Here is a 288,358-nt window from a genome sequence, read left to right as displayed (position 1 = left end):
CATCCAGGACTGGAATTTTGCCATGAGGCTGTGGAAAAAAAAAAAAGTCAAGGGATTTTGGCAGGTGTGACGGACTTGATGGGTCATGGAAACTAGGCAGGAGAGGGAGGACGTCAATCAAGTGTGAGGACAAGGACAGTTGCGAGCTATCAGAGCGTGGTTGCACAGGAATTTCGCAAGCAACGCGACATCGCATGACATGGCGATTCCAGCAGCATCTAAACTAGGAGCTTCTTAAAGGTAGACATACTGGTATTGTGTTTAAGATGTTGGAGTATCGTTTTCATTTTGGTTGTCACTTTGGTTCCTCTAGCTATGTGAAGGGTTTAAAAGCAAACCAAATCATCTCTGGTTTACCATTCCCGTGACTCTTGTGGCTGAGGTGTCAGCTATTGAGGAACACTCCTTTGGAGAGTGGACATTACAGGCAAAGATTTTTTTTTTAATGCCTTTAGTTTGGGTTTCTAATCTGAACTTTTCTTTCAGCCACACAACATTTATCACAGAGGTCCTCAGCTGGGATTGGGACGCTGCCTTTTCTTTGCCAGCCTCTCTGTCCTACTGATCTCAATCATGGATTGCCTGGAGTTTCAAGTATTTGCTAACACCTCCTTCTCCCTGGCCAGCCACACTGAACTATTGTAATTTATCTTGTTCAGTGTGTCAGCCACCTGTCCTGATGGAGTTAGGGGCTACTGCTCAGCTACAGTGTCTGTCATAGTCCACATTGGGCTGAACACCGCCATCATCATTGGTAGGTAGAATTCCTCACTCAGAACTCAGACACCCACTTTCCATGTTTCCACCAAGAAAATATCTTAATGAATCCATCCCAAGACAGAGCATATAGTTCTCAAACAAACAAACAAACAGAAAACTGTACCATACCCTTACAAATACTAGTAAGATAAAGAGGGGGTTATGGGATGTCTTCTGGAGCTTACCAGCAGTAAGGTTACACTGAAGTGATGTAGAAACACCAGACCTGAAATCCAAGGGCATTTTTATACTTCGTATTTTGGGGAAGAAAGCAGAGAGTGTTCACATTGACCTTACATTAGCTGTAAATATAGGGATTGGGCTAACTCAAAGTGGGGAAGAGTTAGAGACAGGAGGACATCTAGTAACCAGGGCATGGTCCTCCGGGCTGGTTGGGAATAACAGTTTGGGAAGTTTTATAGAAACAGGAGGTGGTGGTATTGGTAGTTTCTCCCACCCCAAAGCTAGACGGTCTTCCCCTCTGAACCGTGTGACCAGTAGCAGAATGGAGCATAAAATGATAGAGGCCCATTTTTGTCTAAGTTGTGAGAGATAAACTACCAAATGGCTTCTCAACCCTTTCGGGTCTAGTGGTAACCAATACAGGGTAAAGAAGGAAGGCAGGAGCTAGGCTACTAGAAGGAAGGGCTTTTCTTCTTCATCGTCATCTTTGTTTCCTCCTCCTCCTCCTGGAAATAAGTGTGATTTTACAGGAATTTGGACACCATTGCTTTTGTTCCACATTGTCTCTTTCCAGTCAATGTGATAGATATTGTCCACCATCATAGTTCTTCAAGATACTCATTAAGAATGCAGATTGTAGGAGCCAGAGGGGTCAAGGACACCACAAGAAAACCCAAAGAATCAACCAACCTGGGCTCATACGTGCTCACAGAGCCTAAATGACAGCCAGGGAGTGTGCATGGGTGTGACCTAGCTCCTCTACATATATGTTATGGTTGTGTAGCTTGGTCTTCTTTTGAGACTCCTAACAATGTGAGTGGGGGCTGTCTCTGATGCCTTTGCTTGCTTTTGGGACCCTTTTCTCCAACTGGGTGGCCTCATCTAACCTTGATATAAAGGGAACGAGCCTTATGTCATGGCTAGATGCCTTCATTGCAACTTAATATGCCATGTTTGCTTGATACCCCTGGGAGGCCTGCTCTTTTCTGAAAGGAAACAGAAGAGGGGTGGATCTAGGGAAGAAGGGAGGTGAGGAGAGGGACCAGGAGGACAGAAGGGAGGGTAGACTGCAGTCAGGATGTATATATGAGAGAATAAACAAAAACAAAATGCAGACAGGACTGTACTGAGGTCAGAGGTTGTCTGGTGGTTCAATCAGACATCTTAGGTTCAATCTCGTTCAGCTAGCCCACCCGAGGAAGAACTTCTGGTCTGCAAGGATCCTGTTCTCAAAGACTGAAAAAGGTCAGGGAGGGGTAGGAATTCAGCTCGCTCGCCTAAGCAGTGTTTGGCTAACAGGCTAAGAGCAGGAGTCGGAGGTCAGTCTTCCGGGAGCTTACTTTTGGAGATCGGTTCTTGATGTGTAAATGAGGCTGGCACTAAACTTGTTCCTTCCATTTTAACCTCCAAGAGGTGAAATTACAGATGTGTTCCACCATATGTGGCTAGAGGTTTTAAGTCAACGTTTCGGTATGCATTCTTGGGTGTGAAGCCAGCTTTCACTGATTTTGCCAGTAACTGTTAACCGATTAACTTCTATCTCTCCTCTGGTTCACCCTCTAAAATTTTAAGTTAAGTTTAGAAATTTTCTCTTATCAAGGCATTTAAAAAACATGGTTTAAAAATTATTATTACCGTTATTACTATTACTATTATCATTATTATTATTATTGTGTGTGTGATGTGTGGGAGGGGGCTTGCATGCCACAGTGCATGTGTGAAGAGGAGGATTCTGTGTAGTGATTCTCTCCTTTCACCTTTACATGGGTTCCAGGGATCAAATTCAGGTTGTTCAGGCACACACAGACACACAGCAAGAGCCATCTGACTGACTCTTGACTGCTCTTTAAACTAATGTTTGAAGTTGGTGTACAAAATAATAGTTTTCCTTATGATGTTTTAATATGTATTATATATATATATATACATATATGTGTATATATGTATATATATATAATGGCTTTGCTCATATTCAAACACCCCCCCCAAATTACTAATTGTTCTCTTTCCCTTCAAATTCCTATAATTTGGAGTATAGAATTAGGGAGATCAGATATCCAAGGTCATCCTCGGCTACATAGCAAATTTAAGGACAGTCGGGATATATGAAGGTGCCTCAAAAAATAAACGTATACTGAATGTCTGGGAAGGCAGTTTTTCATATCTTAGCAGTCAAAAAATAACCTTGCCCAAATTAACATATACTAATGTGTGCGCGTGTGTGTCGCAAAGGACCAAACAAGGACCCTGTTGGCTAACTAATCTCACTTTCTGTTATTTATGTGTATGTCTGAGGAGTGTGTGTGGAATGACTTCCACTTACGTGCAGTAGAGACCACAGAGAGCAGGCGTGGATACCCCCGGAGCTGGAATTACAGGCAGTTGTGGACTGTTTGATGTAGTTATCGGGACCCACACTTGGGTCCTCTATAAAATCAGAAAGGGCTGTAAACCACCAAGCCATCTCTTCGGTCCCCTGCATTAATTTTAAGAGGAAAATTCCATTGTAGTAATCTCATACAACTTTATTCAAGTAAATGTTGTAAATGTTGTTTATAAATGTTGTACTGCCATCTAGAAATATAGATATGCTTGTTACAAAAGGGCTCATACACCATCATAGATACAAGGAAATCAATAACGTAGCAATATGGCCTGGCACACATGGCTTTCTACACTTTACTCATGTAATTGATGCATTTTCTCCAAGTTCATAAAAAAAACAAACAAACAAACCAGACATTCAATATACATCGTGGCCTCAAAACTTGAAACTAATCTCTTAAGTATTTGGAGAGGGAAGTTCAGCCTGTGAGACTCCTTGTACTTCGTTTAAAAAGAAGCCTCAGAGGCTGGTCCTGAGTTCAGTTCCCAGCAACCGCTTGGCGGCTTATAACCACCCAGAATGAGATCTGGTGCCCTCTTGTGGTGTGCGGGCAGAATGCTGTATATGTAATAAATAAATCTTATTAAAAAAAAAAAGGAGAAGAAGCCTCAGTTGTCATCTATCATGCTTCCTTTCCCTATGGAGTCTCAGACTTAAGCTTAAGTATCAAACCTACGTTAGGCAATTTCTTACCCCTGAATACCGGAAACAACTTGCACAAGGTAACATTTATTTGGCTCCTGGTTTCAGGGGTTTCAGTTCACAGTCATCTAGCGGCACGGTATGGGGCATGAGCGGTGAGCAGAGCATCATGGTGGAGGGTGGACTGGACAGGGATGATCAATTCATGGTAACCGGGAAAACGAGGAGAGGTAGAAAGGGAGGGAGAGGAAAGGGGGAGGGAGGGGAGAGTCAGCTAGGCTTGACCTACTGATAGTCCATTCAGCTATGGGCAAGGGACTGATCCAGTGATAAAGTTAGTATCTTTATGATTCAGTTACCTCTTGGTATTCATATCAGCTGGAGACCAAGCCTTCAACACAAGAACCTTTTGGGGAGGGAAGGACACTTTAAATCTAAAATGTAATAAGACCCGAGACTACATATGATAGACTACAAATACTTATTATTGAACCTGGATGCCGAAGATGGTTTAAACCAAAGCACAGTTTAGAAATAGCATCATTTTAATTTACTGTTACATTTTTATTCATTATAAAATGTTGAGGACCATGAGACATACTTAAGGATAATTTTAAAACCTAAATGTGATCGATCTGCTTAGACTCCCTTTTTTTGTTTGTTTCTTTGTTTTATTTTTGAGGCAGGGTATCACTGTGTAGCTTGTAGCTGTCCTGGAACCCACAGAGATTTGCTTTCCTCAGCCTCCAGAATGCTGGGGTTAAAGGCATGTGCCACCATGCCCAACACTCTACTTGAACTCTTTAATGCTAGTTCGCCTCCACTCCCTGAAATTAGACCCAGTGTGGCTCAGGCTGCCCTTGAACTCTCTGTGCTGTGGACCACCTGATCCCCTTGCCTCTACCTCCCATGTAGTGAAATTGCTGGCATGAGCTACCAAGGTCAGCTGGAGAGCTAAATTTTCAACCAGCCTGTAACAGAACATTTGGGTGTCATGGTCTGCGATCCCAGAACTCAGAAGAATGAGGAAGGATGACCATGGCTGGCCTCAACTATATAGCGGGAGCCTTAAAGATTAAAATCAACTCTTTTTTTTTTCTTTTTGTGTAGGTTCAGCGTGGATATGAATTGTATGTTACTAGCACAAACACTAAGGCACTAAAATAACAAACAATTAGCATGTTTCCCCTTTTAGGGGAAAAAAAACACCATAGGAACCCAGAAAGAGCTACACTTAAATACAATTTTATTCTTGTCCTTTAAAGAGCTCTACAAGCTAGGAAGGTGACAGTGGCGCTATAGTCGACAGAAGGTAGGTGCGGGCTGGCAAATGCCTATGGCACAAGTTCATTCATGGGCTGGCTCTGTCTCACCAAAATTTCATGCTTGCAAAGATGAAAAAATAGGCACAGATGAAAGAAGGGCATCCAGGCCATTAGGCCTCAGTAGGATAGAAAAATAAAGTTTAAGAAAGTCCATTGACACACAGATTGTTCTCTGCGCCTTCCTTATGGAAGGAGCTGATGAAGCTGTTCTTACTGAAATATCAAGCACCTTCTCAAAGGCTAGTGAAAAAGCCGACTTAGTTGCGAGAAGTGTGATCTGCCACTAGGGTGCAGCAAAGGTTGTTCCTTGGGGCATCAGCCAGTCAGGATTTCCAAGTTCAAGTGCTCCTCTCACTCTCTCACTTGACAACCCCAAGATTAGACCTAAAAGGTTTATTCATTCAACAAGCATTTACAGACCATCTACTATGTAACGTACATTTAAATTGCTTCTGAAAACATTAAGATGAGGCGGGGGGGGGGGAGTTTAGGCAGAAAACAAAGCAGAGCAAAATAAGAAAACCCTTTCCCAAAATATCTGTTAAGACAGAGTCAAGATTATGCAAAGTGGGTGTCAGTTGCTTGCCAAAAAAACTTTTTCTTCTGGCTTCCTTATATAAGAATACTGTGGTGGTGGTAAGACATTACTGATCCACTTGATAGATATGAACTGTTGCTCAGAAAAATCACAACCTGGATTTGGGGGGGTCAGCAACCCCAAATGTCCCAGGTGGTGGTCCCCGTGTAGTAGCTTAGCTCTTAGCTTTATGTAGTTTTTGTCTCACATTGTAACAAAGCTGGTCAATGTAACCAGCAACGTACTGAAGAAATATTGAGGTGGCTTCCATCTTGGGCTCTCACTTTTCTTCTCTCTTGGATCAGTAACTCAGGAAGTGCCAGATACAAATCCGTGAACAGATGTACAGGGAGGTCCCAGCGATCAGAAACTGGTTTCCTGCCAACAGCCATGAAAGCAAGCTTGAAAACACACTCCATTCTTTTTGTTTTATTTCGCTTTTTGAGACAGGGTTTCTCTGTGAAGCCCTGGCTGTCCTGGAACTCACTCTGTAAACGAGGCTGACCTTGAACTCAGAGATCCACCTGCCTCTGCCTTCTGAGTGCAAGTCCTGGGATTAAAGGTGTGTACCACCACTACCTGGCCAGACTCTGTTCTTATTCAGTTGCTTAGATGAGGGCTTCATAGACTTTTTCCACTTGTGATCTCTTTTTGCCTGAGAAATGTTGATGGAACATTGGATATATAGGTATATAAAATAACTGCGCAGAGCAAATATTTATTGATAATCAATTAATTAAAATAATTCTTTGGCATATGAATAATTTGTTAAAGGTAAAAGAAAATTTACTAATCCGAAACATTTACTTGTTTGTTTTTTTCACAAAAAATTAAATCTTGGCTGAATATTCGATACTGTAGAATACGCAAGGAATAAGACAAAATAAGAAAATCCTTTCCAAAGATATTTATAAGCTAAAGAAAGTTCAACATTACACAAAATGGATATAAAACATCTTTAATGTCTTTCAGAGTTCATCAATAGTTTGATTTTATAGTTGCCATTGCTGAGAATTTCATTTCACATAAAAACATGCCAACAGATTGTCAGAAGTATATTTTAGGTCATTTGAGGAGCCATTGGAAATTGTGCCCTAATTCCTTGCCAAAATTAATTTAACAAAATTTTAAGCGAAATTTAAGTCGGCGACTTAAATTAAAACTCAGACAGCAGTTTCAGAAAAGAAACACTCTAAGACAGCACAATCCAAAGATGGACGAATTTGAGCCTCACGTGGTGAAGAGTTACAGCGGGAAGCTATTACAAGCCTTTGTTTCCCGTAATTAAGCCGATATGTTTCTACAAGGGTAGAAGACACAGTGTGTGTACAGGAAGAGCACCATGGCTCAGACCATCTGAGAGTCTTGACTCTGAGCCCATGTGTCCCCATGTGGTATGCATTAGCATTGCATGTCATGATGACATACATGCACAGTGCAAAGGTTCACATGAAGGTGCACATGTTGTGTGTTCGGAGTGGAGGTTGGGGTGAAGCTGTAGGACACAGCACAGAAGAGCAATGCCAGGAGCGCCGTAGATTCGGTACGCATTGGATCGTGAGCTAATTTTCGATGTTGCCTGCCCAGGAGACGTTTACTGCTGCCAAAGTTTCCACGCCCCTCCGTGGTAGGGTATACAACCCATACCAGGTGGAGAGGCACAGCCCAATAAGGTGTCTTTCAGGTGATTGTGGTCTCTCGGGACTCTCTCACTACAGCCTCAGCAGGTGCCTTGAGCCAGGTCCTTAGTGAAGCTTCTCCTGGACTTGGGACTCATAGAAATTGTGAGGTAATAAATGTTTGCAATTTAAACTTGTAAGTTTGGAAGTACTTTATTACACAGCCAGTTCGGGTTTGAAATTATGTCAGACTAGGAACATATCAAAGGTGCAGGGCCCAGAGGCATTCTGACAATTATGCGTGATTTATTTACAATCAACACGACGGACTCTGGTCTAACCAGTTTGGTTTGATTCACAACAGATGTTGGGCATAAATCTAACCTGGTGGTGGGGCAAGAGGAAACAACCCCCGATTTTCTGTTCTAAACTACTGGCCTATTTTCCACTTTTCCTAATTCTAAAACTCTCCTAGCCAGGGGCATAATGTGTTAACTTTATTTAATTGCATAAGTGAGGGCTTTACAGCAATGAATTATGCAGGTAATAACCTAGTAAAAGAGAACATTTTGAGAATACTCCACTATTTATTTATCTTCCCATTTCTATGTGTGTGTAATTATGTCTGAGTAATTCATGGATAAACACAAGGATCATTATTCATACTTCAAACAGCTATGTTTTCTTTTCAGTACTGATTTAAAAAATACTACATATTACAGCCAGCGACTTAAAAAAAAATTCAAACAGGGTCTCTTTAGGTACCGCTGAGATACCTTGAACATACCATCCTTCTGCCCAGTTCTCTGAGTGCTGGCATTTCACCTTGCTCAGCTAAATGTGATTGGGTATAGAAATCCAGTTTTGTATAGTATCTTTCTAGAAGGATTATCAAGGAGTCATTGGGCCCTAAGCATGGTTTTTATATTTAATGGTGCCAATCTTGGGAAACAAAGCAATGTGTAGAAGCCTGTAGAGACAGCTGTTACAGATTTGAAAGGATGGCCTACCATGAAGTAAAAAATTTAATACTGATTTTAGAGCTGATGTGGGATGAGTGTGTGAGACACACACACACAAAGAGAGAGAGAGAGAGAAAGAGAGAGAGAGAAATTTGGCAGACAACTATTGATCCCCAACATGTTATTTCCAAACCCCAAGAATGTATCCCAATATTTACCCACATGCTCAGGTCAAACTCCTTAAAGTTCCCCTTACCTACTTTCTCTCAAAATATCACAGACTTAATATGTCAACAAATCTTGTCAGTAAAAAATAAAAGTAATCAAAAAGTAATCACAAAAATAACTTTTAAAAATGTGTACAGAATCCAATTACTTTATGCTACCTCTAAGCAGGCCTGGGCCTCGTAGTTTCTCTTGCGTTGTTGATTCCTGTTCAGATGGACCCTGTATTTCTGTTCTTGCCTCCTGCGGTTCACAGAACAGCCGGAAAGTGATTCTTTAGTGAGTGGATCTACTCAAAACGCACCTCCGCACGGAGTTCCAGAGCGAGCTGAAGTTGGATACCTTTCAATAGTAGCTAGGGCTTTTAACGAAGGAGCCGTCTTTTCGGCCCCACCATTTCTATTTCTAAAGGACAATTTATGCACACTGTGGGCGTGGGGCGGGGCTCTGCAGCTCACGCACAGCGCACCACGATCGGATGAGGGCAGCGAGGACATCTATCACCGTCGACACTGATTATTTCTCTGTGCGGGGGAACTGTGACAGTCCTTCCAGAGAGCTATCTTGACCTACTCAACTTATGTCAGCTGTAGTTGTTTTACTGCCCCAGAACTCCAGGCTCTTTTGCCCTTGCTCAACTACACCCCTGCTGGACTACGCGCAGAGCTGGATTGCTGAGTGCGTAGGGGTGGTGGGACAGACCAGCTACGGCGGGGGGGACATTCTCCCATATGTAAACTGTCTTCAGTCGTCGTTCCCTCTTTCTGGGTGAGATTATCAGCGAGACACCTGCCTTTGAAGCGTGGGCTCAACCATAGCCTTTACAATCGCAGTATCTTTTGAAGAAGTAGGAAGATTGGAATTAAGCTCAGACATGAACTTGAACGGGAAAATCGTGCTGGCGAGAGACGCAAGACAGGACCTATCTCTAGATGCCACTCTTCTGTGGCAGCTCTTGCTTTCCTCTGGGCCAATCAGTGGATAATTCCCAGGGCCAACAGGCACCACCTACCGAAGCTATGCCTGCTGAGTGGCCCCAGCAGTTAGTTGTCTTTTCCTGTCAGGGTTTGGACTTCCTGGATCTGTCAGGACACAAAGGGACTAGAGAGTTTGAGTCTGGCGATGAGTGAGATGGGCAGCGGGCTGTGTGAATCTTCGGGAGCACAAGATGTCCTTTGTAGCCTTCTGGAGGGAGTGTCGTGACAGGTGTCCTGTTGTGTGGAAACCAGGGAAATGACTCCATTGCATCACAGCCTTACCGAACACCTGAGGAGCAAGAGAATCTACCCTAGGGAGGTGTTGATTGTAATCACTGTGGGAATGGGAAGTGGAAATTTTGACAAATTATTTTAGGTATATTTCAGTATACCTATCGTTTCTCTAAAGGAAAACACTGAAACTGGGCTCAGAAAGAATCTTCTTGAGGATGCAAACTATGAAAACATGTGGCAAGTGTGACCTCAGAAATGAAATTGTCAGAGGATTACCAAAGGAAAAAAAGAAGCAGAAGGAATGAGAGGAGTTGGCTTCACGTACCAGATAGAAGTGCAGGCATGACGGAGGAAACGGCCTGATGTGTGGGCAAAGTCTTTTTTTTTTTTTTTTTTTGTCTGAATGTGTAAGAGTTTAAAATGTGTAAGATAATTTACGAGCTGCCTCCAGAGGGGGCTGTGGTCCAGAGACAGAGTACTTACCTGGCAGGCAGGAGGCCCTGTCTTCACACCACTATGCTACCCAAACCAAAGCAAGCCAAACAAACACAAGAGCACCTCAAACACCCACACAGCAAAGCCCCCAACCCCCCTTGAGGGTTTGATAAGAAGCCAGGGACAAATAAATGTTAGAAACCTTACTACTTTATGTACAGTTTTCTGTTGGAGGTAGTTTTGGAAATTAAGAAATGAACATAATTGATAGGAAAAGGAAAATGTATATTAAAGAAAGAATAATGATATGAAGATATCAAGGAATACAGAGATTGGGCTTCTAGGCAGATGAGAGGAAAAAATGAGGTGAGGAGAGAGGAGGAGAGAGGAGGGGAAGGGAAGGGAGGGGAGTGCAGGGGAGAGGAGGAAAGGAAAGAAGAGAGGAAGAGGTAGAGGAGGGGAGGGGAGGGGAGGAGAAAGAGGTAGAGGAGGGAAGGGGAGGGGAGGGGAAAGGAGGGGAGAGGAGAGGAGGAGACCTGAGCTGCAGACCCTGAAACTACAGAAAAGGTAAAAGGGGTTCGGTGGTTTCAGTACTCTTTAGAATGGTTTTGAAGGCTGGGGAATCCCACAAGCCCTGTATTAGAGTGGTTCTCATCCTGTGTGCCATGACTCTATTGGAGTTGAAGGACCTTTTCACAGGAGTGGCAATATCTGGTATCCTGTATGTCAGATATTTACATTATCATTTATAACACTACCAAAATTACATTTATGAAGTAGAATAAAATAATTCTACGGTAGAGGGTCACCAGAACAGGAGGGACTGTGTTAAAGAGTCACAGCAGCATCAGGAAGGCTGAGAACCACCGCTGCAATAACTAGTGGAACCAGGTTCAGATGAAGCTCTTACTTTCTGCTTGTTTGTTTTTGTTTTTTGGGACAGTGTTTCTCTGTGTAGCCTTGGCTGTCCTGGACTCACTTTTTGTAGACCAGGCTGGCCTCGAACTCGCAGAGATCCTCCTGCCTCTGCCTCCCTGAGTGCTGGGATAATAGGCGTGTGTAACCACGCCTATGATATAAGAATGATGGACATTCTTAGCTTTCATTAGTTTAAAAAGTACCAAGGAGCATTCATGGCTTATAGTTAGTGCTACACTTGATACACTTCTGTGGGCTCGTACCATTATGGGAGCTATCGACTTGGGGGACTTTGGGGTGTTCAAGCATGGTCATGGGGCGGGTGGATTTGTACTACTTTAGCTAGACTTCCATTAGTTTTTCTGTGAACCTGGAGGCAGGAGCTGATGACGCAGAGGCCGTGGGGGAGTGCTGCTCCCTGGCTTGCTCCTTATGGCTTGCTCAGCAGGCTCTTTCATAGAATCCAGGACCATCAGCCCAGGGATGGCACAATCCACAATGGGCTGAGCCCTCTCCTGTCAATTACGAATTAAGAAAGTGACCTGCAGCCTAATCTTATGGACGCATTTTCTCAACCGAGGCTCCCTCCTCTCAGGCGACTCTAGCTTGTGTGTCAAGTTGACATAAAACTAGCCCAGTTCATGCACTTACTGAAACTTGTTTTCATCAGCTGCGTATTTGGACATGCTGAGATAAGTTTACGAAGCTTATTTGTTGTAACCACATTTTAAACCATGATGCTGATTTTGCTTTTCTTTCAAATTTTAAATACAATTCCCGAAATGTATCTTTTTTTTTTCCTTTTTCTTTTGTCCCTTTCTATCTCTAGCTACCCAGATACAAAACTGCAAGTGTTATGATACGATTCTCTACAAATTATTGCAGGTACAAATGCATTATTTCAGAATATATATACAACTTGCATACAAGTTGATAACATGGATCAGGCTTTTATTTAATCAGAAGTTTAGCAGAGCCAATGTAAATGAGTGTATCAAACCAACATATATGGTAAGTAAAACAATAAATAAAACCCGAAATTAGATTGCTAAATCATATGCAAATCTGGCTAGTGCTTCTACGCGGCAGTGGAACCAGACTTGCAGAGCTAGCTCCTCTTCCTGCCAGAGATTATTTTTAGTCACCAGTCTTTTAAATTTAACTTCACAGGCCCTAAGTGACAGTCACCAGTACATAAGGTGTACTGCGGATGGACCCGAAGTAGACTTGTTTACAAGATATTAAGAGATAGCAGGAGAGCTGGCTGAACCCCTCAGAGGCTGCAGCACTTAGGAGGCTACAGGACCTCCATGACAGCGACGGGAGGACTCAGAGGAGTCCCAGTGAAGACACAATATTGATGGTGTCACAGAAGCCAGAGATCTCTGGCCAGACTGATGATATCTCGTTGCCCTGAACATTTGCAAGTGAAGATGTGTGGACAGATGAATATGCCGTGGGGCACATTGTGACACGCTACGGCTTCCATGATGAGGTGTTTTCTACGCTTTGGTTTTTTGTTGTGGTGGTAGTGGTTTGCTTATTTGTGTCTGCTTTATTGGGGGGGGGAGGTTGCAAGGGCGAAGGGCAGATATGAGGGGACAGGGAGATGAGGGGGACTGGGGTGCACGACGTGAAAGTCACAAGGAATAATAAAAAATTTAAAAATAGAAATAAGACAAAACAGAACTTTAAACAGGATGTGATGCACATCCTTTTGTTTTGTTTTGTTTTCTTGAGACAGGGTTTCTCTGTGTAGCCTTGGCTGTCCTGGACTTGTTTTGTAGACCAGCCTGGCCTCCAACTCACAGAGGTCGTCTTGCTGGCTCATGCCTTTAATCCCAGCGCTCCGGAGAATCTCTGTCTTGAAAAATAAAACAAACAAAAAACCCAAACAAACAAACAAACAAACTCAAAAACAAAAACAAGACAAAACAAGCCAGAATTGGAGCAGGAGATGGCTCCCTCAGTCAGGTGCGATGAGATGAGGATCTGCTTGTGACCCCGCTTACATGAAAGGTAGGCATGGTGGCATGAACCTGCAGCCTGAGAGCTGGTGGCACCGGGACAGGTTATTCCTCTAAGTGTGCTGAACAGTCCAGTCTAGAGGAAACTGTGAGCTACAGGTTCAAAACTTAAGGTGGAGTATGATAGAGGAGGATAGCCTGATCTGAACACACACACACACACACACACTGTAATCATATTTGTGCCTCTTCTCTGTTTTCTGGAAGTTTTTAAGCTATAGATTATAAAATTCAAGTGTTTAGTAATACAAAATAGAAATTAGTGCTTGTCTACTCAAGCTTTTACAAATGTTCATAGGCCAACACTCTGTGTGTGTGTGTGTGTGTGTGTGTGTGTGTGTGTGTGTGTATGTGTGTGTGTATCTGCATGTACCTCTCATGATTGGGTTCTAGTTATATGTCTCTTTGCTATTCCATCATTTAATCCCACATTCTTTTGCCATGATCACTATGCAAATATATTTGACTCACTTTTAATTTTGGAAGCCAATGGAATTACAAAGTATAAGAAAATGTTGACGAATATGCCACCTGTAACCTTATTCTCCCTGCCCCTAGGGAGAGGCCCCAAAGAGTAAAACCTCGGTGAAGGCTTCCTTTGTGGACACAGCCCGGCTTCCTCTCAGATCTCCTGCCCTCACTCCCACATCTCTCACTGCTTCTACTCACACTCACCCTGGATGAACCTGTAATCGCCTTCTGTGAAAACCACTTCTCTGTTCAGAGGGAAAACAGGATCATTTCCTATTGTTTCATCTCAAGGCCCAATAATCCCTGTCATGGCATTTCTGAAACTCTGAGTTACCCATGTTGGTCCGTTATTTCTGAGGTGTATCAACATGACACCAGGTGGACTGTCCATGTGGACACCATACTGGACTCGCAAAACAAACCTCTTCTTAATTCCATTTCTCACCTCTAACTTATTAAAAAAAAACAAAAAACAAACAGCCCAACAGTCAAAGGCAATATATTTCCCCGAAGGAGAGAGTAAGATAAAGTATAAGTTATTTCTTGGGTTTCTGTTCTCATGTACGTAGCGTGTTTATTGCTAGATCTCTAATTGTTTCAATTCTGTTATTCTTCTAAATTAGGCTTCTCACAAATACACTTGAGCTAGCTGCCCTTTCCCAAACCCCTATGATGCCAAAGCAATTGATTAAACTTTGATATAATCACACTTCTGACGCCAAATGGGAAGGAATTCTATTTTGCTTGCTTGGTGCAGCAAGAAGACTCATGGGAAATTTTGTTTTCCTTATTATCAAGTGTCAGCCCCCAACTCTGCCCGAAATCACGGAGGAGGGGGTTCTTCTAATTAAGAGTCTTGTGTTTGGGGAGAATTTGGCAAGATAATGGTAGGGAATTTCCAGTTGACCTGTGGATACCACAAAGATATGCTGGGATCCTAATCCAAGGTACCATGGATGTGGCTTTATAAGGACATATAGAGTATATGTAATTGAGTCACAGCGATTAGGGCGGACCCTGTTCCAACGTGAATGGTGTCCTTATATAGTGCACCCGTAACTGCAAGGATGTATGAGCATGTGTGGGCGCAAGGCTGTGTATGACACACAGGTGGCCATGCAAACTCGGAGGCGGAGAATGGAATTAAGCTGCCGTCAAAGGAAGGATTACCTAAGAGTACGAGGGTAGGAGAGATAAGGACTGATCCTCCCTCCAGTGCCTGGAAGGAAGCACGGCGCTGCTGCCACCTTGATTTTAGGCTTCCAGCCTCCAGCGCCATGCAGATACAGAAGTCTGTTGTGTCGGGCCACCCAGCTGGTGATATGTTGTCACAACACTGCCACTGTCCTCCCGGGCACCATTAACGACACCTATCATATGACGTTTGTCGTGTCACTTGATTGACTTGTGCATTCCACTAGAATGCATGGTCTACAGTACAGATTCCTGGGTGTAAAATATACATCAAAGTTCAAGGCGCGTGACCCAGCGAGTGTAGTCTGACTACCACCTGATACTTCTACGATTTTCTCAAATCAGCATAATCGCCTTAAATGCTAGGTATTAATATCCCTACTTAAGGGCAGAGCCTTGGGGGATACAGAGAAGCTTGACCTTTGTCCACACCAACATAAATATGTGCAGCCTTTTATTTAAAAATAGGCTCAAACCTATAGAAAAGCGACAAGGCTACCTGGGCATGTAGCTCAGCAGTAGAGCACTTGCCTGGTATGCATAAGGCCCTCGTTTCAATTCCTAAAACTTGAAAAAAAAAATGACAAAAAACAAAAAACAAAACAAAAACAACAACAAAAAACCCCAGAATATCACAATGAACTGTTACATCTCTTACCCAATTTCCCCAATTTTTACTTTTTTGTTTTTGTATTTTCCATCATCGCTTTGTTTCTATATATTACTCATATTTTTCACTCTATAAAATTTTGTGTTTTTATACAGATTATATTTTTACTTATGTGTATATATCCTATTACATATTATATATTGTCTTTAGAGACAGTATATTTTCATGCATTATATTTTTTACCTACCCCAGGAGACTATGATCATGGAATTGGTGGAATATCAAGCTGATATCATCATGCTGACGTTTCAATTGTAGTGCTCTGCCACTGAGGTACAGTCATGGTTCCACTGTAGTTTTTTAGAAATAATTTTGTGTGAGAATAATATATGTGTATGTGTGTGTGTGTGTGTGTATATGTATATACATAGATACACATTATTCATATATGTATATACACACACATATAGACAAGCGTACACATAAGTGCCCTAGCCTAAGCAATTTCTGCCAAGCAGGCATACCTCCCTAACCAACAAGTGATTCAGGATGTAGGTCATTATCAGTGGCTCTGTGGTCTCCACCCCATCCCACTCACTTCCTTCTCCTCGAGGGTAATGATTACCCTGATTTCTATCACCCTAGATTGCTTTTGCCTGCTTTTGAACTTTATATAAATGGTGCTATACAGTGTGCATTCTTTGTGTTTGAAATAAAGCCTGGTCTTTTTTACTCAGTGCTGTGTATGTGAGATCCATTATTGTTGTTGGGCGCATTTTACTTTATTTATCTTTAATTTATTGCTGTTGCATAACGTGTGTGTGTGTGTGTGTGTGTGTATGTGTGATGTAGGTGGTGTGCATGGCCTATGTGCACTTTTGTGTACAGATGTGTACGTGCTAACAGGGGCTAGGGGAGGATGCTGACTATCTTTCTCTGTTACTCTCAGAGCATAGTCCTCCCTTGAACCCGGAGCTGGTGCTTTTCTGCTATACCAGCCAGCTTCAGAGATCCGCCCGTCTCCACCTCCACAGTGCTGGAGTTACAGATGTATGCGGCTTCCTATCAGGATTCTGGGATCCAAATTCAGGTCTTCAGAGCTGCACAGCAAATTCTTATTTGCACATGACCATTTCTCCAGCATCAACACAGCATTTCCCCCCTTCCCCGCATGACCAGTTTGACATCTCTGTGTGGAGCTCTCCACATTCGTGGACATGCTTGGGGATAATTGTTTTTGTGCAAGCCTTCTTCGCTGTTTCATTATTAGAAGAACATGCTACCATCATTCCTTTTCATCCTAGATATTCTGGCAGATGTGCACGTGTTGAGGGAAGGCAGGATGTCATGACATGCACACGGAGATCAAAACACAGCTCCATGGAGTCAGTTCTCCCTTTCACCTTTACTTGGGTTCCAGGGATGCAGCTCAGGCCACCAGGCTTGTGGCAAGCACCTTTACCTGCTGAGCTATCTTGCTGGCCCAATATTTAAGTATTCTTATTGCAAATATACTGAGCAGATTTTAGGGCAATTAACTTCTACACAGTACCAGTCTTTCAGAGGACTCTGAGGGTAAATGGATATGGACAATTTTTATTCTTTTATTCTTTCTGTGTGGGGATGCTTTTCGTGTACATACTTGAAAACTTGGATCAAAACTTCAGAAGCCAAACATTCGAAGACCAAATAAGGTGTGCCTTGTTTCAGTCTGCTCGGGGCGTCATAATAAAATGGCAAAGATTGGGAGGTAAGAAAACGGGAATTTATCTTTCACAGTTTTGAACGCTGGAGTCTGACGCATGGCTGTGTTCTGGAGAGAGCCTATAGCATGCAGACCACTGTCTCTGTTTCATCTTCACGTGGCTTTTCTCACTGCATCCATAGTGTAGGGGTAGAGAGAGGGAGAGGGTGAGAGAGAGAGAGAGCTAGAGGGAGAGAGGAAAACAATCTTGCCCATTTATAAAGCCATCCATCCACAAGGATGAGGACCCCTCTCCTTTGACTTCATTTAACCACAATCACTTCCCTAAAGCCCATTCTCTAAACACAGTCAGATTCAGATTACAACTTTGAAACAGGAATTTCAAGGGGACAAGATTCAGTCCATGGTATATATGAATGTGTCTTGGGTTTTGATCTCTCTCTCTCTCATATATATATCATACTTGATAACATGTGGAGTAATTGATTTTGTGCACGTGGAAAGAATTGTACTAAAGTCATCTTATCTCCAGAAGTCCAGTGATCAGTGACTAGTTCTCTAGGTTAGTTAGGGTGAAGGATGTATGAAGGGTAAGAAATGAGGGAGAATGGATAGAGAGCCAGGTTGGGCAGGGCTGCTGTATATTGTTAAAGGGCTCATTTCTCAGAAGATATGCAGGGAGTGTAATATGTCTACCTATCATAATCTATTATCCATACACCCATATATCACTTATCATCTATCCACCTGTCCATCCTTCATCCATCCATCTATTTATTTAGCCACCAATCTATCATCTAACAATCTGCTGCCATCTATTACTCTATTCATCCATAAAGCTTTTCTTTTACAAAGTGGATCAAATTGTCACACTCTCATTTTTAACACTTGCCTGGGGAAATGTATTAACAATTCTTAATATAGTGCAAATTCACAATACACTTTTGATTTTGTAGGATTTAAATCCATTAACTTTTCTGTTTTCTTACAGGATTGATTATATCAAACATTTTATGACAATCTAGCATGTTCTAATTTTTTTCTCTTAGTTGTCCCTCAAGCTAGGAATTACATTTTTAATTTTTTTTTGAAGCAAGTTCTCTCTATTAGTCCAGGCTAGCTTTGGAGTCATGATCCTCCTGCCTCCACTTTTACAGTATTGCACTACCATGTCTAGATGGTAAGAACTCTTTAAAATATAGTCTTCCTTTGGCACTTGTGAAAGTTTAATAGTAACAGTAAATTTGGACCAAGGCTTTCTGACTTGAAATACTTATCACTATATCAAAATAATTAACCCGTAGTGTGAGGGGCCAAACCCTGCGATACACTCCTTCACAGTCATCATTTTGTTTACTGTCACAACACTATAGAGACCCTTGTGTTCTTACCCCACTCTTTCTAGATTGTAAAATTTCAGGTGGAAAAGTAACTTGTCTGAGGTCATACAGCTATTCATAACAGAGCCATGCAAGATGCGAATCAAGTCTGATGGATGCTGAAACCATCTTCACCCCTGCACCAAGAAGCGATTCAACAGTAGGAGGAGGCACAGGTGCACTGTGACTTCAGCCCTATGAGGTACTAGGCAGCCACTGAGATTTATGTTCTCAACTAAATTTCATTTCTATTTCCATAGTCACCAAAAGCATGAGACGCCTGCCTAGGTACATATGTAATGCTCTCAGGGATGTAGAAAAACAAACCTGTACGAATACTTGCATTATTTACTATTTCCGTCTCTGTGATAAAAAATACTATGGCAAAACAACTTAATGGAGAAGGGGTTTGTGGTCTGGGCTCACAGCTCCAGACCACATCTTGCCATGGTGGGAAAATCATGGCGTCAGGAGCCTTGAGGCAGCTGGCCACATCAGGAAGCAAAGGATAATAAAGGCTTTAGGCTCAGCTCCCCTGCCACCTACCTTTCTGTTCAGTTCAGGACTCTAACCTATAGCACGGCACCACCCATCGGTGGCTTTTCTGAGGAGATTCTAGACCTCGGAAGGCTGACAATTCAGAACCTCTGCAATGCTCAGGAAAAAGTGGCAGTAGAATGTACAAATATGAATAGTTGTTATGCTAAATATGGTTGGACTGTCGACTCTCACTTTCCTATGGTGTAATTTCTCTAGTGAATATATTGCTTTTATACTCATGGGGGGGAGTGACAAAAAATCTTTAACAGTTATAAGGGAGAAAGTATAAAAACTTGCTTTTTTTGTGATAAAAGGAATTAGTCCATTTAATCACTGCTATATCCATTAACACAGCGCCAACCATTCCATTTGTGATCCAATTCTGAGTTGTCTGGCTATCAGATGTTCACGCACAAAGTCATATTCTCCTGCTTGCTGAATTTTCTTTCTTTATCTGCAGTATGTTGGAGATAAAGTGGAAAGAGTGTTTCTCATTGGGAGGCTGGCATTTGAATGAGATGCCTGCTTTTCTCAGCTTAAAGAAGATAAAAGGCATTATCAAGTAATGCTTTCTTTCACCTCGGATGTCGGTCCTACGCCAACAATTGGAATTGATTGAACTCTGCTGCTTTCTGATTTAAGAGCCTAACACTGGGGATCTACTCACTCTGAATTTTAGAAATCAATGGATAAACTCAAAACAAAAATCTATTACAGGGCACCTTAATGTTTATCTGCTGGTGAGATAAACACTTGTAAACAGGTTTTTACTGAGTTTTTTTTTTTTTTCTGAGTTCTAATAATAACACTATCTGGACTGGATGATAAAAATTAGCTTAGAACTTTATAGAAAGATCGAATAAATATGAAGAGAAATATTACTTAAAAAACTCTTATCTTAAACCCAAACCAAAAACATCACCCCCCCAAATAAAATCCTAGTCTTGCTTGCATGTAGTGCAGAAAGAATTGTAGACAAAACACGTATACATATAACATTTTTTAATTGTCTTTTTATTCGTATTCCTAATAAAGTTCATTTCAAATATCTACACAAAAACCTTTTTACAACCTTTAAAAAAGATTTAATTAAAAAAAAAAGAAATTTATGTGCCTGTGGGTGTGTCTGTGTGAGTGTATGGCTCTTGGGTGTACGGGTACCCATAAGGGTCAGAAGAGATCAGATTTACTGACACTGGATTTATCGGTGGTTGTGAGCCACCTGGTGTAGGTGCTGGGAACAGAATTCTGGTCTTCTAGAAGAGCAGCATGTGAAGTGGTATCACATGGAACACCTGTGTAGTTAGTGCGGAAGAAAAGATATTGCTTTGTGGAAGCCTATAAACCCACGAACCAGGCAAAATAAATAATGTTACATAGCATGTGATGATTAATATTTATTATTGGTTTATCTTTTATTAACTCTGCTGTTAGTCCTAACAGCTGTATACCCAAATCATTATATAGACACTGGAATTTATTTACTTAACCTAGAACACAATGCTGGGCAATAGTTGTTCCATCCTAAACCTCCAAGCCCCCATAGTTTCCTAACCTTTAGATTTCCCACATTATACCTGCTTTTAGTGACATATTAGGTCCAGTCCATCTCTCCATGTCATTCCAAGACCTTTCTTCCTGCCTCTGTCTCCCAGCTCCCTTCTCCCTCCTTTGCCTCCCACCTTCCTATCCTCTGGCTCTCCCTCTCTTCCTGCTTCCTTTCCCTTGCTCAACATTGTGGCTAGTTGCTTTATTTTGGCATGTTTACACAAAATAGAGACAGGTGATGTTTAGAATAAATATCACAATGCAATGTCTGGATTGAAACCAGAGAGTGGGGGAGAGAAATCAGCATTTGAATGAACAAGGATAAAGTGTATACATTCCAAAATAACATTATGCCAACGATAGCATTATGTATGAAGAATAAAACAACTACCTAATTGGCTAGTCATTCCCAACATAGTCAAATATAAGTCTTGGCCTTCTATTTGCATGCTAGAGCTTTATTAAAAGGAATAAAGTTAGAGAAGACTTTCTTAAAGGATGATATTTATTCACTGTCAGTACTTTCACCTAGAAGAAAATAGTTGTCACATTTCAACCAGCAGACCTCGGAGCCATCTAGATGGGTAGATCAACCCATTTCAAATGGCTCTTGGCCATGGGCTTGCTTTTCGATTTGTTGTAGGCCAGCACTTTTATGGAATAGAGTGAAATTGAATGACTAAACTAGAGAGGAAAATGAAAAGAAGACCTGGAAAAAAAACCAAAAACCTTAAAAACATTGCTTTCAACAGATGTGTACAACTGTTGTCAAATTTTTCTAAACATTTTAAAGTCCTTAATCGACATTGGGTCACTTCACGTGCCTCCTGCGCCATGCAGCTCCGCCTCTGATTGAACATAGAGCCTTGCAAATGCTAGGGAAGGGGTCTGCCACTGAGATTTGTCCAGCCCTTTTGGCACTTTTTGCTTTGAGACAGGGTTGCACTGGAATCGCTCGGACTGGCCTTCAACTCACTCTCAGTCCCAAGCAGGTCTTGAGGTTGTGATCCTCCTGTCTCAGTCTCCCCAGTAGCCATGCTCATATTCGCATGCTTATTTTTCCCTGAGCAACTAATAAATCATTCTCAGATCCAAATCCACGGGCTGACCCACTTTGAACAGCTCTAGTATGGATTCCTCCTTCTTTAAATCCTTTGCTGTTGTTTGACCTGGGCTAGGCATCTGATGAGCGAGTGGTATGAGCCTGAGTTCATTGACCTCACCTGCACCCCTCCTTGGAGAGGGGTATAATTACAGCTGTGTGGGAAAGAGCTGCCTGTGCGGTCCTGATGCAACCACTCTGTTGATAAACACAGAGGCACGTGTCCTCAGAGTTCACCTGGCCTCGGTGTTACGTGATGACTCTGGTGTGTAAGCGGCAGGGGATCCCATAAAGAGAGTACCCAGCAGCTGGGCAAAATCCCCGAGTGTTTTCCATGTCTGTGAATGAGACAGAGTGGTACCGTGTGTGGCAGTGTGGCACTGCGTGAGGTGCTCACGGACACAACAGTGATGGCTCAAACAATTTTCAGGATTTAGCTGCCCCTGTTAAGCCTGGGTGGTTGTCATCTCATTCATTTTCTTTTCTCACAGTTTCAAACAGCGACCTTTCAGGCTAGTTCAGATTTGGAATTCATTCAGCGTTTATCCAGACTCCATTTTGAAGCTGATTCTCACCCGGTTGATTCTAGCACCCCAGGGAATGGAAACCATCTGCAGCCAGGATTTGAGACCGGGGAGAGAGTTCCACTTCTGGGTCTCTTTTCTAGCAGTGCTGGGAAACGCTGGCTTCCAGGTTGCTCTTGACATAGACAGCATGGAAGGTGCTTCTAGTGATGGACAGCGGGCATCTCTCCAGCTGCTGCTTCTCTAGTTTTATCCTCTAGCTAGCTGATAACCCGAGGAGGCCATAGCCTATCACTGGTGCTGGGGTTCCCAGGTGGTCCATTGTGATACAGAAGTTTCTGGGGGGTGGTTCTCAGCAGTTAGTGATGTTCTTTTGTCTCTAAGAGTAGGCTAAATGCTACTCTCCTAAAAAAGTAATAGTTTTAAATTGTTTAAGAATTTCTTTTAAAAAGTGTTTTTCTTTGTTATTATTTATTACAATTTATTCTCTTTGTATACTTGCTGTAGCTCCCTCCCTCATCTCCTTCCATTCCCACCCTCCCTCCCTCTTCTCTCCCTATGTCCCTTCCCTAGTCCACTGATAGGTGAGGTCCTTCTCCCCTTCTAGCCAACCCTAGCCTATCAGGTCTCATCAGGACTGTCTGGATCCTTTTCCTCTGTGGCCTAGTTAGGACAGCTTGCCAGGGGAAGGTGATCAAAGAGCCAGTCACTGAGTCCATGTCAAAGAGAGCCCCTGCTTTCCTTACTAGGGAACCCACATAGAGAATGAGCTGACCATGGGCTACATCTGAGTCAGGGGTCTAGGTCCTCTCCATGCATGGTCCTTGTTGATTTAGCAATCTCTGTAGGACCCCCTTTGCCCAGATTTCTTGGCTCTGTTGGTCTTCTTGTGGAGCTCCTGTCCCCTCCAGGTCTTTCTATCTCCCCCTTCTTCCATAAGATTTTATGGAACTTTTAGTTTTCTTTTCCCTCCCACCGAGTCTCGTTTGGGTTGCCCCATTGCCTTGGGAGTGGCCAGGAGTGTGGCCACGTTACCAAGGGTCACACTATTAAAGAAAGTGATTTCCCACTTCCATAAACTATCAAATACCAATAGCTCCTCGGTTGCTGGGGAAGTTCTTGTCCATCTTTCCAACTCTGTGCTGGGATTTAGTTTGGCTTGAGCTTGAGCAAGTATTGTGTATGCTGTTACAATCACGGTGAGCCCATCCGTGCGACCATCGCTGTGTGTTTCCTGTTGTGTCCGGAGACAACTGTAATTTTGCTACTGTTCGGAAGTGTACTGTGAACATCTGATAGGCAGGGGACCTGATACGGGATGTAGCGACCCGCAGGCTGAGAACCACTGCCTTAGAACACGGTGACTACCCTTGCAAACCCTGGAACGCCACCTCTACCTGCTTCATCTCCTCTTCACAGAGAAGGGAGGGGACAACGTGGACACAATTCCAAATCACCCCTCAGCATCTTTTACATTCCATAAATCTCCTGGCTGTGTCTCCCCAAAGGTAGACTGGGATGCTCGTGTGGTTACCTCCACCAGGAAACTTGCAGGCATCCATAAAATCTGACAAAACTAACATGCTATGTCTGGAAATCAGGAGAGTGGTTCCCTTGGGTGGAGGGGCATGAGGTGCGGATGAATTTCGATTTGTTCATCCCGATGTTGCTTTGCTTACTTTGTTCACTTTGTCAAAGTTCACAGAGCTGATGATGTGACCACAAGAACCCTAGTGAAATTTTCTTTTCATATTGTTATCCCATATGCCATAATAGTTGAGCTTTGGCCTGTTGAGAGAAACTGCTTCTACCTCAGAGCCTCCAGAATAAACACAATCTAGTGGCATCCCGATTTTAGGACTCCTGGCCACCAGAATCGCAAGTTAACAAGTTTCTTTTGTCTTGAGCCACAAAGCTTCAGGTAATTTGTTATAGCCATGACAGGAAACTCACCTAAGTTGTTTCCAAGGACACTAATTTTTGCTGAGTGACTGCTAGGTGCCGCGAAGGCTCTAAGCAAGCTGGGATTCTAATGCAAATCTTCCTGCATTTAAAGAATAGAAACCTATTAAAACCCACTTTCCCGCCAAAATATAAAATGTTACGCTTTGCTACAAACTGTTGAATTTCTGTAAGGAGACTTGTAGAAGTCGTTAATTTGGGTTAGGGCCTTGTGGTGGTGGTTGTAGTTTCCCATTGACTTAAGTCACAGGACATGGTGGCAATTGATGTTCTAAATTTCCTGTACTCCAGACATAATTGTCCTTATCTTTGTTGTGGAGAAGCAGTTATTCCCTTGGTAATCTGGATCAGTCACCTCTCCGAACACTGTTATTCTTTTCTTAGCCTGTTGACTTAAGCAAATCAGAAGCCCATAGTGAGCAGGGGGAAGTCTTAGTTTCCAATTCAATGAAAGTTTTGTTGTGTCTCCTGGCAGGAGACTGCCCTGTTTGGAACTAAAGACCTCTAGAGCTGCCGACCAGTTAGCTGGCTCTGCCCTGTGGCTGTGTCTCCAGATGTGAGCTCCCAGGTACTGCTCCAGTGCCTGCCTGCTTGCTGCCAGGCTCCCTGCCATGATGGTCATGGACCCCGACCTTCTGAAACTTTGTAAGCCCCAAACTCTTCTAGAATTTGCCTTGGTTGTGGTGTCTTATCGAACAGTAGAAAAGTAACTAACACAAGTTTGATGCCACACTGTCCTTACTACTGCTTGTCATGGCCCTGTCAGTAACTTGACAGCCACCTGGCGTGTTCTAACGAGATGAAGAAGGGCATTATTGTCTGCAGTGTTACTTCACTCATTCCTAAGTAGAAAATCACCTCTCAAGAACAGTGTCTTCACTTTGGAAGACACACCATGGGAACTGTTAAAATGTCAAGCTCTGCCCCATGAGACGAAAATCCCAGGACAGATAAGATGGTGCTTGGGAAGCAGTTTGGGGGTTGGGGGGTGGGGAGTGTTGCCTGGCAGTGCCTAGGCCCTGAGTTCAATTCCTTCCCTATCACAAAAATAAACAGATGAGTTAGTACAAGGCCATTTGCTGCTTGTGTTGGTAATTTTTGCTAACCTGAGCAATTAATTGCCTACACCAGATGGGCTGGTAGGCACGTGTGTGGAGGCATTTTCTTGATTAGTGATTGGTATGGGAGAATCTGGTCCACTGTGGGTGGTGTCACTTCTAGGCAGGTGGGCCTAGGTGGTATCAGAAAGCAAGGTGAGCAAGCAAGGGAGAGTAAACGTTTCTCCATGGCTTCTGCTTCAGTTGCTGCTTCTAGGTTCCAGCCCGACTTCCTGCTTTCGCCTCTCTCAATGGACTGCAACAGTTAGTTTTAAATCAGGGTTGGTTTGAGGACAGATCATTCAATCTGAATAGAACTTGCTCTCCGGGCCTGGAGGTATCGCTGGGTTTGCATCTAAGCTTGCACAAAGCCCTGAGAGCAAAGCAGGAAAGGTGGCACACTCCTGAAATATTACCACTCTGGGCATGGAGGGAGGAGGTCAGGAGTTCAAGGTCATCCTTGTTGTGTTTGGAGTATGAGGCCAGTTGGGGATACATAAGACATAAGAAGAAGAAGGAGAAGAAAGAGGAGGAGGAGGAAGAGGAGGAGGAGGGGAAGAAGAAGAAGAAGAAGAAGAAGAAGAAGAAGAAGAAGAAGAAGAAGAAGAAGAAGAAGAAGGAGAGGAGGAGGAGGAAGAGGAGGAGGAGGAAGAAGAAAGTCTTGTTTTGGGAGGTAGCTTAGAAGTAAGGATAACAGGTGTGTCTGAACTATCATGTATATGTAAGATAGAATGGCATGCAGCAGATCCCTATGTTTATTTTACTACATGTTCTAAGAGTGTATGTCAGTCTTTACTGAGTTGCTATCAGGCCAGGTCTCATGATCACACACACACACACACACACACACACACACACACCTATCTCTATATATATTTTTTTGGTTTGTTTGTTTGTTTTTGTTTTTGTTTTTTTGAGACATAGTTTCTCTGTGTAGCCCTGGCTGAACTGAACTCACTTTGTAGACTAGACTGGCCTCGAACTTACAGAGATAACCCTGCCTCTGCCTCTGCCTCTGCCTCCCTGAGTGCTGGGAATAAAGGTGTGCACTACCATGCCCGGCCGATCACCAAATTCTTAATCCGTCACTAGTGTGAGGAAAGCCTTACCTATAAAGTTGCCCACGGTCCACACACAGTGGTGCTGAGATCAACCCCATACCTTCTACTTCTCAAGATCTGAGTTGGGGTTTCTAGACCTGGATACATGTGCTAGAGTATACAGGGCTAGGAAACCGCCCAGGTGTTTTTGTTAATGGCTTAACAAGAACCTGAGAGTTTCTTACTCTGGTAGCAAAAAGGCAACTATCTGCCTCTCAACCTAATTAAGATGGAGGACTGTGGCTCAGCATGTAAAGGCCCTGCTGCCCAGTCAGATGTTTAATCCCTGATCCCGGTGTAGGAGATGGCCTCCTGCAAGTACCATCACACACACACACACACACACACACACACACACTCCATAAACAAACAAACAAACAAACAAACAAACGTAGGCTACTAAAGTGAAGAGGTCAGGGGCCAGGCTAGGTTTACCTTTGAAGGTCAGAGTGGAGAAAGGGAAGGAAGTGAAAGAGACAGATGAAAGATCCCTTGGTGGTAGGAGGCACAGCAGCTGCTTAGGAAATAATTTTAATGGAACAAGTCAAAACACTAACCCTGAGAAACCCAGTTCCTCTGGAGACTGCAGGCCGAGAATGACAGGATATGGCCCCTTTCTCAGCTCTAACAACAGAGAGCTCTGTCCTTTGTCCAACGCTGAGCTAACAAGGTCTTCGCAAGTGAACATTTCTCCTGAAGGGCTGAGCCCAGGCAGGCCGCACCTCTGAGGCGACCCCAGAGGCCAATGACGCACAATAACGCACAATAATGGTCTGTAAATGCTGAGGTCATCATCGACTTTCTGGTCCTGCCCCGCACCTCCCCGGGTTAAACCAGAAGCAGTTCCTTTCCCTCTCAGTCTTCCTTCCACTGCGCCTGCGCTGCACCGTTTCCCCCAGGGTTCCAATTTCATCCCTGCAGCTTTGCATTGTGCTGGGCTGGGCTGAGAGGCAGCCCAGAAAGCTCTGAGAGACCCTGCCGCAGCAGCCACAAGCGGGAATCAATTAAGCAGCTCTTCGGTTCAGGCTCTCAGGCAATGACATAGCTGGCTTCACGCTGACTTCGTTATATATGAGATCCCGAAAGAGAATAATACCTTATCTAAACTTTCATTATATTTTATAGTACAATGACTACGGATCGATAATAAATTTTGTTCTAATATAACATTAGTTTCAGAAGAATTTCCTCTTTTTCTATCACGAAATCAAATTATAACCATAAAAATAAACGCTTTCTTCTCTTAAGGACTCTGTGAAGAGAAAAATAGTCTGTTCTAGATTAATATTTTAACTTATTCAAATTATTGCTTGATGGGTTTGTACAATACAGAATTAAATATTCTATTCAGGAACTATACTTGTATGTGTTGGAAAAGTAACACTTTTTACAATGCAAATGAAACCGTATCATATATTACATAAATTTAATAAATTAGTATTTCATTAATTTTTTAAATTAAGGATGTCAAATATGTAAACAAGAATGGAAAACACAAAATGAACATCAATTATCTTTTTACATGTCCTATCAAGCTGAATTCAAATTATGCCATACACATTTAAACAGCTGCGGACATAGATGTGTCAGAGAAGCGTCTTTGGTTTTGACCCTACCTCATCTCCTCCCCTCCCCTTGGAGGAAACGACTATCATGAATTTAGTGTTCCTCCTTCACGATTTGCCTATCTTACTACGCATATATAGAAACTCCTGTCTTTGTGCACTGCCATTCCACTTCTCCAGCTTTATCTATAAGTTCAGAATTTCAGGCAGGTACAGGCTGGGGTGGTGCTGGACAAACGTTTAGCTTGGGCTACACAACCTTCATGTATGACGCGAACCCCTGCAGTTAGGGGTGCATGCACCGTTTTATTCAGAGAGAGAGAGAGAGAGGTCTGTAGCGTTCATAAAACCGCCAATTCCGCTTTGGATCTGCCTTGCCCGTTGCTTTCGTTATTTGCTTTGAATGCATTTCTTTTTTAACGTTGTAGGCTTACAGAAGGGGTTATACTCCTCCTGCCCGAATAGAAGGTCACAGCTGATAACTCCCACGCCAAGATAGATTCACAAGAGAAAAGTATCCGAAATCTGTTTTGCAGTCTTTCTTCAACACATCGAAATTCCACTAACCCGTCTTTTCTAAGCACGATGCATGATTCGTTTGTTCTATATGGTCTGCTCTCCGGACTCGGCATTGTGAGACACGGAACTAATACTTTTGCCAGTCTGATTTCTCTTCTTCAAGGGGAGGAAGGTTTAATGATCCACAGTTCGGAGGTTTAATAAAACTGCAGATACCATTCTGACCGCTAGAGGGAACCGCTACAACTAAAAAACACGAGACAGCTTATTTATTTATTTATTAATTATTATTATTATTATTATTTTTACATAATATTACACACGCCGGAGGAGCCGTTTGCACGACCTTCACATATTTATTTATTCCTGCTTACGGATTCTTGCCTCGAGCTTCTAATGTTTTATAACTTTCATGTTCGGGCTACCAGTCTCCTAAAGCACGCGCAAAGCATGCCGGAAAGGGGGACTTAAATGAACGCGGCGCACCGCAGCTGGGTTCTGGCTGCTTTCCCCGTAGTGGAAGTTTTAAGATATCAGTTGTTGGTCAGCTAGTTGATAATCTTTATTAACAAAAGTACTCGATCTCGGAGTTTACATAGGCGAAGACAACACCTTCATGTAGGTCTGAAATCACTCTGTCATTTGAAGTAACTGCGGCCTGCATTCGATAGTGGCAAGTATTCCGTGTCGGTGAAGGAGATGGCTGCGGGCGTTGTGGGTCCTGGAAGCCGAACTGTTGGGCATCTGGCCGAAGGCAGCTCTTTCATGAGACCTTTTCCATCCTCCTCCTGCTCGCCCGTGTCTGCGGGAGGCCAGCTAAGGGAGGAAGAATCAATTTTCCTTGAACCACTCAGGGGCTTTCTACGTGTTAATTGCCAATTAAGAGCCAGGAAAGGTCAGGGTGAAGCAGTATTTTAACACCACCGCATTGAAATCACTCATATCTCTAAAGCACTTCGCAGCCCGCAAGGACCGTCTGCCCTGAAGTCTGGCGATGACCCGTGGTCGGATACGAAATTATCTGGTTTTCCCGACTGTGGACTGGAAAATCTGTGGTACGGCAGCCCGAAGATGGATGTTGTAACCACGCAGACTACAGACCTCTGTGTGTGGGGGTGTTATAGGAAGGCTTTTACACTCTGTTGTTCACGATTTCCCTTTACTAATTTTAATACAGTTCCTTTATTTATTTATTTTTTTGATGTTGTAGAGTCTGTGAACCCCTTCCCTCCACTCGCAGAGGGTCACCGTGACCCTCTACCATACCATGAGACGAATTTAAGAAATTTGAGTGTATTTGGTCTGAGGCAGGAGTCTTCCAAGACAGAAGAGGCAAAGTCAACTACGTGCTTAAAAACACTGTTAATGGTACAAAATCCTGGTTTCTGATGTTTTCGCACATGTATATAATGTGCTTCGCTCCTATCCATCCCCCGCTTGCTCGCTCACTGGGTCTCTTGTTCTTCCCAAATAGTCATTGTTTTACTTTCACTTCTTAAGAAGAAATCTAGACTTCACATGGGGAAGAGAGAGAGAGAGAGAGAGAGAGAGAGAGAGAATGTATGTTACTTGTCTTTCCAAGTTCCCTGGCTCAGCCCATTCTTCTGTAAAGGACTACGTTTTGTTCTTTGGCCGAACAATAAATATTCCATTGTGTACGTAGGCCACGGACTCCTCACTTACACGTTTACAGCTGGTAAAGGCTGAAGCAGATCCCGTGTTTTATTGTGAATGATAAACACGGGTGTCAGGGATCGCTGTCGCCTTTGATTCCCTATATTTTAGGCCTATAATCCCAGGCCTAAAATAATCACATTATGCCCTATTTATTTATAGTCCCGAGAAAGCAAGGACAACTGTTCAGGAATGCAATCAAACAAAACTGAGGCGATTAAGTGGTGACATATTAGGGAGGAAACCCGGCGAGTCTGCCCGCTCAGCTTCTTCTTGGGCTCCTGTACCCGCTGGGTCGTCGGTTCTACTCCGGCAAGTCAGCTGAGAGAATGTCTTACAATCCCCTCCAGGTCAGAAAGACAGCAGAACCTTGACGTCTCAAGGCGCTGGTTGTTTGGCAGATGACTTAATTCCAAGGAGCCAGCCAATCCTAAGAGCCTCCATGGCCACTAGCCAATCCCAATCAAGGCCACAGAGCTGAGGGGTGTGGAATCTGCTGGCGTACCATCCCAGATTGCCCTGATTTACCCTGATTGGGCCTGGTGGATGCTTGGGTTAAACTGGGGCAGATTTATTTTCTATCTAGTTGGCTATCCTGACTCTAATGACAGGCTTTGGTTTCTTGCTAGGCAGATAGGCAGAGCAGGCCTAAGTCTGTATTCCTCAGAAACGAGATAGCAGTTACAGAAGAAAAAAAATAAAAAATAAACACACACACACACACCTAGAGAGAGAGAGAGAGAGAGAGAGAGAGAGAGAGAGAGAGAGAGAGAGAGAGAGAGGGAGAGAGAGAGAGAGAACGGGCAACCAATTAGGAACGGCCAGGACATCCGACCTGGGGAAGATAAGGTTGCTCAAGACTGCTCAAGTACCAGCTTGGACCAGTCCGAGCCAGTTCGGAATGCCCCTAACTACTGACTAAAGTTCTAGCCAATCCTAAATACTCCTGTGACCCTGAGTCACTCTAACCAATCAGCTTAAAGGCTACCTCATGACACCGGGGAAAGCCTTCAAATTGAGCCTATGAGTTCACTTCCGGGTCAACATTTTGCGTTAATGGTGACACCAGCTTGCTAGAAACTTCTGCAGAACAAACGTGCTTTGTTTTTGCATACTAGCCGAGCGTGGGGTCTTTCTTCAGCAATTCTCAGACTCAACAATTTGCTTTGGGAAAAAGAGGTTCTGGTTTTCATGACCCACCTGGGGAAAGTGAAATCCTAGTTTTCACGGCCTTCCAGGAGGGAATAAGCAGGAACTGAGGCAAAAGTGCAGGAGATGGGCAGAGCCCGAGAGAACCTATGTGTCTGATTCCTTCACTATAGTATGAGGTCTTTAAAAGAAACTCTGTTATTTAACTAACTTTCTTAATTTTGTTTAATGTTTCTATCTTCTGACACTTGAGTTATTTACTTTAAAATATGTTTTAGACATTTATTTATAGACTTCTGGCATGTATCTTTAATTCTAGCCAGGAGGGAGAGGCAGAGGCAGGTAGATCTCTGTGAGTCTGAGGACATGCTGATCTACCTAGTAAGTTCTAGGTCAGCCAGGGCTACTCAGCTACTCAATGAGATTCTATCTCAAAATGATTATCTATTTATCTATCTATTTATCTATCTATCTACCTATTTATCTTTTATGTATATCATCTACCCGTCTATCTACCTACGTATCTGTCTTTTATGTGTAATATCTTTCATTTATAGATATCATCTATCTTTTGTTTATATCTATCATCTATCATCTGTCTAGCTATCTATGTACCTATCTGTCCTCTATCTATATCTCTTTATCATCTATCACCTTTTTCTATCTTCTATCTATCACCTATCTCTATTTATCATCTATCTATCATCTATACACAGAGAGAGAGAGAGCGAGAGAGAGATTTCTTGATCTATCCCGCTGTGTTTATTTACTTGATTTTCAAAACCAGGGATCAAACTCACTCTCACACATGCTAGGCAAGAATTTTTATCATGCCTCAACTCAGCGTGATTTCATGATGGAATCAATGTTTTGCGTGACAGGGGAGGCAAGCATAGCTCCCATAGTCTGAACCTAGACAGGGTGGCCATCAGTGAGGATGCAGAGAGGCGGGTTAGAAGTACAGCAATGGGGTACACCCAAGGGGCATAGCAGGAGTGGTGTTTGAATGCACTAGCTTTACGAGTTTTTTTGACATTGCAGTGGAGAAATTAAGTCATCAGTGTGATCTGGGAGTTTGGGATTCAGGAGAGAAGCTGCCCAGGAGTTATCAGTGATGTAAGCAAGCGATGGGCCATCAGTGCTGGCCAAAGCCTCAACATTACAGGGCGTAAGCAGAGGCAGCAGGGAAAGATCAGGGAAGGAGAGCAAGATGGCATAGCTGCCAAGTGTCCTGGGAAGAAAAGGGAGGGGAGAAGTAAAAGATGCCGCGTTTGCTCACTAGTTCCACCACTGAGCGCTGAGACCGTCATGCTCTCTCCCAGCCAGAAAGCCTGTCACCACCTTGCGATGTGGACATTTTGCTTGGCAGGAAACCAAACGGTTCCTAACCATGGATAGCGCTGTTCGGCCCCTTCCTGTGGCCAGTATCCTCCAGGTCTTGCTGGATGCTCTCAGTAGTTTAATGGCCTTCTGTGTCCATGCTTGCTCCCTTCTACATAGTAACCGGTCATTAAGAAACACTGGAGTGTGTGCCAGGTGTGGTGGTGTACAGTACAGTCAGGAGGCAGGGGCAGCCTGGGCTACCCAGTGAGACTTTTGCTCAAACAAGACTGTAACAAAAAGGAGGTTTAAATATTATCTTTCTCTCTCCATCTACGGCATCGAAAAAGAGGAATTGATAGGAAAAACCTTTTCCTATGAAGTTGTTCGGATATCAGTATTAGATTAGGGTTAGGGTGAAGGCTGGGGTTATTTGCTTGTTTCATCATGAGCTAACCTTTAATACCAGCACTCAGTAGGCAGAGGCAGGATCTCTGCGAGTTCAAGGCCAGCCTGATTTACAAAGCAAGTTCCAGGACAGCCAGAAAGAAACCCTGTCTCGAAAAAGCATAAAAATAAAACAACAACAAAGCAAACCAACAGACAAGAAAACAACCACAAAAACTGTAAATGTGTGTACTTCCCTAGTTTTAATAAAAATAAAATGTTCATGCAGCTGCTAGTGTGAAGCAGTCCAGTCAGGGTCTGAGGGCATCATTGTTATTGGAGAATATATGCTCTCTGGATGCCAGGTGGGACTTTGTGTCAGAGTAAAAGCCTGAACGCCAAGAGGAAACCAGTCTGTCTGCCCTGACAGGCTATCCTTACATATTCTGGGTCGGCTCTGTGTTCTGTACCGCCAAAGTGGGATGCGGGATTCTGGTGGCTGTCTTTGAGGGAATCTGAGGGGACTGGGATGAGGAACACTGACAGCTTCCAAAAGCCACATTCCATCTCAGTAACAGAAGCAGAAGCTGTTCTCTTCCCTGCAATGGGTTGTCCTTCACGGTCTCTCCTGGGCAGGTGTGGGTGAACACGACTCACCGAGGGAAGGCACAGAAGCAGTGCAGGTGATGACAGCTTCCATTTGCACACGCCGGGGGTACACAACACAGTTCTGGGGGTGGTTGCCTAGTTACGAGGCCGTGGCCAGCCTCTGCCTGGAGCCATTTTGGTCTTCTGTGTGTTAGGTCCTGGAGACTTCACAGGCCCCAGCCTTCTCTCCACCCCAGGCATTCTCTCATTGCTTCTATTTGCATTCACTGTAGGGCTGGCTGTGGAATCGTCAACACGACTGAAATGTAATCTAATGTTTATAACAAGACTATGGGGCACTGAGCAGGGCTGTCTTTGTAGCTCAGCTTTACTATTAGGGAAGAAAGGGCTCATTGACAATATTTTTTTCCTGACAATAACTCATCAGCTGCTGTCAACAGCAAAAATTTTTAATGGGTTCTAGCTACGCGAGCCATATGTGTTATTCCCTTCTTTCTTACCCCGAGGGCAATTTAGAATGAAAGATTCTCAGGAAACGGACAACATCTTGTCAAGTTAAAAGCATATGGAGCCACGCAGTATTCTAGCAAAGACTCAAGGTCTTACCATCCGATATTTATAAGCAAATTAAAATCACCAGGGTTTATAAAAACATGCCACAGCTGCGAGTCAAATTAGTGCCTTGACCTACCCAATTAGACAAAGAAAACATCAATATCATAATTAGACGAGCAATTCTTTTCTTAGAATTAATGTAAATAGTGGTTATACTTTAAAAATCAAATAGCCACGGTGTTTTCAAACAAGAAAGTGCCTTTTGCTAAAAGATGCAACTTTTAGAGTAACTTTTTTTTGTTTGTTTGTTTGTTTGATTAGTGGAGTGACCAGAGGAATTGCTTTCTGGTATCTCAGCAAAAATCTCCTTTCGCTTCCGATCAAGATCAATCTCACTCTTTTTTTTTTTTTAAATAAGAATTGATTGCCCACACCTGTAAGTCATTGCGTTTGTCAGTTTGGGTGGAAGAACAGAGAAAGCTTCAAGGCTTCAAGCAGGCCGTGCTGAATAGTTTATAAGTTGCACACGTGACCCAAGTGAAAGGGTGAGTACCAGCTGGTCCTCTGCTGCTGAAGCCCCCTATCCCTGTCCGATGGGGACGACGACTGGGATCTGGGGAGGGAGCATCTTTTGAAATGGACAAGTGCTTACTTCTTGTCTCTGGATTTCCCAGTCTTAAGCGTTCCGTGCTTACTTCTTGTCTCTGGATTTCCCAGTCTTAAGCGTTCCGTCTCCTTCTGTTCATCTCCCAGTCCCCAAGTATGGAAGCCACTTAAGATGCACGGACTTTCGAATACACTTCAGGGCAGACATTGTCACCTGTCAGCCGAAAGGAAATTCCAGAATCTTACTGTGTGGAAGGAGGGCACCCGTCAACCCATCAAAATTCTTTCGCTCCCAAAGTAGCCATCGAGAGACGCTTTTTCTTAAAACCTCCAAATCCAGTCACATTTAGAAAATGTTTTGCTATGAAAACAAACAAATAAACAAACAAACAAAAACCAGTAGCTCAAACATGCAAGCCTTGTGGCCTGCCTTCATGACTGTCATATCGTGTTTACAGACATAACAAGGTGACCTGCTGATCTTCTCTTCAAATAGCTGTTCAGGATGTTTTTGAGCAGCAGCTTTTGACATTTATCTTTGTTTTTCCTCCTTAGAATTTAAGAGTCACTTTGTTCTATATTATTTTCCCCTGAGTGTTCTTGATGATTCACAGATAACCTAAAAGACACTTTTTTTGTGGGGGAGGGTTGGTTTTGGAAAGCACAGTGGTGCCCGAGGCAGTACTCTACCAGAAAGGGTCTCAGAAAGCATAGTAGCAGTGTTGAGGCCAGTCCTGTTTGAAGGTGATTCAAGAAGAGTTTTCATCACCTTTTCAAACATTGTCCTTTTTTTTTTTTTTTTTTTTTTTTTTTTGGTGTTTCTAGACAGGGTTTCTCTGAGTAGTCATGGCTGTCCTGGAACTCGCATTTCTTTAATCGCTCAAGAAGGCTAAAGAGAAATTATTTGCATCCTTACATTCTTCTTTTTTAAATAGGAAATTTATTTATTTTAGGAATTCAAACTGAGTATTGCACTTGTGCAAGTTGAATGTTGGATATCTGTCAATTGTTTATGTTCTCAAATAACAACCTGTTATTGAAGTTACAATACATAGTTTCTTTATATTTCTTGACCGACATCCAATTTTTATACTAGTTAAAAAAATGTAACCATCTCATAATGATCACAGAAGGCAAACCATTCACTCTCCCATTGTCTTGCTAATTTAATTTAATATAATTTTTTGTTCTATTTTAGTTTATTGAGACAGTGTCTCACTATGTTGTCCTGGAACTCACAATGAACTCACAATGTTGAGGCTGGCTTCAAACTCACAGAGATCCTCCTGTGTCTGCCTCTTGAGTGCTGCAATTAAAAGTGTATGTTATCCTGCTTGGATCCATATAGTCTTTAAATATCTTAATTTATTTTATTATGTGCATGTCTGTATGTGTCTGTTTGAGGGTATGTACATATATATGCAGGCTGGAAGAGCATGCTAGATTCCCTGGAGCTGGAGTTATAGGTAGTTGCAAGATCTCCTGGAAGTTGCTGGAACCAAACTCAGGCCTTTTGCTATAGCAATACAAACTCTTAACCACTGAGCTGCCTCTCCTGTGGTCTTATCAGCTCCAAAATTATTGGATTCCTGGCAGATATGTTGTCTAGTAGTTTGAGGTTTATGTTTGAAATAGAAAAATAAAACAGTAACATATTTTTTCCTGGTTATTAGTTGGACATTTAACAGCTGAGTACATTTGTTCAATTTCTGTGTTATTCATCTTCATGCTTTATTTCTTCTCCCATTTTTTTTTTTTTGAGAGAGAGTCTTTCTATATAGACCAGGTCATCTTCAGACTCTCAGTGTTGCTCAGGCTTGCTTGCCTCGGTTTATAACCCTCTTGCTTCAGCCTCCTGAATGCTGGCATTACAGCTGTATGGCATTGTCTAGCTCTTATGTTTTTAGATAAAGTCTTTGGAAATTCAGTGGGCGCTATACTCAACATTAGGTCTGTGTCAGACTGCTGTATATTAGCAGTCAGAGAATGTATTTCACATTAGCTTATTCTCCTTCCTTCTTATCTTCTGTATATGGCATAGAGGGTGCTTTACTGAATTTGAACAGTCCGTTCCTTTCCCCAAAGGGAACTCACAGTGAGTGGAGGAGCAGCAGATATAATCTATTTTACAGTTCCATACTGTTCATTTGTACAGTTTTACTCTGTTATCTCTATTATTTTGCAGGCTATTTTTGTGACTTATTTGATGTTAATTGCCTCAATCACCTCTTTAAAGATACAATTACTTGTGTTTTCTTAAGCCCCTGGGCAGTTTCTCAGTTCTTCTGGAGCTTTTATTTTATAATTATAAAGATAATTTAGGCTGTGATGAACACATTAACAAATTCCCTTCATAATTCAGGGCTCTGGTCAGACCTGCCAGTAAGCACAGAACACATGTGAAATAAACATTCCCCCAATCTGCTAAGAAAACAAACAATGAACTCCACGCCTTGCAATCTTCTTCTTTACCCTGAAATTGTCCATTCTTACTTTCTTTCAGAGGAGAGCTGCCCTTCCTGAGCTGTGGCACACAACCACACATGGGCTCATGCAAACGGGGCGAGTCCATAGAATTTGTCAACAGTAAAAGATTTTTTTTCTTTTCTTTTTTTAAATTAATGTTCTAGTTTCCTTTCTGTTGCTGAGATAAAAATATCCTTACAGGGCTGGAGAGATGGCTCAGAGGTTAAGAACACTGGCTGTTCTACCAAAGGTCCTGAGTTCAGTTCCCAGCAACCACATGGTGGCTTACAACCATCTAGAATGAGATCTGGTGCCCTCTCCTGGTGCACAGGCACACATGCAGGCAGAACACTGTATACATAATAAATAAACAATTAAAAAAACATCCTTACAAAAGGCAACGTATGGGGAAGAGGGCTGATTTGGCTCACATTTCTACATCACAGTTCATTGTTGCAGGAGGGTCAAGGCAGGGCCCCTAACAGCTAGTAACAGCCCATCCGCAGTCAAGAGCAGAAAGATATGAATGCATGCAGAGTTGCTTGCTTGCTGTGAACTAGAATCCCCCCACCCCTGCCACACTGTTTAGGACTCTTTCCTAGGGATGTGCCCTAAGGCCAAACAGATCTCATTAAGACTCTTCCTCGATGATTCTAGGTTACCACCAGGGGACAGTTAAAACCAGCCAACACAATTAATTTTTATTATGTTTATTTATTTGTGTGTGTGTGGGGGGGTGGGTATGTGTATATGTGCCACTGGGTATGTATAAAGGTTACAGGACAACTTTCGGGAGCCATTTCTTTACTTCTCCCGTGTGGGTCCTGGGAAACAAATTTAGGTTGCCAAGCTTGGCACCACCAGACTCCTTTACGTGCTGAGCCACTCTACCAGCCCCAGTAAAAGACTTCCGAATGGGCAACCGCTAAGTGCTAATTCAGGATCAAATGAAATGGATCTGGAGTATTTCTAGTCACACTCCTCTGTGTTACATCGAGGGACCAACGTTAGCCTTGGTTCTGAGTACACAGCACACATACCTTGCTACACTCAGCGTGCCACACAACACCAAGGAACACAGTGACACCCCTTTTCCTCAGACGAGAGGCCACGGTATGTTTTTGCTGCACATGCAAAGTTTTCTGCTCTTACAGAAACAGAATAGCTTAATTATGGAAAACGAAGAGTTGCAACATTTTCCCACCATGACTCCTCAGTATCCAAGTAAGTATATGTACTTTTGGGGCTTTACTGTGTTATTATGTTTGTTTTTAAAACTGACATTTGAGTTGTGGACATACGTTTCATTAAAAAAAAAAAATCTTTAAATTAATTTTGGTCTAGGATGAGGCCAAGCTTTCCAACACTTTCTGAGATGGCCTGGAGTGTTTTGCTGCTATTTTGTTCTATGTATTTATGCAGCAGTGTTTGTTTTCAGCATTGAGGATTATAAGTCAACTATCATTTAGCTCTGAAAAATGCTGAAGATACTGTATGTCTGACCATATCAACTACTTAGCCAAGATTTAGTTCTTTATGTATGAATAACTGAACAATCCACCTCGTTACTATGCAAATTTGCTTTCATTTTGTAATAGTAGTGAAGTTATATGTATACCAAGTTATTGCTTTAAAATAAAGTTGTTGTTTTTTTTTAATAATTGATTATCAGTTAAATTCTGGTTTGTCTGCCTATTCTGGTTATTTCTGTATACCCAAGGCCACATAAAACTGTCTAGACATTGTCTATTAGAAGACAGAAGGTTAAACAAACCCACATTTCCTAGAGATTATTTTTTTGAGACAGTCGCATTTTGTAGCTCTAGTTGGCCTATATCATTATGTAGAGGCTGGCCTCCGACTCACAGAAATCTGCCTGCTTCTGCCTCCCCAAAGCAGGGATTAAAGGTGTGTAACACCAAAACAGGTTCCTTAGGTATTTGACTGTTGTTTGGCCAGATATTCATGGGTCCATGTTATACTTCAAGGTCATGAAGCATCCTTTGACTCACTTTTAAATTTTAAACAATCTTTCATATTAATTCAAAGTTACATTTATCTCAAAGTGCTGTTACGTCTCTTGGATTCTATTCTTCAATCTGTGGAGTAGCCAGAAATTCATAGGTATGTTTTGTAGGTTTTTTTTTTCTTAGCTCTCTTTTATTGCAATGTAAATGCACCTCACTTGTGAAATTAGAGTTTGTGAACTGTAATAATCCTTCCTGAATATGAAGCTTATTATTCAAAGACACTGGCCTCCTCATCTTTGAAATAATTAATTCTCTACATGCTTTCTTTTATCTTTGGTCTTCTTACCTTTTGGTAGCTTTTATTTTTTTTTTTTCTTTCTCTCTTTTGTTCACAGTTCTTAGAACTGTCAAGTCCAAGTAAGATACTATTTTCTGAAGAGTTGAATAAATACAAAGTACACACGTCATCTCTATACTTACAGCATGTCCCCCCCCACAAAAATTTTACTGGACAGCACTCTAGATTTTTAATTAAAATATCAAAGCATAATACATCATTTTTCAAATCTTCTATTTTCCTTATGCTGCTTACTCACTGATAATTTATTTAACCCTGTATTCATTTAACTGTGCATTCATTAAAGCTTTTACCATGGTATAACATGAAATGTGTAGCATTTTTTCTTTTACTTGTTTTTAAGGATACAGCTTGGTAACGTTAACTGTTTATGTTATGGTATAGCCAATCTCCAGAAAGTATCAATCTTCCAAAAGTGAAAATGTATCACATGCAACAAATCCTTGTTTCCCCCTCTCACCACCCCATGGAAACCATCATTCTATTCTATTGTCTGTTTCCGTGAATTGACTACTTCATGTTCCTTAATGACTGGGACTACATGCTATTTGCCTTCTTGCAACTGACTCATTTCGCTTAGCACAGTTTCCATCCATGTAAAAACTTGTGTCAAAATCTCTTTTCTTTTTATAATCGAGTCATATTCCATTGCATGCTCAGGTCACATTTCGTTGATCCATTCAGCTTTCAATGAACACGTCCTGCTTTTAACCTTTGGCTATTTTAGTGTGAGTGTGTCCGTGTGCGTGTGCGTTGCTGAGGATGGAGCCTAGGGCTTCCTCCACACATGCTAAGTAAGTCCTCTCCTACTGTACATACCACAGCCTGGCAGTGTTATTTTGAACCTGAGTTTGCAGATGCTTTTTGCTGGTCCTGCTGTCATTTTTGTTGTTGTTCTTTTAGGAGCCATGGTATGATGCATCCCAGGCTAGCCTCGAACTTGCTATATAGCTGAGAATGAGCTAGGAAGTCTGATCTCGCCCTCACCTCCCAAGTGCTGCAATTACAGGTAAGCACCATCTTGCCTTACTTACCTTAAAAAATTTGTTTTCAATTTGAAACAAAATTGAAACCATTTTTTTTTTACAAATCTCAAAGTGGAATTGTTCAACCTTAAGACAATCCTAATACCATGGAATGCATATGCTACCATAACAGCTATACATTTTCCAGTTCTACCGAGAGCACCTACATGTCCCAGTATCTCCACGTCTCCACTCATGCTTGCTATTGTCTGTTGCTTTTCTTTGTGTGTATGTGCCTGGCATGTATGTGTTCATGTGGGTGTGTGTGTGTGTACACGTGAAGTCAGTGCTAGGTGTCTTTCTCCATTGCTCTCTCTGTTATGCTTTGAGACAGGATCTTTCCCTGAACTTTGAGCTCATCAAACGGCTGGTCTGATTGGCCTGTGTGTTTTAGTACTGGGGCTCCAGAGAGGCACAATAAGGTCTGGCTTTATACACAGTTGCCTGGGACCCACTCCCAGGTTTTAATGCTTGTAGGACAGGTGATTGATCAACTGAACCATCTTCCCCGACTCTGCTTGCTTTTCTTAAAGCTGCTACCATGTGATGATATTGCAACTGTGATTTTGACTTGCATTTCTCTAATAACTAGTCATATATTGAATCATAGTTTCATATCCTAATTGACTAAGTCTATATAGTCTTTTATCCATTTTAAGTCTATATAGTCTTTTATCCATTTGTTGAAAGCCCCAGACCTCCTTCTGTTAATTATTATAGAGAGAGAAATAAGATAAATACAACAAGTTTCTTGACCTTAAGAAGTGCATAGTTGCCTTAGGAAACTAACCTGTAAACAGGTGATGCTGAAACAGGAGTTATGCGTATCCCGAGAGAAACAAGCACAGGAACTTGTCTGCTCGTTTGTATTTACCTTGTATCATCAGTGTTTGTTTTTAAAAACACTGTTGGCTATTTGCATCCCATTTCTTCACAGATAATTTAAACTTCCCCCTCTATCTATTTATCTATTTATACCTAATTTCCTGTGTGTGTGTGTGTGTGTGTGTGTGTAGCCCTGGTGACAACCTCAGGTGTCATTCCTCAGGAGCACTGTGTACCTTTCTTCTGAGACAGTTTCTTCTTGGAATTTGCCTTGTAGGCTAGGCTGTCTGGCTCTTGCGGCCCAGGTGTTCACAGTCTCTGCTTCTCTACTGTGAGCCACTGCACCTGACCTTTCTTTTATGTGGATTCTGGAGACAGAACTCAGGTCCTTCTGGTTGAATCCAAAGCATCTAGTTTACTGGCTGATCTATCACTGGAGCCCTAACTTTGTTCATCGGCAATTATGGTTAAATTGAAAATTTCAGTTACCAGAATAAAGGAAACTAAGTCTCTGAAGCTTATGCCAGCCATTATGCAACGGTTCCTGTCCTATTGCTATGCCAAGACCTATTGCCTTATTGCAAGGCCCCATCCCCTCACAGGAATGCCCTACTTTTATGATTAATGTAACAAGCAACACACTCTGCCTTTCAGCAATTGCTCTGTACTTCCTCCAATGGGACACATGGTCCCAAGGTCCTGCCTATCCATGTTTGCTTGTGTGTTTCTGCAGTTCTACAGACAGAACTAGAACCTTTACTTTAACAATGAAGTCTGTTCCCATCCTTTCAATATATATATATTGAATATATATAGTGGCTGTTTGAGACAGTGTCTCACCAATATCAAGCTGGCCTGAATTCCTCAGGAAAGAGTTAAAAATCACAGAAAAAGACTCCTATAAATTAATAAAGATGCAGACATATGTCTTTCTGAAAGAAAAATAAATCAATGATTTCTTCCAGGCTCAGACTTCTCCACTAATCACTCATTGACCTTTGACTTAATTCTTTGTGTTCCTTAGTCGTATGGACATCAGCCTGTCGTCTTTGGGCCTCTCCTAAAAGTCAGGTCTGCTGAAGTCTTCTAGAATAGGTAAAAGCGGGGCATCATTTACTCACACGTTTCCAGTCACAGCCCGTCATTCTTTCTACCCTGAGATAACACCTCTGGAGGAAACGAATATGATTCTATTCAGTTTTTAAAAGCTGGACAAAAATAGGTATGACAAGTCACTTCTGCTTGTTACTGACAGTTGAATAGATTTCCACTCTAAAGCTTGAAGAAACGGTGGCTTAAAATGTCTACTTGGTAAAACAGTTAAGTATTTGATGTCACTCTGTTCCCTGAGATTTATATGCTAAAGTTTCCCTGTGCAGGAAATAAAATAGTGAGTGCCTAACAGATATTTATTATTCTCATGCTAGTTTGTGCTATTACAACGAAGTGTTATCAAAGTATATTTGTTGATATACATCTTGATACCTAAAAGGTGTTATAGGACCAAGTCATCTTCAACATAAAAATGTCCTTTTAAAAAGAAGGGCCATTTCCAAAACGGACCCAAGAAGAAATAGAAGAGTTGAATAGTCCTATTGGGTTACTTTTCTTGAGACGTGAACAGATGTCTGTTCACCCCAGATTGGGAAGTGAGAACAGACCAAACTAAGATTTCCACCCATGTTTAACTTGGTGAACCATTAAGTTTATGGGGCTTAGAAGAGCATGGCTGGGGGCTTGCCTATGGCAGCATGGCTGGGGGCTTTGCTGGGACCAGAGCAGCATTGGGATTGACCTGTCTTGGGTGATAGGAAATGAAGACAAAACAGACATATGTACAAAAATCTGTGATTGGATGTTCCATAAGTTCTGATGAAGACTCAATAGTGTCCCGGAAAGCCAGCATGTTTATAATATCCTGCTGAATGAGGAGAAAGGTTAATTAACAGTCTCACTAGGAGGCCTCTGAAGGGAAGCAGACTTAGGCTGCAGTCCTCTAGGAGGACAAAGCTTGTGGTTGATAATTTCTACACACATCTTTCCTTGACCAGGGAAGGCCTTGCCATTCCCATGGGCCTGAGGCATGGGGTCCTTGGGGTCCTCGACATGGTCTTGTCCACGTCAATAATATACTGTTACTCAGGACTTCATCCTCGCCCCTCAGGGTCTGCTTACTGGAGCTTGGGTCATGGCTTTCTTATGCAGGAGCTTCGGTGTGAGCTCTCTTATAGGAATATGGCTAACACAAAAAGGGTTGCAGAACTGTAAAGTTCCACTCATTATGAGTGATGACTTAAAAGAAATTACATCCTGGAGTCTCACTTTTAGTTGACTTTCTGCCTTTCATAGACTGCAGTGCTTCTTAAGATCATGACTGTCCATGTCTACTGGGCTAAATCTCTGCTCCATGATGGCTGAAAGTCAAGTCAGGCCCAAGAGAATCACCAACCAACCAACTAACCAACCAAGCCACCAACCAAGCCACCAACCAACCAACCAACCAACCAACTGGATTAGAGCAGTTTTTGGTTCTTGTTATTATAGGGTTAGATAGACTGACATCTTTGTTGGTGTATTTTTAAAAATTCTTTCACTTACATTTCTTTTATATCTTTCTCCCTACTCCACCCCAATGCCTTCCCAACACCCCAAAACCAGGTAGGAGAAAGAAAGGGTTAGTGGGAGAGGGGCACAGTGGTGTTAGCTGCTTCTTGCTGGTTAGGGTTGTCTGGTTCCTTGGAGCCAATCCAATCTTCATTTTAGGAGAACTCCAACTTCTTGTCTTACAACAGCAATCAGGAGCAGCAAGGGGGAAGCAGGAGCAGTGTTGTTCTTTCTCGGAGCTCCACACTCTCTAGGCTCTGGAGTTTACTCTCCAGAGTCCTCAGAGTTAAACTATTTGCAGCTGGCAAAGAACTTTGCCGCTGTGGACTATCTGAATCAGTCCCACAAACCACACCTGGGATTAAAACAAAAGCATGTTTATATCCACAATACATCTTGAAGTTTTTTTTTTTTTTTTTTTTTACCAGTGTTTGGGGTCAGAGTCTGAGCCCAGGAATCTCTGACAAGGTAGGACTTGCCACCTTTCCTCAATACTGCAGTTAAAGAAACAAATAGTAGTTAAAAGCAGAGAAGGATCTACTCAATATAGTTACTATGGGAAGATGAATAAATAAAAAGGACCAGTAACTCCTCCCACCCCCAGCAACCTCACCTTAAGGGTCTGATAAAAGGCTTAAGTTTAAATAGAGTTTAAGAGGTATGCAGAGCCAAACAGTTCTGGTTAGTGTATGGTTGTGATCATGACTGACATACCTCTTTTCTTAGGCTCCTAGCTCTCATTATGTCCTGCAAGTTGCCAGCACCATGTACAGCCTCTTTCAAGGAGATAAGCTCCTCATCTGGATGGCATCAGGCCCAGGCCCTTTTCTTCTCTCTGCCCGAGATTCTTGGAGAATTCTCATTCTTTCAGGCCTGACTCATTGTCTCTATAATCTTATGGACATATCTGTGCTCCTGTTAGGATGGTTATAAGGTGAAGAGTTTTCTGTAAAAAAGCAGATTGGATTACACAGGCTAATCTCTGTGTAGGAATTTGGAGTTTTGTTCTGAATTCCAAAATGTAAGTACCAGGACTCAATAGATACTGTCTTAACCAAGTGATACAAATTAGCATCTTTAGTAACAGGATAAACAAACACTGTATGTGTCCCTGAATGAGATTAACTGAGAGGATTCAACATGATTTATGTACAATTTCTGCCACCTATGGATAATATGGACTTAGTTATGAGTAAATAATCAGACAAACCCAAATTGAATTGCCCTCTTCTTATAAACAAAACAAAACAAGACAAAAACCCACGTTATAAAAGAAAAGGAGTGCTGCTTCAGATCACAATGCAATGTGTGGTACTGAGCTGTATCCTGAATCCACAAGGGAAAAATCCTATAAGAGATATTACTAAGAAAACTGCTTAGATTTGGGTCCTAGCTATGCATTAGATAATTGTCTTACAATGATGTCAAAGTCTCCAGCATCCTTGTTCCTCCTCTGATTATGTAAGACAAGAGGATGAAGTATTTGGGGGATGATGGTTTATAAAGCTGCAACTTAGTTTCAGTTGGTTCAGCAAACACACACACACATACAATGTACACACATGTACACAGAGAAAGCAAACATCACAGATACTTAGCAACTCGTTATTCTATTGTTGTAGTTTTTCTGTCAATCAAATTTCTTTGTGCAGTGAACAAATATTCACAAACTGTTGTGGTTGTATATCATGTATATATTCCTAGTGAAAAATATCCTATACAGTGTGGGGAGAATGGCTCCAGATGTTAGCAACAGCACTGGTCTATGGCCTTCAATGTAATTTGAAACTTAATTCTCAAGGTTAAAAGGAGAATCAGTAAAGGCGTCGCCTGTGACTTTTCATCCACAAGATAGACTGCGACAGCTGCTGAGCATACCTCTTCTGTTAAAAATTGCCACAATGGTGGTACACCAGGAGTTAACCAGAGTCAATTAGCACGCACGGGGGTGAATCTGTGATGTGGGGCACCAACGCCAGGCATCATAGAAAACGTGAAAGTAAAAGCGATTGTGCATGCTCCAATGTGGCGTTGTAGACAAAGCCACAGCATCTTAGAAAAAGGCAGCAATACAATAAAAACACTTCAAAGAATGAGAAAGGTGACCCTGCCATGTTTCTTAGGCCTTGAATTCGATTTATAGCTAAAGAAGATATGAGCACTCTCACAATCATTTTGTATTAAGGACACTTTAATACAGAGCACTATTTTTGGACAACACCAAAGTTCTTAAAGACAGAATTAATTTAACTTTATAGAGGGTAAAAAGAAGAGTAATAGAAGCTGCATGAACAGTGCTGATCATGGATAGGAGTCATAAGAAACTAATTTATTTTTAATTATTTAAAGTTTTTTGTTACCTTTGGTGTATATATTGGGGGAGGAGCGTGCATGTACCATAGTGCTCTTGTGGAGCTCGGAGGATTACTTTTGAGTGTTAGTTTGTTAATTGCAAAGATGGGAGGAGAAAGACTACTGACCCAAATCATCATGGTCAAATAAGTTAAAGTAAGCAATTAATTAAAGCAATTTTTTTTTTGGTACACTGGGCTGCCTCCATCTCAGAAAGGGTTTGAGAGGTCAGCCTTGCATGTGGGGAAGACAAAGTTTTTATACCTCAGGGATAGGGGGTGTCCAAATGGAAAATTTTGTGGGCAGAACAGGGGCAGTTATGGGAGTAGAACATAAACAAAACAGGTTAATCGCAACGACCTCTTGAAACAAAGACATGATTGCAAGATGGGCATAACAACAGGTCGTCATAACAAAGTAGCCATAACAACCCCTTTGAAGCAAAGGTAGGGTTACAAAATGGTTATAAACAACTTTTTAAAAAGTCAGTTTACATCCTTGTTATAGCCCTATCCTTCCTCCCCTCTCAGTCCCACTCTCTCTTTGCCCCTCTGCTCCCCTCTCCTTTTCCTCAGAAAAGGGAAGCTCCCTTTTCCATCCACCCCAGCTCGTCAAGTTGCATCAGGACTCTTCCCCTGTGGCCTGGTAAGCCAGCCCGGCCTGGTAAGCCAGCCCGGCCTGGTAAGCCAGCCCCGCCAGGCAGAAATGATAAAAAAAACTACCAAGTGAGTCCATGTTCAATGCAGTTCCCACTTCCCTTACTAGAGGATGCATTTGAAGCCTAAGCTGCCCATCTGCTACATCTTTGTAGGGGGCATAGGTCCAGTTCATGCATGGTCCCTAGTTGATGCTTCAGTCTCAGTGTCAGCAAGCCACTTTGGGCCCTGGTTAGTTGGGTCTGTTGGCCTTCTTGTGCAACTCTTGTCACCTCCAGGTCCGTTTCCCTTTCCTTCCACTTTTCCACAAGACTCCCAATGCATTGCCCAATATTTGGCTGTGATTCTTAGCATCTGTTTTGAGGTGCTGCTGGGTAGAACCTCTCAGAGAACAACTGACAGGCTCCTGTCTGCAATTTTAGCAGAGTATTGTTCATAGAGTCAGGAATTGGCACTCTCCAATAGGGTGGGCCTTTGGTTGGGTTGGACATTCCTGGAGCATCCAAAGGAGGATGCATAAATGTCACTCAGAACAGGAGATGGAATAGACAGAGGTAGTGGCTGAAGAAAGGAATAAGGTAGGAGAAGGGTGCAGAGAGCTAAGACTGTGGAGATCAGACATAGGGAGAGTGAGGATGAGAGGACAGAAGGCCTCTAGAGAAAAGAGTAACTGAGGGTGGGGACATCTCTTTGACAAGCTGGAGACCTAAGTCAGGATAGGCTCCTGGGAGGATATGAGGGGGACTGAAGCAGAGACTCCTAATAGGAGAGGCCATAGAGACTGAAGAGGACACCCTCTAACTAGACCAGTCTCCTAGTAGGTGGAGGGGAACACCAACCTACCCAAAAAAACTTGGATCCAAAATTTACCTTGCCTATGAGATATGCAGGGATAAAGATACAAACAAATTTTAAAACAAAGAAATGATTTCCATTCTTGGAACAGGCAGTACAGAAACCTGTTTGTTAAGGTTTCAAGTGGGGCAAACCTCAATCTTTGAGAAATGGAGGTTTAATCATAAGAAGAAATAAACCTAGTTTGTCTTTACCATAAGATGGCTTTTAAGGCTAAGGTGGAGGCAGGCTGGTTCTTCAAGTTCTCTGCTTCCTCTGGGACCTCAGGATCAAACCTGATCTTCAAGCTTGGAAGTTAAGGCTTTTACCTACTGAGCCAACTTACCAGCCACCGCTTACTTATTTTTATATTGAGAGGAATGTACCTTCTTCAGTCTGTCTGAGTCCTTAGGCAGACATAGTTGATGTGCATATTAGAAAAATGTTCTAGAGAATCCTCACTTGAAAGCCTACATAAAGGATAAGGTTGTTTTTACAGCATGCTGTTGGCCGTCAGTGAGTTTCAAACACATGGCTATGATGTTTAAATTACTTATATCAACAAATATAGTATCTTGAAATATTTATAGTTTGAACCTAAATTCCAAAGCATTTAAGAACATATAAAAAAGATATTTATATGAGAAAAAATGAACATTATATTTACATAGCTCTATTAGCATACATATGTACTATTAGAATTATTAAACAATGCTTATAGCCAGCTAATAGAAATAGTGAACTACATTATGGATAATTTCATTGACTTAATAACTTCAAGGTTTCCTAATTTTGACCAAATAAAAATAAATAAAACATCTGTTTCATATGAGAAGCAAGGTTAGAAGATACACAAATCAATTTTTGGTGTGAGTAGTAAGACATTGTTTTGTATTCTTGGCAGATATTTTAATAGGTATGGCTAAGCAGCATCTTCTTAGGTCAGAAAAGCAAGACTTACTTTGTTGAATGATTTAATGAATACTCCACTTAATTAAAAAAGAAATAGTCGTATAATTGTTGAGCAATTTATTCAGAAAAGAATTTAAAGTTGCTTCTTAGTGGTTAGGGAAATGGCTCAGTCAGTAATGTGTCCGTTGAATGCCTCAGAGAATGAGAAACTATCCACATAAAAGCCAGGCAAGCAGCTGCTCTGCAATGCCTATGGAGACAGGGCAGAGACAGGAAGATCCCTGGATCTTGACCAGCTATTCTAGGTGATACGGTAATTGCCAGGTTCAATGAGAGACCCTGTCTGGAAAAAAAAAAAAAAAAAGGAAGGCACCTGACATTGATCTCTGCCTCTGTCCCCCACCCCATACAATATAATCAATAAAATGCTTTATCAGTTTTGCATTTGTCCTTAGGAAAAATGCTTTTCCGTACTTTCTTTTCATTAATAACACATTTGAAAGAAGTTGTTGAATTATGGTTCAACTTGTAGACGTTGGACAGGTTCCAGACGATGGTGTGCTCTTTCTGCCACACACTCTAACGCAGGCTGTGCAGTAAACTTCGGGATGCTTCAAACTTCCTCAAAGAGTTAAGTTCAATACCAGTGGCCCCTTTCACTCTAACATCTTGCTAAATCTTCCAGCCAGTTGACTAATGACGAAATTCATCTCTGCCTTTCTGACTGCAGTGTGCTGGCAAGCTCGAAAACCGTGCGTTTTAAGTACTGTGGCGCACGCTTAACAGCCAAGAGGAAATCCGGCACCAAGAGGAGCTGTCAATCAAACCGGCTCGCCCTGCACTTTTATAGAAGGCTGATAAAAATGAATGCAGCCGATAGAATTCGACAGGGAATGCGAAACTGGAGAGATCTGAGATCTGCTTAACGTATTTTGTCCCAGCTGATACAGTTTATACTAAGAATGGCATTAGAATGAAGCGTGTCTTAACTATTAGCTTTACAGGCAGAAATGAATATTGATTTGTGTTTCTAGCGTGTATTTATTTTACACCATTTCCTAGGCTAACACATGAGAGTGAGCGTGTGTGTGGATGTTATGTCAGCATTTTAGCCGATGTATCAGTTTCCAGTCACTGTTACCAAGGTCTGGGTCTGGTTAGGTTTCGGCTCCCATTTGAGAAGATGAGATTATGGAGCAGCAATGCCCCCAAGCCACTGTTTTACCTTCCTTGCAATCTTGATAAACAAATACTGTGACCTAGTTGTTGTTGTTGTGTTTTCATGCTCTTTGAGATCACATCCTAGCCTCAGACTCACAGGATGTGAGTTAGGACTATGGGCACTATGCAGGCTAAGTTATTACTCTTCCTCATGCTATGCCAGACCTCTGAAAAGAAATTTGCATAGACTCTAAGGTGTGGGTGGAACACAGGGGAACCTTAGGCAGTGCCAGCAATGCTTAGATGGAAATGCGGTAGCCTTATTACCCACGGGTTTGTTATTCACAGCTCCAGGAACACCAACAGTCCAGGAACAGATCTGTCTGTTGGAGATAGTACCCATTTTCCCGAGTTGTGCTTGAACAGCTGCTATCTCTCTGATAGTGGAGTTGATGCCTGTCTTCTGTCCTCCTTGCCTGCCCTAGAGTTAGGGACAGAGCTGTTTTAAGGTTCCATCCACCCCAACACACACATATACATACAAGGAAAATCCTTTGCATGTGTCCTTGCTTAGGTCTAGAAGCATAACATTAGATTTTCAAGCAAACATTCGCACTTTCAACTCCCTATCAGAAAAGAGTAGGGAAAGGTCATGATGATATCTTTGGAAGACAGAGCACAGGACTACACACTTGGGAAATCTGGTCTTGAGGGACAGACTTATAATTGTAAACAACACACTTTTTTTTTTTTTTTTTAACCTTTCGGAGCTATCTTTAATTCTACCATTGTGTCAGTGACATAAATATAATTACAAGTGCCTGCAACTACCTTCTCTCCTTTTCTCTTAGTGAGCATGGAGAGGGATGAGGTAGCTTCTTAGAATGACAGCTTGGTAACTTAGAATATGGCTGAATAGAGGATTATTCAGAGCCTAATAGGAATCACCGGTTTCTGAGACAGCTAAAGAGGGGAAATAATAATAGATCATAGTTCTTGGTTAAGAAAACTGTGAGTTGTGAGACTTCTGGGTTTTGGCACAGAACACCTGAAGACCATCAGGGAAGAGTTAGAACAGGGCTGGGAATGGCTCAGTGGCTAAAAGCGGCTACCGTGCAGGCCCAAGGACAAGAGTTTGGGTTCTGTACCTATGCAGCAAGCCTGGTCCTGTCCTGCACAGGCCTGTGAACCAGCAAAGAACTGCTTTTGTTCCTTAGCCCGAAGTAGAGCATAAACAACACACTCTTGACTGACTTGGTTTTCTGGGCCGGACATCAAAAATTTTTCTTGCAGGAATTTTCTTTTTCTTTCCCCAAGTCGTGTTTCAACGCTACAGCATGCATATCCACAGAATCAATTTTACCTGAAACTTTTGGTTCCTAAAGCTGCATTCAAAATGGTGAAGAATAAATCTTAAGTTTTCTATTTTGCTGCATTTTGTATTCAAGTAATTTATAGTAGAAGATGGGATAAGTTGAAAGTAAAAATAGAAATAGCTGACATTGTTTTTCTTTTTCCTACCCAGGGATCTAAGTTCACCCAGAGGCACAAGCCAGACAAATTAGAGTTCGTTCATGAGTCAACATAATGTAAAAGAGCTGTTGTGTGGGCGAAAGGGAGGAACCAGATATTACCCACCAATAAGAAATTCCAAGATGGTAAGTAGTGTCCTTCATTCTGTTTTTGAAAATATTTGGGTCAGTGCTTACAAAGTTAGCAAGACAAACAGCTCTTTCTTCATAGGCAAGGACTGGCTCATTCAAAAATGTCTTATTGCATCTCTTTATTCGTGTGTGCGTGTGTGCGTGTGTGTGTGCGTGTGTGTGTGTGTGTGTGTGTGTGTGTGTGTGTGTGGTGGGCAGTCAGAGGATAACGTGAGGGAGTGAGTTCTCTCCTTCCATCACTTGGGTATTTGAGATAGAACTCAGGTCTTCAGGCTTGGTGGCAGGCACCTACATGCTCTGTCTTCCTTAGCTCTTGGATGTAGGGAAATCACTGACAGGTGTGACTATTGTTATGGTCATTACTAAACCGAAGACTTCTGCTATGATTTTGTTTTCTGAGTGTCTAGAATGATGCACTAGATTAATGCATATTCTCATCCTCCTCTAATACTTTAAACCTAGATTATCTATAATGTGTATGTAATGTATAATTATAAAATGGTACAGGCTTATTAAGAACAAAATTCAAACAGTTTGGAAATGTATAAGATAGAAAAGAAGAGTCTCTATTTTATCTGACATCTGTAATCCAGCTGGGATTTTTTTTCCCATGTATTTGCCTGTATGTGTTAATGAATAACATCAAGGAGACTAAAAAAATGGTATAACAACACATGAAACTGGTCAAATGTTAACAAAATATTAAAGACATCATTTCATGGTCACATACATTATCCAGTTCTTTTTGGTGATTGCTGTTTTTTTTTTTTTTTAATATAATAATTACCAGCAGCAGCAGCAGCAGCAGCAGCAGCAATAGCATTAGAACTGTGTGTGCATGCACATGTGTGATGCATGTTGAGGTCAGAGGACAGTTTGAAGCAGTTAATTCTCTCATACCATGCGGGTTCTGGAAATCAAGTGTAGGCCTTCAGTCTAGGGGACTACCATGTTTGCTTGCTGAACTGGCTCATCAGCCGTAATATGGAAGTTTTCAATACTATAGGCAAAGTCATTTTACACAGACAATTCTTTAATAAGGTTGTCCTCTTGCTTCATTTTCTTCCTGCTTTTTTTTTTTTTTTTTTTTTAATTACCCATCTGGTTGATTTTCTTCTGTTCTTCTGAGACTTCCCAGTGGATAACTTTGAGTGTGATGGTGGGTCTGGATTCCAACAACTTGGTGTTGATTACATTTGAAAGTCCACTTTCTGTCCTCTCGTTCCTGAGTTCTGAGCCACAGTTTGAGTTGGTAGAGGATAAAGGAATTTGCTGGCTTTAGGACAGCTAAATATGTCTAACTTTGTTAACTTCTGAGATGCTTTTATGGTCAATTATTTACCCATCTCAGTCACATGTGTATTGATGACAAAGCCAAGTTTTCCTCTAATGTTAAACTTTGGAACGAGGAAAAAAGTTACACAAAACAGCAGGGGCTAATGTCCTAAATTTAAATTGTGACATATTATGCATGCAACAGCTGTGAGTACCATGTTTGTAAAATGCATGCTATGCAATAAAATAGACATATTTGTTCTCGCTGCCCAACTTAGGAGATCTGTAGTTCTGCCTGGATTGTCTCCTGACCCAGGTCCCAGCACATGTTGTCATTATACTGAGTTTTCCGTTAATGATTTTTGTGGTTCTGTTGATAGTTGTGTTTCGTAAGCATGCACTTGAAAAACAATGGCTTTCTTTCATATTTTTGAGTTGCATATAACTGAAACCACACTGTGTGCATACTTCTTGTTTCTTGTTCCCAGCTTGGATTCTGCGATTCGTTCTTGCTGCTGTTTGTAATAGACTGATAAGTTTGCCAATGTGTTAGGTCATACAAACATATGTGCACTGCGGTCTGTTTACATCTCTTAACTGTGATGCACATATGCGCTGCTATCAGGTTTCCGCTATCATTACTTAACACAACACTACTGAAATAAACATTCTTCTCCTTTTCTTCTATACAGATAAGTAAGACTTTTAGTAGACATTTAAATGCCTTAGAAATGTATATGTTTATATACACACATATACATATACCTCCTTTGTCTGTGTAGCCAAATTGTTATCAGATGCACAAACACCTGCACCAGCTTTTCAAATATTGGGATTATTGGCATTTTTGCACCACATGTGGCTACAGAAAAACTTATCTTTTCATATTAGTTCATATATCTATGCATACACAAATGTATAGGTAAACTATTTTATAAAATCATGCTTTTAAAAATTGCACTGCATTGGTATACTTTTTAAAGGGTTTATTTTTTTAATTTTATGTGTATGTGTGTGTGCTTATATGTTTGTATGTACAGCACATGTGGACAGTGTCCATGGAGGCCAGTGTCAAATTCCCTGGAACTGGAGTTACAGATGGTTGTGAGCTGCCGTGTAGTTACTGGGGACCAAACTTGGTCCTCTGCAAGAGGAGCAAATGATCTTAATTCATAAACTACCTCTTCCAGTTCCATACTCGAATATTTTTATTTGAATCTCTCAAAAAATATTTTTATAAAAAGTTTTGTACTCTATATCTTAATCAGTTTTCCCTCTCCCTTAACTCGTCCCAGATCCTCCCTATCCACCCAACTTCTGTTCTCTCTTTCAAAAAAAAAATCAAAATAAACAAACTAAATAAAAACAAAAGGTAAACCAATATGACAAAAAATATTGAAATGAAACAAAAAGTGCACACACACACACACACACACACAGAAAAGAGCAAACCATGGAACCCACTTTATATTGGTCAAACCTGGGCATGGTACCTGTGTTGGAATGTGGTTAAAATACTCAGTGATACTTAACTGGAGAAAACTGATTTTCCCTTTCCCAGCAGGCATCAATAGCTTCATGTTAGGAGGGGGACTTTGTGTCCACTTTCCATCCCAGAGTCGGGATTTTTTGTCCTGTTTAAAACTATGCAAGTCTTGAGCATGCTCTCACGGTGTCTGTGAGTTTCCTTCAAGTCACCTCTGGCCCTTGCCACCTTTCTGCTTACTCTTCCACATCTATCCCCGAGCCTTGAGGGGAGGAGTTTATTTAATTGTATTTAATTGTTGAATGAGGGCATCCCAACAAACAGTTGGAAATAAACCACTCTATAAAGCCTGGAGTGAGAATAGTGTGTGCAGAGTGTGTGTACACAAAAGCCCTGAGTGTTTTTTCACATTCTCTACCTAACTGTTCTGAGGTTCCTGGTAGCATTTTTTTCATTTGTCAGTAGTTGGTTTGATCAGCCTCTCAGGTTTTGTTTGCTTTGAGGTAGAAGCTGAAGTTTATTTATTTTTTTCCATGTGAATGCAGCCAATCATTTCAGGTTTGTTTCCTGTACACCCCCGTTGTCCGCTTCTGCAGGGCCAACCTTGTTACAGAATCTGTGTGCGCATATTTCTGGGTGTCTGTTCTGCTCTGATGGTCTGTCTATCCCTGAGTTAATACAGGCTGTGTTAATTATACAGATATACAATAAGCCCTGAAGTTGGTAGAGGCAACTTTCTTCATCTCTCTTTTCTTCACTAATATCTTGGTCTTGGTCCTAAGTACTTCAATATAAAGTTTTAGAATGAGTGTAACTATTTCTTCAAAATTGGAAATTTTAATCAATGTTGCATCAGAATCCTTGATCAATTTGTGAGGAGTGATTTATTTAGTACAGAAAGCTTCCTACTCAGGAAAATAGCCTGCCTTTCCATTTTATTTAGGCTAACCTTCAACATGTCTTAATATGTTCCATAATTTTTCTTAGAGATCTTTCCATCTTGTTGAATTTATTTATGATTCAATATATGTGTTGATGATTTATTATGTAAAAATTCAATATATTTTAAAATATTTGTTTTTATGTGTACAACTTCTCTGGAGTTTCTTTTAGTTCTGATATTCAATCAGTAACTCATTTGAGTTTTACACAGACAATAGCATATCATCCATAAATAATGACATTGTTTTTCATGTCTGACTTTTATACTTTTTTTTTTTTACATTTCCTTATTGTATCTTATTGGCAAATATCTCAAATAGAATTTCAAATAAACATGATGACAGCTCAGCTCTTGTTTCAATCCTGATTTAGAGGAAAAGCTCTCAATGATTTGTCACCGAGTACTCTGTGTTCTTGTGTATGGCTGAGACCCTGTCTGAAACACAAAGCAAAACAAATGACGATAATAAAACTAAACTAAGAACTTTCTCTTTTGTCATGGTGGGATGCAATGCTCGCTCTGTTGGAATAATTTCTTAAGGATATGCTTTGTGCGAGGCATTTTTGTAGGCGATATGGACACATCAGGAAACAGAAGCAAAGATCCCTCGGCTAGGGTGCAGCTCGGTGACAGTGTGTGCTTAGCCTGTGTGAGGCTGGGGTTCAGTCCTCGCTCCAAAAGAAAAAAACGAGCTGAGAATACAGAAAAAAAAAAAAAAAGGAGACTCTGTCGTATATATGAGGGTAAACAGGAAAAAGTAGAAAAGACAGGATGTGCTGAGACTCACTTGGCTATGACTGCTGGCTTCCTGGAAGTTAAAAGTAAAAGGGCAACCCAGATGGAGTGTGCTGCCTGGACCACGGCCATTTCCTATTCTCTAACTTCACTGTGCTTATTTAACTGGCTGTGCATTCCTGGCATTCTTTCCATGTTGTTTGTGGCTGCGTCACCCTGAGCACACTCCATATCACCCTTTCACTTATTTCTTGAAGCCTCTGGACATTTCCGGAAGTTCCTTTAAAAGCTATCACCACCATTTGCATTTTCTCCATTAACCTGAAAAACAGGTTTTGTTTTCCTAGAGAGACTGTATTGAAGACAAATTTTAGAAGTTTCTTTTCATTTAGACAGATCCCCCACCACCCAAGTAGTGTCCACCCAAGTAGCATTACTGTTTTTGATGACTGTTTATGGTAAATTCTGAGCTGAAGTTACCCATCTTTCTACTGAGCATATTAATAAACATTTTCTTTCCAAGGAAAACACCTCCTCAGACTTCTTTTCTTTTGATGCTTGTTTGTTTTATAGTGTTATATTGGAGACAGACTTTCACTACATAACCCAGCCTGACCTAGACCTTAATACATAGCTCAGGCTGACTTTCAACTTGAGATCTTTCTGTGTTAGGCACACACCACCACTTTCTCACTACCGAAGAACCAACTTATAACTGATACAAGCAACACGATAGATACGATATTTAATTTAAACCTAATTTGGTGAATGTTTTCTCTTTATTTTACTACAAAAGGTTTAATGGGACTGAAACAACCTAATTTTAATGCTTAATTTGAATTTTCTTATTAATGTCTAACTTTTATGGATGGCAGAATAAAGCATATTACCTCTAATAATGAATTAAATTAACGAAGTAGTTTGTCAGGTATATACTGATAACTTAGCCTTAGTTTATCAATAAAGACCATCCTCACATGCTGATTTATTTCTTTCCCCATCTTTTACACTCTTCCTTACCAAGACCCAAGAGAAACAAAGATCGCATGCCTTTTTCATTCTTTTTGGGAAGGAAGATCTCTCTCTCTCTCTCTCTTTCTCTGCTTTAGAGATAGGGTCTCACTCTATACCCTAGGCTGGTCTTGAACTCATGATTACCTGTTTCAGCTTCCCAAGTACACAGGATTATAGGGTTAAAGGTCTGGGCTAATACATCTATGTATGTATGTATGTATGTATGTATGTATGTATGTATCTATCTATCTGTCTCTATCTATCTCTCTATCTATCTATCTGTCTATTGACCGATTGCTCTATCACCTATATATTTCTATCTATCTCTCAGCTCTATTATCTATCTATCTATCTATCTATCTATCTATCTATCTATCTACCTACCTACTATCTATCTATCTATTGACTGATCAATCTATCATATATTTCTATTTATCTCTCAGCTCTACTATATATCTACTATCATCTATCTATTTATCTACTACTTATCTACCTACTATCTCTCTCTTTCTTTCTCTACCTACCTATCATTCTATCTATATCTAGGGGTGGGGAGAACAAATAAACAAGAGGATACAGAACCTAACAACATGAATACACAAATGGTTGTTTAATACCCAATTTAAAACCTTGGGGCTGGATAAATGGCTCTGTGACTGAGAATGTGTACTGCTTCTTCAGAGGATCCAAGTTTGATTCTTAGCACAAAATCAGCCAGTTTACTTGTGGCTGCTTGTGACTCCAGCTCCAGGGGGTCTGACACCTCTGAGCTCTGTGAACAAACAGACACGCATACATATAATTAAAAATAACAATTTTTGTAAACAGGTGTGGTGCCACATTTCTGTGCTCCCAGCACCCAGGAGGCTGAAGCAGGAGAATCACAAGTTAAAGCCAACCTGGGCTCCATCGTGAGACCCTTCCTTGAAAAAAAATCTTTTGTCTCTCTTTAATATAAATATCCTCCATTTTGCAAATGTTCAGGACAACTTTTAAAGTTAACATTGTGTCTTTCATGAAAATATAAAATGAACTCATGTCAAATATTTTGTGCAACTCATTAATGAATACAGAAATTTGTGTTATATTTAGACCAGTTCAAGCGAGAATTTCAAAAACAGCTGCGAAATCAAGAATGCTTAAATGAGGTAATTTGCTAACTGATGTGATACGGCCACATTTTATGTTCGTTATCAATGTTTTCCAAGGCAAAGATGAACTGTGTCTTCGCTGGCAAAATTCCTTTGTGTTGCGTTGGACAGGAACTATTTATATTACTGCCTGTCCTCTATACTGTCTAGAGCAGTGGTTCTCAACCTGTGGGTCTCTACCCCAACACAGGTCTCATATCAGATATCCCCCATGTCATGTATTAACATTACCACCCATAACAGCAGCAAAATTACAGTTATGAAGTATTAACCAAATAATTTTATGGTTGGGGGGGGTCACCACAACATGAGAAGCTGTGTTATAGAGTCACAGGGTTAGGAAGATTGAGAAATGATGCTCTGAATCTTTCTAAAACAGCCTAGATGATAGATAGATACTCGGAAGTACACACCCATGTAAAACCAGTCATTCCCAGAAATCCACCAGACCACACCCTGACCTCCCCTGAAAGGACACACAGCAATCTCCTTGGCTCATTTCCAGCTTGTGTAGGTTTTGCTTGGCAGAAAAGACAATAGGCACATGATGAATTATATGACCATTGTAAAAGTGGATTGAAAGCCCTATCTGAGCTGATGTGTGAAACAGATGATGTAGGGATCCACGTGGTAACCTAGCTCACTGGAATCTAGACATCAGCACGCTCATCTGCATTTTAATGAGCAAGTTGAGCACAGACACAAGCGCATGTGTTCTAAACTGACTCAACCAAGAGTTAAGAGTTCTACTTCCTTCACGGTCACAAAGAAGGACCAAATATATCTGGGCACAGTGGTCTTCTATGAGACTGTTTCTCCAACCAAGGACCATGTATGGATATAACCTAGAACCCCTGCTTGGATATAGCCCATGGTAGCTCAGTATCCAAGTTAGTTCCCTAGCAAGGGGAACAGGGACTATTTCTGACATGAACTCAATGGCTGGCTCTTTGCAAATTGAGGGAGGAGGAGCCTTGCTAGGCCACAGAGGAGGACATGGCAGCCAGTCCTGGAGATACCTGATAAGCTAGGGTCAGATGGAAGGGGAGAAGGACCTCCCCTATCAGTGGACTTGGAGAGGGGAACGGGAGGAGATGAGGAGGAGAGGGTAGGATTGGGAGGGAATGACAGAGGGAGCTATGGCTGGGATACAAAGTAAATAGCACGTGATTAATATAAAATAAAAAAAGAAAAAAGTGTGTGTGTGTGAGAAATCTAGGTCAACTTTAATTTTCACAAGTTTGTGTATCTCAGAACAAAAATTTGTAAAATGTTCTATAGTGAAATTTTTACATTTGCAAACTTTCAAACCAACTTTGCCTGATCTTATTATGCATTTTTCAAAAATATTTGTGCCACTTGGGAATAGAAATACTTGTTCTTTTTAGTTAGTATGTGCTTTGCACAGTTGTGGTTGTGCCTGACACATGGCAGTAATGATTTACATTTATTTACAGTTATATAATAACCATTCTATTAATTTAAGAATAATAATATCAATTAATATTATAAATTATATTTAACATAGGTATGGCTCTAGGCATTTTAAATACATTATGGACTTTGATTTTTGCAACACCATGCAAGTGGGTCTCACTGTTTCAAAGGCCAGAACTAGCCTCAGAGACTAGTTCAATAATATCTGCCTAGATTCTAACAAGTCTTCTATTAGTCATTCTTGAGCTCTGCACTCAGTAAACATCAAATGAATAAAAGGCCCCTTTTAGAATATTTATAAATCAGATGCAAATTGCTTGGTCTATACTTACTCTTAGGGAAGTATTGAACATCTGACTTTGAAGAACTTTTTCCATCTTCTACTAGCACAGAAACAAACACCTCAGCGTTACAACTTGTGGACGTGAAATGTCTTGTTTGTCCACACTCCTTTCTTCAGCACGCTGATTTGATTCCATATACCCACTAAGGAGACACTGTCCCACTCAAGTCCCCTCTCTCCTTGATCACTGCTTTGGCCATCTCAGCTGAGGTCATTTTGAGTAAGATTTTGAATTTTAAAGTGTAGTGGGATAAAAACCATTTTCTGATTGGTTAACTCTAATTTCTTTATCATCATCATTATCCTACCATTATCTTGAGATTCATCCTAAAGCAAAAATATGATAGAGCCTTCTTTTCATGTTTAAAAACAACCATTTTACCTATTTTTTCCTCTCTTATTTAGAGCTTCCAGTAGAACTAAGACCTTTTTCTTACATATCAGAAGGTCTGGGGACTTTTTCCATTTGGGGATTATGCTCTAAAATTCTGGCTCTTATAGTTAAGCAGCTACAGGAAATACTCTCATGCTTCCTGTCCTAGTGCTAGGTTGTTGGTTCACATGTGGGCATCAAAGCAAGCTACAGAGAAAGAGATATGGTTTCCTCATAAGAGGTTAAGGTGTGTGTGTGTGTGTGTGTGTGTGTGTGTGTGTGTGTGATTTTAGAAGAAAATTAATGTTTTCTGTAGTTAGATGTTTGCCTTGAGAAACTTGAGAGGAAGCCAACCATAGTATGTACTGGATCAACTCTTGGCTGCCTCAGAAGACCACCTACTTCCTCTGCAGAGCCTGAAAATTCCAGTCAGAAAAAGATCTTTAGCATTTGATTGAAGATCATAGCTTTAGTTCTGGCAAATGCAAGAAAACAGCTATTTTTTTCTAGGAAAGCGGAAGTAGGGTTTGAGAGTAGAGAGAGCTGGGATTCCAGGGGTGGGAGTTAAGAGCTAATTTCAGGAGGGATTTAAGACAAAAGCCACCTTTGAGGACAAGAGAAGCCACCTCCTTCTTTGCCAGTCCATGTAAGCTTAGACTCATTATGGTTGCTCTTTTTCTCTTCTGCTGCCAGCTGCCTTCCTCCTCTGCTGCTAAGCCACAGAAAACCAAAGAGGCAGTTCTCCTAAGAGAAGGATAAGCAAAGGGCCTTTTGCCCAGCATACTACAAGCATGCACACCTTTATCGAGCTCACTGTGTGGGAGAATGAGGGAGACATACAGGTAATGCAGAGCAAAGTGAGGATAGAGCAAAGTGAGGATTCCTGGCATTCTAGCTGCACTCCAGCTTTCCCTACCCACTCAACTCCAGTACAGTCCTCAGCTACACTACAGAAAATATAAGCCTCCAGTTTGCTCCCTCTTTTTCAGCCTCAGAATAAACTCCCATAACCTTGACAGCCCCACCCTTATCAAGCATGGCCTTTCTAGTCTCTGTCCAGATGCTGTCCTCTTCCCCCCAAAGACAATCCTCACTTTATTCAAAATGATCTTTCCGTGAACCAGTGAACCACTTTTGATGAGTTTTGTAGTAATCCACCCTCTTGCCGTAGCCTACCTACTTGGTGATTCATTTAAGTGATGTTTCTATTAAATGAAGCTTTTTAAAGATTACAATTTCCCAGCTCCCAGTCCCGAGGATCTTTGAGTTTTTATGTATCTCAGGGACTATTTAAACAGGTCCCTGCTTTCTCTGTCCAGCACAGTCTATAACTGTATGATAGTCTGGGGAGAAAAACGCATCAGACACACTCACTCAGCAATTCAGATGAAAGAGAATCTTATATATAAGATTGGCAGCCTGTTCCACTCATTACCTCATTGATTGCCTGGAAATGTGACTGGCCTGACTGGCCAGGCAGATGCTGTCCCCCCCGCCCCCCACTTCTCTCCATTCTTCTTCCTAAAGACTTTCCTTGGGAAAAGGAAGAAGAAGTTCTCTTGCACAGAACTCAGGAATGAGGGCTATGTGGCTCATACAGAAAGGAATATTCTATGTGTGGATAGAGGGGCTAAATCCTTCTTTTGGGAAAAAAAGGGGGATTGCTAATAAAGATGAAAGAGTCCATCACTAAGGGCTACATACCAATAATCAAATAAAAATTAGATATTTACCTCAGTTTCCATAGTTTTACTTCTCTCCACTTTTTACAAGTTTTAAAATCCTTTTGGGATCCTTTTTGGGAAAAGGAATTTTGGAATGAAAATGATCATATCCAATACGTTTTTCTGCCTTTTATTACCCCAAAAGCCTTCCCCTCTCTGTTTATTCTCTAGCTTGCTCATTGCCATCAACAATGACTTTGTCCAGAGGCAGAAGGCTACTCCTGGTCTCCTCTGCTTTACTCTCCCACTTGTCAAATCCACCTCTTAGGAGCCTGTGTATTTCCACCAGTTTGCATAGCTTTAGCTCAATCCTGCGGCATATTGGAAATCTGTAAAGGAAGAAAAAAGAGACAGGAAATCGAAAGCTGAAAAGGTCAGGTTGTTAGCCAAAGATCCCATGTTTTCAGGTAAGCAAGGACAGAGAGAAGGAAATTATCATTTTGTATCATTGTTCCACACATTAACCTTCAAATCTAGAATTGTATTTGTCTGTTGATTTGTCATACTGCTTCCACCTGCCAGCCTCAGCCTCCAGTCCTACCTTGTCCAGATCAGGAGAGAACACTCCAGTTCTGGGTACCAAATGCAAATTATAAGAAATGAGCCATTTGGGAGATGGACTATGGCATTATAACTATATTGGGGCGAGAAGGAATGGTTTCTTATAAATGAATTGTTCCAAGAAAGCTGGTGAAGTTAGGCAGAGTGATACCCATTTCCAGAGTTCCAGGCCTTCAGATATGGTAGTTCGTGGTTTTGGTTGTATAAGATATATCTATGATTCACAGGGAAACAAGGGCTGGGGCTATCCAAACTTACCCCGAAATAATGTTGACAGGCTTGCTGACCAGCCTGCCTCTATCTTTAGTGGAGGGCACAAACACATTCAGCAAGCTGTAAACCCAGCAAAGACCATGCTGTAAATATTCAGAAGGCTGGATGTCAAAACCAGCCTGGCCAGTTATTCTCAAAGTACCATATACAGTGGCGCTTTCTCCAAGAAACACTCAGAAACTCACAAAACTTTGCGTTTTGGCTCTGTTACACCCATGCTGGATATTGGCTTCCTTTCCAAAATTTCTCATATTTGCATGTGTCAAGAAGACATTGTGATTAAAAAGTAAACATGCTTCTTTTTTTTTTTTAATTTGATACGTTTCCAAAATTTCTCATATTTGCATGTGTCAAGAAGACATTGTGATTAAAAAGTAAACATGCTTCTTTTTTTTTTTTTAATTTGATACGAGACCGATAATGTTCTATTGATTTGAGATCATGGTATACAGGTAAAGTGTGGAGATAATTTGTCCGGGTAGCTCTTTCGTGTTATATTTGCCAAGAAAAATAAAACCCCACTGAAGCTGTTGGCACATACCTAGAGTCTGAGCCCTCAGGTGGCTGAAACAAGGGGGTCACAAGTTCAAGGTCGGTTTGCCTTAGGAAGTAAGGCCCTATATCAAGTCAAAACATAATAAGCAAAATTAGATCCTTTAGATCCAGTTAGATCCTTTCCCAAAGAATTTAAGAAGTTAAACACAACAAATCAAGTAACCCAGTTAAAAAAACGAGGTAAAGAGCTAAACAGAATTCTCAATAGAGGAACATCGAATGGCAGAGAAACATGTAAAGAAATGCCCAACGCCTTTAGTCAACAGGGAAATGCAAATCAAAACGACCCTGAGATTTCACCTCACTCCCATCAGAATGGCTAAGATCAAAAACTCAAGTGACAACACATGCTGGAGAAGATGTGGAGAAAGAGGAACCCTCCTCCATTGCTGGTGGGAATGTAAACTTGTACAACCACTGTGGAAATCATGTTTTCTCAGATAATTAGGAATAGTGCTTCCTCAAGATCCACCTATACCACTCCCAGGCATATATCCAAAAGATGATCAAGTATACAACAAGGACATTTGCTCACCCAAATAAAGTTTGGGTGAGCAAATAAATAAAGTTTGTAGCATCTTTATTTGTAATAGCCAGAACCTGGAAACAATCCAGATGCCCCTCAACTGAGGAATGGATATAGAAATTTTGGTATATTTACACGATGGAATATTACTCAGCAATCAAAAACAAGGAAATCATGAAATTTGCAGGCAAATGGTGGGATCTAGAAATGATCATCCTGAGTGAAGTATCCCAGAAGCAGAAAGACACACATGGTATATACTCACTTATAAGTGGATATTAGACATATAATATAGGATAATTATACTAAAATCTGTACACCTAAGGAAGCTAAGAAGGAGGACCCTGGTAAGGTGCTCAATCTTCATTCAGAAAGGCAAAGAGGATGGACATCAGAAGAGGGAAAAAACAGGGAACAGGACAGGAGCCTACCACAGAGGGCCTCTGTGGTAGGGTATCAAAACATATGCTGAGATTCACAGCCAAACTTTGGGCAGCCAAACTTAGGAAAGAAGGGGGAGATAGAAAGACCTGGAGGGAACAGGAGCTTCACAAGGAGAGCAACAGAACCCAAAAATCTGGGCACAGGGGTTTTTCCGAGACTGATACTCCACACAAGGACCATGCATGGAGATAACTTAGAACTCCTGCACAGAAGTAGTCCATGGCAGCTCAGTGTCCAGGAAGGTTCCCCAATAATAGGAACAGGGACCATCTCTGACATGAACTCATGGGCTGGCTCTTTGATCACCTCCACCTGAAGGGGGAGCAGCCTTACCAGTCCACAGAAGACAAAGAAGCCAGTCCTGATAGATTAAGGTCAGATGGAAGGGGAGGAGGACCTACCCTATCATTGAACTGGGGGAGGGGCATAGGAGAAGAAGAGGAAGGGAGGGTGGGATTGGGAGGGGATAAGGGAGGGGGCTACAGCTGGGATACAAAGTGAATAAAGTATAATTAATAAGAAAAAATTCCTGTTTAGAAAAGGAGATTATTAAATGCCTCTTAAAGTGTGTGTGTGTGTGTGTGTGTGTGTGTGTGTTTGTATGCACATACGTGCACACATACAGGGGATGGGAGGGAGGGAAGGAGAGAGGGAGAGGAGAAGAACAGTAGACTAAAGCAAACAGTATATGGGCAAGTGAGGACACTGTATCTGTGATACTTGCCACATTGATTGCTCACCTTGATTTGACTTGACTGATGCCCTAGGCTAGGTGTGTGTCCACATCCTACTCAGTGCTCCACGTGTCTCTTCTGCAGAACTGGGCATGTGGTGGAGGGTAACATTCTTGTAGAGAGAAGGACCATTCTGCAGTCAAGGGTATGCGAGTAGCCGAGCTCTCTGCTCGAATCCTCAACAGGCCTTCAGGAGAATACATGCGAAGGAAGCCTGGGGAATCTGTAGCTGGATTTGATAGCCTCTTCTTATCTGTAATTTCCATGGTTTTAGTTACAGTCAAGCAGAGTATAAAAAAATTACATGGACACTCTTAGAAACAGACAACTCATGCATTTCAAATAACATTTGTTATATTATCTGCCTATAGTTCTGTTTCCGTTATAAGCTTCGTTGTTGATCTCATCTTATGCCTGTCTTTAGGCTTGATCACAGATATGTATATATAGGAGGAAACAAGAGATGTCTAATTTGGTACTATCCAAGATGTCAGGCCTCTGCTAACTCTCCCAGGACAGACTATTCTGTTCCCTTGTCCCGCTCGAGAGGCAGAAGGTCTTCCATAAGCTCAATCACTTCTTTTTAAGGTAGTAGAGGTTGGATTGGTCCAAGCGTTTTTATGTGAAAATTTTCACAACCAAATTATCTCTGTCTCCCTCTTTCAGATTTTTGTTGTTGTTGTTGTTGTATTTGGCCACAGTATTTATGTAATCATGGACTGATTATATGTGTAAATAAAAAAACCCATAAGGTTAGAAAGGTTATTTTTAAAAGATTTGGAAGTCCTGTAATAGAAAACTGTGCATTGAAAAATATTCCCAGGCTAAATGAAGACTCTGAGACATTTCAAACCATCTGAGAATTTTCCCATTCTGGCAATTTGATTTACACAGGTCCTATATGAACTTTCAAATCAACTTTTAAAGCTTAAATAGGACTAGCCAACCAACAACTATCAAGGCAGTCACAAGGCGTGCGAGGGTGTGCGTGTGTGAGAGAAAGGGAGAGAGAGAGTTTATAAATTAAAAAGGCTCTAGGGAGAAAGGAGCAGAAATGAACTCTTAGAACGAGTGTCCAGATCTACTGTTGCTTCAAATTTCAGAAGAAAGCAGGCGTCCACATTTCACCAGAAGCAAAGTGCTAGTTACACAATTGCTCCTATAACAAAAAAAAAAAAAAAAAAAAAAAAAAAAAAAAAAATCTGCAGTCAGTCCTTCCCACTTAGGAGCTATAGTATGAAAATCTATACAAGGGAGGTTCACGGCATGAAAATGTTGGTAATAATATAAATGTCTTGAAAAAAATGCCTGAAATATCAAGGCTTACGCTACTTCTAAAGAGATCCACAATGAAGGCTAATATATAAACATGAATCTATATAAGGAAATCACACAATAGTTCTCTTAAATAGCCTTCACCCTTTACCCTTGTAAAACACAGATGAATTCTACTTTTCAATAGCAAAATTACAGAAATGTCTTAGAGTTAAATGATCATAGGTAGCAGCTGGTAAGAGTTGCTTTCCTGGGGACCATTCCAAGGCTAACAGAATTACTGGTTTGCTCCGTCCCTCTCCACCAAGAAAATCGCTCTCCTGTTAGGTCAGGTGTGCTTGAAAGGATTATATCGCCTGGACAGAACAGAAGCCCCAGGATTCCTTCCCAGGCACTGCCGTTCCTCTTTCACTGAGCATCCAGGAGGAGACGCCATCAAGTATGTGCTATTGAGGTTAGTGCCATTTTCTTTTCATGAATATAGCTTCTTTGTGTGTGTATGAAGATATGAAGATTTCCAATAGTCCTTGTTTAATTGCCAAGGGGTTTCGTTTGCTTGCTTGCTTTCATTTTTGTTTACCGAGAAACAGCCTTGCTAAGTAGCCCATGCTAGCTTTGAACTCGGAAACCCCCCGCCCCCACCTTCCCCCAACCTCCACTCCCATTGTGTTCGGATAGAAACTTGTGACACACAGCCCCATGCTGTAAATGTGGGGTGTGTTTACTATCTGGAAGATCAACATTGAGCTATCCTAGAAACGTGAAGAGTTTTCCTCTGTGGGTATCTGCTCGGTCTTCACCAAGTCCCTTTGCTTTTCACTCATTTCTTTGGAGAAATCCTTGGAGTAGATTTTTCTCTGCATTATGAGAATCTTGGATTTGCTGTGACCATTTCCTGACCTGAAATTCCCATCACTAAAGAACCTCAAGATCTTCTCCTTTTCCATAAAGAGCATGAGTGGTTAGCACAGAGTCCACAAAATAACAAGACACGTGGAATTGAATTCACTATTTGTGATACATCTAAGGGAATTGTTTTTTAACAACTTCTAGGGAATTAACTTAGAATTAAATCAAAATATGTGACTTTCTTCCATGTGATCATTTATTAGAGTCATCTGATTAATGACTCAATTTTGGAGGTCAGGTTTGCATGCTTATTTCATTTCATATATGGTTTAAAACAACAAAGAAGTGAACAAATGTGTGCTCAGAAACATCCTGCTATGTGTGGTCATGTAAACAACCATTGTTCTTGTGTTTCTGGTTCATTTCCCCATGTTTCTTTCTGTAAGTTTCTCTCTCTGTGTATTTATTATATATATTTCCATTTTCATATAAAATGTAGATTTATGTATTTATTATATAAATTATATATGCTAAACATGCTTTCTACTCCACAATACAGTAGTAACAGCACTTCCTAGGGAAAATTATTTCTTTTTTCACTCTCTCCTTCCTTCCTTTTCTCCTTCCTTCCTTCCTTCCTTCCTTCCTTCCTTCCTTCCTTCCATGTTTATTTATTACTAGTGAGGGGAGGCACACATGCAAGGCATACAGGAGAAGGTCAGAGGAGAGCTTGTAGGAGGTCACTTCTCTCTTTTCACCACATGGGTTCTGGGGACCACACTCAGATTCCCAGATCTGGGGTAAGTACAGTTATCCAGTGAGCCATCCACCTGCCCCTTTAGAGAGGCACATACACAAGCAGACATGAAGGCGAAATGCACTAATAAAATAAATAAATCTAATTTTTTAATAATGCAGAGAACAATAAAGGAATACATTTGGTGTTCATCTCCAGCTTTCACATGTACCTGCACACATGTGCACCCACACATATATGAACATATACTCATATGTACATCATATACAGGCAAAAAGATTAAAACATGAAAGAAACACAATGGAAAAGACTAGAGGAAAGTGGGGTTGGAAGGAATAGCTTAAGAGCTCAATCTTTTCTGTTATAGTTTCTTAGTAACAAAAACCCAGTGTTAGTATCAGATCATTTTGACAGAGTCCAGGTAAGGCATGTTAAATTTGACTAAGGGAAAGCAGGCTTGTTACAAGTAAGAGCTACCAGAGGGGGAGAAAAATCTCAGCTTCAGAAGCTATAATTGGAAAAATATGATGTTCTGAAGAAATCCAATAGAATAATCATAGCTTCAGAGTAATATTTAAGTTGGAAAGAATTAATCTCAATAGAAGTAATTATCAGTTACATTACAGATAAAAATAGAAAAAAGATGAAACGCGCTGTATAGAAAATTGATCAAAGAGTCAAATTCACTTAATGGAATAAAGTCCAAAGAGAATTTTTTTTTTTTTTCAAGCACAGAGCTCATATTTCCCGAGGAATGTTCTATTGATAGAACTGGTTTATTCACTTCCAAACTGCAACCAAATAAGTGAACCCAGCTTGAGGATTTTATTGTCTTCATGGCAAGAAGATGAAAGCTTCACTCTGGTCATGAAGTCTTTCCTAATCTCCCTTCTCCCCCTGCCCAGCGTCTTTTCTTCACATCTAAAGCACAGAACTATTTTCTTCATAATTTTCTCCCCTTTCTGGAGAACTGGCTTCATCTGCCTCCAGAGTCACCTTCTTCCTCTCTTCACACCACTTTCCCTGTGCTCTTCCTATGCTGGTGGATGGGTGATGTGAGCACTTGCCACATCTCTCACAGAAAGTCAAGAATGTCAGCCTTCCTGAACCCAAGCGCTGTTGGCCAGGAGAACCAGGAAATACTTAAAATGTTTAACCAGGATCAGAATATTTTCTGGGGCAAAGGGTGTTGTTGCTGCAAACTACCCTGTGATATCTTTAGCTCCTTTCCTACTTAAAAGTCCTGCCATAGTTTTTCCTCATCTCTTCCTCCTTCTATTCTCGTACAGTCTTGGCGGTGCAGTGTCATAGCAGCTCAACCATGAACCAGCTAATCTTTTCTCTGAAGTTCTTCTGCCTTTGTCACACTTTTCAGTGACTCAAAGTATATTTCCCCCGAAGGACAACCACGTCATCAGGTTGCCCTGATCTTCTTTCCTTCCCTTTAGCCTCCATTGTGAGTCACGCATCATCTTTATGACATTTCAAGGTTTGGATACTCCATAGAGTGCAGGAGTGCCCAGCCTTCTCTGTGGACATCCTGCCCTCTGTCTCTGACACCCACGTCCATCTTTCTGGCTGTCTAACCATCATTAGACTCTTAGCTTCAGCTGAGACCATTCCAGGAGTGCTCAACCACAGGCTCCAATGGCAAAGCCTCTCTTCAGTTCTCCTGCTGGGAACACATTGGTCCTGGGCCTTTTGGTGGTGACTGTTTAGCTTTGAGCTCTGATAAAGAAATATTCCATTGTGTACCCACATTTCAGCCTTTATGTTCTTACCATTTAAAAAAAATGGCTTAAAAAATAATATTGGGGATTGACCTACTAAGCCCCTGGTTTCTGTTTTGATAGTTTGTTTGGAATTTTTCATCCACTAAAGCAATACTGCCAGTCTCCCGCATTTCAGCCTGTGACTGCAGCCTCAAGTTTGTCACCCTGCTCCTGTTTCTGGAGCCACCTGATGCCTGTTGGCTGCTTGTCTTGCTTGACCTCTGAGTATAGCCTCCTGCAGACAGTTTCCAGGGTCACCTGTCTGCTGTAACCCATGCCTTGTATCTCATATTGAACATTCTATTCATAAAACTTTGACTCAGTTTTTTTCCACAGAGCCACACCTGTATAGACAGACCACAGTTTAAATTACATTTCTTTCTGTTCTTCCACAATGGTACCTCCTCCAATCTAGGAAGTAATTTCCATCTCCAAGTATGAAGGAAAGTTTTCAGGTAGAGCTCCTATTCTGAAAACAACAACAACAACAACAAAAAAAACTATCGTATATTTAAGTGCTTATGCTACAGCAACATATGTTTATAGCTAACCTTTCCTTCTACTTTGTGTTACTTCTATAATCCCTGGTCCCTTCAGGAAAAGATCTCTCTCTCTCTCTCTCTCTCTCTCTCTCTCTCTCTGGTTTGCTTTAAATGCCCTTAAGTCACTTTAGATTCACAAATAATCCTACTATCTACATCTGTCCAGAGATGCATTGCTTTTCCTAAAGTAGAAAGAAAGGTAAGAGTTGAGAGAGACAAATCAGCGCTTAAGAGCACTGGTTGCTCTTCCAGAGGACCCGGGTTTGCTTCCCAGGACTCACCTGTTGGTTCACAACCATCTGTAACTCCAGTCCTAGAGGACCCAATGCCATCTTCCAGCTTCAGCGGGCATAGACATACATGCAGGCAAAACACTCTATACATAAACATAAGTCGCATGATCATCTTTTGGGAACTTGCCTGTAAATAGGATGCATTTTTCTGCCTGTAAGCAGCTCGCACGCTGCCCAGTTGCAATAAAGTGTGGAGAAAGTTCTACCAAATGGAACATGCATGAACTTTATGACCACACAAATCAGTTTGATTTATTTGCTTTGGGCAAGAGGATCAGGGGTTTCTCCACAGCCCATTTGAGCTGCTTCCTGAAGAATAAGTGTTTGGCCATAAGGGGCCAGCAACAGACCTAGGTGAAGAAACAGGAAGTGGGAAGCTATTCCAGCAAGTCAGAGCATGGCCTGTTCCATTGGGGGAAGCATGAATAAGCTGGGCGGCTCCAATGAAGCTGCTCTGAGGGGGAGGAGCAGGAAATACAGCTGGAGGGACAGGTTGAGGGTGCTGGTGAAAGATCCATGCAAAGGAGCCCAGGCCTGATCTAGGGCTGATAGTGACCACTCCCTCAAATTGAGCAATTGTTCAAGTGTCTGATGGAGTAATGCATCAAACTATATTCACAGAATTCTAAGAAAATAGCAACTATTTCCTGCTGCAGGAGCTGCATAAAGGTGGCATAGTTCTTGTAGAAGGCAGGTACTGTTCTAAACTTTTTCATACTTTATGTATAAGCATTTTTCCTTATTTATTGGACAATTTTTGGGAAATTATACTTAAAGCTCTAGTTTACCTAAGCACAATAGCATGGGCTAGTAATTCCAGCTATTCGGGAGGCTAAGGCAGGAGGATTGTCTACACAGGAGGCCAGTGTAGACAATGTCTCAAAAAATAATATAATCAAATCAAATTAAAGAAAATAAAAACAAAAAACAAAATCCAGGAAAGCAAAAGTATTGCCCAGGTCTTCCTGGAATCCTGGTATTTATTCACTTATGTTAGAATTTTGTTGCGAGTATAGAATTATATCTTAATAGAAAGAGTAACTGTGTGTATACATGCATGAATTTATTTATAAGGAGAAAGAGAAATTGAAAGAGAGAGATACATACACACACACACACACACACACACACACACACAGATAGACAGGTGTTGAGAATAGAGAAAGACTGGAAGAATTCCCATTTAGCTTTTCTTGAGGTTTTTCAGATCAAATACGAATTCCCCTGAATTACTGTTAGAATAGTCTCTCCCAGTTTCTAGTAAATGACCAACAATTTACATCTTTCACTTTCTAGAAATAGAATTGTCTCTCCAGAAAATGTAAAAAAACATCTTCAAACCTCTTCCCTTTCATGAGTTCTTTTAAACAGATGTGTTATAGGGAAGCATCATGAGAAAGATGAAATCAGGTGACGGCCCCTCCTTGGTTATGCCACAGGATGGCTCACATCTTGTCCCATGTATCTGCAGCACTGGCTACACACCAAGCCCTTGGCTACATGCCCAGGCAAGGCTCCCGGAGATAAACGGGGAGGCCTCTGTTGGCTGCTGTCTTCATATCTATTAGTCACTTCTCAGTACTCCTAGATTTTGCCTGTTCACTCCTGCATTTATGTCTTTGCCTTCTTCCTCAGACAAGAAAACGTGGGCTTCTAAAGCCAATGCTAGAACCAGAAACATCATCGATACTTACATACCCAAGGAGAGCTGTAGCCAGTGACAGAAAAGGTGAACTTGACCAGCACAAGCCACTGTTCCTGGCTTGTCATTCTCTTGGGGGAGTCAGAGAGGGCAGAGGGTATCTTTAAGTTCTTACTTGTCCACAAACCACCCAAAAGCACTGCATTGATTTTAGTGTTTCAGGCAAATTTAACAAGTACACACATTAGAGAATATGGAATCTGTGAATGGTGAAGGTTGGCTGAATGAGTTTGTTATATATGTGAAATGTACTTATTATGTGCGGGCACATATGTGGACGCTAAGAACTCAGTCAGGAATTAATCCTACACTGTTTTGACAGAATTTCTTCTCAAAGAAACCCTTAAGTCTAGGGGTGCCTCCACCTACTTGGCTGAGGCCCACCCACAGTATTAAAGTCAGTCTCCTATAAATACAGTCAATTAGTTGTAGACATTATATACATTTACACAGTTCTTTGCAGCAACACTTAGATTAGTGTTTGAATAAGTTACTGGGGCCCTATAGACTACTCAACTTGACACAACTGAAGAACCAGCCAGTCTCCATCTTAGCTTTAAAAGCCATCTTACAGTAAAGGTACACCAGTTTCATTCCTGTTTATGATTAAACCTCAAGGGTTAGGCTATGTCTTACTTGTCATCTTAACTAGAAATGGATCTGTACCGCCTGTTCCAGGAATGGCAATCATTTCTTTGTTTTAAAAATCTGTTTACAGTCATCTTGCAACCCTACTTTTGTTTCAAAAGGTTATAAGACCACCTATAACTACTTTGTTGTTATGACTACCTGTTGTTATGGCTACTCTGTTATCCCACCTTGTAACCATGTCTTTGGTTCAGGAAGTCCTTAGGACTAACTTGTTACGATGTTCTGCTCTGGTAACTCCAACTATTTTGCCAGTCAAATATCCCATTTGGACCACCCCCCTCAAACTATAAAAGCCTGTCTTCCTCACATCCAGTGCTGACCCCTAGGACTTCCCCATAGGGGAAGGCAGCCCATATATGTGAACAAAAAAGCTTACTTTGATTAATTTGGCCGTGATGATTTAGGTTGGTGGTCTTTCTTTTCCCATCTTTGGAGCTAACACTAACAAGTAATGTTTCTGTCATACAAACAATATTAATCTGAAGTTAAAAAAATAAGATTTAAGATTAGTGTGTGTAGGGGATACGTGCATGCATCATGGCATCCATGTGAGGATCAGAGGACAAGTCTGTAAAGTCGACTCTTTCCTATTACCTTTATGTGGGTAGCAAGCATTTTTTACCCACTGAGCCATCTCCCTGGCTTGTAGTTTCACCACTTTTGATTATCTTTTGGCTATACACTACATGGTATGGTTGCTCTTCCCATGTGGGGCTGGATTCACAGCTTCCTTCCACTTAGTTTTTTCTTTCCTTTCCAGGGAAGGGTTGAACTCCTCTATTTCCTGAGCTCGCATCTCTAGGTCATCACCTTCCATCCTAAGGAATTAAGCCCACTGTTTTCTCGGATAGCTCTGATAATTAATGGAAGTCTCATCTTGTTTTATTTAGGTGGGAGTCAGAAGCAAAGGGCTAATACGTTATTGATTTGAGGTTGCTTGTTAAGTACGGACAAGATTGAAATAGGATGAGAGAGCAAGGGGAGGAATGAATGAACATGAGTCAAGGTAGAGGAGTGACTGAAATGAAGACCACAATCATAGAATAAAAAAAAAAAAATTGCTCTAAAATCGACATCCAAATTTATGTCTGTGTTGAAGACAGAAAGATAGGCAGTGGTCACATCAGAGAGATACTTGAGCAGAGATAAGAATAATAAAGAATATCACAACAGCTTTGGAATGTCTCCTTCAAAAATTCCTGTTGGATTAGAAACTTAACTATATGTGAAGGTGGAGACATTGTGGATCACTAAGAATCAGGTAAGGCTGTCATGACTGACAAATGAGCAGGACTAGAGAACATGAATGATTGGTAGCACGTGGTACCCTACGATGCCTCTGGACGCTGTAGCAAGAAGTCTATGCCTAGAGGTGGCCTCTTAACTTTCAACCCTTTCTTTGTTTCATTTCTGTTTCTCCGGTAAAATACCCCAACAGATAGAAGCCACTTAGGAAGGAAAGGGTTTTAGTTCAAAGTTTCAGGTTATCGTTCATCATTGTGAAGAAGTCAAGACAGAAGGAACTTAAAACAGCTAGTCATCCCCACAGTCAAGGGCAGAGAGAAAGGCATGCATGCTTAGTGTCCGGTTGGATTCCTCTACTCTTACACAGTCACCATCGCAAGCATTTAGAATCCTAAATCAAAATAAATCTGTTTTCTTAAAACTTACCCCCTATGTGTTGTTGTGTCAGGACTATAGAAGAGGGATAAAAGCAGATAATATATTTTGCTTTTATCATCCCTGATCTCCTTCCTAAGATCTAGCTTCCTCTTCTCCCTCAAGAATCCCCTCCAGTCTGAGCTTTCATAATAGTCTTTGAATATGATGTCTTGCCATGAGAACTGAGAGGAAGGTCTAGGATCCCAGAGTACACCAGAAAGGAGAAGAAATAGAATTGAACAGGAGAATCTGAAGGCCAATGCTCAATTAGTCATTAAAATTTAATGGTGTTGCTCCTATTTTTGAATCACCAACATGACTGAGTGCCTAAGGGGACATCCATGAAGCAGTGTCACTGAAGCATGGCTGCCAGGGCTCCTTGCATCTGCACATGTGGAAATGTTCTCTTCTCTCCATCCCAGAGAAAGACCCCGGGAGAGCCGAGAGCACCTCTGCTCTGTTCTCCAGCCTGAAGAATACAGGAAGCACAAAGCACAGGCTGAAAAACGGCTTTTTCCTTTGTTCTTCCTCTGTAGAGCTTGGGGATTTGGGGAGGTATTTACAGGCAGTTCAAGTGAAAATGGATGTTGAGCAGTTCTCACTTTCGGGTAAAGAAAGTAAAGGGAAGGAAAAAAAAAACCCTTCAACAAGTTGCCTCCAGGTGCATTGCAAATGGCATGTTGATTGACTCAACTCAAAAAGAAATTAGGGATGTAAATGTGTTTGAGAAAATTATTATCCAAATCACAACATCCTCTTCAGACAGTTCTATGATTGAATACTAAAAAAGAACATTAAAAGTCTTCCAGCAGAGTGCTTCCCCAAAGTATTAAATGATAAACTGGCATGAATTATGTTCTTGCCCTCTTCATGCCTTCTTTGCATCTGCTGTCGACTCAGGTTTGTTTGCATGTGTAATGTGCACATTTGACGGTGGCCTTCTGTCGAAATGTGATAAGGTTTTGTATTTTAAACTATTAGTACCTAAAAATGGTAATGATTCTTACAATTATTGGTAGAGATATCTCTTGGAAGTGTCCTAGAGCAGTGTATCCCAAAGGTATGATCAACCTGCAGTGACGTAACAATACCTTTCATTTGGTTATTATCATAAGTATTTTTAATGTTTCTCCATTTAAAAAAGTAGAAATCTAATAAGCATCAGTATTTCTTTTGGCCATAATGATTAATTTATTTAATTCTATGCACAAATACCACTTACTATGTGGATGCAAAGAACACGGTTCTCTGTCTACTCAATGTGAATAGGAGTTTATTCTGGAGCCAAATATGAGTGGCCATGGCCCCAGAACACAGATTCAGGTTACCCCAAATCTGTGTCCCAGGTGCCAGCAGTTTTTATAGTAACAGAACAGAGAAAACTGTAAACAAGACACTTCTGAAATACATTTGTGGAAACATCAGCTAGGTGAGTGACAGCCAAAGTGCCTCGGATGCTCTCTGATGACATTCTTGGTCTTTGGGTTGGTGGAGGCCAGAGGTCTTGTTTGTACATTGCAAATAGATTTACCTAACAATCATGAGGATGTTAGGTCACACCAGAAGCATATGATTACCCACACAAATGGGTAATAAATGGCAATTTTGGGGGGCTATGGCTAGTTCAGTATAGTTTGGCCCCCAACCTGTAACAGTCTAGCTTCCCACAATCACGGAAGTTCTAATAGGTCAATAAGCTTTGTGGGGTGTTTAGCACGGGTGTGGATGTGCCTGTGTGTGAGTGTGTGTAGGGGGTGGGGGAGGAGTTTCAGCTCACAAGCAAAAGACCTTGGAGATACTGCAGTGAAGGAGAAAGACAAGGACGCTGTCTGTATGGCTTGTATTCTACTGTGAGGAGACAGACAAGGTAAATAAAAGAATGTGCAAAAGAATCTCTAGCCCTGAGCTTCAGCTCCTCCCTGCCATCAACAAGTCCACCAGATGTGATTTGTCTTATCACTATCATCTGTCACTTTAAATTACTGCGTTATTCAACGGAGTGTCACCTGTAAATTCCTAACAGGAATGCATGTGTGAAGTTTTATACATATATGTTTTAAGAAGCCGCAGGTTTTCACAAGGCTTTTTTCAAAAGGCCCTTCCTTTTAGTTATCTCTCCCATAGCTGAGGCATTATTGGTGTTTGTTAGCTACTAGAGAGTCACTTTTCTCTTAGGATATGGCTCCTGTAGGTTTCTATGCTCCATATCCAAGGGTTTTGAGTAACACTTTTTTTTTTTTTAAGAATGTGAAATTGGGTAGGTTGGAAGGAGATTGATCTGGAAGGAGCTGGGCGAGAGGGGTGAAAAAGATCAAAATACATTGTATGAAATTCTCAAGGAATTAATACAAATATTTAAAAATATGTGGAGTTAGAAGGAAACAAGAGGAATATGTGGAGGAATTCTTTCTGTATGTGTGAGTGTGTGAGTGTGTGTGTGTGTGTGTGTGTGTCTGTCTGTCTGTCTGTCTGTCTGTCTGTCTCTGTCTCTCTGTGTGTAGATGACTTTGTGTGCATGTGCACCAGATAGCCACTGAACCTGATGCTTGCCACTTTGGCTAGACTGGCTGACCAGTAAGCTCCAGTGAACCTCTTGCCCAGAGATAGGATTACAGTTGCTAACAGCCACACCGGCTTTCATGTGGATGGTGGGGGATTCAAACGCAGACCTCATGCTTGCACTGTAAGTACTTTATCAACTGTGCCATCTTCCCAGACCCTACGGTTGATCTTCGTAAGTATCGAACAAGTTGATTTTTCTGTGCTCACTGAAGGATAGTCATCAGACAGTTCTGGAAAGACAACATGCATTTCACTGGTACAAGTTACGTTTTTTTTCATCATACGTTGTTCTTACAGGTTTATAGAAATTAAGAAACAGGCATGAAAGCCCACAAAGAAGTCTTAGTATCGATCTACAATACATTCATTTGGTCAACGAACCACAATTACATACAAACCTTTTAAAACAATGTGCTGTGGTTTCCAATGCTCAACTGAATAAAGAGGATCTGTATTGTATTTTAGGTTGACTGAGTCTGTCACCTCTCCCTGCAACTTTAATATGTCATTCTTGATTCCTTAAGAAAGACAAGTTGAAGCTAAGAAGGTTGGTACCCACACAGGCTGAGTCCTCAGTGCCTTGATTCTTTACTTTATTTGTTGGGACTCACCTCTCATCTGTTTCCAGAGGCAAATACTATTTTGGAGGGATGTCTGTGTGAAGCAGTGAACGCATGATAACAAGCATGGAGATCTGATGACATTGTTAATTAAGCAGGCACCGGTTAGAGTTCAAACCTTAGAACCCAGAGAAATATCTGCAAATGTGACACAGTGCCGGTGTCTCTGGTTTCCTTGGTACTAATGTGACATTTTTGTTACTAGAGGTCAGAGAAAGAGACTCAATTATTTTTTTCCACTTGAGTGAATTCTGATATATAAAACTGTAGTTATTAGTAGCAGGACTCTGTTTTAAGAAAGATTTTATTTTACCATTTTAATAAAATACCTGAAACACACATTTTCCCTATTTTATTATGTATTGTTTAAGCTATGCATGTAGATCTGTATTGTTGGTTTTTTTGGAAATAGCAGAAAACTGTACTTTAAAAAATAGACTCTAATGGACTCTATGGCAGAATTATAGATTGTAGAATTTAACAACAAGCTTTGAGAAAGCGGCTAAACACACTTCTCAGCCACATTGTTTCTCATCTTTGAGCTGAAAGGAGTCTTAGCTGAGCTCTATGTTGCTTTGCTAGCCAATGTCTTCACTTGTGCAACTAATCTGTATTATTCAAGTGAGACTACTGTACTCTGAGATCCTATCTCCATAGAAAACCCACTTCTCCTTTGTCCTGTTTGTATTGGGTAGACCAGTTGTCCACCAGGGAATTACAGAAATACCCATAGAAGTTAAAGATTAGAAAGACATCTAAAAATTATTTTGAATTTTTAATTTTATGTTTAAATTTATTACAATTATTTTTTACATATGAGGATTATAGGGGATACTGAAGAAAATGTGAAGATCCTTTAAAAGCAATTTTACACATTTGCTTTGCTCACTGCCTCCCTACATTTGTTCCATGATGTGTTTCCACACCAGAAATCACTGAACTACACCAAATGGTTTCAGTTTATTTTTTCATAACTTGCAGCTGATTCTTAAATACAGTAATGATTCTTTCCCTAAAGCTTCTGTGATGTCTACATCCTGAGATTTAGACCCTGTCGGAGGATTCTGTCCTTATCCTTTCCTTGGGTTCTTCCTGCCACTGGATTTCTTAGGCCAGACAGTCCTGGACTTCTGATCCATTCAGTCTTTCTCCTAAAATCCGTTTGTTTGGAAACTTAGCCAATCGCCTCATTTTAAACCAGTATTTTGGTGGTGTGTACTGTTCATTTGTTTATTAATTTCTTTTGAGACCGGGTCTCAGTCTGTCGTCTACACTGGCCTCAGACTCAAATCCACTTGCCTCAGCATTCCAAGCAGTAGTATCATAGGTGTGTACCACGCCCAGCTGACATTTTGTTTATAGTTTGCTTTTTAAAATTTTTAGTGTACCTTGGCGCCATGTAAGTTTGACAAACACATAGCATGCAATTGACGCCACCGTTAAGGAATAGAATAGGGCTGCTACATTTAAATTTCCTTTGTAGCCAACTTCCCCCTTCACCTCCTGCCTGCCAAACCCTTTGTCAGTTTGACATGCTAACCCTTAAGCTTTGCATTTTCAAGATCATATAACTGAAGCAATAAGTATAGCATTAATCTTTCAAGTCTGCTTCTTTCACTTAACCTACCTGAGAGTCATTTATATCCACACAGGTTTCATTCATTAGTTTGTTTTTGTTACACCTGTTTTTTTTTCTACCATGTGGGTGCTTTAGCTTTTCACTCACTCATTGGAAAATACTTGGGTTGTTTCCAGCTTTGGGCAAAAATGGAATAATAGTGCTATAAACACTTATGTTAATGTGTTTTCATATCTGATAGGTAAATATTTAGGAGTGGTGTTGCTGAGTCATATGCTAGCTCTGTGATCTTTTTTCTTAGAAGATGTCCACTGTTTTACTGAGTGGCTGTTCTATATTGCATGTTCACTAGGGATGCACGGGAATGGAAGAAATTCCTGCCACAATGTTTCACATGGTCAATTTTTGTTCCCTCTCCCCTCTATGTGTAAGAAAAGGTGAATACTGAGATGATCCCTAAAAAAAGAGGAAAAAAAAATCAGGGCTAATGAGATGGCTCAAATGGTTGATGGGGCCTGCCACTGAGCCTGACAATTTGAGCAGTCGGATCTTCAGAACCTACCACGTGGTGGTAGGAGAGAAGTGACTCTGACAGCGTGTCCCCTGGTGCCAGCATGCACATAAATACATAAGTAAGTATAACAAGAAAGAAATAAAAACAACAGTATTTATATTTTAACATCTAACATTGCATTCTCATGCATTTGCGTTTGAATTAAGTTGCCAACATCCAGAGCAGTCAAGGTAGAGTAGGCATTTGCTCACATCTGGTTGGCAAAAAGGATGGCTAAAGGAGAGGCAATTCAGATCCAAGACAAGCCCCCAAAATGATAAGTTAGGCATGGAGAGCAATAGGAAGAAAATGCGGAGATTTAAATCAGTTCCCTTGCTTTTTAACCCACTATCAAGTCTTCGGAGGTGACAAAGTCCCTGATTTGCCACTTTGCAACTCAGAATATTTAAAACAATAAGAGACTATTCACACTATAGGTCCGCCAACACAGTTGGTCCTGTTCTGAAGAAATACATTTGAATCTTTTCTTAGAGTTTTCTTCTTCTTTGTTGTTCTTTACTGAATCAATGGAACTCCTGGTGTTTTGTTTTGTTTATATTATTTGGTGGATGGGTCCCACTATGTAGACCAGGCAAGATCAAACTTTAGTCCTTCAGCCTCGGCTGCGTGTGATGGGATTACAGGCATGTGTCATCACCTCTGGCTGTGGCTTCTGGTTTTGATTATCAGTCTTGTGGTGCTCCAACCATCCATTAGAAGAGGTGTTGTCGACAGGTGGTGGTGGCACACACCTTTAATCCCAGCGCTCAGGAGGCAGAGGCAAGTGGATCTCTGAGTTCAAGGCCAGCTTGGTCTACAGAGTGAGTTCCAGGACACTCAAGACTACACAGGGAAACCCTGTCTTAAAATGAAAGACAACAACAAAAAGAGCTGATATCTCTAGGTGGTGCTTCATGGTCTCTCGGCTCTCGGTCTCACAACCACAGCATTTGGCTTTTCCCATCTTGGAGCTGCTCAAAGCTGTTCAAAATAAAACGCAATGATGGTTGGGTTATATTTTAAGGGAGGGTTAATTTTTCATTCGTATGAAAGGGAAACTAGGGTGTTATAGCTAAAATTTATTCCCCAGATTCCTTTAGATTGGTGCCAAGTTGGAGGCCACCACAGCATCTTGCAGCTGAATCTGGCTCAGCCAGTTTCTTCCCAGCTTCGGAACAAGTGGCTTTTCTTCAGCTGAGCCACAGATGAAAGAATTGGCTTGTTCCTCAGGGCCATGTGGTGAGAGAACCATCTTCAGCATCCAAGTGCCAGGATTCTGGTTAGGCTGTCTGACTCTCCTACACAAGAGGCGGCTGGGAGGAACTGGGCCAAACTGAGAGAACAGCTTCGTGTCTCCTACTCTCAGGTATCATGGGCACACATTCAGCACGCTGAGAGCTGTAGCAGGTGGACTTTCTGGAGCCATCTTAACTGTTACCTTTTTTTCTTTTCCATTATTTTCTTCACTTTCCTTGGGTATACAGTTGAATTTCTTGGGAGGGGGGAAGAGGGAAATGTGATCAGTCTGTTGTGGAGTAGCTGATGGCTCTATTCTTTCCTGTTTCTTCACAATGACATGGAGAAAACTAGATGGTTTTTACATGCTTTTTAATGTCTACGCGGCACACTTGGCCAGCCCTAGGCACTGCCCTCTGTAATGGCACAGCTGATGAGCCTCGCCACAGAACAGCCATATCCATACTGCTCTTCTGTGTGAGAGAGACATTCTGTTTTTTCTTCTAGCTGGGAGCTGCAGAGTGAGAGTGCTCCTCCTGAGGTCTATAAATGCTCAGGAAGATTATAGAGCCAGACTCATTAAAATCTGGCTGTAGAGCAATGGTAGTAATAGAATATGATGTTATTACTTCAATTTTCATTTTCTGAAATGACCATGGCATTACTCATTGGAGATGCATTAGACCTGTTGGGCATGGTTTTACACAATCAAGTTTTATGAGTTAAAAAAAAAAAACAAACAAAAAACAAAAAGCCAACAAAGTCCCTCAAAATTGGCAAGACAAATTTCTAAGTCTGGTTAATAATGGAAAATAATGACTAATTCTATGTAGTAAACAATAGCATATAAAAACAGATAATGACTTGTAAACTCCCTAATTAACTATGCAAAACTAGGCAGGCAGGAATTTGAAAAATTGCTAGTACAAAGCCTTGTATGATAGGCATTCATTAAATATTAAATACCCTCCCTTTGTTCATTTTTAATGCTCTGTATTTGGAATGATGAGTTTGTTAAAAGTCTTACCCTAGTAAAAAAGAAGAAAAAAATGCTTAACAAAGTAAACTTAGTGCTTGAATCTCCTGTTCTCATGTATATTTTGAAAGTTAGTGTGTCAGGACAGAAATATGACAATGAAAACAAATCATTTGAGTCCCTGTTAACAGTGACTTTGAATAAATTGTTTTATGCTTCTGAGCATCAGACTTCTATTCCCAGGAGAGGATATTCTGAAAACCAAGACAGCAGAGATGGACGCCATCTTGCAGAATTGCAGGAACGATCCAGGACGAGGACATTAAACATTCACTTTTTTGACTGGGCGCCGAGTCAGCCTCTAATTACAATTACTTAGCTTCCCAGGTACTACAGGGAGATCCAGCACAGGCCTCAGGATCCTCTTGGCTACCTCTTAGGTAAATCACAAATGTCATGGCATGAGCTTTTCCATGGAATAAAATACATCACTGATGCAGACATAAAAACATTACCGGTTGCTAGAATGACATCTCCCCGAGTTAACATTCTTTATAAGCACAATTAATGCAGCTTTCCTTGCCTCTCCTAGAGAAAGAACTTTGTGTGTGTGTGTGTGTGTGTGTGTGTGTGTGTGTGTATGAGTAAAATTGAGTTCTGAGCCTACAAGGAGCATGGTAACAGCTGAAGGTTATAAACCCAGTAAGAGCAGGAATGGCACTCAGGGGCCAGAGTAAAACCTAATAATCCGTTTTCAGATTTCTCTACTCCTGCCTATTAATTATTTTTTTTTCTTGAAGGCACTAAGTTAAAATGAGATGTAATTTAAAAATAAAAGCAATATTTGTTTATTACATAAACTTTCCAGTTCCTGCTATTCAGAGGCAACCACTTTCAACTCTATAATTCTTTGTTGCATTCATTTATCTATTAGTAATTTATTCTGGTATTCATATTTAAGAGCTGGATACTCCTGCTCATAATACTTCTTTATTTTAAATTAATTTTTTTGAGAATTTTATCTAGGAAGCACATTACTCTGCCTCCTTTTCCTCTCTCTAGCTTTTCCATGTTCCCCCTGCTCCTTCTCAAATCCATGGCTGCTTACTCTTTAATTGTAATTGTTATACATATAAGCTCATAAATACATCCCACTGAATTCATATGATGTTGTTCATATGCGTTCAGGGTTGGCCTCTTATGATTGGTTCATCTGAGGAAAATTATGTGCTTTTTAAAGTTTTAGACATTATGTATTTACTTCAGACTGTGGAAGAAAAGGGCTTTGCCAACCTCTCCATATTCGTCAGTACATACAATGCTGTTAATACACACCTCCTCGCGCACTGCCTTGCAAAAGTTTATCACAATTCTTATTTATAATAATTGAACATTGTGGTATTTGCATATGTACTCATTGCTCATCGTCAGGGCATTATTAATGAGTATTATCATGGAACTTTTATTCTGAACAACATCCTGGGTGGGACCGTCACCCCATAAAGCCACACTGCATGACAAGTGTCCAGGGCACTTAAGTTTCAACAACCTCTTCCACCAAACAGACATCTGAGGCCATTTGACAACCGTTGACTACCCACTTTCTCTGCTCCACTTTCAAGTTCCTATTTTGAACTGCATCCAGTGGTCTCTTGGCTTCCCTTCTTCTGTGGGCTGGGATCCAGGGCTCCTAGCCTCCTTTTCATGAGGCTGTGCTCTTTAAGGACAGAGGCCTATAGCTAATTGCTGGGTTCATAACCCGACTTACTTCTGCAGTTACTGCGTTTTAGTTTTTCTGTTGTTTTCCCCAGCCTTCTCTTTTCTAATTTAAAACATATTAAAATTCCATCATTTGAATATTCTTCTTGGAGATGGGCCTCCTGAAGCTTTGTCCTACTTTTGCGCAGGACTGACTGCTCTGAGGCTGCTGCCCATCCTGGCTCACGGGCTCTCAACCTGTGGGTCCTCCCGTATCCGACATCCTATTTATTAGATATTTACCCTATGATTCACAATGGTGGCAATTTTACAGTTATGAAGTAGCAACAAAAATAATTTTATTGTTGGCGGGGGGGGGGGCCAGGGAGAAATTGCATTAAGGGGGTTGCAGCAGTAGAAAGGTTGAGACCCACTGTGCTAATGACTTTCCATTTCTCTCAGTTTGGGGACGATCCTGTTCCTCCCATTGTATATCTTTCTCTTTCCCGATTTCTTCTATTGTAAGAAAGCATATTCTTCTGCAGTTTTCTGGGGAAAGGTTTATTGGGTGATACTTCGTTTTTATACCCCAACATCTCTTTATTCTGTTTTCATACTTATTACCTTGTCTAGTTCATATCCTAGAATAGAAATGACTTTTTCTTCAAATCTGTCCTCTGCCATGGCCAGCTTCTGGCTTCGCAGTGGGGAAGTTTGATGCTGTGATTATTTTTTTTTTCTTCATCAACAGCTTTATTGGGTGACACCTGTATACCGATTGTTTAGCTTTCGCCTCAACGTGAAGCTGTTTTAAACATTGCGATGACTTCTAAAATGTTTCTGCATCCTCTGTTATTCATAAATTTTGTATGCTATGGCCGGTGTAGATCTATAGTGAGTCCGTCCCCTTACACCCAGAAACACTTTTCATTCTAGCAAATAGTCCTGTTTTATCCTTGGCTAATCTCGCTTGTTTTCTCTGCTTCCTGCTTCTGGGACTATTGTCACTTAGATGTTAGACTTTCTGGATTAAATAAACAAATAAATAAATAAATAACCCTTCATTTTCATGGCTTTGTAATTTACTTCTATTTGGCTTTCCAAGCTTCTGTTGGAATATGTATTTCTTATACTGTTTTTTTTTTTTTTTAAGAGCTCCTTTTCTTCATACTGCTTTACAAGAAAGAGCCAGCATTGAATTATTTCCCTTTCACAGCACCCCATCTTTTTGGTGTCTGCAGCATGTGCACTTTTCTCCTAAATGAAATCAATTTACATGTCCTACAACGTTCTTTCACACCCTCCACTTATGTTCTGTGGGTTCCTGTTTCCGGCTTGCCTGGACTCTGTTCCATGTTAAAGAGCCCGCAGTTACCTGGTGACCTCCAATTGCTCATTTATAAGGAAAACCCCACTGTCTCTCCGAGCACCCCCTCCTTCGGAGCTGCGTTTGCCAGCACAGTTTATCAGTTTGTCGGCCCTGCCACAAAGAACATAGATGGGGGATGTGGCTTTCTTGTCAGGACACTCCTCACAGAAAATCTTTTGGATGGATTCTTTTTCCTTCTGGGAAGAAACTCTCTGTTCTCCTGCCTGAGGATATGTGATTGACTGCAATCATATATCGGGGAGTCTAGCAGCAAAAAGATGCTAGGGAAGGGATCAACGAGTGACGCAAGAGATTTCATCGGTCCAGGAGAGTTAAAAGAGAATGTGTTTAGTATTTCTTGCAAAGGTGAACTAGAAGCTTTGCCTGCTGTGCTGGGAAGAGGTGGGGTATTTATTACTCTATTATGTCGTATCAGGGCTAATATGAGGAAGGGCCTGTATTTTGTTACATAAACATAGTGCTGATCCTGCAGCTCCAAGTTAGGAGGTAAAGTACTTAGTGTAAAACGAAAAGCACTATGGTTAGTTCCCGACAGTAACTATTATCACGAATATAAATATTAACAATTTACCATCGCTTTATGGTCCTATTAATCGTTGTACCTTGCTAAGAAAGTCCTTGCTCTGAATAAGACCCTACTCTCAGGAAGCTCGTATTCAGTAAGAGATACATGAAAACGGATAAATTAAATAACGGAGGGAAAACACAGGATAAAATGGAGAATGATGCTCATGTTAGCAAAAATAATAACAGAGATTCAATGAAGCTGCTTTGCCCAAGGGCAAACCATCTTTTCTGGGCTAAAGGAGACTCTAGCACCCCTTTCCTCTAGTGTCAGGCTCTAATGAGCATTCTACCTTTGTTCTTCCTCTGCTTCAGAGAGCTGATTTGCACTCCTTTAATAATTCCCCTTGGAGGTGTGGCCTCACTCATACCCTCCTGGGCAGTATATTTATGTTCTTAAGGAGGCGCTAATGTTGAAGGATGGGTTTTATTTTCACAGGGACAGGGAGCAGATGCCACCCAGTAGTCATCTGATGAGCATGTTAGCAGCTTTCTGTTGCCCTTAAGAGGCCAGTTGCCCAGAGGACTCTAGCAATAGGAAGTAAAACCCATCAGTGTTGCCCATCTGGGCTCAAAGAGGGTAGAAGCAAGCTCAGCCACAGATGGAGACTAGGCTAATCTTGTCCTGTGGTAGAGTCTTGTGTGTTGAAGGGCAGCCCTGGGACCTGCTAATGCATTCTGACAGTGGCCGCTGATATCCCCTATGTTTGTGGTTTGGAGAGCAGGGCAATTTGTAGTCTCAAAAGAGATGCCTGGCTCAAAAAGAGGTTGGTGCTTTTTAAAATAACTTTTTGAAAAAGACAAAAAAGGTCTTGCTGAGTCATCAGTGTTGTTACCCATGTGTTTGTTTATGTGAATACTGATAATCCAAAGGGGGTCTTCCTCATGCCCATTGTCATACAACATCATCATCCACCATGAAAAATAATTCAACAGATACTATTCATTTAACAAAAATTCACAGAGGATTTCCTATGTATCAGGCACAGCGTAGGGCCTGGAGACACAGTGTGATCCCAATTTGTTAAAGATTTCAGTGTGTAGAGCCTGGTGGAGGGAGACAGGCGACAGTGACCTCCCACGCAGCTAGGAGAGACTATTATAAAAAAAAAAGATAAGTACAATACTGTGACTGTTAAGACAGATATTTTAAGGAAAGGTAGGGTCACACCAAAGAAAGTTCTGAGGATCACCTTCCTAATACAAAGAAAAAAAATTCAAGGCCATAATAACAGGTGGATTATTTAAACCAGTGCTTCCAAAAGACAGTGTTGTCTCAGCTAAGGCAGGAGGATGCTGACTTTGCAGTCAGCTTAGGCTGCATTGGGAGAGCAGGAGGAGAAGAAGAAGCAGAAAAAGGAGGGGAAGGGAGGAGGAAGAAGAGTAGGAACAAGAAGTAGAAAAATGAGGGAGAGGGAGGAGGAAGAAGAGGAGAAACAAGAAGTAGAAAAAGGATGGGGAGGGAGGAGGAGCAGAAGGAGGAGGAGCAGAACAAGGAGGAGGAGGAGGAAAAAAAATAATAAGTCATTTTAGCTGTAATGTGAAGAAAAATTTAGAAAGACAAGAGCAGGGGAAGCTAAATTCCACATCACTGCTACATGAGAGCAGCATTTAATAGAAGAGAGAGTACACCTGAACAGAATGTAATCAAACATCCTCTCTAAGATCAGAAAATGCTGAAATTTCTCAGACAAATGACTTCATAAAACTCTAAGAAGAGAAAAATCCACCATATTTCTTGGGAACAGACAATGACGTACGACTTTTTTTTCTTTTAAAATTTAATTATTTATATATATATATATTACAATTTATTCACTTTATATCCCCACTTCATCCCCCTCTCTCATCTTCTCTTAGCCCCACCCTCCCTCCCTCTTCTTTTCCATGCCCTTTTCCTAGTCCACTGATAGGGGAGGTCCTCCTCCCCTTCCATCTATCTGACCCTAGCCTATCAGGTCTCATTAGGACTGGCTGCACTGTCTTCCTCTGTGGCCTGGCAAGGCTGCACCCCCCCAGGGGGAGGTGATCAAAGAGCCAGCCACTGAGTCCATGTCAGAGACAGCCCTTGTACCCCTTACTAGGGAACCCACTTGGAAACGCAGCAGCCAATGGGCTTCCTTTGAACAGGGGGCCTAGGTCTTCTCCATGTATTGTCCTTGGTTGGAGTATTGGTGGTCTCTGCAGGCCTCCCTGGGCCCAGATATTTTGGCTTTGTTGTTCTCCTCATGGAGTTCCTGTCCCCTCCAGGACTTACTATCTCCTTCTTCTTCCACAAGGATTCTGGCACTCGGCCCAAAATTTGGCTATGAGTCACAGTATCTCCTTCAATACCTGGTGGGTAGAGTCTTTCAGAGGTCTTCTGTGGAAGCCTCCTGTTCTGTTCCTTGTCTTCTTCTATTTATGTCTATCCTGTTTGCCCTTCTGAATTAGGATTAAGCATTTTCCCTAGAGTCCTCTTTGTTGTTTAGCTTCTTTAGGACTATAGATTTTGTATCTTCATCCTATATTATGATTACTACCAACTTATAAGTGAGTATATATCATATGTGTCTTTCTGCTTCTGGGTTACGTCAGTTTCTAGTTCCCACCATTTGCCTGCAAATCTCATGATTTCCTTAATTGCCAAGTAGTATTCCATTGTGTAAATTTACCACATTTTCTGTATCCATTATTATTTTTTTAAACAGAGGAACTTATTGAGCATTATAAGCGACCATCACTCTTTGTATAGAGACCATTCAGTATCATACAGAAAAAGAAGTTAGCATCATTTGCAAATGTGGAGTTTAAGAATGTAATTGCAGGGAGTGATTTGTCCCAGGACATGATGAAATTGAAAATCAGTGGCACCTGTTCACTTTGTTCTCATAATTTGTTTGCATCTAGATGACTGCATTGGTTAGAAATGTTCTGCAGATCTTAAAACTAGGATCAAAGGAAAGGATAATTTCCCAGACATTTCTTATTGATTGAACATCTCCCAAATGTTATTCTAAGTGTAAAGCTATACTGGTAAGCTCAAGTTTTACATTTAAAATGCATATTTTGTGCATTTTAAGCTTAACTTCATTGACTGTTTCATGCTACTTGTTAACCTCCCCTCCCCCAAAGAAGCTATGTTCAGGGCAGCTCATGAACAGAGATGGGTTTAGTAAACATTTAGCCACACCCTCACACTGATTCAGCTAATATTTGTATGTCTTACAAGATGTGCATGCTAGGATCTTCAGAGCTGATACATCTTCATCCAATGGGAAGTGATTTATGTGAACTTTAACTTTCCAAATGCAACACTTTTTCTTGGAAGATAAAAAGTGACATTCATAAATTGTTTTTAAAATCCATGGTAATAGGAATATTCTGTCATAGATATCGATGTTAACCAGCATCACTTGTTTGACCTCTATTTGTAATATTGATTAACCATTTTCTTGAGCTTCAAAGAAGGTTTAAAAGTGTATGATTTAAAAATTCCTAAAGCTGAGTGTGGTGTTTTGAATGAGAATGGGCCCCAAAGGCTCATATATTTTCATGCCTAGTTCCCAGTTTATGAACTGTTTGAGAAGGATTAGGAGATGTGTCCTTGTTGGAAGAAGGTATATTTCTGGGAGTGGGCCTTTCAAAAGCCCATGTCAGGCCCAGTGTCACTCTCTGCCTGCTGCCTGTGAATCAGGATGTAAAGTTCTCAGCTGTTGCTTCAGCTCCGTATCTGTCTGCCTTCTACCATGATGATAACGGACTAATCCTCCAAGTAGCCTTGATCATGGTAGCTCCTCATCACAATGGGCTAATAACTGAGATACTTAGGCAAAGCATTTCGTGCCTTTAATCCTAGCACTTGGGAGAATGAAATAGGAAGATCATGAATTTAAGGCCAGGCTCACCCACGTCGTGAGACCTTTTCTCTGCCACCTCAAAAATGAACGAACATTGTTAAATAAAAATTACTGGAAAAAGTTCTCACTTTTGTGTCTCCTCTCTCTAATGTTCTGGCTTAACATTAGAATACTAGATTTTTCACTGCTTTTTAAAAATTGCATAATGGAAAGAACTTTGGATGACTTGATTGTTCATAGTATTTGGAAATGAGCGAAGAAGAAAATGTTTCATAGCATGAAAAGATATTTTAATAGATACTGAAATTTATCTTTAGATTGCTGGCAAAACTTACATCTATATGCCTTGTTTAATTTATTGTTATCTAGATATATTTAGGAAATGCATTTCCTACCTGAGGAGTAAACCCAGGACTTTTAAAATGTTAGATAAACACTCTGCTACTGAGCTAAATCCTCAACTTAAAAAAAAAACAAAAAACAAAACCCGTTGAGTAGCTGTCATCTAAGCAGCTTCTTTTGGCAGCAGATGGAGTTTGTTCCTGAGATCAAGATGCAAACAATAACTGATCATGGGATGCACAGCCCTGACAGGTACCAGGTACTTCTCCAGTGTATCCCTAAAGCTCAGGAAACACCACGGAAGAGAGGCAGAAGCATTGTAAGACTCAGAGGGCCAGAATACCTGAGTGAGATGATGTCATTTAGATATGACAGGGATGCTATCCCTGGCAGAATCTCAACAGTATGACTGCCTAAGCAAGACTTGCATAAAAAAAAAAAAAAAAAAAAAAAAAAAAAAAAACAACAAAACAAAAAAAAAAAACACCATCTGACTTGTCAATGTGCACGGGACAGGTTTGCAAGGTTCTAACTCCAGATAAAGAGCTCGAGCAATCAATGGCCTTTGAGAGAGGCACAATGAATTTTCTCCGAGAACAAACTCCCTCACAGGTTAGCTAGTCCCGGGTGGTCATCCCTAAACCCATGTACATGAGAGCAATACTAAATGAATTCAGTAGGTTTCGTACATGCTTATGTACATATATTATTATATACCTCTCTTTTTTACACGTACTTCCAGTTTTCCTATTATGCATCCAAAGCGGTTTGTGCTTTTAATTACATAGGTCTGATATACTTGGTAATATTATGGGCACAAGCTTAAAGAAAGACAGAATATCTGTGTCGTATCTACCAAAGCAGTCATTTTACAATGGAAAAACTGGAGGACAATGCTTTAACCTGGGGATCAAGACTAATATTTGGAGGGGTTGGAGAGCTGAGTTGGTGGTTAAGAGTACTTGCATATTTATGAGGATATAAGTTTGGATCCTAACTCCAACATAGTAAGCCAGGAATTATGCATATGTCCGTGACTTCGGTCCTGTAGGATACAACACCCTCTTTTGGTCTTCATACATACACAAATGCATGCAGCTGTGCACCTATGTGGACACATACACACATAAATAACAACAAAGAATAATATCTTGAGGTAATAATATGATGATGACATTAACATTGTATCCTAGCGAGAATGACATGCTCTTTGCTCATATCCACTTGTAATGGAACAAAAACCTGATAGATGCAATTTCCATAATGTTTATTGGCAGGGGCATAATCTTTACTTGCCATAGTTACTATTATGTCTTGTCTACTTAATAAGTATTCAGAGACGAGCAATTGCTAATTCATTTGACACTTATCAAACATCAGAAAGCAAGTCTATATAAAACACACACACACACACACACACACACACACACACACACATTCATTTAACAAAATCCTCCAAAAATGTCATTACATGATTGGGATCATAGCGGGTGTTAGAATTTTGATTTAAGTATTCACACAGCATCTTCCAGCACAGGCATTTCTTTTAGTTTTTTTTTTTTAAATTATAATATAATTACATCATTTCTGCTCCTTCCCTTTTCTTTCTTATTTTCTCTCAAATTCCTGGCCACTTCCTTTAACTGTTGGGATACACACACACGCACACACACACTCACTCACACATTCATAAATATATTATTATAACCTGCTCAGTGTGTATAATGTTACCTGTACTTATAGGATCTCAGGGCTAAGCACTTGGGATTATATAACCAACTGGGGATTTCTTTTCTGGGGAAGATTATTTCTCCTGCTCTCAGCATTTTCCAGCTTCCTGTAGTCCTTAGTCTAGGGTTGGCATCCCATGACCTTTTCTTCTTTCATGGTAGCACCACTTCTGGTGTCATTACCGTTCAGGTTTTTGTTTAGGCAGCCATTTTGATAAGACTTCATGGATGTAGCCACTCTCTCTGACATTTCTAGGAGACAAAAATCTCACAGCAAACTTTCGGTCCTCTGGCAATCTTTCTCCTCCCTCTTTCTCAGCGACCTCTGAGCTTTAGGTGTAGGAATTGTGCTGTAGACATATCAGTTGGGACTCTCCATCACACAACCCCCTTTTCTCTGCATGTTAATTGGTTGTGGTTTTATGTGATGGTCTCAATCTTTTGCAAAGCAAACTTTTCTTTGATGATGGGTGAAGACTACAGTTATCTGTGAGTATGAAGACAAATATTTAGAATGCGGTTAGAAATTATGTTGTCTTAGTAAAGTTGTAGGTCTTCCTCCAAGATCCATGACTTCACTAGCTTCAGCGGTTGGCTAGCTATCTAGCATCAGGCATGTTTTCTTCTTTCTGAGTAGGACTTAAGATCACGCACAGAGCTGTTAGTTTCCACTAAGGTATGCATGCCACTGTTGCACCCTTAGAGTTATTATGTCATGCTGGTCATTGTTGTGGCTCAAAGGTGTCCTTGCTGGGTAGGGCTTTGGCTTACTTCTCTTCCTTGGCACTTCTGGTACTAAGAACGCTGGTCTTCAGGTTGGATCGAGCTCAGGTCTTCTGGGTTCTGTGTCTGAAGTGCACAGTATCTTCAGCAATACGGACTTACCTTCTACCTCTACTAGGCAACCAAGGGCAACAGCAGTATCCTGTAGTGTTTTAGAAGTCTCTTGGACAACCCTAACCAACAACTCAAAAGCGGCCTTCCTATGCCTAGTGTTGGGGTTTTGTTAGATATACTGTAGCCCTTGGGGGCAGCAGTGTCAGCCCAGATGGAAAATTTTCATTTAAGCTATATATGTATATGTATATGTATATGTATATGTATATGTATATGTATATGTATGTGTATGTGTATGTGTATGTGTATGTGTAGACTTACATGTATTATATGCATTTTAATTAGATGGATTACTACGATGCCTTATAACTTTTTCAGACATCTTTAATGTTCTTTTATTTACCTCCATCCTTATGAATTTACCTTCCAAATTAAAGCCGCTCTTGTTGTCTCCATTTCCCTCTTCATATAGCTTGTACCTTGTTATCCCCCTGTCTATAGCTCCTCCCCCCATAATCCCCTCCTACAAGCCTATTTTGTAGTTCTTCAGGTTGTGTATTCACATCTGAAGACTAGAAGCTGGGAACCTCAGATGAGCGAGAAATACAACCCTATTTTGTTTTGTTTTAACTCTGGACTGTAGTGTAGAGAAAGGAAAAAAAATACAACACATCACAGAAAAACATCTTTTCAACAAGTTGTGCTGGAAGGAACAACTGGATATCCACATACAAAACCAAAAAGTATGTGTGTGTGTGTGTGTGTATGTGTGTTTATGTATATGTTCATATCAACCACAAAAATGAAATGAAAATGAGTTAAAGATATAAAAGTAAAAGCAAAAATAGTAATTGTCCCAGAAGATAACAGAACAGCAAAAATCTAGATAATCATGGATTTAGTAAAATGTTTTTAGACAAAGATAGGATCTGTGAAAGAAAGAATGGACAAACTGGGCTTCATTAAAACCAGAATCCATGCTCTGCTAAAACCATGGTCAAGAGAAGTCAACAGTTGGGAAAAATATTTGTAAAATTTACCTCAGATAAAGCACTATTATTTAAAAAAAAAAACACAGATAACTCTTGAAACACAACAGTAAGGAAATCATTTGCTCCAGAAACAGAATGAGAGTTAAACAGATAGTTAAACCAAATAAAATGAATGAAAGTAAAGAAATGTTAGACATGATTTGTCATCAGGGAAAAGCAAATGAAAACAACAATGAGAAATGATTAAACTCTTGCAGAATATCTACAGCCTAGAACAATGACGTAATTGGTGGTGACAAATGTTGGAGTCACAAAGATTTTCACTCACCGCTGAAGGCAAGGCAGTGGTACAGTTACCTCGGCAGGTAGTTTGGCAATTGTCTTTGTAATTAAACATATTCTCAGTTTATAATCCAGGAGTTACATACCTTGGTATTTACTCAAAGGGCCTTAAAAGTTATATCGATGCAGACCTTTGCCCACAGATATTTATAGCAGTTGTTAACTTTTTCTGGGTAGAGACGAATAAACTTTTCACTCTGTGTATAAAGCACTGATGACAGCCCAAAGCACAGATTCTATCAACGCCAAGCTTGACAAACCAGTGAGTTTATTGGACCTGCAAGCACGGTGACAGGAGCAGAAGTGACTCAAGACCAGCTGTATCCCTGTCTCATCTCATTATGCATTGCCACCTCCAAAAGCTACACCACGGAATCTAATTTTCAGTTAGCTGGGTGGGTAGCATGGAGGAATGATGGTCGGAATCCCAGGTGAGCCAGGTGAGAGTCCAGAGACACTCCCCCTCCTTGTACCGTGGAAGTGTCCGTGGCTCTGATCTTATCACTATAGACCTAGATATCTCTGTAGTGTTTCCCTTATTTTCATTGTCATGGCTGCCAGGTCAAAGTTATACCTCAAGATGGCTGCGGGATCTTGAGGTATAAAAGGAAAAACAAAACAAAACATAGTAACAGTTGTTTTAGTCATAATTGTGAGACTTTAGAAAGAACCAATTTTTCCATCAGCAGGTGACTGAGTGAATAGCGGTGGCATATTCAGACAATGAAATATTCGGTGTCCAGTATGAGCGAGCTATGAAAAATGCTGGAAGAAAGTCAAGTGAATGTTAATGTGGAAGAAATGAACCTGAAGAAAAATTACAGACTGAGCACTTTGAACTCTATGACTAGTGTTGCCTAGTAATGGCAACACTCACTGTGGTGACAACTAGATCACTGTTTGTCAGGGACTGTAGGGAGAGGGGAGATGTACAGGCAAAAACGCAGAGTGTTTAGGACATAAAAAGAAGAACTGCTCCTGTTCTATAGAGAACAAAAATAAAAACAGATAGCAAAAGTACAAATAAAGACGAACAAAGTGAGTGTCTATGTTGACACGGATGAACAACCGGATATGAATACAGTAGAAGACAATGGTTAACACTCTCCTGCGGAAGAATTGCAATCAGCAATGGCAGAAGGAAGGTGGTAAATATAGAACCACCCTAATACCGCAGCAATAATTGCTTCAGGCAATCAGCAAAGAAAGTCTATAGCTGGTCTTTGCTACATTGTGCGTTTTCCTCCCTACACTTCCCTTGTCCCTATTTTCTCCCTCTATTACTAGGTAGGAGAGAAAGAAAGATCTCTCTCCCAAGGGGGAGAGAGATACAGAGATCCTTGAATTTAATTTCTTTCTCCTTGTTCCTTCGAGTATGACTACTAACAAACCACAACCACACTCCCTGAATGACCATCAACCACCAACCCTGCCTCTCGAGGCCCTAGCATTTATATGCCCCTTGAAAAGTTACCAGAATTCCAACCATCACACTATCACAGAAACTATCTGCAGCTGGCAAAAACACACATCTTCTAGAGCATGAGGCAAAGCACAGTCAGTTGCTGCAGACAGTCCAAAGCAGCTTCATATCGCCACACCTAGGATTAAAATGAAAGCATATTCTAATACTCCTGTGTTTTGCCACTACCCAAGTTCAAAGGAGAGACAGCACACATGAATCCCAGAGTAGCTCAAAATCAACCACCTGACAATGGAGAAGCTGCCAGATGGCCACAGTCATTAAGGGATCCTAATACCTTGGCTTCAAGCATCTCTCCTAGGTTGTTAACAAGAACACTGGATCCTTTTGTGGGCTTTTAGTGCCATAGAAAAAAGAAGGGAGCTTGAGAATATATATATATATCCGTTTGAGAGAAAAAACAACATGCATCATTAGGAAGGGAAAGTCAAGCTTTCTGTACTGGGGTCTAGAAAGTAGGCAGGCTCAGCCATCTAAGTCAGAGAACAGCTGTACTGGGGAGGAGGGAGAAGGAAGAAGAGAAAGAACAAGGGAGGGTTGAATATTAGGGCAAGCTGACTTTAATAAATAGGAAACTATATATATAGCAGACCAGTGTCTGCTAAGGGAAGGTAGAAAGAAGGAAAGAAAAAAGTTAAGACTCAAAGCGTGCTGACTTGAGGCAGGATATTTGCAGGAGTAGTTTAGTGACCTGTGACCTCCTACTGCACTGAGCTGCTGTGCCCACTGTAAAGGAAACAGAGGTCAGTCTTCCTTAACAGCCCCTAGCATTCCCTAACAACTCCCCTTTTGTGACTAGTTAGTGATCAAACCCATCCTGGGACATATGCTAGAACATGAGGCAGTGTTCCCATCTGCCTGGTTTTAAATGTATGTGCATTCTTTTGCTTGAACATCATATGTAAAAAAAATGGCAATGCAATTCTGTCTACATATGATATTACCTCTTGGGTGACCCGTGGGACTCTACCTTTATGACCTGTGGCCTTTCTGTTTTAGGCTGGGTTGATTAGTTTCTAATGTCCTTGTGGCAATTCAGCAGTGCTACAAATAGATTAAATCTTTTAGTCTTTGTAAATTTAACAATACAACCTGGAGGGATTTATTACGTAACAAAGGACGGAGATGATCTAATTCAGCAGCATCTTTTCTATAAGCAAGCTTTGTTCTAAGGGTTCAGTTTGCCAAATCTCAGTTATTCTCTTTCAAGCAAGTGTTAGGCAGGTCTATAGCTGTTTGTTTACATTTTAGTCTTTGGAGTAGAGAGAACTTTTTGTTCAAAGTCTTTATAAAATCCTATTGTCCTCCAGTTTGATTAATGACAATGAAATGTGTTGGGTATCTCATTTTTCTTTAATACTTTCTCTTTTTCACAGCTTTCACTGTGCCTGGATCAAGGATAATTCATCATGGATATTTTTAGACACAATTTGAGAAGCTTTTCTTCCGCTGCAGGTCGGAAGAAGATGAGTTGGTGCCTTGATTTTATTTCCCATGCTCAGAATATAAATTATTCCAAACTAAGGTTTTGTTGTTTAATTAGTCAAGGACTAAGTGTAACTAAATAATGGAATGTTAATATTTATATTATTTAATAAGCATAGCACATTAAGTAGTTCTAAATGTTACCTGTGATGATCTGACCACAGTTATTTTGATTTATATTGGTACTTGAGGAAGATCTGAAAGTATTATATTTATAATAGTGGTAGGTTCCTGTATCAGAAGTTGCACCACAGCTTCAATTTTTTTTAGATATTTATTTATGTGTGTGTGTGTGTATGTGTGTGTGTGCATGAGTGTATTTGTAGTTATTTGTGTGGGTTCATGTGTTTGTGTATATGAAGAGGCCAAAACAGAGCATTCAGTCACTTGGAACTGGAGTTTTTGGTGTTTGTAGAATGTCTAGATTATTAAATGGGTCCTGGGATCTAAACTCTGGTCTTCATGATTGAGCAGCAAGGGCTCTTAACCACCGAGCAGTCTCTTTAACCTATTAATGTTTTAGAAACGACAGTAAACATTAGCTATCCTCACAGTTTTTGTGGATGAGGAACTTAAAATTTCTGTGTTAGTTTTATTGATGGATGGATCGATTGACTGATTGATTGACTGTCAACTTGACCTAACCTTGAGTCACCCAGGAAGAGGGAACCTTGGGTGGTCTCCCGTGGACATGGCTGTCGTGTACTTTTTTGACTCATGACTGATGCACGGAGGGTCTGGCCCCCTAGCAACCCCAGCCAATGGTCTTGGGATACATAAGAAAACAAGTTGAGCAAGGCATAGAGAGCAAGCTCGTAAGCAGTGTTCCTTCATGGTCTCTGCTGCCGTCCCTGCCTTGGTTTCCCCCAATGAAGGACTTTAACTTGGAAGCCAAGTAAGTCCTTTCCTCCCTAGAAAGAGTATGCATGTAGTTCCTCTTCTCAGCTCTCTTCAGCGTGGTAGAGCATGACAGAAGGGCATGAGTGTAGGTGGTGAGGGACATCTGCCACGCTGTAGGCTTGTCCCAGCATATGCCTCAATGTTTCCATTCAACGCTCATAGTAACTATTAATGAACTTTTCTGTGAGAACTGCAGTCGTCTTCCTAACTCTTAAGGTCATACATTTTCACTTAAAATTCACGTTAGTTATCAATATAGTTTCCTATTTATTTAACTGTTTAAAAACTGTCGATGATTGTTCTTGCCCACTAAATTAATAGCTTTCAAAGCTTACCATTTGAGCAACAATTTGCTACTGTCAAAAATACAGCTTTATGTTTACATATCATAGGATTTAACCACAAAGGACACAAACAGGTATTTATTTCAGCACATCTTGGTTTTTAAGCAATATTTAAAAAGAACAACCCAGTTAATAACAAATTCATAGAACTTGCCCTATTTATATTGCTCACAATGTAATTCTGTTTAGTGATAACGCTGTGATGTATGATGACATAGTCCTTAATCACACAAGGAGTCAGGGTGCCTGAAATGTCATTCACTTTGGTATTTAACTCATCTCTCAATGGCTGAGGCCACTGGACATATTTGGGTCAAGTAATGAGGCCAAATTTCAAGATATTTCCACTACATCAGGCCATCAGTGAATTCTGAGTTAGGCTCCATTTCTTTCCCCTGTCCACGAACACATGATATCTTTCCATTTTCTAGCATCTTCAATTTCTTTCTTCGACATTTCAAAGCTTCTAGGGTAGATGTCTCTCCCCTCTTTGGTTAGGTTTGTTCTTAGGTATTTTTAGAGACTGTTGTGAGTAAGGTTGTTCCCCTGCTCTCTTTCTCGGCATCTCTGCTATTGATATATAGATACTGGTTTCCGTACATTGTTGTTGTAGCCTACTATTTTACTGAAAGTATTTATCAGATCGAAGGGTTTTCTGGTGTAGGTTCTTGTTTGTTTTGTTGTCTTTTACATATAGGGTAAGACCATCTGTGGATAGGAGTCATTTGGATTTTTCTTTTCCTATTTTTATCCCTTCAAGTTCCTTCTCTTTCCTTGTCACTCTAGCTATGTATTTTAGAATAATATTAAAAATAGAAAGGCATTCCTGATAAATTCCACTAAGGATTATATTTTCTAAGTTTTCTCTCAGAAACTTCCGGATTTCATTGCTTGTCTGTTACAATGTGTCCATGTCATTTCTGATTCCATTAACTTGGATGCCCTCCGTCTTTTGGATAATTTAGCTAATGGTCTGTCAATTTCGTTTTTCTTTGAAAGAATCTTTCTCTCTTTCCTTCCTTCCTTCCTTTCTTTCTGTTTTCAAGACAGGGCATCTCCGTGTAGCCTTAGCTGTTCTGGACTTGCTTTGTGGACCAGGTTGGCCCCGAACTCACAGAGAACCGCCTGCATCTGCCTCCCTGAGGATTACAGGCATGGGTCACTGCGCCTGGCTGGAAAGAAACACTTTGATTGGGTCCTTGTATTGCTCACTTAGTCTCCATTTTATTCATTTGTGCCCTGATCTTTATTATTTCTTTCCATCTAGGACCTTTGGGTTTAACTTATTCTTGTTTCCCTAAGACCTCAAGGTCATTAGGTGACTTATTTGCCTTCTAAGTTTTGGATATAAACAGTCTCTTTTATTACTTTTAATGTCTTTTTTATTGGTTTATTTTATTGTATTTATTATTTATTATTAAGTTATTATTTATATTTCTGTCTCTCTTAGAGCTGTCTTTACTGTATTCCACTTAGTCTGAGAACTGTATTTTAATTTTTACTTGATTTTTAAAATTTAAAATTCTTTTTCCTGATTTCTTCAATGACTCACTCATTATCTAAGAGAGTATTTTTCTATCACTATGTGTTTGTGTGGTTTCACTAAGCTTTTTTTCCTATCACTTCTAATTTAAATCACAAAGCACACAAATTTATTTTCATTCTTGTTTGATAAGACTTGCTGTACTGCACAGAATGCCATCCATTTTGGATAATATTCCTTGGCTGGCCAGAAATATATATATTTCCTGCAGTTGTTGCATGGAGTATTCTGTAGATGTCTGCTTAGTTCATCTGCTGGATAATGCAACTTAACTCAAGTTTCTCTAATTGACTTTTTGATGTTGTTAGAATGATAACTTTTCTGGACACAGTGACATTAGTTAGATGCTCTTTGCTCTCAAGGCTTAGGTAATATAATCCATGTTTCCTCTGCTTTTAGGGTTTTAGTTCAAAGGGAAAGGTCTGTTGTTCTTCTAGTGAGCTTGCCTTGTGAGCAAGCTTGATTTTTTAAAAATAAAGTTTCTTTGTTTTGCAGTCTAGGCCTTTTAAATTATAATGTCATGTGGGAAGGCTTCAAATCATTTTAGGAGTTCTAAATGCCCCTTCTAATATGTGAATGGTTATATATTTCCCCAGAGTTTGGAAGTTTTTTTGCTATAATTTTACCTAGTAAATTTTCTATGCCGTAGCCTACAATTCAGTTCTTTCATTCATTTACTTCGTTGTGTCACAATGTTATGGTCACACCTTTTTTCTTTATTTCTGCCTTAATGTGGTGTTTTCTTGATGTTGTCCTCAAACCTCAAAACTCTTTCTCTTCTTTGATTTAGCCTACTATTACTTCCTACTCTCTATACTCACTCATCTGTTCATCTTAATCAAAATCACTAATCCTTTTGAAAAGTAGGATTTTGAAGTCTTCATCCAGTTTTTCAACCATATCACTGTCTTCAGTTTCAGTTGGGGGGTTGGTGAAATTCAGAGGGGTGACACTGGACTATTCTGTCATGTTATTGTGTTTCTGTGCTGTGGTTGTGCATATTTCGTGATAGATCTATCTTTCACTTCTTTTCTTTTTATTTGTTTATTTACATTTATTTTATGTGGGTAGTCTCCTCTTTGGCTCATGTTTGCTACTGCTCCTTAGAGGGAATAAAGTAGATAGTTCTAGCAAAAATAATGATTTGCAAATAGCCTAGCTTTGACTGTAAGCCTAGACTTTAATGGCTGAGCCATCTCCCCAGCCCATAACAGACTAGATTTGAAGTTACATAGAAACAACTGGACAGCAACACTCACATTACTGGTAGGGTTAAAAATGAAAAGATTAGATAAGATACTATGTTGATAAGCAAGGAGTCCAAAATTGTTCATATTAAAGTATTCCTAATTCATACACCAAAAAGAGGAGACATGGAAAGAAAATAAGACAGAAAAAGCAAGACAGGAGTAAGGGTAAATGTGTTTGGGAGAAAGGTCTCAGAGGTTGTAGTGACCATAATTAATCCAGTCCAGGATGAGCAGAACCAAACTTAGACAAAGGAAAGAATAAAACTATTCAATAAAAATGTATAAAAGCAATACATCGGTTAATAGGTTGTTTTCCATACACAGTGAAATATGGCTTTTCATCCCCTAGGGGTGTTTTCTGGTCCTCATTCTCTAGGGAGAGAATGGCAGCTATTTGTTTGTCCTGTTTTTCTTGTTGAGTTAAAAGTCTTTGGAGGAGCCACTCTCTACCTGCTCCTTCCATCTTTAATATCCCTTCGTCTTAGTGAATGGACTCTGGTTTCTCCTGGTTCACCATGACTATTGGGTGGGTTCCCTTTTTGGTACCACCACTGGCTTACTTTTTCTCACATAAGTATCTTGTTCACGAACCAAAGAGAAGCCTAATTGATATTATGTTCACGATTAGGTTTTGTTGTCTATTATGGTCAGTTTTAATGTCAATCTGCCACAAATTAGAATCACCTCATTAAGGAGCCTCTCCTGCAGAATTGCCCTGATTGCCTTGATTAGTATGACAAGATGCACCCCTACTGTGAGAGTCACTTTCTGGAAGCCGTGCAGACAAAAAAAAAAAAAAAAGGAGATTTCAGAAGAGAGTTCATTCTTGCAGTTTGCTCCTGTGGCATTCCCTCTTGCTACAAGTTGATTTTCCCAATTGTTGCTGCCTCTGCCACTTCCAACAGAGAATACAGACCAGTGGCTCTAAGAAACTTTCCTTGTCCTCGGAGCCTGTTGGGACTACCGAGGTACCCCTCTTTGTGAACTGACTTCCAGACATTGCTCTCACTGAGGGATAGCTATTCTAGTGCTACTCTGAATGTTGAGGTACCCAGCCTTCAGGACTACATCCTGGCTTCTCAGTGACTCTGCTGTGATTTGGTTATTATATTACAGCTAACTTAATAGATATTTTAATCTCTTTATTCTGTTTCTCTAGAAAAACTTGGCTTAAACATTGCCTTACAGGAAGTAGGCAACTCTGGGGTAATTAATCTTGCTTCAGGTTTAACTCCTCTTTGCTAATGTATTTGTGCTCATGAGACCTAGTCCAGCCACTTCTTCATTTGCATCACACAGGTTCTCACAATGCTGAAAATGCAGTGCTCATTTAGTCCTGTGTGTGTGTGTGTGTGTGTGAGAGAGAGAGAGAGAGAGAGAGACAGACAGACAGACAGACAGACAGACACACAGACAGACACACAGAGCAAGAAAGAGAGATGGGCAGACAGACAGACAGAGGCAGTTACAGAGGTGCAGATGGGTGGAGGAGAATGAGTATGTGTGTGTGTGTATGGGTAGGGATATGCTTAGAAGTTTGGAAATTAAAAAAATGGAGGGTCATTTACTTTTGGAGCCAAGAGGCTTAACAGAAAATTGTTTCCCAGATTGCTTCCCTTTGCTGAACCCCTAGAATAATGTAATGTATTTCATTACATTACCCCTGTAATGAAATAGTACAGTATGTCTCTTTTCTGGTGTCTGTTTGGCATGACCCCTGTATGCAGGGCCCCAGCATAAACACTGGCATTTCCTGTGCATGTGGCTTGCTGTTTTCTTTCAATTTATTTTCCTGGCCACTTTGCTCAGTGCTCTATGCCCAGGCCCATGATTACCTCTAAAAACCTGCAGTAAATATTTTAAGACTTTACCTGATAACTGTTCATAGCTGCCACTTGCTGCCTTCCTATCCCACTGAACTCTTCCTGCAACTGTGCAGCTGATGATGTTTCAGATTCATGGAGATGCAGGGCGGTAACGTGTATGTGTGTGTGTGTGTGTGTGTGTCTAATCCGTCATTTATCTGGTCATATAAAAATAACTTTTCTGTGATGGCTTAGTGTTTTCTTGGGATAAGTGCTTGATACTATACACTCCACCTCACTCAGCATCCTCTTCAGGAGCACATGATGATGGCGATCAAAAGGTGCTTCTATGGTCGTGAAGAGGTCAAGGGCCCTGTCAGAGTCATGAAATAGTAAAACCAAAGACTGAAAACCATCATGATTCTTCACTGGCCTCTTCTACGGTGTCAAATCTGGTTTCTACAATGAACTCAACAATTCCTAAGATAGTTCTGTTTCATGGTTTAGGCATTATATTGATACCTATGATTGATAGTCATATGCCAAGGCCATTTTTTTAGAAAGTTCTTTCAGTCACATCCTCTTTATTGTTTACTATCTAAAGTTTCCAGTAATTGAATTATGAAACGTAGATTCTGTTTCAAACATTATTAAGGACCAGTACTTTTACCTTCAGAAACACTGGGGAAAAGGCAAATCCTGATAGTCTCAATTATAAAAAAAAATAATGAATGTACAGTTCTCTTTAATAAGAATGTCTTAATCTCTCTTACATATATATGTAAATATGTGTATACATAAATGTACATTTATATAAATATATATTTATGTATATATAGAAAACCAAGGAAAAGTCCGGTTATGTAGTATTACAAAGAGAAATACTACTTTCATAACTTGTAAAAACAATCTCACAATTCTTTTGCATTTCAGTTGTCACAGAAGATATAAATCAATCGCTGTCACTTTTATATCAGCATATAAGAAACTTGATAATGTCAATTCAATGAAAGATTTCTGTCATACCTGATCACTTCCTACTTAATTGTTCATCTAGGGTTTCTGGAGAAAGTAAAATTGGCTTCTTTAATTTTTCAAAGGGTATCATAAACATTAAAGATAACCAATGCATATCAAAGGATATCATAGAGCATCAAAGTTATAAAGGGTGTTATAAATATGATGGCATCAGAGGACATACATATCAAGTGATATCATAAGTACAAATATTACCAAAGGGTAACAAGAAATATCATAGGTTGTCAAATGGTACCTTACATATAAATATCAGCGGTTACCATAAACATCAAAGGGTATTACTAAAATAAAAACAGCAAGATATTAAATCTTCAAAAGGAGTTGGTAGAACTCTGAGAATATGTCACAGATACCCAGAGGGGTCTACTCTAACTGCCTGGAGTTTAAGAAAAAATAGAAAATGGGCCTATTTCATGTGTCTTGATGTAGAAGTGCACATGGCTTTGAGTTTAAAATGTTTGATGTGAAATTAATCTCATTATCTTCCTTGATCACCATTGCCTGGAAGGTCTAAGTGATGATGCATCATTTCAGTTAATAGCAGTTAGATGCAAGGACATTTTACTCCTTAAGGAGCCATGAGCAGATTCTATCACAGTGGAAAATTAGAAGATTCTTTTTTTCTAGTGTTGAAGAAATTTAGGTGTTAAGGCTCTTCTCTGAAATGTATGCAGTCAAGGTCTTCCCTGGAGCATAGGTCAGCAGACATCAAGCGGTCACAGAAATATTTAACAGGAAAGAAGAAGGGATTTAGTCCACAGATGAAAAGAAATAAGTCTGAAGTGAAAACATGTAGGATCTGAAAGAAGAACAAGAAAATCATAGACCCAACAGTAGCGAGACCTACCAGTTTCCAGTGAGGGTGCTAAACCCACCAAGTAAGTACTGAGCATCTGGCTTTCGTTTTCTGTTTTGTTTTTATTTCATTACGTACCACAACTCGGTTGATTTCCCACGTGGGCAATTTCATTTTGAAATTTTGAAATGCATTTTCATAGTGGATTCACAAGTAAGCATTTCCTCAGTGAGAAGGTTAACATAGCAACCTGATATTATAAATTTAAAAACAATAATGAGTGTACAGATCTGTAGTAAGGATGGCTTGAATTTCTGTTTAGTGAAACACTGTGGTTGTGTCTGTAGATACATAGACACATGAACTCAGGGACAGAGAGGCCTCAGGTCACTTTGGATTGTCCAGATTTGTTTGATCGTTTAGATTAACATGCCTATGAACTAAGAATGACTATTGAATTTTTTAGGGAAAGCAACTGATCCTCACAAGCCAACCTGACAGAAAGTGATAGAGATACCCACAACTGTTCAAATATCGTCACTGAGGTCTCTCTGCTCAGTTCTCCCAGTTCTCAGCTTCTTTGTCAAAGCAACTCTTCAAATAATCCCAGGGCTGCACTCCAGAGTTTTGCAGTAAATTAGTGCCTTCTCTTTCAACATGAGTTGACATTTCTCACGTGACCTCTGGTTTAGGGAATGAAGTTGGTATAATAAAATAGCATCTTGCCAGTGACCTCTGGAGGCCAAGGGACCATTGCGTCAACTGAACTCATTTCATGGACTCCTTGTGCTACACAGAAGACTTGATGCTTGCTCTCAGCAATGAACTTTCATTATTGCAGGAGGCGGAAGAGTTGAAGGTCAAACTGTAGGTGAAAAACGGATTATGTTTCCCAGAACAGGAGCTCAGTGGTAGGAAAGTTCATGCAAGCGTCTCATAGAGCTTTGGACAGATTTTGTTTTTTAATTATAGTCTATATATAGATCACAACCAGCTTTCTAAACAATCCCATGATCCAGAAAGCAAGCAAGACAGCTTCATTCCTGTCATTTAAATTATTCTCAGTTGAATTCTCTTCATTTTGTATTATACATGAATGCTTTCCTGTTGACAAAGGGATAAGATAGAAACTCAATGTTCATAGTCATAACAAAAATTAATCAATGTGCAGTTGATTAATTTAAGATAGTTTGAATTAGTGTGTTTAGAAAAATCCTGTGGTTGAACCTATCCGTTGCAAAGTTTGGTTCAAAATATGTGCCTCAGTTCTCTGTAGCAAACTTCACTGACATGATGGCCATATGTTGTGTTTTTCTCACACCATCATTAAAATACTCATTAAAATGCATATCCAGAGAGCCAGATGTTTTATTTTTATAGCATTCTATTTTCTTCACATTTACAATCTCTATACAGTTACATGGTGACCAAAATTTTGTGACTGTTTTATGTAAAAAGTATATACAGGTATATGTTTGTGTATATATGTTTATATAGATAGACGCACATATTAAATGAATACTTCGAGTGTGGTCATGTGCATTTATTCTATCTTAATTAGAAAGTGTTTTCTCTTGTGTAGAAACCAAATGATCAGATACCTCGATGCAATGACAGCAACTCCCTCATTCATTTCATTTCTCCCTGATTTTTTTCTTCTGCCTTCACAATTTTGCTTGCCAAGAACTTGAGATGAGAGAGGTGCTATTTAATGAGGCACACATAGAAACACTGAAACAGAGATATTCAGGCAAGAGTAGAGGTCTGATCTCTGATATTAGAAATAAATTGGGACTTTGTACCGATGTTCATTTAGGTGTCATCCACCCAAAGAGCATCAGACCCGTCCGATACCTTTTTCTCAGAGGCGGGACCTGGGGCATCAACCCGCATGCAATCAGACATGCTCTTCTCTGGGTCAAAAGCGGCTGACCCTGAGTGCAGTGCTTAGCCTCGCATCCTGAGCTTAACATTTTAGCTTTTTATGGTAGCCAACCATGCTTGGGGAGACTGTCCTGCTTCAATGGCTGTAAAGGCCTGAATGGTCATGGCTGCATTACGCTGTTGTGAGACTCTAATCTTGCATATATACCACAGGCAAACCAAGGAGACCAACACCAGAAGGCCTGCTAACGCTCCCATGCCCGCCCATTCCTTCAGATGATTCATGGCTGCAGCAATCCATGATGATATTCATTCTCTATGCAATGGCAAATTAATGCTTGACTTTTTGACCACAATATGTTTTTACTAGTTTGAATAGAAATCATTGGCTGGTCACTTCTTTCTAGACTTATTTTTACAAGTAATATCTGCGTATAGAAAGATTACAAGTTGCTCAATGATGAGTGTATATATATATATATATATATATATATATATACATACTAAAAGTTGGAATGTTAAAGTTACAGGAAGGGCCATTTCCTAACCGAGAGATCTCTTTTCCAAAACAGTTTCTGTTGTCTTCAGGAGAGCCCATGATTCTAGGCAAATCTGAATTTCTTCAATATTTGTGAAATTCTTTTATTTCAGTTGATCAGTGAGAAGACTAATCACAAGAATAAAATATATGATGAAGTTTGTCTGTTCAATCATTTTTATAAAGAAGGAAGGAATATATATATATATTATATATTTGTATATAAAAAAGAAGATATATCTATTTTATATTATTATTTCATATTATATATTTTTGTTTTATATACTTTACATTTATTTATATTTAGTCATTATTTATTTATTTTATTTCTATATTGTATTTATATTAATATATTATACTTTGTGTTTATACATTTAATATATTTTTAATATATTTATGTGACTATAAATCTATTCATCTTAAATATGAAATTATATATATAATTTCAGCTGTACTAGATGTTAGGGGACAAAAACTTAAATTGATAGGAAAACAAAATTTTTCATTTTTCACTTTAAGTTTTTTTTTTCTTCTTGCTTTTAAAAATAAAGAATTGGCTAAAATTTACACTATAAAAAGGAGTCATTATCTTTCTTGAAAGCTTATCTCAAATCTTTTTTTCATTCTTGAGAGTTTCCCCTGCCACCCTTGGAGGGGATACCAACTTTTAAAGCCTTTTATTACTTCTTCCCTCAGAATGGCAGCAAGAGAAGTAAAACTGTAGTAAAACTTGCTAATTTGCACACTTTACCTGGCTATTACTCACTCTGAGTGAGAGGGTGAACAATTCTTTGCAAGACTGTAAATTACTTTTGAAGTTCCCATGCTCGTGTGCTAAGATAATCAGCTGCTTTGTCGAACCGGCCCTCCTGATGTGACTGTGACTGTGTCATCTGTGATGGAGCAGGCTGCATCATTGCCAACATCTTTGAGGGCCCACATGTCCTACAGTGAGTCTGGTTTCCGCTCTTTGAAGTCATATATTTCTTTGTGATTTTGTAGACCAGCTTTGTTTCTAACTGCTTTTTAAATCGGCGGTTCTGTCTACGTTTCCAGTGGAATGCCTCAGTAGGGGACAGGACAGTCGATAACCTTTACTGTGATCACCTCCTCATGCCTCCCTGATTCATAGCATTGGCTATCAGCTCCTTACACTGCAGGCTGATCTTATGTAATGAGGTATTAGCAATTGGTGCCTCATTATCTTAATCCTAGGGTGGTGTCTCTCCTCCTTGTAAAAGAAGGGTGCTGTTGTTATTTTTGCTATGAGTTAGCTTCAGTTTCCCAATTTATGGTGTCTTCCCACCTTGGTTTAATGTGTATACTTGAGCGGCTTCTTACTCAAGGTTGCTTTATGAGGGGTGGTTAGCAAATAGGCCTTGTAGGCATAAGGACCTGGGTTCAAACCACTACTCTGAGGACGATTAGCTGTGTGACCTGGAAAAGCATCTTGCCCTCTGCTTCCTCATCTCTGGAGTGGAAAGACTACTATTGACCTCCTATGTTTATCATATAGGTTAGCTCCTGTGTGAGATTAGCATGCCTCAGCGTCTTAATGTCCGAAGTCAATATCTTAAAAATAGTAACTCATCACTGATGTTAACCGGTCAAAACCCAGCTTGGTAGTAAGGTGTAAAATTGTGGTTCTGATTCCCACTACAATTTATGAAGTGTTTTATTTCATTGTCAATTTCACATTTTGTGGATTTGAAATGAGGATATTAGATCTCAACTTTGAGGACCACTCCATTCCCACAGCATCAATTTTTTTGTGGAAGAGTTGCTAGGATCTTCTCTTTTGACATCCTTAGATGCCACCATCTGTTCTTCAGCAGTAGGTCCCCAACTCTCCACCTTTAACTTCTACCTTAAGCCAGATCTCTAATATGTTAGAGTCATTGTTCCTCACATACTCTGGTGTCAGAGTGCATTGTCAATCCTTGGTATTCCCTAAGACACCATTCCCGTAGCCCAGGAGATCTGAGTGTAGATGGAACCCGATTGACTATATAATATAGGCTCATGAGGAATTGGCTATCTTCACCAACAAAAGTTTATGGGAAAGCTTCTGAAGTCATAATTAATTCATCTGGGAGTGGGGTGTGGGGAGTGGAAGGGCTAGGAAAGGCCCCAGAGAGGAAGTAACATTTGAATCAGCCCTTTAAGAATGAACACAGATTTTGGGCAGAGGAAACAGGATGATGGTGTCTGAAAGCGAGCAGTCCTCAACGGCACCATGGCAGATGGCAGGGGATGGCTGCAGATACAGTTCTGATGGAACCGGCAAGAGCTGGCTGTGAGCGCGTTTGGTGCTCAACCAAGAAGCTTGAAAGCAGAGCCTTCTCCTTCAGTTATTCTTGTGATAATCACATGTGGGTAATAATTTTTTTCCTGTACGTACTTAAAGCACCTCTAAAGTGCTTTTCAGATCCCTAAGTGAACCAGAAAACCCTCTGTTGCTTATCTATCTATCCATCTATCTATCTATCTATCTATCTATCTATCTATCTATCTATCTATCTATCTATCTAGTTTATTGTCAGTCTCTTCAAGTCCAGCCTGTGGTGTGGGAGACAGAGTAGTGTGAAGACTGATAGTATGGACACACAGCACTATTTCCTGCCTGTTCTTCTCGTGAGCTCTGCTTTTAGCTGGGTCAGCTTATACAGGATTCGACATCTCCAAATGGCACTTTCTTTGATGAAAAGGAAAATAGCAATGATTTTAATATGGTAGGGCTCCTTTGGTGATTCAATCATTGCTTAGTAATCTCTTGCTGGTCATCATTTACTAAGGAATAATTAACCGTTTACTGTGGAGCAGATCCTGTGCTTGATTTTTATTATATGGTAACAAGACACACAGACTATGGCTTTGTAGTCTGCTGATTTATTTGTTTTTTATTACTACTATTATTATATAAAGGATAATTTTAATAAACACTGTTAAAACAAAGTGTGTTCCAGCCATATTAATACCCTGTTCATGGGGTTAGACTCATTCACTTTTAGTCAGCTGTGGAGTATGCTACAGAACTAGTTAACTAATAAGAGCTCCAATGTCCAGTATTCATGCAGATCCTGAATCTATACCATCATGCAGCCTTGGGAACCTTATCATTCAAGCTATGTTCTAGAGACAGAGGAGGTCTTAGAAGGTTTTAGGAATGAGCAACCTCAGAAGGATGGCCATGCCCTCCCGAAATGAGTTTTGGACTAAGCTCGTTTGACTTTTTGGGTCAGCTGGGTTTCTTCTAAAACTTGCAGTCAGTAAATCTTGGGAAAGAAGAACTCCAGATCCTCACATCCCCTAATAACATCATAATATTTTACTGATGGGAAAGTAAGCACATAAAAATACATACTGCTAAAGACGAGGTAGATGGAATGGTTCTTTGCTTGATAAAGAAAACTGCTGATGTCCAGAGGTTAGAGGCATCAACAGAAGGTAAAGGGAGTTCAGGCAGACATGATGGAAATCATTCTTGAAGACAACCTGGGTCTGCTGACATAAACACCGGCATTACCGAAGCACATGGCAGGTGATCAAAATGGAGTGGTGCTATCTTTAAAATAACTCTAAGTGTAATGTTTGCAGGAGTTGACTGGCTAACAAGGTTTTGCTTTTGTTTGTATTGTTTTTTGAGACAGGTCCTCCCTCTGTAGTCCTAACTATCCTGGAACCTGCTATGGAGCTCAGGTTCACCTTGCACTCACAACAGAATGCCGGAAGTACAGAGGGATCCAACCACGTCTGTCTAAACAAGGTTGTTTTTCATTTTTTTTTTTATGTTGTATTATTCTAACTTTGTCTCTTGTTCTTTGCTATTTTGTTTACCCTTTTTGCTTAAAAATGTTTTTAGCAGCTGAAGTTTTGGGTGCAGATTATTTTTGATTAACAATTACCTTCTCTTCCCTCAAGGACTATCTGTCAGCAGCACCTCAACCTATAAACAGGACTGGGACACAATGCTGTATTCTTCCCAATCAGATAACTGTCTCTAACATCCTTGAACATTCTTCCTCCTGTGTCTTTTTGTTTGTCCTAATAATCACTTTGAATTTTTTTTATGTGTAAGTTCATGATCCTCAATTTATGTAAGCCATACCTTCTAAGATTACTATTAGGCCTTTTAATGCTAGATTTTAAAAAAATTCATCCTTGAAAATCTCCCTTTAAAAGGAACTTACATAGTTGAAGAAAAAGACTAGAAGCAAATGTGATGTACATGGATGCTGAGGTCAAGATATTCAGAAGTCAGCAAAGTTTAAAAACTGTACTGTCAATGTATTCCAACTTAATTAAACTATAGCAAGTTATATTTTACAAAAGATTGCTCATCCTCTAAGGAGATACATGTGATATTTGGACCAATTACAATGTTTGTTCCCACCCAAAGGACTATCTTATCCAGACAGAGCATATTATATATAGCTAGGAATTTGAAGAAATAGATCTCCCTGGAAGTTAAGCGCTGTCATAAAATGCATTATCTTCTTTGAAAAGTTAGAGGTTGTAGATGAAGGTTTCCAACCAAAAGGACAGCTTCAGAGGCTACCAAACAGTATGAGACTGTCCAACAGACAAACAGCTTCTTGGAAGTCACGTGGTAACATCTTCAACTCACCTCTCACATCCCTGCGTCATTCACATGGAGACTCAGGTCTTTTTGACCTAAGGTTACCTAATGTAGTAAAACCACCTAATTCACACAATGTCCTTCAATGTTTACAATCACATCCTGAGACCCATTCTGTCTTCCCAAGTAAGCAATGTTTATATTACTGACTTGCAGACTGTGGCAGCAGTTCAAGATGGCAGGGAAACAGAAACTATAGTCATTCTCAGACTATAGTCTGTGTGGTAGTCAGCTAAATCTTAGCTCTGCACTCCCCAAAAGTTGGAGGGGCACACTATTTCAGAGGCTTTCTGTTATTCAAAGAATACTTTGTAATCTTGTCTAGAGAAAACAAAACAAAACAAAACAAAACAAAACAACTGTAAAGGACACATTCTAGATATTCAGGACTCTTTGCCTGGTGGATCGGGTTTGGAGAGACGTCAGAGAAAGGTGAGCCAAGGCTCAGGTAATGGGCATGTTCTATCATGGTGACAGTCTGCCCCAGGCTGCCTGCCACCTAGCTCCCACAGTTGGCATGGAGACCAGGCAATTGAACTGGCATTTACTTCTGACATGAAGGGTTAACTCAAACAACGCCTTAAATGATTTGGCGAGTAGAGCCTCATCAATCGGGTCAGGGAGTAAGACTCAAAGATGAATTTGATTGGCTTAAGTGGTCTACTTGTTTTATCCAACAGTGATCTTTAAGCAAACTGCCATAAGTACAGCACTGTGGTATACAATCACTCATGCCTTCATAGAATTTTTAATCTAACTGAGGTATTCAAAATAACAATAAGGCAAAAATATAAAGGATTCGAGGGTGATAGCGGTGAAGGATTGTGATTAAATACAAAGAGAGATGGCTATATCTGATGAGGTCATTAAAAAGAGATTTGTAGGAGACATCGCTGTGGAGATAACTCTGAGAGGTAGGTACCTGGATGGGGAGGAGAGTATCTTAGGCAGAGAGGATAGCAGCAATATTCTGGGTCACTTTGTGTTCCCTATAAGCTATAACTAACCACAGCATGCCATTAAATGTTGGCATTGTGCTTAATGTAGTAAACTGTAATAGGAGCTGGAGCTTAGCCAACAGTCATGTCCCCGGAGTCAGAACATTACATCTTAGGCTGAAATTTGTAGCCTTCATAGTCTACCATTTAACCACGGGCTGAGATTACAGCTTTCCATCCGACTTGGAAACATCTTCGTGGCACTGCAAATACTTCAGGAGTCGCTCTCCGGGTTCTTTCCTAAGGAGCCTGTAAAATCCCCAGTGCCCTCTCCCTGCCACAGCAGGCACTATATGTAGGGAAGAAGGCAAGGGGATGTAGGACGAGTCCTACTGGCCCTTCCAGGGTCGCGCCTAATTCCTCTGACACACCTAGTGCAGGTGACATGTTCTGTAAGGTGTGGATAGGTAGTTAACTTCTGGAGAGTAGGAGGTGTGTGTTCACCTCGTGTTTGTTTTACAGTGGAGCATTATCTGAGTGCTACTCATTCTCCCTGGAGTGTGGACCTGGCTCAGGAGACAGCAGCCGGGCATTATTTTACAGAAAGCACAAGCCACCGAACAACACAGAGCTGGCTCCTCATCTTTGAAGACATTTTGGTTACTTTGGTTGAGAAGGACTTCTTGGATAAGGATTTACCGACAGGAAAAAAAAACAAAAAACAATCCATCGGGAGGAGAACTGTGGGTCCCCTGCCCCAGGCCCTACAAAGCTATGCCGTGAAAAGGCTCCCGACTCATTGGCACGCAGCAAGTCAGACGGGACACCGCTTCTCTTGAGGCCTGGTGGAAAAAGACAAGAATTTTCTTGTTCAGGGCGTCTGAAGGATGGCTTCCCAGTTTCATCAGCTTCGGATCCTGGTGTGGAAAAATTGGCTAGGTGTCAAAAGGCAGCCGGTGAGGAGCTTTGTTTCGTTGTTGGTTAAGGTGGGATTGCGGGGACACGAAGCAATACTCCAGGCAATCTTAAACGTGATGTTAATGAGAGCCAGACAGAGAAGAGCTTAAAGGCATTTTTCAAAGGAGAAATAAGATACTTGAAATTCTTGCCTCCATCCATCTTTCAGCTAATGGGGCGAGTCTTAACATGCCCTCCCCCAAAGCAGCCTTTTGATTTGAGTAAATTAAAAGGGTAAATCAGGACATTCTCTGGGCAAGGGAAAGGATGTACCTGTGACTGGATGAACTGGTGTGGAAGTCTGGGTTCAAGCCAATGTGCTTTTAGAGCTTTTCTTAATGGCATTAGAAATGGGGTGGATTTCTAATGGGATGAATGAAAGTCTCATCTGAATGCATTTGAGGTGGGAAGGAATGTTCCAGAAAGCATAAAGTGATAAGAACCTGGTTGCAAAATAAGATAGTAGGTTGAAGGGTGCTAGTATGGAAAAGCTCCCAAAGGAACTCGAGTATCTAAAAATTATTTACTGGAAGTGATATTGTGTGTGTGTTATGTCACACACACACACACACACACACACACACACACACACACACATTTCTATTTTTAAAAACACCACTGAGTCACTTCACTGTTCTTTTCACTTATTTTTTAATCTTAATGTTTACTTTATAAATTACAAAGCCAAGCTATTCATAACTCCACCAGATAGAGTCCAGAGGGAGGAACACGTTTTTATGAGTAATGTGTTCAGAAGAGTGTATGAGAACTAGGAGACTCCCAAGCCACCTTGAATCCATACTGCTTTAGTCACTCCAGCCTCAGTTGGGTAATGAAGATATGCAAATCAAATGTCCAACATTCAATCCAGGTTCCTTATCTTGCTCTACACTGGCTTGCAGAGCCTGAAACCCCAGCATTCTAATGTATGCATTAAAAGAAAGATTTAGTTAGATGGATACTCACCTTAGGGAATTTGGTAGGGAGGGCTTTAGAACATAAAGTGTCATGTGATTGCGTGGGTGTGATGGACATAAAATGATGAAACCATTGACTTTTTGTTTATTTGTTTGTTAACTGTAAGAACAGCACAGGGAAAAAAAATTCCCTGGTACTCCCCATGTGGGTGACTTTGGGTGTTGGTCAGCCGGCCAACACAGTCCTGGGTGTGTGGATGTCCCAAGTGTGAGTCGTGCTCCTCCCATGATGCTGCTGCACCTATCACTGACTTGAGCACTGGTTTTCCCACTTACAAAATGGGCACAAGGTCTGTCGTATCTCCCCTATAGTGTGGAAAGATGCAAATGTGGGCCTAGATGCCCCAACTGCTTTCTAATGAGTATGAATTGCTGAGGGAACTGGGTAATATGAACATTTTACTTGATTCACATTAATGAAGAAAAGGAATCCATGAGGACAGGGTATGGAAGAGAAGAAGAAATTTCTATAAATTATATATTCAGTTGTCAGAAATGAAAACCAAAAAGGAAGCGAGAACTGGTATATTGTTGATTAAATCAGCTAAGTTTGCATGCTTCCTTGCAGTTTCTAAAAATTCAATTATTAACCCTGTTCCTCCAAACGCATACCAAGATTTCAAGTGAATAGTAAATCAACCCTTTAAAATGCAAGTATCTTTATCTGTATGTTAATTCTAAAAATGGCATTTCAAAAACAGAATTTCATACTCAAGAAAATTCAAATTAAGGTATATCGTACTGGAAATGAACTGTCCTTACAGAAAGTCAAGGAAAACTCCAGTATTCTCACAATGTCAGCCTTCCTTACTTCTTAAAAGAGGCTTCATCACAAAGCAGAATGGTGGGAAGGAAAAATTTTAAAGGGAGATAATGGAAAATATGAATGCAGAAACAATAGCACAAAGAAAGGACAGAAAATACATAAAATGTTAAGGTAGACTGAGAAGTGTTGAAGAAATACAAATGCATGTACCAGGATAGAGGATATCACAAGAATTAGAGACAATTGTGTGACTCCAGCACGAGAATAGGATATAATCGATATATTCTGCTGAGGTATATTTTTTGGGGGGAGGGTCAACATCTCTTAAAATTGAACTTGAAGTAAATTCAACTCTTAAGAAAACCAATGATGAAAACTTTGAAATATTTAGAGTTATGTAACTGACAATTTTACAGATTTCCAGAGAGTTCAAGGATGTATTCAAGGTCTTGACTTCAAGAGTCATGACTTCAAGAGTGATGATGACTCTTTTATCTGTGTTGCTAGTTCTTTCTTTCCTCAAGGTTTTCGCTTACCCCATTTTCTCTGACCCCTGCTCAGAGTTCAGCCCACCGAAGAAGAGGTTGTATCTACTACGCAGGTCATAGATACTTACTATTTATTTTAAAGAATTCTGGTAATAGACTTCTCAGCTGTGTTGGGAGAACGTATTCTACAAGAGGAGAAAGATGCATTGAGTACCACCAGAAATGGTAGGTAACAGAGAAAGCCAATTAAATGCAGCTGTTACCCTGCTGATATCTCAATTTAAAAATAGCGAGAAATGAAGATAGATTCCAGAGCTGATGCACAGCAATTGGGGGGGGGGATGCTCATCTGATGAGGTGCTATTTAATGACAGGAACCAGGCATGGGACAGCAGAGAGCTGCGGACTGAAAGGCAGGGTTAAACAGGGTAAGGGCTGTCTTCCATTAAGCTGGGTACTAAATGAGGGCTTCAAGTCTTGTCAGAAGTGGATTCTAATTTCAAACTTCTGACCTGAAGAGGAAAAATTAACGCCAGCTGATTATTTTCTGTTCTAAGCGCTTAGGTAGGGAGTCACACTTAAGCTCAGAAGTAGCTCCTATGGACATTCCTACATTTGCCAAAATGACATTTTGAATCAAGTTTGACATGAACTTCATCGCTCTCTGCCCTTTTTGTCCATCTTCCCTTTGGAGTGACTGCAGGAAGAAAGGGGAAGCCTTAGTGTGGGTTAAGATAATTTTTAGAGTAGAATTAGTTGGGATCAAGTTCTACTCCCAGCCTTAATTCTCCATCAGTTTAACATAAAGTAGGTCCTGGGCAGTTTGCTCTGCCTCGTGAGTAAATGCTCTAGTCCTTTTACCTGAGGGAGATGGAGGGTTGCTGACTCCCCTAACTCTTTGTAATTGTTCAACATTTTCTTTTCATTTGTTGATTATGGCACCTGATACTCAGCAGACATGCATGTCTTAAATTCAGTCAAGAAGTATAAATCAAATGAGGTGACAGTGGTTTAGAAATTGGAGCAATAGAGATATTTGCTTAACGCCCAACACAGTGTGTTGCTTTACAGCGTGACGTACACGTAAGAAAACTCCGTCATGAAATCCGTGACTTTTATGCTAGCTTTACAAACTAATTTTTAAAAAAAATCTTCCATTACAAACTCAACAGAGTATGTTGTTTCTCTGTACACCGCAGAACGTTTAACAATCTCCAGAATGCACTGTAATCTCTAAGTATAGAATCCAGAAAAATGACTCACCGCTGGTTTTTGGCTGAGTTATTTACCTGGATGTCAGCATTGATTATCAGAAAGCCTAGCTCGCCGAAGTGTCCACAGAATCTATACGTCCTCGTTTTGGAGGAAGAATTAAGGTTTACTCCAGATTTAAGAGACTAAGCTCTTCTTTTGAATGCAAATCTTGGGATCCTCTTTTGCTTCCAGGAATAGTCATTCTTGTCTTATCAGAAATGAAAGATGAAAGGAATAGAGGAGGAAGAAGCAGAGTATTCAGTGTATTTTATGCTATGAAAGGTTGGACAACTTTTATTTTCAAGTTTGTAATAAAAAGTTATGATTCTAGATTATAGGAAGACCTTTAAATGACTTTCAATGCTCTCTAGCTTTGAAATAATAAAAACTCTTTATTAGTCTCCAGGATGAACTAATAAAAATACAATATTCAGATCAAAGCATAGCCAGCGTTCTGTTCTGTAAGTGTTTAATCTATATGGGTTGGTGGCTAATTGCACCCGTGCTAAAGCCAGATTCTAGGTTCAAGCATCAGCTCTATGGTGTGGTGGCTCCTGGAAAGGCTTATTTAGTCTTCCTGTATTTTCCCATCTGCAGGAGGAAATGAACATGTTATGTTAAGTGAGGTACACAAGCTAAGTGTGTAAAAGCATGAGCATGTTCTAGCTGTCAACACGTATTAGCTGTCACTGTTCAGAGTCCTATAAGGAATTCTGACACTAATTATAAAAAGACAATTCTACTACACTATTTCATTCTGGGAAAGGCATATATATATATATACACATATTTTAAATTATTACTTTATTTGTGTAGGTGTGTGTGTGCATGCACAAAGGTCCATGTGTGGCCATCAGAGGACAAGTTGAAAGAGTCAGTTCTTTCTTTCCATCATGTAGGATTCAGGGATCAAGCTCAGGCTGTCCAGCATGGCAGCAAAGCTTCTATCCACGCGCGATCTTGAAATACATTTTGAAACAAGATTCAGTAGAGAGTTGTTGAAGATTCTCTGAGAGAGAAGAGGTATTTTTCTCTCTTCTGGTACTTACAGAATTCTCATGCCAAACTAAAATGAGGGGTGAGCAGAGGAAGAAAGTAATTTGCATTAACATAAGCAAAAATGATAGAGAAAATTCAATGTCCAATAATGTAGTCTCCTAGGGCAGTAGGCAGTGGGTCCCCAGAAGCATTCAGAGTTAGGCTGAATAACCACATGGCACAGTTCTAACTGTGGATGAGTCATTTGTGTGTGTCTGGGATACTCTTCCCTCTTTCCCACCCATGAACTTTGCACAAACGTTTCCTCTGCTTGAAAGATTTCTACTTCTTTCTTCCTCTCCATCTAATGTGTGTGACTTTACTTCTGTCTGGCCCTTTGTCATCTTTAAGGTTTTTCAAATTATCTCTCCTTGAATTATCTTCTTTTCATATGCTGTCCTACCTTGACCATAGCATTGTCCATTGTGTTCACTTGGTATTTTTTTAACGTTTCTTCTCTTTAAAAGACTGAATATTTTGTTTATTTATCCTTATGGCATGGTATACAGTAGGTGCTCAATAAATTTTGTTATACTAATGAATGCACAAACCTTTTGTAAACGAATACTGTTTTGCATGGTCCATTCTAGGTGTCCTTAAGAATCTCCAAGACCATAAAATGAACAAGAATAGACTGTCCATGCTAGGAATTTTGGTTTTATTTAGGCAAAACATTCTTAACTAAAGTACCGATATCAAATATTATTCATTTATGACATAACAAACTTCAATTCACTGTAGTTGCAAGAGCTGCTCATATCTGTAAGGGCAAGGCAATAATGTGACTGTGAAATACGAAAAGAAGAACATAGGAGGGTACAGCTATAATGAAACAGTAATCACATGTTCTAATTTCAGACATTCAAATCTCATTAATAACAATCTATGTGTAATGAATACAACCCTTCGGTGATTCTAATTTAGCTTACCTACCCTCAGTCAGTATCTGCTCTGGGGTAAAAATCTCTAAGTGATATTTCAAAGTCATTTTCTCAAGTTCTAAAATAGGTGTTTAGCTCTTTTTTGTTCATTTTATTGTTTTATTTCTGCTTTTCAAGACAGGGTTTCTCTGTGTAGCCTTGGCTGTCCTGGACTTGCTTTGTAGACCAGGTTGGCCTTGAACTCACAGCAATGTGCCTGCCTCTGTTTCTGCCTCCCTGAGTGCTGGGATTAAAGGCATGTGTCACCATGCTTAGCTAATTTAACGTTTTTTTTTTTTAATTTACCCATTAGCAAAATAATTAGAAATAGTAACAATGATAAGCATAAGCTGAGTCAGAGACTAGCAAGAATTAGAGTAAACAATTCTGAGAAGGTAGTGGAGTTGAGAGTGAAATGATAAGCTGTTTTTCAGAAAACCAGTTTTGTGAGATTTCTCAAAGATTCAAAACAAGAGTTCTTATGGAGGTAAATGCAACTGAATAATTCATTCTATAGTTGCTCTGTACTGCAGATCAACTCTCTGTGGAAATTTTGGGGTGAGTTTGCATTTGATTGATGCCAGTTTGTGTGGATGACTTCGCTGAGTGTACTGAATGGAAATGTGGCCCAGTGTCTACCCTTCCTCCTCCAACCCGAGGGTGAAAGAACAAAACACATCAAGATACTGTGTGTGAATATGTCATCACGAAATCCATTGTTTTAGACAGTAACTAACGACCAATTAAAAGCAAAACACACAAAACCAAAAATCACCGCGCTAGGATGGAGCTCAGTGGTAGAATACGTGCTCAGCATGTGCTAAGCAATGAAAACAGGGAAGACATGCATGCTGCCCTCCCATTCACAGGATCTTATAAAAACAACCTTCAACACCCCTCCCTCCTTCTCAATCTCCACTCCCCCCACCCTACCCCCGCCCTATTCACCTTTCTCCCCACTTCACGGAAATGGCCTCACTACTGACGTTTGGAAGGAAGCCCCAGGTTACTGTGACAGTCCACTCAGAGAGCTTGCAGCTGTGCCCACCAGAAGGGTCCACCCACATGGGCTCTGTTGACTAACCTGCTCTTACAACACCAGCCTCGTCAGCTGCTGTTCCTTTGTTACGCTGTGCCCTCTGTGTCTCTTGTTTGTTTGTTTGTGGAAAGCAGGAATGCATGTGCCTAACCCGTGAAAGGACTTCCGTGTTGTAATCATATCTATCTCCAAGCTAAAATCATCCCCCAAGTTTAATAACTTTGTGCCTGGGTAGATAGAATTTCTGCCTAGGAAGCTCGTCTGTTTGCTATCTCTTTTCCTATTGCTTTATCTCTATGCTCGTGTTTTTGCATTGGGTCTGGACCTTTTCAAGAACAGGTACAGAGACCTTTAAAATCATTTCCAGACTTTTTACTTTGAAATAACTTCAATTTAAAAGAAAAGTCATCAGGACAGCACAGAAGTCCACCGCTGTTTGAGGCCAGCGCCTCCACGCCCTAAGACGGTAGTGTGCTTTCTGTCTGTGGATGTAAAACTCCACCATACTCTTAGGTGCAGTTCAGTCTTTGCCGGTTCTTAGAACTGGGTCCTATAAGGCTGAAGGGCCCTGCTCAGCATCAGATGTAGCACGCGGTTTTCATAGCTCTCACCTCCGTAAGTCTTTGCCGCCGTCTGTGACCCTAGATCTCGTAAACCCTCAGGGGGAGGACCAATGTGCTGCGACACTGGTCATTTCCTCAGTTTTTACAGCGGTTCGTTATCTTGGGCAAGAAACTCAGGAAAGCGGTTCTCTCTTCTGCCACTGCATCTTATCAGCAGTGCTTGATGCCAGCTTCCCCTTTGCAAGAAAATGTGCACATGCATTCCGTTTCTCGATGGGCATTCTACTTATTTGTCTGCTCACGGATGTGTTTGTTTATATCTGTAGGCTCAGTGGCCCCTAGCTATTTTAATTTTTAAACTTGGCCATAGAAACAAATTTGAGATTCGTGGGCCAGTACTTTTGTCTTGTGTATATTCTCATTATTTTGCAGTCTCTGAACAACATCACTATTAAATTCCTTCTATCTGTCTGCATCAGTCTATTTAATGACTGATTGATTGATGAATAAATTTCTCTTTATCTTTTACATGTATTTACTAGCTATGTTCAGGCCTGGAAACAGTGATAATCTACTATCAGTGATCATTGATAGCTCTTGGATGAAAACTAGAAGCTGAGATTTCTTAGATAAGTTAGTGTTTTCAGGGCTGAGACAATCATATAAATCGAGGTGGGAAGAACTTTGGAATCATAAAGTAGAAAAACATGGAATAAGCAACACGTATTTATATCCATTATTTTGGCTTTTGCACCCCTTTTTTTTTTCATCTCATTATGTAGTGCTGGCTAGCCTGTAACTTGCTGTGTAGACCAGGCTGGCTTTGAACTCAGTGATTCACCTGCCTGTCTTTCTCTACTGCTGGCATTAATGAATATGCCATCATGACTTTTAATATACATTTTGGAAATGAGGAATGTCTTAGCTTGATTTTCTGTTGCCGTGATAAACCACTCAGACAAAAATCAACTTTGGGGAGGAAAGGGTTTATTTAAGCTTACAAGTTACAGTTCACAATTAAGTGAAGCCAAGATAAGAACTCAAGGCAGGAGGCTGAAGCTGAAACCATGGAGGAATGCTCGTTTTTGGCTTGTTCCTCAGCCCACCTGCCTAGGAATGGTGCTGCCCACAGTGGATGGGTCCTCCTACATCAGTTTGTGACAAAGGAAATGTCCCTATAGACATCTCCACGGGCCAATCTGATGGAGACAGTTCTTCAGTTGAGAATCTCTCTTCTCACTTGTGTCAAGTTCACAAGAGAGATTGGCCATCCTAAGCTTATACTCATGTTAATAATTCCGACCCACCACTACTGATTTACCCTAGCTCCTTTCCTTTTCATGGTCGTAATTCCCCTAATGGATAATGAGAATTTGGATTCCCCTAATGGGAAAATTTTGGTCAGTTTTACCATACAAGTCTGGTCACTTTCCTTTCCTCTCTCTGAATTCCTCACCAGGGTTCCAACATCCCCCACTGGCCTATCCTACCACCGGGGTCCCCAACAACTGTTTATAGAAATCTCCTTCTCTTACTTGGCTACTGTGACCTCTTCAGTTCGAGTATGGATGGATTTTACCCCAGGATTTTAAAAAAATGAATTGTTCAGGAATGAATGGAGAGAGAAATAACAGAACAGGGCATTTCAGATAGAAAACAAACACTGAATGATTTGAAAAAAAACACAAATATCATCTGCCAAGGAATTTATAACTTAGGGTCCATATGTCTTTAAATGTCAAAGCACAGGGTAATGAAATACAAATGAGTCGCAGAGGTAGACTGAGACAATTAAAATATCAGCACGAATGTAGAACCTTCAGGAATGGTATTCCTCCAAGTGTTAAGTAAGGCCTGTGTCTATAAGTGTAGAATCAATACATTAACCTTTTGCCAAACAAACAGAAGTCAAGGCTCATTGGTTCGATATTTGGATCCTTGACACTGCCTTTCGGGTTGCTTACTATAGTATTTAGCACAGAACTGAAAGCAACCTCGCTGTTAAGGAAATTTAAAGTTTATTTCTTGTTTTTGTGATTAACTTGTCGACTTTATCATCCCTCTGAGCTGCCTTATGCAGAGAAGTCCTCAAACTTGTAAACTAAAATCGTAGCAAAATCCTGTGATAATAGATTTTACAGTTTTCTGTTTTGTTTTATTTTTGCCTAAAATGCCTTAAATTTTTTGCCTTAAATTTCTCCTACTCAGACTGCATTTTTGTCTGAATTTAAAATTGCTCTAAAATTAATTTCAAAACTTACCAAAACAACCTCATGAAAAAAATCATCCAATTAGATCAATAAAAAAAGATAACTTTAAGAAATGCCCTTACGCAAGGGTCTTTTCTGAGACTGATACTCCAACCAAGGACTATGCATGGAGATAACCTAGAACCCCTGCACAGATGTAGCCCATGGCAGCTCAGTGTCCAAGAGGGTTAGCTAGTAAGGGATATAGGGGCTGTCTCTGACATGAATTCAGGTGACTGGCTCTTTGATCACCTCCCCCTGAAGGGGGGGCGCCTTACCACGCCACAGAGGAAGACAGTACAGCCAGTCCTGATGAGACCTGATAAGGTAGGGTCAGATGGAAGGGGAAGAGGACCTCCCCTAGCAGTGAATTCGGGGAGGGGCGTAGGAGGAGATGAGGGACAGAGGGCAGGATTGGGAGTGGGCGAGTGAGGGAACTACAGCTGGACTACAATGTGAATAAAATGTAATAAATAAATAAAATAAATAATTAAATAAAATGTTAAGAAAGAAAAGAAATGCCCTTAAAGAAATAGTGTGTTCATCATTTGAAGGTAGGTGTCTGAAATAATTATCTCAGTTGCTAATTCTGATGAGGCTACTGGAGACAACAAATAGAAGCTTCTAAAAGCAACTAATAGACTCCACACCTCCTATTAAAAAAATTCCTTAAATAGAAACTATGATCTTCCATACCTAATGGTTAAATCCACAATAATTCATTTTTTTAAACTCAGTTCCCTGTAGTGCACATTTCAAATGAGTCACATAAAGTATGATAGCTATTTTGTATCTAGGATGTTTGAAAAACAGACTCCAATTCTCTACTAGTCAAGGGCCAGGCAAGAATAACAATGCCATTTATAATTCTGTGGCTCTGATATTTTTTTTTCCAATCTGCTCTCTGCAATGATTTCTTTTTTAACCTTCAAAACAGCATTAACTTTAATTATATTAAACGGTCCTGCCCTGAATATCTCGAGATACACACCCATCCTCAGGATCTGTCCACACATCGAGTGTGTGTGTTAGTTTGGAGAAGTTCTGCTCACATCTGGTAAACAGAAGACGTAAGGGAGGGGAACCAGATGAAGAGTCTTTAACATTTTTGATGCCTTTGTTGTGTTTGGCAGTCAGGGCTAGTCTGTGGCTCTTCTAGCAGTGATGTTTCAAAATTCATAAAATAGAAATAAATTGAATAAGTAGAATTGTAAACAAAGCCAGCTTTATCAAAATTCTGATTAAAGTGTCAAAAGAGAATTTATGATATGATGAAATGTGAGTCTTTAAAAAAAAACACAAAACTATCGCATTAAACAAAAGGCCTAGTGGCAACTGCACAGAACCATCATTTTAACATGCCAATGAGTAAAAATAGCATTTGGGGTACTTGCAGCAATCCAAATGTGGTTTTGAAATATCCATGAGTTTTGACGCTGGAAAGACCGCAGGCATCCGAGTTCCTCGCCTACATTCATGATTATTGGAAGTTTTAATTACAAGCTACAGAAAACGAAAACATGATGTTTCCTCACATTTAAGCTTTAAAGTGTCCCCGAATCCTATCCATCAAATGACCCCGAGGGGGCTTCACAGCAAAGATATCGTAAGACCCGATAGACGGTTCTGCCCGTCTCGCTCCCGGCTGGGCCAAGCGTAGTCTGTGGACCATCAGCACCACCTACCCGGGAGCCGTGGACGCGCAGACCCTTAGGTCTCCTTCAGATCTACCAACCCCACATCTGAACGTTTGGGAGGTTCCCCAGGCGGCTCAGCGTAGACATCACTGTCTGGGAAGCGTCACTTCGCAGTGAGCTGTTCCACCTGTCTGGGCACATCTCGGCTACCTTCAAACCGAGCAAGGCCAGACGTCTGAAAGCTAAAAGGAGGTCTTCAAATCTTAATAAATAAATAAAGCCCCAAATAGCGAAACAACAGCAACAAACCTGCACTTATACCCGAAGTTCACCTACCGGCGAGGAGAATCTTGCCCTTAGAGCAGAGATTTGAGTGGAGTTTTTTCAGGTTGGAGTTACTGTGGGATCAATAACTGATCGGTTTTGGATTAGTCTGAAACTGACGAGCCGCGGGGAGAAAAACTTTGAGGTTTGCTTTGAAAAGTGGGTGTGCAAGGATAGAAGTCTGACAGTATAACAGGACCAAAAGAAGGAAGGGTCCACACACAGGCAAGAGGACTGAGAACAAGCAAGGTTCGTGCTCCGCGCTCTGTTTGAGCACAGCGCAGGTGATGCTTTTGGGAATATGTGGTTTCCCCTGCCGTGGAACCAGTATCATAGGCCTGAAAGATAGCAGGTGGATGGGGAGTTACACCTTTCTCAGTCCCGAGGACTGAATCCAGGCTCTTGCACAAATTAGATTGAGCCTCCTTTTTATTTTTTATTTTGATACAAGACCTCACTAAACTGTCCGGGATCAAGCCGAGCTCACTCGGTGGCGCAGACAGCATTTGAATGTGCCTTCTTTCTGCCTGAGCCTTCGGAGCGATGAGGGACCCGAACCAATAGGCTCAACTGTGACTTCTAAAATGTCTGTTATGATTACTGTTATCACCATTATCGTTTGTGTGCGTGTGTGTGTTGATCAGAGGACAACTTTGTGGAGTCGTTCTCACTTTGCACCTCTCTGCATGTGTTTGGGGTACGGCACTCAGGTCCTTAGCCTTACATGGCAAGCACTTTTCCCCCACTGAGGCTGGTCTACCTCCCTGGGCCCCAGCTGTATGTAAATTGGGAGGGCAGGCTGCTACCGCTGGGCCTGAAAGTGAAACTCTCTCAGTGCAGTGTGCATTCCTTGGGAGCCTATTTCACACCAGGTAGTGAAAATTAAGGAATGAATACAACATTGTCCTTGGCTTAAATGAGCTGTTCATATTTCCTGGGAACCAATAAATTAGGCTGTACAATGGAAGCACACAAGATGTTACACGCGGTGGCAAAGAGCGGCAGTTCACCGTCTGACTCAACTATTCATGTTGTTGGCTCATTTTTCCACGGCTTTGTTCAACAGTATTTACTGGGCTGTCACTCAAGGCCGTATGCTAGTCTTTCTGGCAGAGCAGACAGTGCTGACAATGGAAACTGTAAGATGTTTCCAGGTTGAAATTATACTGTATTTGATATGCTCTGCTTGGGACTCTTAACCACAGGACAAGTGGAAAATACTAAAATATTTCCTGGAATTTCTACTAAATATTTACTGATCTGATTTGAGGTTTAAGATAATCACTCTTGGGACGGCCATAATTGATTACCGGAGAGTGACCCTCAAGTAAACATTTGAAGACTGGATCTGAAAAAGCCATTCTTATGAAGTTCCCTGCATTTATGAAATTCTTTCCTTATTTTCCTATTCATATACATGTAGTGAAATATCTGGGCTGTGTTGGACTGCTATAGTTTGATTTTTTTCTTGTATTCAGTAGTTTTTGTTTGTTTGTTTGAGTATACATAATTTTATTTAAGTTACTGTCAGTACTCTAACACTTTTCTATTGTTGCTTTGCAGCTTTGGACACTTGTCTTAATCTTATGGCCAGTCATTATTTTCATAATTCTGGCTATTACTCGGACCAAATTCCCACCAACAGCAAAACCAACTTGTAAGTAAATAACCGATTGTTTCTCTAATGCTTGTATTCTACCTAAAATATATTTTAGTGCCATGTGAGTGCTCCCGTCGAAACTTTAATTTTTTAAATAGTATTTCTCCTTGGCAGTAGCTGCATAAACAGTTTGTGTAGTTCCCTCGCAGTTTTCCAAATCAGAAAGTGGACTCTGGGGTGGGGCAGACACAAGAAGTTAGGAGGAAAAAGTGGTACAGACAGGGGGATGGAGGAGAAACTGGAGAGGTGGGAATGAGAGAGTCATAAAAACACATTATATACATGTTTGAAATTCTCAAGTAACAAAAATGTTGACCCTGAGCCAGATGCGGCGATATGTGTTTATAATCCCAGTGCTTGGAAGACTAAGATGGGAGAACTTTGAGTTAGATGTCAACCCAGGCTTCCCAGCAAGGCGTTATCTCACGGGAGAGAGACCACGCTACAGTTTTGTATCTATCAGTTATGCAGAATAACATGGAGCGTGTAGAGGACAGAATGAACTGAAATCTTCCTGCCTGATCTACATCACGAGTCTCACCATGGCACAACAACACAAGACAGCTACTGCGGGCTCTGCCATTCTTTACTCCCATAGCAGAAAACACAAACTCGTTTTTGATCAGCTGAACCAATAAGCCTGGGCTGTAAACACTCTTGTTCTTCACGCTGAGAGCTGAACGGCGTAAACGTGTCAATGTATTTCGTTTGAAAGGTGGTTGTTTCCCAATTAGGGCTGTTTCACAGCTATGAAGTCACTGCCCAGCTATAAGTGGGCAGACTGCCTAGCTCCCTCCATTATTTTCTTTTGGACCTGACACAGAGATGCAGGAAGGACTCAGGAAGTTCTGAGCATCAGAGGGGGAGCTTTGAACCTCAATCATTTGGCCAGTGCTGCTTTTGGTATATGCTCTTGCAGTTAACTGCTTTGGGGGATTATTTTTCTTAGTTTGGGGGTAAAAGCAGCAACCTCCTTAAAAGATCCTTATCAAACAACCTTACAAAACCAAAAACAAATAATTATGACAATTGGCAGTGTACAGAATACAATGCTGAATTGTACTGTAGCAATAGCGCTAATTGACTTTAAAGCACAGTGATTTTCAGTCACCCGTCATGAGAAACAGAATGAGAACCACATGGAATCTATTTCAATCATGCACAGCAGGATAATTCAGAAAATACCAGTTCAGTTAGTGTGAGGCATTTAAACTCTTGGTGCTAGAATAAGCAATCCTTACATCTGAATAGCACCCTCATTTTTTTTTTCCTGAAGGACTTTTCCGTAAGTCATTATATAAAGTTGTCAAAGGGAACTTATTAAGCTGTTATTAAGCAGCATAATTTCATTTTCTGCTTTGCGTGCGCATTAGCTCGTTGCAACAGATTTACTGTGTATTTAATGAAGTTTATGTGTCCTTTATATCTTCAGCATATAACACAGACTGTAGCAATAATACAATATCATGTAATTGGGACACTGACAGTGACAGGAGTTTACTAGAGCCTTTCAACCCACTTTCAGCAATTTCTTATTTTTAAGGATTTTTTTTTCTGGTTACCTCAAATTCTCTCGTGAAACTTTCAGAAAAGAAGTGTAAAGGTTTGGGAATCAGAGGTCTTAAACTAACCGGTACTGACTGGTAGGAATTAGAGGTTCATGGAGGAAATGATACAGAGGTCTCAGCATCCCATGGAGCTAGCAAGAAATGAGAAAAGAGTGAGCGGTGCCTCCAGGCCTAATCTGGAGGGTTCTGAAAGAAGCACTGTATCAGAGGATGAGGTGAAAACCCATTGTAGTTTGTGGCTATTGCACACTGTAGTAATAATTGGATATAAAGCGATCATGTCTGGAGGAGGAGAACAAAATTACAGCAGAGGTCAAATACTGAACATGTTTGCTAGCCTCTAAGACCACATAAGCCTTGTAAAAAAAAAAAAAAAGCAGCAGATTGGTTTGTTATCAAGATTGGAAAGGGCCTGTCCATGTTACACGCGAGACACCCAGAGCCCAGAGAGGTTGCTGTTTGCCAAAACTCAGTAATGTGGACACGGGAGAAAGGTATTGGAAACTGGTTGTCTCTGCTTCTTTGTTTTGGAGATTTGGAGCCTATACGAAGTCTCTTGAACATTCATTAACTGGTCTAGATCTTTGTAAATAAGAGTAAAAAAAAGTATGTTCAGGATTTCCACTCCTGATTAACAGACTACAAAAAACAATTATGTTGTTGAAAGTATTGTTCCAGAGGAGCAAATCGGAGTGTCTGAGACTAACATTAAAGGGGCTGCCCATTCCATCTTCACCCCCTGAGAGTAAAAGGCACAACTCCTCAATGACAGTTTAGACTTAGGTACTTTAAAAAAAAATTATTTGTTTTCATTTTATTTACGTTGGTCTTTTGACTGCATGTATGTTTGCGTGAGGGTGTCAGATTTCCTGGAATAGGAGTTAAAGACATTTGTGAGCTGCCATGTGGGTACTGGGAATTGAGCCCAGGTGCTCTGGAAGACTAGCCAGTGCTCTTAACTACTGAGCCATCTCTCCAGCTCTGGATCTAGGTAGTTTCTATGTTGCTGTTTTAGTTGTCCTTGGTTTGGGTTTCACATTTATTTACAATATTGAAAAAATCAAAACTGGCCAATAGAAAATAATAATAAGTAGTTATTGATCTCATACTCTGTGACAGGCATTAAGGAGGGTAATGACTGGATTATTCACTTCATAACTAAGAAAACTGATCACACAGGAGCTGAGAAACAACTAAGATATCACAATAATGAGTGGTGATGTCTGACCTGGGCAGTCCTGTTCTAGAGTGATACTAAGCTACTAAAAATCACCTACCTTCCTTCTTTCCCCCCTCCCTCCTTTCATTCCTTCCTTCTTTCCCCCTCCCTCCTTTTCTTCCTTCCTTTCTTCCTCCCTCCCTTTTTTCCTTCCTTCCTTCCCTCCTTTTCTCCCTCCCTCCCTCCCTTCCTCCCTCCCTCCTTTTTTCCCTCCTTCTCTCCCTTCCTCCCTTCCTTCTTTCCTTCCTTTTTTCCCTTCTGGTTTTTCAAGACAAGATTTCTCTGCATAGTCCTGGCTGTCTGGGAACTCACTCTGTAGAGCAGGCTGGTCTTGAACTCACAAAGACCCACCTGCCTCTGCCTCCTAAGTGCTGGGATAAAAGGCGTGCGCCACTACCATCCAGCTAAAACTCATTAATTCTTACATCTAGTAGCTACTGTTTGGTTCTCCTGTCGTATCATTTATATCAGTAAAGGAGGACTAAACATCAAGGGTGAAAAAAATATAAGCACTTCTGTCACAAAAGCAAGAAGTATAGAGAAAGGTGCTGTGACGCGCATCTTGGAGTCTTCCTTGGTATTAGTATTCAGTACAGCATGCTCTGACTCACAGTGCATCACTGTGGTTGCACTATCACAGATCTCAGATCCTGTTTTAGAGAGGCTAAACCCTTTCTGGGCTATACCGCTGGTTGGGCAATAGCATAATAAGATGAGACATTCATTAGACTACACCCTTTGATGAAACTTGGTCACGATGAGAATGACATTTGTAATCCCACGGTCACATTCTGCTCTCAGAATAGTTTAGCAGGCCTGTAGGATTCTATTAGCCATTCAGAAAAAAAACTATAATAAGTGACTCCAAAGACTCCCTCTGTAGTATTTTTGATGGCCGGGCACCTGGAGAAGTTTGGATTTGGGGTGAGTGGGGAAGCAGCTAGTCTCTGAGATGGAGGAGCCTCTGCAGACTTATTCTTCCTATCATCTGCCTTCTCTCAGTCTTTCATGTTGCAACAACCAGCTCTTGCATATTGCAAATCTTGGGAGAGAAAACCTCCCAAGCCTGGGAGTCAGGCTCCAACGCTTCTCCTTCATTCCGAAAGATAGGGGCCGTGGCGCCAACTTTGAAGGCAGTCCAACCTCTTGCAATCTCCACATGCAGGGACTTGTCAAGAGATGACTTCAAAGTGCAGATGCCACACTTAGGAGCAAAGTGAAACAAAACATACCAAACCTCTCCAGTACATTCTCAGACTAAGCTCAGCTATGGTAGGCCACACAGTTTTCTTATTTTCTTATACATATGCCCAAAAGGTCCAGGGTAGCTGGCTGCTGAAGAACTGTAAAGAGCGGTAAGATCCTGTCTTACTGAAACCAGTAGATACCAGAGAATGCAGTCCTGACTAACAAGGCATCACATTTTCTTGTGTGTAGTTTTAACAAATATTTTCAAGTGATTGAAAATATTGCTGAAAGCATAATGAAAAGTATGTTGTACAAATATTACCACATACTGAATTAAAACCCAAATATGTTAAAGCTATCATTTCCTAATATACCTTCTTCCTTAAAGGGTAGCAAATTCATATCTCAAATGTTAAACCTGATAGGAGCTGGTACAAGGCAGGGGTCAATTGAACTACACCAGTCTATGCTATCATAGACTGGTTATACTAAGTTCTGTCCATCCAGGTGTGATGTCATAGCTTGAATGAATACAAGCTCAGCTAACATTTCTAGCACGTGTTTTGACCCCCAAATCATACCTTTTGCATTTAGAGACACATGATGATAACAACAGGAAACATTAACTAGAAACTATGATATGGTAAACACCATGCTGAGTCCTGTGCTGTATTAGCTCAGTTAATACATCAGCTCTTTGAGCTACTTTGAAAGCTAAAGAAACTGAAAGCACACAGATATCATCAGCTCACCAATGCTCACACTAGAAGTCTGGATTTTACCCAGTTTTCACCCACACACATCTAGCTAGTTGGTGTTAACCATCACGACCCTGAGGCTTGCCTCAGTCTTTGATTTCTTCCTCCTGCCATCTATCAGTATTTCCATAGACTGAAAAGGGACCTCAGTTGGTTTTCCTACCTATCAGCGGGTCTAGAAAACCATGTTTTGAGGAAGATTGAAGTGACTGATGAGCGGCAGGTCTGTGAGATCCAAGCAGGTTGTTTTAGCCTAATGCGTGAATTGTTAAGAAGCTATTGAGTCATCTTATGCTCCTAAAAGACATCTCTCAAGTGAGAGCTAAGGAAGCCAGGAAGATGAGGCATTTTCCTGTTGATTTTGCCTGGGGTGTTTTCACACAGGGGAGGATAGATACCTGCATTTATTCTCCAGCAATCACACGAGTCAGTGGAACTGTCGAGAGTCTCAGACAGCTATAGAATTTGGCTTGCTATCTTGATTGGCTGGAAATTTATTGATTGACCTTGGCCAGGGTGGTGAACTCATTCCGTTTTTCTGTTAGTGGGTCTAAGGAATGTAAGAGTTCCCTTACATTGTTGGTCACTTGGTGGCTTGTGAAATCCATGCAGGTTGCTGTGCCCAGGATGAAAGGGTTTTGTTCTGGGAGGGTCAGGACTCAGCATTATTCAGCATTTGATGGGCATTGCCTTCTTTGACTTCTCTGTTCTCATCCAGGACACTAGTCAGTCTCTCAGCTTAGAAATATTTGAGTCATCTTTGACTTCTCCCTTCTATAACTTCCCATAACCAAGAGCTCTCAGTCAGAATCTGTCTTACGAAATTTTTTCCAGAGTTTCCTGTACATTTCCATTCTTCCTGTTTCACTCTGAAAGCAGAATCGCATTGTCTCATGCTTGGATTGATTCTGTGGCTGAGAGGGGTGTGGTCATACTCCATTTCTAACTTCTGCCACACATCCTAAAATACTCTGCATTTAAGATCTTCATAGTCAGGACTTTCTCAGCTTTACCATCTTTCGGTTCTGAGGTAGGATACCTGTACTTAAAGAGAAACTATCTTAATGTCCTTCTCACTCCATGTGCCTTCTTACTTGGTTGTTTCTTTCACATCCTAGGAACCTATCAGAACATAAATTCACATCTTAGCCTTAGCATTTTCTGATTATTTAAATTCTAATCACCCTCACTACACCTGACATTACAGAATGAATTATATTTGCATTAGCATGATTGATGGCAACCTTAACTCACTTATCACATAGGAAGTACATTGACAGCAGCGACCATGTGATAACACCCCAGGCATAACAGATACAGCTCAGTTCCTAATGTAAGAAACAAATAGGAATACAGCAAGTCAAAAGATGGTACAATTTAGAAGGTTATTACAGAAGACTAGGTTGTAAATTCACTCCCAAATGATGATTTAAATAAAAAAAAAAAAAAAAAAACCTATGTGAATATGTAGTGAGTAAGAGGCCAACAACTTGTTTGGCTTTGATTTTTTTTTTTTTTTTTTTTTACTTTTAGATATAGGTGAATATGACTGTGCTATCATAAAAAAGAGAGGGAAATAGAAAGGGTTGGCAGGGGGAAAGGGTGTAATTATTTCTTTTTTTTTCATTTTTTTTAATTTATTTTTTATCAGTTACATTTTATTAACTCTGTATCCCAGCCATGTCCCGATTCCTCATTCCCTCCCAGTCCCTCCTTCCCTCCCTCATCTCCCCCGTGCCCCTGATAGGAGGGACCTCCTCCCCATTCATCTGTTCCTGTTTTATCAGGTATCTTCAGGACTGGCTGCAAAGCCCTCCTCTGTAGCCTAACAGGACTGCTCCTCCCTTCAGGGGTGGGGAGACCAAAGAGCCAGTCATCGAGTTCCTGTTAGAAATAGTCCCTGTTCCCCTCACTTTGGGAAACCAATTGGTTACTGAGCTACCACAGGCTACATCTGAGTGGAGGTTCTAGGTTATATCCATACATGGTCCTTGGTTGAATGTCAGTCTCAGAAAAGACCCTGTGCCCAGATATATTTGGTCCTTGTGGAGCTCCTATCCTTTCCCCATCAGACTAACTCCCCTTCTTTCTTATGATTCCCTGTCCTTGTTTAGAAAGACAGATGGGATGTGCATTGAACGTATGACAGGAGTCTACTGAGCGCATCTGAAAGACTCTAACTAGCAGTGTTTTCAAAGCAAAGACTCATGACCAAACCTTTGGCAGAGTACAGGGAATTATTTCTTAATTTAAAAAAAAATTAAAACGAGAGAAAAATAAATAATGAAGAAAAACTTAAATACAAAAGTGTCTATAATGCTTGCATAGAAAATGGAGAATAGATTCTCATTACTCATCTCAAACTAGGCCTGCCTTAAAATTTCCATCACAAATATTTAGAAGTTCTAAACTCATAGGAGACATTGACATTTTTATGTAGGAGATTTAATAGTCTGTAAGTTGCCTAACAAGTTTCAGAAAATTCTGAAATGGTTTCTAACATCTTGAAAAAAGTGCTGACACTTAACATGACACCCTAAAGAAGAATTCTGGGAGGCACACAGAAACAATAGAGGTTGCCCTGAACCCTGGTTTCCTTGACATTCTCCTCAGAGCTGTTTGAAGTGAGCAAGGGGAGGCTACTGTGAGCCCAGCTCTGCCTCACTCCTGCCCAGCAGGCTGCAGCCCCTGCTGTGAGTTGCCCATTTCCCTAGCTCCAGCCCTGAGTCTCTGGCAGTGCAGAGGGCACACCCTAATGACTGACAATGTGAAGAAAAGATTTCTCAACTTATGTTCTCTTGAGATAAGTATACAGAGTTACATCAGATAACCCAAAATGCCTCTGAAGTACAAGAGAACTTGATTTATCTAGAAGGGAGTTAGGATAATGTACAGCTGTTGATTGCATTAATGGATTTATCTTATTTTACTCTCCCTCCATTTTGCATCACCCCCACTTTGAGAGCTTTGCCTGACAAACTTCCCAGAATGCTCCACTGGAGTTTGCTACGGAAGTCACCCATGTCTTATCTTTTTCACTCTTTTCTCTTCCTCTCCCTTCAAAAGAAGCAGGGAACCTCCAGTTACTCTACCACAGGGAACACAGAAGTTCCTACAGGTAGGAACAAGCTGAGTAATGCTCTTCAACGCTCTCCTAAGAACAGTAACAGCACCTGCTGACGTCATCAATCTCAGTTGCTCTCTCCGATATCCATTTAAAGCCAAGATCCAGCCTTAACGAGATTATGCTAGCTAATTCTCTTCACTTCCTGGGGAGCAGAGAGCCCAGAATGGCTCATGGTGAGGGATCAGTGACACAGCTGGCTGACCAAGTCTTCCCGTGTGCCTGTTCATTAAAACTTTCTCCCAAGCATCACTCAGGAAATCGGGCCTACCGAACTTTAGTCATCAACGCTACTCTTGCTGTTTTAAGTTTTTCATTGTTTCTGATTAGGTCACATCGTGTCCTTTGTCTTTGATAAATGGACCAGTGTGTGTGTGTGTGTGTGTGTGTGTGTGTGTGTGTGTGTACAGTGAAATAGCCCCATGTGGAAGAAATGCCACAGCACATTACAATTTTCTTTCTCTATGCCCAGTTGGAACTCTATTGTGGATTAATGTAAGAATGCCCTATACAATTTTCACATTTTGAAGCATGAGACTTATACTTGTTTTGCTTATGTACTTACATAATTATAACTGGAATAAAATTGCCATCATTGTGAGAGGCAATGTAGAGGTTGAAATCACAGATTCAATGGAACACGCCTTGGGCAAGTCTATCGGACGCTCTGAGCTGCGGTTTCCAGTACTGTGTAATGCATATAGTTTATGGAGTTACTATGCATATTAAACAAGTTAAAAATTCCTAAATACGTCAGTGCTTGATCCTGAAGTACAGCAGCTTTAGTTATGGATATTATTATTTTTTATAATATTATATGTAAAAACCATAGCATCAGTTATTGAACAACATTATGATATGATATTCTAGTGTCTAGTCATCACTGAGAGATGAGGAAGAGGTGACTAAAATTTCCCAACACATATTTGTGCCATCATCACATATTTAAAAGTTGCCTGGTAAGTATCTGGGGTGCTGGAGAGAAAAGCCATGAGCACACATATGTCTAGATGACCACAGTAAGTGCATTAGAGATGCTGAAGAAGCTGTTCTCATCCTACAGCATAGGTAGGTCCTAGAGCAAAGGAACCAAATGAGACGAGACTGATGACTTCGCTTAGGACCTGAACTGGGGCACAGCAGGAGAGAGACAGCTCAAATCTACACATTCGGTAAAAAGCTTAGGATGCAAGATCAATTATATTTTAATTAAATTATTTTAGAAATCATTGAAAGAATTCAATGACAGAAATAGCAGAATTTAAGGTAAAACTAGAATCACTACTACCAATTTCTCTTTTTCCAAAGGCTTTACTGTAGCCCCCATATGGCTTAGAATAATACCCAGAAAAACTATGTTGTAACTATGCCTCAGCAGCAGACTTGAGGGACTGTAGGGGTTTGTGAGGTTGGCAATAAGCATCTGTACATTCCTTACAGATACCAGCTGTCATGGGTGGGGACACAGGATGGGAATTCAGAGTCCATTGTCCAAGCAGAGTGCTTATTAAAAGTGTAGGTGATAGAACTAAAAGTATTCATCTTTATTTTGAAGGAGTGAGAAGCCAGTCATTTTTTTTTAATGAATTTATTTTATTTCATGCCATCTGTGTATTTTTTCTGTCCAAGCCTATTGATAAATTGAATAATTATATTTGGACTGTGAAATATGGAAGTCCTGAGTTACTCTAAAGAGAAGCATTGTTGTCATTTCACTGTACAGTTTCTGACAAAGCATACACACTCTCACACATGCACACACACATAGCCAACTTCAGACCACAAGGCTCAGATGCCTTGTTACAATAGGAAAGAACATGCCTCAGAAGTGTAGGCAGAGGTGACCCGGTTGGAAATGAATTTCTAGTCTGGGAATTCCTTCTTCAAAAACTCTTTATTGGAAATGTTGAGGTCTGCAATGTCTGTAGACTTCTCCCCCACAATTATTTCTCCAGTTTTCCCCCCTTAACACCATTTCCTTCTATCCTTCACTTTCCATATTTTTTTTCACTTTCCATATTTTTAAAAGTCAGAGAATTGTTCTTAGTAGCCCAGAAGCCCTCAATACGAGGTTGGCCATGTTTTCTAGCTCCTAACTGTCCAAATGAAATTGATACAATTTAAGACACATGTGAGGGATGGAAATACATCAACTAAAGAGAAACAGGGGTCAAATGCTCTTAGTATTTTCCTCTTATTGTTTTCTTTTCTCTGAAAGAGTACTGCCAGATTAGTGACAAAGGATACAAATGTTCACAACTTCTTGAGCAGGCGTCCCTCCGAAATGTTTTAGTACTTAGGTTGCATATGCAGAGAAACCTGGTTTCACATGACAAAGGGCCTTGCACACTGTCGGATAACGCTGTGCTGCTCATCAAGAACAATGAGAAACTTCAACGTCTCCTGTCTCTTCTGAAATGACTGCCCTTTATGGAAATCGTACAAAGATGTCTCTGGAGAGCCCTATCTGTAAAGACGTGTCTTGTGGATAGGATGCTGTCTGTCCTCAAGTTGCTTGTTACTTAGTTGAACAGGGAAGAAACACACACTGCCTGCCGTTATAGAGTGAAGATTTTAAAAAGTTAAATGTAACTAAAGAACAGTATGTGGTGTAGCTCTGTGCACATGACAGTCAATCAGACATTTGCTCTTTAATTAATTAATAGGGCTATGCAACAAAGTGTAAGCATGTGGGCAGTATTTTCTTCCAGAATTGTTTATACTACTATTTAGGTAGTAGATGATGATTTATTAATATCTAAATAGATAATGATATATTAATATCATAACTATGTGGACTGCTTGTTACTCTACAGGAGTTCCTCCCTACCCCACTCCCACCCCCACCCCAAAATTCATGGCAGCGGCAATGAATTCGCTCACTGGTTCCCATGGATTGAAAATTAGGGAGTGATTTTGCTGTGGGTGTGGCTCAGAGTTTCTCATAATCTTGCATGAAGATTTTGGCGAGGGCTGCTGTGATCTCTAGTTACCTGAGACGGGATCTCTTTCTGAGGCAGATTGCTGCCATGACTGACATGCTGTTATTAGGTGTTGGTGGGTGGACGGAGTCCTCTCCGTGTGTTGCTCAAGCGTTCTCATACCTGGTAGCTGGATTTTCTCCAGAACAAGTGACCCAGGAGACAACCAGGTATTAACGTGGTGTTTTCTTTTACTTAAAAAAAATATTTTTGCATATGAGGATGTTCTTGTATTTATGTGGACCATGCACATGCCTGATACCCTCAGAGGCCAAAGGAGGGTATCAGATACTCTGGAACTGGAACTACAGGTAGTTGTAAGCTGTCATGTCGGTGCCAGGAACCAAACTTGGGTCTTCTGCAAGAACAGCAATTGCTCCCACGTTGAACGACTTTGTTGTGCTAGCTTCAGAAACTTGGATTTTTATGACTTAGCTTTACAAGCCTCACTTATGCCACACTCTCTCGTATAGAGACAAGCCGCCAAATCCAAACTTCATCCAGGAGCTAGGGAACAAGGCTCTGCTCTTTGAAGAGAGAGTTCCAAAGATTCCCAAGACAAGATTTTGCAAACTCACACCAATCAGGTCCATGTCGGGCAGTAAGAACACACACAAAACTCGTAGGTTTGAGATGCGTGGCCCTCCATGGCAGAACCCTTACCTGATTGCCTAATGTATAGCACCGCCCCTACATATCAAGGCTTTTATTACATAATTTTTGAAATATAACTATATTATAGATGAAGACAGTTATTTTTTTTATGTGTGTCGCTGATAGACCTCACCAAGCACTGAAGCCAAGATTTTCCTGTGCACATCTGCTTTCCACTCCCTATGTGACCTGTCAGACAGAATCACTCAGCACTGTTTATATATGCTCACCTCGCTGTTGGTACGGCTAACAGAACCGCTCTCTGGAATACTGCTTGATACTCAGTCGTCACCTGCCAAATATTGATTGAACAAATGGACGGGTTTGGTGCAACAATCACTGAGGCCAGAGGTATAAAGAAGTCTGTTCAAATTTACTCACAAGTCAATGGGAAACCATAACACGAGGCTGAGCGCACTTCCTTCTTGTGTTGGGTGTCATTCTGTCACAGTCATTGAAAGGATACGTGTTCCAAGTTCAGCAGCTACATACTAAAAATACAAATGTCAAGGACCTCTTATATTTTGAGAAGTTTTATGATGACTCCGAGTAAGCGTTTCATGTTAAATGAACTTTGTATAACAGCATTGTTTTGTTTTTGACACGGTTGATCACCACCACCATCACCACCATATCATCATCACCATTTTGAGACAGGGTCTCACTATGTAACATTAGCTCTCCTGGAGTTTGCTGTATAGACCAGGCTGGACTTAAACTCACAGAACTTGAACTCACCACTGCTTTCTGAGTGGTGCGCTAAGGGCTTGAGCCAACACTGTCTGGCTAGAGACAGTCTTTTCAAGAGTAGAGGTGGTGTGTGTGTGTAAGTCTAACAAGTATGAGCAGCTGGAATTCCTCTGAAAGAGTTGTATTCATTGACATTTAACTCACAAAGAGAAACAGATGAATTAAGGACCAGATGCTATATTTGGCTCTCATATACTGCTCTATGGAACTTTAACATGAATTATTACGGAAAAAAAGTGCACTAAAATCAAATCTAGATAATGTGAAAACTTTCCTCACCTTGTATGAATCCTGCTTGCTTTGCTGTGTCATTTCTAGGCTTTATTTCTAATGGAGTTCAAAACTTGATGGGGTAAAGTACAAAATTTTGTGCCCTGGATTATCTTGCTTCCAAAGGCAAACCAAAAGCTGCCATTTGATGTCATTATCTTGTTGATTTTATCTTTAGTTTTATGTGTCAATCTTGCATAAGTGTGTAATCCAGAAGGTAAGCCGCAGGAACAAGTGCATTGCATAGGCAGGGTGCTTGCCATCATTATCAAAGCCATGTTAGCACAGGTGATGTGGCCAAACCTCCTGAAGATGCAGTGATGAAAGTTCTGAAATGGGTATTAAACTTTAGCTCAACTAAAGCCTACAGCAAATGAATAAGAATGGGATTAGACTCATCTGAAGCATCAAGAAGGATGCTTAAAATAGTAGAGCCATGGTTTTAATCCCTGTTTTGTAGCCTATTTCCACATACATTAGTGTGGATGCTCTGGACATTCAACAACTCTTTATTTGTATGTGTGTGTGTGTGTGTGTGTATGCTTTGTGTGTGCCAGTAACTGTGAAGGCAAGAAAAGGTCATTAGATCTCTTGAGTTATGAGAATTTGGTGTGGGTATTGGGGTCTGAATTGGGTTCTCTGGAAGAGCAGCAAGTACTCTTAACCATGGTGCTGTCTCCCATTCAGCTACTCATAATGAAATGCTTATTTTTCTGTTGTGAACTATACAGGATCTGAAGGAGAGTGTAGAGTTCTTAGATGAAAATGTCCATAATCAGTTCAGGCTAAATCTAAAAACCAGATCCTATTGTATCATCAACACTGACAGCAAGAACAAAGAATCAAAAACTCACTATGATTTAAAACAATAACCATGAGAACTTTGAGGCTTAAAGAAGTTAGGTAAAGCTTAATATTCTGAATAAGACTTGAGGAACAGCAATATTTGGGTATTCATAGAACAGAATAAGGTTTTTCCAGGAAGGAAGGGAAAGGAAGAAGGAAAGATGGATGGGTGGGTGGTAGGAAGGATGGATGGCAGGAAGGATGGATCAAAGGAAGGAAGTAAGGAAAGAGGAAGAAAAAGAAGGAAGTTCACCCAAATCATGATGGTATGGCTGTGAAATGAGTAGTTATATTTTTGAACATAGGTTTGACTTTCTTACTCTTCCTCCACCTCTCTCCCTGCAACTATAACAAACTGAATATATGTGGGATTTGTTTCATGTATTTCTCTGGTTTCTCCTTAACAAGGTATATGCTGAAGGATCTTTCTTACCATAACACATCAGAAGCATTGATTAGCCCACTACAGACCAATCAGTAGACCACAGCCTGGTTCCATTAGATACCAGAAGGAAACACACTTATATATGCAAAATATGACCAAGTTATCTGGAATGCCAACTACTAGAGTGAAGATATTAGGATCACTTTACCTGACAAACAATGAAAATGAGGTCATGGCAATGAGATCTGGTGTTCTGTATATTCTAATCAGATCTGATGAGATATGATGATAAGAAGAAGTCAGAGCAAAAAACATAATCATGCATTTTTATTTGAATTATAAAAATCAGTGAATCAGTGGGCACTCCACTAATATAAATTGGTAGACCAAAAAAAAAAAAAAAAAAAAAAAGGAAAAAAAATGGGTAAGATACTGGGGAGATGGCAGTAATACAATATGGTGGAGATTGAGTGTTGAGGACAAAATGATTAGAAGAAATGAAGACACTCTCCTGGGTTTTGACCCAAGAGTGTGAAGAAACAAAACAGAAAAATTGTAGCAATGATCTTGTGTAGTATTGCATTCAGTTCTTGTAACTATCCTGAGAGATTCGTTATTGTGATTTCCATTGTTCTGAGCAAGTCAGGATTATTAAAGAAGAAAATACAGGATACTTGTCAAACCCGTGAGCACTTGGTCACAGCACTCAAGTCAACTACCAGTCAGGAAAATCATCTAACTTTGGAGATAACCAGCCTAGCTGGGGGTAATTAGTTAGGGGATTACAGCCAATGGGACATCTCATATGGTAACTCACGCCATACAAACAAAGGAGGCCCACATTCTCTCTGTCCATGTGGTAAGCGCTCAGTAAGCAGTTAGGTAACTTGTCCTAGACTTGACAACCTTCTGGTTTGGATCAAGTTGTTTGGATGCATTCATCATATAGGACATACTGATACAATAGGACAATGTCACAGGAATAGAGAATTGGGAAGTTTGTTACCCAAAGCTCTCCCCCTTCTCCCCTTATCTTAAAACCTATTTACTTATTTATTTTTGCAAACTATGCACCAAAACTATCACTGATCTGGCATTTAAAGAAAAAACAAATTGTTTCTTTTGTTAAGCCCACCAATCTGAATTATCCTAATTTTTTAGAAAGGACACACATTGCTCTTTGATTTCTATACTTACATGCCAGATAATATACATGCACTTGCGCCAAGAATCCTGAATAAGAACTCTCTTGATTTTAAATGAGTAATGCCAGAAGGAATAAACCTGAACCACAGCTAAAATGAATCAATTTGAGATCAGGGTATTAATATGCTTTGGTTATTCCTGTCTTATGTCCCACGTTTCATATTTGAAAGTGGAGATTTGAGGTATCAAAGCTTCCTTTTAATGCTCTGACCATGATTCAAAACTTTTCTTTTGAAAAATTCGCAGGATTTCCTATTCTTTAGAAGATACTCAATAAACATTTGTTGAATAATTGGAAAGACAAATAGATGGATGGACATGTAGATGGATGGACAAATAGATGGATGGGCAGACAAAGATATGAAGGACGTATAGAATATTGAAGTCAACGTGTCCGTGAAGTTTAGAAACAAATCCCAGCTCTCCTTGCAACACCCCCTTTACCCATTTCACTTTCATTTGAGGAGCCATGGTGTTGCATTCTTTCATTCGGCAACACTATGATGGATGCAAGATCATACTAAATTTGGACAATCTGCTCACCACAAAAATTGGTGTCTCAATCCTCATAGTCCTTTCCTTAGTAAAATCAATTTTTGCGTCTTACCATTTATTAAAATCCTGATTTGAGCTGATGACAAATAAATCCAAGGCAAGGCTCTGACAGCTTCATTTCCAATCTTCCAGTCAACCCATAAAAACCAAATCGAAAATCCCACTTTCTTCTAGCTATTGTGACCCTAATAGCTTTCCATTATGTCAGGCCAGCTTCTTGGCAATTCCTAATGAAAAATAATTAAGGACATATGGGTTTGTTACAAATGCTCAACACACCTAATGGCAAGCCCTTTATCTTCCTTTACCCTAAACTGGCCACTGAATGAGTTAGGGGACAGCTTCACAACACGCTGAATCATCCTAAACAAACAAACAAAATAACATCCAGGCTTTTCTCCATCCTTACATCCTTCAGTCCCCAGCTCTGTCAGTTTATACCTCCAAATGTCACTTTAAGACTCCGCCTCCATTTCTGCTTGTGACGGCCTCAGTTCACCTCTTTAGCCTGTCCACCTGTCATGGTATAGTGGCATCTTGTCTGGTTTCCATGCCTTAGCTGAGGCTTCTTCTGTTGACCTCTTACACTGATATTAATTATGCTCTTAAACCCAAGTCTACAAACACCGTTTCCCTGATTAACAGCCTTCCGAATCCACATGACTGCTAGGTGCCATCATAGAACACTTTCGACCTTCCATAAATGGACCATCCCCTTCCTGATGTAGCTGAATATGTCATACCAGTCAACCAGACAAAGGAAATGTCGCCCTGGTGCTCTCAATGAGATCTAGAATATTAACTCATGTGCAAGGCAGTAGCCTATTTTGCAAGGATAATGAAATGACCAGGTGAGCCAATTGCTTTCCATCTGAACTCAAGTTAATGCATTACCATGGGGTTTCATTGTACTTCAGGCTCCTCCAGGGTTTTCTTACATTCATTCCTCTGCATATATCATTTCCCCTTTCATTGTCATTCTCTCTGCTATCTCCAACTTGCCCTTCAAAACTCACATCCAGTACTGTTTTTTCTAATTCCCGCCTCCAGCACACCCTATGCGGTGACACCAAATGGTATCGAGCCCAGATTTCATACTCTAGGTACCATGGGTACAACTCTACCAACATACATTATATCAATAGTAATAGTTTACACACATCCTTTCACCTTTATCTTCTTGAACCCCTTCACAACCATTGCACAACCTATTCTGTTTGTATGTAGAAATTTGTGATCCACATAGATACTGAAGATCTGTATATGTATGTAAGTGTGTGTGTGTGTGTGTGTGTGTGTGTGTGTGTGGAGTAAGTAAACGATGAAAGCAAACATTTGGCAGTGATTTTTAGCCTGCTTAACTTATGCCAAGCCAACTTGGCCATTAGCAGTTGATCATTAGACTCTTCTCCCTAGACTGTATTAATAATTAGCTGCTCATTAGAGAAAGGTGGGTTGCTTGGGCCTCACAACCCCACAAAGTTTTGTTTGCAGTCTGTATATGTATAGTGGAAACAACATTCAGTTTGCCACACGGTGAAAACTTTTATTAACTGGCATGCACAAAGGTAGTCACGTGATGCTCTTCTTGAAACTGGATGAAGTCCCAGCTACTATGCCTTACAGATGTTTGAACAACGACATGGGTGGCAAAATGCACAGAGGCCTGTACTACAGTCTCCTGGCAGCAGAGATCCACAGCTCCAGAATTTTTCCATGCTATGCCTGTTCTAGAGTATTCTAGACCCCTGGGCTTGCTTTTCCTTAGGTGTTGTATGTGCAATGGCAGAAAGGCCTTTACAACATTAGCTTATATACCACTTTTTTCACTGATGAGAACTCACTTCTCACCCCTTTATGTTGCTGAGCACAATGTCGGGCTGACTGAAGCCCAGTCAGGAGAAGCATTTCCTTGCAAAGTGACACCCTGGCTCACTTTCATTTAGACTTAACTATCCCAGCATGCCTATCTTCCTGATTTGGGAGCTTCAAATGTTCCCCGTGGATTCTAGGCTATAATTAACCAGAAAGTTCACTGATAGTTGCTGCGTTGTAGATTTAAATTAATAGCGCACCTCGCTCACTGCGTGTAATGCATTTTAAAATATGTTACCAATACCTTGCTTCCTCCAGCGAGGCATGATGGGTGCTTGCCAGCTCCCTTCTCAAGATGAACCATTGAAAACGATGCTGCCAAGACAGGACATTGGCCCTAAAGCTGGATTAGCTGAACAAAATATGTTCTCCTCTGGCTTAAAGACATTTAATATTTTCCATTCTTCTTCCTCTCCTAGGGATCACTGTGATAGGATTTCATGCTCATGGCTCTGCCTTCCATCTTCTACCACTGACTGTTGCCTTTTATGCTTTACATAAGTACTGCATTCTGGTCTTATCCTTACACTTGGGGTCTGACAATTACTAATAACATTTGCCTTTCCTAGTACTTATGTGTTTAATGTCCTTGCGGAAGGAGATTGGGGCTTTCCTGTTCTTCAAGATTCCTTCTTTCCCTTCTTTGCTCATAGTTACTTGTAAATATAATGAGCTAATTTCTATTGTGAACACATGGCCATCCAAGCTACCAATGGGAGGATTTTACCCTGATGTATAGAAAGCTAAAAATGAAGATAGGATATTACCTATACAAACAAATAAATTTAGGCAGGACTTGCCTGAATGAATACAATTATAGAAAGTGTTGTTTCAAGAATTAACAGTTTTGAGTCCAAGATGAACTTCTGTAAATAACTACTAAAAATCTTTCACACACTACATCCCTTTTGACCTCCAAAATCTTCCTATGGGGATATCGTTTGCCATTCTTTTGCCCTTGAGGAAAACAGCACTCCCTCTCAGCTTTGCAAGGTCATTCAATGGTAAGGCAGGCTTAGAGTCCATGTCTGGGATAACACCACACACGTCTCCATTATAACCCATTGCCAAGAGCATTTTGAAATTTTTATCCGGTTCACTTAATTTCAATTTGTCTTTAAAGCAGTGACTGTCCAGTACACTCCAGCCTGGGAAACACATTATGATTGAGATCTGAACTTTATAGCAAAGGCTTCTTAGATGGGCACTTAGCACCGAACCACTCACTCATTTGTTCATTTGGCTGCCTCACTGTAACTTTTTTAGTTCCTTCTCCAGTCATATTCTGACAGATCTATACATGGCATGATAGGCATAAAAAGCCTTGTGAGAAAGGCAAATTGACCTTCATGGATTGCTGTAACTATCCATAGGTTCCCGGGGTGAAATGAGCGCATCAATCTTTATGCAGCCGGAGATTAATCGTGATGAGGAGCTCCCAGCAACGCCCCCTCTCTGACCACTGAGGTTTCTGGGAGGCCTCGATAGCCGAAAAATTTCAGTCTATAGCATCTCAACTTAATGGAAAGCTGTCTTTGACTTTAGCATCCTTAAACCCTTGTCCAGTTTTGTTTTTAAAGAATTGTAGGAGCCAGGTGTGGTGGTTCATCTCTTTAATTCCAGTAGCCAGGGAGGCAGAGGCAGGCGATCTCTGTGAGTTCAAGGCCAGCCTGGTCTACAAAGAGAGTCTGGGCCAGCCAAGGCAACACAAGAAACCCTGTCTCAAAGCACCAGGGAAAAAAAAAGTATCCCATTACACTCAAAGTGCTATGACTCAGGCTGACAGTCAATATATAAATAGTTATGGTGTTTATGGATTCTGATATAACAATGTACGGTCAGTCAGAAGATGGCCACCTGGGCAGATCAAAAATATGCTTTGTACAAAAGATAAAGGGTACGAATGTGATAATGACAAACATGAAAAATCACAGAGGACAACCACATCAACCAACTTTCCACTTTGCTATAAGTTTTTAATGAAAAATATGCCGAACAATTAAAGTTAGGACACTCGGTATGTGGGGTGGTTTGAAAGAGAATGCCTGCCTCCCACTCTGCCACATGATAGGCTCAAAGTTCTGAATACTTGGTCCCGAGCTTGCAGAACTGTTTGGGAAGGCTTAGCATCTGTGGCTTTGTTGGATTAGGTATGTCACTGGGGGTGGACTTTGCAGTTTCAAAAGCCCACACCATCCTCATCTGGCTCTCTTTCTTCTTCATGGTTGTCGTTTCAACATGGAAACTCTCCGCTGCTGCTCCACACAATGTCTCTTTACCTGCTTGCATGCTCTCTGCCGGGATAATTATAGACTCGAGCTCCCTAAAACTGTGAGCCCTCAAATTAAATGTTTCCTTTCATAAGTTGCCCTGGTCATGGCGTTTTGTCATGGCAATAGAGAGTGACTAATCCTGCATGTCACAGCCCAGTCTTTGTCACTGGGCTAAATATTTATAATAAAGACATTTGTTATTTCACGTGGGCTCCTCTGCCACAGGTGAGCCTTGGCTGTGGCCCCATTGTCCCCAACAGGACACCATGATGATGAAGTACTCAGGACATCTATAGCAAGCATCTAGACAGAGTGTAGAAAGCAATATTATACTCATTCCAGTGACAATTGGATGTAATTAGTTTTTTTTTTTTCTGTTCTGACAAATTCTTTCCTCATTGCTCATCATAAAGGAATATTGTCATAAAGTCTTTATGAGGTCACATGCAATCAAGGCTTTCAGACCATGAGACACTCCCAGGTTGTCACCTTTTCTCCTGTTACAACCTCAAGCCTTCGCTCATGCTTTTGTTTGGAACTTTGATGCCCGCCTAAACAACTCTCTCCAATGCCCAACTTGGGAAAACAAAAAACAAAAACAAAAACAAAACCCTTATGATCAGTTTCCACATTTTCTTCTTAAACTTTGACATTGCATGATGTATTGCTAAATTTCCTCTTTTGCTTGGAAAATATAGGAGTTATGATTAACAGTAGTATTCTCTATGGATACGTTGGGTAGCCAATACCTTAAACTTCTACTATTATGATTTAAATGCTCAGTTCTTCACAGCGTTATTGCTAACAGCAATGGCTGTCATTTGGTCGAATTGGGGAGGGAATTTTAAATCATGAATAGCTTCCATCAGCTCTCAAATCACGCAGTCTCACACAATGTGGCAATGGTGAGAGTATGAAGCTTGAGAGCCCACGTCCTGCTTAAACTTCAGTTGAGGGGCTGGAGAGATGCCTCAGTGGTTAAGAACATTTCTCAACATCTGAGAGGACTAGGTGTCACTTCCTTGCACCTACAAGGCAGCTTATAACTACTCGTAACTCCAGTACCAGGGTATCTGGTACCTCTGAGGACTTTGTACATACGTGGTACACAGACAAACAGGCACACATGTATATGTATAAATGGCCTCTGAGGACTTTGTACATATGTGGTACAGACAGGCAGGCACACACACATATGTGTAAATGAAATTAAATGAAAATGTGAAGTTTCAATGCTATTACTGTCAAATACCACTGGGTTTTTATTACCTAACCCATGAACAAGAAAATAATGCTTAATTCCCAAGATTACCTGGATGAGACCAAAAGGCAATGCTATTTGTTAAGATACCTTTCCAGCACTAAGACACACTATAGTTACATATATATGGATGTAATTCTAGACAATGAAAGTGATGCCTTGAGCAAGCTATTTGAGAGAAACAACAGATTACATGCATTCAGGAAAACTACAAGAAGATTACCATTAGCAATACCTATGGAACAATGAGTGGGTCACACACTTGAACATTGATTGATGTGACAGCCTCATTGACAACACTCATGGGCTCTTTCACGTCAGCCCAGCCTTAAAACTATGAGGCTGGAAGCAGTGTGGAAAATAAGGTAACTGCTTGAATGAGAAACATTGATTGAGCGGGCCTACATTCCTGTAAGTGCGGTGTCACAATTATAAAAGTACTATTATACAAACAAAATGACTTATCTTAGTAGGTGGGAGAGACATCCTGTGTTTGAAAGACAGATGTGGGATGGAGAGCGGCGGGAATCTTACTCAACCCTAAGCTTTGATTATGTCTTAAATGTGGGAGGGCAGCTTAAGAAAGAGTGAATGAATGTGTCAGGGGGAATCGAGCAGTTTCAGTGGGATGCCTATGCCAGAAGCAACTGTGTATGAGTTGTGCTGTGAGAATCACACTTTCCTCCGCAGCTTTGGATGACACCCTTAATAAGTTATGCGAATGTGCTACTTCACGTGTAAGTATTGATAAGCTGTATAGTTAGTGAGGATATTTCTGATAGTCTAAGGGCAAGAAGCCGTCTAATGCCATTTCCATATTGGCCTCAGAATTCTGTAATTTAGAAAACATAAAATTTCACTGTGAACCTTGTTTTCCTGAACCTCCTTCTCTCGCTTGACACAGCACCCTCTCTTGCAAGCTCATGGGATTTCTGGAGACACGTGTAGAACCTGTGCTCACTGTGTGGAAAGCAATGAGATATGTGTCATCTATCAGAACATCCCAGCACTCAAAAGTAATGTTATTTAGAAGGAAAACCAAATATAAGCCCTGCCTCCTGCTTTTCATTTGTTAGTTTGTTTTGCTGGGAGATGAAGGCAAGTAGACTTAGGATAAAATTTAATTGGAGCTTTGGAATACAGATATGTACAACATAAAGCTTGGGGTAATTGCTATCTATTTTCCTAGCAAGAAGTTGGTGTCATAAAATCAGGCTTCACTCAGGAAGCAAAGATTCATGATAGATCAAGTAATTCTCAACTCATTGACCAACCAACAGAGGAGTCCCTAAGCATGGCTTCAGAAAAGATGGAAAATATAGTTCCGAGGGTGAGCAAAGGAGGGATTGACTCAGAAGTCATGTCACGGGTTGCCTGACTATTTCAGTATTTCTCATATACAACCGCCATTACTTAAACAAGAAGAAAATAAGTACAGATGGAAATAGCACAATCAAGACACAATCCCCACTTCTCAGTGCATTAGCCCCAGTGGAGGTGAGAATAAATGGCTATCATCATGGCTACTCTTTGGCTCTCGCCCTGCTATCACTTACCCCTGAGTTCAACCAGAAGCCTTTACTCTTCTAATCTACCATTTATAAATAAGTAAATTTTTTCTTTAAAAACATGAGGACAATTTATTCTTGGATTTATTATCCTGTGTATTTAAAGAGTTTTGGAACAGTAATAAGAATACGTGTTCATCCCACGATAAGTTCTTATAAATTTCTGACTTAGACTTGCCTCTTAAAGGAAGTACCCCCTTTATATGTTTCAAGAAATTTTTAATTAACTGTACTGAAGTATGAATAGCTATTCATAGCCCTGTTTCCATGTGAAGAAGTAGGGGAAACAACGTGAGACCCTAAATGTAGAATGGGCCTTCAAATGCACGCCAGATTCTCCTAATTAGCATAAGCAGAAGGAAAACCCACCTAACAAAGCTGTCACACAGATGAAAGACATATGTCACCTATGGGGATATGTGTTAAGAATACAGTAAATACTATGATTAGTGCAACTCCTTAAGATCAGTATCGCATTTTACATGATCAGTACACAAATTTAACTTTTTCAACTTTCTGTGTCATACCCAAGTTCTGTCAGCATCTTTTAATGTTGAAAACCATCTGGCTTGAACTTAAGGCTTTCACTCATTTCCCCTGAGCATTAACAGAATACTAAGAACGGTACAGTCTGTTATTTAACAGCTGAGGAATGCGCTTAGTAATGATTTTAGTAATCTGAATTAATAAAAGATGCTGAATTGTGAATTAAATGAGGCCTGTCACTTACTCTGAAGTATCAGGATGTGTCAGGACAGGTCTTTAGCTAGTATTCTTCAGCAAATCCTGCTGTGTTGTTAGCTTGTTGCTACAGTTTTTGAAATGGAATCATACTGTGTAGTCCAGGTTAGTTTCCAATATCTACATCAAGAGATGGTTTGAACTCAGCTTCCCAAGTGTAGAGAATACAGGCAACTAATTGCTCTACTACACTCTAAAAAAAAAAAAAAAACCAAAAAACAAAAAACAACAACAACAAAAAACTGTACAGTCTCAGCAAATGAAATAATGAAAACGCTCCAGTGTGCATGGAGAAAACTGTGGCATTCTTTGGAACAATAGGCAAAATCTGGCAGCTCATTTTGTTGACATGAATGATAAGGAGCAAGAAGAGCAGTGAAGAAGGAAGGGAAAAGTCAAACTGGATGACTTTAATGTCTTTACTGGGCCTTTAAGCATCCTTAGATGGCAGTGATGGTTACTCCAATTGTGATGTTTGAAAAGTGGAGACTGAGATATCTCCGAGATATCTTCCCTTCTTCATTTCCGTTATTTATGAACATTCCCCAGGGCTGACCTTGAGGATTGGATATCGAGTATTGACTATTTAGTAAGCTCTTTCAGTCAGTGATCTACTTATTCTCTCAGAGCCAGAAAGGAATTATATTGATTTCCAGGTTCTAATTCTGTTGTTTCATGGAGGCTGCCACTTTTTTTTAAGAGACCATCCTAAAATTTCCATTTGTGTTAAGCCCAGTTCTCTGGTTTGTTTGTTTGTTTGTTTGTTTTAAACTTATCACCAATATTGAACTGGGATCTGATATAAGGAGCAGGTTTAACGTGTAACATCTCTGATGATGGGCCATTGAAGGACCCCTCCTCATCCTTCTGTTATTCTTAATATCATTAGGCTAAGAGAAAAGCAGCATGTGATTGCCTGAGACTTTAGGCCACCAGAAAGTCAACTGAATAGGCAGAAAGAGGGCAAGAAGAAAGGACAATCCAATGCATGACTCATCTAGTTCATTTGCGAGTTCACATACCAGTTTCTTTCAAGTACTCTGTTTGCAAATAGGATTTCATTTTATTGCTACTTTAGAGAAGTCTAACCCTGGCAGGGAAGTTCTAAAATGAGAAATGGAAAGGCCATTGTCTGGAGAGTATTATGTGAGTTAGGTATAACTCTTAAATATTCATGGCCCGAAATAAAAGTTGATGACTGGGATTTGCTTTGCTAGCTCCTTAAAATTCTCTTTTCTAGAGAGCTCCATGTTATGGGCTATAAATAACCTTCTTTGAACAAATGCATTGATTGAATGGGTAAATTCATAATGACGCAGTCTCTATGATGTAGAACCAGATATAGAGACAATATCTAGCTAGGAAAAAATAACAAATGGGGATACCTCCCACATATGAAGCCTGAAAGGATTTGAAGGCAGAATTATGTAATATCATAACAAGAAACTGATGATGTCATTCACGTGATGAATGACATCATTCATATAGACATATGAGTCTATAATGTCTGCATCCTTTCAAACTGACAGTGTAGGAGGACAAAGGTCAACCTGATACTGAGAGATCTTACATTATATTTCTCTCCAGGGAATGATGAAGACCACTGACTTAAAACCAAAGCACTAACAAATCCAAATCACTTGTCATTACTTGTAAGAGTGTCTTGGAGGAACTTCTAGTGGGAAAATGATGAATCTGTTGATTAATATGGAAGGACAGAGAGAGAGAGAGAAGAGAGAGAGAGAGAGAGAGAGAGAGAGAGAGAGAGAGAGAGAGATAACCTGGGATTCACCTGAGGATTGAACATTTTTTCTTGGGTCAGCTGTAATAAATTGTGTGTTTCTAGTTGGCTCAAATTCTTTGTAAAAATTCATTGAATATTTGTAGCTAGAAAAAGCTAGACATTATGAGGTTGTTGTTTCTTTTTTTTTTTCATTGTCCCATAAGACTGGGACAGAATACCCCACTGAGTAACCTGGGGTATTTTTAATAGTAGAAGAAAGGTCTAATATTAGGAGACTTTTAAACAGCCAGTTGAGAAAGACACACAGATTGAACAATGAGTTGGCTTTTAGAAACAAGTAAAAATACATTCATGAATATTTCAGAAGCAATGCAAATGAATGGTACATATTTACCAGCAACACAAAGTTTGAAGGATTAGGAGAAACTCTTAAAGGACTTAATTAAGCTTGGTAATGGGGTAAACACACCATACACGATGCTCAGTGGGAAAAAGATGGAGGTAATGGATAATGAACAGTTTGGAGTCCTGCATTTAATGAGCTCTGAATTAGCCAGCCCTCTTAGGAACACAGATCCTAGCTCATATCATAATAAACAGGGCAAAGAGGATGGCGGGAAAACAAAAACAAAATACCTAGGTCAATGAGTTTTCCATAAGATTTGCACAAAGGGGATGGAGTTTATTAACTTAGAGAGCATTGTAATAAAGCTCTCCTTGAACTGGCTTATAGGTAAGATTGCCTTCTAATGAGGCTTCTCAGGTTCTTCTGTAACTAAAATCTTCTCATTATGGCCAGATTCAGTTCTAGTATGTCACCATTAAGGAAAAAATGTGAAATATTCAGAGCATATTGGCAAGCATAAAAATATCAAATGTATCCACTATACAACCTTATCACACTCTTACATGTTCATGCTATATTGGATTCAATCCTTATTTTTGTTAATGTTTAACGGAAATTGAACATGATCATTGAAGTTCTCGTGTAACCCTTCCAGATCTCACCTTCTCCCTTCCTTCTTGCTTCCTCCTTTCTGACCAAGAGAAACTGCAACCAAAAATATTTTCATGCTTGGTTCATGTTTCTAGTATTATTTTATGCACCTGGCTATGTAATTTTTGATGTTGTTGGTTTTGTTGTTGTTGCTGTTTTTCTGTTTGCTAAACTCCATAGAAATGGCATTCCATTTGTGCATTCATTTTCTTTGTTCATTCTAGAGTCAACATCATGCTTTACTAGGCTCTGAATCTTATAGACTTGTTCTCCAGTGATATTTAGCCACGTTCCCTGTCCAGATCCATCACAATCTAGCTGTAGTTTTCAGATAGGTACTTATCTCCTCTTCAATTTATTGTCAGTAGCAATGTGATGGGCATTTTCTCATGTGTCTCTTATTTTACTAGACTCTGTCCTTAGAATGTAGCATATTTTAATTATTGTTGAGTTTGGCAATACCTTCTACAGTAACTCCACCAGTTGACTTTTTCCTACCATGGGATGAGAGTTTCCACTGATCCATTAATTCTCTGATTCTTGGTGGCTTCAGATTATTTTCATCCAAGATGCTTGGTGAAAATGGTTTCAATTTCTTAGTTTTAATTTCTCTAAAATCTATCCCTTTCAGGAAAAATATTTCTTAGGAAAATATAGAAAACATTGTCATGCTAATTTAAAAATTGATGGGTTTTGAACCTTACAACTCACCAAATTTCCAGCAGAGAATTTCACTCTGAATTTTTCCCTTTAATGAGAGAGGGAATTTGATAAAAAGTTTTTCTGGCAGAGCAAGGAAGATGGCCGGTGATCTGTTGAGGGTTACAAAGCAAGCCATGGGTCATATGCATTGTCTCTTGTGATTGGCAGGGGTCTTGGTAAGGGACTCTGGTTTAGCAGAAGAGCCAAGTCTGACAAGAAGAAGGGCTTGCTATCTGCCAACAGTGCCACTTCAAAGAAAAGGTCATGGCACACATTTTCCCACTGGCAGGTTGTCACATGTATCATTTGTAAACAGACGATGTCTGAATATCAAAGACCTAAATATTCCCCTGGCTGATGAGGAGTGACGGGACCCTAACCAAAGTGTGAGTTTCCCCAGTGAACAGACCATCTGTTGATTAGAAAAGCACTGAGCTTGTGCCTTCGTGGGACTCCCCCCCCCTTTACAATAGTGACAGCAGTGTGTGTCCTCAGCCCTTACTTTGCAGTATATGACACAAAATTTCCTGTGATAACTAACAACTGGCTCAGATTTCCAAATGAAAAAGTCACTGTCAGGAACATACCTCTACAGGGCATAATTCTTCCCTCAATATCATTATTCCTAATGGCTTACAGAAATCCCATTTTAATTTCCAAAGATAATTTTCATCTTTAGTGCATAACACTTCAGCATGCTAATCTCGTTTTACAGGAGATTCTTTAACTCCTAACATTATGATGGATGGGTAATCCAGATTTTTTTTCCTTGTGTAACTAAGAAAATTGTCTTGTGACAGAGGGTGATTGTTAAATAATAAATCATTTGCAGAGCTAAGACTTGAAGGATGTTTTCTAATTCCTATTCCTACCTGGAATTTCACTCACTGGAGCAGTTTGTGAATTTTTTGTTAATATGTAATTTCAGGTAACAACCCAGAACTCAGTTTAGCTGAAGGAAAAAGCTTTGGGGGAAAAGTTGGAGTGGACACTTTTTTTTCCCCCCCTGAATGTGCCTTGTAACTTGGAAAGTTATTTCACTGTCTTGATCAGAATTCTGCCTACTGGTGTTAAGACATTGTTCCCACTTGACATCATTTCCCTTCTGAGTGGTGAAGAGAGAGTAAGTAACACTGTTGTTTTTTCCCTCTGTGTGTGCACGCACATGTGCATTCATATGTGTGTGCATGTGCTGGCCAGGGGTCAACACTGGATGTCTTCCTCATTCACATGTGACTTTTTTTGAGGAAGTACCATCTCTCACTGAACCCGCAACTTCCCAGTTCGGCTGGAATGGCTTATGGGTAGGGATCGGGGTACCTCCTGTCCCTCACTGACATCAGGATCGGGGTACCTGGCTTTTGTCATGGCTGCGGAAGATTGAGTTCAGGTCCTCATCCTTACAGGGCAAACACTTTACCGAGCAAGCCATCTCTCCAGCTCATCTTCGACACTAGTGGCAAATACCTTCATTATTTCCATTCCCATGGAGGATGAAGGATGTGGAGCTACTTTTAGTGATGTTCCTGGGCTGGCCTGAGGACAAGTTCACTAGGAGGCCCTGGAATGAAGCTTTTGTACCTGATAGGTAGGATTCTTCTTGTACAAGAAAACCCATACACATTCCCAACGTATCTATTTATTTATTTATTTTTGGTTCGTATTACGGATGCTTTAAACTGAACCACATTTCCTTGACTTCTCTGGGACATGTAATTCAAGCCGTGAACACCTTGGCCAGCACGCGCAGACCTATTGGGTGTCACTATTGGGCGGGCTTTGGTTTTCTGACCCTTGCTTTCGCTCTTCTGATTTCCTCATTGCTTTATTGTTCTTCCTCATGATAGAGTGTAGGCTTTAAGAAGTCTCCTCAAATCCCTCGGCAATGAAATCTCCACCTCCGAGTAACGTCTTAAGTAGGTTCTGTGCCACAGACAGCAACGCGCATGTCCAAAATGCTTCCTGCTTCACTGAAGCTTATACCACGTAAGTGGGATGGCAGGCAGCTCACAGACAAGTTTTCAAGGTCAAAAGGTAAAGCCGAGATATGTTCTACTGTAAACTATTCCCCATTTCAGGGTCCTTTCAGCAAGAACGGGAGGGACCAGTGTGCTCCATGGAATATTCACTTGTAGGACGTTATTCAGTGCCACCTTAAAAAAAACACGTGAAGGGAAAAAAGGGGAAGGAAAAAAAATTCCTGTGATCATGCACATCTAAATATGGAATTAATTAAAGTTAGTTTTTCAGGGTGTGTGTGCGCACGCTCCCGAGTACTCATGTGTCTGTGCATCTGTGTGTTTATCTGCAAAACTTTTAAAAGTGCTTAATATGCAAATATATTCAGTGTTTCCCAGAACGGGAGTCTGACTTAAGTTTCTTAAACTCTTTGGGCCCAAGAGCCTGGATTATGGAAATCTCAGATGCTCCACCACTCTCCACTCGCTTCAACTCAACATCCCGTCTGAGACCAGAATAGCAGAGAGGCATTAAATCCTCCACTCCTCTCCTCCCAACAAGCTTGGTGCCTCTGTTGCCTAGAGCCCTGGGTGGTCTGCAGTGCAGATAACCATTCATGCAGCATTTTGCTCGCTACTCCTAGCAGATGTCCTGGTGCAGTAGGATGGTCCTCTCTAGAGTGGCCTCCTTTGATGAGGTCATCTGGGGGTTGCTGGATCTCAGGAGGGGGTGGGGAGGGGGGCTCAGGAGAGGGCTCTCCTCAGTGACTATCACTGCAGGACTCATGGCAGAAACTCCCAACCCAAGCACCAGGCCTCTTTGATATTTCTCGGCAGCACAGTTGTGCCCAGTGGACATACATCCAGCCTAATTCAGCCCCTCCCGCAGGCTGAAGGGAAGGTTTCTAAATGAGTAGGTCCAAGGGAATCAAGGGACTAAGTTTACAGCAAGAGGGTATCTCAGAATGAAGGGAAGAAAGAATCTAGGCTTCATTTTTTTCCCCCCTTAAAACTCTAATTTAGCTGTAGAGAGGAAAAATAGTTGCTTAAGATTCTGTTTACAGATGGCAAAAGCAGAGAGATTTTTTTTTTTCAAAGATGAAACTGAAGTTCTGTTACTAAAAAGAAAGTTTTGGGAAAGCAAGGCTGTTCGTTACTGCTGTGCTTATCTAGAAAGATCCACAGAGCCTCTAAGATACACCGCAGACCTCAACATGTCTGCCCCATGGGAATATTTTGAATAGTGTGGTTGAGATTCTTATTTTTAAATTTCCCCAGATGCAATCCACATGGGAGTTTCATAACTGCCATGTACCTGTTTCTGTTCTGTCGCCCACCTGTAAATCAAGATTTTTTTTTTTTTTTTAATTTAAATAGATCAGGGCATGGATGTGGGAAACTCCCCACCCAGCAGACTCTAGGCAGCATTCAGAGAAGAAGGAGACACATTTTGTAATGGACACTCAGTGAGTTGGAATTCTAGAGCCCTTTGTGCTAAGCATCAACTCAGGGTCAAAGAAACAACAGCCAGAGGAACAGCAAGGTCTGGAGTCTAAACTGCATTCTTAAAAACAAATTTTTTTTTTTTTTTGTTAAAAGCAGATGAACAATAAGTCAAATCATAAGGAGGCAGGGATCTTTTCCCGCTTGGCTGCGTTTGTATCCCGTTTCTAAATTATCTCTACAGGGGTAGTTTTTGCACCTTTTAGAATTTGCCTGTGTCCTTGGCAGCAACTCTGAGGGAGGTAGTTGTGTATTTAACAATCCCAGCGCCAGCCCAAATGGTCCAAGGTCTGTTCTTAGTCTTGCTGACTGGACTTTTGTTTTGCCTTCAGAGTGCTAAAGATTAAACCCATGGTCTTCCACATTCTAGACAGACGCTCTACAACTGAGCAGTATTCCTCAGATGCCAACCAGTCGGACGTGGGACCTCACTGTCCATTGCTGTAAGGTTTAGACAAGGTACCCGAGCTCTCACCGTCAGCTGCACTTCCCGGCTTGCTGAGGAACCTGAACTTAGTTAGAGAAGCACCTCTCCTATGGAGCAAGACTTGCCTGGGGAGAATGAGGCAGCATGTGTCATAGTACCACACCCACTGAGCACGCAGATTGAAAAACTACTGCAGTTGCTACAAGTATATGTTATGAGTTACTAGGTACAAAGAAACATCATGCAATACTCCTATGCATTGGCTCAGGGAACAGAGATGGAAGACCGGGCTGAGCAGCAAAGCCTCAGCCAGTGAGTGGTAGAAAAATAGAAGTGTTGTAACAGCAGCCCACGTTTCTATGGGACCGCCTACTCAGTGCTCATAATGTCTTTCATAAGCGTCATCTAATTAATCTTCCCTGAGCCCTGTGAGGCAGCAAGGCCCATTATCCATTTTATAGATGTGGAAACAGGTTTAGAGAGGTTAGCTTACCCTCTGCCCACCTTTGATTTAGGAATTCAACAGCAAGACCCAGGAATGGGCCTGTTTTTCTGAAATCCCAGGCTATTCATTTCAAGATAGTAAAATGTAGCTGAACAAAATGTTTTCAATGTCAAGTATTCTATAGTTGCATTTTCAACATGTTCCTGAACTAAACCTTGCTTGAGCTGCCAAATGGATGTCAGACCTGCTCAGACTGTCCTTTAGGATTTGTCACGTGGCTCCTGAGAAATGATATATGTTAAATTTCATTTAAAGCTATGGTATTGTCTTAGTTAGCTTTCTATTGTTGAGAGAAAGGCTGTGGGCAGAAGCAGCTTGGGGAGGAAAGAGTTCATTTGGCTTACAGGTCCTGATCACTGTCTACCAAAAAACAGGAATTCAAGCAGGGCAAGAGCTAAAGCCCAGGCCATGGAAGAATGCAGTTCACTGGCTTGTTCCTCTTGGCCTTCTTGATTTGCTTTCTTATCCTACTCAGGATTGCATGCCCAGGAAAGGTGGTGAGCTCCTCCCCCCACATCAATCATTAATCAAAAAGTACTCCATAGGCCAATCTTATTGAGGCACTTTCTTAACTGAGATCTGCTCCCAACCCCATAACTCTATCTCGGGTCAAGCTGACAAACAAACAACCAAAAATAAAAGCAACAACAAAAATGATCAGGATAGGAAAATTATTTTCAAAACAAAGCTTTTCATTTCAGTATTTGTTTAAAATATATGTTTTCCTATGTCAGGTATTTCTGGGAGCCCACAAAAATAAAGGCATCCACATGCATTTTATTTGGTAAACATATGAGGGACTTGAAAGAGAGGGAAGTTTACACCCATTGTTTCACGGCTTTATATACCTCCCAATTCCTGACTTCATGATAACTCTTTATGTTAAAATAGAAGTTTTCATTTTTAAAATATAAGAATGAAGCTTGCTTCATACCTTATTTGATGCCAAGCACAAAATATTTTAGTAAATATTTACTGAGGAGAGGAGGGAGGGCTTCACTGTGTGGCTTCTATGGATGCCATATATTAGAGAGATTTTCAGAAGCACCAATACTTACGAAATGTACAAGAATAGGCATCATTGGTTATTTTGAATAACTAATGGAGGCCACCATTTATTTATTTATTTGTTTGTTTGTTTATTTTCGTTTTCTGAGGCAGGATTTTCCTGTGTCGCCCTGGCTGTCCTGGAACTTGCTCTGTAGATCAGGCTGGCCTTGAACTCACAGAGATCCCCTTGCCCATGTTTCCACCATGCTGGGATTAAATACATGTGCCACCACTACCCAGCTGGCTCTGAGTCTACCCATTATTATGAATACAGTACTATCTATTGAAGGTACAATACCTATTGTGTTTACTTTGACTTTGGGGAAAAAAGCTAACGCTTAGTGTAGTAATAACATAGAGGTCTTTATTACACGGAAGTCCTACGTCATGCAGTATTTCTGTGGCGTTGGGAGTTTTAACCAATCATCAATCCAAATGCATTTCATGGTTGATGACAGAGTATTGAGCTCTGTGGCTAAGACTTACACCAGAAATTTCTTTCTTTCAAATCACTTATTATTTATCTAGTATCTTTAAAAAAAAAATGCACTTTTGCTGGTTTTCTCTATCGTAGTTTTCAAAGTACTGTCAGGTTTTACTCTAGGTTGTCACACTGGGCTCCATGGGTACCAAAGACCTGACTCAGAGGGTCTGGAATGAGAGAAGCAAAAGCATCTGCCTTTACCTGCTGGAGGGTGGTGGGGCAGCAGGCATTCCTGTCAGGTGCAACCTGGTGGGAGGTCCTGTGAAGGGAAGCAGGGGTGGCCCTCTGGGCCTCTTAAGACAATGTTTATGAAATGATTTGAAAGGGCAGCTTTATGTCCTTCACAGTTTTAATTATGTCTTCAAAAATGTAAGTACAAAATTTGCTCTAAAACTACCAGAGTAAAACCTTACCTTAATAAATTATTACAAAGATATTTTTGAGAGCCATTTCCCTGCCTGTATTGTTTTATTTATAGTTGGGTACTCAATTGCTTGCAGATGAGGATTTTGGATCTTGCCTTATTTATTCATGGCTTGGCGTTGCTTCACAAAAGAACCATCATGTGTGTGATCAGAAGGCCTTCTATTAATCTGAGAATAGGACCCTCTGTCTAAAATGTTAAGAAAAATGTAACATCCTTGATGAACTACTCACTAGTTTCTCGTCCAAATTTTCTTTCTAAGACTTAATTCATCTGTTCATTGGAATAAAGATTAATTTCTTTTTACCTGGAAATATAAAACTACCATGTAGATTGGGTTCTGACCTGTTTTGAAACAAACACAAAGAAATACAAATACCTATAAATGTCACCAAAAGCCATCTTCCTGGCTGAACAGTGTCAAATAGAGGCCACTTCATTACAATAAAGACTGATGTTTCTGTTTTCAACAATATAATAAGTAGAAAAGAGTGATTGTCTAGACAGTACCATGAGCCCCATGCTCTTGAGCTTACTATGGAAGTGGACAAAAATCCTACTAGAGTAAAAGTAAAGCAGAAAGGGAGAATGCTGGGAGAGCACCGCCACATGCCAGGCCACAATGATGAGCAAAGAGATAATAAAGGAGAAGATAGGGAGAGAAATGGGGGAAACAGTCTTGCGGAAAGCAAAGAAGAAATATTCAGATGGAAGAAGAGATGAAAGAGAAAAAGAGAGCGAGAAATGAAATGGGGTTGGGGGAGAATTGGGAAGGCTCACCCACCCAGACAAGAGCTAACTGCAGTAAACAGGCCAAGTCTAGCCTACTGCTTTTCTTTGTAAATGAAGCTTTGCTGGAACCCAGGAAGCTCACACATTGTCTGTGGCTTCTTTCAAAATAAAAGTTGCCGAATTAAGTAACTGTGATGCTTTTGGTACAGTCCACGGAGCTATAATGTTTCCTACCTGACGCTTATGTAAAGGTCCACCATCCAGTTTTGTGTTGAATGTGTGCCAGAACTAGGTAGTGACTGTAAGCACAGATTGCTGAGGCCTTCCCTTAGTGTCCTGATAAACCCTAAGTAGGACTTCTGTGTCAGGAGCTGAGCTAATGTCTCTTCTTCCCTTGGTGGGAATTGAACCTAGGGTATCTTAGGCATGCAAAGAAGCTGTCCCATCACCAAGTTGCAGTTTCAGTTTCTGAGATGCTCATTTCTAACAAGGTCCTGGGTGATGCTGCTAAGGCTGTGGTCCACACTTTGCTTTTATCTTCACCGTACGTCTCACGGATAGTGCTCTAAGTAAGGACTTTTGTGCAGCAGGAAAAGAAAAGAAAACTTGATCTTTCCTGTCAGTGAGCACGGATGTATGGCCTGACATTACCACACAAAGTATGTAAAAACTCTTAGATCTTAATCTTTTTGTAAGGCTAGTTTTACTGAATTTGATTTGGTTTAGATTCATTTCTAAAGCTGTCCCATAGCTGGGCTTGATTCAACTCCCCAAAACAACTCTGAGATGTGTAATGGGACCAAGTTAGTGAAGTGGGTTTTACCTGTTCTAAGGAAATAACTTCTCCCACCCAAGGTTGGTCACACACTGTCTTTGGTGTTATTGGGAGACTGAGCCACTGGTGACTTGGAATCTTCATTCCCATCCTCCTTCCTCCACTTCCAGACTGGTTTAGGGGGCAAATTTGACCCCCAGTAGCTTTTCTCCAAGTGATGGTCATGGATGTTTTCCTGGGTGTGCATATTTGATTCTGCCTGACATCCTGAGCCCCCGAGATCTGATTTTACCTGCAAGTTTTACTGTGGTTTGGTTTGCACAGTCATGACCTTCCTCTACCTTTTTCTTAAGCCTGAGCCTGAGAACACGATCATTCGATTCTGAAGGTAAACTCTGTATGCACCTTAAAAGTTTGGTGAAAGACGGGGAGCTATTTCTCTTTTTCTTTTACCCTGGCATTTAAGGATGTAAAAGGAAACATTATTTTAGAATCCGAGACACCTTTTAGAGCAGAATAAGTTCAAGTTAAAATTAGCCACTCTTTAGAAAGCGTGTTGTTCGGTGATGCATTTCGATGTATAGTTACTTCACTGAGCAGATAACTTAGATGGGTGGAAGACAGAAAAATCCATTTTCCTTTCACAAGAAAGCCACAAGAGTTTCATTCCACTTGATTCTCACTGGTTACCATTAGAGAATTTCCACGTTTTGTGAAAGCTGTTATGTAAGAGAAAAGAAGTTATGGCTGTGAAGTAAGGATGAGTGGCAAAAGGCATTGTACACACCTAGCAGAGTACACAGGACACAGAAGATGCTCCTGCATCAGGCCCCCTCACCTTGGGGAACCCCAGATCTTAGTTCAAAGATGAAGGTCAAGTGTGTACTGCCAAGTACTGTGAGGCATTTGGGCAAAAGAGAACCAATTATTCATTTGCATGGTTCCATTGTGACAGTGTAAATATTCACTTATCAAAGATCTAGGCACAATGTTGTCACCTCTACTTTTGATACTTCATGAGCTTGTTCTTTTAATTAAATGTTTTTAATATTAATTACAACTTATTCATTTTGTATCCCAGCTGTAGCCCCCTTCCTCATTCTCTCCCATTCTACCCTCCCTTCCTCACCTCCTCCCATGCCCCTCTCCAAGTCCACTGATAGGACTCCTCCCCTTCCATCTGACCCTAGCCTATCAGGTCTCATCAGGACTGGCTGCATTTTCTTCCTCTGTGGCCTGGTAAGGCTGCTCCCCACTTAGGGTGAGGTGATCAAAGAGCCAGCCACTGAGTTCATGTCAGAGACAGTCCCTGTTCCCCTTACCAGGGAACCCACTTGGAGACTGAGCTGCCATGGGCTACATCTGTGCAGGGGTTCTAGGTTATATCTATGCATGGTCCTTGGTTGGAGTATCAGTCTCAGAAAAGACCCCTGGGCCCAGAGTTTTTGGTTCTGTTGCTCTTCTTGTGGACATTGAAAACTGTTGTGAGTTTATATTCTTTCAAATTCCTCTCAAATAAATTGCAAGTTAAAATCAGTTCCAGGAAAGGTAAAATTGGATGCAAAGCTCCCTTCTTCCCATGACATCACCCCTCCTTTCCTTCTCCTCAGGCTTCTTGTGTATGTCTGTTGACTATACCCCTGCTCATCCATCCCATCATACTAAGAAGTGGTACACAGCAAAGGAGTTTTCTGGTCATGTTTCTACTGCCCTCTTTTCTTTTGCAAAATTTATTATATGTGTAAGGACGTTTGCCTACATATCTAAGTCTGTGTAACACATGTGTGCATTGTCCATGGAGGCTAAAAGAGGCCAGTAGATCCCCAAGAAGTGGAGTTACAGGCACTTGAGAGTTGTCATATGAGTGCTTGTAGTTGCTCCAGGACCTCTGGGAGAGCAGAGAATGCTCTTAACCACTGAGCCATCTCTCCAGACCCTAGTACCTCTCCCTCCCTTCAAATCAGTGTTCATGTGTGCTTGAGAGTGAGTGGGAATAACCCCATTGGTAGAATCATATTCTGAGTGAGCAGCTCTCACTGGGATCTATGTAACAAAGCAGATGGCCATTGATAGTGACTTGCCTTGTAGGTAATGTGAAGGTCTTGCATGAGGTCCCTACAGAGGAACTGAGGCAGAAGTTTCCTAAGGAGGGGATGGAGAGAAAGGGTTAAGGGCCAACTTGATTGCTCCCTTATAGCAAGTTCCCTGAGGAAGACAGACATGGGAATTGTTGCTTCACTTTAGTTTACGCTAGGGGTTTAGTGGAAGGAATTTGTTGGTGTCAGTCACTGGGCCTACTTACATGGAGTTAGTTGAGGGGGCTTATGTTCTCTCTTCTGAGTTTCAAAGCTTTCAGAACTGCAGGAATTTGTTTCAGACACTATTGGAGATTGCTTCTGCATTATTTCTTTATGAAGGCTGTAACAGATTATTATAAACTGAGCTGCTTAAAAAAACAACAGGAATGCATTATTTCACGTTTCTGGAGATCAGAAGTCCAGACCGGAATTTTGGTGTGCTCAAGATCAAGACATGAGCAGGCCTTCATGTCTCTTGGGCTTTCTGTGGCTCGCTTTCTGGTCTTTTCTGACTTCTCTAGACAGCTGACCCCTGGACTAGTGCCTCCCTTCTTTATCTTCAAGGTCAACTTCACAGTTTTTCCTAAAATCTCTCTCTCTCTTTACCCTCTTGTTTTTCCCCTGGCTAAAACTTCTACACCCCCCTCCCCTTTCTTTCCATTGGTCAGTCTTTAGGTCATTTTGATCATCTTTCTTCACTTGACCTTCTCTGCCCTCGTATTAATGCATGGCCATGGTGCGCTCACCTCAAAATTCGTTTCTTTCTCTTTAAAATGAAAATCGACTTTCACTGACTCCCTTTTAAAACAGATTCGTGAGGAAATTAAGGTTTTGTTTCTGAGTCTCCAGTTTGGAACTTCCCTTACAGTTATAAAAATCTATCTTTTTTGAAGTTCATTGACTCTCTCCTTTTCCCACAGGAGGAATCTGGTGTTTTAATATCAAGTCTAACTGTGCCAAACTTGCATTCTATAGCTGGCCAACTGCCTTGCCGGCCATTGCATCTTAGAAAACAGTTGTTAAAAGTCAACCCTTCTCCATTGTAGTTCATGACTAATTTGGGGGGAGGGGAATCTGCATATTCATTAACATCACTCACTATTGTCTTTTATTACTTTATGAAGAATTAGGTTTCATTTTGACATTTGCCTCTTTTCCCCCACCTTTCCCCTTCCCTTGTGTCTTTCCCCCAGTAGCTTCATTTTTTACTTTTGGGTTATATATGTCTTTTGGCCCTCCCTGTCAACACGCTTGATCCAGTCTCACAGTCTCCTCTTTAGTTTCATGGTCTGCACATGCTCTTCTAACCTCCCATTTACACGCATGCAAACGGTCAAAGTTAGGATCCACATGTATAAGAAAGCGTGAATTTTGTCTTTCTGAGACAGGGCAGTGTCACTCAATGTAAGATTTTTCTAGTTCCATCCATTTTTCGGCAAATTTAATTTTCATTAACAGCTGAGTGACATTCTTCTGTGTCTATAAACTACATTTTCATTGTCCAGTCTGCTGTGAGTGGACATCCAGGCTGGCTCCCTGTCCTTGCTAGTATGAATCGTGCAACAACAAACATGGATGCACAAGTGTGTCTGGGGTAGGATGCAGAGTCCCTGGGGTGTATGCCTTGCTGGGCAATAGGGTAGTTCTATTTTTAATGCTTTGAGGAACCTCTGTACTGATGTCTCAGTGATCACACTGGTTTGCTCTCCCCCAGCGCTGCACAGGCTCCTTTTCCCTCTTACTCATCAGCACTTGTTATTTGCTTTCTTGACAGAAGCCATTTTGACTTTGGTAAAAGATGATCACAAAGGGGTTTTTAATCTGCTTTTTAATTTTTTGATAGTTAAAAGATATTGAACACACACACACACACTTTTGCTAGCCATTTGTGGGCTTTTCAAAGAGCCATCTTTTCATTTCATTAGCCATTTGTTGATTGGCAATCTCATGCTTTTGGTGTGTGCTTTCTGCTGTTCTTTCCATGTCTTATGCATTAGCCCCCTGTCTGAGGTGTAGTTGGCAAGGACTTTTGTTCCGTCTGTAAGCTGTTAACTCTGCTGATAATTTTACTATTGAGTTTTTAAAGAAGGAGCGAAAGAACATGATATGTGATAATTAAAATGCCAAGATTTGAGGAGTCTAAACTATTTGTTAACTTCTGTAAAGCTGGTTGTATCTATGTTCCATTTGATTACAAAATTAGATTTATATACCGAGGGAAACACTAATACACAGTCAGAAATAAGAAAGAAAATTCACATGAAATGTATCACCCAAATTTAAAAGGCCGTAAATGTTTTTGTCTGATGTTTCAGGTTTGTAATACAAATATGATTATGAATTTTAAAGGTTTTGGAACATTCTGCTTATGCCACTTTAAAGTATATAGTTTTCTTATCTTTTCCCTCTGGCACACTTTATAAATTTTCCGTAGGTGAATTGGTATGCTTAGCGGTCACGTAGTCTTTTGTCACACGGATATACGGATTTAATTTTAAACCACTCTAACAAGTGTCCTTAAAGCTACAATTTTTTTTACGTCGTTTTAGAGGGCCTGGAGTGACACGCTGGTTAAAAACGCCTGCTGCTCTTTGCGAGGACTTGAGCTGGGCTCCCAGCACCCACATTGGGGGGCTCACAACTGCTTGTAACTGCAACTCCTGATGTCCTCCTGTATGCACACCTCCCCACCACAGACACACATAAACGTAATCAAAAATAGCAGAAAAAAAAAATTAAAGTGTTTTTAGAATGAACTCCAGGTAGAAGTTCCCACTGGGCAACAGGCATTTTTAAGTCCCTTGATTCACTTTAGGAAGTCTAGAAAAATCAAGTTAAATCAAGTGTTATTTGCCAAGGCGGAACTAATTTCAGGGTCCCAGACAGCCTTACCCAAAATGTAATTTTATAAAGTAGAGATGTTACTGTTTTTCTCTTCCTCCCCAGGTATGTCTGTCACAGTGACAGCATTTTTATTTATCCATTTTTAATTTCAGGTTACCTCGCACCTAGAAACCTTCCGAGTGCTGGATTCTTCCCATTCCTACAAACCCTCCTGTGTGACACAGACTCTAAATGCAAAGACACACCGTATGGGCCACGAGATCTGCTCCGTAGAAAGGGGATTGACGAAACACTCTTTAAAGACAGGTACAAGGCTTTCCTAAGAATGCGAGTTCGTCTGAAAGATCAATTCTCTTTCCTTATGAAATAACCAGTGTATCCATCCTGGACATTTGTGAAAGTTTGTTTCCTGTCTAAGTGGAGGTGGTGGGAAAGGAGCAAAGTGAGTGTAAGCTGAAGTCCCATCATTATCTATTTATTTTGAATCAGTCAGTTACTCAAATTTTCCTTCTTAAGCTGAAACGGGGTTGGGGGGGCAGTTCTATTTTCTTCCCTCAGAGATTCTTTGTCCTTTCTCACCTGGTCAGGGACCCTTTGTCCTGAGTGTCAATCACAGGTATAAATTAAGTAGCAGGGACTTCATCTCTAGGAAGAATGGCAATTGTGGTCCTTATGTGGTCCTTCCAGTTACAACGAAAGCCAGGAAGCGCAAATAAGAAAACTAAAAGTTTTGCATCTCAAGATGCTAAATAATAAGGTTGAAAGCACAGTAATTAGACAGGCGGTGGTGGTGCACGCCTTTAATCCCAGCACTCAGGAGGCAGAGGCAGGCGGATGTCTGTGAGTTTGAGGCCAGGTGGGTCTATAAAGCTTGTTCTAGTGCTAGGACCGCCAAGGCTACAGAGACCCATCCCCTCAAAACAAGTACCACAATTAAACAATAACCTTTAAATGAGGTTAATTACTATTCTGTATTATGATGTGAGAAACAGCTGAAGAACGAAGATAGACAATAGAGACCATTTACAGCGTTATCATTTACAACCTCCAGTGTTTTCTTCCTGGAAATCTAGTCTAAAAAGAGATGCCCAGGAGCCTACCTGTCAGTAGAACTGCAAATAGTATTGCAGTTTGAGTCAACTGTGAGATAACTCTGTTACAGACTTAAAAAAAAAATCGTTCACTGAAGAAAAGAGTAAAGATAGTTGGTTCTCATGTTACATGTTATATTCCTTAACATGTTTCTTCTTTAATTGTATCAGCATGATTTTGACCATCATAGAAAATGACTGATAATTTTAGAAAGATCAACTGCAGCCTTTTGAAGGGAAGGTCTAAACACGTCAAGAACTGTCACGAGAAACAAGGCAGAATATACGATTGTTACGCTGGGTTGATATTCTCACTGGTTTTCTTGCTTTAGTAAGTTAATCAGGTTTGGTGCTTAAAACACCTCTAATAGTCTCACTTGTTTATTATTCAACAAATAATGATGACAATACTTCCACGGGCCAGACACCATTCCAAGTGACACAGAGGTAAAGAAGACAAAATCCTGCTGTTCCTTGAAAATGCCATAAGATACGTAGGCAATACCTTCTCCAGACTTAAGGAAGAAAAGGAACTTTCGTCCTTGATAGACAGGGAGCACGAGAGGGATGGTTGCTCAAGACAGGTGTTTTGTAACCTGAGCATCAGAGAAGACACAGAAAATAGCCACGATTTACACTTTGAATTAATTCTACTTGGGATAGTTACTTTATCTATCTATCTATCTATCTATCTATCTATCTATCTATCTATCTATCTATCTATCCATCTTTGCATCTATCATCTTTCTTTCTATTTACTTACTTATTATGACTTTCTTCTTTATGACTTTTCCAACCCATAACAGGGGCCTCATGGAAATAATACGCTTTTCCTCAAAGGACTATGTCTTGTGTAGTAGCATAGGGTCAACTGCATTAAGGTTGAGTGACATGACAGTTGGTCATCTCTGCTGCTTAAAATATCAGTCTAACTTGCAGATTATTTGTCTAGTTCATTGCATATTGCTGTGCATTCCATACTTTCTGAATTAATTGGAGCTTAATTTAGGAATTTACGTACAATAATAAAACTGTGTTAATGATATTTTCCCAGCCTGCTATTAACTTTCATGCTTAATGCAGCCGTGCAATGAAACTGACACCTAGCTACTGGGTAAACTCCTAAATGGCTTCCTTTTGGTAAAGGGAGATTCACCAGCAGAGCCTCATTAAAACAACAAACAGTCTCCCTCTTCTGGTCTGGAGTGAGGAAAGAAACAACACCTTTGGTGGCATCAAAAGAGACACGCAATGTTGCCTTTAATAGATGCTCTTCTGAAAAATATAATCACTCTGCAGTTGCTGCTGCCTGCCAGTGGCCTAGGGTTTTGATGTGATTTAGACTTTGACACCAGTCTTCTGTTAATAAATTCTTACTCCTCCTGGTATTAGCTTCGCAATGAAAGGGGGGGAAAACCCCCACAACAACAACAACAACAACAACAACAAAGGTGCTAAACTCAGCATCAGCCGTAACCAGCGGCCTGTCAAAAGAGACGGTTGCATTTATGGCTTTCCTGCTCTCCAGCATGAAGGACAGTTTGACATCACAGAGCTTAACCCTGAGCTTCCTTCCCATGCAGTGCCTAAGAACACATCGCACAGTGGAAACCCCTGGCTCATGCTGATGCTCGCACAGTCAGCGAAGGGCAGAGATCACCCCCTCAGAGCTCGAAGGGTCATTATTTGGAGAAGTGATTCAGCATTCCTGGGGACTCTAGGGAGGGGGGCACCTGCCTCTGTGGATTCCACCCCTCTTCCTGACCATACTTTTTCACGGCCCATGGCTCGTGAATCCATGTCCTTGATCTTATCGGAAGGCCCCTGCAGAACTGGAAAACCAGTTAATGCAATTTATTCAGGTTTTATTTCTTTATTTTAGTGTTAGAAAATATAACTGAGTTTTGAAATGAATCTGAAAATACTGGGAACATAAAATAAGGAGGTTGGAACAGTTCAGCTGTATAGATGAAATAGGATATGCATGTAGTTCCTATATTTTCTTTAAATTTCAAACTATAGCCATTTTAAGTGGAATCGGTGTTAAAACAAAGTGTTAAAATTTATTTCTCGGAGAACGAACTGTAAGGATGCATTAGCTGTCACGAAGGCCAATTAGTCATCCAGACTGGAGGCCCTGACTACACAAAATGTGCTCCAGACGCTGTAAGTTGCTGCAGTTGCCCGCATGAATTATGCACATTTCGTGCTCAACAAGAATGTAGAACCTCGGAGGAAAGAAGCACGGAGACAAAAATCACACTCAGATCATCACATAATATGGCAACTGTGATGAATATTTGTTCTCCGCTCTCAATACGCCCAGAACATTAGACATAAATGGTGGCTTGTCAGGCAGCTTCCTTAAAAGATCGTGGATCTTGCTGTTGGGTGTATCCTTAGAGTGTTTTGGGTAGGGAGATGGCAGGAGAGTTCTCCCAGGAGCCTTTGAGGGCTGGGGATGCAACTCAACTCTCACACACATGCACACACGCACACACACACATGCACGTGGTTCTGTGCCAGTAAGGGTTCCGTCACTAAGGACAGAAGGTGTGCTTCTGTTGGACAGAATAGTAGATGTGTTTAGGATAAACCACAGAGAATCCGAGAACTTAGGATTAGAAACATGTCGACGGAGGCATGGATTAACCAGTGTGGAGAGACTGGAGCATGACTTTTCTTTGGACTGCGAATATCGTCAACTTGCTTACAGCGCTGCCACATCTGTTTTGTGTCTAGGTAGAACACAGTGGCACACTGTCATTGAAAAATCCCCGGGTGCTGCCTCTTCCTTGTCTCTATTTCTCACGTCCCCAACACTTGTCTGTCTCCAATATGTCTCATCCCCGCCACATAGGACCTTAAAAAAAAACCTTTTGAGGTATAACTGTTCTAATTACATATTATAAATCTAAAGTCCTTCCAATGAATATTAAAACCCTAGGATAGGTCAACATATTAAGGGATTTATAAATCTTGATCGTAACTGGGTGACCTAGAAGAGAGAAGTTTCAAATGTAACAGGCAGAGATTACACCAAAGCGTGGATGACCCTGGAAGAATGAAGGTCAGAATGAAATCAGAGAGATAATTAAAGCAATTATTTTTTTTTCTGCGAATGGCTTCTGCTCAGGGATAACTAGGAAGGACAAGTGCATTAAGTAAGTGTGACCATTACAGTGTCCTGAGTCTGTATCTGGAGTTCAGTCAGTGATGAATGAATGGCAGGTGCCGCTGAGATCAGATGTGGGCTTACAGCACATTTTCCTTCCAGATGTCACTATATGTGATTGTGATTCTGAGGAAAAGATGAAAAATACTTATAAAATTTTAACTAACCCCTAGAGATTAAAAAAAGAATGTCAGAATGTCAGAATCTTCTTTCCAGGATGGGCCATATGTCTCTTTCCTAGTAAGAGTGCTTTTTATAGACAGACTTCAGTACGTCACACAGACATTACCTATCCAGGTAGTCTTTCCCTTTCAGGAAACGCTGACACCCGGTGTAAGTGCAGAAATGCTATTATGATGATATATATAGATAAATGTGACATTTCCCAAATGTAGCTGTTGGTAGACATGTCTGGGAAGTCAAATCTATTCTGGGTTAAGTTTTCATCAGAACTGAGTGGAAATTTTAATACAAAACATCTCTCTTATGGGGTTCTGCTCTAGAGAGATCTTCATAAATTCCCCTAAGGCAAAGGTCTCATCTCTGACATGCTAAAAGAAAGGTACTCGACCAATTCTGTGGAGCTTGCACGTAGAGATCAGATGGACCAATGAAGTTCCGTTAAACAATGTTATCAGCCACTTTCTGATGTGAGTCAGGCATTCTTGGATCACTTCCAAGGGTAAATTTTCTCGAATCAGATGGCCCTATGTGTCAAATTCAGAGGCCATCCACATTTTGCATAATGCTTTCATATACTCCCAGAGATGTCTGATGTGAGATAGATTTTCCGTGAGTTCATTACAGCTATTCAGAGCTCCTGAATAGGAGCTTTAAGTGTTTTAAGTTGGCTTGTGGGAAGTGTAAATGGGGATGAGTTATCCATAAGTAATCACCCTCAGTTGTCACAGGCTCCGGCAGTGTTGGTCGGCTTTGGCACAGCCGATACTTGGAGCAGACAATTCGTCGTTGAGCTGTGTGTTGGAGGGTGTTTAGCATCACCACTCGCCTCTGCCTACTAAGCACCAAGTGCATTCTGTCTGCAGTTGTGACAAATGACTATGTCTCCACACACCGCATTGACAAATACCCTCTGAGGGAGGCCAGCAAAGGCGTTCTTGGATAAGAGCCAGTGGGGTAGTGAAACAACGAAGGAAGAAATCAGGTACCGAGGGCTAAGATGAACGTCGTGAATCTAAGGGCTGTGCTCTACACAGATGACCAATGATAGCTCCACATTAGCGGCTCTGTCAGACTTTCTTAGCATTCCCTGTGCCTGACCTTGATTAGCTTCTCCCGTGAATATTTGAAACTCTTGATTTTCCTATTTGATGTGCCCATTTTAATTATGTGGGGGAGAAGTTCCATCAACGTTGGCGAGCTAACGATGGTCACGGCTAGAGAGGGGTGCCGCTCTGAGCCTATGTCTGTGATACCACCTCTGGGTCTGCAATGATGCCTGCAGACTTGGACATACCTATGAGGAGGGGTCCCACATAGATAATTCGCTCACCTATTTCAAGTTCATGTCCCTAACATACAGATGAAGGAAACAATATCTGAGGCATTTTAGGGAGAAACAGAATGGAAAGTTCTAGTTTCCTCTAGCCCCAATGTGCTTGGTCCATGTCTCTGCAGCACCATCTCTGTTCAATTGGGCCATCAGATCAAGGAGTCCACTGTTAGGTGGACTGTGCTAGATCTTAGGCTAGAGAGGTGAATGAAACATGGTGCTTGGCCCCTGGTATCCACAATGTTACAACCTAAAAATGCATGAATCAATGATGTGAAGTAACAGCTTCATTTTTACCCCCTTTAGTGGTTTGTTAGAGGGATAGTAAAGTTATCTTTGTTTGACAGAAGTTGTATTTCAACTTACAGTCTTGATATGAAATAAAATTGGAGAGATGCCCCCTCCCCAAAAAGATGAACGGCAAGGTTCATATGATATTCTAACTCTGCATGTCCACAGCAGAGCCTCACAGGAGGAAGTGGGCAGGCGTGTCACTTCCTGGTGCAGAGAAGATCCTTCAAGAACCGGAACCTACACAGCATCTTGTCTGGAAGCACCACTTTGCTGATGGCAGGGATGGGCAGGAGCTGTCCTCTTGGCAGGAGTAGCCCGGCTCTATGTGGCAAGAGTAGCCTTGGTTCTCCAAGACAATTCTTAACTTCCCAGCTCCTCATCCCTTTTCCCCCTTACTTATTCAGCTTATCATTCCTTGCCTCTTTCTTGCTCTTTTGATTTTTGTCACTCTCCTCAGATTCTTTTGGCTGTCCCTGGTCCTTAAAATTTTCATGAAGGCAGTTTTTTTTTTCTTTTCCTTTCTTCTCTATTTTACAAATGTGTTGATATTCAGTGGTCTTCCTTATAGAGTTACAAGCTGGCATGGAAAAAAAATCTCAAGGAAAAAAAGTAAACCCAACTTTCGCCAACTTTCTTTCTTTCTTTTTTTCTTTTTTTTGAGAGAGAAGGGAAAGGTTCAGGTCAGCTCTTATTTTCATCTGAATGGCTTTTCCATCCAAATAGTCAGCATAGGAATGTAAAAAGATTTAGGGGAATACAGTCATGGTCATGAATAATTCAAATGTACATTAAGAATGCAGAACTTTTGGAGCAACCAGTACATTTTAAGGAGGATATTGGAAAAACACTGGGGAATAGAAACAAATGCTACCTCTTCTTGTCATTTTTATAAAAAGAAGCCACCAAAACAAAACCCACTACCGAACGAACTTTCCCAACTATAAATTGCTAAGATCAGCTTTATAAAACAGGGGTCTGGCTAAAACACAGTTAGTAAGTAGAATTTCTTTCCATCTGTACATATTTTAATTATTCTTTTCATACACAATTACACAAAGTTCACCAACGTCCCAGAACTCTGAAAATTATTTCAATCTAATTTTTTTTCTTTTTCTTTTTCTTTTTTATATTAATTATAGTTTATTCATTTTGTATCCCAGCTGTAGCCCCTTTCCTCATTCCCTCCCAATCCTACCCTCCCTGTCTCATCTCCTTCCATGCCCCTCTCCAAGTCCACTGACAGGGGAGGTCCCCTTGAATCTGACCCTAGCCTATCAGGTCTCATCAGCACTGGCTGCGTTGTCTTCCTCTGTGGCCTGGTAAGGCTGCTCTCCCCTCAGAGTCAGGTAATCAAAGAGTCAGCCACTGAGTTCATATCAGAAACAGTCCCTGTTCCCCTTACTAGGGAACCCACTTGGATACTGAGCTGCCATTTCAATCTAATTTTTAAAATACAAATTGTTTCTACTTGGGGGACTGGGAATATAGCTCGCTGGGGATATAGCTCAGGTTCTAGCCTGGTGTGCATGAAGTCCTAAATCCAATCCTCACTACTGAAAAAATCTAATAAAATGTTTGTTTGGTGGTTTTTTTTATTTGTTTTTTTTTTTTTTTTTTTTTTTTTTTTTTACTTTGGTACTAGTCATAAATATAGGGAATGCATTCTTAAAATGGTAGTTACTAAATTTGAGAAAATTCAGTAATATTTTCTCCCCAAAGCTGACATTGTTATGTGGCTGTTGTCACCACATTGACACATTTGGTGGAATTAGAAATGAGGCTTAATGTTATCCCTTTATACCTGGTGGCACCTATGATGGCATCAAGCCTACACACCAGAAATGTTAATTCTTTGCTTTCTCCTTAAGTCTGTTTGTAAGTTCTAGTCCCCTTTGAATCAAAATGCCATCCATAATTAAATGCAGTAAACTTAAAAAAAAAACAAAAAAAAAAAACCTGACAAACAAGCAGGCCTTGTTTCTGTCTTCAAAACACAGCCCTTGTATTTGGAATCTGTCATCTTTTGAATAGGAAAAGAATGCCATAAATATTTTTTTAGTGTTTGCCTGCAATGCTTTATTCAAGTAAGTTCTCTTTACAAGAATAAAATAATAATGACTATTTTAAAAGTCTCATCTAGTCCATCATCACAGAATAAAAGTTTACCAGGCAGGAAATCTTATGCGTTCATTGGCGCATTGGTTAAGTGACTCCATTTTTTAATATCCTAGAAAAAAAAAAGGTGGAAAATTTGTAAGTCCTTGGAGCCCCTGAACTGTCTGCATAACACATTGCTTTAGTTAACTGAAACTAATGTGGATTAAGTTAGAGAGTTCTTGCTTTTTCTTCTCTAGTGAAATTCCACAAAAGTCATCCAACCCGAAGAGGGACAGCAATCTATCACTCCAGAGGACCCAAGTTCCAGAAAGAAGTCACATATCACTGGGTAAGCCAGCTTTCTCCCATAAGGCTTAGAATAGATCTTTGGAACAGTCAGCAAAAGGGCTAATGTTTAAAAGGTTTATACTTCAGATTTTCAAATAAAGATGGAGTGCTTAGATTATCCCTATGGGACCCCAAGACTCCCCATGGCTGCCGGAGTGTGGCAGTATAATTGTGCCAAGTTCTTAGGAATGATTAGAAATTAAGTTCTTACTGAAATGCAAAGAAATGCACAAAGGTGTTAAGAATTGTCCCAGAATTGAGCCTGGACTCCACCTGCAAAATAAATGAGACTGGAGTGGACAGAATTTCCAGTAACAAAAATGATTGACAAGTACTTCAGAGATCTATTGAAACTTTCATTTTAACGGGTGAAGATTATGAAGCTTAGTGAGCTTAAACACTGGGTCATAAGAACAATAGGCATTTGACGGATGCTGTCCAGTGCTCTTTGAGCTGTGTGCTTCTTTCTCCTCCTAACACCTGATTTCAAAATCTTTAGCTTGACCATGCTTTTCATAAAGCCAGAACTCTTCTAATTTGTGTGTGCCTTCTTCAGTTTCTTCACAAAAATACAACTTTCTAAGTTTTTACATGAGTGATGTTGGTTCCTAGAAGAAACACTTGTTAGAACTGCAAACCCTCAAACCAGAGGATGGCTTTACATTTATTTGACAAATATGGATTAGCTGCATGCTATCTTGCACTTAGGGAATGAGTATGTATTGGGGAACAGAACAAAGTTCCTTGCATGTTGGAATTCCATTGCTCCTTTAGGGGAAAGAAAGAACATATTAATGGAATAGTTAAAACTCCAATAGTAAGTAACATTTCCATACACATTGGTAAACCAAATGGAGAACATCAGGGTTGATGTCACCCTGGACAATGTTCTCAGGAGTTAGTGTTGTTATGTGTGATTTTGGGCTCTCTGGTTAAGTAGGTTAAGGCACAGTAGAAATACATTCAGTCTCATAGTCCAGAGTGCTCTGCTTTGCTCAGTAGCTGATTATGTTTCTCTTCCTGGATAGTTATCTCATAAATAGTTTGGTTCTAAAAGAATCAGATGGTAAATTCTTCAGCCCCATAGTCACTAAAATAAAGGCCCTCCTGAAACATGTTACTGGTATCTTTAAATGCTGATATTTTCTGTCATGAGGATAACAAATACTTGTGTCCAATATTTACAAAAGTCAAAATAATTGCTTCTAGACATTCAGGGTATAGATATGATTCTACACCTCTCGTTAATTAATGCTCTATACTCAGAAAACTCTACCACATTATAACTAGTACTAGATAAGGCCAGTTTGGAAAGTTCTTAATTAAAATATATTACAGTCTAAACTAATTGCTTCATCCCATTTATTTGATCTAAAATATCATTCAGAAACCCCTTTGGGGGAAGAGGGATTTATGATCCTAAGCAGATTTCAGCATCCCAATTGGATAATTAAAAAGAAAGACCGTTATTACCAGATGTGCGCTGGTTGATTCTTGGAACAGATGTTGGAGATGATGGATCTATGGAGTTGGTCAGGGCACCTCAGTCCTCTAAACCTACACAGAAATGAGTCTGTTTATTGGGCAATAATACTGGTGATGAAGTTTAATGGCAGAGACTGGAGTGAACACAAATGGCATCAAAATGATTGGGAGGAGAAAAGAAGTGGGGTGCCCAAAACCATGACAATTTTATGTGGAAAGAAAAGCTTACAAAATCTGCCATTTTGCCAGCAAAAAAAAAAAATGTTCATGGGAGAGTCATACATGAGCATATTCTTGCCATGGGGAACATGAGATTACAGAACATAGAGATGAAATCTTATGTGACTGTGCCCATTTGCAAGTGAGTGTATATGTATGTATTTAAATTTCTAATATGCTCTTCCTTCTACCATGCCACAGTACCTCCTAGACCAAGCTATGATTTGGAAGGAATGAACACAGAAAATTTCAATGGCAGCCAAGTGCTCACACGCATCCTTGATTTGGAAAAGGTAATTTCATTTAGTTTTGCAGTCGACAGATAATGAAGAATTTGAACAAATATATTTAACATTGATAGAGGGATCTCTCAAGCAGGAAGGGGTTTGCAGTACTTTTCCAATTTGAATACTATCTGAGGAAGGTCCTTTTCTTGGTCACTTTTCAACCATAGCTTAATTTTAAGACATTGCAAATTCTTTAAGGTTTTGGGCATTTATTTACTGCCCTGGTAAGTTCCTTAATTGAACTTATGGTTTTCACTTACTAAGAAATAATGTAGTATTTTATGTGATCTTTCAATTTTATGAAGCAAGGAAAGAAAAAAAATGAAGCTGTAACACTCTTTTGCTTTTGATGCCTCATCCACACTAATACCTTTGGACAAATTAGAACTATGGAAATCTCTCCCTTAAGTAGGAAAATCTTTTTCCTTAACATACTTTAGAGAGCTTGCCTATGGAGTTTTCTCTTTCCCAGAGATCATCTACTTTATGATTCTTCTGACTGAAAGATAATAAACACACTTTTATAAGAGGTATGAGCTGGCAACCTGAAGGCTTTCTCTCTCGTATGTGCGTGTGTGTGTGTGTGTATGTGTGTGTGTGTGTGTGCTTGTGTACAGAAATTAGACTTGAGTAGCTTTAAAGAACAACTGTTACTCTGCAATCAACTATCCTCTGCTATCTTTCAGCCACCCTGGTTCATATACTCCTGCTATCATTCTTTAAAAATATGGCTGACCTCCATCGTCTTGCTTTCCTCATCCCATCTCTTTTATCACAGTTTCCTTCTCACACACCTTATCTATGTAGCAGGCACTTCTGAATCAGAAGACATGCCTCTGACAGTTATCCTCATTCCAGTAACCCCAGCCACTACTGCTCACCGCGAGTTTATTACTGACCCCTGGGTTAGGTTACCATCTCTGTGTGCAACAGAGACATCTTATTGAACTGAGTCATATCCTACGAAACCAAGTCATAGAAGCAAACAATAACATGGCACAAAAGTGGATTCCACAAAAAGACAGCACAATCAACACGGCAAAAAAAAAAAAAAAAAAATTGCTGACTCTGCCTGTGCTGCTTATGAGAGGAGATTTGCTTACTCTGTATATTCTAGACATTGAAAGATTATATTTTGTCACAACTGAGGTGGCTAAGGCTCCCTTGGTGGCCTGGAAGTTTCTCAGCATTCCCAGTTAATTCCACTTTAAGTCCTTCCCTCACTGGGTCTGTGTGTACACCAGGAAAATCGGTACTATTCCGCTCTGCTTTTGCCTTGCCTCCTGGCAAAAGTTTGCATTGGATCAGACAATTTCTTTATTGCATAGAATATAAACACTGTTCTCAAAATTACTGTTTTACTGTATTGGAACTCCTAAGTTCTCTTTTTTTCATAGGGAACGGGATTTTAGAATTTTGTAAGACAGCACAAGGCCACATATTCCAGAAATATAAGCCCCAAGTGCATTTTGCGTGGGTGGATACATATTTTTAGAGTAGTTGGAACAAGGCAGGGATGTAAGAATTAGGATGACATATTGATGCCTGTGTCAGCAATCTCTCTGATTCCTTTCTTTCTCTTTGCTGCTTTCTGCAACCCTTGCAGGAATGAGTAGAGAAATCACTTCAGGGTGAGTTTACGTGTAATGTTAGATCAGAGCTGTGGATGGATGACCAGAAAACTTAGCACTTATAGTGCCTCCTAGATATGTGGATCCTGTCTTGTTCCATTATCCTTAGAAGTTGAGTTCCTGGAAAGCAGAGTGTAAATTTTGTGAGGTAAACATAAGGGGAGAATGGAGTTGGCCTTTACCTCACAAGTTATAAGAGTTAGTTCCTGGAAGGAATCCCCCAAGTATTACAATTAAATGTAGATATTGCTGTAAATACATAAACTATTATGGTGATCAATATCATGCTGAAGGAGTGTTTTCATCTGCAGTTCTTCTGTATGATAAAACACATTGGCCAGTTACAATGATTTTATTATGAAAATTATTTCCCTAAATTATTGCTTGTTGTAAATATCTTGACTTACCTATTTAAAAACATTTTTGTAGTGTTTCTTTTTAATCTTTCTGTACTTGAGCCTGAAAGGAAACACAATCCATCTCTCCATGTTTGTAAATAAGCACAATTGGTCCTAAGAGTAGACCCTGAAGCATTTTTTGAGGTCTTCTAAAGATTATGACCAATTATACAAGAAACACAGGATTAAGGGGCTCAAGCTTATGCTGCTCAAAGCTCAGGAAAAAAAATAATATGACTTTTGTTCACAAAGATTTTTGTCAGAAAATATTTGGTGCTATAAGGTTCTCTGGTCAGATATAAGGAATGGGTTCAGTTATACAAATCAAATGTGAATCATTTAAAGTGAAACTATGACAAGAACTTACACCTTCATGCATACGCTTCCTCCACAACCCCACAAAGGCAAACTTGTGCATTTTATTGTTAATTATTGTTTTAAAAACCAGAACCTTAAAAAGAGGCGTTGATAGGCCAGTGACCTTGAAGATGAAAATCTTTTCGCATCCATATTTTCTAATATCACTTCTCTATTCTCCCACATACTTCCAGCTGTTGAAGCAAAATTCAAGCGCCGAGGACATACGGACAGCACTGTGTGAGAGCTACCCGGGCTACACCGCAAACTACGCCTTCTCTTGGCTCACTCTAGGGAAAAATGTTTTCAACACATTTTGCCTTTCTAACATGACACTTTTAGAGTCTTCTCTCCAAGAGCTAAAATATCTGGTCTCTCAGGTGAGTGCCGATAACATATATATATACAATGTATGTACATATATATCCCAAACCTTATGCACAATTAGAGGAATTATTCTTCCATTTTTGGATCTCCACACTGACTCACTATGAATTACTGGGCAAATCTGTGGCTCCCTTGGATTGGGAAGTATGGACTGGAATATTTGTAGATCTTCAGCGTAATTTGCTCCCACACAAACACTGACACGCAGTGTTTAATGTTAACTGCTGGTTATTTATCATTAAAATGTGCGAGGCTGAAATGATTTGATGTTGAATTTGAAATATTATATATGGCTAATGTAATATACCTTGGATAAAATATGGCTTGGCTCTGTGATGAATAAGGAATGTTTTCCCTGACACCTGGGAACGCCATTACACAGGGCAGAATGCAAGTTTAAAAATTAATATGTAAGAGTCATATCCTTGTCAGAAGTTAGAAAATGGATGTCTTTTTATTTTTCTAATGACATCAAATTTCATTTGGTGACTTCTGATGCAATCATTTATCCCTGTCCCTCAAATTTTATACGTTGAAGCCAATGCTATTCTGATCAAAGTGTCCATGACCATCCGTGTATGCTAGGCTTAAGTGATGATGGCAAAAACAAGAGACCAGTAGTTTAAGTTGATTGAAACCCACTTGTAATGAAATAGTTAGAAAAATTAAGAATTCACCAGAAATTTTATAGACGGGAATCAATAGAGCATGCCTATGTTACCATTTCCCCTTGATTCTCTAAATTATGCTGAAAGTAACTTTTAATTTTTTAAAATGTACCTTTTAGTAATATGGTTTCCAAAAGGGCCATGTTAAGGACACCATTGTAATATCTCAAATGTAATAGGAAGCTCTCACCATCCTTGAATTTGTAAGAGAGCTGGAGATGTAGCTCGGTGGTTGAAAGCTTGCCTCAAGACTCCAGTACCAGAAAAAAAAAAGTCTTCCTCACTTAAATTCTTCGGTCAGATAGAGTGGTCTAAGTAGCCAAAAAGATACCATCCAAAATCAATCAAGTTTAGACAGGTGGAATGGTCAACTCAACTGATATTAATGGGGTTATGGAGAGAATTGCTTTGGGTGAGAACATAAGAAATGCTTCTGAAGGCACTAGCCAGATCATGTGATTCAAAAGCCATAGTTTTGCTGGTTTGTTGACAGATTCACTCTCAGTTAACTGTTCATCATAACTAATGTCTATGACTTTGCAACAGAATCTAGACACACTTTATCCTACGATGTATAACTCAAATAGGAAGCACGTCAGTGAATATATATCTACATGTGCCTACATGAGTACATGAGTATCTACATGTCTACATGAGTAGACTTCCTGCATTTTCCCACATGCGTTCATTTTATGAGATTGCTGCCAAAATTAGACATCCTAGTTAGTAAAAAAAAAAAAAAAAAAAAAAAAAAAAAAAAAGATATGGGGACAATATGCCTACAGCACCCAGGACGTGTAATAAAAATAAAAGGTTACTCAGGGTCCTCTGAACACGGAAGGGAGGCCGCACATGTGAATTCACAGTGATTGTCGCAGCACGTATAACACTTAAGCAAGCTCAAGCTTGACCAAATCTCAGCATGGAGAGGAGCGCTGGACATGGCGTCCTAGTCAAGGAGGTATTGGCAACTGATAGATGTTGGGAGAGGGAGAATCAGCTTGGACGAGGGAAGGGGCCAAAGCTAGGGTACAACTTGAATAAAATGTAATAAATGATAATGATAATAATGAAAAGAAAAAAGAGAGAGAGTAGCTCTTGAAAAGGTGATGGTGCTCCAGAGGAAAGGCCACACATCTGAGAATTTATGAACAATACAAATTGGGCTTGATGGGCGTTAAAAAAAAAAAAAGATGACACAAAGCTGGGTAAGTTGGGAAGGGGTAGTGTATGTGGGAGGTATTGGGTGAATATGATCAAAACACATTGTGTTCATTTCCCAAAGAACTAATAAAATATTTAAAAAAGAAAAAGATTTAGAAAAATAACTCGGTTTTAGAAAGTGAGCTTTAATTTCTGAATATCTAGCTTAAAACATTTTATAGCCATACAATTCCGTCAATCAAACTTTAAACGTGCTAATATCTGGAATTTTTTTTATTTTTTTTAATATCTGGAATTTTAAGGGGGGAAAAACGTTTAGAGAAGTTTGCAGTTTTTCCAAGGCTTCAAAGAGAGTAAGAATTTGGAAACACAGTGAATGTAAAATATCTAGTTTCTTAAAAAAAAAAAAAAAGAATCTTTTTGAAGACAGTATCATTTCTTCCCTGTGCGGTTTGGCTTTTGAAGATGTCCAGTGACCCCAACAACCAGAAGAGGGTGTTCCACGGACTTGTCCAGGCGCTTTCCTTCTTCTCCCAAGTGCAGCAGCGAAGAGAAGTTTGGCAGCTTCTGTCCAGTTTTCCTGACGTGTTTCAGAACGACACCTCACTGAGCAGTCTGTTTGGCATCCTCCAAAAGGCAAACAGGTAGGTAAGCGGGATATTAAATGGAATACAGTTGCGCACAGAGAAGTCTTGAAAAGAAGTCCCTGTGACAATGGCAGTCAGGTGGGTCCTTTAAACATTGGGGAAGCAGTCCTTAACATCACGCTGCAGATTTTAGCAACGGGACTGAGTTGTGTCAGCTGAGGGAAGAAGAAAGACACATTGTGTTTGCTCGTCGAGGTCGGCAGGCATCCGTAAGGAAGTGAGAGGAAGCTCACCTCAGAACTCAGGGTCCTCCAGTGTCGGACAGTGAAGTGTAGAGCCGAGCCAGCGTGGATCAGTGACACAGGATCATTCAGAGACAACCCGAGCTCTGTGCACAAGTCACTGAGCTAGGAGAGAATAAAATGTCTCAGTGGGGTTTCCTTTGTGCCATTCGATATAAAACAGCCCCGTCGGGTAGAGTTTACTCTCCTCACCCAAAGGGGATTGACTTCCCTCACAAACGGTCTTTCTAAGTCAACAGACAGTGTCTTGGAGTTTCTATTGCTGCGATGAAACACCGTGAACAAAAAGCAAGTTGGGGAGGGAAGGGTTTGCTTCACTCGACTTCCGCTTCCTCAGCACTGTCCATCACTGGAGGAAGTCAGGACGGGAACTTAAACAGGGCAGGATCCTGGAGGCAGGAGCTGATGGAGGGGTTGTGGAGGAGTGCTGCTTACTGGCTTGCTCCCCAGAGCTCTCTCAGCCCGCCCTTTTATTTAAAATAATAGAACTCAGGACTACCAGCCCAGGAATGGCACCAACCATAACGGACTGGTCACTCGCCCATCAATTGCTAAGAAAATGCCTTACAACAGGATCTTATGGAGACGTTTTCTCCATTGAGGTTCCCTCCTCTCAGACTCTAGCTGTGTGTCAAGTTCACATAAGAGTAGCCAGCACAGATGGGGATAGTATTGTCTTTCATTTATGGCTACACGGATTTAAATTTTTACATACACACACAGACAAACACATACACACACACAGGTATATGACTTGTAATTTTTTCTCCCACCCTGTTGGTTGCTTTTACAAAACTATGGCATTTGACTTTTATCCAATTAAGTAATACTGTTTTCTTAGTGATCTAGTACACTTCTGTTGGTTTTTATATTTACTATACCTAATATGCTCTCTCGATCAGTGTGAGTTTTGAACACTTGGCATGTGCTAGAGTGACAGAGAAACTGACAACCCAGCCTTAATTTAAATTTTTAAAATCTGTACTTAATTTAGTTACTAGAAAACTTTTAAATGACTTTGGGAAAAAAATGACTTTGGAACATCTTCAAAATTCTGTAAGTCTAATGAAACTGAAAATGAAACTGAAACATGGTGCAAAGCAACTCAGTTAAGAATGACAACAGTTTGGAGCTGGTGAGATGGCTCGGAGGTTAAGAGTACATACTGCTTTTGCAGAGTGCCTGAGTTCGATTCCCCAAACCCCATCAGACAGTCACAACCAGTATACCACTAATTCCAGTGGATCCAACACCTTCCTTTGGTATCCAGGAATACCTTCACTAATGTTCACATAAGACCCTCTGACTCTAATTAAATCTTCAAAGAACACCAATACTTGAATTTTCAACAGTTGCATATGCCAGCAGAGAGTGTCTTAGAGCTGATCACTCTTCAATCATATTAGACAACTTTTAATTCATTCTTACACTAAATTATTCCCTTAAAAATAATTATCATATTCAAGTCTAGGGAGACGTCCCAGTGGGGTGTGTGTGGGGGGAATGCTTGCTACACAAAGTTAAAGACCTGAGTTCAAGTTCCTAACATAAATGTGTTGACTTGGCTGAGCATACCTGTAATCCCATCACTCGGGGAGAAGATAAGTGGGTGCCGGGAGTCAGCCTGGCTGAATTCAGTTCAATAAGAGATCTTGATTTGATGTGATGAGGTAGGAAGGCATCCTAAAACCCTCTTCTGGTCCCCATCTCTATGTGCCTGGACATGTGCAACTGCAAACTCATACATGGGTCCCCTCACTTTGTGTCTCCCGCACACACCACACCACACCACACCTACAATTACTCTATACAGAAGCCATACCTTCTAAGAACAATATGCTGGGATTTCACCCATTGCCTGATTTTACAAAATAAATATCTTCACTTGAAAAATGAAAAGAGAATATAATGCAAACATTTATGCTGATATTGAATCTGCCCCGAGACACTTTCTGTGTTCGTTACACATGTGGGGTTTGAAGATACAGTACAATAAAATATTTTAAATATTTTATTAACTTTTATGTTGAATACTAAATGGCAAATTTTGTTTTAAAAATGTGATCATAAGGAAATTTAAATTTTGGTTGTGAGCCTAACCTTTAACAGCTTCATGAAACATCTCTTCAGCCCAGAAAATTTAAAATTAAATATATCTCATTGTTTTTCATTGTAATTTCATTTTAAAGTAAAATATTTGTTATTATTACTAAATTGACACTGTCATTAAAAGTCACAACTTCCTCATATTTTCATCATCAAACTATTGTCTCATTGCCTTATTTTACTCTTTGTTGCACAAATTAAAGGGACAAGTGAAAGTTTTATTTTCTCATTTTGTTTTTTTTTTTTAGTTGTAATCTGTACATTTAAAAAAAAACTTCAAAATCAGATTATGCTGTTAAGATTACAACAGCAATTAGCAGAAATGAACAATATCAGAAGAAGGGTCTATGAAAGACCAAATACGATTCTCAGCTTTTTTGAGGAGAAGGTCACGCTGGGATATGTGTCATGAAACTTTAAAAAAAATCCGTTTCTAAGAAGAAAGTGACCTGTTTTGAATAATTTCCATTTTATATGATAAATAATGGGAAAAAAATCTATGAAGTGAAATAAACGTGTCTTCATCCATGCTTCAAAGTGTTTCAGAGGATGAGAGGCAACCTCACCGGTGTTTCAATTTGCTAGAAATAAATTCAGTCTGCTGACAGCTTATTCACGATGTTAGTGAGCGTGAAGCTGGCTGTTGCCATGAAGATGGCCCCGTGTTCAGTTGTTCAGTTTGAAACAAACGGATCAGGTGTGTTAGACCGAGTAGCGTAAGTTAATGGAAATCTATAGCAGGAAGCCCATTCAGCCGGTGTCCATGCTTATCGGAGCTCAGAGACAGCTCAGAGTTCAAGAACCGGGAGACTCTCAGCAGACTAGACTTGTACCACTGAAGTCACCAATATACTCAGGGCAAATATAAAACTGCCCAAAGGTTGCCTGTTATACAGAGAAGGCAGAAGGGGACGACATACAGCCGCACTCCGTGAGCACCTCTGGAGTGATAAGGAGGCAGTGTCTGTGGTTCTGGGCACGGATGGTCTGCCTTCTTCCTCCTGATCCGGTTGGTGCTAGAGATCACATACAGACTTTAAAATTAGCCAGGCCAGCTCTGCTTCTTAGTAACCGGATCACCTTGGTAAGTTATTAAACTGTATTTTTTTTTCTGCAAAAGCAAGGCAAGTTAAATTAGCTTCCTGGAAGCACTGGAGAACCACGTTTTTAAAAATACCTGCACTCATAATTTATGTGTATTTCTATTACACAAACAGGCATGCATATTTATAGGCATGTTTATACATTATGCTAGAAATTACCTGAGAGCTACTTACAACTTAGCCTTCATTCATAGCTAGGACACTAAGACTTTTTACTGACCTTGGTTAAAATGTTAAAGATTCCAAAAATATTGTCGAATGCTCCGGACCTCTGCACTCACAGACTGGATCGAGTACTGGAGAAAACTTTGAGCTCACAGAGGAGACACTTGGCAGAGAAAAACAGTGGGTAATTTGCGCTGTATCAGCTCTGCAGTGGCAAATGGTTGGTGGGAGTCCTTTGTCCTCAAGGCACTGGGAACCAGCAAGATGGCTCAGGGGTAAAGGCACTTGCCGCCAATTGCCGCTCAAGTTAAAAGGCTGACTCAGCTCTGACTGCTGGTACCAAGCGCTCTGTTTGTGAGATTCAGACATCCTCACGAAGTAGCCATGTCTCTTCTAGAAGTGCACTAATGACCATAAAGGGACGGAAGGATATTTCTTGAATAACTGGTTGTTACTTGGAGATGTGGAAGGAACTCAAGCAAAAGTGAGTTACCGATTGCAGGTCCCCAGTGTGGAGTGCCCGTCTTATTGGTTACATAACTCTCAGAAAGCCAGTGCGGAGCGCTTAGAGATTAAATTTGAGCTGCATTTGGAGTAGTGCTTGTGGGCCACTTAGGGGACAGAATACAGTTTTTAATTAGCATGAGCTCTCCTTTTTTTTAAAATTATCATTTCTTTCACAAAGTATTCATATATATGATATGCTTATGTAATAATTACTCCTGAAACTGAATCTAAGCTTGGCTCTTAACAAAAATGGTTTCTGGTAATTTATTTATTTATTTAATTAAAAAAAAAGAAGGCTTCATTTCAGCGTGGGGTGCTGAACGCACTTGTTTATCATTCTTAACAGGAAAAACAGAAGCAAAACATCTGACAGGACCTTTGCTCCCTTCCTTCAAGGTCCTTGAGTACAAGTCTTTACAATTCTGGAAACATCAAGTTCTCTGTTCTGGTTCAAGAACAATGTTGGGGGATTTTGTGCATGAATAGACAACGAAGCAATTAAATTACAAAAGCAGCATCTTGCCTTTCATAGGAATCATTTTCTATATTGTGGCCATTTTCTCCTCGAATAACCTTTCGTTTCTGTCTGTGAGCCCTGAAACGCAATCTGGCTTAATTTGTTTCTCCACTCGTTAGGGTGCTGTTGGTGGTGCAGAAGGTTTACCCGCATGTTCAAACCGACGAAGGATTCAGCACCCTCCAGAAGTCTGTGAAACATCTGCTCAACACCATGGACTCCCCAGCACAAGGTAGGGCATTCCGAGCTTGCTGTATTAAAGGGAGCGTCACAAAGCCCCGCCAGAAAAACCGAGGCAGAATGCCTCCGATGCAGTCACATATACACAGTGTCATTCCGAGATGAGGATAAATGCTACCTGTACATTGCACTCGGGCTAAACTGTGAAGAAAGGAAGGCATGTTCCCAGATGCGGATGAATTTCTAGATGCTTTCTTTATGTAAACGCGCTCCCTTACCTTGTGAACTTATGTGTATGTTTGGAATAGAAAGTGACTATCAGATGGTAAACATCAACAAATAGATTTATATAATATATATATATGAACAAAAGCCTAAACTGAATTATAAGATTTGTGTTCTTTGTGTGTGTGTGGGGGGGGGGGGAACCGGGTCTCACTATGTAGCTCTGGCTTTCCTGGAAATCACTCTGTAGACCAGGCTGGCCTTAAACTCACAGAGATCCGCCTGCCTCTGCCTTCAAAGTGCTGGGATTAAAGGTGTGCGCCACCACACACAGCATGCATCTTCATTTCTGAACTTGAATTTAAAAAACCAGAAAGAATGCTTCAATGGTAAAATATATATGTGTGCATGTATATATATATATATACACACACATATATGTATGTATGTATATATATATATGTATATATACACTCATGCAACTTCTTGAAAATGTATGGTACACATCAGAGCATAAACAATCAGTGAAAGTCAGTCACCTCTAGGAAGACAAAACATAGCATGTTACACGTGAGTCAAAAATGTCACCTTTGAATGCACAGAATGTCACTCCCTTGTAACCACATGGAGACTGTTGGGTGGACACATGCGGGCACACAAGGAGGTTGTGAGGAACAAATCCCTGCCCGCCCAAGCAAACACAGGTTAACAGTTACCTCTTCTGAATGAATTCAGAATTAGCCATCCCTGTCTGTGTTTGCCGGTTTTTAAACACGTAGCCTTCTGCTCTTGGATTCCAAAGTAAGCATTTCGTGAGCATCAGACGAAAAGCCAACTGTTCATCAGTTGCTAGCATCTCAGTCGCCGTATGAAATGCAGGCTTTAGAGGCCGGGAAAGAGTTCTCCATGCAGAGTCAGGCATTCTTAGATACCAGCTTCTGCTGGTAAGGAGATTTTTTTTTTTTAAACCTACAGTTACAGCATCTGACTCATTTGCAAGGTTGTTTGTTTCCAATGCTCATGTTTTTATGAACATCAGAAAAGGTTTACTCTCATAAAAGTCTAGGCCAGAGAACCAGGCAGAATGCTAATGATTCCCTCTGTTTTTATTTCTAATATTTGCATTTTAAAGACTCGAAAGCTTCATATTTCTCTTATCATTGTCTTTTCTTCATTTTCAGACTTACACCTTAAATAAATAATAAAAACAATAAAATAATAACAATATAAGAAATATAAAGCAAAGTGACTAACTTAAAGTTTTTCTCCCCCAAAAGACAAAAGCTTATCCATGCCTTAGAAGCCAGCAGTAAGCAATACTTCTTACTGATGCGACAATAAAACCCTTTCCTGGTGGATGATGTAATTCTGTTTTTGATATTTCCATATTTAACAATGACCAAGACCTATATCTATGAATATGCTAATGACCTTAGAAAGTATTAAATCATGCCATTAGATGGTCAAGGGGACAAGAAAATGCAATCAGAAAAGGCATTTTTAGCTGAAAAATTGGGTGTGCCTAACTCCTCTATTATAAAATGTAAGCACTTGTGAGGTCATCAGTCTGGGGTAGCGGTGGAGATACAGTCAGTTCTATTTCCCTAGTCATTAATTCCAGGCCCCTACCTGCTTGAAAAGAAATTTCATGGTCTTGGGAAATTTCCACAGTTATTTTTGGGAATCATTCAGGAAACTCAGGTTCAAACCATGATGCTAATTTACCTATATAAGAGTCTCTGACCCCAAGTGCAGACACCGGCCACCTTGGCCAGGTCACCACATGCTTAGTCTTCACGGTTTTTAGGCATTTATTTGACCTTAATATAGGCATGTCATAGGAGCAGGCTTTGCATTCACCTAAGGCAGAGAGACGTGGTGACTCATAGCAGAGTTGCTTGGCTCCTGCAGCTCTCACGCCAGCATTCTTTCAAGTGAAGAAAACAATAGTACTTTCTGTGTCGACAGAAATCTAAGTGATTTTATTATGAAAACAGTTCTGAGATATTATCCCATTTCACAGCCAAAGACACTGCCTTTACGTATGTGTTATTCCACCAGCAAGAGTCCAGTCTGAGAATGGACCCTGGATGGACCTATCCATTCCCAAAGCCAGGTCCCTTAATTCTTTTATAAATGACCTCAATGCCTGCAACCTTTCACACTCACTGGGATGCATAGTTTCTCCCTGGGACACGCCAGTATCTGTCATCATCAGACTGCAGGGCTGCTCCTCTCCAGCCAGCGATGGAATGTGATACATCATGCCACACATGACAAGTTCACAGCCATGCCTCAGCAGCCTACACATCCTAATGCCTCCACACTTCCTGCTCGGTATCACATGCTTCTAGTCCAGCCTGAATCAGGAACACAGTTAGGGCATCTCCTGAAACCTCCTCATCAGCCATGAAAATGTGGAGGTGCTGTCATCTCCTCTCTTTGTCTTAAGAGGTCTAATTCTGCATTCTGCCCCACCTGGGGTTCCTGGATGCCCAATGCTTTCTAGTTGTTTCTTTTATGAAGACTGAGTTTCGGGAGCAGAGGTTACTATTGTCATGGGCATGTGCTCTTTAGCAAAGTCATAAATCCAGTGAAATAATGTTTGCATGTAGAAAACAGGGTGGGCAAGATTGCTCAGCGGGGAAGCACTTTCCTTGAAAACCTGAAGACTCCCCTTTGTATGCTATGGCACATATGTACCAACATTCACACACATACATGTGCAACAATAACAGTTGACTATGAAAGTGAAATAATGCTGGCTTATAGCCAGCACAGCACAGCTGTCTTTGCACATCTATGTTTATTCTTATATTATTTGTAATATCTTCAATATGCAAACAACCTAGATATCCACCAACACAAGAATAGCTAAAGAAAATAAAATGCACATACACAATGACACTTTATAAACAGTGAAATTAAAATTTCTGGAAAATAAATGAAACGAGGGAGCATTATGTTAAGTGAAATAAGTGAGGCTTGGAAAGACAAATATCAGGTTTACTGTTATATATGGAACCTGCACTTAAGTTTAGATAGATAAATAGGTGATAGATTATAGATAGGAAATTAGAAAGGAGGCTGTGAAAAGGGAGAAAGAGTCTAAAGGGAGGGGTGGAAAATAAGAGAGAGAGTAGTGGAATGTATGTGTCATGGAAGCAGAAGGGTGACTATTGGTAAGGATGGAGGGGTCCAGCAAGCAGGAGAAAGAAGAGAATGAAGGGGCTGGAGAGATGGCTCAGAGGTTAAGAGCACTGGCTGCACTTCCAGACGTCATGAGTTCAATTCCCAGCTATCACATGGTGGCTCACAACCATCTATAATGAGATCCGCTGCCCTCTTCTGGCATGCAGGTGACATGCAGACAGAACATTGTATACAAAATAAGTAAATAAATCTTTAAAAAAAAAAAGAAGAGAATGAAGTAGGTCAGTGGAAGGCAAATAAGTACAAAGTATGATGATATACATACATTCTCTCTTTCTGTATATATACATATATATATATTCATTCTATATATATTCATTCATCTCTACATTCATATATATAAAACATATATGAAAATGGCACAGTGAGGGCCAGGAAGTGCGCCTGCTGACAAGAATGATGACAAGAATTAAGTCTGGGATCCACAAGTAGAAGCAAAACTCCAACTCTCAAAGTTGATTTCTGATCTCAACACTCATACTGAAGTGTTTCTGAGAAATAAATAAAATAAATAATAGAAATAATTAGAAATTATCACAATAAAATCCATTTCTTTGTATGCCACTCCCCCAAAGTAATAATTAAAAATTACTAATATAAAAAGCTATCTAGATGTTTGTGGACACCATTTTTTACATGCCTAATCCTCCAAAGGTCAGAAAAACAAAATCTTGTTTTTTTAAAATGGCCTTAACATTTTCCTGTTCATTTTGGGCTATTTAGTATACTGATAGGATTCTCTTTCCCGGAGTACTTTATAGCCCTCAGTTAGACAGAAGGGAAAGCTTCTATTTAAGTTCAGGGTTAAGTCTCACTGATAACATCAAGTTAATTTCTATTTAACTTGCACGCGTCAATGGCTTGATAAAAAAGAGAGTCCATAACCAGAGAATGTACAAATGCTAACAAAGTTTCTGAGAGCCTCACACAGGTGTTCAAGGTGAGCAAGATAAACCTCAGGGAAAAAAATGGTTTTACACAGCTTTTCATTGAACAACCATAAAAATTAATAGATTGCTGATCTTAATTTTTCAACATACATATATTGATGAGTAATATTGTCATTACTAATGAGGTATATTTATTCTGAGTATCTTTGTTGATGGTCTCTTAACTTGGTTGTACATGTTTTATAAGGAGGACAATAATATTCAATTGACCTTTGTATAAATCCCAGAAAATTTCACTCCACTGAACAGGAAAACTGAAAAGGCCATTCTGATAGTTACTAGAGGCCAAGCCAACTTAGACATGAACAATACAGAAGGTGGATAGAGGGGGGTGGGTATTTTAAATTCTGGGACATTCTTTTGCATATACATTTATTTCAATAGAAGAGAAAACACTTAAAAAGCATGGATATCTGCATAGCTTTGCATAAGGACATTTTCAGAAGATTATAGGACACTCGACCTAGAGAGAATAGAAGAACCTTAAAGCAGCTGATCTACTATCCCATTGAAAACGGTGAGGCCACTGTTTAAAATGACAGCGTCTAGCCAGGCGTGGTGAATGATTGTGATCCCAGCACTCAGGGAGGCAGAGGCAGGCCGATCTCTGTGAGTTTGAGGCCAGCCTCATGTACAAAGCCAACGCTGCACAAAGAAACCCTGTCTCCAAAATGCAAAAACCAATAACAACAACAACAACAACAACAACAACAATAATAATAATAAATACATAAAAAATAAAAGATAGCATTCAAGTACCCTGGCCCACTGTGAGAAGCATTTGAAAATGAGACTGAGGCTGACAGTCTTCTGAAAGCCCTGAATTTAGTGTTTTCATTTATGCCATGACTGTTTAAGGACTCTTTCATTTTTGGCTTTTCATGTTGCTTCTATGCCTCCACTCTCTTTATAACTCAACTTACATAGCAAGCATAACCATTGACTTTCTTTTAACTTTGGGGGGACTTTTTTGTGAGGAGCAAAGTGTCTTTGAACAAAAATATTTTGTATTGACCTATATCTTATTGCTGTAGGTGACAATTCAACACACGTGTGGAGTGATATTGGGGAAGAAGAGACACTGTCCCCGAGCAGTCTGGCTGCACAGTAAGTTGTGTTTTCAAATTATGGGTTAACCAGCTGAGTAAACACAGTAGGTCATATACCCCGTTAGCTTATCGGCCTGGAAAACCATGCAACAGTAGAATCAAAGGGTGTTATCAAGCTGGAGTGAAGGGGAAACTAATTTGGGCGTATTAGTCAATATACTTTTGCTATCACAGCATGAGGAACTCTTCTTCAGTACTGAGCTCTGCCATGTCTAGAAGGTTTAGTCTGTGCCCGTGAGTAGAGTCTTGGAGGAACATAGGCCTTTATGAAAAACATAGAAGAATCTTTCTTAACCTGTTCAGTGCCATAGACAGGTGGCTGATAAGTGATGGAAGCTTATTTTTCACACTTTGGGGTAAACCCAGCATCAAGGTGGGAGCAGATTTGGTGTCTAAGAAGAGCCTACTTCCTGGACCATGAAGGATACCTTCTTTTTAAGGCTGTTTTTATAGACCACCAATCCCATTCACAAGATTTCTGTCCAAGGGCTCCACCTTCTAAGTTCATCATCACCTTAGCACATAGAATGTCAGTATATAAAATTCAAGACATTCAGACCATAGCGGGGTCCAGATTTTTCTGCATTCCTATTTCTTTGGAGTTTTAAAGATCTCAAAGCCTAATTTGATAATGCAAATTTTATCTACTTTCAGTAATGTTCACACAAGGGGGAAAAAAAAAGATTAGAAGTCTTTTAATTTTGGACTTCCCCAGGAAATGACAGCAGTCACCATGGTGTCTAAAGACTGCAAATGTGAACAGATTTTGAAGGAACTTATAATTAGAATAGGGAATGCAAGCAGTTCCCGGTAGTATCAGACTTAGGTGAATATGTGTAGCTCAAGGTAAATTTAGAGACTAGTTGGTCTTGTAGGTAAAGGTTGCTTTAGCTTGATAAATTATGCTGTGGTGGTTCTCAGAATTTAGTCACCCCAAATACAACTTTGTACTACTGGAAACTTGCACAGATAAAATCGAAGAGTAGAAGGACAAGGGGAGGTTGCTCAGTGGTACTAAAACACAGAGAAGAGCTATGATGTTCCAGAGTGTGGTTGCATAGTAAGGTGATTAGAGATAGCAGTGATGTACTGTGCATTTCAAAAAGCTCAGTAAAGGCTGGAGAGATGGCTCAGCAGTGAAGAACACTGGCTGCTCTTTCAGAGGACCTGGGTTCCATTCCCAGCAGGCTACTCACAGCCGTCTGTACCTCCAATCCCACAAGAACAGCACACATGTGGTATATGCCTATACATGCAAGCAAAACATCCATACACATAAGATTTATTTTTAAAAATGAGACAGATTTCATTATGCAGGCTTGGCTTGCGTGTAGTTCTCTGTTTAGACCAGGTTGGCGTTGAACTCGCAGAGATTGGCCCGTCTGTATCTCCAAAGTGCTGGGATTAACGGTGTGCGCTATCATGTCCAGAGTAGAAAGAAAGAAAAAAAAAAAAAGGATTCTTGAATGCGTTGTCATAAAGAAATAATAAACGATTGGGAAGATACACTTAAAAATCATCTAAACATTAGTGTGTTAATCCTGGGACTCTGCTTTTGTATCTCACAAACGTGCGTACTTTTTATTTTTTATTTTTTTTGCACATCACTTAAAACAAGTAAAATTAACAACGAAAGTGCTTATTTTAATCGTTATTTTTTTATAAGATAGAATTTAATGGAAAGGTAACCACAGGTAAACGCTGGGTGAGATCTACTTCCAGTTTCTCATACCACCACTTTCGCCCTCCACGCTGGCGGACCCAGGTGCTTCTCTCTTGGGCGGTGTCGCTTTAGCCAGGTTGTCACATTGCAGATATGTGGGACTTTTGATATGCATCATATAGAGTGCTAACTTTTAAACACCCTTCAGGCTGACACAGCGGATGCTCCTTGCTGATGCTAGGTCCCCCTGTCAGAGCCGAACGTGCAGGCATGCAGAACGCTGACGGCACTCAGCACGTCTGTCTTGCAAATTACTCAGCAGTTAGCTGTCAGCTTATTAGAAGGAATCCAATACCTGTAAGATGGGTCTTGTGACTGATGAAATTAAGGGGTTTCTTTGGACTTTCTTTTCATGTCCATTTTGAAACAATCACATCGTGGCAATGGTGGCACAAGATAAAAAGGCTCTTGGTTTAGCTCTTTCTAATGACGGATAGTCAACATTACTTTTGTCTTACAGCTCCCCATCGTTTTTCATGTTCTAATCTCTTTTTAATATTTATGTGTGTGTGCTCTTGTGCGTATGTACACACATGTGTGTTTATATCTAAAGCCTACCTTTCATTGTGAACACTTCAGGGGAAAGGGATCTGTATGAAGGGTCTTAAATGAGTCATTTAGAGGACCCACAGTGAGTTTATGCCAAAACAGTGGCATCCGTATGTAATATAAATTTTTGACTATATTAAATTATTTAAAAAGTTGGCACCAATGCTTTCTACAAAAGTAAGGAAGGAACCTATATGATACTTCTGGGTCACTTCAAGCTCAGCTTTTCTGATCCTGATAACACACTCTTGAACGCCACCTGGAAGCTGAGGTGAACCTTTTGCTACTGAACACTGTTGTTCCTGCTGCAGTGGAAAACACGAAGGTGAGGGAAGGTTAGAACCGTGAGACCTTCCTACTGGAACCAGTCCACAGGAAGCCATCCAGGGACACCTCGTTGGCAGACATGTTTAATGGCTAATATCTCTGCGGCTTCCTGTGTCTCTCTGACAGATGAATATATCTACTCAATGATGCACAAGAATGTAAATGCTAGATATTCTCTGATGTGGATTCTAGTGGGGTAAGCAAAAGGTGTAGTACAAAAGTAAACGGATCATTCCCTCAAGATGTCCACAAGAGACCCGTTTACCTTGAAATCTGTGCTTGTTACTACAAAGGAATGAAATAAATAGATTATGCGCCCCCCCCCATCCATCAAATAACAGATGCACCCTATTTACAGCTATTTCCACAACTGTTTGTCTCTTGTTTGGCATTTTATGTCCTTAAATCTTAACTTTTAGTTTATCCTTAGCATCTCCTAACACATCTTCCCATTTCCATTAATATGCTCATATAACCCAAATCAAGGGTTCAGGGTCATTATTTTTCTTCCCCCAGACCTCCTTTCTCTTTCTTTACTTGCTCCCACGTCTTTCTTTCTTTCTTTCTTTCTTTCTTTCTTTCTTTCTTTCTTTCTTTCTTTCTTTCTTTCTTTCTTCTTTCTCTCTTTCTTTTTCTTTGTCTTTCTGACTTTCTTTCTTCACTGATCTTTATGACCATGACTGGCTGATACCATGGGTTGAGTGACAGTACATTAAACTTATCTACATGTGAGCATGACCTGGAATTCTACAGCTAACCTATACAGTGAAGTTGGTGTTGTTAGCCATCCTATTCTTGTTGCATTATTACTAGTGATAAGGTATTTAATGTGGAAACCTACCTGATTGATGGTTCCTTTTATTTAGGCCATACAAGTTAGTCTAAGCCTGTATTCCCATGTCCTTTGTTTGTGAATTGATGAATGACATTGATTACCTACAAAGAGGCTTTGATAAATGATGAAGCTAAGTGCCGAAAGCTTAAAGATCTAAGGCAACCAAACATAACTTTTCCCACAGTCCCCAGTCAAGGAAATACCTAAACAAGAACTTTTAGAATGAGTACTTTAAAACAAAAATTTGTGATCCAGTGGAATGGCTCAGTGAGTTAAGGCTCTTGCTATACAAACTGATGACCTGAGTCCCATTCCTGAGACCAACATTGTAGAAAGAGAGAAACAACTTCAGAAAATTTTCTTCCTGACACTGTCTATGGAATATGTACTTCTTACTCCACTGCAATAAATATACGTAATTAAAAAAACAGTCTGGGCAGGTAGCTCAGTAGTAGAGCCCTTAGCTGCCTTGCAGAAGGGCCTAGATTCAACTCCTATCACAAAAAAGAAAGAAAGAAAGAAAGAAAGAAAGAAAGAAAGAAAGAAAGAAAGAAAGAAAGAAAGAAAGAAAGAAAGAAAGAAAGAAAAAGAAAAGAAAAGAAAAGAAACCTGTATACAACATGAATTGTTAGTCAGTCTTACAACCAATGACGTAAGCTCTTGCTGCTAAGTTGGAGAGACTTTTCCTAACATTGGTTTATTTCTTTCTAATGTTCCTTTGGGATCCAGTGTTGTTAGCTCACATCCAGAGGCTTCTCTAATATTACTGTTCTTCCTTTATTATGGCTGTGTTAGGAGAGGTCTCACCCCCTAGCATTTTGACAAAATCTGACAGAACTTGTTGTTAGTTATTTTGTTTATTGTTCAGAGTAATCCAAGGCATATATCTTCCAAATAGGCATTAACATTTATCCTTTCTTTGTCACTTAAGATGGAATGACAGACAGTATTGGAAGAAGCAACAGAACAGAGATGCAGCCTTATGGCTGAGGAGACAGGGAATGTACAATGCACACACGCACTCATGCATACTCTTAGAGGTGTGTTGCCTTAAAAGTACACACAGATACACACACACACATGCACACGCACACATGAGCATGCATTCAGAGGTGTGCGCTTTTGTACAGCAGTGTTTGATGAAGGAGGGGACCCAGTTTCACTGGGCCTTCAGTATCCAGGCCAGCAAATCACAGTTTTTTTTTATTTTGCTTTTGTTTGCATTTTTTTTACATGTCCTAATCATAGATTCTCATCTAATTTAGGCTCCTGATCCTAGAAAATTTTGAAGACGCCATCTTGAACATATCATCAAATAGTCCATATTTTCCTTATTTGGCATGTGTAAGAAATATCACTGATGACTTGGCCAAAGGATCACCAGGTGATAGTCTTAATTCTGCTCATGGTTTTAACTTCTGTTCTAATTGGTTAAGAGATTATCTATCTTATCAAAGGAGGGGATTTAAAATACTTTTTTCATGTTTATGCCTCAGGTTTAGTTAAGTCATTCAATATTAAAACGGAATTTGAACATGACCATGCTTTCCTCTTGCTGCTGCTTGCACTCCATGCTCACCTGAACAAACTTTAATAGAATGGTTTCACCCTAGATAACGTGATAAAGGTAACCTGGACACACTTGCTAGGAATCCAGGGTCATTAGGGGCTCGTGCAACCCTTATTTCCATTTTCTGTGTCCTTGATGCTCTTCAGTGGCCGAAAGATTAAGACTAATAATCGAGGGATCCATAGTTCTCGCATATTGCATGAACAAAGGTGACCATGTGACAGGCTACTCCCTGCTTCACACATGTAACTGTCGATTCTTTAACCTACCTAAGTAACCATGAAGACTTCAGGCAAAGCAAACGTTCCTTGGTATTCTCACACACAGTCTGTTTTTTTTTTTTTCCTCTACCCAAATATTTTGTGAAACATGGTATCAAGCAAGTACAACGCATATCTAAGCCCGAAGCTTGTTTCCCAGAATTAAGCAGTTATGGCTGAAAAGTATGATCTTGGACATAGTGTGTATACAATCTATTTCCCCCTGACATAATCCCACCTATTGTATACCAGGGTTAAAAATAAAAACATTATTTAGTTCACAAAGAGCCAAAGCTGTGAAGTACCTTCACTAGAACCATTTTTTTTAAATCTCTAAGCAGCATATCTGTGAATATTTTAAAAATAATGAACTCTGTAGTCCACATGGTTCAAGGGAAGGTTAATTTTCACTCATTTTATATTTATATTGAGCTACAATATTATCCTAAAAAAAAATCCCTGCTGATAAGTCAGGATAAAAGTCTCTTTCAGATATGCTCCCAAGGTAACCTTGTGATTCTCACAAAGTAATTCTTCCTCCCTCCTCTGCAGATAATCTAAAACTTCTGCAATCCACAATTCGCTTTAGAAAGTCTTTTCTTCGAAATGGCTCCTATGAGGATGGCTTCCCTTGGTTTCCCGAAGTCCTGAAATCCAAGGTAAGCCATGAAAGGAAATCATAAATACAGGAATAGCCATACTTTCAGTGACACGTTAGGAAGATTAAGTTTAAACATCTGATTATTGCAGATGACCTCGTGTGACCTACAGCTCTGTTCTTTTCAAACAGCGACAGAGGTGCTTGGCGTTAAGAACGGTTCACATTGTCAGCTTCAGCATAAAATGATCCATAAGAGCCCAGTTATAGCGCACATAAGCATACATGCACATGTCACCATATGGTTATCTTATTAGGTTCCTTAATTTGGGGGGTTGTCATATCGTTTTTTTAATTTGACCCGTCTTTAGCTTTTAAATCTATAAAAGTAGATTTCGAAAGCTGGCATCCTAACTTCATGGTGCTCAAAGGTCTCAAATATTAACTCTTTTCATCAGATTAGAAACTAAGAAGTCATTATAGAAATGCATGACCCTGAGAGGGGAAAGGGAGGACCAAATATTTAAATCTTTTAAGCTTGAATCGGCTCATGCTCATTTGTCTATTATTCACACACAGTGTACAGATTATCACAAGATTCATTTTTAAGGCAACTCTATTAAGTTTTGAAACTGTTTTCCTAGTAAGAACTGCAGTTTAATTGGATTTATGTAGCCTGGGATAAAGTTAAATTAGAAGTGGTTTATTTAGGGCAAGCAAGTGATTTGCTGTGTGGTAAACAAGCTGTAATTAAGCAGGCACGCAAAACATTATGTCCATGTATATTACAGATAAATGTGCTCATTAGACTACCTACCTTTTAGCCCCAGCCTTCAACATGAATCAAACTTTCTAACGTACTCAATTTAGCATTATCTTAATTTATGCAGATGAGAAAGAAGTCGTACATTCACCAAAAAGCTCTTATTCATCTTTCAAGAATCAGTGTAAATGTCACTCCTGCAACACTAGATTATCACCTTTCCCTTGTTTTCCAGACATCTGTGCCTCCTTCATTTATTTTACATGTATATTGAACTACACTATCATCCTAGCAAAACTTACTGATAAGTCAAGATAAAGCCTTTTTCAGATGCGCTCCCCAAGTGACCTTGTGATTCACCCAATGTCGTTCTTCCTCCCTACTCTGCAGACAATGTAAAGGCTTCTGCAGTCCACAATTAGCTTTAGAAAATCCTTTCTTCAAAATGGCTCCTGTGAGGACAATTTCCTCCTTTATTTATAAGAATCTCCATCCCCCAAGTTTTTATAATCTTGCCTGGGGAGAAGACAGGAAGACAGAGTCACAATTGTAACACAGTGAGATAAGGGATCTGGTATGCAGATGGGCAGGGTTCTGTGTGCAAAGATGGGCTATCTAACTCAGATTATGGGGTACAGAGGCAAAAGGAAGAAACTTGGCTGAGAATATAATACTTTCTCTGAGTCCTGAAGGCTGTGGGTGATTAGGTCACACTCAGACATTCCAGACACGCAAACTCCTGTTTGGAAGAAGCCAGAGGCATGACCCTCCAAGACAATCAGAGGATACATGCAGCCACAGGAAGGTGAAGGTGCCTATGGGAAAGGCAGGAAAAGAGCTTTGGAGAAAGGTCACCACGCCCAGGTCCTAAAGACTGTTCTGTTAGTGAAAGAGTTTGAGTTCAGTCTTGAAAGTATCAAATATGAAGAAGGCAAATTTTGCCTTCTAGAAAGAGATTAGATTGGAAGAAAGTTCCATGGGCCGCATCTTAAATAATTAGAAAAAAAAAAAAGAATATGACCCGTGTAAAGTCAGTGCAGTCAGAGAACAGGAGAATTTCAAGTGTGGTTCAGGAGGCAAAACTGAGGTGAGGAGAAGGAAGCAGGCGCTCTTGGGACGGACACTTCTGGCCTCAGGGATGTGTTGCCTCATTGTGGCTTGTGAGTGTGGGATATTGCTTCCCTAGAGCAGAAACTCTGATGAATTCAGGCCTTCTTCACCTCTCAAAGCATACACCTCTAAAGCCAAGGTGTGATTCACGAGTGTGTAAGTGAGATTATTAAGATGGAATGCCAACAGTAGCCCCATGTACTCTGAGCTGCTACCCAGCACGGGGCTGTGAAAGGATGAAGCTGGCTCCGGTAGCTTTATAAGCCTCATGGCTATTGCTTCCTGCTGTCCTCGATGTGGAGGTAGTTTGGAGTCCATTGGCCCCCAAATTTTATTCATGGAATTCCTTTCAGCAGGCTAGACCCTCAAAAACATTGACTGTCTGCCCATCAACAACATTTCTGTTTGCCAGCCTTCTGCTCAAGCCCACACATTTTCTTGAGTGTCTGTGTTCTTTCCTCTCTTCCTTGTCTGTTTTATCTACCGCCCCTCTTCCCCCCCCCGCCAGCAGCCCTTTGGTAGAAAGAGAGACTTCCTGATTGCACAAAATAAACTTTCTTATATTGGACAGGAAGGCAGATAATATACTATGTTATTTTAATGCTTTTAAATGGGGGGAGGGAGGAAGGGTGGGATTGGGAGGAGATGAGGGAGGGGCCACAGCCAGGATACAAATTGAAGAAATTGTAATAAATGATAATTTTAAAATGTTTTTTTTTAATAGATCACACCCACCCACCCACACGCACACACACAAACACACACACATTTACAGGCCCCAAGGGCTCAGGAGCATTGAGGATTTATTGACTTATGTCCATAGTATTATACAGTATTCACGATCATGGTAATTAAAATTTTCCTTCATTTGGAAGCTACTGGGCAATGGGGAAGCTCATCATAGTTGCAAATGAGTTAGTAATGGATTGTTGTCCAACTGTAGGCCTGAGCCTCTGCCCATGATGAAGAAAATTGAGCCCCTGTTTGGGCTTTGGAAAATCTGTAGTGTAAGGTTAGCGTGTCACTCCATAGCCCTGGGTGGTCTGACCTTACTGAGTAGCCCATACTGGACTCAAACTCACAATCCTCCAGCCTCTGCCTCCTGAGTGCTGGGATTACAAGTGTGGTTTTAATAACAAATACTGTGCATGCGAGTTGCAGACATGCAACTCACACACACAACACGCAGAAGCCCAAACAGCAAGTCTGCCATCTTCCTCTACTGATCTCCACACTGTTGCTTTGAATCGGGGTCTCTCATTGAACTGGAAGCAGGCCAGTGAGAACTTGGCGTCTCTCCTCCCAATGCTGGGGCTTCAGGCCAGTGAGTGTTAGATATTTGATCTCAGATCCTCATGCTTGCAGAGCAAGCCACCTTACCCGCTGCACATCTCCATAGCAACACTGACAAACCCTTTAAAAGAGAATTACAGTCTCAGAGTTTATGTTTATTGTTAATACTTCACAAAGCTTCTAAAAGTGCAAGAGAGATGTGTGTGTTGCTCTTAGAATAAGGCACTGAGTTATGACACTTGTGAAAATCTTGAGGTTCTTCTTTGGTGTCTGCATGCTTCTCACCGTCCTCCTTATTATTCGCCCTGATTTACATTCTTGTTTCAGAGAACCAATCCAGCTTCAGCAATGTAGTTAAAGATCAGATTTATCTTTCTATAACCTTTATTTCATCCATCATGACTATACTATATGGACTTTTACTGGTTTCCCATACATGGATGCTGGCTTTGCAGCTACAAAACAGATTTCAGTTTCTACTCAGTAAAAGCCACTGAAGCTTGCTACCTCTCAAAACTCAATTAAGAATGTATTGACCCAACGTTACTTATCCTTTTATTTAAGAGTGCCTCAAGAAAGAGGCCAGAGAGATGACTCAGTAGTTAAGAGCCTGACTCTTAACATGGCAAACACCTACACGGCAGCACATAAACCTCTCTCACTCCAGTTCCAGGGTATCTGACACCCTCCCCTGGCCTTAGAGGGCACCAGGCCTATGTACAATGCACATACATGCATACATGCAGGAAATAACATACACATAAAATAATTTTTAATTAACAAATGAAATAAAAGTTAAAATTTGAGAAAGCATCAAAGGGCAGGCAGTAGCCAAGGTGTATAGAAACCTGGCTCCATCCATTAGAGATATAAACATTTCCAGAATCTGGAGAATCAAAGTCAAGGACAGTGACAGTATGCAAAATGATTGAGTCTATTCCAGCACGAAATTCTTCTCATAGCATTAAGACCAGTAAGTAGAATTTCCATACAATATGAAGTCTTGTCAGAATGTTCACAGCCAGAAGTCAGTTATGTTATTCAATACTGTGGAAAAAAAAAAAAAAAAAAAAAAACGGGTCAAGGATATCCCTTTTTTCAGTATGCTCAATGATTAGCTGCTGTGGTCTGACTGTAAACCTCATGCTCTACAGCCATCATCTTTCCTTCCTCAGTGGTGTATGGAGAAAAATGCTGGCAAACCCGAGCTCCTGTTGGGGAATAGTTCATTACTGTTGAAACGTAACTTCTGAGTGGAAACTGAGCTACAATGGTGGCTTCCACACACAGCCGAACTGGAGTGCCCTGAGGCAAATTCTTTTCTCCCTCAGGATGTATTAATTGGGAGCATGTCCTGAGGATATGTGGAACATAGTGAATGAATTTCAGGAATATATTAAGAGTCTAGATCATTAGACTTACGGTGTCCTTTCTTTTTGCGGCTTTGGAGGTTTAAGTCCTTTTGACTGTTTCCATAAGACAAAATTCTTAGTTTTTTCTATACAATTCAAAAGGCAGAGGACAATATGACCTGAAAATGGGGTCTATTGCTATGGAGTTGCTAATGCAGGTGACTAAAATAAAGTGTTGATTAAATTTTAATTGTCAAAAGATATCATACCATAATATTTAGATTATAACCATTTTTAGCTGTGGGGTTCAGTCAGGTTAATTGCATCCACATTGTTGGGTAACCAATCTCCAGAATCCCTTTCATCATGTAAAAGTGAAGCCTTTTCCATTAACGAACTCCTCCTTCCTCCCTCCTCTCAGCCTCTGGGAACTCATTGTCCCTCTCTGACTTCCTGTGGTATGAACTGCATGCCTCCAAGTAATTCATATATTGGAATTATATAGTATATGCAAGTGGCTGGTTCTATTTAGCATAGTTTCCTCCAGGTTCACAACATCATATCCTTTTCTATTTAAGGATATGTGTGCCTAGACAGTATATAAGTGCCTATATGTGTTTGTATATGCCTCTATGTGTGTATAAATTCATACATACACACACATATACCTACATTTATATCCTTAGGCATTGTTTCCATTTCCAGTTATTCCGGCTATACATTCATCCTCTGAGTCATTTCTGTCTCTTGGCTATTGTAAAGAAAGCTTCAGCACACCTTGGCATACAAACACTCCCTCTAAGCACTGTGTTCAATTCCCTGAAGCATAGGCCCAGGAGTGGAACTTGGGCTCACACGCTGACTTTATTTATGAGTTGTGAGGAAGTACAATACTGTTTTCCATCCAGTCTCCATCATCTCACCCCCCCTACCAACAATACACGAGGCTATAATGCCCGTAGACCTTCATCAACACCTGTTATTTTCTGGTTCTGCTTTGTTATCTATTGCAGCCATCATGATAGATGTGAGGAAGAAAGAGCTTTTGAAAAGGTTCACGCCAAATCATGATATAAAATATAAATTAAATATAAAATTTGTTGACGTGATTGTGATTTAAATTGTATTTTAAAATTACTTTTCTAGAATATATAAAGAACTCAAGAAGTTAAAAAGCAGCAAATCAAGCAATCCAGTTAAAAAATGGGGTACGGAGCTAAACAAAGAATTCTCAATAAAGGAATATCAAATGGCAGAGAAACACTTAAAGAAATGCTCAACATCTTTAGTCATCAGGGAACTGCAAATTAAAACGACCCTGAGATTTCACCTTACACCCATCAGAATGGCTAAGATCAAAAACTCAAGTGACAACACATGCTGGAGAGGTTGTGGAAAAAGGGGAACCCTCCTTCATTGCTGGTGGGAATGTAAACTGGTACAACCACTTTGGAAGTCAATCTGGCACTTTCTCAGACAATTAGTGCTACTCAAGCTCCAGCTATACCACTCCTAGGCATATATCCAAAAGATGCTCAAGTATACAACAAGGACATTTGCTTAACCATGCTTGTAGCAGCTTTATTCATAATAGCCAGAATCTGGAAAAAACCCACATATCCCTCAGCTGAGGAATGGATACAGAAATTGTGGTGCATTTACACAATGGAATACTACTCAGCAATTAAAAACAAGGAAATCATGAAATTTGCCGGCAAATGGCGGGGACTAAAAAAGATCATTCTAAATGAGACATCCCAGAAGCAAAAGATAGGTGTGGTATATGCTCACTTATAAGTGGATATTAGACATATAATATAGGATAAACATACTAAAATCTGCACATCCACAGAAACTAATCAAGAAGGAGGACTCTGGGTAAGATGCTCAGTCTTCATTTAGAAAGGCAAACAGGATAGACATTAGAAGAGGGAGAAAACAGGGAAGAGGACAGGAATCTCCCACAGAGGGTCTCCGAAAGGCTCTACCCTGCAGGGTATCTAAGTAGGTGCTGAGGCTCATAGCCAAACTTTGGGTAAAGTGCAGGGATTCTTAAGAAAGAAGGGAAAGATGAAATACCTGGAGGGGACAGGAGCTCCACAAGGAGAGCAACAGAACAAAAAAAAAAATCTGGGAACAGGAGTCTTTTTTTGAGACTTATGCTCCAACCAAGGACCATGCATGAAGATAACCTAGAACTCCTGCACAGAAGTAGCCCATGGCAGCTCAGTGTGCAAGTAGGATCCCTAGTAGGGGGAACAGGGGCCGTCTCTGACAGGAACTCAATAGCTGGCTCTTTGATCACCTCCGTCTGAGGAGGGTGCAGCCTTACCAGGCCACAGAGGAAGACAATGCAGCCAGTCCTGATTGAGACCTGATAGGCTAGGGTCAGATGGAAGGGAGGACCTCCCCATCAGTGGACTGGGGGAGGGGCATAGGAGAAAAGGAAAGGTAGATGGGATTTGGAAGGGATGAAGGAGGGGGCTACCATTGGGATACAAAGTGAATAAATTGTAATAAATAAAAATAAATTAACTTTAAAAAGGAAAACACCTACTTTTCCTAAGTTTTAAAGATTGATTTTGGTTCTATCTATCTATCTATCTATCTATCTATCTATCTATGCATCATCTATCTATCTAGTTAGTTGATGGGGGAGGTACATATATGTGCTAGTGTGTACATCTCTTGCCCAAAAAAAGCCAAAAGAGGATCTGATCCCTTGGAGCCGGAGTTTGCAGTACACCTGGCTTATACGTGGGCATTTGGATATGAACTGCAGCTTTCAATATTGTGTAGCAAGCTCTCTAAACCATCTCACTATCCCCCTTAATGCTTACCACTACATTTTAAAAACCTGCAGATCTATGCCATTGGAAAAAAACAAGCCTAGTAGGTTCCAAGGTCTTACAAGAGTCTCAAGGAAGAGCAATACACACAAAAAGCAAAGGTCACTGCTTTGTTACTAAGCTAAGCCTGATGCCAACTAACTAATGCATCCACAGAAATATATATATATATATATATATATATATATATATATATATTTATTTATTTATTTATTTATAGAATCAAATTTGGTTACTTATTTTCAACTACTAAACATGCCAAATAATGTTACTGACCTATTTTTTCTTCTTTCCTCTTTCTGGGAAGCTGTCTCAGCTTCGAAACTTGACCGAGCTTCTCTGTGAATCAGAAACTTTCCATTCCATAGAGAAATCCTGCCAGTTCTCTAATGTGAGCTTCAGGAGGCTGTGTGAAGACCACGCCTTTCATGTACAGCTGATTGAAGCAGCGCTGTTGGGCACTGATATTGCCACTGGCTTACTGTACCACGACAATATAATATCTGCAAAGCTGAGGGATTTGCTCACTGGAGATCCCAGCAAAATTAATCTAAATATGGACTGGTAAGTTTTCCCATTGTCTTCTTCCTTGGTGACATCCTGTCTCCAGGAACCGGTATGTCTACTTGAATGTATTGTTCTGTTTTTGTCCCAGGCTCCTGGAACAGGCGTTGCAAATGAATTACTTGGAAAATATCACACAGTTAATACCAACCGTAGAGGCCATGCTGCATGTCAACACAAGTGCGGAAGGCTCCGAGCAACCAGGTGTTTCCCTGCCTGCATTCTAAAGGCGTGTTAGGATGCATGCCGCCCTTTAAGAAAGGCTTCTTCAAAGTTCCCAACCAACCCTGCTTCTCTGTCTGCCCTGACAATGAGAAGCCCTAAGATTTCGAATGTGGCCGCTTGTCTAAAGCAGACACATGAAGCTAACGGGGACTGAAGCCTGAAACAATGTTACAGCAAAAAGATTTTCAAAATTTTGCAAGTTAGACCTTTTACCTTTGTTTCTAGACAGAGTAACGTGCACTGGTGAGTTGGCTGCACAAAGGAGCATGAAACATGCTTCCTTCTGTGAGAATAATTTGATAAAAAGAGAAAAACTAAAGAGGATGCACAGCTGTGTGCAGAAACCTCAATTTAGAACTCTCTATTGGTATTCTAAGCACGACATCAGTATTCTTCTTGGCATAATATCTAATATTAAAAAAAAAAGGACATTCTGAATTTTAGATAGCAGTCAGGCACAAAATTGGAAAGACATTAAGTCTAAAAATAAAGAAGGTGTGGGGCGGAGAGATGGCTCAACGGTTAAGGGCTCCGGCTGTTCTTCTGAAGAACCAGGATTCAATTCTCAGCACCCACACGGCAGCTCACAACTGTCTGTAACCCCAGTTCCAGGGCACCTGACACCTTTGCAGAGATATACATGCAGGCAGAACACCAATGTCCATAGCATTTAAAAACTAAATGAAAAAATAAAGCAGGTGTGTTGCACAAGGCTCACTTAATATAAGCAATCAGGGCTGGGGAGATGGCTCAGAGGTTAAACACACTGAAGGCTTTTGCTGAGGACCCAGTTTCAGTTCCCAGCATCCATGCGACAGCTCACAACCATTTATAGCTTAAGTCCCAAGGGATCTGACGCCCCCTTCTGGACACTATGGGCACTATACTAGCATGATGCACAGACACACATGCAGGCAAAACACCTATACACAGAACATAAAAATGAATAATAGACAAATAAATTTGCTTAAAAAAACAAGCAAAAGATGTATCCAGAACAGAGATTACAATCTTCTAAAAATAAGATAAAAGTATTGTTTACAACATCTTTAACTGACCCAAATGTGGGATAATTATAATTGCCATCCCAAAAGGTCTTGAAATTACATACTTTCAACTTACAAGTAATGTAAGATTGGTGAAAATGTTTATAACTTTAGAGTTCTGGGCAAAATTAAAGTCAACTATCTTGTAGTTGAGGCATCGAATCTAAATTGACACTACCATAGGATCCTAGGTTAAAAAAAACATTTTGAATTTATGTGATGGTTTAAATCAAATGGAGACGTATTTATTTAGTGGATTATGTAATCAAAGTCTGTGAGGAAACCCTGTTTTCCTTGGTTCAACCTTGGGTAGCTGACACCTCAGGAGAATTTACAACCTAGAGCAATCTGTTAACTCAAGTTAATGGCATCATAATAAGAACAAGTCTAAAATCAGACAGAGATAGATCTTAAAGAAGCAAAGCTTTGCCAAACCTGAGAGACACGTGTTTCTGGCGAGGCTAGTACATTCAATAGACTTCAGTCTAAAAGTTAGGTTAGTGTCCCTAAAAAAGAGCGACGTTAAAACTGATACGTGAATTGTGTGGGGGGGCTGTGTGTCTTCCTTACAGGTCAGTTAATAGAAATGTTTAGAAACACAGACGAGCTAAGAGAAGAACTAAAGGCCATAGGGATGTCCAACACGAGTATTGACAAGCTGCTGGCCATTCCCATCCCAGACAATAGAGCTGAGGTAAGTGTCCCCGGTTGGACTTGAAGGCGGCTTGTGGACATTTATGTGGTGCTTGATGTTTTAAGTACTTATGAACAAGACACCAGGAGGTGTCCTGTGAGTCTGATCAACGTCCGTGCATGGGGTAAAGGAAATCTAAGTCTTAAGTGAAGATTGTAGTACTGCGTGAGTGTGTGCCTGTGTGTGCATGCATGTGTGTGCACGTGTGTGCGTGTGTGTTCCTGTGTGATACTGGAGATTAGACCTACCGCTAAGCTACCTTCCCAGCCTTAGAAAAGAAATTCTGAACCAACGTCATCACGTTTCCCATTCGTTGGTTTGGATTTATTCTTGCCTCACTCTCTTTGTTCCCCACTTTTCCTGCCCCCTGAAGAATGTTTTTGTAAACCATCAGTAACTGTATTCACTATTGTAATAACATTATTTGATATCCTACAATGATATCAAGGTCAAAATTCAATCACCAAGTTAGGTGAAAGCGTGAAGGCATTCACCCTTTGTTGCAATAAAACTAAAACTGAATATTCACTTCTTCTTTGTTAAAGTCCCGAGAAGAGACTTAATAGATACAATAGATGTTGTCAATGGAAAAGTTTGTGGTTATAGTAAAGAGTTTTTTTTTTTTTTTTTTTTTTTTTTGCTATGAAAATAATGTTATTTTCTTCTTAGATGGTAATATAGTTTTCCACTCAAAATGTCTTGTCTTTTATCCCACTTCAAGGCCATTGTCTGGAAGTGTCATAAAAATTTTCCAAAAGAGCTGAAGAGCTTAAGCCCTCATGTGACAGGGTGTGTCATTTCTCAGCACAGCTCAGTTATTAACCAGAACTAGATAAAGTTCACAGAAGGTTCCGTCTGGGAGATACTTAAATTGCTGGTGTCACTGTGATTAGTTCCCTATACAAAACTTAGAACCGCTTGCCTTGGCTTTTCTTCCTCCCCTTACAGCAAGTCATACCCACCCGCCTGTTCCTTTTGATCTTGCCATTTGCTCATTTGATTCAGAGCTGTGACCTTTGTAATCAGGTTCTTGGCTTCTGAACACCAGGCCCATCTTAGTGAAAGAAAGCAGACGGGAGCAGACAGTCTGATTGCTATTTTAAAGAAGGAGAAAATGTGCAACCTCAATTGTCATCAGCTTTCCTATTTGTTTCAACTGACCTGCCTTCCCTTCTCATATTTCAGTGTGTATGCATTTCTACCTAGGATCTGCCTCTTGTAATTAGTCTGTAATTCTGGGCTGCTACTTCCTCCTCCTCTTTCTCCTCCTCCTCCTTCTCTGAAGCAATCATCAAAATGAAAGGTAACCCAAATTAAGGAAGAGTAAATAGTTAAAGTAAACATGACTTTTAAGCTGGTCATTTTCCCAGACTGACTTCCAACCTTTTTTTTAGTTTTGTTTTGTACCCAATTTTGCATCACCATCCCTGTGCTTTAGTGAGCGATGGTCCTCTGTACTTTTACTAATAGAAATTGATGCCTTATGCACCCAGGCATGTGTAACAGTGATTAAGAGTCTGTGGCACAAACTTGAGGACTGGATTTAAATCGACAGAACCACCTAAATGCACTGTAAAGGCATAAGGTCTTAACTGTAATTTCAGCATTAGAAGGTGGAGCTTGGGGGGCGGCATCTAAAAGCAAGCTGGCTAGCAAGAATAGCCATATTTATCTATGACGTGTGGTTTTGATTGAGAGACCTTGCCTTATGGAATAAGGTGGAAGAATGATGAAGGATGATTCCTGACATTCTTGGGCCACTACATACGTGGGCAGCTGTATGCGCACACTAATCGTCACATATGTGTGTCCACACATATACAAAGATACATACTTGTAGGCATACATACCACACACAAATATGAAAATGGATAAAGGAGAAATAAACTTGTTGATGCTTTAAATGTTATTCCATTCCTGCAGACAATTTGTCATACTTTAAATCATAGAGCACACACACACACACACACACACACACATGCACACACACACACATGCACACACATGCACACACACACATACACACCTTCTTAAACTGAACAGAGGATACTCAAATGATTTGCAGCTAAACCAGTTTCTTTGCTTCTATTCACAGATAATTTCTCGTGTATTCTGGTTACATTCATGTGATGCTAATGTCACCAACCCCAAGCTGGAAGACGCCATGAGGGAATTCTGCAAGCTGCCCCTTCCAGAGAGATCACACCAGTCCTACCTCATCAGCCTCACCCTTCTGCACTACTTAGACATTTATAATTTCACATACAAGGCAAGTTGCCACTGGTGGATATGTTTCCGTGTTAGTTTAGTGCAAAACAATTATTCACAGGTGTGTTTTTCGATGCCATAAGAGAAAAGATTCACCTCCCCAATTTCTGGAATTATCACATTATTTTAGATCCAGATAAGTCCTCTACCAGGGCTCATGTATCACAAATGTGGGCAATGACTCAATGGGGAAACTAATGCCCCAGGCTTACTGATTCTTACTTTGTGTATCGAAGAACAAAGATAAAAATTAATACACTGACTCACAGAGACTGAACCACCAACCAAAGAACATGCATGGACTGGCCCTAGGCCCCCTACATATATGAAGCTGATGGGCTGCTTGGTCCTCAAGTGGGTCCCCTAACAGTTGAAGTGGCGGCTGTCTCTGACTTGGACTCTGTTATTTTTCCTCTGAATCCCATTTCCCTAGCAGGGCTGCCTTGTCTTTCCTTAGTGAAAGAGATGGCACTTGGTCCTAATGGAGCCTGACCTGTCAAGGTGGTTTGGCACTCAGGGTGGGAGGTTCAGAGGTAAAGCAGATATGGGGAAAGTGGATGGGAGGGTGGGATTGGGAGAAAAGGAGAGAATGGGATTGCAATCGGGATGTAAAAGAAACAAATAAACAAATTAACAAAAAATTAATATATAACTACCATATTATAAAAATTGATTATTATTTCTTACTGTGAACAGGCATTAAGTTAGTACAATGAAATCAAAGATTAGGGGCTGGAGAGGTGGTTAAGTTAATGGCTGCTCTTTCAGAGGACCTGGGTTCAATTCCCACCTCCTCATAACCATCTGTAATCATCCCACCTCCAGCAGCTCATAATCATCTGTAATTCAGATCCCAGAGGGGCTCTGCTGCCGTCTTCTGGCTTCTGCAGGTACTGCACACTGCCACACAGACGTGTTTGCAGGCCAAACACCTATATGCACACATAAAATTAAAACTGAAAAAGAAAAGTTAAAAACAAATTTAAGAAACATTGTTAGAAAATTGCAAATAAAAAGCACACACTGAGAGGATTTTTTTTAAATGAGAGAAAAATATATAAAATTCTTTGGGATGTTTTCAGAATGAGAATGCTTGCATCTCATTCACTAACTTAGCAAGAAGCACCCATTATTTGTGGCATGTCACCTTATGTCACCACTCAGCTTACAACCTTCCTGGGAACCTAGTTCTCAGTGTTTTTTTCCCCCTAGGAAAGCCCCTAATCCTGTACCAGGGCCTCATGATCTGCACACCTTCCCCATTTGGAATCATCATTACTCAGCAGTCCTTAGGACCATGTCTGAAGAGCTGGCAGTTCAACCTGACCATCCACCTCTTTCCTTGCTGTCTATTTTTAGTTACCCTCCAAGCCCCGTATCTATTTACTTGATTTTTTTCTTTTTAATTTATTTTCTGTGTCCAGTATGTAGAGTGCTCACGGAAACGTTTAGAATACCAAGAGCTCTGCCTGGCACATTCATAACTTCATTGCTGAGATCTTAGTGGAGAGGCATGCGAACACGGCCAGGTCAACAGCTCAATCGTGTGTGTGTGTCACGGTGACCTTTATGGGACACACCAAAGAGCTTTCCATCCCCAGAGATCTCACACATCTTTTCCTGTCTGCCTAGAACCTCTTAAGTCTTTTTATTCTTATCATTAGTATAGTTTTTACTTTTATTGACTTTTTTATTTTATATGTGTAGTTAGGAACATGGTTTTTAGAGTAATGTATCTACATGCAAGGCACTTTGTGGTGGATACTCTTCTGGCTCTGAAAAGTAGCTGGGCTGGAAGGACAGCTCGGCAGTTAAGACCATACGCTACTCTCCTAGAGGCTAACATTTCTATTCTCTCTCCAAGAGATCAAGGGTCCATTTGCAGTTGGGCAGTCTCAGTTTATGCCTTTGCCTTTTGCATCAGCGGAGTCAATCACACAGCATCTGGCCTGTGTATCTGGCTTTTTTTCACTTTGGATAGTATTTTCAAGTTTTGTGCACGTTGCAACATGTATCAGTATTTTTTTTTGTTTGCATGTTCATGTTATACTGTAGTTTAAAGATAAGTTCTGCTTATGCATTCAGGCGGATTGTCTGCTCCGCTCCACCGCTGACTGCTTTAGACAAAGTCCCTGTAACTGTTCACACACCAGCCTTCACGTGGGCTTATGTTCTTTCCTTTGTTCGGGTGAAGACCTAGGAATAGAATGGTTGGTTTGTTTGGTAAATCTCCACTCAGCTTTTCGGTAGACTTGCAGAAATATTTTACAAAGAGGCTGCTCTGCTTTATAGTCTTACCAACAGTCCACGAGGTCCCAGCTCCTCCACATAAATCATTCATTTTCATTCTCCTTCCATTAGGTGCTTTTCCCAAGGAAAGATCAAAAGCCAGTGGAAAGGATGATGGAGCTTTTCATAAAGCTGAGGGAGATTCTCAATCAGTTGGCTTCCGGCACACATCCTCTGCTAGACAAAATGAGATCCCTGAAACAAATGCACCTGCCCAGGAGTGTTCCGTTAACACAGGTAGAAGAATCCCTCGGTAATGTTCTCCCTGAGAAATTCTTCCTGTCATGCTGACTTTTATTTAAGACCGGGTGCAATCAATTTGGCTACCGATCTAGCACACGGAAGACAAAAACTCTCCCACTTTAGCCACGTCTGGCAGTTAAGCCAGTGAGGTTTGTCATTCTGTATTTAGGTTTGCAATTCAGACTTTAAAGAAGTCATGGGAACTCTGAGCGCTGCCGCTTTTTCTCTCTGTGTTGTCTGCTGGAGCACATACAGTCCCGTGACATGAGTAACTCTTGGACGTTTGTCTCACAGGCCATGTACAGGGGCACGAGGATGAACACGCCAGCAGGATCTTTCAGCACCATCTCCCAAGCGCTGTGTTCCCAAGGAATTACCACCGAGTACCTGACCTCCATGCTGCCTTCATCCCAGAAGCCGAAAGGCAACCACACCAAGGACTTCCTAACTTATAAATTAACTAAAGAAGAAATTGCCTCAAAATATGGAATCCCCTTAAACACTAGTAAGTGTACCTCAAAACGCGTATGAAATAATAACTCTCAATGGCAAGAGTGTTACGTGGTCCGTCACGGCTTTTCATGGTAAATGAAGTATCAGTCTTATCTCAGAACGAAAATAGAAAACGCTTGTTTGGTACCTGCTGCCTGTCCTGCCTGTTAAGTCATGCCCTCATCATGCAGCCCCATGAGGTAATGCCTACCCTATCGCATGCATCTTAATGGAAGGTATTTGAGTCCGAAGATGCTCAGTTTCCTGCCCAAGGTCACTGACTTGGGGGTCTCGGGGCTCTTGGGTTCTTTAAATGACAGAAGGTACAATCACAGATCACTTTGGTAATAAGCATGTGCACTGAGAAATGTGTCGTTAGGTGACTTGGTCACTGTGGGAACATCACAAACAAACTAGAGCAAGTGATGTCACTGGCTAGAACCCCATCAGCTATGCAGCCGTCACTGACCACATTGTTGCTGGCCTGCATCGCTCTGTGGTTAGCATCTCTAGGTCATAACTATGAATTCTTGCCAGGAGATAATGCAGACGCTTGTTTTAAATTTGCTAGGGTCAATATTTTCCCCTAACTCTCTGGCATTAGATGTTTATATGGCATATGGCGGGGCTGTGTGTGTGCAGCTAAGCATAACTGTTTAGTGGCATATCAAAGCCATTTACTTGATCTATAAACTTTGAGATGCAAAATGTGATCTGAGGAACTCTTCCGGGTGATATATGGGTATTTAGCGTAGCAATTGGGTTGACTCATACATTTGTCTTTTTATCCGTTCAACAAAAACCTACAAACGGCTCTCATGTATCTGGTACCATTCTGGGAGTAAGATTTTATGTATTCTCAGAAAATTACGTACTGGTAAAATGGATATGTTAGAAACAGTTCTGAAATGTGGTTTGAAATCTTTGTATTTCTTCTTGGCAAAATGCCACCGCTTATGCTTATTCTGGGCTTTCTTCTCAGCTTAAACTTTCTCACCCAATAAACAATTGTTACTCGGTTGTCTTACTGCCATACCAGATGCTTCCTATCTGTTACCAATGTAGAAAGTGCTAAGACATAAAATTTAGGCTGTATAGTTTGTAGCACTTCTCCATGAATAAGAAGATTTGGAAATGATTGTTGGTTTTCTTCTAAATCATAATGGTTGATGCATATTAATTGTGTCTACTAATTGACTGATATATTATTTTTTTCTTGCCTTTTATTTCCAGCACCATTTTGCTTCTCCCTTTACAAAGACATCATTAACATGCCTGCTGGACCTGTGATTTGGGCCTTCTTGAAACCAATGTTGTTGGGAAGGATTTTATATGCACCATATAATCCAACTACAAAGGCCATTATGGAAAAGGTTTGGCTGTTAAGCTCAGTGTTTCTATGGGGCAGTACTGTTTCTGTTTTAAAGCAGTCACCTTCTAATTTTATTTTAGGTGGTTCTGGCTTACATCTTCTCTACCATCAACTTTGACTTTGGTTTTTGGAAACTCGTGATAATTTCTTTCTTTGCCCCTAGGTTGGGTATAGGTTATGACAGGTGGGATCTCTCAGTGAAATGAACCATGGTGACATTTGGGAATGAAATTAGGCACAGCTAGACCACAGGCTTTTCAATGATCTGAGAAAGCCAAAAAGTTTTCAGTGCATGTCGAATGTTCAAAGTATATAGAAAAATCACACTAGAAAAAAAAAGGGGGGGGGCGTGATTATATAGCTCATTCAAATAAAAAAAAAGCCCTTTCAGCATAGATTTTTTTACTTCATAGTTGGTCGAAGTATTTAATATTTCTTATTTATATCAAAGACAGATCTTGAGAAAGACAGTATCACCAGGACCTATACTTACCACCTGCCTTGTTCTACCACAAAACATCCCTTCACTTTTAAGTTGGACATGGTAGAATGCCTGCCTGACATTCACAAGGCCCTGGATTCAATTCCCAGCCTTGACAAGAAAGCAAAGCATCAGTGAGTTTGGCTTGAAGAGAGACATGTGGAGCAAACCTGTAACGCAGTGCCTTGCAGGCTGAGACAGGAGGCTTTGGAAGCTAACACCTTCCCCTCCTCAAAAAAGAAATAGCTTTCATGACTTGAATTATACACCTATTGCCCTCTTAAAAACTAAAGAATGAAAATGAAAAAAAAAATCTGCCTTAACATTACCTGATCATTAAATTACAGTTGATGTGAGTCTAATATTACTTTGGGGACTAAGTAGAATGAACAGGAGATTACCACCGAGTGTTGCTCCTTTGAATGTTTGTGATTTAATATTCCTTGTCTCACCGGACGTATACATCAATCACATACTTTTATATAAGTGATTCACTCTCACTGTCCAAGTTTAGATTCCCCCCTTTTATGCTCGATGCTCATCTCCTCTCTTTTATATGGTAAAAACTTCTTCAATTCAAAAGAGCTGGCTAAATCTTTGATTTTTAAAGATTTTCAGAGAAATGTTTTAATTACACGAAATGCATTTATTTAATTCTCAGAATATTCATCTTATTCCCAGTGTACGTTTTTAGTTTTGCGGTTAATGTAAACAGAACACTTGTGCATACATTTTGACATGCTATTATTTTATTTCAGAAGATTAATGTCTAGGATTGGAGGGTTAAGGGGTTATTTTTTATTGCTTTTTATGTTATTATTTTATTGAGATAAGGCTTTGCTCTGGAGTTCATGCAGTCCTTGAGAGTTCAGGGTCTTCCTGCCTCAGCCTATGTGTGCTGGGATCACAGGCATGTACCACCATGCTTGGCTGCGTTTTATTTGAATAGCCCTTGTCAGGTTGGTTTCCTAAGTGGCTGTGGTGTGCCCGTTCCCAGGAACAAGAATTAGGAACATCTCTCCTGGTGTGTTTTCTGACTTAGAACATTTAATTTAAAAACAACATCCTTCCTACGTGCGTGAGCTTGGTGGTGCTCAGTAATGACGTGAAATTTAACATCGGTAAAAATGAAAACGTGTGAGAACTCTGGGAAGGCTTCCATTTTGATTATAAATTTGAGCTGGACATGAGGCAAGCCCTAAATTTCCCAGAAGTTTTATGAATGATATTGATCCTTATCAGATATATCAATTGATGCTTTTGAACATATAGAAGCTGTCTGACAACGGTTTTTCTTTTTTTTTTTTTTTTAACCAACCCTACCTTTTAATGCTGTTTTTTAAAATATAACAGAAAGTCTTGTATTGAAATACATGAAGAAAACCAATTGACCAGATCTCTCTTGTCTCTTTGTTGTTAAGTCCAACGTAACTCTGAGACAGCTGGCGGAATTACGAGAAAAATCCCAGGAGTGGATGGACAAGTCACCTATCTTCATGAACTCCTTTCACCTGCTGAACCAGACCATCCCGATGTTGCAGGTACTGGCTCGCTCTGTCATACCATTTCCGAGGATTGCGATTCTTCGATATTTTAATCACTGTTATTACACGAAGATGGTAACTTCTCATCCACATTCAATAGATTAGAATAACTGCTCCGTTCCCATTGATCCCGTTCACATTCTCATTCACACCCCTCCTTTCCCTCTGGATGTTCCAGCCTCTCTACTACCTCAGAGGTGAGAACTCTCACGCAGTAATGTAACCATAGCTATAATCATTTACCGTGTGATTACAGGCTGTAGATATGCTTGAGTTATCTCTCTTTTAAATTCTCCTTTGGGAGTTCACGGGTTTAGAACTTCTAAAGTTATACTCTAGAAGGCAATCAATGTCCGGAGTTCTTTAGTTGGAGCATGCGGGAGCAGGTGCGCACAAGGTGCTCTCGTGGAAGTCGCCGAGTAGGTGTCTTAAATTCAAGTGCTCCTGAAGAAACAAAAGGCCCTCCTAGAAAAAAAAAGTTCCTATAACTGACCTCTTACAGATTTAGTCCTCACTCAGCCGTTCTCGATGTCCCTGCCAGGGTAGTTAGAGGTTTGACGCTGCAACTCTGTGCACTTCAGATGTGGAAAGTGTGATTCGGGATTCTAGTAAAAGGAAGCAGGCTTTTCTGAAGCCACTGGAAGCAGTGGAGGGGCATGTTCCAGGTGCAAACAGGACTCTGGCAACTGAAGACAAAGCCTCGGGGTTGGCCTGTGACCAGCTGGAGAAAAGAGGTTTCGGGAATGATAGTGTTTGAGGTACTCAAGAGAATGGTTTGCATTGAAAAGAGATGTCCCATATAAAACTGATGTGACCCAAGAATATTTTGGCAAAATAACAACAACAACAACAAAAAATCAAGAACATTGCCTCTTTATCATCATCTTGGGTAAATTAAACCCAGAATGAATGATTTGTTTCATGTACTTTTTTCAGGAAAATTGTACCTAGAAGCTGTTTTCTTCAGTTTGTTTTGACTAACAATCACTCCATAGTTACATTTACAGTGTGAATTAGAAAATAAATTTTAAAAAGCACTAATATATTCAATAACTATAAAATGAAGGACATTTTCCACCAAACACGGTTCCCACAATGCACTACTAACTATTCTAAGTTAAAAATGCTCATTTGCAGTGGATCTTTTCTGGTGAGTCTCAGACACCAAAGTTTCTTGAATAGAGTTTTACTGCACTATGTATTCTCCTAAGCGGAAGACTGATCTTTTTTTTTTCTATAAACCTCTTACCTATGAAGGGAGAAAAACAGTTTATACACATTATATCATTGGGGAAAATGTGTTGGCTAGCGTGCTGAATCAGCAAAGGACATGCACTGTACGTTACAACAGTTCCAAAGTGCAGACTTGATTAGAACCTCCGTGGCCATCTTCCCATTGGGAATAGCAGCTAGCTGAAGTATCTTTACTGAACAGAAGGATAAATTGCTCCTCTCGATTCTCAAGGAAAAATTTAGTTCTGTGAATGCACAGGAAGTTTGACACTTAAAGCATTAGCAGATGATACCTCAGGCCATGTAGCGCCCGCTCCACAGCACTGAAACTCTAGGCTCGGGGTTGAGTCATTAGTGCATTAGCACGCATGTGCGCACACACACATGAACACATGCACGAAAGACAGAGGGAGATGGCAACGACAGTAGTCACTTTGAGGTGGGGTGAGAAATCTGCATAGTTGTGCCTAGCTCAGAGCAAAAAGAGCTAAAGACGACTACAGTGTGGAAGCTATGTCTCAGGTTGGAAAATAGCCATTGAAGCACTAATGTTTTAAATAATTTAAACTATCTTAAATTACCAGTGTTTCAGTGAATTGGGTTGGTTTTATTGATGTGTTTTTTTATGGCCACACAGTTGTTCTTGCTGTTCAGGACAGAACAGTATTATAATAATGGACACTGACAGTTCTGATGAGTCATTTATTCCCTCACTTCACAGAAAGATAACCTGGAGCCAGAAATAGGAGGCCTCACAGCTGGAGATGAGTAGCTAGCATAGAAAACAGTTGTGAGGTCAAACACCATACACAGCCCTTCTGAATGTCAGAAGTGTACTTTTTTTTTTAATCTAGGGAGAATGAAATACATTTTGTTTAATTTTTTTATTAATTAGTCTATTCACTTTGTAGAAATACACTTTCTATGTTTAAAAGGAAATAATTTATTAGCACTGATAAAAATTCTATTAAGTTGAATATAATTCTCTGACGTTAAAAATAATTATGCCCCCTCCCCACTCAGGGAACTTTTAGAAATCTGAGCAGTTCGTGTTAAAGACAAAAGCTCATTCTTTCAAACCATCTCTTGTGAGCCCACAGCAGGTACCCAAATAACGCCCAGAGGTGCCTGGCTCATTGTTCCAAGGCCCTGTTAGGACTGACAATGATTAAACATGTTTTTCCTCTCATATTGAAACTGGTTCCTATTATTAACTTTTAGAATACTCTGAGGAACCCCTTCGTGCAAGTTTTTGTGAAGTTCTCCGTGGGCCTCGATGCTGTTGAACTCCTGAAGCAGATAGACGACCTTGGTGAGTCCCTCCGTGTGGCCTGCTTTTATTCACCCTGCACATCAGGACTGAGGGGAGAAGCCTGGCGCCCTATGGCCGCCAGATAGCTTCCCTTCCCTTCTGCGTCTAGTTTTTTATTAGTTATTGGAGGAAAAGTGGGGCCCTAGGTGTGTCTACCCATGTTTTCTGATAATTAGTGGTAGTGATACGCGAACACCCGTGGTTAGTAATTTCACAGCAATATACATGGCGTAAATGCAACTCTGGCTCGGCGTAAGTAAGGTTGGCACATTTTGCTTCCCTCCCCCCCCCCCCGCATTCCTTGATAACTCAATGAAAAGGCAGTCCTCGCAAGTGTGGGAAGGTGGGATGGTTTCGGGCAGCATTTAACATTTGATCTCCACCAGGCTCGATATCGCCAAAATGTGACTGGAAAAGGCGATCGAGTTAACAAAGGCAAGCGTGGAGACTCAGAAGGAAATAAGTCTAACTCAGTATTTAAGGTTGGGTCTTCCACTCAGGGTCATTTAAAAGGAACAAGCTGCACAGAATCAAAGGCAGCTGTCTGAACTTACATATTCCCCCTGCCAAGTCCCCACCTTCAACCTAAAGGACGCAAGACATCTAATTCAGCCTGTGTCTCATTCACTGTTGCTATGCAACCACAAGGCAGAGGAAGGGACTGAGAGCGTCAGAATTTGGCAGGAGCAGAGCAAATAGCCTCCTCCTCCCCAGCACCTCCGGGACCCAAATGACTTCAGTAGCAAGCCAGCGGGGAGGAATTATTGTCTATATTTGTATGTAGCTGTGTGCCGTGCAATTGCGTGCACATGACGATAGTCAACCCAGTTTGGTAAAAGAAAGGTATTAGGGGATTTCTCTTTCAAAGGTAAGAGGTAAGCCACCATTTGATAAAAATATCAGGGATAAACTATAATGTTCTTAAATAAATTTTATCATCCCTAACTTTTAAAATAGGAGCTGAGGCTTAGAATTTAAAATCAGATTAAAGTAAGTAAAACAGTGAGCCTAGCACACTTGAAAGCCTAGGTTTGGCGCTCAAAATTGATTACACACGTACACACACATACATGTACAGTTAAAGCTTGGGGCTGTTGCTGCTTCTCATTTCCTTGAGTCCACTCCATGATTCTCCTAGTACCAACAGGTCTAGGGCCTCCTTCCTTGTTATGTTGATTTCCAGTGTCCGCTGGAGGCCACAATATTCAACAACAACATAGCCTTCCCTCACCAGCGTCTCCATCAAGTAAAACCTTCCACTTTACAATGTACTGAGAAACGTATTTAGGGAGTTGCCCCTCCACGAGGAACAAGGACTTGTTTTGGATAAGGTAGGGGACCTATTTAGAAGGATTTATGATAGTCACAGCTCAGTCTTCATGATGAGCAAGTTAATAAGAGCTTAATTGGTCAAATGACTTGTTAGCCTGTGATTTTGTATTTACCCATGGTCCCTGCTGCTTTCCTCACAAGGAACCTTGCAACTGAAGAACTGTTGTATCCTCTTTCTCCCAGAGTAATTACTTAAAATTAAATCTTGATCATATTGTCTAGGTTCATTTAGATATGAATAGAGATGAATCACATAGGGCTTTATTGTTTATTTATGATAGTGATACTAGGAATCAAATCTGTTGTGCATGCTAGTCAAGAACTGTACCTGTGAACTGGACTCCTAAGATTCTCTATTGACAATAAAAGAAAGTTGCAAGTGTATAGTAGACATCTTTAGGTGCCCGAAATGCTTCTATAGCTCAGCTTTTTGTTTTCAAGATTTTGTTTTATTTTTAGTTACGCGGATACCCGGATGCCTCTGTGAGAGTGTGTGTGCTAGTGCAGGTACCCTCGTTATCCAAAAGAGAGTGTGTCACCCTCCAGGGCTGGAGTTGAAGGCAGCTGTGAACTATGGGATGAGTGCTGGAAACTGAACTTGGGATTGCAAGTGCTTTTAACTGCTGAGCCTTCTCTATAGCCGCTCTGTAGTCTAGCTTCTATTCTGCATAAACCTTCCTTCATTTAAAATTTGTCAACGTTTTTGTCTTAAGGAAGCATTTTTGTTTAGTTTATTTAAAATGGTCATAGCCAGCGCAAAGTCTGTTATGTACATATTTATTCATTCTGTGTGTATAGTGTATGCACATAACATATTTATGTGTGTGTGCATATGGAGATCAGAAATAGATATTGGGTGTCTTCTTCAATATCTCTCTATCTCCTTTTTTTTTGAGAGATGATCTCTCACTGAACATGAAGCTTGCCAATTCAGCTAGACTGGCTAGCCAGCAGGCTCCAGGGATTTGCATGTTTCTGCCCGCAACCCAACCCTTGTCAACGCAGGCACTGCCGTGCCTGGCTTTCCCATAGGTGCCAAGCCTCCAAGCCCAGGCTCCTCTGATTGCTTGCCAAGCACTTTTAGTTTTAACCTACTGAACCATCTCTGCAGCCATTGTATGTATAAATTTTTAAGATTTATTCATTTTTCGTCCTTTGTTATTTAAATCGTACCAGAATATGCTTTTGAATTATCTCACATCTCTTTAAGCCTGGGTTGACTGTATTTGTAACTAGCTTAACATTCTCCTCAAGGAATTTCTGCAGAACTGGGCATATTTTCTTCAGTATGCAATACTTGACATTTTAAAAATAAACTCTACAGCACCACCTCTTTGTTATAATTTAGTTTAATGTTTACCATTTGCTAAAAGTATTCATATTTTGTTTTACTATTTTTTTAAATAAAGATGGTAATCTCTCTCTCTCTCTCTCTCTCTCTCTCTAGATGTTCTCAGGCTGAAATTAGAGAACAACATTGACATTATCGATCAGCTTAACACGCTGTCTTCCCTGACAGTAAACATTTCCTCCTGTGTACTTTACGACCGCATTCAGGCAGCAGACACTGTAGAGGAGATGGAGATGGTGGCTGAACAGCTCTACAAAAGCAATGAGCTCTTTGGAAGTAAGTGCTGTCCTGTTGGAATTAGAGTGTCTCTCTGTACTAAAGTGGGCCAAATTCGCTTCTTTCCTCTTTCATCCAGAACTCAATGAAGTAGTCTGAAAGTTGTTGCCCTTTCTGATGTCAGCAAGAACCCTTCTTTTAGTCAAGCAGCCATCTTGTCTAAGTCCAAGAAACCTTTAATTTTATCATTTCACTGCAAAAAAAAAAAGTTAAGAATGGAAAATATCAAGCAGCTGAAGGGTGAAACTAAACCCCAGCTTCATCATCAGTCAACATTATCCACTTTAAAATATTTCTGTAATTTAATTAAGTGGCTTACAGTGTTATATTTAATCTGTCACTCACTTTGTGATTATATTCTGAACTCTAGCTTTGAACCCCTGAGTTTGATAGCTTTTTAAAAACCATCTCTCTATATCAAAGCCTGAATCCACCATCCTGTTCCTAACTCAATTGTCTGGCTGCTCTCTCCATATCCCCTCTGACCAGTAAGTAATGCTGTCCATAAAGTAACTTTTGTGCTGTTGTTGCTGTTTTATTTTTAGGTGTCATTTTTAAGCTTCCACCTAACAGAGGCTCACACAAAGGCTATGGCTCTGAAAATGTCTCTCTTCCTCCTATCGTAAAATATACTATCCGCATGAGCCTGAAGACCGCACAGACCACAAGGAGCATAAGAACCAAGATTTGGGCCCCTGGGCCACACAATTCTCCATCACACAACCAGATCTATGGCCGGGCTTTCATTTATTTGCAGGATAGCATTGAAAGGGCAATCATTGAATTACAAACAGGAAGGAACTCACAGGAAGTCGCTGTCCAAGTTCAAGCCGTCCCCTATCCCTGCTTCATGAAAGATAAGTAAGTGGCCTGGCTAACAGTCAAACACCGTTTTGAGAACCCCCTTTTTCATTTGATGTGTCAAACGAAGAGAACACATTCACCAAGCCTTTACCCTATGTTTAGGACCTAAAGCAGTGCATGCCTGGACATTTCTTTAAAGAACAGAGGCACAAGACGCTTGCATGCTTTGTGAGATTAGGGTCTTGTGCATAAATTTAAGCTCTTTGTAACATACAGAACTCTTCCCCAAATGTTATTTCATTTGTTCTATCTCTGCACTCTGTCGGCTAAATGGAAGCAGTATCACGGTCCATAGTTTTCAGCTAAAGATGAAATCCAGAGAGCTTGAGTCACTTGACTAAGATGAATGGCTGCCTAATAACAGTACGCATTTTCTCAATACTAGACCAGGCCTAAACCACACTGTCATTTGAAAGCAACATTACAGGAGAGTAGTTATTAACTAATGGGAGCCCTTACCCAGTTCTACATCCAGAAACTATATCAAGAATGGACCTGGTCCAAGGTAAAATCCATTCCACAGATGTTCTACTATAAACATCCACCGAGGGAAGCAAATCGTATATTTGCTTTGCCCTGAAAGGCACCCATCTCTCGGGTAGTAATGTCTTTCACACACTGGAGTGATAACAAGTGATAGTGGCCCCACGGTCCATTTGCACTCTTCAAAAGTGTGGGAGAATGAATTTGAACCCTTTCTCTAAATAACAGCTTCTGGCCAGCCCAGGAGGCAAAGCATATTGCTGCAGAACCACACTAAGAACAGCTGCTTTTGCCTCAGCCGTGGTCAGAAACAGGCCTTCCCGGCGACCACCGCCACCAGCTTCTGGGAAACTGCTCAAAAGCAAATTCCTACCCTGTTGGTACCTCATAAATGAGCAGGTTTCAGGTTGGAACCAGGACTCTGTATTTTTTTTTTATGAGGTTTAGGGTGTTTTTGCTCTACGGTCAACTTGGAGAAACAGCAAACAAAACCCCTTGCATTGTGACCAGCCACTCAGAAATACTTGTAGGGCTGGTGAGGTTTACCGAGGTCCCTCTAGGTCAACATATTGCCAAAAGAGGCATTTCTACACATGTATAAAACGCCTTCGAAAAATCCACTTTTTTTTTCTTAAATCAAATGTTCTGGATTTAGTATTATTTAATTTAGGGGGATTCAGTTTAATAATAATTATGAACTTCCCTAAAAGTTAATATAGTCATTCGGGACATGGCCCCACTTTTAGGTTGGAGTGCCAATCCCCTAAGTTTGAACCTGCCATTTAGATAAGAAAAGTTTTGAGCTTTGTAATTACAGCCGGATAATGATTTCCCCAAGTAGGACACACTTAATACAGTTTAAACAATACGGCAATTTTCTCTAACCACCCAGAGCCATGTTTTGATTCTTGTGCCACCATGGTAAGAAAACGAGAGCCTGCTGTGAAGTCGGCTTCCCACTTCCGAAACGGAGGGGCCGTATTTACAGTCATTCCGAGCTCCCTAAGGGGAGCGTAATTTCCACACATGACGCTGTGCGCTCCTTGCACGCCGCAGTCTGCTGGGCAGCATTTCTCCTGACGGCTGGATCCTCTGTTTTCTTCCGCAGCTTCCTCACCAGCGTCTCCTACTCCCTCCCCATCGTGCTCATGGTCGCCTGGGTTGTATTCATAGCTGCCTTTGTTAAAAAGCTTGTTTATGAGAAGGACCTCCGGCTCCATGAGGTATGTGGGGAATCTTCTCTCGTCCTAAGTCCTAGGCGTAGAACAGCTAATTACTGTGCCCTCTCCTCATGCTTGTTCAGACTCAGCCTGCACAGCCTACACCTTGTGAGTGAGAAAGACAAACATTTTAAGGATCACAGAGGTGGTCTTTATTTTGTTTTTCTCAAATAAATAAATAGATGGAAAAAAATAACCAAAAAAGTGACACAAGAGATGTTTAATGAGTACTTCTGAGAAGGCAAAATCTGAGTTATATTGAATAAAATATGGATAAAATTATGATCCTCGCAGTAATAGTTTCCCCAGTAATTACCTACGGGATGTAGGCTCTAACCGAGTTTAAACAGTACTGATACTGTCAAGGAAGAAAGACGGCCAACATGGCAGCCGAAGCAGGCATGAGGCTAATTTTGCTTTTCAAGAACAAGTTCCCTTTCCAGTGTTCCTTGTCTCTTGCATTTATCTTTCAATTTGCTAAATGTCTCATAAACTGATTTAAGCCCTGCTGTCCTCCAGACGGTATGCCATGGTTTTCTGAAAGCTTGAATTCACACCTCAAACCTTAATTGGGTTGCAGGGTCTTTTCTACCTTGTATGTCTCAGGTTCCCGAGCCTCCAAAGTGGATCTTTAAAGAATAAAGGACGACTTTGAAGTAGAAAACTGTGGTAGACACTGAGCTATTTGCCACTTCAAAACAGACACCTAACTCAAACAGGTTACTCGTGAGAGAAGCCACACATGTACTTGTGCATATGTGCCTATAAACGCTTGCGTGTTCGTACGTGTATTTCACACTCATCGCTTTGTTTTGTGTTAGCGCGCAATGCTGTCTGACTGCATCTGTGTACGCCACCCAAAATAACAGAGCATAGGCCTTCCTCAGCAGCAGAGATGAAAGGCATATTTTTAACAGTGGACCATTTCTTTGGGCCAGCTCTGTGCTGTTACTTGGTAGGCGACCACTTTCAAGTTCTAACCACATGACCACAAGGGTCAAAGTTACCTAAGGGGGAAAAAAAATCACTCAACTTGGAAATCAGAGCTCGAAGCTTTGAGTCTTCCGGTTCTGCTGGTCACCTTCGCTTGAGCCTCATCTCTAAACTCTTTTCCTCCTAGAGAATTCAATCATTACAGTAGTTACAGAACATAGACACGTCAGAACAGAGGAGATTTTCAGTTACCTATGTTACTTATCTTTTTTTCTTACCAATTTTAAGATATTGGCCCCCTCTTCTAAAAAGCCTCTGAAATCAGGATGCATTTGATACAGTGTCATGACTTATTCAGCAGTAATTTTTTGGGTGTTATGCGAATCAGTGTCGAGTCTTTAAAACAGTGGTGCCCTGCCCTCCTAGGAACACAGAGTATTGAGCTGATTGATCAAAGGTGTGTGCATGGGATGTCCCCAGTGTCCCCAGCGTAGCTTCTTCACGGCCCTCGTTTCACAGCCCTGTGTGTCCAGGAAGTGAGAGATGACCTGCTGAAGGCTATGAGCCTAGTTAATCACTGTGGTCTTCAACAGGAGTGTCTCAACTTCCACCCAACCCTCTTCTAAACCACCGCTGCCTTCCTTCAACAGTGAAGAATTTTAATATGTGTTGAGGATGAAGATTGTCAGTCTCTTTGGCTACAAGATACATGAAGCCACTTTCCAATGCCATGGTTTTATATTCAGTTAAAGTATAAAAGTACCCATATCCTGCTTCTTTTTTATTCAAACTAAAACACAAAGGTTAAAAAAATAGCATTTTACTTCTTGCTTTCTATCAATATTTTTAAATTGGGGCAGGAAAACCTATTTAGGTGTACCTCATTGAAATCATTAGTATTTGACTTTTATGATGTGCCTCTGAGAAATCTCCTTTACTTTGAAAGGAGCACAAATATTAATAACCAGTAAGTCAAATTTTGAAATTACACCTTAAAATACTTTTAAAATGCCCTTCATGAATTTTATCCTACATTTTGTGCTTTTAACAATTAAAATATTACAGCTATTAAATGTTAATTTTATAACATTTTTTTCCCTTTGAATCAGGGGAAAAAAAAGTGTAGCCCTGACTGTCCTAGAACTCACTTTGTAAAACTGGCTGGTCTCAAACTCAGAGACCCACCATGCTTCCTGAGTGCTGGGATCAAAGGCATGCACCACCATGTCTGGCCAAAAAAAAAAAAAAACAACAATCACATTTTTAAATGTGTGTGTGTGTGTGTGGTGTGTGTGTGTTTTCTGAGCTAGCTGAAAGATACATTGCTGGGACTTTCTATTCATCAGGAGACAAACTTTGGAGTTTTCCTGTCAGTTCAGACAGACAATCTGAGATATCTATGAGTTACTACCAAGAACACGAGTCCTTAGTACCATAGGGCTGCATATTTAACGCCTTTTATGTTTTCATAGCACACATCATATTCTTACTATCAGGAATTCAGAACATTCCCAATAATAATAATAGTCACAGCATCCTTTTTAATCTTGAAAAAATTTAGATATACATATATAATCTATTGTTAAGAAAATTAATTTTGAAAAATGTCATTATTCCTAATGACTGAGTGCTTGGCCTACAGTTGAACTGGATGACACTGCTCACAAGCAAGCACATGAATATTTGTGTCTTGCCTTTCTGTATGAGCATTAGCCTCTGAGCAGAAGAAACCTTTCAGGAATGTAGCAACACGTTCCGACAAATTCCTCTGGACCCTCTTTCTTAGTGACTACTGTAACTGGGCCAGCTTTGACCACTGTGTACCAAGGTTTTTCCAGTTATCAGATATTGATGAATTGCGCTGGCAGGTTAGGGAGGCTTGGGACAGGTGACTCTTTGATTACAAAGCTGGCACCTGACATCTGCCACTTTGAGGAGGAACCAGTGGCATCAAGAAAGTGCAGCCAGCCATTCTCTGTGGGCCATCTTCCATCCACAACTATGGTCTTCTTTGCTGCCACCGCGTTGGCAGCAACTCTAGATGATTTATGGATGACTCGTGTGCTCGCAGGGCCCTTTCTCGTTATGAATACAGCTGTCCTCATGGCATAAAAATCCTAAAGTTTCATACCGAACTTTCATGCTAGAGTGTTCAACTGTGAATACTTCAGGGAGAACCCAGCTCGGCCTGTTTCTGTGAGAAGTGTAATAACCAGTCTCAGAGTTAGCAACAAGAATCACACATTGAGTTTAAAAGACTTCTAATTATTGTGATAACCACCCTCACTGCTGGTTGTGAGGCTTACCAAATTGTCTTGTAATAAATCTACAGTTGGAAAATATTCTAGAACCATGAGGACTTTAAACTGGGACTGCTGGTCTTCAGGGGAGAGAAGAAGATTCAAATTTACATGATGTATACTTTATTTCATGGCCTTGTTGTAGCTTAGATCTGTGATATTTACCTTAGAAAATATAGCAGCATTGTTTCTTACTCATATGCATTGCAGTCGGGGGGGAGGGGTTTTGTTGTTGTTGATTTATAGCACACGAAAGACTAAATAGTGTAGTTACACGTGTACAAGGTGGTCATGTTCAAGCATCCATAAGTAACTAATTATCAAAATAAAAACAACACCCGGTGCAGATAAAAAGAGCTTGCACGTCAGAATCATGCTGGGATTGATACGTATCTCTGAAGTGCAGCCATCATAATGCAATAATTTCTTAAATTTAGAGAGAAATATGGGCAGAAATTCTGGAGTGAAATCAGTGAGTTTTGCTTCTTCTTCGTCTTCTTCTTTTATTTTTTTAAAATAAAAAAATGCAATTCTGTTTTCAATAAAAACAAGCCTTGCAATTAGGGGAAACTTTCCATGGTGAATCTTAATCTCTTCACTTTGACCCCTTCCCTTATTCCTATGGAAACACTGATGAGTCTTCATTGCAGAAGGGGTGGGGCTGAGGAGGAGGAATAGAAGAAGGTAAAGGGGGAGGACAAAGTGAAGAGGAGAAGTCACTGGCTTTTTCTCCGTGGTGATTAGCTTAAGGCCCACTGCTTAGACTGTTGGCAGGCAGGTAGCCGTCTCCATGGTAACAACAAGAGCAAGCAGAGTTATCAAATGTGATAAGTTGGGGGAAAAAAACCTAGAAGGCTAACTTTGCTATACTGGCTTGTAGAATAAAGTAACTAGTGCAATATTATTGTTATTTTATAGACAGGATTAAGAGAGAAAGAGAGATTAAAAATTATTTATTCAATAAAAATACTAGGCTACAAATGGAGCATTTTTATTATTTTAAAAATGTGACATTAGATTTATAAGCTCAATATTAATCATAAATTGTTAAAACTGGAAACTGGAATATCAGGTTACCCCAGTGTTCCACTCGTACCAAACTTTAGGCAGCTGGGGTCGAAGGGGGACGGTGGTCATCTGGCTGTTTTGCATTCGTGCACAAGCCAACCAGATAATCTGATGGACTGTCTCAGCCCTGAGGATATCTCTGAGTCAGAAATGAACCTTAGCTGAGGAACTGACATCTCAGATACCTGGGCTCATCGTGGATGTTTGAATGCTTTTTTTTTTTTTTTGTAAAAGAAGACACTAAGACTGACACAGACTGTCCGTTGATGTTAGGTGATGTTAGGGATGAGGAGATTGTTAGAAAAAGCAGATGGTTATCCTTTAAACTCTCCTGTGTTAAGCAGTAAGGATTCACATCTATTCTGTATTTCTCGTAATAGCAGAAGCAATAGTTGGATTGTTCATTAAGGCTTATTAAAAATACATCGGCTTTTATTATTTCAATGCATACATTGAAATTGAAGTAACACTATGTGTCGCTTTTTACCAGACTGATATATTTACACCGAAGCAAATGTCAAGTTCATGCTGTAAAATAATAAAAGAAACGCCATAAATTTGATGTCCTATTCTAAATCATGTTAATCTAGAGAAGTCAGCTACATACCAGTTTCAAAACTAGGACTATAATGTACATAAAGAGGTGTGTGTGTGTGTGTGTGTGTGTGTGTGTGTGTGTGTGTGTGTGTTGCAAAGGATTGAACTCAGGACCTCTGCAGCTAAGGAAGTGCTTTATACTTACTTATTTATTTTCTCGGAGAGAGACAGAGACCGAGGGACCAGGCAGGTGCACCTGTGCTGTGGCACATGCATTTGAGGTCGGAAGATGACCTCCAAGAGTCAATCATTCTTGCCATCTTCTGAGCTCTAATGTCGAATCCAGGTCATCGGCTGTGCAAGCAAGTGCCTCTGTCCGCTGAGATATCTCACCAGTCCTAGAAATGTGTGTTTGTATTTGTAAGAAAGGTGTTCTCCAGTGGAATCATTGTCTATGCTGGAATGCCACCTTGAGAGCATATAATCTGAGTGGAACTGGTACAAAGAATTCATATAAATTGTTCCATATAAGAGGAGACTCTTGGACATTCTGTCATAATACAGAAGTAATTGCTACTTGGATTTCTGCCAAAGAAGCAGCTAACTCTTCCTTCTTCTTCCAGTACATGAAGATGATGGGCGTGAACTCCTGCAGCCATTTCTTTGCCTGGCTTATAGAGAGTATTGGATTTTTATTGGTCACTATTGTGATCCTCATTGTTATACTCAAGTTTGGCAATATTCTCCCCAAGACAAATGGCTTCATTTTGTTCCTGTACTTTTCGGACTACAGTTTCTCAGTGATTGCCATGAGCTATCTCATCAGTGTTTTCTTCAATAACACCAACATTGCAGCTCTGATTGGAAGCCTCATCTATGTCATTGCCTTTTTCCCATTTATTGTCCTGGTTACGGTGGAGGATGAACTGAGCTACGTTATAAAAGTATTCATGGTAAGTCAACTGTTGGAGTGCATCCTTGTGTGACTCTTTCCCTTCATTTACAGATAGAGTCTCAAGTTGCCAGTTTACGTATATAATTAAAAATTAAGTGGTAGAGCTGGGATACAAGTGAATGTATAAAATTATTTAAAAATAAAAAATATTAAAAAATTTTAAAAAAACATAAAAACAAAACCAAAAAAAAAGTTAAGTGGTAGCCAAATAAATGTAACTCTTCTAATAATAGAGTTTTTCTACTTGCCCTCTACTCTGAAAGGAAACATCCCCCCTCCCCTCTTCCCCCCGCAGCTTCTGTAACCATTAGTGGTGCTGTTGCGCTATGGTTCCTGAACGGTTAAAATACTGTTCGCCATGTTTTAGAGCTCATCAAGAATTCTGACTCCTCTGGTTCAAATCTTCAAAAATTTCAGAACTTCTTGTGTTAGAACCATTCCCATGTATAAAAAGCCCTCATGATTTTCTTGAGTAACACATAACCTGCGGGGAAAGTGATGGAGGCATTGATTTCATATGCTCAGATGTGGATTCTTTTCTGCTTTTTCCTAGTTCAGAAGCACTACTTTGAGAACTAAGAGGACTGCATTTAAAATTCAGAAAGCAGAGCACTTCCCATCATATTAGGGCTTTACTGCTCATAGACATAGATCTGGATGAATAACTTTAGGTCAACACTGACTGCTCTAGGTTTAAACAAAACTTAAATGATTAATTTGTAGTGGTTATCAATATTAACCAATAAAATATTTTAGTATGTTCTCATTCATAATTTTATCACCTGAAATAAATTTTAAAACATTTTTTGGCCCTGATATCAATTAATTTGAATATTCACACTCTATTACTCTGTCCCTACCTTATAAATTTCTGAGCAACATTTAATAAGCTTAAACATATGTTTTGGATTTTTAAAAGACATTCTTCAAGTTTGTCACCTTTTTCTTTTTCCCTGTCTCTGTCTTTCTTTGTCTTTGTCTTTGTCTCCCTGTCCCTCTCATTGTAGAATTTTTGGCAGGAAATTGCAGTATTTTAAAATAGACTTAGAGAGCAAGCATCTATTTGTTCTATATGTCTAACATTTTAAGCATTTTGAGACTCTCTCGGTGAAATCTACTGGAACTATCACCACTGTTCATTTTCTTCCTAGAGTCTGCTGTCCCCAACAGCATTCAGCTATGCAAGCCAATATATTGCCCGATACGAAGAGCAAGGTGTTGGTATGTTCAATTTCTTGGAAACAGGGTTTTATCTCTAACTGTGATGTGTGTCAAGAAAGAATAAACACCTGTGTTCAATTTCTAGGTCTTCAATGGGAAAATATGTACAGCTCCCCTGTTCAGGATGATACTACCTCATTTGGCTGGCTGTGCTGTCTAATCCTAGCAGATTCTTTCATTTATTTCTTTATTGCTTGGTACGTCAGGAACGTCTTCCCAGGTAGGAGCCTGCATAGATGCTCCTTGTGGTTGTTATCACTGTAAATCAGCCAATATGCGTGCACTAACAGATTGCTGTATGCAGTCACTGAGACAGTATATTAAAACCCTAAATTAACCAAAATTTTCAGATTAAGTATGTGGCTGTGTTCCCTCTCTTGTAGTCTCATTAAAGACAGGGTAAATTTAAAATCGTGTGATGGTATCAGGCCCTGCCTCTCTCTCCAAATAGGAGCATGATATGTTGATAAGACAAGACCTATGTTTCTTAATTTTATAGAGAATCAGTTGCATTCTAGAACCCAGACTGGACTCCCACTTTGGATCTCAAAGTAGTTATCCTTTCTAACACTTTTAGGTGTTTTTCCACTAAATGTTACTGGCATATGTACATTTTTTTGTGGATGGGTGAATAAAATTATGTGCTTTCATTTGCACAAAATGGTTACAAAGATGACTGTCTTGAAACAGAAAGCATATCAGTGCTGGTCTGTGACTTGGGGAAGGACCAGGGAATATGCAAAGGAACCCAGTGAGAATTCTGTGGAGTTGCAGAATTATTTTAACACTGGACTATAGTGACGCTTACATTCACAAGTGAACAAAAATCATCCAACTCCACTCTTAAAATAGGTAAATTTATAGGGACTGTACTTCACTGACACCGCTTTTAAAAAGAGATGATCTGTTTGGCTCTGCTTTATAAACTCAACCCAGCTTTCGAATTCCATAAAAGGAAGCAATTTCCTGAAGCATGCACAGTGTCTGTTTAGTTAGTAATCACTCTTCCTCATGTGCTCTCATTGCAGGGACATATGGCATGGCAGCTCCATGGTATTTTCCGGTCCTCCCTTCTTATTGGAAAGAGAGATTTGGATGTGCGGAGGTGAAGCATGAGAAAAGCAACGGTCTTATGTTTACCAATATCATGATGCAGAACGCCAACCCTTCTGCCAATAAGACAAGTGAGTCAAGAGCCTGGATTGTCCTAAGAGAGATGACATTAAAAGCTGCATAGGTAGTGGATTTAGTTACACCTTTCTGGATGACAAAATTATCATCCCTTTAGTCGTGGATGTGTCTACACATATGTGTTTACACTCTTGCGGGGATTGAACTGTGCCTTCTTCTGGGCTCATTAGCTTAGTTGGTTAGCATATGTTGCTAATTAAGCCAAGACTGCGGATCCCTTTGTGGTCCAGTTAGACTCACACAGAGAAAAAATTTGCTCCTCACCCGCAGTCTGCATCCCTTACTCTAGCCATCTGCTACCAGTCATAGGAGCAACCAAGAAACAAAACGGGTAATGTAGCATAACCAGCAGCGGATGTGGGAAAAGCAGAGCAAAGCTCGTGCCTTTCTGACGGTGTGCAAGGGCTACCACCTCTATAGAGTAAAGGTGCCCTGTGTCAGTGGTGTGGGGGGCGATGCCTGAAGAAGGTAAGCATAGGAAAATTAGCTGGACTCTGTAAGCCACAGATCCGAGAAAACCTTGTTACTGTAAAACCACAACTTGCAAACATTTATTTTATAAATTGACAACATCCTTCCACATCAGAGAACAAACCTTTGGGGTTATCTCTTGAATATTTAAGATGTGTTAAGAGAGAGAGAGAAAGAGGGAGAGGGAGAGAGACCATACAATTATGATACTGTATTCGGGAACTGCTTTTTCCGAAAGACAAGGGTGATATAATAAGCCGCAGAGAATGTGGTTTTGCACTCTTGCTCACTCTGCAAGCAGGTCAGAAGGCAGTTAGAGAACACAATAAATCAGATGCGCCTAAACTCTTGAAACTTCAAGATTATGTTTATATAATCGTCAATTTCTAAAGGAAAGTCTAACCCAGCTCTACTAATTACTTATTGGCTTACAACTCTTTTCTTGGTTTCTCTCCAGGTCCTGACTGTGCGTTTCCATCCAACATTGAACCTGAACCTAAAGATCTTCAAGTTGGAGTTGCCCTTCATGGGGTCACAAAGATCTATGGCTCAAAAATAGCTGTTGATAACCTCAATCTGAACTTTTACGAAGGCCACATTACATCACTGCTGGGGCCAAATGGAGCCGGCAAAACCACAACAATGTATGTTATTTTTCGACTAAATGTCAAAGAAGGATATTATTAATCACACCTCTTTTATAAACTAAGAATTTACACAAAGAAAGCAGAGCTATTACATCCTCCAGATGGTTCAACTTGTCCATGGCAAAATGAAATCTGAGTCAGAGATTCCAAACTGTGACCTCTAAGTCCACCTTAGGCCAGTGTGGGATAGGCTGACTTGTCCCACTTGGTGCTGGCCACCCACGTGCCTTAAAATGTTTAATTCAGTATACATGCCGAATAACAGTAAGTACCCTCGGTATGTCTTAGAGCGGTGGTTCTTCAACTCCTTAGTGGCACAATCCTTTCATACAGTTTCTCATGTTGCGGTGAACCCCTGACCATAAAATTATTTTGTTGCTACTTCAAAGCTTTAATTGTGTTACTGTTATGAAGTGTAATGTAAATATCCAATAGGTGGGATAGCCAACATGGAACCCCAAGGGGGTCATGACCCCCAGGTTGAGAACCACTGTCTTACAGAGCAGCACCCTCGGCAACACAGAACATGCATACTGATACAGGGGCTGTTGGTAGGGGTCACTGTTGCTGCTCTGTTCAAACTTCGTGTGATCTCTGCATCATCCCTGGCCTGGTGTCTGTACTGCTACCTCTGTCAGTCTGTTCCTTTTATTTGTATTTCTATCCAGGCCAGGTTTAAGTCTGAGTTTGCACATCCTAAATGAACACAGATCACCATCTGCTCTGTGCTGGCCTTGATTGGTAAAGAAACAAGTAATCACCAGCATCACACAAAGTTCAAGGTCGAGAGCAGCACAGGGGCTGCTCTTTCTCTCTACCGACCGTCCTGTGTCAAGAGGCAGAGTAGATGGGAATCCCAGGATTCTTAGGCTATTTTATCGTTTGCATGTTTGCTCTGACGATGAGCCTTTGGACACCACCTGCGCATACTTGCCATCAGTGCTAAAATGCTGTTGGACTCAATCCCTTAAGGAAATATCCCTCTTGCTCCACGTTCTATTTTTAATCATCTTGAGTAAGTTCGGCAACTGTTCAAATGCTGGCATCAATATTTTTTTCTAAATAACTGGAGACAGGTGAAGTTCGTGAGAAGAGTAAACATGCAGCCTCTTATGCGTATGACCTATTAAAAGCCAGGGTTGGCATTCTAGAATACAACACTTATAAAGCATAGTCTCCAATAGGGAATAAGAGCCTGGGGGAGAAAAAAAGATAGAGAAAGTGTTTGATGAGGCTAGAATTTTAGCTGAAAATGCTCTATTTTGTTGGTCTAGATATAAACCCTTAAATATAAAAAAGGAAGCATGTTATATGTGTTTCAATGGATGTTATGAAGACATTGCATGTTACCTTGATTTCATTATTTAGTGCTAGGAGAGACAAATGAGAAATCAGGTGCTTCTCTAGACCTCCTGCAGATTACGTTATAATGGAGGTAGGAGATGATTACTAAATAACTGCTCAACTTACTAACCACTTGCAAGGCGTTGGGGTTTTCTACGTAGAAATACTTGGGCCATTCTACAGAAAGTGGTATTGAAGATGACCAAAAGTATTTTGGAAGAAGTAGGAGCATCAAGAAGCAGGCCTGTGCTGGTGCCTGCTGCCCCCTGATGGTAGCAGGTATCAGTGGAGTTAGGGGACCAAGAGCCAAAGAAGGTGCGAACGTGATTTCTGAAATACAAGTTTTGTCTCCCAAGTAGCTGGGCTAGAAGCACATTTCATTATGGCTTAATATTGTTTTTAAATGGTTCTGGTATATTAAAGTGGCATGCTAATTTTTGAACTCCATTTCAAAAAGGAAAAAGTATTTCAAAACCTTTCCACAAAGAAAGAGAGAGAGAGAAAGAAAGGAAGGAAGGAAGAAAGAAAGAAACAAAAAAAGAAAGAAAGAAAGAAAGAAAGAAAGAAAGAAAGAAAGAAAGAAAGAAAGAAAGAAAGAAAGAAAGAAAGAAAGAAAGAAAAAAAGACAGGCAAGTAGAGTTTTGTGCAAACCGTATATGAATTTATCACTAAATGGAGAAGGTAAAAAGGCATGGTTATCGTGGATAAGATCATTAGTTTAAGGATCTTGTAAAGTATCTCATGAAGATTCAGCATTGTCTTGGATTCATAGAACAAACCTGGGAGGAAAACATAAGCTCCTCCTTTGGACATAACATGGAAATTTTGCAGTCTATAAAAAGGATTCCAAGGAAACACAGTATGTTCAAGGAGGGAGTGTACTTTTAACTAAAAAGGCCCCTCAGTGTTAGCATTACCACTGCCACCACCATTGTGCAGTGTTTACGCAACACCATAAATAACCAAAAGCTTAAAAGTCAGTTTCATTTTTTCATCCCCACTTAATTCCTTTTTATTTGACAGCCTGCCTTCACTTAGAGAGGCAACCTCCCTCCCCACAACTCTCCGCTCTTTTGCTAACACATGAATTATATTTGGTCTCACTATCTAGCTTGAGTGATTGGTCCACACCTAATTTATCACATCTTCATTTCCAGCTCCATGCTGACTGGGCTGTTTGGTGCCTCAGCAGGTACTATTTTTGTATATGGAAAAGATATCAAGACAGACCTGAATACTGTTCGGAAAAACATGGGAGTCTGCATGCAGCATGACGTCTTGTTCAGTTACCTCACCACCAAGGAACACCTTCTCTTATATGGCTCCATCAAAGTTCCTCACTGGACCAAAAAGCAGCTCCATGAGGAGGTTAAAAGGTGAGTTAAGCCAGAAACAAGAACATGACTTGTTAGCGAGGACATACACCTTGTTGGTCAAGCTCTGGTAGCAATAACAATAGGAAATGTTCTCTCACGGATGCTCTTGCTTTGCTTTCTACTTCTGGGGAAAGGTACATATTTAACATTATCATCCTTTCCCTCTAGTTATACACACATTGTTCAACACTTCCTCAGTGCCTTAAAAAAGTTGTCCCAAATCCTGTTTCACTTCTGCATGGGGACTGTACCCCAAGCTTTTTAACTGAACTTCTGGCTACCACTGTCCTCTATTCCAGCTATCCTTCTCAAAGAGCTGTCAGAATGAGCTTTGTTGACTGCAAATCAGACAATGGCATCTCTGCATCATCACCTTAAGTGGCTTTTGTCACACTTAGTATGACATCCCATAATTTCATTACCAAGGCCTACCAGACACTACATGGCCCGTCCTCCATCTCACACCTACTTTCCTTCACACTCTCAATTTACTCTACCGTGTGAACCTAAGCCTGCTCATGTCCTTGGCTATGCACAACTGACTCCCACCACAGGTCTTCTGCTTTGCTCTTCACCTAATTTACCACACCGGTCCTGAGAGCCATTCCACCTTCTCTTGGCCAAATGAACACTTTCCCATCTTTGCTCATCTCACTTTCTATTTTATTCATTGTGTGCCCCTTTCTTGAGATCATGCTTACCTATTGGGTCATTTTTGCACATTCTGGACACAATCACACACAATCTTTTTATAAAAAAAGGGTTTGTGGGTTTTTTTGTCTGGTCATTGCTTTTCTCTATGACATGATATGAAGCAAAAGAGTCCAGTGTTCTAACCATTTGTTAAATGAGTGGACTATATATTCTCTTGATTTTTCCTCAGTAATTATTTTTATGACAATAATTAGATGATAAATGATAATGAACCATTTCGTGTTATCAGTACTGCACTGAAGACATATTCATTGACTAGTGAACACAATAGCACCATTCATTATTCTTTGAAGGACTTTAAAAGACACTGGACTGTATAGTCATCGCCATAAAAGAGTTGGAACATTGTCAGGAGGAATGAAGAGAAAATTGTCCATATCCATAGCTCTCATTGGTGGGTCAAGGGTCGTGATTCTGGATGAACCATCTACTGGAGTTGATCCGTGTTCTCGTCGAAGCATATGGGATGTCATATCCAAGAACAAAACAGGTATGAGTATTTTTTCATAACTTCTCCATGGAACAGTCATAACTCTACCCTTGGGGTTCCACAAAATCAAGTTGAAGCTTTTCTGTGTAAACATAATACCCGTTAAATGTTGGGGTGCGGGACTCTTTCGTTCCTAAGATTTCTTGGTGAAATTTTAGGGACCATGAGTTAACACCCATCCAGTACTCACTGTGAGTTGAACTTTTTTTTTTTTTTTTTTTCACATAAAGATTTAGAAAGTTTTTTTTTTTTTTTTTCAATACAGTTTATTCAGGAACATTGAACAATCCTCGGACCCCGGGGAAAGCAAGCCCACAGCTTAAATAGCCTCTGGGTAGCCAACCCAGGCGTGCCACGGGGGCAATGCAGATAGGTCCACATACATGGAAGCAAGCCAGATCCTCGGCCTTAGCCAAATGTGGAGTTGTTCGTGACAGAGAGCACTGAACTTAATGGGCCTTTTTGGGAGCACGTAGATCCAACAGTAGTTCCAAAGCCTGGCTAGGGAAGCATGAATCAAATTAGAGATACCAAACATACACAAATGAAAATAAACCCAAAACAGACTAAATAAGCGCTAACAGGATGTGATGCAGAGAAGTAATCAAACTGGAGAGGATTAATCACAGAAGAATATTCAAAAAGTCTTTGAAGTTGCTGGGTTGTTTTTTTGTTGTTGTTATTGTTTTTTTTGTTCATAGCGAAGGAAGGAGAGAGAGCAAGAGTGAGAGAGTGCACACTGAAACAATGGAGGCAAAACTGTGACAAATGAGAAAAAGTGGCTGATGCCCACAGAAAATGATGGACATTAGCTATAAAGCTTAACATGTACCTGCTTGCTGCCAAATTTCATAGAGGACACACTACTGTATATTCAATAGCAGCCTTCTGGGTTTCCCTTTGATCATTACGGGGGTTTGCTCACCTCAATTAACACCACTCTTGTCCTCAGAAATCCCAGGATTTACTCTTGCTGATTCTGCTCAGTGGGGCCTTGTATCCTCATTTTTCATTCTATGTTATTCCCGACTGTATTTTTAAGCCAGAACAATCATTCTGTCGACACATCACTTGGACGAGGCTGAAGTGTTGAGCGACCGCATTGCCTTCCTGGAACAGGGTGGGCTCCGATGCTGCGGCTCACCATTTTACCTCAAGGAAGCTTTTGGGGATGGCTACCACCTCACACTCACCAAGAAGAAGGTTTGTATGAGAAAGCGCGCTGTATTGCGGGGTCGTGAGTTAAGTGTTTCAATGTGGTGGAGAAAAGTTCTCTCCAGCTCACTGCTACAATTCATCAACATGCTGTCTTATGTGGTTCTGAAATCTCAACAAGTGTGTTGATTAGTAACTCCAGATTTCTGCCCCCTTCTTAAGAGCATCTGATTCAGTAGGTCTATGTTAGACTTCCAGAATTTCCTAAAGGTCCGGTACTTTCCCATTTGTTACCAATGCTGTTGGGCACTGTGCAAAATGGTGTCCTTCTAAAGGTTACTGATGGGCTGCCAGCTTTTTTTGTTTTGTTTTGTTTCCCCAACAATTCAGCTTCTGCCGAGATTTTAAATTCTCTGGCTTAGAGAAATCAAATGAAGAGCACATCTGAAGTAATTTCTTCGCTGAAAACTGACCCAGATAATCTTCTGAGTGATGCTATATCCAAGTTATCTTGGCATGGCTTCCAAAATATAATAAGCAGTTCAGGCTTGGGAGGTTCTTTCCTTAGATCCCTCACCTACTTCCACTTTTGTGAGTGTTATTTCCCATTTTCATAAATAATGTTTTCATTAATTCCTGAAGCATTTCATACCGTGTAATCTGATCACATTCATTCCCGACCTCCTCCCATATTTAACTCTCTCTATCTCCCCCTTCCTACCCACCCAACTTTAGCTTGTTTTCCCCTTCTCCGTGTCCAGTTTGTGTTACCCAATGACTTTGAAGGAGCAGGGACCTGCCATGAGTGTGGGGAACTTACTTAATAGACATCACATCATTAAACCAAACTCCCCCTCTCCCAGCAGCAAATGGGATTTGCTCTTCCCAGCTAGCGACGGGGTGTCCATGCTAGGACTGTGTCTGGCTGGAGCTAGAGTAGATCTTGTGCATGCTGTCCCAATCTCTTTCTATATGTGCAACTGCCCTGTTGTATCCAGAAAACACTGTTTTCTTGAAGTCATCCACTACCTCTGTCTCTTGCAGTCTTTCTGCTTCCTCCTCCTTGAAGTTCCCTGAGCCTTTTCAGGGGAAAGGTATGATATGTGCATTCCATTTACAGCTGAACACTCCGTAGTCTCTTTTTCTCTGCACATTGATCAGGTGGGGGTCTCTGTGTTAATTATCATCTACTGCAAGAACCTTCTCAGATGAGACTTGTGACATGCACTGTTTCTTGGGTATAGCAATAAGTCAGTAGGAGCCATTTCAATAAAAGTTTCTGTCTTAATAAGCTGCCTATTTCTACTCTAGGCCTAACTGAAAAGGCATGAATGTTTTTCCTCCATTCCCCTCCCAGTGGCTGCTGGAATTTTCATCTAATCTGTACTACATTTTCTTTTAAACTCTAACAAAATTATCCTTGAGCTTCAAAAACAAAAATAACAATAATTAACCATTACATTCAGAAATTCATATAGCAGGGTATATTGTGCTGAATGGCGTACCTGAGCATTATTTTAGGCACCTGGAGCTGCATCGGTGAATTCACGATATGAGCTCCATGTTCTGGCTTCACAGACTTTGATGGAATGCGAAAAATGCAGATGTTATTCTCAATGTGTAAATTACTTCACATACTATCAATTAGTAAACGATAAATGACATGGAATATTTATTTCTATAAACATACACAGACATAAGCCGGGGATGGGAAAGGAAGTGTCAGGAGCTGTTGAGAGAACGGGGTGTGTTGGCTGCCTGGGTGCAGAGAGCCTTGGAGAGGGCTTCTACCATATAGCAGCAATTGACACTCAGAGCCGCCACCGCTTGAAAGCAAAGGAGGGGAAGGCGGGTGGTGGGTGAGAGGATGCAGTTAGCAGCAATGTGGCTTGTAAGCCCCGGAGCGATGGCATGTGCCCTGACTCAGGAGAGCTCACACGCCTTTCCTTTTCGTCCACAGAGTCCGAACCTAGACACAAATGCCATCTGTGACACGGTGGCAGTGACAGCAATGATCCAGTCACACCTCCCCGAAGCCTACCTCAAGGAGGATATCGGGGGAGAGCTTGTATACGTGCTGCCTCCGTTTAGCACCAAGGTCTCAGGAGCTTACCTGTCACTCCTGAGAGCTCTGGACAGGGGCATGGGCAAACTGAACATCGGCTGCTACGGCATCTCAGACACCACCGTCGAAGAGGTGCGAGGACGCCTCCTCCCTGCTTGTCCCTTTTCTGCTCATTTACTTACTCGCTTGTGCGTTCATTATTTATTCATTTACCTATTAATTTTTTTTTTTTAATTTGAAGTGCTGGAGATCAAACCCAGCTCTGTGGACATAGGGAAGCGTTGTACCTCTGGACTCTATCCGTGCCACATTTTTGTTTATGTCCATGTTTGTGTGTGTGTGTGTGTGTGAAGGGAGTGCAGGAGTTCACATGCATTCTTATCCTCATGCCTGTGGTAGTCATTGGACAATGCCTTGGATCATTTCTCTTTGCTTTTTGAAACAAGGTCACAAATTAGCCTGGACCTCAGCCTAGACTGGCTGTCGAGTGAGCACCAAGGAATCAGGCTTTTGTATGTGGTTTCTAGGAACGGAACTTCAGGCCTCATGATACTGGACTGACGGAGCTCTCTCCCTGTCCCCACCCCCCATTCACTACTTTATTTACTGGTGCGCACAGGACTTTCTCTGCCCTTAGAGACGTGAATGTTTTGTTTTGTTTTTTTTTTTTCTAATTAAAGGGAAAAGTATTTTTAAATAAATCTATCACAAAATCAGAAAAACTTAAAACTCTCAGTACCGTTCTAACGAAAAGATTGATTTCTAAGAAGAAAAAGGTTGGTTTTTTTCCTCCACACTTTTCATTTTTAAAAAAACAAGAATGACCAGCTTTTATATGTAAAAAAAAAAATGTTCTCTTGATGCCAGTTGGGAATAGATGTCTCAATAAATGTGATAATCATTCAAAACCAAAGCCAAGGTCCTAAGAGATGCGTGGCTTTTATGTTCATGAGGTGATCTGGCCTGTCTTTTCTAGGTCTTCCTGAACTTGACGAAAGATTCACAAAAAAGTGGTGCCATGAGTCTGGAGCACTTGACCCAAAGGAAAGTGGGGAATCCCAGCGCCAATGGCACCTCAACACCAGATGACCTGTCTGTGAGCAGCAGCAACTTCACAGACAGAGACGGTACAACCTTCATTTGCATATTTTGTTTATTTATTTATTTTTATAGATGACATAACTGGAAATACAGAGGCACAGATCTTTAGGGAATTCAACTTGAAAGTTTCTTTTAAAATTGGCAATCCTAGTACATAATAACATCCTTCAGTATACAAAGTATTCGTTACAGGGGGTCAAATTCTCCCTTTCATACACTCCCCGTGAAAGGGAGTCAATCATGGGAAATGCCTTTGACAGGTGATGAGGCTCTTTCGTCATCAGAAGTGATTCTCTGGATGCAACTTCCTGTAATTTTCAGAGAGGTGCTTCACAAGTCAGGATTCTTCCTGCAATCAGGGCTGTGCAGGGACGGACATGGTTATCTCGTCATTAGGTGCTTACACGTAAGAGTGAAATCATGCAAAATAAAGTTGTTTTTTTTTTTAAATCATTCCTCATTGGGAAAGGTGTCTAGCTTTTAGCCTCCTCCAACTCTGATTCATTCAGAGAACAGAAAAATGCTGTGCTTGGGGCAAAGTCTTTGAACTGATTAAGTTAGAGCTGCCTGAAGGTTAGTATCTGCATTTAAATGCTTTGTCTTCAGCTTTTCACATGGAATATGTTTGAAAAAAAAATCACATTTTTTACACAACTTTGAGAGGTTAAGTTCTTTTAAATCTAGCTTCTGTTGTCACTTCGTCTCTCTCTGGCAGTTAATTTATACCCCGGACACACGATTTACTTAAGGAAGCATGTAGTAAAATGACATATGAATTATGGAGTAGTCATTTCAATAGTTTGCTTAAAGTGGGAACATCTCTAGGAGACGAACTTTTAATTAAACATTTGCCTGTCCCCAAAACTCAGGAAAGCTCATCTCTGTTGTTTGTATAGTTCTGGAATTTGTGTCTCATCTGTCCTCCACTTTCTCGTTTATCATCTGTTGGGGAGTAGGATTGTAGGATCTGAGAAGTTGAGGGCTTTGATTTGAGAGTGGTCACCTGCTTCTGTGTATTTGCCTCAGTCTTTTCTTTTTCTCATAATTTGAAATTATTCTTCATTTGCAATGTTCCCCTCATTGACATTATCTTTGAGGAAGCACATTTACTCTAGTTTGATACACCTGTAAGTCATCCACATGTAATTTCTCAAGAAACAGAAAAGCATGCTAATTAAGTCAAAATATTCAGCTCCTTGTACAATTCCCTTTTGCAGAGATATGAGTTTGCATTTAAACTTGTTCTCTCTGTTTAATTGGAATTCATTTTAAATTAAGCAGCTTTGTATTTTTTCTCTTATCAGCTAAATGGAGATCATGATTTTTGGGCTGCATGATTTGGGATGGGGAATTTTAAACATACACAGAGTTGGTGGGTACCATTGTCCTATCACACGTGAAAATGAGTGGTGGCAGGTCTCTGACAGAATGCTGCGTTTGAGTCTGCTTTTGGGGGAAGCTGCTGGAATGGTTAGCCCAGGGAGCATCAGTGGTCACCATGGCTTCCATGGCTCTCAAAGAGTTTTCTCAGGTGGGGGGTGGGTAGCAGACAAGTTTCCAGTGATTTCTCTATGGATATTCTAGAGCTGAAAGTGGAGTCCTGAAAAGCCATAATCATTCCTAATTTTTAAAGAGAGCATAATGAATACATGCTTGAATCACAATTACATCTTGAAGAAGGTTTCCTTTCCCTTGAACTTCACATTAGAAATTGAAACAACCAAACTAATAGTTTCTGCTATTAGTAGGGGCCAGTTCTTACACTAGGCTGATACTTTATTTATATTATTTTAATTCAGTCTTGATGAGACTATTTCCTATTTATTCAAAATTAATGAGTACATATTGGGTCTGCATTGAGACTTTGGAGTAAGGAACGGGCTCCTTTACAAAATTCAGAATCATTAACTTTACCTTGTAAAATTACTATACATATGTATTTTAACTGGTGCTAGTGAGTCATAATTTTCATAACTCACTTGTATTGAGCTGTATATGAGGCATATATTGTGATCCTTGATTTATGGAGATATTAGACATGGATTGCTGAACGTTCAGGCTGAATACTGAAAACAGAAGCTTCTTTAATGACGGCATGGTGCCATTGGCCTGTGGCTTCTGAAGTTGTTTTGTGACTTGATTTTAGAGGTTTCCTGGAACCTCATCACATCTCTTGTCCTTCCTCAGACAAAGTCCTGACAAGAAGCGAGAAGCTGGATGGCTTTGGACTGCTACTGAAGAAGATAATGGCCATTCTCATTAAGAGGTTCCACCACACCCGCAGGAACTGGAAAGGCCTCATCGCCCAGGTCATTCTCCCCATTGTCTTTGTCGCCACCGCCATGGGCCTTGGCACACTGAGAGATTCCAGCAACAGTTATCCCGAGATCTTGATCTCGCCATCCATTTATGGGACCTCCGATCAGACAGCCTTCTACGCGTGAGTTACTTTCTGACAAGACTTTCCACAGTGATTCTAGAGTCTATAAAGAAAAGTGTTTGGGAGCCACAGCACTTAATTCTGCTAAAGAAATGGGCAATTTCTCTGCCTAATAACTTCTTAAGAGGATTTACATGCATCTACACATAAAGTCAGAGTAATGCTTACTTTTAGTGGCTAGACTTTACTCATATGTGATGGCTAAATCTGTGTCATAGGAGAACATCAGGGAGCAAAACCTGTGTCTTTCATAGATTTTTTTGCATCGATAGGGTAGATGTACCTCAGTGCTAAAGCACATCTGCAATATAAGTGTAGGCCTTGAGTTGACACCCCAATGGAAGAGAAGAGGAGGAGAGCCGGGGAGGCAGAGAAGTAGGAAGAGAGGGAGGGAATGGAAAAAGTCTTGTAGTTAGCTTAATTCATGCCTTGCAGTTATTAATGATGAGTCCACGCTGCTTGATGTTGCAGGAATTTTGATCCAAGCACAGATGCCCTGGTGTCAGCTCTATGGAACTTCCCTGGCATTGACAACGTGTGTTTGAGTACTAATGACTCGTAAGTTGTACTTCTCCTTTCTTCTTCGCAGCATTCTAGCTTGTGTGAGCATGAGTGGGAATGCATGACGTGTATGTGTGTGAATTTTCTGGAAAAGAATAATACATTGCTAGAAAGTCTGTATCTAACAGATTTCCATCTCTTTCTCTTTATTCATTCCTTACAATGCTATGCCATCATAATAAACATGAGATTCCTTACATTTGCTCATCTCTTGTGTTAACAGTTATGTTTTATGATCACAACATTAGAGTGACATTGTTAATACCACTCTATTGACTTAGAGATTTATTTATTTTTATTTTATGTGTATACGTGTGCTCCTGCATGCATATGTGTGCACCATAGGCACACCTTGTGTCCACAGAAGCCAGAAGAGGGTTGTTGGATCCGTTGGAGCTGGAGTTACAATTGGTTGTGAACTACCGATGTGGATGCTGGGAACTAAACCCAGGTCATTTGCAAGAGCAGCATGTTCTCTTAACCACGGAGCCCTCTCCAGCCCCATTAACTTCTTTACAGACAAAGAAACTAGGAGACAAAGGGACTAAGAATATTTATCTAAGGAAGTCTAAATTATACAATGAATAGGTAACCTGAGACCTAAGGCTTCTGACTCGACTTCTGGCATTTTCATATATATATATGCAGTTCCCACACCCACTAAACACCAAATGTAAACCACTAGTGCAATGCAAAATCAGAGTATGAAATGCCAGTCAGTTACACCCAGGCCTACACACCTGAATTTAATGCCAACTACTTGTTTAAATGCTCCCATATAGCATGAGAACAGGTGTGTGTACACACACACACACACACACACACACACACTCACACACACACCACATACACACACACCTCACTCCAGTATCATTTTTTGTTTACAGGCAGTGTTTAAAAAAAGATGAGCTGGGGAAATGGAACACAAGTGGAGAAGCCATTGACAACTTTGGTGTTTGCTCCTGTTCAGACAATGTCCAGGTAAAAGAGAATTCAGTTTCAGTAAAATTTGTGAGGTGGGGAGGGGGGAGGGGGAAGGGGAAGGGAACAGAAGAGAATAAATAGCAAAACCTGAAAGATCTATCCAGGTTAGCAAAGAGTCAGTATAATTTCATTTTATGGAAGGTAGTAGCTCAAAAGCTATGGGCCTGGGCAGCTCAAAAAATATTGACTTTGAACTTCAGGTCACTGTTTTAAATCTGACTCAAGACAAATTTCCAGAGGTAGAAGATGGTCTTTGCAGAAACCAACTGAAAATGAATCATTGGTTTCAATTCTGTTCTAGCTAGAGAGCTGTTTCACGGCTCAAAAAGTGACCGTCACTGTTGTGCTTGAAAATACAGTGGACATGCCATTCAGGCAGTCAGCTGGGAAGGTGGTCACCTCTAAGTACAGAAAAGAATTCCATGCATTCCCAGGCAACACCTGGAAAGGTTTTTGCATCAGAATTAATTTCCTGAAAATAGTAAGATTTAGCCCATAATCACTTTATCTTTATGGGTATAGATCTTTCTTTTCTAGGCTCACTACACTCTCAGGAGAACAAAGCTAACTAGGCAAGCTCAAGATTTCTTTTTGAATCACTACATATGTATCACACACGTACCATGTATCTATCAAAACAAGCATCCTAGAGGAGAGAACATTTTTAAAATTTTAAATAAAAAAAATAAAAATTAAAAATTTTAAATGAAAAAATTTGTATTGAGGAAAAGTCACTATTGGTTTCCAAGGATCACTTTATCACCATCTTCTTCCCTCATGCAGGAGTAGTCTAGCAATGTCACGTGTCATAGGATCTTAGTACAATATTAGACAATGAAAACATTTCCTGTGAGCACAGCCCATTTTGGTGTTCCCATGCAAGGTAGTAATTAACAATAAAAACTAGGGTACAACAAAGATCTTTGGAATCCTTCAGTGTTTCATGTTAGTCTCATATACCATTTAGAGAGTTTTTACTCCCTTATCTAATTTAACAACAACAACAACAACAAAAACCCTCATTATTTTGTGTGCTAGCTAAATAAATAAGTTGCTAGCACCTAAACTGTTCTTTTGGGGATGGTAGCGATTTGCAGGGAATATGAGAAGGAGGCTCCCGAACAGAAGGGGTTCTGTCTTCCTCTTTAGTTGCTAATTATGTGGATGTGTCCTATTTGTCAAAATTCATCAAGCAGTACCTTTATAAAACGTGTGTTTTTATATGTATAATATAACTTGATAAAAAAGAAAAGAAAAGAAAAGCTTCAGAACTTTACTGGCTACGTGGAGACAATGTCTGATTGGTTGGGAAGCCAAAGCCATTCTGGACTTTGGCCTCTAGGTAAGTGCAGCTTGTTGTGCAGAGAAATTCAGTCTTGGCCTTTCTGAGCAAACTGTGACTCTACACAGCTTCCAGGTGCTGTGACCCGCTGGCTCTGCGTCTTGGTGTGAGTGTTGAAAGAAAGCCCAGCATTGTGCTAAACTTTATCCAGAATGGGTATCACGGCAATGAACTCCAGGATCTAAGTGAGAGATAGGTTGTTATGACGTGTACAAAGCCTAGTGTGAAAAGTAGGTGTGTACATGCGCTCCAAAGCGGGGCAGAGTGGTTCACATTTGTAATTCTTGTCCTTGGGAGGTAGAAAGAAGCAACAGATCAGAATTTCAATGGACTCCTCAGCTGCATAGTAAGTTTGAGGTTGGTCTGGGCTAGAAACCCTGTCTTAAAACCCCAAATTCTCAAATAAGTATCAGGGCATGGTTGAGCATACCTTTAATCCCAGCACTCAGGGAGGCAGAGGCAGGTGGATCGTTGTAAGTTCAAGGCCAGCCTGGTCTACAAAGTGGGTCCAGGACAACCAAGGCTACACAGAGAAATCCTGTCTTGAAAAAGAAAACAACAAGAAATCCCAAATACGTGAAGAAATATAAGCTCTAGGTTTAGATGTTCCCGAAGGTCCAGAGAGATGCAACAACTCTCATTACTACATTTACTACTTTTCTGTAAGATGAAAATTAATTACAAATACATATATACATATAAGTAATATGTAAAATCTATGTGTAAACCAATATATTTAATAAAGTTCTTACTTCTAGGTTAGGTACCTAAAAAGGATAATTGTGAACTTTCAATTCACTGCTGTCGTACTGAAGAGTTTCTTATCATAATGTTATTTTTAATTTGAGGCAGATGGCAGATTCCTTTTGTTGTTGTTGTTTGTTTCGAGACAGGATTTCTGTGATTGTCCGGGATCGCTTTGTAAACCAGAACCTCGAACTCACAGAGATCTGCCTGCCTCTGCCGACCAAGTGCTGGGAGACAGATCCCTTTTTCATTCCACATAAATTCTTGAGATGTTTGAAATATTTCTGTTTCCAATACTCTCCCCCCAAAAGCTTACCTTGTAAGTACAATCTAAGATCATGTGTTTGTTGACTTGTACTCTGTTTGGCTTTAGGTGAGTCCTAGACAATTGTAGATGCTCTAGTAATAATGGTTCTCATTTCTTGGCAAGCAGGCAAGTTGACTTCTTTTCAAAGGTTCTTGGGACTCACGGGACAGTTTGGTCACATCTCTGCCCTTATAGTAATGGACAAATGAGGAGACACTAACATTGTCTATTTAACTTACACAGTACAGGCTGGAAGAACTTAACTTGATATTTTTATTTTTCAGGAATGCCCTAAATTTAACTATTCCCCACCTCATAGAAGAACTTACTCTTCCCAAGTTATCTATAACCTCACTGGGAAACACATGGAAAATTATCTTATATCAACTGCAAATCGTTTCGTGCAGAAAAGGTAAAATATTTTGTTTATAACATTTAACTGATTTCTATTTTTTATGGTAACAGACTTGTAAATTTGAAGTAGTAGCGATAATAATTGAAACTATTTAGCTAAATTGATCATTGTTTTGATTTGATTGATCTGATCATTGATATAGTAACTTATATCATTCAATGTTTTGTGCACATAGCTTTATGTACTGAAATTTAACCAATGACTTTAAATTAAGATGCATTTGAACAAACTAAAAATCACTGGCTTTTTAAGGTCTTAAAATATACTGTTGAATCTGTACTTATTTTTTTTCTCTAGAAGCAATAAAGGAGATATTGACTGGATTGGGCTTACTTGGCGTTTCAAAGCATGACTTTTCGTGACAGTCTGCCTGAGTTGAAATAATAATTTCTCAAAATGCAGATGTTGTCTGTGCATGGACAAAGTGTCCTGTGTGTGACAAGGCCTTGTCCCTCAGTCCCCTGCACATTTGCCATGATGTGAAGCCATGAGCTTACAGTCATAACTCTCCCCTTCCCTCCACCTCTCCTGCCTTTCTTCACATTCACTGCTAAATATTGTTATTACAGATAAGTAAAAGAAGAGAAAAAAATGCTTTTCAACTATTCATACTTTGGTGTTTTTCTCTCCTAACATTTCTCATCACAGATATACGAGTAAATATTGTTCATAGACATGGGTTTAGGTAAAAACAAACGCTTCCTATATTCAGGTAGTATATCAAGTGTTTCATACAGTCAAATATTTAATGATGAGGTAAATTTATTATAAATAAAAATGATTTGTTGTGAAAATTCTACATTTAAAAAGAAGTTATGGTATCATTTGCATGTTAAAATCATATTTCTACACCATCACATCTAGGATAAGGCTATTTTAGCGTAAACGGCACTGCCTCATTAATTTAAGTTCAATCTAATTTGATGAGTATCTGAATTGGCCTATACTGGAAATTATTATTTGGATTTTAAAGTCAGTTCCTAAAAAGACCATAAACTGACAATGTCAAATTCTCATTCAAGCATCTTAGAGAAAATTTTTAAAAAGTAGGAACAGCCAATGGGGAAAGAATAGTTTGGAATAAAAATTGAGTAATTTGAAAAATGATCATAAGTTATGTCATTCTGGCATGAATTACCTAAAAAAGAATATGTAAGTACTATAACATTGAGTTTTGAGATAGAAAGTGGAAAAAATTATATTATTCCTTTTCAAAGTGTTGCTTTGAAATTTTGATTTAGGCAGGATCTCAAGCCACAGCTCAGGCTGTGTTAGAACTCACAGCAGCTTTCCATCTTCAGTTCCCTGAGTGCTGATAGGCCACCACCCCAGACAGTCCATTTGTTCACATGAATCTCTAGCCTTTAGTTATGATGTACACTCAGGTTAAAATAGGATTTTTAAAAAGATCAATAGAAAACATTTATTCTATTATGGATGTGTTTATTGTATTTATTTCATTTTTTTAAATTCTGAATGGAAAGGAAAAATGAAGCTCCTTCTTAAATATTTTAAATCAGCCTAGAAAGATTTTATTTGATTTACACAAATGCAAATTTTGTTACTTGGTGTAGATACGGAGGTTGGAGCTTTGGGCTGCGTCTGACTAACGACCTTCGTTTTGATGTGACAGCGGTTCCTCTCAACAGAACTCTTGCTAAGGTGAATTTGGGTCTCTCTTCTGGGAGGGCATACAGATAGAGGAGGCAGACGGTTCCTTTCTGCAAACTTAAATAGTAGGGAGAGCTCAACCACGCCCTTCAAGGAAAGGGGCCCTGCTGTGATCTGGAAGGAGAGAGAGAGCAGGAGGGTGTTCTCAGTGGATCGTGGATTAATGTGTGTGATCCTTGTGTGCACTCTTCTTTGTGTATGTCCTGCAGACTTTCAGGGAAGGGGAAGGTGGGCTTTTAGCCTTGTTTCTCACTGAACCTGGAAGAGTAACAAATCTAAAGGAGATAAATAATCCCATTGGTTTTATTTTTTTCCCCTCTTCCAGATAGCACCAGCGCTTCGAGACAAGCTAGTCACTGAGTCAGACATATAGGACTACCTAGATGATAAACTGCAGTTATAAGGATTTTAAGTGTTTACTTATTTTTAGTCACAGAAAAAAATTTAATATCCTCTGAACATTTCTCATAGGGTAGTGAGAGACACATACCATCGAGGATAAAGTGGAGCAATTAATACTCATTTAGTTCATGGCTGTTCTATGCCGAGCAGCAGTTTCACCTTAAAAAAAATTATTTAATTCCGTTCTCACAACACCCCTACTCAATAGACACTATTGGGCCAGCTTTGTCACAAAGCTGTGTGGGAAATAAGAATCCTGGGGACTTCAGTCCTTTTCTTCCCTTTCTCTCTCCACACACTGAGTTAATATCCTTTCATAATCAAGGGAGTTTCTAGTATTAAGTAATGCCTCCCTAAATCAGAATGCAGTTTTACATTAAGACCATTTAAAAGGCACACAAGTATTTTAAACACCTTGCTTTAAAAAAAAACAAAAAAAAAAAACTCACATCCTGTGGGCTTTAAGTAAGAACAGAAAGTTAGTAAGGGAGTGGCATTGAAACTATCAATTTTGTTGTTAAGAACCCAATGTGTGCATATTTTTTGAATTCTTTTTTCTGCTCCATTTTTATTTGTTTTTATTACTGCTATCGAGAGCCCTCATTCTCACCTCAGAATCCCTATGAGTCTGCGGCAGAGAAAACGATGGCTTCTCCAGTGCGTTTCAGAATTTGCCTGTGGAAGAATCTAGAGCAACTGCTCAGTCAGTCCTGTTACTCAGAATAGCTGGGTCCCCGATCTCTGCCCACCTGTAAATTGAAAACCTGCAGATCCGTCTATGATCATCACTCCAGGGGTGCCTTATTACCTTCCTAGACAGAATGAGTCACTGGGAAATTGATGCTCTCCTGTAAAATAATTGACACTCTCCTTTAAAACACCCCATCAGATGTTTTAAAAGCCTATTTTACCCGAATGCAATCCCGATCTTGTCTTCTTTTGAAATTTGACAGGTGTGGTATGATCCAGAAGGCTACCACTCCCTCCCCGCTTACCTCAACAGCCTCAACAACTTCCTCCTGAGGGCGAACATGTCTGAGTACGATGCCGCCCGACACGGTAGGTTCACTGCGTCCGGCCAGCTCCAATTATGACCTTTTCTACTGGCTTCCCTGTAAGCCCGTGCTCCGTAGCAGCTTCCCCCTGTTGCATCTAAATTACAGTTCTTCCGAGAGAGAGTATGGGGAAATAGTAACTTCTTCTTCTGGATAATCCCCTTAATTTCAGATTTGTCAGCAGACAAAAATGACTAATTAATATTTCTAACTATTGTTCCTAGATCTATATATTCAGACAAACAAAAATTTTTATAACACGTTCTCAGTTCTCACCCTGTAGCTCTGGCTGGCCTGAAACTAACGGGGATCCGTTTGCCTCTGCCTCCCGAGTTTCTGGGCCTGTACACCACCACATTCAGTTATGAAGAGGAAACTTCTAAAACACGAACTACTACACTGCACGCAGGGTGCTCCCATATACTGAGCATATGTTCCATGATATGTGACGGGAAATCCTGGTAGCCCTCACAGCCCCTCTGGGATTAACATTACCGTGTGCTCCCACGCTTTCACTGAGGTGCTAACGGGAGGTTTGAACCCCAGGCTCTCCGAGTCCTGCCCGTTCCTTTTGCTAATGCTCCATGCTGTTTACCCGGACCTGGACAGGTCTTCTTCAGTGTTGTTTCCTTCCCCACAGCTCTCCACATAATTTTTAAATAGGACTGAGATTTAAAAGAAGTTGACCGGGATTTAAAAGAAGTGTTTTGTTTTGTTTTTTTTTTTTCTAATTCAATTACTGTTCATCAGACCATTTCATCTTGAGCCTTGCTCAAATTATTTTTCTCATATGATCCTAAAATAATAATAATAATAATAATAAGGAGGAGGAGGGAGAAAAATTGAAGTAATACATTTGCTGGCCAGGACCCAGCCTAATAAACAGCCTATTAGGAAGGATAGATGACACTCACTATTTTTATAAAAGCTGCCCCCCCTTTTTTGTCATCACCCCACCCTCGTGCATTCTGGTGTCTGCTAGTGTGCTGATACCTGTGGGAGTTACTATAGTGTCAGATACTCATCCCAGCAGCGAAGCCTTCAGGAATCTTCCTTTCAGAGGAAACAGCTTTTTCACCCAACTGTTTTGGCTTTTTTTTCCCCTAGCAGGAAGAACTGTAAAGAAAATAACAAGACAGATAGTCCTTAGGCATAGCACATTAATAAAGGACAAAGTCAAAAGTGGCAAATTAAATGAAATGGTGACTAAAGCCAGACGAGTGCAACCTGGATTGAAATACTGTTGGAAACCCTTTATGTGGGGTGTTTTATTCAGAGCAAAAGACATGCATTGTTGTGATAGAGAATGAAAGCAGAGACGCTTTAGAAATAGCCAGGGAGATGCAGCAAAGATCCAGAAAACAGAAGAATGCTACCTCGTCTAAAGGGTCAGCTTCCAGAAAACTGTGGCCTGGTTTCCTTATAATTAGTCTTCATTTCTTAGACTAATGTAACTGAAGCCTCTCTAGACTCCAGCAGGCTTGTTGTAGGGCCTTAACGTTATGTTTTCAGTTTCCGAGTATAAAAGAATCTGGCAGCATAAAACTCATGCTGACCCTGAAATGAAATTTATTTTTCAATTTAAAAAATAAAGCTTAAATGAAGTTATATATAGATACATATATATATATAAAGAATAGTATATCTTTTAATCGTTATTCATTTTTCTGATTCAAACTTACCAAAAGTGGCAGCATTCTGCCCTTTCCAGAAGACATTTGATCACTTTCGAAGAAGTATAAGTCACTCTTAAAAGCTGATGTTGTTTGCAATGCACGAGTGGGGTCTTCCATGGCAAGAGAAATTATCTATAAAATTCAACCTACTTGCCGCCACCGCCTCCTCCTCACCATTCTTCCCATGTCTGAAGGCAACTTTGCTAGATTCCAAGTGAACTGGGGTTTTACTTTAGCTGTAAAACTAATTTCTTCTGAAGCGTAATATGCTAATAAAATATTTTAATTAGCTTTCATTGGCAATGTCAGTATCTGTTATATTCATGTGGTTCCCTCTAGTGGCTAATTCACGTCGAAAATGTGTTTTCCTCCCCAAAGGACATTGGCTTGTGTGTTTTCTCTGACAAATGTCACACAGCTATGTGCTCATCCTATCCTGATGTTTAGTGTTATCCTTCGTTGTCTTAACACCAGTGGCCAACAGGAAGCATCTCATTTTAGCTTGACATCTACAGGGACCACAGGAAGTGCCTCCTTTTGATACAGGTTGCATGGGAGGAAAATGCTGACTGAAAAGTTAATGTTTGATTTGCTTTATTAAGCATCCACTGACAGGTCATGTACTTAGGACATTGTGTTGGATGCTCTACAGACTGTGGGAAGGCTTATCATACAGGAGTCTGGTCCTGATACTTTACTTCATCTTTTGGTAGATACTCACAGGAACACTCGATTCCACAACATTTTGCAGAGTAGACAAAACCGTATTTGCAGATTCCTCTGGTTAAGCCAAAATATTTCTTGACTCCGGAAATACAACGTATAAATAAAAGACAAACATCCTGCCTCTATTGTGATTTAGCAGGCTTTAAGAAGGGCCAAGAGAAAAAATAATCCCGTGGTTGAAACAAAACAAAGCAAAAAGAAAACCTGAGAGACAGTGATCCACACCTTTAATCCCAGTACTCAGGAACGAGGCAGAAGCAAGTCCATCTCTGTAAGTTCAAAATCAGCCTGGTCTACCTAGTAAGTTCCAGGCCAACCAGAAAGGCATAGTAAGAGGCTGTTTAAGAAATACATACATAAAAATAAATAAATAAGTAAATAAACAAACAAACAAACAAATAAATAATAAAAACAAAACAGGCTATTAATCTTTCCGGAAGACAAGGAAAGTAAATTTCCCTAGAATATGATTAAAATCAGAGGTCAAAGTGGTTTTTTTGTTGTTGTTTCCTTTTTTAAAAAAACCTGCATTATTTTCCTCAACATGCTGTTATTAAACACGGTGACCAAAGCAACTTGGAGAAGAAAGGGTGAATCTGGATTAAACTTGCATGTCACTGCTCATCACAGCAGAAACGGCAGGAAGCTGGAGGCAGGAGCTGTTGCAGCGGCCATGGAGGAGCGCTGCTTACTGACTTATTCCTCATGGCTTGCTCCCCCTGCTTTCTTATGGAAGCCGGGACCACCAGCCCAGGGGTGGCACCACCCACCGTGGGCTGTGCCCTTCCCCACTGACCTTCCAGCTGATCTCATGGAGGCATTTCCTCAAGTTAGGCTCCTTCCTTTCTGATGACTATTCCTTGTGTCAAGGAGACATAATACTGTCCAGTGCATGATTGCTGAGGAACTCCACTTAAAGCATCGTACTCTTCTTAATAAAAGCCATAAATTTAATTTGCACCAAGTGTCCTACCATGTCCTGCGCAAGCAGTAACTCCAAAAATTTTTGCTCAGTTTATAGCTGCTTAGGGGTAGAGGATATCCTCAGTCTTGTGCCCTACCCTTCTTTTCCACATTTATCTAGGCATTCTTCCTACACATGATAGTAGACTTTGGGAAACTTGCCTGTCCACTTTTGGCTAAGCAAGACCATTTAAGAAAGGAGAGATAAGAGCCTTGCTTCTGTCTCAGAAAGTATAACCAACTCTTCAAGAATCCGATAGTATGTGGTTGTGGTGGACTCACGTGACTACTAATTAGCGCGGAGGCAGCTAGAAGCTCTCAGCCTTCCTGGGCGTTTATGGAAACGTAACAGTGATGCTCCCAATCCCTACTCTAATAGGCAGGACTTTCAAACAATAAGCATCTTAGAAGTAGTAAAAGAGAAGAGGCTATCTTCTCGTGTGACCATGGTCATTAGCTCAGAAACGAGGGTTGGGATGGTGTCTGATCTTTAGAGGGACTCATGTAATTGATGCCCATTTGAGCTGCTTATTTAAATATACTCTATTTTGGAAGTATAGCTATAATGCAAATAGATATAACAAGATAGAAGAAAGTAGGAAGCAATCATTTGAATGTGCTCCAGAATACGGAATATGCTATGGAAGAAATGTATGTTCTTGCCTCTTTCCAGAAGGTTCCACCCACAAAGTAGATAGTGTTTTGCTTCTTACGAAAAATACAAGTACTCACAGGAATCTGATGGGATTAAAGTCAGGAGAAGCATTTTCCTTTAAATAAGAATCTCTGAAACACAGATCTTCAGCTCATCCTGTAATAAACAAAGCGTCGAGTGTTGTTCACATAAAACCCCTGGCTAACCAAGTGTCGTCTAACAGCAGAACTCTCTCCTCTTCCAGGGATCATGATGTATAGCCACCCTTATCCAGGCGTGCAAGACCAGGAGCAAGCCACGTAAGCAAATCTTTTTCCTTGACATCACTACTTCCTCTTTGGCATAGCCGGGCTTCTGCAGAACGCACAGCAGTTGGAAATTATGGCGGCATCTGAATGAATGTCAATCTAGAGGGTCTGGTGATATAAGTCACTGTCTGGGATAAAAGGAAGTTTCTGGAAGGGTGTGGAGAAGGGCTGCCAAGCAGAGCTCGTTGACTGCAGATTCACTGAGTCCGCTGCTTTTACGAGTCAAGTGCACAAGTGCTTCGTCATTTCGACTTCCCTGCATGGCATTTAAGTACTCTTTCTTTGATCAAGATCCATATAGCCCTTGCATACACTCTGTAACCCTTGGAGACGGAGGCTTTTCTATCACAGGTCCCTAGCCAATTCAGAGGCACTAGTGCTACATTTATTCCAGGGTCACAGCAGAGTCATGTTGAAGATAGTATCTGGCTGCCTTGCAGGAAGCCTTATTTGTGTCACAGCCAGCTTTTGTACTGTTTTGTTGATGCTTTTAGTCATGAATCTTCCTGAAAGGAAAAGAGTTCCAAAACCTTACGTGTACTTTCCTCTCCCTATTGCTCATGATAGAATCAGCAGTTTAATCGATATTTTAGTGGCGCTGTCCATCCTGATGGGCTACTCTGTCACCACCGCCAGCTTTGTCACCTACATTGTCAGGGAGCATCAGACCAAAGCCAAACAGTTGCAACACATTTCAGGCATCGGTGTGACATGCTACTGGGTGACAAATTTCATCTATGACATGGTGAGTAACTTTTGTCATTGCAAGAAAAACGGGATCCATTCGAATAGGAGTCTATCCGTTGCGTATTCAAGAGCTATTTGCCCTAGTTATTCAAATTATCACTGCAAGGACAGCAAATCAAGAAAAATCAATTGCATCTGGCTTGTATTCATCAGATAGTTGTAAGGGAAAAGAAACCTACCTTCTCCTATCTCTGAAATATCAGATTCCCAGAGTGTACATTAACATACAGATTCCTGGGCCCCTCTCCAGGTCTATTAAGTCTGTATCTTGGGAAATGGAATTTGGGAAGTAAGCCTTTCAAACAAGATCCCCCAGGTGATTTTTAAGCACACTGAAGTCTAAGAACTACTACTGTGGCAAAATAGAAGCTTTACAGCATTGCCCCGTTGTGCCAAATAATCAAGCTTATAAAAATTTAATCAACTAATAGTAAAAAATTCAAAGTAGTAGCTCCTGCTGAATGACACACTAGAGAAGATTAGCAGGGGCAAGGAAGGATGTATTTCATTGATAGCACTCTCCTTTATGTAAAGTGTTCCCCAAGTTCAGAGGCTCATTCTCGACTCCAAATGTACCAGTGTTGGCCAAGAGCCCAGACGAGTACGCATTTGCCCGTGATGGCAGCGATTGTCTGAGTTATTGTCAAGATCACTGGCTTGAAGAGTTGGAGAGTAATTAACCACAGATCCATTTTGTTAATGCATCCAGTGAGGTCTGAAATGTACTTGTTGTAGAAGCCAAGTCTAAAATAATAGTAACGGCTTGCTCTGGACCTCACCGAAGCTTAAATGTGAAGGAAGCTTCAGTGTGGACTTCTGTGAAGGTCTGCTTAGGACTTGCGACTGAGATTCTTTTGTCAGGTATGCTGTTGCTCGTTGCAGTTCACAAGATTGCCCCAACCGCCACCCTCAAACTGAACCTCCTCCGCCTTCCCCGTGTGCATCTTGTGGCAAACTCTTCAGCCTTTAATATTTTTACTTGTCAACAGAATGCAGAGGGTTTTGTACAGACACCTGTGATTTCGAGAACGCGTGAGAACTGCTTCCCTGCAGTTTTACACGGAATGCCTAACTCTGATAACCAGATCTCAGAAAGCAGCCACGTGGGAGAGTGGCAGCATCCAAAATGAAATCAATACTTTGAGGACTGACTCTAATACTAAGAAACCTGGCTTTCTTATCTTTCTCCCAGAACCTCTGTCACTGAATGATCCCAAGTCTTAAGCCTAGAGGCAGGAACACCAGGGACTTCTTGTAGAGCCATATAGATTGAAACTGCCTTGACCTCATATTGGAGAAGACAAATTCTAAAGCGAAATCAATGTAAAGTAAGCGGAATGTTACAAGCAACAGGAAGACAAATAAAAATTCATTCCTTCAGAATTTCTTCTAGGTCAACTTATTGTAGTATTAAATAAGATGGGTTATTGATTTTTAAAAAATGTTCATCGTATATTAAACATTGTTTTGTCTACATCCACAGGTCTTCTACTTGGTCCCTGTAGCATTTTCAATCGGCGTCATAGCCATTTTCAAGCTACCTGCCTTCTACAGTGAAAACAATCTAGGCGCAGTATCGCTCCTACTTTTGCTGTTTGGGTAAGCTGCTGATTAAGCCACGAAACAAAGAATTAACAAAATTAAGCACTCCCAGACACAAATAGGACCTTAGTCTCATTAGCTAATTTACGACTATCTCGGGGTCATTTAACACTAGTGATGACTGGCAATATATTGCACTTGCTAATCCATGCTCCTTAAGAACCATCCTTCTCAAACTTAGTGTTGGTATCACTCACAGGCACTTATCGGGTATCATGTATTTTACCAATTTATGCACATAATCTAAATTATATAAAATGGATATTTTAGAATGACCAGAAAAATATGAATGCATGTGACTATATGTAGCTACAAACTAGATGACTGTGTATGACTTTATAACATAGATGTAAATTTATGTCTGCTTATCTTTATTTGTCTTTTAGAGACATGCAAGGTCATAAATATTGCTGTTTCTGTGTTAGAGTAATATAGGTTATATAATGTAATTGATGTTCAGTGTAAAAACTGATTTGGTTGCAAAGGTCTGGGTAGTATCTCTTGGTTAAAAAGTGAGGCCTTTCTGTCTCCAGGGCTATTTAAAACTAAAGTTGCTCATCTTTGCCTCCTGTCTTCTAACCAGACCTTTTCTGCTTACCTACCTACAATAACGTCATTAGCTCTCCTCAATTTTCAGTGATCAGAGTTATTCAACTTCAACTCCTAATTCTGAGCAACAGAAATCTTGACTGAACCCTGCAGAAGGTTAATCTGTAGCTGTGATGACTATCTGGAGCTTCTCAAAAGAGACGTTTCATGCTTTCATCTTAAAAACATCCTTTGAGGGTCTTTTGTCAAGATGAGGAATGAAATTTGGACCTAGCTTCAGGGCTTGGCCACTCATTGCTCATATTTACTTTTCCGTTGGAAACCCATCCAAGCTTTATTTTATTATTTTGTAGATGAGAATAAGTAAGGCATAATTTTAATTGTTAGTATTATTATCCCACAGCTACGCAACCTTTTCTTGGATGTACTTGCTGGCTGGCCTCTTCCACGAAACAGGAATGGCCTTCATCACTTACGTGTGTGTCAACCTGTTTTTTGGCATCAACTCCATTGTTTCTCTGTCAGTGGTATACTTTCTTTCCAAGGAGAAGCCTAATGATCCGGTAAGGTCCTCTGTTCAGTCAAACTTCAGCGAATGAACCAGAATCTCTAACATGTTCCGCACGAAAAGATTTTCTTTATTCTGTATTTAAATAGAAAATAGTATCATTTGATTTTATTAAATTTAGAAAAGAAGAAAATAGACCTTTAAAAAAATTAAGCTCCATCTAGGCTCATGCTTCTTACTGTATTTACTGTATGTCAATAATACTGACTTCTGCTGGATTTTGGTAGATACCAAAATCAGATAGGTTGCATGGCATCAACTGCTCAGCTAAACATTTTACTCATTAACAAATCCCTAAGATACAGTGGTGACAACAATGGCTTTTGTCAATGGCTGTGGGTTTAGGATCCATTTGAACATTCATAGCGAGAAAAAAAAAATACCTAATCCATCCCCTTTCAATCATGTATTGGAATCTACTACATTGTAAGCATCACTCTCCGTTCAGAGCTAACAATTATGATTGGTGAAAGAGAAGCACTGACAGCACTGGCCAATTGAGTGGGAAAGAATAGAGAGGAAATGGAATGAGGTGAGGAATAGACAAGAACACTCCAGCAGGAGGCGGGAAAAGCATGAGGTGGAAGTAGTTGGCCTCAAGTGTGAATAATGTGAAAACGAGCCATTTGTGCCCCCTTGGTATCTGTTCTCTCTCCTTCCGTCTCATTTCACCACATCATTCCCTCCCCAGGCTTCACTCAGGAACTCACTGTTATTAATGTGGGTCCCAGCATCCTAGCCAGGCTTGCCTCTCCTCCTGAATCCAAGCCAGCTCTAAAAGTGATTTTGCCTCCAGGATTGGCTCTGATGCCTTGGGCCACTTCGAAAAAAAAACTTTTTTTTTACTTGTATTTCAATGATAGATTTTGTCCTTTGTGTAGCAAATACAATATGTGATTGCAGCACACATGTGAAATAATTGCCAGTCTGCCTAAGTTTCTCCATATGTTTTCTTTTTTTGTCATGTAGTTGGAATCCTAAAAATAATCCTTGTTATTTCTCTTGTTTCAGACTCTAGAACTTATTTCTGAAACCCTCAAGCAGGTTTTCCTGATCTTCCCTCAGTTCTGTTTTGGCTACGGTTTGATTGAACTCTCTCAGCAGCAGGCAGTCCTGGATTTCTTAAAAGCATACGGTGTGGAATATCCAAATGAAACCTTTGAAATGGATAAGCTAGGCGCGATGTTTGTGGCTATGGTCTCTCAGGGCACCATCTTTTTCTTGTTGCGACTCCTAATCAATGAGTGGCTGATAAAGAAGCTTAGGTAAGCCACATGTAAACAGTGTTTGGCCTCCGTATTTGAGTCGGAATTTTCAGGGATGAGCAATAAGCTTCATGTCTCCTCTAGTAACACAAGAAATGCTATCCTGAAACCTCTTTTCAACAATTTATCATTCATTTAACTGTGGTTAATAGTTGTCTAGCCTTTCTATGTGTCTTCAAGTGTTGATGTGGAGTAAAGAACAAAATTAAACAAGCACAGTTGTTAGCCTAAAAGAGACTGAAAGTCAGTGATGGAGAGAAAACATGTTTATAAGCAAAAAGGTAACATTGAGGAAGATGATAAAGACTTCATGGGCAGAAGTGAGAAAGAAGTTTGAGCGTGTAGCATGGAGAGTGGGACTGGGAAGAGATTCCTGAAGTGAAGCAAGGAGAGCGTCAGCAATGAGAAACGGGACACAGCTGAGTATATTTACCCATAACCAGCGCCACCTTCCTAGGAAGCATTTTTACAGATAGAGCACCACAAACCTCACACTTACATATGCACAGAGTTATTCACCATACTAGTCATTTCTAATAGCAAGATGGTGGAAACAAGCAACGTTACTTTATTTAGGACTTGCTTAATTTATACATACATATTCATAAAGGTAACACTACTGAGCCGTTAGAAAGAGCAATCCAGGGGCAGGGGGTGTGGCTCAGTGGAGAGGAAAAATGCTTGCTGTGTAAGCATAGAACCTGGGTTCAGGCGCTCACCACCTGCAGGAAAAGCCCTGCACATCACAGCAGACACCTGTGACCCTGGCACTGTTGGATGTAGGGTGACAGACAGATCCCTGGGACTTTCTCTCATCATCCAGTCTAATCAGGACTGCAAGCTCTAGGCTCAGTGAGGGAACTCTGCCTCAGAGCAATACAATAGAGAGTGATAGAGCAGGACACCTAGCACCCATGCATGACTGTGCTTGGTCGAGTATACCTGCACATACATAATCAAACACACACACACACACACACACACACACACACACACATATAAAACCTGTACACACAGAGGGAACAATCCAATTATCTATGTAGCATCTGTTCAAATATTTATTAGATAAAAATGAAAGGTTAAGAAATGAGTACTAAAAAAAAAAGAAAGAAATGAGTACTCTATGTTACCACATGAGTTAAGAAGAAATTTACCTTCTTGTAATAGATTATCTTTATTGTCAGTGTTACTTGAAGACTGATTACTTCCCACATTCTATTTTCTAGTGCCATTTGAACTTCAATATGTACCTGCATTACCTAGTAAAACCTACAAATTTTAATTAAGTAATAATAAAAGAAAGAAAGAAGAAAGAGGAAAATATTGTAGACTACTTGAGTAAAGATGATACGGTTGATTAGAAGACTGAATAAATACAATGAGATGGTAGGCCATTTAGGCTTACAGTGTGGCTGGAAGTTTCTGGCATCTCTTGAATGCTTACTACAGAGATCTGGTTTGGATTTTACTTGACAAATTAATGGTAGTCTAAAGGCGAGCTGGGGAACCACGTGATGTCTAAGCAGGTGTTATTTTTGTAGACCCAGTGCAGATTGGGACGCAAGAGTCAGAGACACAGGAGCAGCTTGAGGTTACTGAGAAATGTTGGTAAGGTTGAAGCTTACAGGAGAGATGGAAAGAGGCAGAAAAAGCAGTCCATGACTGAGGGTTCCAAAGCGTTTTCAGTGTTTGGAGACTGACCCCGTGAGTGGGCTTTTAGACTAGAGGAGCTATAAGGAAAACACCATGATTTGGAATCCCGGGACTGTGCTTAAAAGAAATAGGTATTTTCAAGGAGGACCTGAAATAACTTATTTGGTGGAATTTTAAAATGTTTCTTTTTCTTTTGACTTCTTGTTGGTTGGGCAAGACACTGAGATGAGACTGGGACCTACTGGGATTATCAGGGCTGATAATCCCAAATCATTTCCTGAGTCTTAGATGAGTTGTAAATAGAAAACAGAATTAATAAGTAGTGCTCGTATTATAGATGATTGAAGGGGAGAGACCTGATAATGGCCAGCAGTGCCATGCTGGGTTCTGTCTCCCTCCCCTGAAAAAAATAAGGAGAGAAAAAAGAATATTGTTAAGAAGGTATATCTCATTTTAGACTTAGCACAGTAAATAGGAAGAGGAAGAAGCGATGGAGAAAGAAAAGGAGCAAGAGGAGTAGGAGGGACAAAAAGGAGGAAGTACAAAAAGGGGTCAGAGGGAGAAGACAGTTGTTACAGTGATAAGGTAGGTGACAGATGACCTTGGGCTCATATGTGCTGAGTTCTACTAATGACACTGAACTCCCTGTCGGAAGCTCACTCTCAGACACACATCTCATTGCTACTGAAATCGGGATTATTCTCAATTTTAACAACATATCTATAGACATTTCATACATGGAAAGTGAATACAATTTACTAGCACTGTAGAAAATGTGGGGAGAACATGATGATTGCTGCCTACATTATTTAAACAGGATAGCGCAACAAATATAAGAGCAGCCTAATAATAGATAGGTAGTGTTCTATCAGAGATGTGAGAGCATTAAAATGTCCAGACTGGGTGGCGTTTGTTGTATAAAATCAGTGGGTCTTGTTTTTAGGCTCTTCTTCAGAAAATTCACATCTTCGCCTATCATGGAGACAGTAGCCGAAGACGAAGATGTGCGGGCTGAGAGATTAAGAGTCGAGGGTGGTGCAGCTGAGTTGGACCTGGTCCAACTCCATCGTCTCACAAAGACCTACCAACTTATCCACAAAAAGATTATAGCTGTCAACAACATCAGCCTTGGGATACCTGCAGGAGAGGTAGGGGGCCCATGTTTCTGGTTTTGTTTTGTCTTCTTCTACAAATAGAAAACTCAAGCCCTGAGTATTTTCATGGGCCTAGCATGTGTGTGTGTGTGTGTGTGTGTGTGTGTGTGTGTGTGTGTTTGCCATGTGATTCTCTGCTGTTTCCAGGGAGGGTTCGTCCTCAGCACACAGCATGATCTGAGCCTATTCTACTGTTGCTGTCTCTGGAGTGTACTATCAGCAGGAAGCTTGTTCAGGATGCTTTCTGGCACCTATCACTCCTAGGCCTATTCAAAGTCTGCCAGAAAGATGGCCATTTTCAGACGGTACATCTTAGCATGCATACACTTCTATTCTTATGGTTCTTACAGACACAAGATTGAGATGGCTTTGAAAGAAGAAAAAGAATATGGCTATTTCCCTTTAGTTTTCTGGGCAGAGCTAGAGACTGCATGCATCAAATTCATTCAATGACAAATTATTGCATTGGTGGCTTTTTCAGTGAAGTTGTGATTTTGTGTAAATCACGTGTAATCTGTAATTGTAACTTCCTCTCGTAGTTAGCACATCTTACTTGAGGGGTAATTTATCCTGTCACATGAAGGGGCACTAGAGCATATGTAAAGCAGACCCTCTCTATATACAGATGTTCAAATGCTTAGAGGGAAAAGAACCTGTAATACTCATTTGTTTTAGAAAAGAAAGTTTTAGCAAATGCCAGCAGAATGGTATACTATTCAGAACAAAATCTAGTGATTTATTCTTCCTGGGAAGATGCCTCACCCAGGGAGGAGGATGGAGCTGCTACAGCGACATGTCTCTAAAGCTTACATCTTCTTTTCCTCTCTCCCCATCTCAGTGCTTTGGCCTCCTTGGTGTGAACGGAGCAGGGAAAACCACTATATTTAAGATGCTGACTGGAGACATAATTCCTTCTGGTGGAAACATTCTGATCAGGAATAAGAGCGGGTACAAACCAATACTTCCACTTATTGAGTACAACATAATTTAAATGGACTTTCATGTGATTTCATGACTGTGTTATTAAATCTTCATGGCCTAAGGAGGGGATCATGAAAGTGACCGGAAGTTTATTTTTTAAACCTTAACTGTGACTCTGACAATGAGATTTATTTCCACCCTTTTATCAAAGTTTTTGTCTACCTTAGCCAAGACAAAGCTACTAAACAAATACTTAGAGACCTATGCTTACAAACTCATATGTTCTGATCTTCTTCATTTAGATCCCTGGGTCATATGGATTCTCACAGCTCATTGGTTGGCTACTGTCCTCAGGAGGATGCCTTAGATGATCTGGTAACTGTGGAAGAGCACTTGTATTTCTATGCCAGAGTGCATGGGATTCCAGAGAAAGACATTAAAGAAGTGAGTATATATGTAAAAGACTGCCTAATTGGAAGACCACTGGGGTTTCTGCTCCTCCTCTCATGATATCCCTAGCAAAGCCATCATACCATGTGGGGAATCATAAAATGCCCCTCTGGCCAGTGCCCCAACTTGGCTTGATGGTGCAGCCTATATCCACATCTGCCTTCAAGCTCAGCTTTCGAAGCTTCTTGGCCTGAGTTTGTTAAATTCTTTTAAATGGATATTCACATTATGTTTGGCTCCAAGTCAAACCTTGACTGGTGATGATTGTGTTTTTTAACTATTCAAATAAACATTGGTTCACGTGATTCTCTGCAAAATGCCCAAGTCCTACTTTTTTCTTTCACTTTTTTTTTTTTAATTAGTGTGGAGGATTGAACCCAGGGCTTCAGAGATGCTAAGCATATAGCCTACCACTAAGTTACAACGCCAACCTTGCTTTTGACTTTTATTCGGTTTACTCTATGTGCCACTGAAACAATTTATTTTTGTAATGGAATGACTAAACTCTTGGGGCACATTCCTTTGTTCTTCAAACTCTGGAGACCTGATGGGAACATCCAACTAGGATTCATCATTTGCTAGGTTACGTAGCTACAGAAATAAACTGCAAGAACCTGTGTATGACAGTTTTAATAGCAGGTCAGTTTTAAATAGACTTAAAGTCTTTCTGACAACTCATGGCTCAGTAAGATGAAAGATGAATCTGGGCGACAATCAATGGGAGCCTGCCTTTGAATGCTGTCTTAGTTCTCTTGATCTTCTAAACTTTGTAGGAGAACCCTGTGGTAGCAGCATAAGGTACAGTCTGCAATTGTAAACACATACAAACATTTGGGCGGAGTGGTCCCATTTGAAAACATATCTCCAGGAAACTGTTTTTCTTCCCTTATAGGCAGTGTTCATTTATAAGCAGTCTTTTAAAGATGAAAATAAAACCTACGTTGTATTTAAATATTTTTATTTCTTCTAGGCCTGTACTCTCCATGAGAAACGTTTCTATTCACGGGCGTGTTTTGTTCCATTTGGTGCTCTAAGGGTTTGGACAAGGGGCGGGATGCCTAATTCCTCTTCTTCTTACCCACAGACTGTTCATAAGCTCCTCAGGAGGCTTCACTTGATGCCCTACAAGGACAGATCTACCTCTATGTGCAGCTATGGCACAAAAAGGAAGCTGTCCACCGCACTGGCCTTAATCGGGAAGCCATCTATCCTCCTGCTGGTAAGGGAGACAATAAGGACACGGCCTTATAACTAGAGCAGCACATCCAGGCCTGTGTGTTGTCACCACGAGCAGCGCCGTCAACATCCAGTGCGGTCTCCCTGTGCGCCGGTTACCATCAAAACACATACCTCCACATTAGGAGAACTGGTATTAGCGAAGAATTTATTATCATGACAGTGTCCGCAGGAAATATTTTGTGTCTGAAGCAATGGCTGGGGAGGCTGCAGAGAAAAAACTCAGTGTGTGAATGGGGGACTAGCTGCCACCAACGCAGGGGTTTCAAATAAGTTACAGAATGAGTCTGAATTTAATTCCCACTTATTGATGAAATCATATTTCTGTTAGGTACTGATCAAGGGAACTAGCAGTTTCCAATTTTTTTCTGAGGAAGAAAGGCACATTTTAGAACAAAGTGTTGTGCTAAAGTTATATTCCTTTGTAGCTTGAAAGTATGAGTTACTTAGCTTGTGAAGTGATGGAAAACACACTATGTTGTTTTATGTGAACTCGGGAGAAGATCAAGAAATGTGTTCCACATTTATATTTTGTTAAGAGCTGCAAAATTTAATTGATCACCTGAAAATATAAATTGCACAGACAAATGATAGAGTGCTCTGCTCCCCAGGCCCAACCAAGCAAAGGGGCCTTTATTTCAGAGAAATAAACACGTCCTTATTTTGGAAGATTGCCTTCATTCAAGGACCTCCAGATTTTAAAAGGACCTTAACCGCATGCAGTAAAATCCAGTTATAAATCACCACATTATTCTAAGGATTAAGTCACACAGCGCTTCCAATCATTTAAACTGCCTAGACAGACCATCCTTCCAGAATACCGGAAGCTTATAATGCATTACATCGCTGCCAGTCAATGTTTATAATGGAACCCTATTGTGTAAAGCATCCTTTAAATTGAACAAAACAGTCCTGGGGCATCCTGTGAGATAAAAGACACAAAGCTGTTTGCATGTAAAAGCACCATGTAAATGTTATGTGGTAATGAGCAGAAGAAATACAGGCTACAGGAGGAAGACGCTGACCTTCTTCTGTATATATTTACCACATATTCCATTTTTCTGTAAAAATAGAACGGTGACAATACCTCCTTCGTCATTTCCCCAAAGTAATGGCCGGCCGTTGCTCTGTTTAAATTAGCATACTGTGATGCAAAGTGAGTGGCTGATGACCCGATTCTTTCCCTCACACATACATTTTGAAATTCTTTTTATCTAATCTTGACCTATAATTTGTTTCTAATATAACACCTGTTGGGATCCATTCTTGCTTGTTTACATTATCTATTGTTGCATTTTTAAAGCATACCTTTCTCTCCTCTCCAAGTCTTTCAAAGCCTCATTTGCTTTGAAAAATATTGTGGATTTCCCCCCTCCCCCACTTGGCGCCTTCTACAAATCTTATTTTTATTTTTCCAAAGTGTCTTAAATTTCAATTAATAACAAAACCCTCAAAATACATGTGGAACATATTCGCTGAAATGTCAAGTTATGTTTTCGTCTGCTTCACATGGCATATTATCGCTCACAGCCACAATCCCACTCTCAGTAGAAAGATGGCAATCTTGTTGATGGAGCTTCAAATATATATGTGAGAACGTAGAATTAAATGTGAAAACTCCGCTCTCCTGGTAATTGAAGCAGATTTTTTTCTTTCCCAGGGAAACATGAGAGACGGATATACAGTAACATGGTGTCAGCTTCACTTGAAACACTTCTTTAAACAGACTGACAATTTAAAATGCTTAATTTTGAGCTTTTGACAACAGCAGAAAAAGCCCATTATGTATAAAACAAGTTAGTCACAGGACCTCAAAAAAACGATTTCTGTTCCCAGGGAGTTGAGACGCAGCGGTTCTTATAAAGAGCCTCATCAAAGATGAATTAATTTGATAAATTTTTCTGGTAATCCTCTATTAAGGATGAGCCGAGCTCTGGGATGGATCCCAAGTCAAAACGGCACCTCTGGAGGATCATTTCAGAAGAGGTACAGAACAAGTGCTCCGTCATCCTCACATCCCACAGGTAAACTGAGTCAGGGCTCAAGGGAGTCCTGTGTGACATGTGACCACCCTCCACTGTCTGGAGTATTTAGTTTTTAAATTTTTGTGTCTGTCTGTCTGTTTCTCTCTCTCTCTCTCTGTATGAGTGTGTGTGTGTGTGTGTGTGTGTGTGTGTTTGCATGTAGGAGTCAGAGGCCAGTTTGAAAAAGTCCTTTTTCCTTCCACCATGTGGGTCCCAGAGACCAGTCTCAGGCAGACGAGTTTGGAGGCAAGTGCCTATACCCACTGAGCCCTCTCCCCAGCCCCTTTGGAGTATTGCATGCTTGCAGAAGGTTAAGGCTGGGGCTTCACAGTGAGGGTGCCGTGGCAGGACAAGCCACCGAGTCTCAGCAGACATTTTACCACGAGGCAGTTTACCGTGACTTAAGACCTGCTTGTTCTCAGGTGCTATTCCCAACTGCCTTTCAGTAAGTTTCAGAATCCTTCCTCCTTTCCCACACAAGACTCCCTCCTATCAGTGAGGCTAAACGACCACTGGCCCCACGTCCACACACACCGCTTCCTCTCTCCACGCAGTTCTTCGTATGTGCCTTCTTCCTGAGGTAGTCTTCACAGATCCTCTCAGGTTCTCATCTCACCAGGCCCTCCTGAACCCGTTCAGATGGCTCTCTTCCACAAAATAGCCCTACTAATCTCCTAAGTCTGAGAGACACTGAAGCATTTTACCTATGCCTCTCTTGGACATTAACCTTTCATTACGATTTGGATTAAGTTCACCTTTCATTATAGTGATCACACGGCCGAAACTAATTAGATCTGTTCATTACCGAGAGACCCTGTCTGTATCCCAGCTTTGCGTCCATCACCCTGGAGCGATTCATTTTATTCCCACCAACCTCCGGAATGGCACGAACAGGGTGGTAACTGGGACTCTCCCTAGGTACCATCGTCCGTGAAATGAGAGATCTTGTAACCAGCTACAAGTTAACTAGTTGTAAACCACCACCCCCAATCAAGTCAACTGGAATATGAGATAGAATAAAAGATGCTCTGGGTCATTTTCGAAATGCATCGTAGGAAATGTAGGTCTTGAGTCAAAGCTTGAATGAGCTGGAAAGGACTATCAGGTTGGACAGTAGAGGTGTTCCACACAAGAGAGATGGCTTCAAGTGTAAGGGGACAGTAATACACCCCATCTGAATATGTTTAATTTATATTTTAAGTTTGTTTGTTTGTTTGTTTGTTTGTTGTCAATTTGGTTGTGATCCTTGCCCTCAACAGCTGAGCTGTCTCAAGAGAGCCCTCAAGGGCGATGGCTCCGGTGCCATAAAGAACTAGTTAAACATATACTTATGAACTTCAACCCCATATCCCATGCCCCGGCTGTTGATAGGGATCTGCTTCCTCTTTCAGCATGGAAGAATGTGAAGCCCTTTGTACCCGGCTGGCCATTATGGTGAACGGAAGGTTCCAGTGCATTGGGTCTCTGCAACACATAAAGAGCAGGTAAACAACAAATGTGCTGTTCGCGCAGGATGTGGGGAAATTGCTCCAACAGGTACTGTGCCCCAGCATCCACTACGCAATGGATAAAAAGACTGAGACGAAGACCCTCCTCGTTGGAAGCAATCGTTGATCCACTCTAAATTTAAATGATTTTGTTGAAAGTTTTTTTGTGTTTTTTAGCTAAAATCCCCAAGTCTTACAGGGTTTGGAGCTCCTAATAGTCACAATAATAAATCATTTACAACTAAAATGCTCCCAGGAAGTACTTTCAAGAATGTACCCAATAACAAATTAGACTTGACAAGTACATAAGAGCATAGATTTTTTTAATCTACCGCGCTCATTTGCCATTTGCACAAGCTTTCTGCAAGCTATTTAACATTTTCACCACATTGAAAACCTTTTAATCAAGAATGCATTGGGGAAGGATGCATAAATATCATATTAGCATCACATTAGAATTAAATTATTAGTTTATATTCCCAGGTGTACGTGATTTATAATATCTATGTGACTCTCCCGACTACGGGATACTTTACAGCTTTCCATACAGCAACTTAATTGTTTTATCAAAGTTGCTATCTGAAATAAAGACAAGATGATGACAGAGAAGTTGAGTTGTTTGTAGGATTGTCATAGCCTGTTTATAAACTCTGAGCTTAGGGTAGTTAACACCATCACACTGACACCATATTAGTGTTGGAATCCTTGTATCTTTAATCTTCATGGCTGACATCAAATCTCCAATGACTGGCCTCTCAAGACCTTGCTCTAACTAAGTAGGAATTTAACTCCTGGAATTGACATCTGCCATTGCAAACTGATGATTGTCAAAGAAAGCCAAGACTGTGTATTTTCACCCCGCTGTTGCTTTTACTCAAAGATTCTGATGCAGTATAGAGGCAGAAATGAAAAACAAACAAACAAACAAAAAACATGGCACTGAACTATTTCCAGTTTGCAACATGCTCTGAACTTTTATGGCAAAATGACAGTCTTTATATAAGAAAAGGGGCCATAATGGTTGGCTTGGGACCAATTTCATTATCTAGAATTCCAGGGGAGCTATTTTGGCAAAATGTAACTCATACTGTATTTTGCACTTTTAGGTTTGGACGTGGATTTACTGTCAAGGTTCACTTGAAGAATAATAAAGTGAACATGGAAACCCTCACGAGGTTTATGCAGTTGCACTTTCCAAAAACATACTTAAAGGTAAGTGATGTCTATACCTTTTGACCTTGCCTAGCTTTTCCAATGATAACAAGGTGTGTGTTTGCTATTTCCTCATGGATCACGGCTTTGTTATTCATCCTAACCCATTAATTCAAGATTTAAACTTTAAACAAACAAGTCAAACCCCCAGATTACATTATATATTGTGGTCGGTATTTTAAATTAATCTAGTTATTTTTCATATGCGAATCAATTTCTTTCTTGCAAAGTCTTTTTGGCCATACTGGATTTGTTTTCATGTTGTATACATTACCAGTTTAATAATAACATACATACATTAGGGAACTGAGGGATGACAGGCATTATATGACTGAAAGCATTTCTTACAAAAAAAAAATTGTAAGCTCAGAATCCTGCAGCTGAGAGATTTTTATCTGCTTTGTTCCTCTCCTTTGAAAAATAAACTCACAAAGGTCTGAGCAATCCTCAGCTCTCAAAGTGATTGAAAGATCACAGAGCTGGCTTCTTCCGGCTTATCCAGTAAAACCAAACAGATGGACACACAGGGATACACACATTTGAGTTTCATGTAGTACCTACATAATGTACTTGGCACAGAAAACATCAGTATAACATCCTTGATAGACAGGTAATTTGTACAACTTGAGGATGACAAATAATTGTTTTTAAAGGGGAATCAAAGTAGGATAATGAAAAGAGATTGGAAACCTGTGAGTTGAGCCTGCCCGTGCAGATGAGGTATCTACGGAGACGGAGACATTCAACATCTCTGAACTCCATTTTTTTTTTATTTGTAAGCAGGAATAAACATCTATTTTACAAAACTGGTGTAGAAAATGTCTGGTGTCTTTGTAAACTGTAGGCCATTATATTAATGTGAAGTGATATTAGACAGCAAAAGTGCATTTTTAAAATAATTATTTTATCTTTATAAAACATTTTTTTTCTGCCAAAATCTCCCAAAACTTGGATAATTTCTCTAGGAATATTAGCTTTCAACATTCTTATCAGAGCCCATGTTTTTGTCATCAGAATCAAAAATTAAAAACACCTTTCCTGTATAAACTGTGTTGGCCTCACTCATTTGGTCACTTGCTTGTTGAAATGTTTATTTACTGAGTTGAGATTACAGTTTTCCTGGTATACGCCTCCTGGGCACAGACCTAGAGAGCTACCCAAAGCTCTGCAGTAGTGCCTACGTGTCTAGATAGAAATGCCTGGAATGTTCACTTGAGAAGTAAATAAGAAGGAAGGCCAGTTGACGTGGACAGGCACAATGAGAGCACACATTTATGGGACAGGCTCCAGACAAGGAGCGGAGAAAGAGGAGGTCGTGAATACAAGGCTGAGAAGGACCATCTGGGTAGGATCTACAGATGCCCCAGGAGTAGACTCCTGAGTGAAACAACATTGAATCTAACTAGTATTCAGAACCAATTCCATACTGCTTCGTGCCAGAAATCAGCATGTCTAGTTTCCAGGCAAGGATGCTGCTGCAGTAACTCATATGTGGAGTGAGAAACAGCAAATCTGTAGTGTATGCGATGACAGTAGCAATGAAGCAAAGAGAGAGGAGAGGTGGAGCTCGAGAGATGCCTTAAAGAAAAACAAGCAAACAAGCAAGCAAACAACCCCTAAAAACAGATGCTAAATGATGAATGATTCAGAACATCAGGCAGTAGCAACAGATTATGAAGTAAATGATCCTAGTGATGAAAGTTTAAAAATTGAAAAGCCTTTTAAGGTGAATCGAGAAAAGTAGGGAACATCAATCGGGGGGAAAAAAGCTTCTAGACAACACTACTGAAATCTAAGATTTTTTAGCTCCTATCATTTGAGCAACCAAGTCCTGGGATTTCAGACCGATTTAATCTAACAGCAAATCTCCTAAAACTGACCGACAAGCTGGGCATAACCTGATGTGCGGGCCACAATCCCACAGGGTCCCACGGCCCCATAGATGACAACGTGACTTTTGAAATATCCATGAATCCGGGATGTTTTGAAATTTTTCATTAGCTTTTTCGTTTGCTTTCTCCATGATGTTCACAAAAATTTTCATCTCATCTCCACAAGCTGTTAGTTTCCAAATATGCTCAGTGTTTACACCACGGCCCCTTACCCCCAACCCCCACCCCAGAAGGAACAACTTTCAGCATTTTCCCCAGCTCTCCATAAAGTGAAACCTGGTTGAGCTGGCTTCCTTTTGGTTCCTGCAGGATCAGCATCTCAGCATGCTGGAATACCATGTACCAGTCACAGCAGGAGGAGTAGCAAACATTTTTGACCTCCTGGAAACCAACAAGACTGCTTTAAATATCACGAATTTCCTCGTGAGCCAGACCACTCTGGAAGAGGTAAGAAGTGAGCCATGATCCGTGGCACAGTGCCACGCGTTGGTTCTCATGCATCCCGCTTATGTCTTTTTAATGGCATTTAATTTACTTTTAATTAAATCGGTGTCTAATCTTGCACCTGAAAACCTTAGCAAAGAGCTTAATTTATTTCCAACTGCATTGGAGACATTTAAAAAATAGATATGAAAGGCATTAACTATTTTTAGTGGAGAAATGAAGGTATTTATTTCCATTGCATATGGCACCTTCTTCCATGAATGTTTACATGTACTTAGAAAGCAGGAAATCGCTGTCACCTACAAAATAATTAGCTATTATTTCTTCCTCTACTTTCTTCTTGGTAGGTTTTTGTAACGAAGGTTTCCATTAATCAGGTTCCTGAATTAGGGTGTGTGGGGTGAATGAGAGAGAATATACCTAAGGGTTTAATAAATTCACACACTTAATATAGCAAATGTGGAATTTCTTTCTCTTATACATCTTAACTACTTTTCCACTCAATGCTAGCAGCTGCCTAGGTCATCCATCATCTCTGTGCAAGTTTTACATAGCTCAACCAACAACCAACGAGACCTATAGAAATAAGGGATAGTGCTGTGCTTTATGGATTAATATTTTATAGGGACCTAAGACAAATATAGCTTTGACAAAACTGAGGAGGTAGGCTTAGACTTATTAAACCAACGTTGAGCATCATCATGCTTTGGAAAACTACACTCTCAGTGACATTGAGATAAATCTACAATTAATAGGTTTAATGATTTTAAGCATGTAAAGAGACCTGCCTGTTGGATAACTAGGAAACTTAACATAATGGGAGTTTTTGACAAATTTTATTTTAGTGCATTACTTCCTGAAAGTAATGAATTCTCTCCTGACATTTCTATAACAACCATTTGATAGAGCATCAGGCTGGGCTTCTTATCCATATGTGACAAAGATATCAATGTAGATCATATGGTTTATAAATATGTGACTAATAGATCCTTAACTATAGCTTCAAATTTAGACTGTAACAGAAATATAGGCATAGTCCCAGAAATGGACATTATTTTAAAAGTGCAGTTGAAGCTGGTTGTCTAGAAGGACTTCTCGGGTGGTGAGCATAAACATCTGAGCATGTCCTGATGAGACCTTTCTCAACTCCTGAGAGTAAAGCTACTGGAGAAGAAGAAAAGGAGTTAGGGAGAGCGGGAAGCAAGCAAGCCAGTGAGCAAGGGTGTGGGGGGAGGAGGGGAGAGAGGAGAAGATAAGAGAGGGAGACTGGGAGAGAGAATTAAAACTGAGCAGCTTTACCAGGCCACAGAGGAAGACAATGCAGCCAGTCCTGATGAGACCTGATAGGCTAGGGTCAGATAGAGGGGGAGGTGGACCTCCCCTATCAGTGGACTTGAGGAGGGGCAGGGAGAAGATGAAGGAGAGAGGGTGGATTGGGTGGAAATGGGGGGGGGCTACAGCTAGGATACAAAATGAATAAACTGTAATTAATATAAAAAAATAAAACTGCTTTCTTCTTTTGTAGACAAGGCACTAATGTCTCTCATTTCCTTGAAAAAAATATTCAGGTCTTCATCAACTTTGCCAAAGACCAAAAGTCCTATGAAAATGTTGATACCAGTAGCCAAGGTTCTACCGTAAGTGTAGACTCACAAGAGGACCGGCTGGAGTCTTAGCACCTGCAGCAGATTCAATTTCAGCAAACAACCGACGGGTGCTTTTCGAAGAAGACGTCACTTTTAAACATCTCTTCCTTATAAAGTGTTACACTGCATGGCGAGTGTACAGCCTGAGACTGACAAAGTATACTGGGCATCAGTGAATGGTTTTGCTCCCAAAACGATTCCCCTGTACTCAGCACAGTGAGCATGCCATGTGATCCTTACAGGAAAGGTGAACCACCCACCTCACGATGAATGTCTTAACTTATTACTTTCAATAAAAGGACAGCTTAAAAGGCATGGGTATTAGTAGTTGAAAAGTAAGATCAGGGAAGAAAAGTACAGTGGATGGGGGAGACAGAATGAAACAATATAACTTATTTCTAGAAAATAACATGCATCCATAAATCTAGCTTGTTGTGTGACGTGCTAAGGGATGGATTAACAATGACAGAAAGCATTGATCACAGTGTCTACACAAAGTGTGTGCGTGTGTGTGTGTGTGTGTGTGTGTGTGTGTGTGTGTGTGACTTTCAGTGCCTGTGAAGACATGGGGACCTAGTGAGTCCCCAAAGTGCCTCCTTATTAGAATACAACGAGACAACAGTTTACCCTGGTGGTAAACAAACTTAGACTCAAAGCTTCATGTTCATTGAGAGGAAACAGGTGTATCAGCTGGGCAGATCCCGGAAAAAAAAGAAAAAAAAAAGGGTAGAGACCTCACGCATGGCTGGCAGGCCACCTTTGTAAAACTTCTTCAGAAACCCTCGCCATTCTAGTTTCTCCACAGGAAACTTTTCTGTGGAAGAGGAGTTAATACGAAAATATTTTTTTCAGCTTGTCATCTGGCTGAGCATACCTGTGGTTGCTGGATAGACTACTTGATAACGACAAGTTACTTGTCCTCAGAAGAAGTGTTTTATGTACCCTTAGAGAGAGAGAGGAGAGAGAGTGAGAGAGAGGCGTGTGTGTACAAGTTTGCCCAGTTTGACACAAGTGTTTCTGTTTCAATGACTAATAAACTCTAAGTTTAGAAAAAAGCTATTAATGATGTCATTTTATTTGATAGGGAAGAGCCATGGACTTAAAATTAGGAGTCACATGACCCATGAGGTCCTATATGATGTGGACCCTGCTTGCTTTACCACTCTCATCAGCATTCATCTCCTTTAGGATCTACTCCTGCTGGCCAATTGCAGTTTTCAGGCCCTACACCCCTTCTCATCTCTGGAGTATGGCACGTTATGAAACCATAGCGTGAATGGCTGCTCCCCACTCACTGTGCCCACCTAACCGTCCTGAGAAACATTCCGCTTTCCCAGAGAAGCTTTACTGCCTTGAATTTTCAGCTTTAAGTCTGATGCCCCCCCAACCCCAACATTCTGTTAATCCCTCGGTTTTGTGGGAGATCTCCCATCATAATTCATCATCTACCTAGACTTTAACTATATATTTTAACAAGTGGTCAAACAACTTTAGGGAGCGTAAAGGTGTTCTTGGGAGCCAGGCATGTTGGGGATCCCAGGACTCAGAAGGTGGGCATAGGGCAATCATGACTTTGAGGAGGCTACCCTGTAAGTTAAAGGCCAGCATCAACTACATACTGAATCCTTGTCTCAAAAACAACTACCAAGGAATTTCCTCAGTGCTAGAACAAGTAAGCACTCAGTGTGTACAAGTCATTGGATACAGTCCACATTGCAAGAAAGTATCTTTAGTAATATATATATATATAATATATTTTCGTTATATAATTTTATATATTATATATATATATCCTTTCAGAATAAAAAATAATGTGACTCTGAGGGCATGAGAGTCTTCAGGAATCCCTTAGGTATAAAAAGATGACCAGACTCATGAGAGAATAAAAGAGATTTGCCTACTGCAAATTGCCCTTTGTTATGGTTGGTTATTTTGTTTTGATTTATTGCTTCTGGGCAATTGTGGGGAATGGATCAAAGGTTTGAATAGACTTGTAGAACCAAGAATACTCCAATTGCTTTTTTTTTTTAACATCCATTCACTGGTCCCATTAAGGCTGCATCTCCATGAAAGCTAGCCCCACTCACAAAAGCTTTATATGAATTAGTGTGGACACTAATAATGAATACGTCAACATGTTTGATGAGTGAGCATTGGTGATTGCTCCATCACAGAAAATCAAACACCTAAACACAGATACAAAACAGGAAGGCATGAGGGCATGCGCCAAGCAGAGTTTCTAACCATCCTGGGACATGGATCAGTGCTTCCAGCTAATTTATTCTAACCCTTGGTGGGTAGGAAAGTCTTAACTGGCCTCAACTTCTCCAGCTACACATTTACTTAAGTACTTGGTCCTTGTTCCTCTCACAGAACTTGAAACTCAATGAGGACAGTGTCCGTTTTGACCTTCCTAACCCTCTCGCCACCTGCATGCACAGGAAACATTTATGGGGCTCAGTGTGTATGTGTTGGTGGAATGGAATGAATAAATAACTGAATAGGAAACAAAAGAGAAGCTGGTGTGGTTGGCATGGCAACCACACATCCTGATCCTGTTTAAATTTCTAAAATGCAGCTTCCCACGAGGTAGCTTATTCAGACAAAAGGAGAAAGGACGATGTTTGATGCCACATTACAGTGAATCTGCTGGGATGGCAGGGTTTTGATAACATCTTTGGAATCACAATTCTAATGCTGTGTTTCCATAGATTTCTGAACACTTATTTCTTCTTTGTCTTGGTACTTGTTGGGGTACACTACATAAGAGCTTCATGGTCCCTTGTTCACATCAAAGTAAGGAATGCACATGAAAAACTATTTGAGCCTATATTCCTGTGGGCCTCTCCACAGTGGAAGAAGTGTTTAGAGAATTCCCAATTCTCTGAGGACTCTCGACTCTTGATAACATGTACAGAATCTACCATCTTTACATAAGTTATTTGAATTACCTCTGAGGACTGCGGCAATTTTCATTTCATCCACAAAACTGAATTTTCATGATAGTAAAACATTGAATACAAAATGAGAGGAAAAAATGGAAAGATTATATATACACATATTTTTTTCCCAAAATGTCCCCTGCCTGGTTTCATATTCCCATCCCAGCAGATGGGCGACTACGACCTAGAAAAGGATGAAGGTGATGGAGATGGGGCAAGTTGCCATCCTCCTAACCCCACCTGAATCAGGCGCCTGCTTGCTTCATTAACCAAAACTTCTCAACATGACGCAGGGGGTGTTTTCTTTGGTATCATCTGTTACAGCTGATCTGGTGGCTCCTTGCTTACAAATCCACACCGATTCCCCATTGTCTGTATAGTAAAGATGCAAACTCTTCAGCTGACCCTGAACATGGTTTACAAGCTGGTTCTACAACTTGCACCCTTCTTTCCCATGAAGTCAGTGCTCTGACCACACAAACTTCTTTTCTGTTTCCAGTACAATTCAGATCTTTTCAGGGTTCTACGCGACTTTTCTCACACTACTCCTTCACCTTAGACGTCCTTTCCTCTTCCTCAGGTTGTTTGGAATTCCCTCTTCCTCTTCATAACCCTCATCCAGGTCCTCCATCCCAGAGGGACAGGTTGAGTGGATTGCTTCATCCTTTATTGCAAAAGCATTTTTGCATGTGCCTCTGCTGAGGCATTTCCACACTGCATCATAAATCATTTCTGTACGTCTCTTTTCCCACTGCACACCATTTCTCTCGAGTACTGACTGGCCAGGCTATTCACTGTCACTGTGTTTCCCACATTCAGATTATCGTTAACATGTTACTGTTGCTCAGTAAATCTTGCAAGAGGGTTTGAGGTATATCTTAGTAATGGAGCACTTGTCTAGCACCTACACAGGCATGGATCCCCAGAGTTGCTAAATAAGTAAATAAACAGTCTCTAAGGGGCCAAGGAGGTGTCTTTCAATTTAGAAACTTATGTATATAAATTATATATTGTACTTTTTGCTTTCACCATTTTATTTATTATTTATTTATTTATTTATTTGCATTTTTTTATTTTCAGAGGCTACCAGTTGATGGAGGGTGGAACGGAAGGATACAGTATAGATAACTAATACTTTTTTAAATTACAATTTCTTCACTTTGTATCCGAGCTGTAGCCCCCTTCCTTGTCCCCTTCCAATCCCACCCTTCCTCTCTCCTCTCCCATGCCCTTCCCTAGTCCACTGATAGGGGAGGTCCTCTTCCCCTTCCATCTAACCCTAGCCTATCAGGTCTCATCAGGACTGTTTTCATTGTGGCCTGGTAGGCTGTCCCTGCCCCCTCAGGGGGAGGTGATCAAAGAGCAAGCCACTGAGTTCATGTCAGAGACAATCTCTGTTCCCATTACTAGGGAACCCACTTGGAGACTGAGCTGCCATGGGCTACAGGAGCTCTGCAAGGAGAGCAACAGAACCAAATAATCTGGGCACAGGGGTCTTTTCTAAGATTGATACTCCAACCAAGGACCATACATGAAGATAACCTAGAAGCCCTGCACAGAAACAAAACATTTTCAAAAGACAGTTTAAGTATTTCCCCATTTTCACGAATGGAAAATAAGAAAATCTAAAGTAAAACAGAGTTATAATTAAAACAACTATATCAACCACTTACCAGTGGCTTTTTACATGTGAAATACTGGGTTATATGTGTTATATTTATTAAAATATTACAATTATTTATTGTTGAATGCATTAATGCGGATGCATATAATTTCTGCATAATTTAGTGGTGAGCTGTAAGCATGTCTGTGTGATTGGAGTGGAAATCTGTTCACAGTGGTTGTGTTCTGGCTTCCACAGTTCTATGCAGCACAACTTTCAGGAATAAACAAGACTTGCAGAAGGGAAGGAAAAACTTCCTTAGCTTTCAACATGTGCTCTGACCCAAAGCCCTTATTCTCTAGAGCTTTGCTCTCATGATATATGCATGTGTGAGGTACTCAGCCCATGCTGGGATTCCAACGACAGCAGATTCTGTTCTAAATACAATTGTTTCATTTCCTCTTTGGAGTGTTCCATGGTCAGTGTATAGGATAGCAATTTGTGTTTGTGTGTTGATGAATTAATTTGTTAATTCTAACAGTTTTCTCATAGAATATCTAGGATTTCTAGATTTTTTTTATTTTATTTTTTTTCAATGCAGTTTATTCAGGAACCTTGAACAATCATCTGACCCTGGGTAAAGCCAGCCCACTTTAAATAGCTTCTGGGTAGCCAACCTCAGCATGCCACGTGGGCAATGCAGATAGGTCCACATACATGGAAGCAAGCCAGATCCTCGGCCTTAGCCAAATGTGGAGTTGTTCGTGACAGAGAGCACTCTAGGATTTCTAGATTTATTTTTTTTTAAAAATCTCTAAGCAAAGGTCATTTTATTTCTCTCTTTTAAAAATGCTATTTATTTATATTGCATGCTATTTATTTTTCTTTCTTGTCTTTTTCTCCAACTAGAATTTCTAGTAATATGATAAATAATACATAGTCAAGTCATCTTTGGTTGTGTTACCAACACATTCACTGTTATGATAAATTATACAGAACACACTTTGTATCTGTCCATATTTCATCAGCTACTACTAATGAAACAATCTACATTTTACAGTAGACAACATTCATTTAATAGAAGACATAATGAATAACTTTTTCAAAGAATACATACACACATAAAATCATTTTTGCCTCCTCTTAATGTTGTACAGTATTAGACGTAGAAAGATAAATGGGAGCAAAGAAATTAAATAACTGAAAAAATAAATAAAATGTGTTAAATTGTGATGGTCATATATTTTATCTGTTCCAAGTTATTTTTTGGTCTCTCCTTTTTGATGTCTAGAGTTCCCTTGAACCTATGAAAGGCTATCTTGATGACACTGTCAATCATGGTGGCCTCTTCCCATCTGGTCATCTGATCTGGGTAATGGTAACAGTATCTTATTTCTCCTGACTGCTTTAGCTAGTTTAGATATTGACACATGCAAAGTTAGCCATTCATCCCCAAAGTAATATTAAATTTCAGAAGAGACATTTTCCCCTGAGATTGCAGATCTAGGAGAGCAGTAGTCTAGGGCTCCTAGTTGCTATCTCATCAAGACAACAGAAAGTGCTTGCACACTTAAGAGAGCCGAGCAGAAAGAAGCAAAATCTTTAGACCAATAGATTAAGCCCTAGTGGTTCTGTCTTTGTTCTTTGACCACAGAATCCACCAAGCCTGCAGGACTATTCTAGTAGCAGAGGAGGGCAGAGAGTTAGGGACCTGGCGCAGTCAGGGCAATCTAGGAAGCCAGCATGGCCAAGGGTGGTAGCTGTGTATATAGAAAGAGTGGTCGAGTTCTGAATATATTCTGACGCTAAAGCTAATGGAATTTGTTGCCAGACTAGTGAGGAAGGTGTAAGTGACAGGGAAAGAAGATCAAATCCAAAAGTCAAGACTTGAACAGTTGGATAAAAGAAAATGTCACTTATTAGAGAAAGGGAATACTGGAAACACAAAGACAGACCAAGGGCTGGGTTTAAGGTTCATTAAGTTTTAAACGCTGATGAGACATTTGATAGGGAATGTTGAGTAAGTCATAGATTGGTGTGCTTAGAATTTTAGTAAAGTGCCCTACTGAAGAAAACAGAATAAAAACCACAGTCTACATGAAATCACTTAGGAAGTCAAGCATGAACACAGCAGAGAAACAGTTGAAAGGGAGAGGCCAGAGGAAGTTTTTCTGGGGTGGAGAAGGGATGTCCAGAAATTATGTATGAGATGTAAGCCAAGGAAAGAAATTGCTTCTAAAAGGGTGGGAGTGGCTGACCTTGTCTAGACAGCTGCTTGTGAGATTAAAATAAAGGCTGAAAATTGACCATTGGGTTTGACACAGTCATGAGTGACCTTGGCAAGAGAATCTTCTGTGTAATCATAAGAAGAGAGAGTCAGGAACGAACTCAATAAAAATTCGGACTGAAAGGAGAAAGGAAGTAGAGATGCCTTCCTCAGTGGAGACTAGGTAGAGACATAGGCAGCAGTGGCAGTGTGATTGCAGGGATGACGCAGATAATCTTCCCTGCTCTGTTGGGGGCAGAAACAGAACACATTTTCTGGACACAATATCTTGTGTTTATGATTATTTTGGGGGTGAACAACACACCCTCTTCCCGGGTTCTGTCTTTCTTTCCATGGATGGCTGAAGTCCAGACTGATGTTTGTTCTCTTTTGGCTTCTTCCCAGATGACTCCAGCTCTCACTTGGGTGTTTTTTACATGTTCAGCTTCTCCCATGGGAACGGTGGCTCACTCTTACCTCATAGGTCACCTAATTCTGTCAGAAGGAGTACTGTGACAGACCATTGCTTTCAAGTCAGTGATCATGGTACACTCAAGTGCAAGCAGCTTGGCTGCAACTCAATACCTTCCTTTCTTGTTTCATTTTGAGCCGTCCAATTTGTTTTTGTGTGGCAAACGTTAGAGTACTTAGCAATAGCTCACCTTTTACAGTAAACTCCTTTGACACAAATTTAACATATCTGGACACAGACTTTCACATCAAAGTCCCCAGTATAAAAAGTAGCAATGTGCTGACCCCTTCCCTCTTAGCTCCTCTCTCTGAGTTTTAGGAGAGCTTTGTGAATGGGGCAAATAAACCAGATATTTGAAGAATGGTTTCTCAAGCTTGAGTCTACATACATTTAGGAATCTTGAACTTTTTTCTTTGTGTGTCCTAAGCTAGATGATTAATTTACTACAAGGGGTGTATAGGAAAAGGCAAAGAAATTTACTGTTGCAGAATTTCAAATCAGTTCTTTAAAAAAAAAAAAAACAACTACATGTAGATGTATATGCACTTACGTGCATGTGCCTGTGTGTTTGCATGTGTGTGTTCGTGTCTGTGTGTGTGCATGTGTGTATGTACGTGTGTGAGAGAGAGAAAGACAGAAAGACAGAGAGTAGGTTCCTGTGGAGGCCAGAGGAGAAGGAAGATTAGATCCAGGAGCTGTTAGAAGCTGCCTTGGAACTGTGCGTAGGTCCTCTGCAAGAGCAGTATGTGCTTGTAAGCGTTGAGCCATCTCTCCAGCACCTCAGAGAAATCTTTCAGCCAGAGCCTCAGCCTTCATAATTACCTCCCAGATGCACGATCTTCACTTTGTTTGTCATAAACAAAACATTTATTGCCTTTGTGGTTTCCTCTATACTTTTTTCTGGAAATTTTTTAATTACCTAACTTCTTCCCCTATTATTTACTGCCTCTTGCCCACCAGGAATAAATGTCTTAGACTACATAATCAGAAAAGCAGATGAGCAAAAGTATCACATTTCCTGACAGGATGGGAAGAAGTGGCAGTTCCCCAGGTAGCATACCAACAAACCAAGAGCATGGCTCTGCCCAAGCCCAGCTTGGTGAGCTAAGGAGTTTATCAGTACTACTTACAGTATGGATGACTTGGGCAGCTATGTTACCAAAAGCCCACTCCAGCAGAGTGATCATTCATGAAATTCACATCACTAGAGTTCTCTGTGTTGTAGAAATCTATACCACCAAAGAGGTCCTACCCACAGCAATTGTTTGCTGTTTTAACAAGATCAAGACAGGGATTTGTGGGTGCGGTAAGTCTTTAGCCTAGTAGCTTCCATCCTTCCTCCAGAAGAGAATGTTTCAATCAGGAGAGAAAGCTACACACCCATGTTGGTTCCTCTCCTTGGCCACTTGACTGGATATGCAATCGACTAAGAGCCATGCCTCTGCGTGACTCTGGGAAGGTATTTCCTGGAAGAAATAAGTAGAGGAAGAAGGCTCTCCTTAAAGAGTAGGCATGCCCTTCCAGTAGCAGCTCAGACGTGAAGAGGTAGGAAGGAAGAACAGTTGCTACTGCAGGCTGGCCTTAGTGTCTTGCTAGCGAGTGCATCTACTCAATTGCTGCTGTTGCCATCCTTTCTTTACATGAGAGCCTAGTTTGTTTGGCCTTTCAGTGTAGACCAAGGAATCCTCCAAGATTTTGGTACCATATTGGAACTGCCATACCCAGTGTTATGGAATGGACAACTACAGGGTCCTCAGCCTCTTCAGCGTTGATAGGCAGCCTTGTTGGGCCACCCAGTCCACATTGTTTTAAGCCAGCCTAATATAACCCATTTTAAGATGTGGTCGTTCTCTCTCTGTTCTTCCTCTAGACTCGAGAGCCTATAGCATCCTAGTTTGACAACAGCATCAAAGGAAATAGGCTATGGTAGGTCTACCCAGATAGACAATTCCTGCCCAAACCAGTTAGCATTACCTGTCACCAGACCCCAGCTTCCTACATATCCTTAGAGTCTTTGTTTAACAGGACCAAGGGGTTAACGCCCTCCTCCCATGCATTAACTCACACTAAATTTCACAGGACACTGATGGATGAAATATGAATGCTCGATTATTGATTTACAACAACAACAACAACAAAAAAAACCTGAGCTGAACATGTCTATCCCCCAGCCAACAAACTTTCTCCACCTAGAAGCATGCTACATAGGAAGTCGAGCCTTAATCAGAAGGTTGCTTGCTGAGCAGGGACTTGAGGCTAGTGAAGTTAATTGTGTGATTATAGTGTTTAATGTCATCAGGCTTCCCAAGCCTGAAGCACGCATCTCTACAGTAGGTTACAGCTTCAAAAGATGTAGCCTTGATCATACTCTGGAAAACTCTTCTCTCATCTTCGATATGTGGACCTCGAGTTCTGCCATCCTTTGTACCCAGAAGCTCTTTTTTACTGCCCTTTTGGCCAAACAACAAACAAACAAAAAACTTTGTTCTGTACTTATTTCTTTAAGCATGATAATATAACATTTTGAATTAAGATACAGTTTTTCAGGTGTAGTGATTTTCTATCTTCATTACTTATTGATTGTAAAGCTTAACTCAATACAGTGTTTCCAAAATTCCCTCATCATAGGAATCACTTAAAGCCCTTTCTTTAAATAATAAAAGAAAAGAAAAGAAAAGAAAAGAAAAGAAAAGAAAAGAAAAGAAAGTAATAAAATAAAAATACAGCTTCCAACTTAGTGATTAGGGAACCAGTTGTATTCTTGATGAGTGGCTAAGAGCTTCTGTCTTCAGGGCAGTCCCATGTGCTTTGAGTCTGTGCTTGACTTGACGGAGCACCCCACCACGGCCAACACAGATCCCCCACGGGCACACCCACTTCAATCACAGTTCTGGAAGCACTCATAACATTGATTATTTCTCATCTGAGGGGCATTATAAAGCAGAGGTTTAGAGAATTGCTTCTCAAATGAGTGCACACATAAATCATATTAATAAGAAATCTTATTTAAATGAAGATATTGATCGGGTGCTGGGATGGAGCCCAGGATTCCGCATTTCTAACAAACGCCCAGGCATGTCAATGCCGCTGCCTCCTGTCTGAGGTAGCACAGACGAGGGGTGGTCTTTGAACTGGTGCCTCCGTTCAGCTTCCAGCTCCAAAGTTCACAACCAGTTTCCCATCAAAGTGACTTTGGGCATCTTTCTCAATGTCAGTGAAACCAGTTTCTTTGTTTTTAGAATGAAAATAAATGCTAACATCTTCCTCATGGGGTTTGTTTTGGTTTTTCAGAGGACTGAGTGGATGCTAAAAGTGCTTCAGTGAGGTCCGATGGGAAATTCTGCATAATGAGAGCTGTCTTTGACCTTGTTGCGCCATGGCTTGGTTTCAGCTTGCTAATAACAGATGCAGAACGAACATCACCATTGCTCACTGTTTTCCAAAAGAAAAAAACCTGAGCTGGGGAGATGGCACAACCAGTAAAAAAGTGTTTGTCGCACAAGCCTGATGACCTGAGTTCTATCACCAGAACCCATGGTGAAAGAAGAAAACTACCTCCTCCGACCTCCATAGGTCGTGCCATGGTGCTTACACACACAAATAGTAATAAAATAATAATAAAGTTAAAATTTTACAAAAGATAACTTCTGAAACCAAAATTTTCTATGGAAGACATGGTGACTGTTTTTGCTTAGCATAAAGCAGATGGTGAGCTTGCATTGTACTGATTCCAAGGAATCCCCTCAAAATTTTAGCTGTTCTACTGGAAAGAATTGTTTCCATCTCATTCTGAACACCATTTGTTATTTATTTATTTGTTTTGTTTTGTTTTGTCTCTTCAAGTTATTCTTACAAGGAACTATCAAATTTATAGTCTTTAAAAGGTATTTTCTATAATTTAAGATTATTTCCAGAGGTCGGGGTGTGGGTGAGTGTTTCCAGGCTCTCGGACTCTTCCTCAAAAACTTGAAACAAAGGCCCACATGGGTTATAAAGTAGCAAGAAAGCCTTATTCAAAGCCAAATGAGAGGATTCATCAGCAAGAGAATGCCCTGTTTAGAGTGTAGGCAGGCCACAAGAGTGAGAGCATTCAAGGACCTTGATGATTATGGGACTTCCTTTTATGGGGCTCAACAGAATGTGAAATTTGTTTGCTAGGGAGTGTGTTTTAAAGGTTTTTGGATTTTTATTGACAGTCTTGGGTTACCTAAGTCTTTGCTTATACTCATATCCTTTCCCATGAAATATTTGATAGTAACCACATGAATGCCCAATTACAAATTACAAATAGGGATTCACCATAAAAGTTCATTTAAAGGGGGCTGAAGAGATAGCTCTGAAATTACAAACACTTGGCTCTTGCAGTGGACCTGAGTTTGGTGACTCAAAACAGCTGGAAACTCTAGCTCTGGGAGATCTGACACCCTCTCCTGGAATCTGAAGGCACCTGCAATCACCTCTCTCCCTCCCCACTCCCTTCCCCCTTCTCTCTCTACCTCTCTCTCTCTCTTTCTCTCTCTCTCTCTCTCTCTCTCTCTCTCTCTCACACACACACACTTCAAGGATGTAGTTTGCATTATTGCACATATACCCCCAATCCAGTATAGGCTAGATCAGCCTTCTACCTCCATACCCAGATGTAAATGAAGTATGATCAAATAGAAACTGCCTGTGTTTGATACTCATTAAGAGGGGGAAAAAAAACATGTTCCATTGTTTGATGGCGAGCATGCATGCAGCTCACTCGAGGCAGGTAGGGGCCCTGGGTTGCAAATGGGTTGTGGGGTGTATTGTTCTCAGACAGGTGTAGGCAAATATCCCACGCAGGTAAGAATCCTAAGCTGACAAGCACATTATTAGAACATTTGTGTGTACAATCCAAACCCAGCGGAGGGCCAGGTTGTTCAGCTCTTCCCTCTGCTTCCTGCCTCAAAAGTATCAACTTAGGTGCTGATTCCTCCTGAACATACAAATCAGTAACTTTGTAACAACACTATCCTATACGGTCCTTCTGCGATGAAAGAAAGTGTCCTCTGTCTGAGTGTTGTTCAGCAAAACAGCCGCTAAGCACAAGCAGCTTCTTAGCAGTTGTAATATGGACCCTTAGAATGAAAATTGGTATTTTAAATTCAACCCAACTTTCTTGTGTGTCGTTTGTGCTTGTATTTTGAAACAGAATTATGTTTGTGCTGGTATTTTGAAACAGGGTTATATACAGAGGATGGCCTTTAAGTTCCGGTCTTCCTGCCTCCATGTCCTGAGTGCTGGGATTACAAGTACATACCACCGCAATCCGTTTTATATGGTGCTGGTGATATGACGGAGTTTGTGCGTGCTAGACAAGGCTTCTTCCAAAGCAAATTTCAACCAAGTTTAAGTGTTTAGATTTTAAACTGACATGTGGCTGGCAGACGACTCATTATTCCATACAGGAGGCCTTCATGAAACCCGCCACTGTTACTGGAATTTGTAAAGGGTTTGTGGATGTACTTACTCACTGAAATGCCTAACAACCAAATGCTCAGTGAGCCAACCAGCTAACGCAAGCTGTTTTGGGGAAAGCTCTTAACACCTGTGACACCATAAAGACAGAACAAACTGAGAGCACTCAGGAAAAGCAAAAACATGAACATATTGATAAACAAGCTGACTCAGCTTAATATGGGACACACTTGAACTCAGTAAACTTCTGCATAAATGATGGCTAAGTACATAAATAAAACAGTTCCTAAGAATCCCGTCCCACCTCCCTTTCAAAATGATCCGAGATTGCGCCTCACAATGCTGTATTTTTTTATTT

General features: G+C 40.5%; 1 protein-coding gene across 3 annotated transcripts; it reads left to right on the top strand.

Moving 5' to 3' along the window:
• The first annotated feature begins 51,614 nt into the window (after positions 1–51,614).
• Abca12 (ATP binding cassette subfamily A member 12) lies at positions 51,615–276,320 on the top strand. 3 transcript variants are annotated; one of them, XM_060368592.1, is made up of 55 exons: positions 51,615–51,706; positions 110,766–110,881; positions 113,215–113,648; positions 126,468–126,561; positions 166,162–166,315; positions 174,437–174,528; positions 176,433–176,524; positions 179,099–179,284; positions 181,589–181,767; positions 186,530–186,642; positions 192,013–192,085; positions 196,787–196,905; positions 197,904–198,010; positions 205,624–205,880; positions 205,972–206,084; positions 207,724–207,845; positions 209,941–210,114; positions 212,475–212,639; positions 212,940–213,150; positions 214,371–214,510; positions 216,412–216,531; positions 218,989–219,079; positions 221,859–222,038; positions 222,584–222,899; positions 224,494–224,608; positions 230,067–230,396; positions 231,550–231,619; positions 231,705–231,839; positions 232,648–232,803; positions 233,739–233,925; positions 236,430–236,648; positions 237,656–237,852; positions 238,895–239,055; positions 240,968–241,204; positions 242,049–242,199; positions 244,361–244,613; positions 245,085–245,171; positions 246,062–246,155; positions 248,839–248,966; positions 250,544–250,631; positions 251,996–252,101; positions 256,362–256,416; positions 256,993–257,170; positions 258,656–258,771; positions 259,727–259,886; positions 260,903–261,156; positions 263,753–263,957; positions 264,802–264,911; positions 265,187–265,328; positions 266,419–266,553; positions 268,491–268,594; positions 269,986–270,078; positions 271,188–271,293; positions 273,495–273,632; positions 275,198–276,320. In XM_060368592.1, exons 3-55 carry the CDS (start codon positions 113,580–113,582, stop codon positions 275,303–275,305), a joined length of 7,785 nt encoding a protein of 2,594 aa, XP_060224575.1. In that variant the 5' UTR covers positions 51,615–51,706; positions 110,766–110,881; positions 113,215–113,579; the 3' UTR covers positions 275,306–276,320. The 3 variants fall into 3 exon arrangements, with proteins under 3 accessions (XP_060224575.1, XP_060224574.1, XP_060224576.1); XM_060368591.1 differs by lacking the exons at positions 110,766–110,881; positions 113,215–113,648 and having other exon boundaries at positions 51,621–51,706; XM_060368593.1 differs by lacking the exons at positions 51,615–51,706; positions 110,766–110,881; positions 113,215–113,648; ... (4 more) ...; positions 179,099–179,284; positions 181,589–181,767 and adding an exon at positions 185,746–185,870.
• The last annotated feature ends 12,038 nt before the right edge of the window (positions 276,321–288,358 follow it).

The sequence above is a fragment of the Meriones unguiculatus genome, chromosome 15 (genome assembly GCF_030254825.1).
Source record: "Meriones unguiculatus strain TT.TT164.6M chromosome 15, Bangor_MerUng_6.1, whole genome shotgun sequence".
Classification (NCBI taxonomy): Eukaryota; Metazoa; Chordata; class Mammalia; order Rodentia; family Muridae; genus Meriones; species Meriones unguiculatus.
The sequence above is the reverse complement of the archived record's forward strand: the minus strand, read 5'-3'. Positions and strand labels throughout refer to the sequence as shown.

Excerpts from the sequence above, each read along its gene's own strand:
- Abca12 (XM_060368591.1), top strand. The coding sequence starts at position 51,623 with ATGAGTCAACATAATGTAAAAGAGCTGTTGTGTGGGCGAAAGGGAGGA. Across the intron at positions 237,853-238,894 it reads CATATCCAAGAACAAAACAG|CCAGAACAATCATTCTGTCG; the intron begins GTATGAGTATTT and ends TGTATTTTTAAG. Across the intron at positions 244,614-245,084 it reads GATCAGACAGCCTTCTACGC|GAATTTTGATCCAAGCACAG; the intron begins GTGAGTTACTTT and ends TTGATGTTGCAG.